Here is a 276,490-nt window from a genome sequence, read left to right as displayed (position 1 = left end):
AGAAATTGAGCCATCCTAACTTTTCTTAAAAGTAGACTAAAAGAATCCTTCCAGGCCAAATCTTCCTCAAAACATGGTCTAACATAATTTCAAGCACTTGGACAAATGCCCATTTGGGATATCAGATCTCTATGTTATAAAGAATGGATAAAAATCTTGACCAGAAGAAAAAAGGCTGCCATTATTACTATACTTTAAACATTATAAAAGAAAGAAAAGAATGCCACTTAGAGAATGACTGATTTTGAAGAGACGTTTATCCTGATAGGTCTGTTAGAAGGGGTTACCTGCAAATGGCATCTCTGGGTCACTTAATGACTTGAGTGGTTGAAAGTGTCCTTTTAACAGTTTGGTTTTTTTTTTTTAATTAATTAATTTATTTATTTATGGCTGTGTTGGGTCTTCGTTTCTGTGCGAGGGCTTTCTCTAGTTGTGGCAAGTGGGGGCCACTCTTCATCGCAGTGCGCGGGCCTCTCACTGTCGCGGCCTCTCTTGTTGCGGAGCACAGGCTCCAGACGCGCAGGCTCAGTAATTGTGGCTCACGGGCCCAGTTGCTCCGCGGCATGTGGGATCCTCCCAGACCAGGGCCCGAACCCGCGTCCCCTGCACCGGCAGGCAGACTCTCAACCACTGTGCCACCAGGGAAGCCCGAAAGTGTCCTTTTAAATGATCAATTTAGACCTTGTAGAATGAATATCTGTCAGAATAAGTTTTAGTGCAGGTGACACTAAGTTGTGCCCAGCATATTAAATTGAGCCAAATTCATTTTCCAAATTAAGTCTCAGTTTTATATGTTATTATATAATCTTTTGGCAGAAATAAGGAACAACAACCAGAATGTTGCACTTCAGAATTCAAAGAATCCTAGTACAAAAATATCTAGTGTTTTAGATGTTTCAAACTAGGGCCAAATGCAGAAAATAAGTTGGAGATGATAAAAATACCAGAAATTTCTATTCATTTGGCATAGACATACTAGGCATACTAGGCTAGGCATATAGTAGAATGGAATTCAACAACAATAAGAAAGATCACTAAATACCAATCGACCAATTAATCAAACACCAAAGAAACTATTAAACTACCACCATGCTCAGTTACATACTAGACAGTGTAGGGCTAGCAGAGATTTGCAGTGGGCTCCCTTTTATTAACTTTCCGGTGTAGACACAGGGGTTTATCTATGAACCCATTATAACCCTCCACCCTTCCCCTTTAACTATTAGAAGCACAAAGCTAAGTTGAGAACCAAGTAAAAATCATTATAACACTTCAGGGTTTGGGAACATCTAATTCACCACTCCTTTTAGCTTGTTTGGTCTTTACTATTTTGACTTATATTGTATTTGATTTTGTAAGTCAGATCAAATCACTTTTGAAAGTAGAAAAGAAATAAACAAATGAAGTTCTCCCTTGCTACAGTTTATGCCCATTTCCAGTGATTTATCTTTCCACAGAGATAAAAAAAATCCAATCACGTCTCCTTGTGACAAAGCTACATATATTTGAAGACAGTTACCATGTCTCCCTTTAGTTTTCTCTTCAAACTGAAAAATTTTCAATCTTTTAAGCCCCTATCATGGATACTACGTAATCATTGGCATTGTTCATTTGCTCCTTTCCAATTTCTGTGCAACTTCACTGATCTGCTTAGAGACTCTAAAGGAATAATAGTCATAAGAATAGCATAAAAATGATTCCTGACTTTTGCATACATTTTCTTTACAAATTACTGGGTCAAGTGTTTCAGTAATAGGGTATCTTTATTCACTTAGCCTGTATCTTGCACAAATCAATTTGACATTAAAAAAAAGGATTGAAAAAATAAAATTGATCTTTAGATATAAAAATATCCTATGATCCTCTTCCTGCTATTAATCAGCAAAAACAAATATTTACTGACTTCCTGTTAAATGTAAGGGTCTTGATTCCACCAACTTGTGACTAGTTTTCCTACCATCTTGTGATTTGTATAGTTTGTTCTTGAATCACAATATATTACACCTTGGCTGAACTTTACACTAGAATCTGTCTTGCTTTAATCAACCAGTTTCTAAAAGTTTCAAGGTTATTCTGTGTCCTATTCCTGTATCCCTCAGAGCTATTAATATGATTTACTATATACCATTTAAACTTTTATTCCCAATTTCAACATTGAGGTCAGTGAAAAGTTATTAAACAGTAATAATCTCTGGATTGATTTCAATAGTGTAATTAATATATTTCTCCCTGATATCATGGATTCATTCTTAACCATCTTGAATCACTTGAACATTACCCTAACAATTAACTTTAAATTAAATTAGATTAATAAGGCAATAATTGCAGGAAAGCAGATTCAGAGTTATTCTAAAGATTCTAAGACTCTATAATGCCCACCCTGGCTTTTGATTCATGCTGAATACATGCCGTGTACACATTCATACCATAATCTCTTTTAATTGTATAATTGTATATGGTAGTACTTAATAAAATATAAATTCTTTCATAGATGTCTTTTTTGACAGTCAAAGTGTATTGTTACCATCAACAGACACTGAAAGTTCAACTTCTTTCATGTGGTGGTCCTTCATAATTCTTATACAAATGTTGGAAATTAATGATAAAAGATCATGTACAGATATACAAAAGCCTCCCTGAAGCACAGATAAGAGATATCTATTATTTTTGCCTTAATCAACATGACTTTTTACTTTGTCACAGAAGGAAATTAAATTGGTCTGACATAATTTCTATTCACAAGGCATCAGTTGTTTTTTTTTTTAAATTTTATTTATTTATTTATGGCTGTGTTGGGTCTTCGTTTCTGTGCGAGGGCTTTCTCTAGTTGCGGCAAGTGGGGGCCACTCTTCATCGCGGTGTGCGGGCCTCTCACTATCGCGGCCTCTCTTGTTGCGGAGCACAGGCTCCAGACACGCAGGCTCAGCAATTGTGGCTCACGGGCCTAGTCACTCTGCGGCATGTGGGATCTTCCCAGACCAGGGCTCGAACCCGTGTCCCCTGCATTGGCAGGCAGATTCTCAACCACTGGGCCACCAGAGAAGCCCGCATCAGTTGTTTTTATCTGTATTATTCTAGGTGACTATCAATTTTAATATATGTGTGATTTTTATTGTTCTGTTTTCTCATTTTTTAAGGCTATCTCAAGATATTGAGTTAAGATGAAGGTCCTAAAGTTCATTAATCACTTTTCTCAAACACCCCCAAATTTGCCCTTTCACGGAATTAATGAAATACTCTATGTGTTCACCATTACTGATGGAAATCTTCTAAAAATATTATATACTTTTTCTCTTTTTATTTAAGAGTTTATAAATATATGGTAATTACACTTTGTTTCTGCTTTTAACTTCTCTCCCCTTCTTGCCTGGAAGGGAATGCCTAATTCTGGATATCTCCATCTCTACTTCCTCCTCTAGTCCCTATTAATTTGTTCTTTCCAAATGCCAGGGTTTGAAAGAACTGTTTTAAATAGGTGTCTATTAAAAATTTTTTATATGTGAGGCCATGTAGACTTCAATTTGAAGCAAAAGATACGAAAAGATATTTGGAATGTTCAAAAGCCTATATATTCAATTGGAAGTTGAGTTCTAGAGGTTTGGAGAATTAGAGAACTTATATCCAGATAAATGGAGTTAATTGTAGAAATATTTATGTGCAATCTGCATTATTTAGATTGTTTTCTTCTCAAGTGCATATAAACAATTCTCAAGAAATATATATGTATGTATATATCTGTGTATATGTGTGTATGTACACTGAAATTAATATTAAAGCAGAGAATTACATCCTTTGAGTTAGTAATGTGGATGTGAGATTTGTAAGCCATTTACTAATTAAAGTTACATGAAAGAGAAATCTTATTTAACCTTTCTCATTTATAATTACAAGAGCCAGTAAGTAAATTTATATTTTGAATATTAAAACTATTTGCCAACCAGAACTTCCCTGGTGGTCCAGTGGTAAAGAATACGCCTTGCAATGTAGGGGACGCCGGTTCGATCCCTGGTGGGTGAACTAAGATCCCACATGCTGCGGGGCAACTAAGCCCACGCCACAACTCTTGAGCTCAGGCACCTCAAAGAGAGAGCCCGCGTGCCACAAACTACAGAGCCCATGCGCTCTGCAGCCCACGCGCCACAACTAGAGAAGAGAAAAAAACCCGCACTTCACAACTAGAGAGAAACCCGTGCGCCACAACGAAGGGCCCGCACGCCACAATGAAAGATCCCACATCCCTCAGTGAAGATCCCGAGGGCTGCAACTAAGACCTGATGCAGCCAAATAAATAAATAAAAAATATTTTAAAAAAAACTATTTGCCAACCAAACATCTTTTCCATTTCTATATTTTAGAATACTGACATTTCAAAAGTTTTATATTGGCACATTACATAAAATAATAACAAAAATGTATCATATTAATATTCAAAATGAGAATGACTACATGCCTAAACAGCAATCTGGCTGGCCAATCCTTAACTTGGCATATATGTTAAAAGCTAAGAAAATATTGCCTGAAATTTAAAACAGTGATATAAATAATAAATATTTGAGCTTTAAAAAGTACAAAAAATGACGAAATAATCTTACTGTATTCATCTAAATCAATGCTTAAAAAAAAAATAACCTCACTTTTAGACTGAAGAGTTTTATTTTTGTATTACTTTGCTAATTTAAAGACAAAGTTTGAACATTTTAATGATAGTTATCTTTAAGAAAAGTATGTAAAACACTTATTCATAATGCAAAACACTTATTCATAATGCAAAACATATATATTTGTATTCAGAAGACACAATTAAAAAAACAAATTTTTTGCTAAATATATGCAGAACTATTTAGATAATGTAATAATTATAAATACATTATATCTCATTATTCAGATATATATTCAGGTAGAGAGAAAATATTCAACAAATAAAACATCAGTAATTTTTTGATGTTATTTTGTGTATAAAGCAAGACTTTTGAACCTTAAGGCGTGGTTCAATTCTATTTAAGAATAATTAATTCTTGGGTTGCCTAACAAGTTCCAAGTCTGATTTCGAGTTTAGGATACACATATGAAAGAATGGCTTCTGTTCCAGAGGAGCACACAGTCTACCAGCAGAAGTATAACAGGAAAGTTATGTAAGTTGTGTAAGTATAATAGGAAATTATCTATGGGACACAGAGGAAGCACAGATGAGGCTTCTTTGATCAATTCTTTCAGGATAGGGGTAGGAGCAGAAACATAGCTAAGAGAAGTTTCCCAAGTAGGTGAGAGCTGAAATGAGTTTTCTAAAATAAGAGGAAATTTGCCAGGAAGACAAAAGAAAAGGGCTAAGAACATGTAAGGCATTTAAAATTACTATGGTCTTTTGATCACTTAGAAAGAAGTACAAAGTAGAATGCTAATGGTGATTAAAAGCATCTATCTATTAAGTCGTGCTATGTACTTGATAAACATGAACTTTAGACTTTAGGAGACAATTTGCAGATATGCATTAGTATCATACTTTATAAATGAGAAAAGTCAGAAAAATAAACCTTAATCAAATTGATACAATATACAACTAGAGCTGGGATATGAATAGTGACTCATCTGAGTCCAGCCCCTCAGTTCCTTCCACAGTACCATATTTGCTGGAAATATATCTCTGTTCATGGCATAGTGCCTAGCACTATGCTTATAAATATCTGCTGAGTGAAAGAATGAATGAATGATTTGATATCAAACTCAATTTAGTCAGTTAATTTTATCAGTGATACTTATGGGTAGTAGAGAGAAGAACTGAGCAGAAAGACGAGAGCCATAAACAGGTTGGTTGCAACTTTCTAAGGAAAATGATGAAACTAGACATTAGTAAAACAGGAATGTTTTCATTCTTAAAATGCAACAGCTAATTTTTACATAAAACAAAAGGAGTAATCCCCATTTTCTAGACGAGGAAACCAGGGAAGAAAGTGTAAGAGAGACAGTGATCGACATTGTTTAATGTTATAGCATAATCTAGTAAAATAAGAACAGAAAAAAGTTCATTGCATTATCAGCATGGTTGTCCTTAGGCATCTTAGTGAACATATAAAAGTTCTAGAGTGCTAGAAATATAAAAACGATTGTGGTGGTTTAAAAAGTAAATGGGCAATGAGAAATGGAGACACTGACTGAGTCTCTCTTCAAGAAGCTCAACTATGAATAGGACAAGATGTTACTATAGCAAGAGGGAGAAGGAGCGTTTTGATAAGAAGGGAAATACATCTTATATGCTGGAGAAAAAGAGCTAAGTAGAGCATCAAGACCTCTGAGAATGTAGGTGTGGAGAAGACAGGGGAATTGGGAGGTTTATATAGAAGAAGAAGAGATGGTTCAAAATTCAGATCTTTATTTTGGAGAGCAGAGATACATCATTTCCCCTCTCCTAATTTCTTCTTCATCTACAAAATGTGGGGTTGGACTATACAGGACAAGAGAGTTTCATAAAATGAAGGGTTGGATCAGATCATCTCTAAGACTCCATTTAACACCCATGTCCTTTTAACATTTTATATTTCTCCCCCTTAGGATAAGCCCTTTTAAAAGTGAATTAAGGTGCATTTTATGTTTGGGATCTTTAACTGATGTTTCTTGGTCAACAGCCCTTAACAGAAAAGTTTCTTCATCTTTAAAGTGAATTGGTGACTTTGTCTTGCCAGCCTGCTCTTCATAAGAAAGCTCAGGGCTGCTTATGAGAAAGGAAACAATTAATATCATGGTCCTGAGAAAGTAATTCCTCTGGGATTAAAAATAACAGAAAATACTTTATCTTTGGTGAACACTTCTAAAAGGAAATGAAACAATCTCTTGATTTATTTCTGACATGTTTCAAAGAACTTCAGTTAAGTCCTGAGTAGAATATCTTTTATCTTCTATCTTATTTTTTAGGAGTTTTGCTATAGAGGAAAGAATATGAAGTTTCCTTAATTTAATGTTTTGTACATATTTGCTTGGTGTACCTCACCCCTAAGATAGTGGACATTCTTTAGAAAATGGTAAATATTTTCACTTTTAAAAGATCCCAGAGTTAATGAAATTGTAGTCTGGCTATTATTGTTTTTGGTTGTTTTTAAAATCTTTGAGGTATGGCCATTTGTGAGTTAAAAGAAATCAATCATAAAAATTTAAAAACTGCTTTATCCAGGGTTTCCCCCTTTTGCCAAAGGATCATAAAGTTAAGAACGAGGGACTCCATTTAGTTATTAACATGGCTAACACCAGGCCTGAATGTAAATCAAGGCTCTGGCAATTAACAAATGATTTTGTGAACTACAGATATCATGTATTTTAAAACTTCTACATACATAGAATGTATGCATTATTGCATTATGCATTATTGAAAGCCTTTACATTAAAATAATCATCACATACATGACCATAGGAAAATAGTTTAAATCTATCTCTTTTGGTTTACTTTGGCCAAAATAATCAATCCCTACAAAATCTGTTATATGGATAACTCAATTTGAAACCAAGCACTTACTTGAACTGGAAATAGGATCAACAACACTTGATTTGGTCAATGAATGCCTAATATTTATTTATGAACAGGATGCTAGAACATATCCAATATTCATTAGTGAAAAAGCCATCTTCCATGATGCCATGTGAGGAGATACGTCACACCTGTCTAATTCTTTTTCAGGGATAGTGGTGTGATATTAAGCTTTTATCACTCCTAAGGAACTGAGGAACCGGAAAATCAATAATATGAACTGAGCAAAAGATCTTATAGCAATAGGTACCAGTTGGGGAGCCAATCAAGAGACAGAAACCACATACAAATCTAAACAGGAAAACTTTAATATGAAGGATTATTAAGTTATTATAGCAGAGTAACTATAAAGATGCAAGAAAAGTCTAAAGAGTATTCTAGGGATGAGGGAGAGCACCCAAAGGAAGATAAACAGAGAAGCGTTCCCCTTCTTAAGGTTGTGGTTCAGACCTCATTGGAAAAGGGGTAGCTGAGGCCCTCTTCTGTACGGCAGCATAGTTTGCTGAGGTGTTCAAGCCAGGGCTGGGCCATAGTTGTCAGGCAAGCAAGAACAACGCTCCAGAGCTCAGACAAGTTTGGTCGATGGGCCCTCACAGCTGTAAGCGTGAGTCCAGGAGCAAGTGGCCTCTGTGTTGGGAGGGCTGGGGCTAGGTGGTCACTGAGCCCTCATGTGGGTTCTGAAGTCATCACGGACTGCCCCAGCTGGGCTGTGGCTGGGGAAGAGTATCACTACATGTCACCGTACATGCACATGTCTAATAGGTCATGTACCAGGAGCAAGTAAAAACAAAATGTAGTGGGGAGAGCAGCCCCTCCCTCCTGCAGTGTTCCTTTTAGCGCCCTCTACTGACAAAGCTAAACATCATGCTCACTGTACAGGACAAATGCTTAAGGAGCCCAATGCACAATCACTGGCTAGGTTCCAAAGGGTAAACTTGGAGCTGAGAGACAACAAACAGGTAACTGGCATGTCATGTACAATGATTATTATTATTTGTAATTATTTTTATCACAGGCCATATTTCTTAATAGCTACATATATTTCATTTATATTCATCATCATCAGTCATATACTTAGTGCTTATTCTTTGTGATCCCCTTAACTATTTTTATAGGCCACTGTAGAGCTAAATTTGCTGTCATATAGACTGTTAATCCCTTTATCCACCGGCACTTCTCCAAAGTAAATAGCAGTCATCTTTAAATTCCCATAAACATTTATCTGCAATTCTCACATTACTTGCCAACTTCTACTTCCTATTATATTTACTTGCAAATGTCTCATTTTCTGTCTTAATTCATAAACACCTTGAGAACAGCATCCATCTCTGCATTCTTCACTATACTATGCAAAGTGCTTTACTTGTGAGAGGCACACAATAAATAGTTTCTGAATTAATCAGTAAAGTAATTGGAATAATAATGCCATTTCCCAAGAGTGAGAGGTGCAAGCACAATAGTTAAAAATTCAAAACCTATAACAAAAATCAAAACCTAAAATACAGAACATTTTATAGTAAAGAACACTGTACGGTGAAATTTATGATTTATTGGAAGGTCTCATAAAGTGACCAAATAGTTTTCTTAATATATAGACATCTGATATATATAAAGCAAGTAGCAATAGTTTTTATTCTGATTCACCCCTGAATAAATAAGAAGAGAACACAACTTTAATAAAAATTGTTATCAATTCAGCTTTTGACTAGCAACTAATAGGACATTGGCCAATTGATTTTTGAAAAAGACGCCACGACAGTTTGATTGGAAAAGAATAATTTTTTCAACAATTGGTGCTGGAAAAACTAGATACCCACGTGCAAAAGGAAAAATTTGGAACCATGCATAGCACCATACAAAAATTAATTGAAAATGAATCATAGATATAAATGTTAGAGCTAAAACTGTAAAATTGTTTGAGAAATACGAGTAATTCTTCATGACCTTAGATGAGGTAATGATTTCTTAGATATAACACCAAAAGCACAAGCAATCAAAGAAAAAAAATTGATAAATTGTACTACATAAAAAATTATTTGTAGTTCAAAAGACAACATCAAGAAAGTAAAAATAAGCTAAAGAATGGGAGAAATCATTCACAAATTATATAGCAGATAAGGAATTATATGCAGAATATATTTTTAAAAACCTCTTACAAGTCAATAATAAAAAGACAAAAAACCCAATATAAAAATAAACAGAGGATTTGGATAGACATTTGTTCAAAGAAGGTACATGAACCGATAAGCACATCAAAAGATGTTCAGCATCCTTAGCCATGAGGGAAATGCAAACCAAAACCACAGTGAGATACCACATCACACCCACTAGGATAGGTATAATCAAAAAGACAGATAATAACGAGTGTTGCTGAGGATGTAGAAAAACCGGAATCCTCATATATTGCTGGTGGGAAAGTAAAATGGTACATTTTGGAAAACACTTTGGCAGTTTCTCACAATGCTAAACATAGATAAATTATATGACCCAGTAATTTCACCCCAAGGTATCTAAGCAAGGGAAATGGAAACAAACATGCATACAAAAACTTTTATGGGAACATTCATAGCAGCCTTATCATAATAGCCAAAAAGTATAAAGCTCCCAAATGTCCATTAACTGGTGAATGAATAAACAAAGTATGGTAGATGCATACGATGATACTGACACATGCTGCAACGTGGATGAACCTCAAAGACAGCATGTTAAGTGAAAGAAGCAAGACACAAAAGATAATGGATTGCATTATTCCATTCATATCAAATGTCTAAAAAAGGCAAATGTACAGAGATAGAAAGTAAATGGTGGTTACCTAGGATTGAGAATGGAAGTGGGAAGTGACTACAAATGGACATTAGGTTTCTTTTCAGCTCAATGGAAATGTTATAAAATTAAGTTGTAGTAATGATTGCACAAATCAGTAAATATACTGAAAACACTGAATTATGAAAGAAGTTCATACCACACTGATAATCATGTAAGCAGTGATAATTATTGATTCCCTTTCTTTTCTGTTTACAAATCAGAAGGTCTCGATCATTTCTTTATCTTTTACTCCTCTAAAGGAGTTCAAGAAGAATTTTATAGAAACAATAACTACAATATTTGAATGATAAATATATTTCTTTACATAATTTTCTTTTCGCCTAAAGTCAAAAATGATTGTTCCTCATAGAATGTCTATTAATTACCTTTGGTGTTATGTTGCTATTACAATAGAGAAAAATCTTTGTTCAAAATTTAAGCTGAAATTTTGAATCCCATTATGACCAATCAAGGCAAATGTAGAGACAGAAAGTAAACGGTGGTACTGAATTTGCATTAAAAGAGTAGTACCTATAAATAAGAATATTGATTTTCTTAATATCAGTAATATTGAGGTTTAGAGATGGTATGCAATATGTTTAGAGTCTCAAAGAAGCAATGAATTCTATGTTTTTAAAATAATTTTTATACACCCAGTTTATATTTCTTACTTAGAATCCAAAAACTTAAAAGACAGTATCTTGAAACCTAGTGTTATACATAGTAGGTCCTCAACACGTATTTGTTAAGTGACTGAATAATAAATGAGCGAATGAATGATTGAGAAAATTATTTCTTGCTCTGACCATCTTCCTGACTATTCTACTCCAAGGCCCAATAACTGTGAATTCTAAAACATTTAGCATTTACAATGCTAAGACAGTGTTATTGGTCAGTTGCCCTCATTTGTCTATCAGATTGAGCAATCAGTATAGATGTTAATCATAAATATAATATGGAATTGATTTACTATAATTTTAAATAACTTCAGACAGTACTATAAAACATTACATTTTATATGCTAACCAGACCACTGTTTTGGGGGGTTTTTTGGGTTTTTTTTGGTTAGGGAGTTTTTGGCTTCAAGATGTCTTAAACTAAGGAAGTCCATAGGAAGAGAAGCCTTCAGGGTTGGTTCATTCAAAAATTTCACCAAGGACCCAAGCTCTGTTCAAGCCTCTATTCCACCACCCTCAGTGATGGTTGAGTAAGGAGGTCTGCAGCAGCTAAGTGTGTCACGTCAAGAGAGGCAACACCCAGAGAAAGAAGAAAGACCATCTTTTGTTGTGGCTTTTTTGTAGGTGAGAAGTGAGTTTTCTTAGAAGCCCACTGGTGGATGTCCCTTATATCTCATTAGTATGAGATAATGAGCCCATTGCTAAACCAACCATTGGCAATGGCAATGGGATCACCCTTAGGCCAATCAGCCCACCCCTAGAACTGGGTGAAGAATTGGGCGAGATCAGTTTCCCCTGACACTTGAATGTCCTGGGAGAGTGGCACCTGCACAGAATTAGAGTTGTGCTAAGAAGAAAGAAGGTAATTACGTGTCTATTACCACTACCAAATTCCGGAGAAAAAATAAATTTTTCTCAGGTCATTTTGAGTGACCTTGAAAATAACAACTACTTTCAAATCTCTGACGTGTAGATTATGCTCTGAGAACTAGATGCATACACTGAGGTTTATTGCTAGAGGATATAAATTACTAGACTTTAAGACAAAATGAGTTGTTTTTAACACTGTAATGTTCAGGGGATATAATGTGATTCTTCCATATCATGGAGGATACTAATGATTCTTTCTTAGATAATATCAAACCTATAACTACATACATTTGAAGAAAAAATGAGAACTGTAAAACCATTCCCATTTCCTTACCTCCCTTCTAAATCTCATATTATTCAATATTCTCGTTAAAGACATATTTTAAGGGACATTTTAAATCTCTTTAAAACTGTATCTGGATGTCTAAGAAGAGTGTTACTTGCTCCTGGAAAGTGGTAGAAAAATCAGAAACCAGTTAGACAATGCAATGGTTTTTGTATAGTTGTTCAATGTTAATATTTAAATTATTTTGTCTCTATTTCTAAAAGTAGGGAAAAGTTTGGGAAAATTAATAAACTAATGCAAAAGGATATATTTTGAACAAATGGTGAGAGGAGGAGTGAATAAAAGTAGTGAGTCAAGCCCTGTTTTCAACCTCTACTCTCAGTGGGGACCAGGAAGAACCAAAGGTGAAAGCTAAGAAGCCCACTGCACAAAACCATGCACCTGAAATTTTTTGTCCCACACGTAAGTGTTAGTTGACTGTACCTTCTTCTTGTGTGTACTAAGTGGACATTGTGGAAGTTCTGTTTCCTAATCAAGAAAAGCATAAGTTTTTGGCTCTGTTTTATACAACAAAAGATCTAATGACTATTAATAGAAATGTAAAATGCTTGGTATTTTTAATGTTTTATTTAGGTTTACCTCAAAAGTAATTATCCAATTAGAAAGAAACTAAATTTCTATGACTGTTGGAATAATGAAACAAATATAAAACGCTATGATGGAATACTATGGAGCCATTAAAATTATCTTTTTGAATTATTTCTGACAGCATAAAAAGATATTTAAGATATAACACCTGATAGGTTAAAAATTGCAAACCACCATAGGAAGCCCAAGAAACAACAAAACAAAATCCCAAAAAACAACAACAAAAAAAATTATTTAGAGGAAAATATTAAATATCAAAAGCAATACCTTATTATTCTTATAGGCAAAACATCACATAAAAGATTGTAAGATTGCAAATATTATTTTTTTATACTTTTAAAATATTCTAAGTTCTCTGTAATAACTATTACTAATTTTTATAATTATAAAAAGATAATACTTGGATAATTTTTTTAAAAATTTGACTCAAGCAAAAACCAAAGTATGACTCCAAATGATTAAAAGAGAAGTAACAGAATTTCTCAGAATTGAATCATCATAACATCTAAAGTTAAAAATAAGAAAAAAAAAACCATATTCAGAATTACTTTGAAAAGGAGTGTTTAACCATAGCATAAATGGGCTCTGTGATAGGAGTTTGGAATTTGCATAAAAATATTAAAATTATTATGTGCTTCTTAAGCATATTTTTACAAAAATGGTATTTGCAAAAACATCATTTAAAGTATAGAATTGTCAGATATTAAAGGTTACCCTAAAATGTTTTTGTTTTGTTTCATTTTCATTTAGCAAACATCTATTGAGTACTTAGGTGCCTCCCAAACTGAACTAGGCAGTGATGATGATCGTCAGTCACATCAGAAAATAGATGGCCCCATATTGCAGAGAAGGCACAGTACAGCTTAGGGAGGCTGAGAAATAAGCACAGTAAAGTGCAGTTGGTGCAACGATCTAAGTCTGTACTGGGCACAGCCATAGCACAGAAAGGAAATGAATCATTCTTGAGGGAAGAAGAGATCGTGACTTTTCAGGCAGAGAAAGAAACAGGCTTGGAGACAGAAGCAGCTTCAGATATGCACAGAAACACAATTATTTCTGCAAGACTAATAGTAGAGTAGATAGACCATGGGGAAGACATAAATCTCAACAGCTCACAGAAGCCAGACATCCTGAAGAAACTAGGCTTTTACCCCTGGACATCTCTTATAAACAGTGGAGATCTGATGTGCCTGTTAGGTCACTCGTGACTGTGCGGATGGCAGATTCTAAGAAGGAAAGGTGGGTACTTGAAAAATGACCAATAGAAAAATTTTACATTGTTTTAGTTGAGGGATGATGAAGATCCAAACAAGAGTACTGGAACATTTATCTTTTATAATATCTGATTTGCTTTGCAACACTTTTTACTTACTTTTACTAGAACTTACTGAGTTAAACTGATATGTGTAGCTCATATTACAGTAATGGAAAACACACAAGTATAATATGATAAATATTTTCCTTATTCAGCATAACTTCAAGGGACTCAGTTACCTGTATTATAATAATTTCAACTAAGGCATGTCCATAGTGTAACAGACATAAATGTACCACAGAATAAGATGAACTATTAAATTCATCCTTGTCATATAAATTTTTGGTCTCAGGACCTCTTTATATTGTTAATATTATTGAGGACCCCCAAAAGCTTTTGTTTATATGGGTTAAGTTTATTAACATTTACTATATTAGAAATTAAAATAGAGAAATCATGAAAATATTTATTAATTAATTTATAAATAACAATAAGAAAGCAATAGCATGTAAAATAATATTTTAGGTGAAAAATAATCATAGCCCTAAAAGAAAAACTCTACTGAGATTTAAAAAATATTTTTTATTTATTTTATTTTTATTACTTTACTATTCTTTATCTTATAAATTTTTAAATCTCTTTAATATCTGGCTTAATGTCTAGATTCTTAAATTTGCTTCTGAATTCAGTGTTATAATTTACATTTGGATGAAGAAAATCTGGCCTCACATGGATATGTAGTTGAAAAATTTTAACAGCCTTTTCAATATATGTTCAATATATTGAATATATTCAATATCTATTTCAATACATATTCAATAATAGCCTTGTGAATAGTCTTCTTTGAAAGTCTAGCAAAACTAGGCAAATGGAATCCAAAACCATATCAATGAACTTGTACTCTGCTACATTAAAATCTGTTGCTTTATCTTGCACTTTGAATGGATCTATTATCCATGTGTGATTTTGTATCATTATGGACTGCTCATTTGTAAAATATTGGTTGACTGAGTTATGCAGATCTTTGAAATGTTTGTTAATATCACCACTCATCACATCAGAAAATCCTTTAAATTTTGAGAAGCTGTCGAACTTATGGTGGCAGATACAAGTTTTCCAAAGTTCTACTTTTTCTCTTGAATGTTCAAATGTTGTCCTTGGTAACAAATATCCTCAGTTATTTTTCTTGAAATGACAGGGTCACTTCATTCAATTTCAAAAATTCATCTGCCAGATATCCAAGTCTAAATAACCACAATTTATCTGTCAGTCATTTTTTTCAAGTAAAAATGATGTTCCATAGAAAACTGGCTAATTCAGCTTGCAACTCAAATAATTGCACAAGTGCTTTTTTTTTGAGTCAATCATCATCATCCCTTGGTTTGTGGAAGCTATTTTTTATGCGTACTTCCCATTTCAGCATACAGACATTTAAAACAAGTGTACTTATGTGTCTAGATGAAATAGAATTAATACTTTTTCCTGCTTCATGTTTAGTAAAACTGGCTTTTAATTTTACTTATATATTTACTTACTTATTTTTACTGGGGGTGAATGGTAGTGAAGAATACAACGAGTACTAGTAAGTTTGGTGCCATTGTCTTGATAAGTGTTAAGGCTAAGAGTTTTAATTGCTCTTGCACCCTAAGTGCAAACGTCAATATGGTGAAAAAGGCAAAAAATGTTTTTTCTTATGAAAATACTTTTGCCCTGAGGGACACCCTAAAAGGTTTCAAGAGAACTCAAGGAGGTCTATGGACCATACTTTGAAAATAACTGCTGAAATCTTGTTAATAATTTTTCTATTTTTTGGACTACATTCTATATGCATCAAAGGTTCTGAACATACTGAGAACACTCAGTAATAAATATTTACTGAGTGGAAATATTTTCACATAACCCACTGAATGGAGGGAGGGTCAGAAATGAAATGCAAAATCCGAGGATAAAACAAAATGCCTAGTAATGAAAAAAAAATGAGAGTAAAGGAGAGCAAGATAAATTTTGGCTCCAGAGAAGAGAAATCTGAGATTCCATTCTTTGTCATCTTATAGAGAGTTTTATGGAGACCACCCTCTTCTTTTCTTTGCTTACTGATTTCTATTTAACTTTTTTACTATGTCCAAACTTCCTTTTCGGAATTTCTTCAAAGGACACTCTTGTCTTCATTCATACAGGTTGATCTATAATCCTCTGAATGCCTTAAATATTGGTGTGCAATCTTCCAGACTCCTCAAATCACCCAAAACCTGAAATACCAAGGGCCAGGCAGCACAGAAATTATGGTATTCTAGACCTGAAACCAGTCTGTTGCCTCTTTGGTTTTGTACCAACACACTGACATACATAGCCCAAAATATCTGGCCTTTGTAAATGGCATATCACATTCCAGGGTAATATCAAAACTGCTGCCTGGGAACATCTGTCAAGTCTCAAAGTAACTCTTTCCAGGATTTTCAAAACCACTGAATTTCTTAGATTGAAATATTTCATGTGACAGAATTCTCTTAGCTTTCCCTCCTCTTTGAATATATACTTAGAAACACTGAACTCTAGTTCCTTTGTATTCAATATTTGTCTTTAATTTTTAAATTATTAATATGCGCTTTAAAATAATCTAGATAGTCCTGAGCTGAGATGTTGGCTCTGCCATTTAATGAGGAACTCTGGTTTGAAGGGCCGATAGCAAGGCCTCTGCATGGGGCCAGCTATAAGCTATTGAAACAAACTAAGCACAAAGGGAAAAAAGGTGGATGGGCTAGGCCTGGAGTGAGATTGCCAGATTTATGTCCTTTCCAGATGAAATGTGGGTCCACTAGCAACAGGAGGTGTGAAGAGAGAGGACCTTCAAGATGGCAGAGGAGTAAGATGTGGATATCACCCTCCTCCCCACAAATACATCAAAAATACATCTACATGTGGGACAACTCCTACAGAACACCTACTGAATGCTGGCAGAAGACCTCAGACTTCCCAAAAGCCGTGTGGCTGACAGGGTCTTTGTGTTCTGCTGGCTGTCAGGCCTGGGCCTCTGAGGTGGGAGAGCCAAGTTCAGGACATTGGTCCACCAGAGATCTCCCAGCCCCACGAAATATCAATCGGCGAGAGCTCTCCCAGAGACCTCTGTCTCAATCCTAAGACCCAGCTCCACTCAATGACCAACAAGTTCCAGTGCTGGACACCCCATGCCAAACAACTAGCAAGACAGGAACAAAAACCCACCCATTAGCAGAGAGGCTGCCTAAAATCATAATAAGTTCACAGACACCCCAAAACACACCACCAGACGCGGTCCTGCCCACTAGAAAGACAAGATCCAGCCTCATCCACCAGAACAAAGGCAACAGTCCCCTGCACCAGGAAGCCTACACAACCCGCTGAACCAACCTTACCCACTGGGGGCAGACACCGAAAACAATGGGAACTACGAACATGCAACCTGTAAAAAGGAAACCCCAAACACAGTAAGTTAAGCAAAATGAGAAGATAGAGAAATATGCAGCAGATGAAGGAATAAGGTAAAAACCCACCAGACCAAACAAATGAAGAGGAAATAGGCAGTCTACCTGAAAAAGAATTCGGAGTAACGACAGTAAAGATGATCCCAAATCTTGGAAATAGAATGGAGAAAATACAAGAAACGTTTAATAAGGACCCAGAAGAACTAAACAGCACACAAACTATGATGAACAACATAATAGAAGAAATTAAAAATTCTCTAGAAGGAATCAATAGCAGAATAACTGAGGCAGAAGAATGGATAAGTGACCTGGAAGATAAAATAGTGGAAATAACTACCACAGAGCAGAATAAAGAAGAAAGAATAAAAAGAATTGAGGACAGTCTCACAGACATCGGGAACAACATTAAATGCACCAACATTTGAATTATAGGGGTCTCAGAAGAAGAAGAGAAAAAAGAAAGGGACTGAGAAAATATTTGAAGAGATTATAGTTGAAAACTTCCCTAATATGGAAAAGGAAATAGTCAATCAAGTCCAGGAAGTGCAGAGAGTCCCATACAGGATAAATCCAAGGAGAAACACAATAAGACACATATTAATAAAACTATCAAAAATTAAATACAAAGAAAAAATATTGAAAGCAGCAAGGGAAGAGCAACAAATAACATACAATGGAATCTCCATAAGGTTGACAGCTGATCTTTCAGCAGAAACTCTGCAAGCCAGAATGGAGTGGCAGGACATATTTAAAGTGATGAAAGGTAAAAACCTACAACCAAGATTACTCTACCCAGCAAGGATCTCATTCAGATTCGATGGGGAAATTAAAACCTTTACAGACAAGCAAAAGCTAACAGAATTCAGCACCACCAAACCAGCTTTACAACAAATGCTAAAGGAACTTCTCTAGGCAGGAAACACAAGAGAAGGAAAAGACCCACAGAAACAAACCCAAAACAATTAAGAAAATGGTAATAGGAACATACATATCAATAATTACCTTAAATATAAATGGATTAAATCCTCCAACCAAAAGACATAGACTGGCTGAATGGATATAAAAACAAGACCTGTATATATGCTGTCTATAAGAGACCCACTTCAGACCTAGGGACACATACAGACTGAAAGTCTGGGGATGGAAAAAGATATTCCATGCAAATGGAAATCAAAAGAAAGCTGGAGTAGCAATTTTCATATCAGACAAAATAGACTTTAAAATAAAGACTATTACAAGAGACGAAGAAGGACACTACATAATGATCAAGGGATCATTCCAAGAAGAAGATATAACAATTGTAAATATTTATGCACCCAACATAGAAGCACCTCATTACATAAGGCAAATGCTAACAGCCATAAAAGCAGAAATCGACAGTAACACAATAATAGTAGGGGACTTTAACACTCCACTTTCACCAATGGACAGATCAACCAAAATGAAAATAAATAAGGAAACACAAGCTTTAAATGAGACATTAAACAAGATGGATTTAATTGCTATTATAGGACATTCCATCCAAAAACAACAGAATACACTTTCTTCTCAAGTGCTCATGGAACATTCTCCAGGATAGATCATATCTTGGGTCACAAATCAAACCTTGGTAAATTTAAGAAAATTAAAATCGTATCAAGCATCTTTTCCAACCACAACACTATGAGACTAGATATCCATTACAGGAAAAAAACCGTAAAAAAACCAAACACATGGAGGCTAAACAATACGCTACTAAATAACCAAGATATCACTGAAGAAATGAAAGAGGAAATCAAAAAATACCTAGAAACAAATGACAATGAAAACACGATGACCCAAAACCTATGGGATGCAGCAAAAGCCATTCTAAGAGGGAAGTTTATAGCAATACAATCCTACCTTAAGAAACAAGAAACATCTCAAATAAACAACCTAACCTTACACCTAAAGCAATTAGAGAAAGAAGAACAGAAAAACCCCAAAGTTAGCAGAAGGAAAGAAATCATAAAGATCAGATCAGAAATAAATGAAAAAGAAATGAAGGAAATGATAGCAAAAATCAATAAAACTAAAAGCTGGTTCTTTGAGAAGATAAACAAAATTGATAAACCATTAACCAGACTCATCAAGAAAAAAAGGGAGAAGACTCAAATCAACAGAATTAGAAATGAAGAAGGAGGAGTAACAACTGACACTGCAGAAACACAAAGGATCATGAGAGATTACTACAAGTAACTATATGCCAATAAAACGGACAACCTCGAAGAAATGGACAAATTCTTAGAAAAGCACAACCTTCCGATACTGAACCAGGAAAAAATAGAAAATATAAACAGACCAATCACAAGCACTGAAATTGAAACTGTGATTAAAAATCTTCCAACAAACAAAAGCCCAGGACAGATGGCTTCACAGGCGAATTTTATCAAGCATTTAGAGAAGAGCTAACACCTAATATAGATCAATGGAACGGGCCAGAAAGCCCAGAGATAAACTCACGCACATATGGTCACCTTGTCTTTGATAAAGGAGGCAAGAATATACAATGGAGAAAAGACAGCCTCTTCAATAAGTGGTGCTGGGAAAACTGGACAGCTACATGTCAAAGAATGAAATTAGAACACTCCACTTCCTAACGCCATACACAAAAATAAACTCAAAATGGATTAAATACCTAAATGTTAAGGCCAGACACTATAAAACTCTTAGAGGAAAACATAGGCAGAACACTCTATGACATAAATCACAGCAAGATCCTTTATGACCCACCTCCTAGAGAAATGGAAATAAAAACAAAAATGAGCAAATGGGACCTAATGAAACTTAAAAGCTTTTGCACAGCAAAGGAAACCATAAATAAGACGAAAATACAACCCTCAGAATGGGAGAAAATATTTGCAAACGAAGCAACTGACAAAGGATTAATCTCCAAAATATACAAGCAGCTCATGCAGCCTAATATCAAAAAAACACACAACCCAATCCAAAAATGGACAGAAGACCTAAATAGACATTTCTCCAAAGAAGATATACAGATTGTCAACAAATACATGAAAGGATGCTCAACATCACTAATCATTAGAGAAATGCAAATCAAAGCTACAATGAGGTATCACCTCACACCAGTCAGAATGGTCATCATCAAAAAATCTATAAACAATAAATGTTGGAGAGGGTGTGGAGAAAAGGGAACCCTCTTGCACTGTTGGTGGGAATGTAAACTGATACAGCCACTATGGAGAACAGTATGGAGGTTCCTTAAAAAAACTAAAAATAGAACTACCATATGACCCAGCAATCCCACTACTGGGCATATACCTTGAGAAAACCATAACTCAAAAAGAGTCATGTATCACAATTTTCATTGCAGCACTATTTATAATAGCCAGGACATAGAAGCAACCTAAGTGTCCATTGACAGATGGATGGATAAAGAAGATGTGACACATTTATACAATGGAATATTACTCTGCTATAAAAAGAAACGAAACTGAGTTGTTTGTAGTGAGATGGATGGACCTAGAATCTGTCATACAGAGTGAAGTAAGTCAGAAAGAGAAAAACAAATACCATATGCTAACACATATATATGGAACCTTAAAAAAAAGTGGTTCTGAAGAACCTAGGGGCAGGACAGGAATAAAGACACAGACCTAGAGAGTGGACTTAAGGACATGGGGAGGGGGAAGGGTAAGCTGGGACGAAGTGAGAGAGTGGCATTGACATATATGCATTGCCAAATGTAAAATAGATAGCTAGTGGGAAGCAGCTGCATAGCACCGGGAGATTAGCTCGGTGCTCTGTGACCACCTAGAGGGGTGGGATAGGGTAGGAGGGAGATGCAAGAGGGAGGGGATATGGGGATATATGTATACGTACAGCTGATTCACTTTGTTATACAGCAGCAACTAACACAACAATGTAAAGCAATTATCCTCCAATAAAGATGTTAAAAAAAAATAATCTGATATTGTCACCTAAGACTTGTCATTAACCATCTCTTCCTCTTCACACAGATCCCTCCCACTACACCTTCAACACAAATAACTTCACATCTCCAGATGCAACAAATACTAATAATTACCTTCACTGCTCCGTCCTGCCACCTCTGGCTCAATAGTGTAAACTGCTAATTTACTCTTGTCATCATTCTATTTGGTAATGATGATAACCATATAACTTGATTTTCCCAGTTTGAGAAGTTTTATTCTAAATAGGTAAAAATTTATGTACATACTTGTCAGTATTTACAGCGATTTTTGTTTGTTTGTTCTTAGTTCTCAATCTGAGGTCAGTTCTTACTAAAATAATCCATTGCAAATAGTAGATGCTCCAAGAATGTAAGATGACTTTCCCCAAATTTTGCTGAATTCTAAAGGGAGAAGTTATATTACCAAATTACACAATTTTCTGGACAACACCCTTTTGACACTTCAAAACTACCTTTATGTTAGATCCTTTCCCAAAAGTAATCTATTTGTTATAAATTTTTCAAAAATACTATATTATATATAGTATATAGAGGAGTTTTGGGCTGATGAAATAGTCAAATACTCAACTGTTCCCTAAATAACTTTGAGTTTACTATTTTGGTTAGAGATACAATAAACATCTTTGCACAAAATAGACTAACCCACTTCCATTTGAAAAATAATGTATGCTAACTTTTATGCTGATTTTGAAAGCAATACATGCTTATTTTAGAGAATTCGTACAAAAATACTTTGTTATATAAAATAAATTATTACCACTGATAATTTTGCATTGTAGGGGTCATTTTATCATTTATTATTTAATACTTTCTTTTTTGCTTTATGTAATTAGCATGTATTAATTTGTTATTAGAAAAATAAGATGTAATATTTTATTTTCTTAAAAGAAAATTGAAATTGCAATCCCATAAACTGGAGATAACTATCACATTATTGCAAGTTTTTTTTTTTTTCTAGGCAAATATACTTTTTTTGTTTTTCATTGAAATCATACTAGATAGCTATGTTTTTTTGGTACTTTTTTATGTACCATTATATCCTGAATAATTTTGCATGGAAGTAAATACTCCTTGAAATATGGACGCTCTATAAGATCTCACTATTTGCATGGATGATGATTTATTTAACCTTTCTTCTAACATTGTGTATGTAGATTGTTTTCAGTTTTGTTTGGTGGAATTACTCTTTCCAAATGGGGCATAGTTTGGTGGGACTGTCAGTCAAGGGACCCAGTTCACCCTTAACTAAAAGGACAGAGTCACAACTAACCGTGACCAATCAGATGGTCACTTCCTGGAATTTTAATCTTAAACCTGAATGTTTAAAAAAAAAAAAAGCCTGAAAACGGTTGAACTGATTCATTCCAGAAGATAACAGCTTGTTGCAGAAACCACCAAAAAGTCCAAAATCTGGGCTACCTGACTGTCATAGTTCTCCCTACTCCTGTCATTTCCAGTGTCTAGATTTTAGCTATCCCTCAAGTATGTGAGCTGTAGTAACTTTACAAGACATTACTCGTATACTTAAATTAACCTCAGTCTCAGAGTCTTAGGTGTGTCCCAAATGAAACTGAGGTTAATTGAAACACTTTGAAATTAATTATTTTATTTATGTTTCTCCTGAATACCTAATATTTTATATCACTTTTTGTCACTTTTCTCATTGAAACAAATAAGAACCTTAGCTTAGTAAACTTATCATAGATTGTGAAAATGAACATGACATTGTAGGCATACAAGTGGAATCAATGTCACTGCCATTTTGCTTCTATGGACTTTATTATTCATCTTGTCTCTTTAAATGCAAACCTCATTAATTGCCTTTATTTGACTATTAACAAATACACAGACAACTCCATATTATCCAGTGGGAAGAAGGCATGAATAATGAAAGACTACCATTAACAACAACAACAATTTCATTGACAATAAAAAATGACTTATCAGTTTCAATCATCTTTGCTCATTATTTTAGCAGTCGTAAGTATAGCCAAAGACGACTGCTATTGGCTGAACTGTGACCCCTTCAAAATTCACGTGTTGAAGCCCTAACCCCTAGAACCTCAGAATGTGACTGTATTGGGAGATAGGGCCTTTAAAGAGGGGATTAAATTAAAATGTATTAGGATGGCTTCTATTACAATCTTACTGGTGCCCTGATAAGAAGAAATCTGGATACAAAAAAAGACACTAGGAATGCCCACACACGCATGCACACGCACGCGCACACACACACAAAACAATATGAGGACCCAGCGAGAAGGCTGCCATCCACAAGTCAAGGAGAAAGACTTCAGAAAAAAAAAAAAAGCCTGCAGACACCTTATCTTGAACTTCTAACCTCCAGAAATGTGAGAAATAAATTTCTGTTGTTTAAGATATCAGGTCTGTGGTACTTCGTTATGGAAGCCTCGACAAACTCATACAACAACTAACCCTATTTGAAAGGCACACCTCCACCTCAAGTTCAACGTTTTCCCCTCAATGGTGCTTAGAAAGCAAGAGCAGACTAGCAACATATATTATACAGATAACATTTGTATGAGTTTGGGAGAGCACGTGCAATACAGTAGAGATTTTCTTAAAAATAATTAGTAAGTAATCTTTCTCCCAAAATGTTAGCTCATTACTGAACTCTATACCATCTCCTTACATTTCCAGTAGAGTCATTAATGAGTATGCTTTCAATTATAATTTAAAAAGTTGACATGAAGTTAGGTCAAAAAAGCATTTAACAGTTAAAGGCATATGGGACAATTTTTTCATGCTTTAAAGTTATATGGATTCTCCAGAAGGGAGAATCTTACTGCTCATTTTTAAAGAAAAAAGTCACCCCTAGTACCCAGCATATGAAATTATTGCTAATAGTAACATGCTAAAAACACAGATGCACTTAAATATGGCATGGCCAACAAGAAAAACAAGACAATTCAATGGGGAAAGAATAGTCTTTTCAACAAATGGTGCTGGGACAATTGGATGTCAACGTGCAAAAGAATGAAGTTGGACCCCTACCTCATATTACATACGAAATCTGACTTGAAATAGATCACAGCCCTAAATGTAAGAGATAAAACTGTAAAACTCATAGAGAAAAAAGAAAAGTAAATTTTCATGACATTGGATTAGGCAATGGTTTCTTATATATGACATCAAAAACACAAGTGACAGCAGAAAAAAATTAAAGCCAAAGATTATAGACACTTCATCAAAATTAAAGCCGAGGTTGTAGGTGGAGCATCAAAGGAGGAAGAGGCCATATGAGAGGCAAGGACTTTTCACCATTTACAGGGATAAACTAAGAAGCGAGGTTTATTCTAAGTCAGAAGAGAAACTCACATTTGCTAGAAAGGAACTACAGTGTTAGCAGGTGACTGAGAGAGTGGGAGCAAATAGCCAGGCAATAAAAAGATAAACCATTAGAATGTGAATTTTGAAACAGAAATATAATAACAAAAGGTTTAATATAGATAAAAACGAGAGCTGATGCTTGTGTTTTACCATATTGTTTTTAAATCACATTAATATGAATTCACTTGCAAAAATATGATTTGTTCAAACCCTCTCAACACCTACTGTGTCGTGACCCCTCTAGACTGGTTTCCATCCTTAATGTCCACTCCCAGCCCACACCTCCTCAGTTTGGTCATTTCAGGGGGAAAGTCCTCAAGTGCAAGCAAGACTGACTGGGTGACAGGGGCTGCTTTTTATTTTAACTGATAGTTTATAGCAATCTAACCAATGACCTCATTCAAACTGGTTTTTTTATTTTTTCCACCAAAGAGTGTCTTTTAACTACTTTTAAGCCACTTTCACTGCATACCAGGAACTACAGCATTTTTCACAGAACTTTACAAATTGTTAAAACGTTGTGTATGTGTGAAAATGACTTGGTTTAGGTGTTTTTTCTTTTTTTTAACCTAGTAACTTATCATTAAATATGGGACTTAAATTGACTTGACATTGTTCCTGGATATGTTTTTTATAAACGCCAGGGAAATTAGAGCCCTAAGCACACTCACTGAGACTCCACAGATCTGGCCCCATTTCCTGCCATTTCTTCTGCTATCGTGATCACTCATGAGGCAGGTGCCATTCCTTATACCTGTCAGACACTGTGCCCTTTGGGACTTGTGTTTTCTCCCTTCCCTCTTCCCAGAATGCTCTTCTCTCACCTCATTCAGATAAAAATTACTTTCTGCACCTCTTGAACATTGTTTTATCTCTCTGCAGGCCCCTTTCATCCTCGTTATTGCCTTATGCTGCCGTATTTTTCTTCAAAAAACATGTATTCACTATTATTTCATTACACATTGATTCGTCTACCAACTCCATCTTTAGACTGAAAGCACCACGTGGGCAGGAATTTTGTTTTATTTACCATATTCCGGCACCTAGAACAGGGACTCTCCAATAGTACAGAAAGGCACATTTTTAAAAAATGAATAAATCAAGCAGATATAGAGAATCATTCTAAACCAAAGTATTTTGAAATTTTGGCATGTAAAGGAGCAGATGAATTATAGCTGCCATGTACAGATGGCACCAATCTGAGTCTTTACTATCTGGGCTAAGCCATTGCTCTACCACCACACAGGTGATAAGGAATAATCAAGAGCACAGACTCTGCAGCCAGACAGCCTGGGTTCAAGTTTGGGCTCTGCCACCTACAAACTGTAACTAAGGGCAAGTTAACTTGCTGTGCTTCCTTGGTTTCCTCATCCATAAAGTGTGACTAATAATAGTACCTACCTCACAGAATTAAATGAGAAAATATTTGTAAGGTGCTGCTTAGAATAGTGGCTGGCACACAGTAAATGCTATATATCTTTGTTAAATAAAATAATTAATAAATGGGAACCTGGACAAAAGAAAAATTTGGAAAAGCACAGTTTGGAACAGTTTGGGAAAATTTGGCTTCATTTATTTTTTCTGACCACAGTTGCTCTGAGAATCAATCTCTTCCCCACCCCTACCCTAGAGCAGTATCATCTAAATTGATCTGTGAAACATGCTTAATTGACTAATCAGAATTTCAAAGGGAAGTGATTACTTCACAGATCCCAGCCCCAAATAGCTGGGATTGTCACTCTGCCTCCACCCTCCCTATAATCTCTTCCTGCACCCCCCTACCTCCGCTTCACAGGCCGCTGGGAGATCTGGCCTATGCTCTTGGTATTTACAGGGAGGGAATGATGGGTTAGGCCTCTCCAACCACCCAGGAGGAAAATAATACCTTGTATGGGACCCCAGGCTAAAATTTGCAGGGACGCGTCCCTGTGTGAGCTCATACAAATATAAACCCGTGAGGAGTGCTTTGTCTGTAACATCCTAGATGTAACTCCAAAAGAACCCCCAATTTTTCCCTTCCTTGTCTGCAACACCCAGAGAAGATGCTCTTCCGTTTTCCCTCTCTGAATCAGTGTCCTCTACACAAGGAACTAGAATGTTTCTTACTGGACTCCTCTTGTGAGATTCCAGAGTTTTCATTCTCTGTGTTGGTGGCAATAGTTTACTTCTGGGTCTCTGGCCTGTCCCTTTGCCCCTGGTATCGCTGGTTGGTAAAGCCGAATCCTGGCTGAGATCCCCCAGTGCCTTCTTGGATACTGTATAATTAATTAGGCCTCCAATTGTGCCTTCCCCTCCCCTCCCATACATGGAGAAAACATCTCAACCATGACTTAAAGGGAAACTGCCCTAATAAATGAGTCTCCAGATACCAGATTTCCCAGCAGGAGGGGGCCATGTAAACGGAGACTATTAGTATTGGCAGCAAAATCCAACATATTATTTTTTACCAGTATGAGCATTCCGGACATACTGGCCACCTAGAGAGATATTTGAAAAAACAGACCAACAATGTGAAGAGGGAAGAAAGAAAAAAAAGCCATACACATGAGCTACAGTGAGTTTCTTGGAAACTAATTCCCTTGCTCAGTTCATGTGATATAACCAGCCAGTGCTGCTCTGTGCTGGTGGTTTATAACGTTACCTCACCCTCTCCACGAAATTGTTTTCCTGTAAATCTCAGTGGCCATCCATTCCTGTCTACACATTATGTTCCTAAAATAGACACCATCTAAAAATCTCTTCAAGGAGCTTTGTGGAGGAAGGCCTAAATTACAACACTGCTCAAGAGGGATGCAGTGGCTTGACAGCAATTACAAAAGCAGCGGCCACAAAGGAGAGGCTTAAAAGTTTTTCACCGGAGTTGTTCAGCTTCCCAAATGCACAAATGAGGCGAAAGAAAAGTGTCAGACACTGGTGAACGTGCAGGAGCTCCAAGTTGCATCACCCTGGCATGCCAGGTATTGCAGCAAATAGGAAAGGTAAGCGACCTGCCGACTAGACTGGACAAACGAAAGCAGGGATCACCAACCTCAGCATGGAATTTTCCGATTTCTGTTTGGCATCAGCCTCTTGGGATGATTGAAAGTGCTTAATGGAGAAATATGTTCCGTTACTACACTAGCACATCAGAAATACCACGTGAACCTGGAAATCCATAGCAAAAAGAAGCCACATTTTATAGGTGTGATAGCAACAGCATTCGGCAATTCGCAAGTTTGCTACTGCACCTGAGAAATATTTAGTCACATGCACATATGGAGAGAATGTTACCCTGCTTTGGCTTTAATCATTTCGTGGGACATGTGAAAAAGCACCTACCGCCACTCTTTTTGGACTGATTTGCTAAAGAGGAGCGACAATTGTCATGAAGTCACTGAAGGGAACAAAAAGAAATGAGGGAAGTAAAGGCGGCGGGGGAAGGGGGAGTGCCTTTAAACAAATACCTCAAACAGGTAGGAGAGAGGGGATACATGGTAACAAAGACCTCTGAAAAAGCCTCACGTCCACCCAGAGACATTTTTTTTTTTTGTGCTGTTTGGAAAAGCAGGACGGTTCACACTGGGAACTGAACAGCATCTGCAGTATCACCGCGGACAGTGACCTCTGTGCAATTAACAGTAACTCAACCTTTCCCATTTGGCATTCCAGGAACAACGGATTCTTTCCCACTACCCTCCAGCTCCTTTGTTAGCCTGCTCAGTCGGAGTTACAGAGATTAAATCATTGTCCCCTTCTGGCCCAAGGCATGAGGCTTTCCTTCTCAAAAGCCCAGCCTCTGCCGGAGGAGCCTCAAACCCCTGCAGTGCTCCGGCCCCAGCAGCTGTCCCGCTGCCTTCCTTCTTCCTGTGGGGTTAACACTGAGATCTAATTTTTGCTCCATCCTTAGGAATACTACGACCTCTATTCACAGCTCGGCTAGTCCAGTTCTAAAGCACCAGTGAAGGAGGAGGGGGCGTCAAAAGGAGACCTTGAATAGGATGGAGGCAAGCAAAGGCAAGAACTGGCCAGGTGCCAAGCTATTTCAGGCCAAAGAATCCCATCTCGTATCAAAATGCTGAACTGCAAAACAAACCTGATTTCAGTTCGTGGAAGGTGGAGAGAGGAGGGGGGAAGGGGAAGGGGAGGAGAAGAGAGGGAGGAGGGGGACCCGTTGGTCCGAATTCACATGCAAAAATGGACTTCCTGCTCTGCCCAAACTGTATTTCCACGGGCTCTTTTTTTCCAGAATAACCGGAACGAACGTGCCTAAGATCGTGACGAAACAACCAGACGGCTTACCTGATAAAAAGGAAAATTACCCATCTGCAATGAGGAAGAGCATCTCCCAAAGACCAGATGATAACAAACGTGCCTTCAGTTGCAATTGTTCAGATCCTTCTTGCAAAAGGTGACCAAGTATTTACAAGGGCTGCAGTCTCACGGGGGCAGGACACACATACACAAACACACACACGCACACATACACACATGCACCAGAGACCTCTGCAGTATCCTCTCGGCTTCATCCTCGCCTCACTCTATGGTACCTAATACAAATCAGCAAATAGCTTGTTTTTAAAAAAAAAAAAAAAAGGTCGAAGTAGCACCTTACATTACATCGCCATCTAGTGGCCAAACATTAAATATTTTCTCACCAGCCGGATTTCTGTGTTATTTCTCAACCTCTTTTCTCTCTCAACCTCATCATTTCCCTCTGCCTTTTGACTCTCTCACTGTGGCTTCCTCTGTTTCCCCTTCATTCCTAATTGCTCTATCGTATCAAATACCTAATGACTGAAAGATGAAAACGTTTAAAACTAAATATAGCTATTTTCAAGTATAGCAAATAACTTTAGTGTTGTTTTTGAATTTTATTTTTGTTAAGAAGTATTACTTTATTCCTACTATGAATCATTATTATCTTTACAAATTATAGAGCTTGTGAATAAAACTTTGTCTTTTTTATTCCACCAGAAGAAAATTGGGAGGCCCTTTATGACAGATCAATGGCTTTCCACTGGGGTCTACTTGAAATTTTTCTCATTTTTAATATTGTTTTTTAATAGCAGATTGTTTGTTATAGTGAAGAACCCAGAGTGAGAAGATGTGAGTTTTACTTCAGCACTCATGAGCATGTGCCTTTGAGCAAGTCACTGAACTCCTCTGTGAGAACTTACATTTCCCCACCTTCATCTGTGATTAGAGGTTAAACAAGATTATATTCCCACTCTGTCAATGGTTCTATTATCTTTTACTGCAATATATTTCCCCATTTTGTGGACACAACCTACAGCTTAGTTATAATAACATGTTTAAGTAAGCAAATATGTATTTTGACTCCAATTAAGTATTACCTATCGATAGAATTATGAAAGCCATGTGTATCAGGTTTTCCTAAAACAATGGAGAATTCATGCTAAACTATTTATAACTCCAGGAGATGAGAGTGCAGCTTTCTGTGTTACACACTGTACTTTAAAACTGAAGCAGTCTTTAGCATTTGGTCCTGCATATGCTCACAATTAACTATGTGTAGATTAATCATGTGGCATAATTTGCAGTAAATATTTCATCCTGGTTGTCTTCCATCTAACCCACTTATTGTTGATAACTATCTTGCCTGTGCTTTACCATTTATTAAATGACATCACCTTCAATATTTAATTGTTCTATTCCTTACTATAGGACAGTGTGATAGATACTATTAATATTATTATAATTTTTCCCATGATACAGTTGGGAATACTGAGGGTTTTCAGAGCCTCATTGAGATTTATTCAAGGCCACACCTTGCTTGCAAAGCAATAAAACTAAGGCTCTTGGTCCATTTGTTCTTTACAACATACTCAAAAGTCCTCCTTTCTTTCTCTGTTCTAGAATCACAGGAATGTAATTTGCATGTCTCTGTTCGAAAACCATCTACTAACCCTTATTTATAAATTACTCATGGGCCCATCTCCTTATCTATAAAAGAAAAAAATTAAGTAAGATCATTTCCTGTGCCAGCTCAAAAATCCTATACTTCCACAAAAGCTAGCCAAGGTAGCATGAACACTTAAAGCTATTCAGGGAATTTCCTGGTGGTCCAGTGGTTAGGACTCAGTGCTTTCACTGCTGGGGCCCGGGGTCAATCCCTGGTCGGGGATCTAAGATCCCGCAAGTCGTGAGGTGCAGGTAAATAGTGTTCTTCAGTCTCTGGTAGAGCCTAGGCAATGTTGAAAGGAGCTGGAGAGACAGGTGACCAATGCACCAATGTTTGGTAAATGATTACCAGGATGTTAGAGATGAAGAGGAAGTGGGAAATATGTGAACTAACAGGCAGTACTTTTTTAAATTTTAGACTAACGTGTTACATATGAATGGTCCTTATAGTTTAGAGAAAATAAGAACACCCCTGACCACATGCTTTCATGCCTTCTAATCGCTTATTACAGAGGTCAATTTTTTGAGTGTCTGCTCATAACAGTCCTCCCAACAGCTCTCCCTACCTGATCCCCAGAGGTGAACCTGTGCTCCTGGCTACAGAGGACCAGGACAGGGAAGGGTGCGACATGTGATTCTGACAGCTGTGGGCGCCACTTCGCCCTCCCAATGCAGACTCAGGACCAAGTGGGCCAGGGCGCTGAGAGAAAGGAATCATGCAGGTGTGGAAGAGGAAATAGTGACAAAAGACAGAGCCAGAATCATCAAAAAGTCTACAAATAACAAATGTTGGTGAGGATGTGGAGAAAAGGGAACCCTTGTACTCTGTTGGTGGGAATGCAAATTGGTGCAGGCACTGTGGAAAACAGTATGGAGGTTTCTCAAAAAAACAAAAATAGAACTACCGTAGGACCCAACAATACCACTCCTGGGTATATATCCGAAAAAAACAAAAACACTAATCTGAAAAGATACACGCACACCAACGTTCATAGCAGCATTATTTACGACCACCAAGACATGCAAGCAAGCTACGTGTCCATCAACGGATGGATAAAGATGAGAGATATATGTATACTCAGCCATAAAAAAGAATGAAATTTTGCTATTTGCAGCAACATGGATGGACTTGAAGGGCATTATGCTAAGTGAAGTAACTCAGACAGAGAAAGATAAATACTGTATGATATTGCTTATACGTGGAATCTAAAAATACAACAAACTAGTGAATATAACACAAAAAGAAGCAGACCCACAGACATGGAAAACAAAATAGTGGTTACCAGTGGGGAGAGGGGGAGTGGGAGGTACAAACTGTTGGTTGTAAGACAGACTCAAGGATGTACTACTGTACAACACGGGGAATACGGCCAATATTTTGTCATAACTGTAAATGGAAAGTAACCTTTAAAAACTGTATAAGACAATTTTTTTAATAAATAAATAATTTTTTAAAAAGAGCCGGCAAACTCCTGATGACTTCCTGTTTCTGGCTCTTGTCTTTCCCCAAATCGAGCTACTTTCCTGATTTGGGGTGTCATGATAGTCACAAATAAACTCCATTGCTGCTTAGTTGAGCTTGGTTTCTGTTCCTCTACAGAATCCTAGTCAGTTCCCTCACACTGCAGGAGTCCAAATGCCTTAGCCCTTGAGAGCTCTCAAATACTGCTCATAGTCTGGGCATCTGACACCTCACCTATTCACTTCTTCAAGCACCAGCTAGAAGCCAGGCATGTATTTCCAGATACAGAAGTTACATCAGTGAACAAACCAGATCAAATTCCTTTACTAGTTGAGTTTCTTTACTTTGACACATCAGATAAATGGAAAGCCATGCTGTTTTCAGTGCACACATCACCCTTACACCTCTGTGTCTTTGTTCATAATCTTCACTTGACAGAGCTTCCTTCCATCTGTTCATGGAAAATTCTACCAATGTTTTAGGTCACGTATTCTTTTTTCTCTAATGTCTTTCTTGTTTTCTCAGTAGGTAGAATCTCTTTTCTTTCGTTAATTACAGAACAACTTCGTGTTTTATTTTGCAGAATGTGGTTATTTGTTAACTTGAAAGCATTGGGAGTAAGAGAATAAATGCCTATTTTGACAAACTCTGGGGAAAAAAAAGGCTGGCATCACACCCATTGTACAATGAGTATATTTAATGAGTAGCTTGTCATTCTGTACACAAGACATTTCATTCATCAGAGCTGAGCCAATTTAACAACGATGGTAACCGTAAATATTCCTTATATTAGGCCTGGCATAAAGGCAAAGTATGAGATTTTTATTCAGTTAGTGTAGTATACACTTAAACTCACATATTCCTAAAAGTTGGCAAAAGATAAATTAAAATGAGTCTTTATCTGTGTTCCCTTATAACACTACTGCTCTTGTCCCTTTTGGCTTCGTGGGAGAGTTTTACGTACATATTTGCCTCCCAGATTCTAAACTCCCTGTGGAACCAGTCCTGTATTTTATTTACCTTTGAGTGGAAGTTAATTTACTGAGATATAATTTTCTCTTTCCCACTATCATGTTTCCAGTTTCAAAGAATGAGCAAGTAATTTCCCCCCCTTTTCTTCCCACCCTGAATGTTAGCCATTCCAGGAGATCCTCTGTAATTTCATCTTAGAAGGTGGAAAGAAAATACTGGCCCTTTCCTATGTGACAATACTTCTTAAACCTGTGAATACGTGGACTTACTAAACTGGCTAAGAGGCTTGGGCTGTGCCTTTCCTATGAGAGAATTCCTAACAAGGCAAAGAGGATGAAAGCATAAGATGCCCTTTAGTCTTTGAAGCATTCTCGCTGCCATGCGGATTGGATTGTTCCTTCGGCACAGCTTCGATGAGGGCTAGGGGCAGCAATTCACTGCTCAGTGCCCAACACAGAAAGGGAATATTGTAACGGGACATCATCACTGTCAATAAATCTTAGGTGTTAAAGAGGAAGAGAAGTCACTCAGGTGGAAAAAGCCATGCCATGTCTTTTTGCCTGTCAGTACTGAGACAGCCTGGAGAATCTCCTGCCGCAGTGAGAACTCTGAAAGAGTTCAAGGAGAGAGCTCAACATCAGAAGGCTGAAGAATCAGTGCAATTATTTTTAATATTTATTAAATAGTATTTATTGAATATTATTGAATATTTTCTTGCATAGAAAATAAAGGGAATTTGTTATCAAAACATGCTGCCTGATGTCCAGCTCTTGGAGTTCTGAACATTTTACTTAGCTGCCTTACAAAAAGAGTTAATTAACTCTTAAATTAACTTGAGGCCTGGCGGGAAGAAGGGGATCATCCTTGATCTTTGGCCAAAAATTTCCCTAAGTAATGGTCAAATCATTATGTCTTGAATTTTGGATTCCCTTGTTCAGAGTTATAAATGACATTAGAGTTTTAAGGCAGAAAGTATTTCCAGATCCTCCTGTGATTTGTTTGGGAACCTAGGCTCACTGAGCTGGTTTCCTTCTTGAAGGAAAGGGATCAGGATGCTGGTGTCTGGAGTTGAAACTGGACAGTGGTCTGACCTTGGGGTGGTGTCCCCTAGATATAGTGGTGACGCCACACGGGCTGTGGGTGGTGACAGGCCTCCTGATGGAGTGAGTTAACGTTTCCAACATGGATAGAAAATACCAGAGTCAGAATATGAACCCAGACTTTATGATTCTAAATTCACAGGACCACTGTGTTATTACCTGGCTTCAAATCCTAGCTTTGCCCCCTGTGACTGCAAAATGGAACTCAGCTAAAGCACAGTACTAATGTGATACCATGGTAAACATCATTTTCCACTCCAGGGCTTTGCTTTTATAGGTATGAGTTTCCCAGTCCTTTTTTTGAACATGCAGCATTCTGCAAAGATTTACTACCAATTCCTTGCTCTCTCCCAAGCATTCACTAACACAGTGCCTTTAGCAGCCACTGTTTTAGAAATAGAAATCACCTCCTAGCAGAAAATATGAACTCTTATCTTTACTTTTCAGGTTAATTTATCCTTTTTGAAAACGAGCCAGAAATAAATGTGGAATTTACTGACTATTAGATAAATAAATAAAGAAACTGCAATTAAGAACACTCTTTTAGGAAGACTAGAGCCAATGAGTTTTTCAGCAAGTTTAAAGTTACAATTTCTTAACAACACAAAATAGGCCTTTGGTTTCAGAACATTTTGTAGGTACTAGAAGGTAAACATTTAACACTGTAGTAAAGTCCATACTTCCCACTAGGAAAAAAAATCAACTATTTTTTCAAACATGATACCAAAATATTTGAGGGCCCGCCATTTGAATTTACTGAATCAAAGCTGTATGGGCTTGTGATTTCCCACTCATAGATTGTCATTTTTTAAAATCACCTACTATATATTGACCTTATATAATTGGAATTGTTTTTATTACCAATTTTATTCTAAGATGTTTCTCAAATGTCTATAGAATCGATGTGTTTGTGGGCACACGAAATTGTATTAAAAGTTTCTAAAAAATTGTTAAAATTACCCCCAACTCTCCCTCTGGTAGTGGAGGAAAATGAATGGTAAGGGTTTTTCTTACCTCACCACAATGTTGTATTTTAAAGTGAGAAAGAGAGGGAGGGGATTATGATGGAGATCATCAGATTCTCCCAGATCACCAGATTCTCCACTCCTTCCCTGCTATTCCATCCAAAGCAATGAAAGCCAGAATTTAATCATAAATCCACAGAGGATCATTCCCAGGGTGGCAGCTACTTGTTGGAAGATTCACTGCAATTTCCTTTCAGTCACATAGGTAGCCATTGGTGGTGGAGAAGGAAATGATGGTATTCCCACACCAAATAAACAGGATTTATGGACAAGACATAATAATGCACAAACCTGATTTCTCAAAGGGAAATTAAATATATAAATATAAAGCATCTGATGAGATCAGCATTGCAATATTGTTTCAAGATGGGTATTAAATTACAAAACTACTTTTTATCATTTCATATAATATTATTCTTCCTCTGTTATACAACCATCCAAGCAACACTCCTAAAATAACTCCATCATTTTACATTATATACATATATCAAACCATTATGTTGTATACCTAAAACTAATACAATGTTATACGTCAGTTACATCCCAATGAAAAAAATCACTCTAGTGTTCCATGTAAATGTCAATTTACAATCTTTTATTATTTGGGGGCCTGGTTTATTTTTGGTCTTTTTTTTCAGCTAAAGTGTAAGAGTATGCTATCAATATTTACTGAGGACAACCTCAATGTCATTTTTCGTAACAACAAACTCTTTGCCTTTCCCTAAATAAGCCAGGAGCCATCATATCTTCAATACTTTGCTTCCTTCCTTTCCTCTGCTTGGAGACCTCCTCTTCTCTGCCCACAACCCCTCCCTCTTTTATCTGTGCACGTCCTCATTGACCCTACCCCATAATCTCTTTGAGAGCAAGAACTATGTTTTGTTTATTATTTTATTTCCTAAACATATCTCAGTGACTGTGGTTGAATGAAGGCATTTTCTGAAGATGAACTGATGGTATCTGCTGACTACTGACGAATCAAAATTCCAGAATGAAATGCCACTACAATTTACAGGTAGGATAAAATAACGTTTTCAAACCTTATAAAACAGAATGTCAACTGACATAAATATTGTCTTCACCACTTCTCTACAGAGATGATAATTTTTGAGGAAGTGTGGAGTTGGAAAGTTCTTAAAGATTACTCAGACAAGGGATTTTACTTTAGATATGAGGAATGATGCCAAGAGAAGTGATGTGACTTGACCAAGGTCACCTAGCTAGTTTTATCCCACAAGAGTCCATTCAATTTTTTTCCACAGTCTAACTATGAAGGAAATTAATATTGAGTAGGTGCATCAGCATATAAGAAGCAAACTGGAAGTGAGTGGAGTATTTCTAGATACGCCACAATTGATGTTCACTCATGTTTTGATAGATGGATGTGATGAAGTGTATAATTGCAGTTATTGTTTAAGAAGGTGACAGACTAACCAACATTGGTTTTAGCAAAGGATAAAGAAAGTGATCGTCCTTCAGTCTAGCTCCACATACTGATCATAAATACTATCCACAAGATGTTCAAGTTCAAGGGCGTGAGCATCAGGTACTCAGAGTGTAACATTGACAGCTTTCAGAAATGCAGACCCAAAAAGAGTGCCAGGAAATATCCAGGAAGCAAATGGTCTTGAAGCTGTATAATTTATATGAAAAGCCAAAATGTAATCTAAAAATATATTGTCTGTTTCTTTAGGCTGATAAACCATATATATACGGCAGTTATCTTTCATATATGAAAACAAAATTTAATGTTTCACATGCCTAAGCTTTATGCCTCTTTCTCTAAATATATAAAGCCTTCATAAAGCTTTGGTTCTTGAAATAAGATCAAAGATCACAATATTTAAAGCATTATGTCCAGATCTACTGCCACAGGAGATTAAAGAGAGAAAAGAAATATCAGTGTAAATTAAGAAAATGCATGAACAGTTATAAAAAATTAGGTTACTGTGCTGGATTCTCTTCTGTCTCGTTCCCATCCTCTTAAGTCAATTAAACATTATGCTTGGTTTTTGCCTGATCTATTTCATGCAGCAATTTCCCCCTTTGTAAAGATGAGTCAGTTAAAGCTAGTGCTAAGAAAAATATGCTTGATTACTTATTGGAACCAAAACAGGTTTGCCATTTTAATATATCTCTAAATCAACCACATCACTTTATTTATTGAAGAGGTTTAATAAGATTTTTTTTATAAAGAGGACTTTATTTAAACTAAAGGAAATAGCTGATATTTATGAAGACAACTCTTTATTTACAGAATAAAACTGAACTTTGCCATAACTTAGCATAAGCAAACATGTAGTTCCTGTCCCCCTAAAGGATTCTTACTAACATCTTTTTCCTTTCATGTTCAAAGGCGGAAAGCCACTGACTTTACCAAAGAGCATAGCAAAGCTATTCATAATGTATGCATGTCATTAGGATTAGGTGCTGCCCTGTATCTCTGGGAAATTTACACCTTTCACACAGTCCTAAGCAGTTCTGATCTTTAGAAATCCATTCACAAATGCACACAAATCACATACGATTACATCTCTCCTCCTCCCTTCCCTTGGGAAATGCAAGAATTCCACCTTAGGCCACATAATGGACAGAGGTTCTTCAGGGCCCACTTCAGGGCTTCACACTCTTTAGAATAGATTGGCGAGTGAGTGGGGGAGAAGGCACATGAAAGACCAGATGGTAATTACATTTAGTCTAGTCTTCCTAGAATGCCTAGAAATTTTGCGGCTCATGAACTGAGTTACTACTCTTGGGATGGTCCCTATTCATATCAGATAGCACAGCACCGGACACCTGGGATCCTTTGGGTCTCAGGTGTGGGAGAGAGGTGCTGGGGCGCTGTACTCCCATGCCTATGTGCAGACTCCCATACCTGGTTGTCTACAGTTGGATTAAAGACAACCAGATTCATCTACTCATTATGGGATGCTAAAATGACAGAATCACTTTGTCTCAGTGTTTTCCATGGCACTTGATACATAAGGAAGCTCAAAGACTGATACACTTGTTTCCATGTTCCATTCAGTCTCTTTGAAAGTCTTATATTCTGGTTGTTATCATTACCTCACAGCAACCTGTATTCCTCCTCTCTGTAGGGAAGAACAAGCTGAATAAGCAGGAAAGGGCTCCTTCTGGGTCTGCACCTCTTTAATTAACATATATGGGATGTGACCATTTACATTTACATTTCTGCTCCCCTTAGTTTTGCTGCAACTAAGCAAATACAGAATGTGGATCTTTCCATGACTTCAGCAATGATAAAACTCAGAAAACCATTTGCCCTACTTCACATGGTAGTTGCTGCCCCACAAGACAGCAGCACCTTTATCCATAATTTCATCTGCCCAGATTCTCCTCTCCAGGGTGTCACAACAGAGCTACACTTCCGTGAAACATCTATTGCTTTAAAATTGCACCTTTGATTTAGTCAGGATCTTGGCAGAAAATAGAGTCTACACTCAAAAGGGGCTGAATGAATACAATTTAATGGAAAAAAATGCTAAGTAGGTTCAGATGGTTGATGAAGCACGCAGGAACCAAGAGTGGAGAGAGCCAGACACCCCTGGGTCTTAACAGGCAAGGAGGTGAAAGCAGCTCTTTTGCCCTTTTCCTGTTTGCCCATTTAACGATTCACTGAGATTCTTCTCCCTTTTTTCCCTTTAAAAACTGCTGAGCAGAATCTTAGGAGTTGGTCTTGGGACATAAGTCCAGCTTCTCCCCAGATTGCCAACTTTTCTGGTTAAGGAATCTTTGCTGTCTATTGACACTTGCCTCTTGAATTATTGGCCTTTGAATGGCAAGCAGCTGAACCCGAGTTCAATAACAGAGGAAATGGAAGCCCCAGCTCCCAGTGAGAGCTGGAGCTTTGGCAGACCTCAGCAGGAGGTTTACCAGAGGAGAATGCAGCCACCTAGACTAGAAAGTAGGGGGTGGTGGGGGCAATCCCTCAACTTTCTATCAATGCCTTCCTTGGGCTAAACCCAAAAGAACCCAGAAGACTAGGGCTCCCAGATTATGTCTAACCATGGATAGTAGCCTTTGGGGATTGAGGGTCTTTCCGGAGACTCGCCCCTTGTTTGACTTCTACCTGACATTTCACCACTCTCACCAGTCCCTTCTCTGGACTTTGCATTCTACAGCTGCTGCCAGGGCTCCAGCTCTTGCTGGGCTCTGGAAATGCTGCTCTCTCCATTTGAATATTTAGTCCTCCCCACTGGTGCATGTCCCTGGGCCTCATCATCTTGTTTTGGTCCCTTGAACCTACTCTGTATATAGTCCTTTCATTCACACGCTCCTGATTAAAACTTCCATTCCTTTGCATGCACAGCAAGGATGACTTGCAAGTTCCACAGATGTGAAGGGCTGGTGGGAAGCGGGGAAATAACAATGTGTCCCGTCATATCTCTAAAAAACACTTCTTTCTCTTTGCGTACAAAACAAATGAAATTAAACTATTTTAAGGAAATGAATAAAATCTTCAGGATAAGAGATTCTGTTTAATACCCTAACCCTTAGCACAGTGCCTACTATATGGTAGGTACTTAGACGTTAGTATTTTCAAATCAATTCTGATAATGATTTAAGAGGAATAATAATGAATATATGCCAGGACCTTGAAAACTCACAGCACTCTCATGAAATAGGTACTATTATTATTATCATTATTTTATAGATGAGGAAGCTAAGTTTTTGTTTTGTTTTGTTACTACTTCAAACAGTGCTGGTGCAAACATCACTTTACAAATGGTTTTCCCACTCGTACCCATTTTTCTGTAGGTACATTCTCAAGAAATGGCTCTGCTGAGTGGAAGGGAATGTGCCTTTTAACTTTGGTGGATATAACTAGATTTTCCTCCAAAGGCATGGCAACATTTTATACTCCAGCAGCAGCGTAAAAGACCTGTTTCCCACACCTTTGCCCTCATTAGGAATTATCAAACTTCTTACTTTGTTAACCAGGAAGTGAAATCTAGGCCAAGTCTTGACTTTGCCTGAGAGTTTCCTATAGGACTTTACTAGGAGAAACACAAAGATGTGTGGAGGAGAAAGAGAAAATGTGTTCTAAGAAGAGGAAATATTGTGTACAGACAGATTTCAGGTTGGGACTGTGGAAATGGTTAGAGTTTGGGTAGGTGGGTAGATGCCAGATCACATAGCGCCCAGCACACCTGCTACAGAAGGAAAGATGGAACCATGTTCACAAGGAAACCAGCAGAGTATGATGCTGAAATGCTAAAACAAAGTATTTTGTTTTTTCTTTCCACCAGTTTGAGGGAGCCATCTCTTTCCTGTCAGAACACTGACAATACTAGTAGTCTTATAATTGGCTTATTTGATACTAAAACCACTTAAGACAAGGTGGATGAGGGTATGAGAGGGCTGACAAATTGTCAGGAGGACAATGGTTAGAAAATCTGGAGACCAAAACATTTCTTTTCCTTCTGATGTCCTGATCGTGCTAATATAAAGTTTTCTCTAGTGCTTTTACTAGAAACTGCACATTTCCCTTATCCCAGTATTATATAATCACAGTAATATTCTTTAGAAAATTTCATACAGAAGATTGATACCTCTTCTATTTTCCTTGTATCCCCAAATGAGACAATCCCAATGAAACATTGACAACTCTTTCAGATATCCTATTTCACTACTTCACTTTTTGGACATAAAATATAATGTCACTTTATCAGAAAACCATAATTTCATTTTAAAAAACAAGAAGGATTAATTTTTCACAAATCAGCATATTTATCAGACAAATTCCAGATCATGAGACATATGTGATTAGTGATGCATTATAGGATAAATGATTAAAATGGCAGCATTGAGTCACTTATTTTTCTTTAATTATTAATGGATATATGAAATGGGTCTATTAAATCTAATCATCTTGGATTTGGTTGATATTTGGATGCTCATATTCCAGAGTTAATCTCCTTTACACAGAATTTTAGAATTAGAAAAAAATCTGAGGAATTATTTAATTTATGCTCTCAATTGTCGAAGAATTTAACTTAGCTTGGTAGAAATTTTGTTTGGCTTTATCTTTAGGTCCAAACCATTTCTCAAAGTAAATTAAGTAAATCAGTGGAATTTTAAGTTTCTTTTCCAGTCATAGGTACTTTCTCCCCATAGTTGTTCCTTCTACTCTGAAGAAAAATTTCTACACTTCCTAGGCTTTTCAAATCTCTCAAAGGATTATAATCCTGATAATATAATTATATAATTATGTAATTATTATATAATTAAATCATATGTAATTATATAAAATACAATGATTGTATTATATTATTCAATATATTATAATAATATATGATTATACGTAATATAATGATTTTTACCCTGATAATATAATTTTGAAAGAATAGGGGCTGATATATTAGAAAAAACAAGTAAAAATACTAGACATAGGGTTGGCTAGTTATCTTGGGATACTGCATTTTTAAAACTATCTTTTGGGGCAAGGTGAGAGAGTCCAGGTAACCGTCCATCCTTGGTTATCCTTGTCCCACCTAATCTCCAGTTCCTGATGCCTCAGTTCTTTGAACATTTGTCCTTGAATCTAGCATCTTTTGAGTCCCAGATCCTGATATCGATATAAATGTCCTCTTTGCTCAGAAGATATTATACTAGGAGGACACCCTGGGACAGCTTGATATGTTTGGGACTGTCTGATGCCAAATATTATTATAAACGATTATTTTCTGAACACGTTTAATATGTGAAAGACACTGCAATAAACCACTTGACATACATTATCTCTTTTGAATTCTTACAAGGGGATAGTACCATTCCCACCCGGCAGCTAAAGGGATTTTCAGAGAGGTTAAATAAATTGTCCGTGGTCACAGAGCTAACCAGTGATAAGGAAGGGGATTGTCTGATAAGACATTTATACCCCTAACTCTACTGGGGTAGGGTGTAGCTTGAGAACTTCCACTCTCAACAGAAGACTCTAATATTGAGCTGAGTCACAGCTTCAGAAAAAATAGAATTCACATATACTACCAGTTCATTTGAAATTCATTGTATTTAATATATATTTAAATTATTCTCTATTATTGTATAATTTTCCCCTGAATTAATATTCCAAAATGGAATAAAAGATCTTTTAAGTTCTTCTCGGGTATTTACTTTAAGATCAAATAAAGCTGGAAGTGACTGTGTGATCCTGGTGTTGGGAAACGAGTCATTTAAAAGAAGAATTTATATTTGATGTTGGGAATAATTTTTCATGTTGTAAATCTGAGAAACTCTGTGTATCAAACCCAAAAGATTTTTGCTCAAGGTAAATAAAGAAAGCAGCATGAATGATTGAGAGTTGCAAAGAGTTCCAAATGTATTGCAGCCATAAGTGAACCACTTCTTCCTTTTGGAATTTGATTTTTTCCTTCTAGATCTCATTGGCAAGTTGCTATTTAATTGACCTGGGTGAATAGAGCTATATAAAGTCCAAAATACAAAGGAACTAGGTAGCATTAAGTGACATAATGCAGGTGACTATGATGAGTATAATAAATGGTGTGTTGAAATCATTCCATAAGCACTTTAGTAATACATATGAAGAACAATCAATTAAGCATATTATACAAATAAATGTATGATAAATTGGGGAAAATGTATTAATCCTAGAAACCAAAACAAAAAATTGGTAGTACTTCTCAGTCCTTATACTGAGTGCTTTGGAGCAGGAAGACCCTTGAAATAGGTTTTTATCAGAAAACACTTAGTAATTATACTCACCAATATGTTGAAACTACATACACTAGGGAGTCTTGCCTTGTAGAATAGTAGAAAGAGAAGTAGATTTGACATCTGGAGATACTGAGCTTTTACTTTCTTCTCTGTAAAGTGAAAACACTAATGGGACCAATCTTATAGGGTGGCTGTGGGTCTGAGAAAGGACCATGTCTATAAAATTACTTGGAAATACAGACACAATCATTCAAACATAAGATATTATTATTTTGATTAATCAAAATATAGTTACCTGGTACATTTTTATATCTACGTTTTAGATTAAGTCCCTTATTTCACAGATATCTTAGAATAACACAATTTGAATTTTTAGTACAATACGTTTTGAAAAGAATTTCTAACTCTTGGGGGGAAAATGTGTGTGTGTGTGTGTGTGTGTGTGTGTGTGTGTGTGTGTGTGGCTTACCTATTTCCACCACGCATATCAGCTCCAGAAGATGCCTGGACTAAATTGCTGAACAGTTTGAGGTAACAATTCATGGGCAGATATAATTTAAAATTCTGAAACTCTAGCATGCAAATGTATAATTTTATGGGCCAAGAGCGATCATTCAGTATCACTTCTAAAGACATGTAAATGAACTTAAGTTGGATACCTGTTCCAGCCCCATGACTTTATGATTTTGTGATTATAGAACATGACCTCAGCTGCCTTCCATGAAGGGGAGAAAGTCCTAAACTGAAGGGCCTTAATCTTCTAAATTCTTTGATGGGTTTGGGCATTTACATCCAGATATAAGAGCTGTGGAAAGCTGGACTACCAGGCACACTAGAAGGAAAAGAATTTGCAGTTCTCAGAACATCTTGCAGGGAGGGGGTGGGGAGCAGAGATGGTAGAGAAAGGAAAGAGAATAAGGGGAGGAGCAGCCCAAATCCTTAGTGAAATCTATTTAACTCAAAAGATGATTGGTATGCATAAATCCCTGGTAGAAACTAGTGACAGATGGAATCTGGGTCACTTTTTTAGAGTGGTGAGTATACATGGAGCTAGGACTCCAGGACATAGAGGAGGATGCAAGATTGTAAGTCCCTGAGAAAGTGCAGAAGGGTTTGGGACCTCCACAGACTATGGAACTGGTAGGGATTTGAGACAGTTATGCCTAACTCTTCAAGGGGACAGAGAGCTTAGAGCTGAGTTATACAAGTAAGACATATATCTGTTTATTCATTTGGAAATTTTAACCTGCCTGCTTCCAAAAGGAGAAATTATACATTGTTTTATTATTTAGTATAATAGAACTTTATGTAGAGGAGTTAACAATGGTTCTCAAACATGGGGAGGGGATGATTAGGACGTGAGGAGGTAGGAGGGGCAATTTTGCCCTTAGGAGAGACATGTTCATGTCTGAAAGTATTTTCGATTGTCATAACTGGGGGTTGTTACTGGCACCTTTTGGGTAGAGGCCAGGGATGCTGTCCCACATTATGTGATGTACAGGACACACCCCACAGCGAAGTGTCAGTCGTGCTGAGCTGAGAAGCCCTGACTATGCCGACCTATCATTTTACAGATAAAAAACTGAACATCAGAGTGGGTCAGTGACATAGGCCAAGTCACACAGCAAGCCAGCAGAAGAGATAGGCCCTCTAGTGTTTTTCCCATCACACTATGTAACTTCTGAAAGCTAAAAATGGAACTGTTGGAAAATAAAGCTTCTTATGAACAAATTTAGGTTGAAGATGTACTAAGTAAGTGCATAAATCTTTAAAACAGAGTACTGCTTACACTGGGAAATCTGGGCCACCAGGGAAATAGAAAATTTAATTATGTAACATATCTTTGAAATGTATTCAATAATATAAAAAGGACCTATTCGAAATATATTATAGTAAGAACTATTTTTTATGAGATTTAACCAAAGTCCTGCCCAGCGTAGCGGTTCTCAGCCTTTAGCAGCTTCACAGTCACCTGGAAGGCTTGTTAAAAGACAAATTGCCCCACCCCAAGCCCAGAGGTTCTGACTCAGGAAATCTGGGACAAGGCCTGAGGATCTGCATTCCTAACAAGTTCCCAGGTGATGTTGCTGCTGCTATTGTTCAGCAGATAACACTTTGAGGTACCACTGGCCTAGCATTTGGTAGGTACTCAATTGGCCTAGTATTGTAGGTATTTAAAAAACATAAGCTCACCAAAAGATGTCATCTCACTTTAGCATAGATTAATTAATAGGGCTAATTCACATTTAGAAGAATATATCCTACTGATGGCCGAACCGAAACTAACTTTAGGCCTCACTTAACTCGAATACCTTACTTTAGAAATGAAGAAATGAATATAACTTTTAAGCTACGTTACCAGAAAGAATTCCTTTTAACAATAGCCAATAGAAACGGTATTAAACGAAAATCATTTATAAACAGTTTGAGTACTGACAGTGTTATCCTAAAGATATATAAAGTAAAAGACTGTAAGTACAACTAAATATGTATGCATTATTGTTAACATTATGTTTATGAGGAGTATTCTCAATGCCAAGCTAAGTAAAACCCGGTCTGATGGGACCCTTATGCCAAGCTAAGTCTATGGGGAAAATGCCTATTGAACATCAATAATACACAGTCAGGCCCTGAGGGACCATAACTGTCTCTTTAAATTATTTAGAAAAACATGTACATGTCTAATCAATTAAATACAGCATAAGATGATAAGCAGTATATTCCCATCATAAATAATCAATGTGCCACTGTTAATCTTGATTAATAGAATGAAAAGAACTCTCAAAGAAATGCATTTTAGTAACACTCATTTTCATTCCATTCATTTAATTAAAAGAATGCAACAAATTTCAGATACTTGAAAACTACCTGTGTACCTGGTTAGTGCGCTCCAATTAACCTGCCTCATGCCGGTCTTCACTTAGAAACACCCAATGACTGAGAAGTCAGCATCCTCTTTATCTCTTTAAAATCACGAAGGCAGTTTACACAGCCTTTATTTTCCTAATCATGACATCCTGTCCAAGGCACTGAACTTTGCTTGCCAAGGGCACGCAGGAGGCCAAACCCTCTCAAATGTGCTGTATCTATCTTCAACTTTTAAAATAACCACCTATCCTTTAAATCAGGTGCCATTGTTGTCTCATAATCTCTGGTTAAATTTTATTAAAGATTTTTTCCCCAATATCACACTGCTGCCACAATCTTACCAGGCTTTTCTGCAGCATTCAATAAGAGTCTCCCATTTTAACTAATTCCTGTACCAGGACACAGTGTGAGAGTCTAAAACAGAATCAGCATGATATTCGTTCTACCTTTGCTCAGAGAGTAAATAAGTGTTCATGCTAAACCTGGGATAATGCTTCCAAGCACCCCATACACAGCAGTGTGAACGAATGCAGTTAACCCAACACTAGTCAGCCTTGTATCAAATGGCGCTCCTACTGCAGTATTCACCTTGGAATAAGTAGGCAGGATTTATTATTTGTTGAAGTCACATAACTGCCAGGTTATGCAGGCTCCGTTCTCATACTATCACAAACAATCACAACAGAAGACAAATACAGGAAAACATAAAGCTCATTTACAAGGGAAGCAAATTTGCAATCAGACAAGGGCAATGTAACAGCCAAGAACTGCAGTAAATCTCTTACAGCTAATAGCCTCATCTAATAATGCTCTCCTTCAATGCCTCTGAGTAAATGGATTGCATTCAGTTTAAACAATCAAATCCAACATGCATTCCTCGATAGTTAGAGATGATGCTTGATAAGCAAACTCTAATTTACGATTCATTTACTCTTTAAGTGTCTTAAAGCTAGGATTGCTAGAAGACATCCTATGCTTATTCAAGCATGCTGACAGAACTGAAATCTCTTAGTAATTTCTCTCTACACCTCTCAGCATGGCTGACAGGCATCTGCCAAGACTATAGCACATAAACCACTGATTCATGCAAAAAATATTTACCCCCGAAAGATGTAGTAAAAGCTCAGCTTCCTCCAGCTTCCATAGCCCCTGAAGTGTTAATCTGAAGGAAGAGTTCCATGAGTTTTCACAGGCCAGCAGTGTGTCTCCTACACTTGACCTAGACAGCCTTACATAACGAAGCATCGGATCTGGGGAGCTTGCTGAATGTCATCACCAGCAAGAGTGAGGAGTATTGGCAGCAGCAGGCAGGCGGGCAGGCTGGGAGTTTGCATGGAAATCAAGAAGTCTTGTCTTTCTCTTTTCAAATGTTTTGGAAGGACAGTTAAGAATAGCTCAGAAACTGGTCTCGTTCTTTTTTGTGGGGAGAATGACCAGAAGCATAAAAGCTAAATCTTCCAGCAAGTACAAGATACCTCTTTCGGGGTTTGCAGTAAACCTAACAGAATGACTGGCTGTCTGTAAAGGACTGTGCCATGACACCTCAAATGAAGGGAATGGTAAAGCAAAGTAATGACTCAAAGGCTACCACGGAGCTTTTGTCTACCTTTAACTCATTGTGGTAAGTATAGGGGAATATGTGTATTTGTAATGGAGGAATACTTGCAGGTGTGAGTTGGTTTGCAGGTGTGAGTTGGTTTGCAGGACAATAACTAAAGGATTTGTAAAGAGTGTTCATGTCCCTTGAACATCTTATTGTAAGCAAGATGATAGCATTTATAATCCTGTGTATCAAATTCAGAATGCGGTGGGTTAAACAGGTTGTGCTTAATGTATTTCACTTTCAGATATTTTCATGAAAGTAGTAACAGAAGCAGGTACCTCTTTGTGGTGGTTTGCAGATAACTGTCAAATGTGTTAATTACTTCTACTGTCTATACTAAAAGGATTTGAATTTCAGCATTCAGATTTTGCATATAATGAATCTTTTTTTAGACTTTGAAAGCAATTTCTCAGAACGAGGCAAGAGGATCACTGTGCTTTTAAATAAGCTTTCTTAGACTCACGCCTGGATATCTGGGGGATACTTTTGAACAACAAATTAAAAACAATGTACTCTACATCTAATTTTCATTCAATTACCTCAAATGCGTGCAATACAAGTTAGGTCCTTAAAACCTGGAAATAATAAAACCAGTCCTATATTCTGATCCTGAGTAAAGTGATATGGTATTATTAATATGATATTATATTGTTTAATTATATATAGAACTGTGGTTTTGTATGGGATATGGGCTAAGATATATAATTCCCAAGGCAACAGAAACAGAAGAGAAGCCATGCATCTTTTAAAAATAATCTTAATGTGCTGCTCTTAGTCAGGAAACTTGTCTACTAATGCATCCCACTGAGAATAGAGGAGGGAAATAAGAGAAGCTTAGGTCTACGAAACAACACAATAGTTTAATTCCACCCCATCATGTAACCCCTAAGGAAACAGAGGTAGAAAGAAGTTAAATGATGGGCTGATGGTGACACAAAGGAAGAAGTGAGTAGAAAGGGGTTTTCTTGACAGTCACCGGTATTTTGCTGACCATACCACAGTGAATAATTGTCCTTTAGTATTGGTATAAAGGCCTGATGTACAATAATTTTTTTATCATAGGAATGACAGAGAACAAAGTGGAATAGCATTAAATATCTGCTTCTAGCAGTATTCTGATTTTTGAAAAACAAGTTTTGTAGTGGACAGAATGAGAAATTTTCTTCAATTATTTCTCACAACTGTAATGAACATACTGGTATGATAGTTAACTAAAATTTCAAATTATGAAACAGTATTCTGAACATTTAGCACTGGATACCATGTTGGTGGTTCAAATTCTTTTATTTTGTTAATGTTGATTGTGGTGCTAGGCTTATCCATCTCTTGGAGAGCTGATGTACGTGAAATAACCCATAGGAAGCAAAGGACTGGAAAAGAGACTGTTTCAAAAGAGATTTTGTCCTGTTACTTTCAAGCAAACTGAGCCTTTTGTAGTCAGGCACTTGTTTTTCATTTTTGCATCCCTGCCCACAGCACGGGGGTTACTGTGCCCTCAATAAATGTTTGCTGAATAAATAAATGGAGGGGTGAAATGCATCCATATTGACCCTTCTATGAGAGTTGCATATGTTATTGCCAAGTAGAATTCCTTGGAGGAGTCATTTTAAGGAATGTATAAGAATGATTTACAAATGTATCTCTTAAATAAGTGCCAAAGTAAATGAATGCTTCTGAAATACTTGTAGAAACTGTTCTTACAAATTTTTTTTTAGTGTATTCCTTGCCACCTAATCAGATCAACTTGGTATAGGTTTGACAGCCCATAAGAGATAATCCAACTTTCACTAGGTTAACCAAATAGAGGTTTTGTTTTACTCAAGTGACATTAAGTTGAAACAAGTGACATTAAGGTCAAGTGACATTAAGTTAGGATTTCACAGTCCTGGCAGACCCACAGTCCTCAGGGCTCTAAGCTCATTTTTCCTTCCACTTGGCCATCCTTAGTATGTGGCCTTTATCCTCTGATTTGTTGCCCTGTGGTCTCAGAATGGCTCCCTCACCTCCTGCATCCTGACTACATTCTAGGCAGGAGGACAGAAAGTGCAAAAGGCAAAAGGCAAAAGGCAAAAGGCAAGTGCCAGCTGGATCAGCTTTCTCCAAGAGCTTTCCCAGAAGAGACTTTGACTTATGTCTTCTGGGTTGTAACTGTAAAAAATGCCACCCCTCCTGGGGGTGGGAGGACTCTGGAATAATTGTGTTTTTAGCTGAACTCATTGCCACCCCCAACAGAGCTGGGGTTCTGTTTTTAAGGCAAAGTGAGGTGCTTCCCAACATCCATTCTCCCTTAGCATACAGTTTTGGTGATTCTGGGAAAATCCTAAAGTGTGATCATTTAGTCTAAGCTGATTTATCTTCCAAAAGAAGGAAAAGTTTTCTCATTTTATATCTGGCTCTTCTATGGAAAAAATTATCCTACTTTTGCAATAGAATGTTACCTGGGAAACAATGGATTTATAACTACACCATAGTCAAACAGATACAAAGAGAAAGCTGGAGATAAACTTTTCAGAATGAAAAAGGGAAAATAATCCCATCTGCCATTTCACCTCATACTCAGCCCATAATCACAATCAAGGTTGTCTAAAGCTGTTTCTTTCTGGAAAGATTCTATAAAAGATTAAATGGACACTGAATTAAAGCTCTAACCCTTAAAATTTATGCAACTACTAAGTAAAATGGTGTCTCACTAATTTAGAAAAGAGGCTTTTCTTCATTTGTTTCAGTTTCGTCTGTTGTCTTGTTGGAATCAGCTAGACTGAAAAGCACATGGTGCCTCCCGCTGAGCCATGGTAAACTTTATCAGATAACCCAACTAGGTCACAAGAGCGCCTCTCTAAACCAGAAGCTGTTCTTTATATTGTCTGGAATAATACTGACATCTTTTAAAAAACCTGGAACAAAATGACCCCTCAAGCCAAAAGTTTTACTTTGAACTTATAGAGGGTTCCTGGGCACAGAAGAATAGAAGCTCTCTAATTTTAGAGGAAAAAAATGATGGCATTCATAGTTTCTACCAAACTTAACTTTTAAAGGAAGATAGTTGACTTCTGAACCCAAGTCACAATCACCTTGAAATAACCTATTCGGAAAAAAATTGAATATTGCAGTAGCTTCTACTTCACTGAATAGCCATGAGGAGCATGGTATTTATTTCACTTTCTTACAGAAATAAATGAGGAAATTCTTTGCAGAACACCAAGACTATTCCCAGCCTAACTGGAAACAGCAAAAATAAAATATGTTTAGTACCTGGCAGGTATGAGTTTTACAAGTCGCAAACTCAAGGGAGAACAAAATTGCAACTTTCTTCATTTCCCTATAAATTAATTTAATTTCTATTTTACTGTCCCATTTTTGCCTAACGGCAGAAAACGTAATTATTTCTAGGTCAGCTCAATCACTTTAATACTTTTTCGGTTATCTCAGGTTTAGCTCAGGAAAATGTGAGGTTTTAATTTTTGCCCTTTATATTAATTAGAGTAACACTAGCTTCGGCAACAAATACATCCAAAAGTCTTGGTAGCTTAGTACAATGAAACTGTATTTCTTACTCACGCAAAGATCTATGTGGTTGTTCCTGGTTGGCAGGTGGCCTTCCGCGTGATGATTCATGGATCCTTCTTGCGGCTCCTCCTGCCTCTAGAGTAAGCTAACAGACAAAAAGAGATCATGAAGAATTACACATACCTCTTCAGCCCAGAAGAGGTACACATGACTGGCTTATATTTAAATGGAGAGGAATAGTCACATAGCTCCTCCTAGATGCAATGGAAGGCTGAGAAATGTTGTCCCTGGCTGGGCAGCCATTTCTCAGAAGGGAGCATAAGTTCTTGTGGTCATCAAGCTCTCTCTGCCTACTTTTCATCTTTGCAGTTGAAGCATCTTTTGAAAATAGATCATCTTTTGCCAATTATTGTCTTTTGAGATTAAATTAGAGAACTGAGAGGATTTAACAGTGGGCGTAGGGGATGTCTTCTTGTGTTGGTGGCATGAGTGATTATATTTTGCACCTGGAAATGGGATCGCATCCTTTTCCTTCCACCTACAGAGATTGGAGAAACTTTAGTACAGGTATTCAAATGTTTACATTATAGTACCTGAAATTCAGGTCTATAGTTTTACATTTTAAATAAAGTACCCCAAATTGGAACAGTTCCACATGCTATGAGAAACATGGCTTGTCTATATGAATTTTGAAAGAACAGTTTCTAAATCCATTCTGAACATAACATCCAGCTAATGCTTGGATATCACTTTGGCATTTCAGGCAGGATGTAAGAAAATATGAGGAAGGGTTAGAACCTGTATCAGGAAAGCGAATTTCTCAGAAATCCTCAGCAGACTTCTTCATGGGTCTCACTGGCCAGAACTGTTATATGGCCACTTATAGTGGCAAGAGAAGAAGCCGGGAAAGATAGCTTTCAAGTTGGATTGTTAGATGTTTCAAACAAAACTGGGGTTCTCTTAATAAGGAAGAAGGAGAAAAAGAATAACTATATCTGTCTCAACACTAATAGCTCAATTAATCAGCCTGAGGTGATTATAAACTTCTTTTACACTTTCCAGAGGGCTTAGTACAAGTGGTGTGTATGCGGGTGGGTGGCGGAAGGGCGGAGAGAGAGAGAAAGAGAGGGAGAGGGAGAAGAGAGAAAGGGACACAGAGAGAGACATAGAGAGAGAACATGGAACTGAATGAAAGTGACTTGATATTATAAGAAAACTGGGGTGGTAAAGACAAAGATTCAGCTCTAGAAAAAGAAAATTCTAGAGACCTCTGAGATAAACCCTAAATAGTTAAAAGGCTATTCTGTAATAATTAAGAAGTAGACTAGGTATCAGTAGAAACACAGGGAAGTGGTCTGAAAAATATATTATTGATACATACCCGGAGCAGGTACGTTTAAATTAGTGCCCTTGAGTCTGTGTTGGAATTGACAAGGATGAGGCTCACTCAGTCCGTGTGGTAGTGGCCCGAGGAATCTGGTCATTTTAAGTGATCTCTTTCCTTAGGGAGCTGGGGAAAAGCAACTGCACATCAGTGATGCCACAATCCAAAGTCCAGTTTGTCCATCTAAACATGTGGACAATAAGACGGGCCAGCTAATGTGGTGAGTAACGTGAATGGTGACCAGCGCTGACGAGGTTTTCTTAAGCTCATTGTTGGGGTTTTGTATCTATTGCTGTTCTGCACTGCATCTGTTGCTCTGAATCAGACGACTTCCAGCAGGAGAAAAGGAGGAGAGAAGGAGAGAAGGAGGGAGGAAGGAGACAGAGACAAAGAGAAAGAGAGACAGAGAGATTGGGGGAGAGAGAGAGAGAATGAATACATTGATTGGTGCTGAGGATGAATCCCTAGGCAATCCAGAGACTGCTTTCATTTAAATTTGCTCTGCAATCAGTGGCTAATGAACCAGGGTGTTTGTAGATTTATAATTTTGCCTTTCCATATTTTCAGTCTTGGATTCTCTTCTAAACCTGCTAGAATATATTCAAAGCAGGTGTTCTTCTTAAACTAGAAAGAGGCACCCTTCAAAAAAAAGCTTTATTTTCTCCTTCCCGGTTGCCATTCTTCATTAAACACACACACACACCCCCCGGAATACCTAAGCTTTTAGATAAAAAGGAGAATCATCCAGGTTGGAATATGTGTGTGGATGGGAGGATGTGGGGAGAGGGGTACCTGGGAAGAAGGAAGAGACATGCTCAATTTTTGTCCTTTCTGGTATTTTCTCATTTCCAAGTTGGTTTCCTGGGTGGCATCTCAGCACGCGCAGCCCTGGTTGTTCATCAATATGTCAGGTTACCTCTGTTGTAGCCCTAAAGGGCTGCCATGACTACACTGTCCTGTCTTTCCCAGAATCCCCACATTCTAATACCAATCCACCTCCACATAGTTAGCATTACTCAGGAATTTCCTTCCAGATCTATGAATAGTTCTCAGATCAAATCAAAAGAAACAGTTTACTTTCCTTCTCACTTATTTTGGCCAGTGTTTCAGTCTCACTGAAACTTGCAGGTATGAGAAATCTTTATGCTATTTCATGACTCTACCAATTTGCTCAGGTTGTTCCTTCTGTTGGGGTCACTTTTTTCCCCTCACCCAACATCCCTGGCTTTGCCTCTCCCATCATCAGTGAAACCTATTAGGTTTAAGGACCAGTTTTTTTCAAGCAGCATTTCGGATACCTCTACCCCATCCAAGTAGAAAATATTACTGACTGTTGGGATATTACTGTGACCTATAAAGCCCTAGTGTGTTTATATGACACTTTAATAAATATGTTTGCTTCTATACCACTTCGCTCAACTAACTGGTCAACTACTTAAGAACCAGTACTGGGTTTTATTCATTTTTGAATTTCCAGCACCTAAAATGAAGCCTTCCTGGGAAACACTATGCATTTAATAACCGTTCCATGCAATAAAAATTGTGATTATTAATAATAAAGATGAGGGGCAGAGTCAAGATGGTGGTGTGAAAAGAAATGGAGTTTGTGTCTCCCCACAACTAGGGCACCTGCCGGATGCTAGTGGGGGACCCCGACACTCAAGGGGATGGGAGGAACCCCCAAGTGAACCAGTAGGATGTGGGGAGGACTGAGGAGGGAGGAGAGGTGGAGGCCGGACAGGACCAGAGCCCCTGAGGGGTGGCTGAGAGGAGGGAGGGCTTCCCATAGCTGGAGGGACCCTTGGGGGGCTCGGATCAGAGGGGAGTGGGACTGCGCCCAGCGTTTCCCCTGCCCAATCGCCGGGGAAGTCTGCCTGGCTCTCAGGCCAGGTCCTACGCCCTCAGAGGGCCCCTCTGGTCTGGGTTGGTCCTAAGGTGTAGGAAGGAGGCCAGGAGAGAACAGGAGAGGCAGGCGGGGGGAGAGTGGAAGGCATGTGCCCCATCCACTCGGGCATGGGGAACCTGCTGAGCTCCCAGGCCAATCTCCTGCCCTCCAAAGCCCACTCCAGGCTACGTGGGTCCTGGGGGCATAGGAGGGAGGCTGGGGAGATCAGGAGAGGTGGGCGGGAGGGGACCTCCAGGACCAAAGAACCTCAGACCCCAGGGAATATTCATCGGAGTGAGGTCTCCTGGAGGTCCTCATCTCAGCACCAAGACCCAGCTCTACGCAACAGCCTACAAACTCCAGTGCTGGAAGCCACAGGCCAAATGACGAGTAAGATAGGAACATAATCCCACTTGTAAAAAAACAAAAAACGAGAGAGACAGCAAAAAAATATGTCACAGATGAAGGAGCAAGGTAAAAACCTACAAGACCAAACAAATGAAGAGGAAACAGGCAGTCTACCTGAAAAAGAATTCAGAGTAATGATAATAAAGATGATACAGAATCTAGGAAATAGAATGGAGGCACAGATTGAGAAAATACAAGAAATGTTTAACAAAGATCTAGAAGAACTAAAGAACAAACAAACAGAGATGAACAACACAATAAATGATAAGAAAAATACACGAGAAGCAATCAATAACAGAATAACTGAGGCAGAAGAACAAATAAGTGAGCTGGAAGACAAAATGGTGGAAATAACTGCCGAGGAGCAGAATAAAGAAAAAAGAATGAAAAGAATTGAAGACAATCTCAGAGACCTCTGGGACAACACTAAACACACCAACATTCAAATTATAGGGGTCCCAGAAGAAGAAGAGAAAAAGAAAGGGTCTGAGAAAATATTTGAAGAGATTACAGTGGAAAACTTCCCTAACATGGGAAAGGAAATAGTCACCCAAGTCCAGAAGGAACAGAGAGTCCCATACAGGATAAACCCTAGGAGAAACACACCAAGACACATATTAGTCAAACTAACAAAAATTAAATTGAAAGAAAAAATATTAAAAACAACAAGGGAAAAACACAAAATACCATAGAAAGGAAACCCCATAAGGTTATCAGCTGATTTTTCAGCAGAAACTCTGCAGGCCAGAAGGGAGTGGCAGGATATACTTAAAGTGATGAAAGAGAAAAGCCTACAACCAAGATTACTCTACCCAGTAAGGATCTTATTCAGAATCAACGGAGAAATCAAAAGCTTTTCAGACAAGCAAAGGCCAAGAGAATTCAGCACCACCAAACCAGCTTTACAACAAATGCTAAAGAAACTTCTCTAGGCGGGAAACACAGAGAAGAAAAAGACCCGCAGAAACAAACCCAAAACAATTAAGAAAATGGTAACAGGAACATACATGTTGATAATAACCTTGAATGTAAATAGATTAAATGACCCAACTAAAAGACACAGACTGGCTGAATGGATACAAAAACAAGACCCATATACATGCTGTTTACAAGAGACCCACTTCAGACCTAGGGGCACATACAGACTGAAAGTGAGGGTTGGAAAAAGATATTCCATGCAAATGGAAATCAAAAAAAAGCTGGAGTAGCAATACCTGGATCAGACAAAATAGACTTTAAAATAAAGAATGTTACAAGAGACAAGGAAGGACACTACATAATGATTAAGGGATCAATCCAAGAAGAAGATATAACAATTATAAATATATATGCACCCAACATAGGAGCACCTCCATACATAAGGCAAATGCTAACAACAGTGAAAGGGGAAATCGACAGTAACACAATAATAGTAGGGGACTTTAACACCTCACTTACACCAATGGACAGATCATCTAAAATGAAAATAAATAAGGAAACACAAGCTTTAAATGACACAATAGACCAGATAGATTTAATTGATATTTATAGAACATTCCACCTGAAAGTGACAGAATACACTTTCTTCTCAAGTGCACATGGAACGTTCTCCAGGATAGATCACATCTTGGGTCACAAATCAAGCCTCAGAAAATTTAAGAAAATTGAAACTGTAACAAGCATCTTTTCAGACCACAATGCTATGAAATTGGAAATCAATTACAGGAAAAAAACTGTAAAAGCCACAGATGGAGGCTAAACAGTGTGCTACTAAATCACCAAGAGATCACTGAAGAAGTCAAAGAAGAAATTAAAAAATACCTAGAAATAAATGACAACAAAACATGATGACCCAAAACCTATGGGATGCAGCGAAAGCAGTTCTAACAGGGAACTTTATAGCAATTCAATCTCACCTCAAGAAACAAGAAAAATCTCAAATAAACAATCTAACCTTACACCTAAAGCAACCAGAGAAAGAAGAACAAAGAAAACACAAAGTCAGTAGAAAGAAAGAGATCATAAAGATCAGAGCAGAAATAAATGAAATAGAAATGAAAAAAAAACAATAGCAAAGATCAATGAAACTAAAAGGTGGTTCTTTGAGAAGATAAATGAAATTGATAAACCCTTAGCCAGACTCAACAAGGAAAAAAGGGAGAGGACGCAAATCAATAAAATTAGAAATGAAAAAGGAGAAATCACAACTGACACCATAGAAATACAAAAGGTTATAAGAGACTACTACAAACAACTATATGCCAATAAAATGGACAACCACGAAGAAATGGACAAATTCTTGGAAAAGTACAATTTTCCAAGACTGAACCAGGAAGAATTAGAAAATATAAACAGACCTATCACAAGTAATGAAATTGAAACTGTAATTTAAAATCTTCCAACAAGCAAAAGCCCAGGACCAGATGGCTTCACAGGTGAGTTCTATCAAACATTTAGAGAATAGCTAACACCCATCCTTCTCAAACTCTACCAAAAAATTGCAGAGGGAAGAGCACGCCGAAATTCATTCTACAAAGCCACCATCACCCTGATACCAAAACGAGAAAAAGATATCACAAAAAAGAAAATTATAGACCAATATCACTGATGAACACAGATGCAAAAATCCTAAACAAAATAATAGCAAACATAATCCAACAACATATAAAAAGGATTATACACCATGATCAAGTGGGATTTATCCCAGATAAGGATTCTTCAATAGACGCAAGGATTCTTCAATAGACGCAAATCAATCAATGTGATACACCATATTAACAAATTAAGGAATAAACACCATATGATAATCTCAATAGATGCAGAAAAAGCTTTGGACAAAATTCAACACACATTTATGATGAAAACCCTCAGGAAAATGGGCATAGAGGGAACTTACCTCAACATAATAAAGGCCATATATGACAAACCCACAGCAAACGTCATACTCAATGGTGAAAAACTGAAAGCATTTCCACTAAGATCAGGAACAAGACAAAGATGTCCACTCTCGCCACTATTATTCAACATAGTTTTGGAAGTGCTAGCCACGGCAGTCAAAGAAAAAGAAATAAAAGGAGGGCTTCCCTGGTGGCGCAGTGGTTGAGAATCTGCCTGCCAATGCAGGGGACACGGGTTCGATCCCTGGTCTGGGAAGATCCCACATGCTGCGGAGCGACTAAGCCCGTGAGCCACAATTGCTGAGCCTGCACGTCTGGAGCCTGTGCTCCACAACGGGAGAGGCCACGATAGTGAGAGGCCCGCGCACCGCGATGAAGAGTGGCCCCCACTTGCCGCAACTGGAGAAAGCCCTCACACAGAAACGAAGACCCAACACAGCCATAAATAAATAAATAAATAAATAAATAAATAAATAAATAAAGAAATAAAATTTTTTAAAAAGGGCCATTATAGGGTCATTATTTAAAAAAAAAAAAAAAGAAAGAAAAGAAATAAAAGGAATCCAAATTGGAAAAGAAGCAGTAAAACTGTCACTGTTTGCAGATGACATGATACTATACGTAGAAAATCCTAAAAATGCCACCAGAAAACTACTAGAATTAATCAATGAATTTGGTAAGGTTGGAGAATACAAAATTAATGCACAGAAATCTCTGGCATTCCTATACACTAACAATGAAAAATCAGAAAGAGAAATTAAGGAAACAATCACATTTATCATCCCAACGAAAAGAATAAAATACCTAGGAATAAACCTACCTAAGTAGGCAAAAGACTTGTATTCAGAAAACTATGAAACACTGATGAGAGAAATCAAAATGACATAAACAGATGGAGAAATATACCATGTTCTTGGATTGGAAGAATCAACATTGTGAAAATGACTGTACTACCCAAAGCAATCTACAGATTCAATGCAATCCCTGTCAAACTACCAATGGCATTCTTCACAGAATTAGAACAGAAAATTTTACAATTCGTATGGAAACACAGAAGACCTCAAATAGCCAAAGCAATCTTGAGAAAGAAAAACAGAGCTGGAGGAATCAGGCTCCCTGACTTCAAACTATACTACAAAGCTGCAGAAGTCAAGACAGCATAGTACTGGCACAAAAATAGAAATATAGATCAATGGAACAGGATAGAAAGCCCAGAGATAAACCCAAGCACCTATGGTTACATAATCTATGACAAAGGAGGCAAGAATATACAATGGAGAAAAGACAGTCTCTTCAATAAGCGGTGCTTGGAAAACTGGACAGTTATATGTAAAAGAATGAAATTAGAACACTCCTAACACCATACACAAAAATAAACTCCAAATGGATTAAAGACCTAAATGTAAGACCAGGCACTATAAAACTCTCAGAGGAAAATATAGGAAAAACACTCTTTGACATAAATCACAGCAAGATCTTTTTTGACCCACCTCCTAGAGTAATGAAAATAAAAACAGAAATAAACAAATGAGACCTAATTAAACTTAAAAGATTTGCACAGCAAAGGAAACCATAAACAAGACAAAAAAACAACCCTCAGAATGGGAGAAAATATTTGCAAATGAAACAATGGACAAAGGATTAATTTCCAAAATATACAAACAGCTCATGGAGCTCAATATCAAAAGAACAAATAATTCAATTAAAAAAGGGGCAGAAGACCTAAATAGACATTTCTCCAAGGAAGACATACAGATGGCCAAGAGGCACATGAAAAGATTCTCAACAACACTAATTATTAGAGAAATGCAAATCAAAACTACAGTGAGGTATCACCTCACACCAATCAGAATGGCCATTATCAAAAAATCTAGAAGCAAGAAATGCTGGAAAGGGTGTGGTGAAAAGGGAACCCTCCTGCACTGCTGGTGGGAATGTAAATTGATGCAAACACTATGGAGAACAGTATGGAGGTTCCTTAAAAAACTAAAAATAGAACTACCATATGACCCAGCAATCCCACTATTGGGCATATACCCTGAGAAAACCATAATTCAAAAAGAGTCATGTACCACAACATTCACTACAGCACTATTTACAGTAGCCAGGACATGGAACCAACCTAAATGTCCCTCAACAGATGAATGGATAAAGAAAATGTGGCACATACATACAATAGAATATTACTCAGCCATAAAAAGAAACAAAATTGAGTTATTTGTAGTGAGGCGGATGGACCTAGAGTCTGTCATACAGAGTGAAGTAAGTCAGAAAGAGAAAAACAAATACCGTATGTTAACACATATATATGGAATCTAAAAAAAAAAAAAAAAAATGGTACTGATGAACCTAGTGGCAGGGCAGGAATAAAGACGTAGACATAGAGAATGGATTTGAGGACACGGGGTGGGAGGGGGAAGCTGGGGTGAAGTGAGAGTAGCATCGACATATATACACTACCGAATGTAAAATAGCTAGCTAGTGGGAAGCAGCAGCATAACACAGGGAGATCAGCTCGGTGCTTTGTGACCACCTAGAGGGGTGGGATAGGGATGGTGGGAGGGAGGCTCAAGAGGGAGGGGATATGGGGATATATGTATGCATATGGCTGATTCACTTTGATGTACAACAGAAACAAACACAGTATTGTGAAGCAATTATACTCCAATAAAGATCTATTAAAAAAATAATAATAAAGATGAACTCCCTCTACTTTAAGAAGCCAAACATATAAAAATCCAGACATATGAAATAGAAAATACTAGGAATAATGATACAGCCTTTAAAAAGATGCTTCACTATGTAAGACAGCACCAAATTTTCACTGAAAATGTCATTTAATAGTTGTCTTTACATTCAGTTTTTCCAGGAAAAATATATATTTCTTAAAATAAGCAATATCTGTACTTCAAAAGTCCAACTGCAGGCAATGGCTTGATTTAAAAAAAATTTTTAAACCTGGCTATAGTAGCAGCTGTACTTTGACTGTTCTATTCATGCTTTATTAAAACCATATGTAAGAATTACAAAATACTTCTGTCTTTTGAGAAGCTAGATATTGGAAGTCTATTTGAAAACACTCCAAAAATTATAAAAAATGATATCTATTATTAATAGAGTTTAGATTTCATATTTGGCCCAATATTATATAAGATGTTCTAGTTTCCCTAAACTCTCACATTTGGTTTACTATTTTATTCTTATAATAACCCTGTGATAGGTGTTAAACAGATTTCAACACTCTACCCTACCTTTTTTATTAAAAAAAAATGATGGAGAAAGTACGCATACTCTTCCAAGATTCCTTCTAATTAATTTACTTTTGGAATTTATGTTTTCTCAGGATGGGCCTCAGTTCTGTTCAATAAAAATTTTTAGTGTATCAGCAAATCAAGAAGTCAACATACATTTCTTGTGTGCCACCCTTTATTACTTCTGCCAAGTCCTCAGGCATTTTTAGTGTTCAGAATTCCAAATTAAGCTATTGTATTTGGAACACAGTTTTAGAAATGTTGTCTTCAAATAGCAAGTCTTGATCCTCTCACACATTTTGATGTGAACATCTGTGAGTATATAGAAGTCTAAACCAGCAGAGCTCCCTTTGTTTAAGGCCAGAGTTCTCCTGGAGGTGGAAAATTCAGGCTGTTGATGCTGACCTGGGTAACCCAGACCCATTTGTTTGTTCCTTCTGCCTCATCTCTTTCCTACTTCCCAACTTTTCAGTTCGAAAAAGATTTGAAAAAAATTAGATAACCTGCCTGAGGCCACATGGCTAGTTGTCTCTAAGGCTTGGCCAACATATAGGGTTTCTTGACTAGGGTCAAATAAATGAAAAATCAATTATTGAAATGAAAAATAAACAATCCAGGCTCTTTTGGCAGATATAGCCTGATTATAAAAAAATTTTAAACGTGTTCCATTTAGCAAAACCTCTAAATATGTTCTTCATAGTGACGTTACATATGCTGACCCATCCTCTTCTTCTCCCCCCCGCCCTTTTTTTTTTAAATAACTGAAGAAATTGAGAATGTTGGGCTAATGACAGTTAAATGTTAATCATAATTTATAGTTGTATGAAAGTGCCTAATACTTTTAAGGAGTGTTTATAACTTTATTCCCTAGAGACCTAGATGCTTGCCAGATCTACATGAGGTCTGTAAGGCGGTCACTTATCTGATGCCTTGCTTCTGTTAAGATGGAGCCCAGATGCATTCCAGGTCGTGGAACTCAGCATGCAGTGCTCTTTGCAGCTCATCACACTGCAGGATTCTGCTAATCAAGTATAGGGCCTCCTGGATGTGAGGTGGAAAATGTGAATGAGGAATGTGCAACCCTAACCCCACTCCTGCCAGAGAGAATCTCTGTTATTCAAGCCTCTACTTGGATTTTGGTTGAGAAGCTCAGGATTTCAGAGATGGGCTCAGAAGACTTGTGAAATCCAGTGATGAAAAGATCTTCAGAAGTGTCAAGCTATATTATTAGTCTGAGTAGCAATTAGTCCCCAGATGATTTTTATTTTGGGGAAGAAAATCTCAGAAGTGATGAGTCAACTAGCCCAACAGCTGCAAATGTCTTCAGATTTGAAAACATTTCCTTCTTTGCAGAGGACCGGCAGTAGGGCTCCAAATGCAAGCAAATTCCACATATACAAGGAACTACTCTGTCAGCAAGCTTAATTGGGTAGAAAAAGTTTGCCTCTAATTCCACTATTAAAGAACATTATAAATCAACCAATCATAGGATTTGGAGGTTGGAGGAAACCCTAGTTTTGCTATTGCTCCACATGGCTAGCTTGACAAATACAGAAGCAGATGAAATTTGACTGATTAGTGCTCTTTTTTAAAGAAAAAATATTTCTAGAACACATTCCAACCCACAATCTTTCTTTACTAGTATAAGACAGTTTTTTAATGTAATATGTTGTTTGATATTTAAGTTTTAAGCCCTAATTATTCTTTAATAAGCAATAACATTTGATATATACTAATGAGTGATAAAAGCACTTAAGCTATTTCATTTCTTAACATAAATTTATTTTGTAAAACAAAGCAGAGGAAATATTACCTGCATGAAATGTCACATCTTGACCACATTCTCTCTGTAATCCTGGTTCCTGAGCATTCAGGGCAAACTTTGTAGGGGGGAAAATGGGAATAACAATGTCTCACAGGATTGTCGCAAATTTTAGTGGGAAAATATATGTTAGTCACTGGGCATGGGATGAGTGGTCGGTAGTGTTTACTTCTATCCCTCTTGCTTCTCTCAGGTAAAGATGGGAATTTTGATCTCTGGTCAGCCAAAGGAAGACTATTTTTAACCAAGTAAACCTTCAGATTACACTACATTGAAAATCTTCTCTTTGACTTTTAAAAATTCCTTTTTTATTCTCACTTTTCTCTAACAGGAAAGGTGGGCGGGCTGGAAGTGTCCCTTCTTCCTAGGGAAAGCTCACTTTTAGTATGTGTGTTAACCAATGATCCACTGATTGAATTTTTAAAGTATCCTAGCTTCTGATGTATTGATACTTAGCCATTTATTGTGTATTCAGTCTATTGGCAAGGAATATTTATTGACTCCCTAGCCCACACCTGTCTTCTAAGACTATACAACTCAATCCTTTTGGAATGTTTAAAGTCTGGGGAATATATGCTGATATTACACTGTATGATCAGTGTTAAGTGCTGGATGTATCAAGTATGTTGAAATTCAAAGGAGAACAAAATCGCTTCCTCCTTTGGTGGTCTGAGATAGCTTCTTGGGGGAAAGTAGGATTTGGTTGGAGAAGTGGAGGTGGGATTACCACAGGGAAGAATACAGAGAGGGTAGAAGTGGTTGCTTTTGAAGAAAAAAGAGGAGGGGAGTATTCCAGAAAGTAGGAATAGGCCTGTTTATCTGGACCTGACGGTTTGTGTACCATTATGATTAATCACAGGAACGGTTGCCAAGCTTTCACCATAAAAATATTCTCCAGGAGAATTCACCAAGTTCTATGGCCTATTAATTCCTGTCGATGTATTTTATTTTGCATATTCAATGACAGGTGACAATTTTTTTTTTAAAGGAATGAAGGCAATAAGATGAAGTTCATTAGAGGACTGGTTTATGTGTGATATTTTAAAACTGAGCAATGTCACTACCCCAAGCAAATTATGAGTCTTTAGTTTTAGCATGTTTTCAGTGTCTTTGAAATTTCTAAATGTATGGCTTGACATTTTTACTTAGTACATATAAATTTATATTTATCAAGAAATTATGAAACAAGGCAGTGTAGTGCTGTGGCACATGTTTTGATTTGGAATAAAAACAACTTGGTTTATAGTCCTACTTTTACCATTAAATAGTCTTTTCTTGTATGAACTTGAATATATTTCCCATCTGTGAATCTGTGTAATCATGTACAAAATAAGTGAGACTAAACTTAAGTGCATTTTAATCCCAAGTTTTATAACTGTATAACATTTTTTTTTAAAAAACCACAATCCTCTTTTATTTTTATGACTTTAAAAAACCACATTCATGATAAATGGGATCTGCACATTTCAAATGTTTTTCTTCTTGGGTAGCAAGATAATTTTTCAAGGGCTACATGGCAGCTTTTAGCCCAGTTATATCTTAATGTCAAAGCCAACATCCTAAAGAAACTTAGAGATAAAGGACGATTTTAAAAGGAGCTCTTTCTGTTCCTGGTAGGGGCTTGCAAAGCATTCTGAAATACATGTAATTTAACATTTAATTTAATTTAACATGTAATTTAACATAGCACTTTATGAGGTTTTGCAGTTTTAAACTGTATCCACTCATACAACTGAACTTGACCTGAGTGACCTTTTATGAAAGATAATAATGTATTCAAGGCTCACCACGGGAACTGGTGAGGGGATGCCAACCTTATGAAAAGTGCATGCTATGTGGAAGATGTATCCACAGGAGGCCAAGGGCTGATGGACGGCTGTCCCACTTATGAGTATAGTCCCAAGGTCCCTCTGGTACCATTACTATCTCTCTCAGTTCCCCAGCAGGAACACTATGCTCCCACTCTCTGTGTGTTAGAGAAGACATCTGCAGGTTATCAACCAGCACAGAGCATTGATTAAGCATTGCTGATGCATCTCTATCAACAGAAACCATGGGGCTGGGGGTGTGCTCAGAACCCCTGCAAGAAAGCCCAGGATACGCTTCTGCATAGACACAGTTTCTCACAACCCTGAGAAACCCTTTCAGACATTTTCATAAGCCTGGGTCCTATATGGGCATGTAATTCTAGCTTACACATAAATAAATAACATCAGTGCTAACAGTACGTGCATTTTTGTTGTGAGGTAAATTTGTCCTAAATGCCTATTGCTATACATTTTTAATTCCCTTCAGAATAAACAGAAGCTTTTCTGTACAAAGTGGTTAATGAAATATAAAGCCCTTTTCTTTTGTTTTTCTATCTGATGAGAAAAAATGTGTACACCTTTTTTAAGGTTTGAGAACATAGGAGACCCGATGTTTATTCCCCAAAGCAGATTTGAATTGTCTAGTTTTACTTTTTAATGTTTAAATGTTAGCATATTGTATCAACCAAAATAAGACTATGATTATAAAAACTATAATTCACAATAAACCTGCATTATATGATCATTTGAAGTTAGCCGTGGTTTAGTGTAAAAATAATAGCAAAACACAGGCAGACCAGGATTGAGCTTCTGGCTCCATTAATTGATAGTGTTGTGACTTCTGGAAGTTGTTTAAATTTTTTGAGCCTTTGCTCTCATCTGTTTAATGGGGATGATAATCCAAAATCATAGGGTTGTAAAATAAGATAGTGAGATAATTTGTTTGCCATAACAAAGGTATTAGAAAAATACTACCCTTTTCTCACCTCTCCTTCTTAATCAAGTTGAAAGCACAGGGTAAGAATTTAATGAATGCTTCATTGAAAAAGAAAAATCAAGACCTCATGATTTTATCCTAGGCCTTCTGTTTTCCTTACTGTATACACCTTCCTGAGCCATCTGGATCTCTTTGTTGGCCACAGTTACCACCTCTATGCTGATGGCCCCCATATATCTGTTTCTGGTCCAAATCACTTTCCTGTGGTCCAGACCCTTTTATCTATATGCTTTTTAGTAATCTCACATACATGCCCCTGTTAAACTCTACATTTTCTAAACTGAGTTTAGCATCGCCCTCCTACCATTAAAAAAATGCAATAACAATCAAACAATTGCATTCTCTTGCTCTGTTTCCTATCACGTGTACCTAAGCTACAAATGTGGGTTATAGCCTGGACTCTTCTCTAAATTTTTCACAACCAATTGCCAAGTCTTTCCCCTTCTACTTAAGTATCTTTGAGATCCATCAACAACTCTCCATTCTTACTGCCACCACCCTACCTCAGGCCACTGTCACCTTTTGCCTGAATTTTTGCAACCAACTTTCAACTGGTCTCTCTGTTCCTAGTCATGCCTCTCTCCAATCTGTTGCTCATCTTACAGACAGAAAAACCTTTCTAAATATACATCATATTGCATCTCTTCTGTGCTTAAAACCCACACTTACCATCCTTCTAATAGTTTAGTCAATGCATCCTTAGTATACTTTATTTACAACGGGGTTCACTCCCTAGGCCCCCTTGAAAACTCAAGCATTTGTTGTAGTGTTGCAGCTAACAGCTCTCAATTCTGTCCCTCCCTGGGACTTTCCCTCAGCTGAAGAGAACCTACATGCACAAGGTCATACCCTCCCCAGAGCAGCCGGTATCCAATGACGGCTCCATTCAGAGGCATAAAATTCCACCCCCCTGAATCCAATCAGAGACAACTCTGAAGGTCCATCCCAATTTCAGAGCTCCCTGTGGGATTGGCTAAAGACTTTGTAGTGACCATATAACAACCCAACTTCTTCCACGCACAGGGAGAGAGAGAAGTTGGGCAGTGGAATGCCTTCACTGACTCACAGGGGTTGATATTGAAACCTCTCCCCAGTAAACTTCCTGCATGAAGACCTCAGCATTGGAGCCAATTTCCAAGAGAACCCAATATTTGGCCCAAGACTCTCCTGTGGACTATTTAGCATTTTGGCCTCATACTGTATGACTTCTTCCCTTTGCACTCTATTTTTTATCTGGTCTAACCTAATTTCAGTTCTTCAACTATATAGTGCTCTTTGAGCCTTGGCACTTGTCCTTTCCTCTGAGCTCTCTCCTCCCTCATTCTTTTGGTCTTTGTTTAAGTGTCACTTCTTTCAGGAGGATTTTTTGATCCAGATTCTAGTTAAGTGCATTTCCTTTGTGTTCTCTTGGTATTGGGTTGGCCAAAAAGTTCATTCAGGTTTTTCTGTATGCTCTTATGGAATGAACTTTTTGGCCAACTCACCATTTCTTTCCTTACAACATTCATCACTTCCACGTTGTGTTGTTACAGCCCATGACCACGTCTAGTCCATATTGTTGACTGGCTATAGGCTCTGTGAGGAAAGGGAATTGTCACCATTTTATCCCAGCACATTTTATGTTAGTCTCTCAAACATTACTTAATGAGTAAAAGAACAAGGTAATGAATGAACTGCTTTAAAATTTAAGTAAATATATACACATACATATACATATATTCTTAAAAATCTGCAAGCAGGCTAACTTTTTTCCCCTAATAAGTAATTCTTAAAACAGTTTCCTTTACCTCTCAGAGACAAGGATACCGTCTATTTTGGCAAAAGCGGAGAAGCCCTTTGGGATGGACAAACTTGGCCATGTGGTCTTCTCTTTTCCCCAGATCCCACCTGCCAGAGCTAGAGCTGAGCCACATGATAGGCCCTTAGTAACAAGAGTGAGTGTCCAGCCAGTGTGAAGGCAACCAGACATTCAGACTATCAACCATGGGCCTGGAGACTTTCATACTCTCTGGAGAGCAAAGAATTGTCCAACTACTTTCTAGTTTAGCAATTGATGTGCTAAGTTTCTCAGTCAGTATTTAGTAGCGATTTGCATGTATTTTTAGTTTGACCTACATGATCTCATTTAAAATCCTTTCTAAACTTAAAGCCAATTTTCACTTCAGATTTTTTTCCTTCTCTTCTGTCCCAAAGATACATATTTAGATGATCTTTGGTTTTAAACTACAACTGTTTGGTCAGCCTGTTAACAAACACGGGTGGTGGTTTCAGCTGCAGCCCCTTATGATTCTACATCATTAAAAACAATGTGATTATAAACAAATCAAACCTTCACTGGATCTCTCTAGAATCTGACCATTGTGTGCTTCTATCGAGTTCCTATGCTTGATGAAAAAACTATATGGTCTCTCTGTTCACCACATCTGGTCTCTATAAAGCATTGTGCTACAGGGGTGGGAAGAGTCTTTAGGAGACAAATATTGACCAGGGGCTGACAGGAGAGATGAAGGAGCTAACAGGTAGATTTCTTTTCCTTTCCCTCCTCTTATAGACAGTTCCAAAGCATGGTGCTGTATATAGCCTATCCAGAGACATCCCACATGGCTGAGTGACCAGTTGTGTCTCTTGATGAAGCAGGCCACAGCCATAGTGTACCACTTGAGTTTACTCCCCTATCCTCCCAACTCACTGCCGTCTCTCTCTCAGCTGCTCTTCTTTGATTCCATGATGGCCTCAGGCTGTTTTCTAGTCAACCTTGGCTAAGACTAGAGCATAATCCCTTACCTACTGCTTGATGAAATAATTATGAAACACTGTAAGTTCCAACCAACACTCCTAACTCCAGCTTAATACTTCTTTTTAGGCTTTATTGTCACTAAGAAAATAGTAGCTATAAGCAAGAGAAAAATCAGGAAGGCTTAATTGAAAAGTAGTAACAATGGTTTTCATTGGTAAGTTTATTGGAGATTTCTAGTTTCTGGTTTGTTTTCTTTTTTTTGTATATTTCTATTTTCATTTTTTTCTGAAGTGCAGGTATTTACGCAGTTAAAGGACTATTAAAAGAAAGCAAATAAAAATATTTTATATTTTATTTTAAAATACTATAGCTATTATTTTTTTTAATCTACTTTTAAGTATTAGTCTAAATTCTCCAGAAAGTGGGCAGAGAGGGAACATACCTTAACACAATAAAGGCTGTATATGACAAACCCTCAGTTAACATCATCCTTAACCACGAAAAACTGAAAGCATTTCCTCTAAGGTCAGGAAAAAGACAAGGATGCCCACTCTTACCAATTTTATTCAACATAGTTTTAGAAGTCCTAGCCACAGCAATCAGAGGAGAAAAAGAAATAAAAAGAATCCAAATTGGAAAGGAAGAAATAAAACTGTCACTGTGGATGACATGATACTATACATAGAAAATCCTAAAGATGACACCAGAAAATTACTAGAGTTCATCAATGAATTTGGTAAAGTTGCAGGATACAAAATTAATATACAAAAGTCTGTTGTGTTTCTATACACTAACAATGAACTATCAGAAAAAGAAATTAAGGAAACAATCCCATTTACCATAACAGCAAAAAGAATAAAATACCTAGGAATAAATTTACTTAAGTAGGCAAAAACCTGTACTCAGAAAACATCTAAGATGCTGATGAAAGAAATTAAAGACAACACAAACAGATGGAAAGATACACTGTGTTCTTGGATTGGAAGAATCAATATTGTTAAAATGATCATACTACCCAAGGCAATCGACAGATTCAATGCAATCCCTATCAAATTACCAATGGTATTTTTCACAGAACTAGAACTAATAATTTTAAAATTTGTATGGAAACACAAAAGACCCTGAAGAGCCAAAACAGTCTTGAGAAAGAAGAACAGAGCTGGAGGAATCACGTTCCCTGACTTCAGACTATACTACAAAATTACAGTAAGCAAAACAGTAAGGTACTTGCACAGAAACAGACACATAGATCAATGGAACAGGATAGAGATCCCAGAAATAAACCCACACACTTATGGTCAATTAATCTATGACAAAGGAGGCAAGAATATACAATGGAGAAAAGACAGTCTGTTCAACAAGAGGTGCTGGGAAAACTGAACAGCTACTGTTCAGCTACTGAAGAGTTCTAATTAAATTAGAACATTCTCTAACACCATATACAAAAATAACTCAAAATGGATTAAAGACCAGAATGTAAGACTGGATTCTATAAAACTCCAGAGGAAAACATAGGAAGAACACTCTTTAACATAAATTGCAGCAATATTTTTTTGGATCCATCTCCTAAAGTACAGGAAATAAAAGCAAAAAAAAAAAAAAAGGGGGGGGGGGACCTAATTAAACTTAAAAGCTTTTGCACAGCAAAGGAAACCATTGATAAAATGAAAAGACAACCTGCCAAATGGGAGAAAATATTTGCAAATGATATGACCAATAAGGGATTAATATCCAACATATATAAACACCTCATACAACTCAACATTAAAAAAGAAACCTGATTATAAATGGGCAGAAGAACTGAACAGACAATTTTCCAAAGAGGAAATGCAGATGGCCAACAGGCACATGAAAAGATGCTCAGTGTCACTAATCATCAGGGAAATGTAAATCAAAACCACAATGAGGTATCATCTCACACCTGTCAGAATGGCTGTCATAAAAAAGAAAACAAATAAATGTTAGCAAGGGTGTGGAGAAAAGGGGACCCCTGTACACCGTTGGTGGGAATATAAATTGGTGTAGCCACTGGGGAAAACATTATGGAGGTTTCTCAAAAAACTAAAAATAGAACTATCGTATGATCCAGCAATTCCACCCTTGGGTATATAACCCCCCCCCCAAAAAAAAAAAACCAAAAAAAACACACACTAATTTGAAAGATACATGCACCACAATGTTCATAGCAGCATTATTTACAAACGTCAAGATATGGAAGCAACCTAAGTGTCCATCAAAAGAAGAATGGATAAACAAGATGTGATGTATATATTTATTGATATAATGGAATATTACTCAGCCTTAAAATAGAATAAAATTTTACCATTGTCAGCAACATTGATGGACCTGGAGGGCATTATGCTAAGTGAACTAAGTCAGAGAAAGGCAAATACTGTATGGTATCACTTATACGTGGAATCTTAAAAATACAACAAACTACTGAATATAAAAAAAAGAAGCAGAACACAGATATAGAGAACAAACTAGTGGTTACTAGCAGGGAAAGGGGGGGCAATATAGGAGTAGGAGAGTAAAAGTTAGACTTATGTATAAAATGAACTATAAAGATATATTGTACAACACAGGGAATAAAACCAGCATTTTATAACTTTAAATGGAGCATAACCTTTAAAAATCGTGAGTCACTATATTGTACACCTGTAACATATATTATACAGCAACTACACTTCAATAAAAAAATAATGATTAAAAATAATAGTATAGGGCTATTAAGTAGCCGATACTTGAATTATTTCTAGACTTTGGTTCCAGAGTCCACGCTCAATAAATACTTGTTGAACTAAGGAATCAATAAAAGAATGAATGAATTTTTTTAAAAGTTCTCTCATCTTAGAAATGTTATTCTGAAACCTCAGGCAGCTTTAATTTGTATCCAGTGAAGGAAAAACAAGCAAATGAAATACTTCCTTGATCAGAGTGCTCCCCAAAGACTTCATATTCAACTACTAATTTTGCAAAATTGGGTAAGGGATAGGAAAATCCTTAGGAAGAACTAACTGTTCACTGCTTAAAACCCTCATATTGTGTTACCACTTGCTATCCTTTTTAAAAAGTGTGTTATAATCTTTCTGAAATTTTAAAATGCATTAGTGTTTCCACATTTTTGTAGTTGATGTTTTCTGTGTCTAATAGAAGTACACAAGTCTTCAAGTTGAGATGATTCCAGTTTTGCTTTTCTTGCAGGCAAATACTTGAGGTATTTCCCTGCAGAATTTAAGACTGGGATTCCCCAAAGCAATTTCTTCTAGTTAATTGCTCCACTGTGATCTGAAAGACCTTTCTCTCCACTGCTGCTAGAATCTTGACATAATCAGATAGTGAAGCAAGAGGTACTGACAACTGAGGCCGAGTGATGGCCTCAGCCTTGTCTTGGCACCTTTGTATGAAACAGGTTCTAACTACCAGCTGACAAAGAAGTCAGAGAGGTTGCTGCCACCAGAAAGCCCTTCCTGGAGTTAAAAATCTCAGGTCAGTAATCTCCAAGAGCTTTGGAAGCTACATTGAGATTTCAGTTTCTTCTACACTCATCCCCCAAAACACACACTTTTATGCACCCCCAAAAAGTAATATGAAAGGTATATATATGTGTGTGTGTGTGTGTGTGTGTATAGAACATACACACACTAATCAAAATACATCCTAGTTCCACATACATCCTAGTTCATTGTCCTGGGGATAGGGTATAAGAACATTTTTCTTAGAAGAAAGGACGATATATTTTAAAAGACATCCCCATAGAACTTTATTTTTGTAACATGTTTTCATTATTTTCCTGAGGTAGAAAGGACACTGTAGAGAACCAATAAAATTGCTAACTTCCACATTGGTTTAATGTCTGCAGAGGGAATTAAAAACACTTTAATGTGCCCTCCAGTGCAATGCTACCACTTCCTGGCCATGTTTAAACTGGGTTTAAGTGCTTCGATGTCTGCCAATAGCAATATCCATGTTAAACAGTGATTGTGAGGCACATAAAATGGTTCACCAATGTTTTTTTCTTTTTTCTTTTTTAAATCCCAGAAAGTGCTTTTTGCTTGAAATTTTTTTTTTTTTTAACTTTTTGGGTTTATTTATTTATTTATTTATTTATTTATTTATTTATTTATTTATTTATGGCTGTGTTGGGTCTTTGTTTCTGTGCGAGGGCTTTTTCTAATTGCAGCAAGCGGGGGCCACTCTTCATCGCGGTGCGCGGGCCTCTCACTATCGCGGCCTCTCTTGTTGCGGAGCACAGGCTCCAGACGCGCAGGCTCAGTAATTGTGGCTCACGGGCCTAGTTGCCCGGCCGCATGTGGGATCTTCCCAGACCAGGGCTCGAACCCGTGTCCCCTGCATTGGCAGGCAGGTTCTCAACCACTGCGCCACCAGGGAAGCCCTCACCAATGTTTTTGTCTGAAGTCTCCCAGGCTGTCTTTATAGAGAGGAACTAAGTACAAGATAGTGGATATTTTCTGTGCACAATGGATGAAATATTTAAATATAGTTGTTGCTGGGAAGGTGTAACATTCAGATGTCTTAACTGCTCTGTATTTTTCTCTTTTATTTGTACACAACTATGGTGAGCTTCACTTTGCAGTAGAACACATCTCTTAATTTCCTTTTATTTCATGGCTAATTGGTAGAAAGGAAAGGGCAGATGTGAATCGATCTCCCTATTTAATCCTTAGAGCATCATAAAAATGAAAACTTCTCAGTTTTACTTTGTAGTCCCTTTGATCCAAGAAGTAAAATAATTGCACACATTAAATCACTCCTCCACAAGTGGTTAAAAGATATGAGTATCATTTTTTTTAGAAATCAAGCTCTAAATATTTAATAACAAAGATGTCTCATCAGTTTAGTGATGCTATTCTCTAACTGAAGTACCATATTTACCTATGAAAAATGGGACTGATTTATTGTCTTATTTCTTGTGTTATAAAAAATATCAAGCAACTATTCACTGGTTCTTGACTCTGTTCCACATGCTAAGAAAATGAAATGTTGATTTTTCTCTTCTCTACTTCTTTATGTTCCAATCGTCCTCTTTTTCTGTCTAGGTTTATTAAACTCACTAGTAAAATAAAATATCTTGCTCAGTTCTGATAGTATGTGTGACCAGAATCATTCCTTAAAGCATGTTCATACTGAGACTAGCTCTTCTTACTCTAAATGAATCTTATTTTCTCAATGAATTTTTTTGTGTGTCCAAGAAGACACAAGAGCTTTGGGATGCACTGCTAAGAGTAGAATAATTAAAGTCATCTTACAAAGTAAGCTTTGTACTCACTATTCCTTAAGATAATAGAAGCAGTTAAAACTAATACAAATATGAGAAACACACACTGTAGAAAAATTATCCTTTTTTTAAACTTCATACAATTTGTGGTTTATTTATTCTCAGGTTTAAGGTATTATTCTTTTTCCAAGATAAAATTATTTGATAAACGTTTTGAAAATTTATGAGTACATCCAAATACTAAATGAAAAAAAAAAACAACCAGCAGTTCTAATATCTTTGTGTTTGGAGATACCTGATGAATAAGTGGGCAGCTTTTCTCACTCACTGTCTGTGTCCTTAAATACAATTCCATGCAACCTAGATGCCACTTGGGCACTAGAGATCCATGTCAGGTGCAACCTAGATGCCACTTGGGCACTAAGGATCCGTGTCAGGTACAGCATTGCTATATTTTGTTAATTTTTCCCTTTTCCCCTTTACCGTGAAACAATTACCTTTCACATATAAAGCTCTCATTAAATGTAAACCAGTTAGAATGATTACCAACATGACCTTAAAGGAGTATCCAAGCAGACAGTGAGGCCTGGATCCTGAAAGCATCCTCACCTGGCAACCTGCCCACTCTCTGCACTGACCTGATTGAGCTTCCAATCCAAAAGCTCATACTTATACTATGGGGTCAAGTCTGCCTCAAGGTTAGAGCCTCAGTACAGTATTCCAATTTTAAATAACCACTTTGCTCCGTGTTCATTTCACCTGCCTTATGTCGAAACTGATTATAAAATTCATTCACTAGAATGAACCTTGTTCTACAAAACCTCACCATTATATTCACTGGACTATTATGTACATCAGTTCTACCAGCTGTTCTTTATTTGGAAGCCTAGTTTCCATTATTCTTCTTTTGGTAAGAATGCCAGGATTCACTTTGGGTAAATAACCTCTCCTCATTTTTGTGCAGTCAAGGCATCTTGTCAAGAGGAAGAGTGAATGACTCAGGTTGGGCCAACTGGGTTTTCTCTCTTTAGATTTGTAACCTTGAGCAGGCTGAACACAAGGACAGAAAAAGTAGTCAGAGTCTGTTTATTTTGGGAATGGTACTCTGATGGTACCAAAGTGGTATTTTGGCCCTTTAGAGTCTTGTTCATAGCTTTTTCTCTGAGTCCTCTTTCTTTAGCCTTCCTGTGAATTTTGAACTACAAAATATCCTTATAATACATTATTTTCCCCTTAAGTTAGCCATCGCTGATTTTGTTGCTTATAACCAAAAGCTTCTAGCTGAAATATGTTGCTTTCTTGAGTGTAAGTCTGAACTGCATCTATATTCCTTATGGATTTCATCAACATAATTATTTCTGAATGTACACTTTTGGGAAAAGTTTGACAGTTTTAGAAATGGTTTCAGAGAGGACAGGATACCAGCTTGCATTTTAGGCCTAGTTAAAGATAAGAGTAAATTAAAATATAAGATTCCCGGTCATGTAATAAGTATTTGTTTGGGTGCCTATAAAGAGCATATTTCTATGTTGGATTAAGAGGGGGATATAAAATAAGAAAAGATCCATATCTCCATACTGAAGGAAGATTTAATTTAACAGTCTAATGAGGTTGTATTAGACACAATTACAGAAAGTTAAACAAAAATGTAAAATATCTTAAATAAAAATTAAACCACAATACAAAAAATGTCATAAGGCAATCACAGGATTCATTGCCAAATGAGAGATAGAGACAACAAGTGCTGTGATGTCAGAGGAAGGTGAGATACCTATGCTTCGAGGGATCTAAGAAAGTTTCATAGAGGCCTGGAGGGGATTGGGTTGAACTGGACCAAGAAGGATAGGGTATCCAGTAGAGGAGTATTGTTAATTCAAGGGTATCCCTCAACTCTGCAAAGCATGCCAAACCACAAGAGAGGACAGCAGTAGAGGATACATAATAATTCCCAAACTGGCCTCTGGCACACTGATACCTCACTCCTTTTACATCCTCCAGCTCAACTCTCACATTAGCTTTCTGACTTTCTGTTTGCTCAGATCATCTGACTTGGCAACTCCTTTGATCAAATCTCAGGGCCCCCCACTTTACTCGAAGGTTGAAAGTTGCCTCCTTCCTCCAGTATTGATTTTGGAGTGTCCTCTTGGTGATGCCCTTCTTCCAACTGGCTCCTCTCCTGATAGAAAACTGTCCTTTAGAGTAGCACCTCCTGGGTTCGTGCCAAGCTCCTCTCCTTTACAGTCCCCATAGGCTGTACTCAAAAACTGTGAGGAGTTGGAGAGGCTGAGGGAAAGAGACTCCAGAGTGATAAAGTACCGGCAAAATAGCATGAGGCCAAGGGCAGAGGTAGAAAAGTTTATGATGTATTCAGGGGAACAGCTCTGACTAATTGAGGTGACAGGATTGAATGGGAGAATCGTGAAAAATTAAAATGATATAACGGGTTGGAGTTGATAACGGTGATGGAACCAGAATAATCAATATGGATTTTATCTGTAGGTAATGGGAACACACCAATTGTTTTTAAGCAGCACCATCTATATAAACATTGACTGGATTTTAGAAAGGTTAATTTGGGAAGGTTATGACTGCTAGATTGAAAACAAGATACCCTTGCAATAATCTAGATATGAAGAGATGAGTCCTTGGCTAGATGGTGACAGCAGATATGGAAATAAGTGACTGACATGAGAGGCATAATAATGTTCCTAAGACCCCAAATGGTTTTTATCATGCTGGGCTTATGCAGAATAAATTACCAGTGATTATTCTACAGACTTCAGAGCAAGCCATGATAATAAGAAAAAAATGATTCTTACTATTTTATCCAGATTGGTTGTCAACAATAGACTGATCTTCAAAATTCTTCTACTTGAGAGGCACAGACATAAAATAATAAGTATTGTTACCAAAATGGTGGCCTAGGAGACCCCAGCCTCCATCCTCCCACAAAGATCAACCATGAGACAACTATCCATGAACAAAAACAGCTCTGGGAGAGCTCAGGAGCCCACTTAAGAAACTTCAGCAACACAGTAGAACAAAAAAACCTGAGAACACAAAATGGGAAAGAAGAACAGTTTTATTTTGTCTGCATTATTCCAACCCCCAGGCTGGCACTGTTCAGCACCAAGAGGGAACTCCCCAGCTAGAAAGATTTTCCTTCCCTGGGAAAGGGTGAATGGGGTGAGCGACCTGCTTCCCCCGCCTTTTGGGGCACTGCATGAAGGACCCGCTTTAGTTTCATAGAAGAGACCAGTAAAGCTGAGATGTATGGAGATGGCTAGAAACAAGGAAGGAGAGCCGGGCCTATCAATGTCAGCCCTGTAACGGGAACAACCATGGCTCCCAGTGACCTGCCCTGGAGAGGACCCTTGTAGCTTTTGCCACTGAAGAAACCAATGGCTAGCATAGGCACTGCAGACCTCCTGCAGATTTCACTAGCTTTTGTCCCACAGGTATTAGCATCTGCATACACCCACTGCCTGAGTCCCTTCCTGTCTCCTCTTCCCTGACCCTGCTAGAGCCCAGGATCTTCCCCAGCAGCCATCCTAGGCTTCTGCATCTGTGCGAGTGCAGGATGCCAGCCTAGATCCCCCACAGCTGACTTCCACCATCATGCCCTCACTCGAGGCTAGCCTCTAGCTGGGATCCTGCACCTCGCTGGCCTGATGCTTGTCACAGGCTGTGTTTGTCTCTGTGGTGAGACCCTGTAGCCATGGAAGTGCATACCAACAGCCAAGGCCACCAGAGCTGTGTGTGGGCTCGGTTTTGGGCTTATCTCCTATTATTGGCCTGCACCACTGAGCTCGGTCGCAGCTAGCCTATCCAGCCAGGCACCTGCATGACCCCTGCCCAAATCCTGCCATTGGCCTTCACTGCTGTGCAAGTGCCTGGGGTGAAATCCTGCAGTCACAGGAGTACACACAGATAGCCAGGGCCCCCACAGCTGCCAGTAGGCCCCTAGCGACCCTGGCTCTTTCGGCTGACCCTGGTCCCACCACTGTGTGCAAGTCTGCCACCAGTCCTACTACTAGTCAGGTTCTTGCAGCTGGGCTCCACGGCTGAGTGTGTACACACCACTTGCTCCAGCCACCACCACTGATTGCCACAGTCCCTCGCCGCTGGACCTGATAGTGCTGCCGAGGACCCTGACAGTCCTAGCGAACACTGCAGACTCCCCGCAGTGCTCATCAAGGACCACAAATTTGTCAAAGCTGTGGAACCCAGCAGCCGGAGCTGATAAGACGTCACATCCCCCCATACTTGAAGCTGCCACATGCTCCAGCACTTGGTGCCCTGCACCTCTAGACCTGGGGTCACAGCATGCTCCAGCATGCCTCCACTTACAGGTAAAGGTCTTTTCTTACTGAAGTTAAATCCATAACGCCTGAAAGAAATGATTTCCTCAAATGCACAGACACCCACACAAAACTATAGGGATCACAGTGAATCAAGGGAACATGACACCACCAAAGGAGTACAGTAAATTTCCAGGAATTGACACCAAACAAGTGGAGATAGATGAATTGCCTGACAAAGATTGCAAAATAAAAACTGAGCCCAAAATTTACCAGAAGCAGGGCTATAACAAAGATCAGAGGAGAAATAAACAAAATAGAGAACAGAAAAACAATGGAAAAGATCAACAAAACTAATAAGAGTTGTTTCTTTGGAAAGAAACAAAATTGACAAACCTTTAGCTAAAACAAGGGGAGAAAGAACTCAAGTAAAATTATGAGTGAAAGCATAGACATTACAACTGATACCACAAAAAACCACAAAGAATAATTATACACCAAAAATTTGGACAGCTTGTAAGACATGAATAAATACCCAGACACATACAACCTACCAAGTCTGAATTGTGAAGAAATAGAAAACCTGAATAGACCAATAACAAGTAAGAGATTGAATCAGTAATCAAAACCCTTACAACAAAGAAAAGCCCAGGACCAGATGGTTTCACTGGTGAAGTCCACTAAACACTTAAAGAAGAATTAATACCAATTCTTCTCAAACTCTTCCAAAAGATGAAAGAGGCAGGAACACTGACAATCTCACTTTTACAAGGCCAACATTACCCTAATACCAAACCCAGATAAAGGTACTAAAAGAATAGAAAGGTAAGGCCACTATCCCTGATAAATATAGGTGCAAAATTTCTCAACAATATACTACCAAACTGAATTCAAGAGCACTTTAAAAGAGTAATACAACATAAGTAAGTGGGATTTACCCCTGGGATGCAAGGATGGCCCAACATTCACAAATCAATAAATGGGATATATCACATTAATAGAATGAAAGGCAAAAATCATACGATTATCTCAATAGACGCAGAAAAAACATTTGACAAAATTCAACATCCTTTCATGATAAAATCTCAACTAATTGGGTATAGAAGGAACATAACTAAACATAATAAAGGTCATATATTATAAATCCATAGGTAACATCATACTTAACATTGAAAGATTAAAGGTTTTCCTCTAATATCAGGAACAAGACAAGGATGCCATTCTCATCACTCCTATTATAGTATTAGATGCCCTAGCCAGAGCAGTTAGACAAGAAAAAGAAAGAAAAGGCATCCAAATCCAGAAGGAAGAAATAAAATTGTTCTGTTTGCTGATGACATGATCTTGCATATAGAAAATCCTGGACTTCCCCAAAAATCTGTTGGAACTAATAAAGAATTTAGTAATGCAGGATACAAAATCAACATACAAAAATTAGTTGTATTTCTATACATTAAAAATGAACTATCTGAAGAAAAAATAAAACTCCAATAGCATCAAAAGTGATACTTAGGAATAAATTTAACCAAGGAAGTGAAAAATCTATACACTGAAAATGACAAGACATTGATGAAAGAAAATGAAGACTCAAATCAATGGAAAGATATCCATGTTCACAGATCAAAAGAGTTAAAACTATTAAAATGGCTTTACTTCCCAAAGCCATCTATAGATTCAATGCATTTCTATCAAAATTTCAATGGCATTTTTCACAGAAATAGAAAGAATAATCCTAAAATTCACATGAAACCACAGAAGACCCCAAACAGACAAAACAATCTTGAGAAAGAGCAAAGCTGGAGGCATCAATATATTACAAAATTATAGTAATAAAAAGAGAATTATATTGCCTTAAAAAAGACACACAGACCAATGGAACAGAATCGAGAGCCCAGAAATAAACCCATGCACATATGGTCAACTAATATTTGACAATGGAGCCAAGGATACTGAAAGGAGAAAGGATAGTTTCTTCAATAACTGGTGCTGAGAAAACTGGGTATTCACTTGCAAAAGAATGAAATTGAATCCCTATCTTACACGACTTACATAATTGTCTTGAAATGGATTAAGGACTTAAATATAAGACCTATAATCATAAAACTCCTAAAAGAAAATATAGGAGGTAAGCCCCTTGACATAGGTTTTGGCAATAATTTTTTGGACATGACACCAAAAGCAGAAGCAACAAAAGCATAAATCAGAAAGTAGGAGTACAGCAAACTAAAAGCCTTCTGCACAGCAAAAGAAACCATCAACAAAATGCAAAGGTAACCTACAGAATGAGAGAAAATACTTGCAAACTATGTATCTGATAAAGAGTTAATATCCAAAATATGTAAGGAACTAACAATTCAATGGCAAAAAATCCCCAAAACATCTGATTTTAAAATGGGCAGAGTATTTGGACAGACATTTTTCTAAAAAACACATGAATGACAAACAAGTATGTGAAAAGTTGCTTAACATCACTAATCATTAGGAAAATGCAATGTAAACCACAATAAGATATCACCTCATAACTGTTAGAATGGCTATTATCAAAAAGAAAAGAAAAAATGAATTCTGATGAGGATGTGGAGAAAAGGGAATACTGTTGCCTTGCTGGATGGGAATGTAAATTGGTGCAGCCCCTCTGGAAAACAGTATTGAGGTTCCTCAAAAAATTAAAAGTAAAACTCTCATATGATCCAGCAAATTCACTTCTGGGTATATCTCCAAAGAAAATGAAATCACTATCTCAAAGAGATATCTGTACTTCCATGTTTAATGCAGCACTATTCACAACAGCCAAGACATGGAAACAACCTAAGTGTCAACTGATGGATGAATGGATAAAGAAAACACGGCAAATATATCTATAACAGAATATTATACAGCCATAAAAAGAAGGAAACCTGCCATTTACAACAGCATGGATGGACTTTGAAAGCATTATGCTAAGTGAAATGAATCAGAGAGAGAAAGACAAATACTGTATAATCTCGTGTGTGAAATCTGAAAACACTGAACTCATAGAAATTAGAATGGTGGTTGCCAAGGGCTGAGGGGTAGGGGAAATGAGAAGATGTTGGTCAAATGCTACAAGCTTTCAGTTAAAAGATGAAAAGTTCTGGTGATCTAATGTACAGTATGGCAATTATAGTTAATCATACTATATTCTATACTTAAAAGTTGCTATGAGAGTAGAGTTTTAATATTCTCACCATAAAAACAACTACAAAATGGTAATCATGTGAGGTGAAGGATGCGTTTACTAACCTTATCTGGTAAAGATTTCTCAGTATACAGACGCGCACACACACACACACACACACACACACACACACACGCATATCAAATCGCCTCATTGCCCACCTAAATTTACTCATTGTTATATGTCAATTATATTTTAGTATAGCTGAGAAAAAAGAATAATCAGTACTGTAATATTATAGTAACTCACATTCTAAAGTCTACTTAATGAAGTTTTCTTCCAGACAGGAATATTTTCTCCAATTTTAATATAGTTTGAAGCATTTTCTTATAAGCCTTGGCCTCTGTAGAGGGCAGTTTGGTATTATTTTTTAATGATTAAGAATACATAGTCTTCAAGTATCTTCAGGAATGTGATATGAATCGGGTAGGATGCTACTTACCTAGTCATGTTGTAGTTTTGATTAAAGCTTTTCCAGATCCACTGATGGAGGCAAGGAAAGCACGTAAGTCTCTGAAGTGAGCCTTGGAAAACAAGGTATTATTCACGTTGCTGCCATATTCAGAAAGACAAATGCCATATCATTTTCTATGAATCATTTGAATTGTTCCCGAGCAGGTGACACATGGCAAATAAGCCTTACTCCATAGGAGAGGCCTGTGTTTGCTCCTCCGTGTCCTGGTATCACAGCCCTCCACTTCCCACTTACTGGGGCATAGACACAAATGCGGCCAGGGCAAGTGCTTTGCTGAATTAATCACTTAAAACTTTTTGTTTTGTTTTATTTTTAAAATAAACTGGAAAATATCTTTTTTATGCTGATAACAGTAACTCATACTTCATTTTTTAAAAATTCAAGCTAAAGGTGAAATTCATAAAAGTACAAAAATTCAGAAAGCACATCCAAATACCAACACTTAGAGACACTAGTGTATGATGTATATGCTTCTACACATTTTTATGAATTTACACACACATGAACTTATAAGAGTTTTAAAGAGTTGAAAAATGGTTAAAATAAGTAGAAATGTTTTCAAACACACTCCCCTTTTTGGTATTTTCAAACACATACACATACACCCATTCCAACTGTGATTATAAGAACAATACATGAATAGATATGGGAGGGTGCTTATGATGAAAATTTTGAATCTCATAGGGGTCTGCCCCAGGACCAGAGGCTGATTTAGTAAATGTTTGTTACTGAACGTTTCTATACACATTTTATTTAAAAGTGCTCCCCTAGGTAGATTAATATTTGGAAGCAAGGCTGTTGATAATTTTGTCTTTGCTACCACTAAGAAGCAGCACACAAAATCCAGCTTCAACCCTCTGTCCACTGGAGTCAAGTAAATTAAATAGTATAGCTTCCATACGTGGGAGCAAGGAGTGGGGACTCTTCACCAGCATCCGTGCCTTCACTGCTGAGAGAGAGAAAGAAAGAGAGAGAGGCATGCAGAGATAACAGAGACACAAAAGACAGAGATGGAGAGACAAAGAAAATCAGAGAAAGCTCTATAAGACGAACCAAACATAGCACTGAGCTGCCAGCTGACAGATTTAAGAAATAAATGCTCTTAGATTACTCTGTAACACATGACCCTATCCAGAATACATAAAAACACAAAAATCAACTTTACCCACATAGAAAAAAATGACTGGGAAGAAATGTATCATAATACAATAATTGTTTATTTCAAGAGACTATGACTTTACAGAAGTCCCCTACATCCGAACCTTCAAGTTGTGAACTTTCAAAGATGCTAACTTGCATTCACACGTCCAGTCACCTAAGTTAGTTCACGTGTCTGGCATACACTGTCATGTGCGTGCATCCTCTACAAGTGGTTGTGCTTTTGTGTACTTTACTGTATAGTACTGTATAGAGTACAGTAGTACAGCATCTTTATTTCAAGCCCAGGATGTCCGGAAGCAAGCATAAAAGCAGCGGTGATGTAGCTGGTGCTGCTAAGAAGCACCAAGCAGTAACGATGGAAACAAAAGTGAAAATAAATGAGAGTGAAGCGAGGAGAAAAGATGGTAGACATCGCTCATTCTTATAACATGAATCATTCAACCATCAGCACGATTCTAAAGAACAAGGACAAGATCATGGAACGTGTGAAGTCTGCTGTGCCAATGATGTCGACAACAATATTGAAGGAGCGTGGAAAAGTGATGGAGGAGATGAAGAAACTTCTCAGTGTGTGGCTGCAGGATGAGCATCAGTGTCAAGTCCCGCTCAGCTTAATGCTGATTCAAGAGAAAGCTAAAAGCCTTTAGGAAGTCTTTTTTTTTTTTTTAATATCTTTATTGGAGTATAATTGCTTTACAATGGTGTGTTAGTTTCTGCTTTATAACAAAGTGAATCAGTTATACATATGTTCGCATATCTCTTTCCTCTTGCGTCTCCCTCTCTCCCACCCTCCCTATCCCACCCCTCTAAGTGGTCACAAAGCAACGAGCTGATCTCCCTGTGCTATGCGGCTGCTTCCCACTAGTTATCTATTTTACGTTTGGTAGTGTATATATGTCCATGCCACTCTCTCACTTTGTCACAGCTTACCCTTCCCTCTCCCCATATCCTCAAGTCCATTCTCTAGTAGGTCTGTGTCTTTATTCCCGCCTTGCCCCTAGGTTCTTCATGACCTTTTTTTTTTTTTCTTAGATTCCATATATATGTATTAGCATACGGTATTTGTTTTTCTCTTTCTGACTTACTTCACTCTGTTTGACAGACTCTAGGTCCATCCACCTCACTACAAATAACTCCATTTCATTTCTTTTTATGGCTGAGTAATATTCCATTGTTTATATGTGCCACATCTTTATCCATTCATCTGTTGATGGACACTTAGGTTGCTTCCATGTCCTAGCTATTGTAAATAGAGCTGCAATGAACATTGTGGTACATGACTCTGGTTTTTTAATTTTTATTTTATCAGGTTTCTAATTTCACTTTCAGATTTTTCATCATTAGTGTATAGGTATGCTAGAGATTTCTGTGCACTAATTTTGTATCCTGCTACTTTACCAAATTCATTGATTAGCTCTAGTAGTTTTCTGGTAGCATCTTTAGGATTCTCTATGTATAGTATCATGTCATCTGCAAACAGTGACAGCTTTACTTCTTCGTTTCCGATTTGGATTCCTTTTATTTCTTTTTCTTCTCTGATTGCTGTGGCTAACACTTCCAAAACTATGTTGAATAACAGTGGTGAGAGTGGGCAACCTTGTCTTGTTCCTGATCTTAGTGGAAATGGTTTCAGTTTTTTACCATTGAGGGAGATGTTGGCTGTGGGTTTGTCATATATGGCCTTTAGAGGAAAGTTCCCTCTATGCCTACTTTCTGCAGGGTTTTTATCATAAATGGGTGTTGAATTTTGTTGAAAGCTTTCTCTCCATCTATTGAGATGATCATATGGTTTTTCTCCTTGAATTTGTTAATATGGTGTATCACATTGATTGATCTGTGTATATTGAAGAATCCTTGCATTCCTGGGATAAACCCCACTTGATCATGGTGTATGATCCTTTTAATGTGCTGTTGGATTCTGTTTGCTAGTATTTTTTTGAGGATTTTTGCATCTATGTTCATCAGTGATATTGGCCTGTAGTTTTCTTTCTTTCTTTTTTTTTTTTTTTTTTTTAGTTTTTTAGTTTTTTTTAGTTTTCTTTCTTTGTGACATCTTTGTCTGGTTTCGGTATCAGGGTGATGGTGGTCTCGTAGAATGAGTTTGGGAGTGTTCCTCCCTCTGCTATATTTTGGAAGAGTTTGAGAAGGATAGGTGTTAGCTCTTCTCTAAATGTTTGATAGAATTCGCCTGTGAAGCCATCTGGTCCTGGGCTTTTGTTTGTTGGAAGATTTTTAATCACAGTTTCAATTTCAGTGCTTGTGATTGGTCTGTTCATAGTTTCTATTTCTTCCTGGTTCAGTCTCGGAAGGTTGTGCATTTCTAAGAATTTGTCCATTTCTTCCAGGTTGTCCATTTTATTGGCATAGAGTTGCTTGTCGTAATCTCTCATGATCCTTTGTATTTCTGCAGTGTCAGTGGTTACTTCTCCTTTTTCATTTCTAATTCTATTGATTTGAGTCTTCTGCCTTTTTTTCATGATGAGTCTGGCTAATGGTTTACCAATTTTGTTTATCTTCTCAGAGAACCAGCTTTTAGTTTTATTGATCTTTGTTATTGTTTCCTTCATTTCTTTTTCATTTATTTCTGATCTGATCTTTATGATTTCTTTCCTTCTGATAACTTTGGGGTTTTTTTGTTCTTCTTTCTCTAATTGCTTTAGGTGTAAGGTTAGGTTGTTTATTTGAGATGTTTCTTGTTTCTTAAAGTAGGCTTGTATTGCTATAAACTTCCCTCTTAGAACTGCTTTTGCTACATCCCATAGGTTTTGGGTCATCGTGTTTTCATTGTAATTTGTTTCTAGGTATTTTTTTATTTCCTCTTTGATTTCTTCAGTGATCTCTTGGTTATTAAGTAGTGTATTGTTTAGCCTCCATGTGCTTGTATTTTTTACAGATTTTTTCCTGTAATTGATATCTAGTCTCATAGCGTTGTGGTCAGAAAAGATACTTGATATGATTTCAGTTTTCTTAAATTTACCAAGGCTTGATTTGTGACCCAAGATATGATCTATCCTGGAGAATGTTCCATGAGCATTTGAAAGAATGTGTATTCTGTTGCTTTTGGATAGAATGTCCTATAAATATCAGTTAAGTCCATCTTGTTTAATGTATTATTTAAAGCTTGTGTTTCCTTATTTATTTTCATTTTGGGTGATCTCTCCATTGGTGAAAGTGGGGTGTTAAAGTCCCCTACTATGATTGTGTTACTGTTGATTTCCCCTTTTATGGCTGTTAGTATTTGCCTTATGTATTGAGGTGCTCCTATGTTGGGTGCATAAATATTTATAATTGTTATATCTTCTTCTTGGATCGATCCCTTGATCATTATGTAGTGTCCTTCTCTGTCTCTTGTAATAGTCTTTATTTTAAAGTCTATTTTGTCTGATATGAGAACTGCTACTCCAGCTTTCCTTTTTTTTTTAAGTGTTTATTTATTTTTGGCTGTGTTGGGTCTTCGTTTCTGTGCGAGGGCTTTCTCTAGTTGCGGCAAGCGGGGGCCACTCTTCATCGCGGTGCGCGGGCCACTCACTATCGCGGCCTCTCCTGTTGCGGAGCACAGGCTCCAGACGCGCAGGCTCAGTAGTTGTGGCTCACGGGTCTAGTTGCTCCGCGGCATGTGGGATCTTCCCAGACCAGGGCTCGAACCCGTGTCCCCTGCATTGGCAGGCAGATTCTCAACCGCTGCGCCACCAGGGAAGCCCTCCAGCTTTCTTTTGATTTCCATTTGCATGGAATATCTTTTTCCATCCCCTCACTTTCAGTCTGTAGGTGTCCCTAGGTCTGAAGTGGGTCTCTTGTAGACAGCCTATATATGGGTCTTGTTTTTGTATCCATTCAGCCAGTCTATGTCTTTTGGTTGGAGCATTTAATCCATTTACATTTAAGGTAATTATCGATATGTATGTTCCTATTCCCATTTTCTTAATTGTTTTGGGTTTGTTATTGTAGGCCTTTTCCTTCTCTTGTGTTTCCTGCCTAGAGAAGTTCCTTTAGCATTTGTTGTAACGCTGGTTTGGTGGTGCTGAGTTCTCTTAGCTTTTGCTTATCTGTAAAGGTTTTAATTTCTCCATCAAATCTGAATGAGATCCTTGCTGGGTAGAGTAATCTTGGTTGTAGGTTTTTCTCCTTCATCACTTTAAATATGTCCCACCACTCCCTTCTGGCTTGCAGAGTTTCTGCCGAAATATCAGCTGTTAACCTTATGGGGATTCCCTTGTATGTTATTTGGTGTTTTTCCCTTGCTGCTTTTAATATTTTTTCTTTGTATTTAATTTTTGATAGTTTGATTAATATGTTTCTTGGCATGTTTCTCCTTGGATTTATCCTGTATGGGACTCTCTGTGCTTCCTGGACTTGATTAACTATTTCCTTTCCCATATTAGGGAAGTTTTCAACTATAATCTCTTCAAATATTTTCTCAGTCTCTTTCTTTTTCTCTTCTTCTTCTGGGACCCCTATAATTTGAACGTTGCTGCATTTAATGTTGTCCCAGAGGTCTCTGAGACTGTCCTCAGTTCTTTTCATTCCTTTTTCTTTATTCTGCTCGGCAGTAGTTATTTCCACTATTTTATCTTCCAGGTCACTTATCCGTTCTTCTGCCTCAGTTATTCTGCTATTGATCCCTTCTGGAGAATTTTTAATTCCACTTATTGTGTTGTTCATCATTGTTTGTTCGCTCTTTAGTTCTTCTAGTTCCTTGTTAAATGTTTCTTGTATTTTCTCCATTCTATTTCTAAGATTTTGGATCATCTTTACTATCATTATTCTGAGTTCTTTTTCAGGTAGACTGCCTAGTTCCTCTTCATTTGTTAGGTCTGGTGGGGTTTTGCCTTGCTCCTTCATCTGCTGTGTGTTTCTCTGTCTTCTCATTTTGCTTAACTTACTGTGTTTGGGGTCTCCTTTTCGCAGGCTGCAGGTTCATAGTTCTCGTTGTTTTTGGTGTCTGTCCCCAGTGGCTAAGGTTGGTTCAGTGGGTTGTGTAGGCTTCCTGGTCGAGGGGACTAGTGCCTGTGTTCTGGTGGATGAGGCTGGATCTTGTCTTTCTAGTGGGCAGGACCACGTCTGGTGGTGTGTTTTGGGGTGTCTGTGGCCTTATTATGATTTTAGGCAGCCTCTCTGCTAATGAATGGGGTTGTGTTCCTGTCTTGCTAGTTGTTTGGCATAGGGTGTCCAGCACTGTAGCTTGCTGGTCGTTGAGTGAAGCTGGGTCTTGGCATTGAGATGGAGATCTCTGAGAAATTTTCACCATTTGATATTACGTGGAGCTGGGAGGTCTCTTGTGGACCAGTGTCCTGAAGTTGGCTCTCCCACCTCAGAGGCACAGCCCTGACGCCTGGCTGGAGTACCAAGAGCCTTTCATCCACACAGAAAAAGAGAAAAAGGTTAAAAATATATATATCTTTGCTCCCAAAGTCCACCTCCTCAATTTGGGATGATTCGTTGTCTATTCAGGTATTCCACAGATGCAGGTACATCAAGTTGATTGTGGAGATTTAATCCGCTGCTCCTGAAGCTGCTGGGAGAAATTTCCCTTTCTCTTCTTTGTTCGCACAGCTTCCGGGGTTCAGCTTTGGATTTGGACCCGCCTCTGCGTGTAGGTCGCCTGAGGGCATCTGTTCTTCGCTCAGACAGGATGGGGTTAAAGGAGCAGCTGATTCGGGGGCTCTGGCTCACTCAGGCCGGGGGTCGGGAGGGGTAGGGATGCGGGGCGAGCCTGCGGCGGCAGAGGCCTGTGTGACGTTGCCACAGCCTGAGGTGCGCCATGCGTTCTCCAGGGGAAGTTGTCCCTGGATCACGGGACCCTGGCAGTGGCGGGCTGCACAGGCTCCCGGGAGGGGCGGTGTGGAGAGTGACCTGTGCTTGCACACAGGCTTCTTGGTGGCGGCAGCAGCAGCCTTAGCATCTAATGCCCGTCTCTGGGGTCCGCGCTGATGGCCGCGGCTCGCTCCCGTCTCTGGAGCTCATTTAGGCGGCGCTCTTAATCCCCTCTCCTCGCGCACCAGGAAACAAAGAGGCAAGAAAAAGTCTCTTGCCTCTTCCGCAGCTGCAGACTTTTTCTCAGACTCCCTCCCGGCTAGCTGTGGTGCGCTAACCCCTTCAGGCTGTGTTCACGCCGCCAACCCCAGTCCTCTCCCTGCGATCCGACCAAAGCCCGAGCCTCAGCTCCCAGCCCCGCCCGCCCTGGCGGGTGAGCAGACAAGCCTCTCGGGCTGCTGAGTGCTGCTCGGCGCCGAGCCTCTGTGCGGGAATCTCTCCGCTTTGCCCTCCGCACCCCTGTTGCTGCGCTCTCCTCTGTGGCTCCGAAGCTTCCCGCCTCTGCCACCCGCAGTCTCCGCCCGCGAAGGGGCTTCCTAGTGTGTGGAAACCTTTCCTCCTTCACAGCTCCCTCCCACTAGTGCAGGTCCCGTCCCTATTCTTTTGTCTCTGTTTTTTCTTTTTTCTTTTGCCCTACCCAGGTATGTGGGGAGTTTCTTGCCTTTTGGGAGGTCTGAGGTCTTCTGCCAGCGTTCAGTAGGTGTTCTGTAGGAGCTGTTCCACATGTAGATGTATTTCTGATGGATTTGTGGAGAGGAAGGTTATCTCTGTGTCCTACTCTTCCGCCATCTTGAAGCTCCTCCCCTATGAAGTCTTGAAGAAGAAAAATGGCAAAGAATCAGAGGTGCATCTTTTAATGCCAGCCATGGCTGGTTTCATCGGTTCAAGGCTAGAACCAAACTTCACAACGTAAAAGTAAGTGGTGAGGCAGCAAGTGCAGATACGGTATCTGCTGGGGAATTTCCGGAAATGCTTTGAGAAATATTGATGAAGGCGTATATTTACACGAGCAGGTTTTTAATGTGGATGAGACAGGACTGTACTGGAAGAGAATGCCAGACCAAAGTTACATCAGTAAGGAGGAAAAGTTGATGCCAGGCTATAAAGCAGCAAAGGATAGGCTAACCCTGTTGTTTGGTGGCAATGCTTCCAGAGATATGAAGCTGAAGTCTCTCTTAGTTTGTCATTCAGTGAACCCAAGAGTACTTAAAAACAGCCAAGGGCTCTCTTCCTGGTGTGTGGAAGAGTAACCCCAAAGCCTGGGTTACACAGGCCATTTTCCAGAACTGTTTTTTCCACCACTTTATCCCGGAGGTAGAGAAATATTGCTTGGAGAAGGATGTCCCATTCAATATTCTTTTGCTGCTTTACAGTGCTCCAGGCCACACCCCGTTCATGGACAACTTTCATCCCAATGTCAAAGTACTGCATCTGCCACCAAATACTATGTTGCTCATCCAACCTATGGACCAGGGAGTTATAGCGACTTTTAAGAAATATTATTTACGTCATACTTTTCATCAGGCAGTAAAGGCGAGTGATGAGTCAGGAACAACCTTGCGACTATTTTGAAAGGCATATAACATCTACAAGGCCATAAAAAACATTGACTTTGCTTGGCGTGAGGTTACGGCCATCACCATGAATAGGGTTTGGAAGAAGCTTTGCCTGCAGTTTATTCATAATTTTCGTGGATTTGAAAAGGTGGATAAGGAGTCCAAAGAGGTCTTCAGCAACTTAGTGACCCTCAGCAAGAAGCTGGAGCTAGATCTGCAAGAGGACGACTTCACTGAACTCCTTGCTGTGCAACACAAGGAGCTTACTGATGAAGACCTGATGGAATTGGAGGCCCAGAGAAAGGACGAAGAGAGACAAGAGGAAGAAGAAGTAACTGAAGAACCGAAGAGATTCACAACGTAGAAAATGGCAAGGGGATTTTGTATATCTGAGGAGGCACTGTTAGTTTTTGAGGCACAGGACCCGAACTAGGCCGGTACACAAAGGTTGCAGCAGTCGTTCAGAATGCAATCCAGTGCTACCGTGTCATCTATGACGAGGAAAAAAGAGCTACTACCCAGACATCACTGGATCGTTTATTTCAAGAGGGTAGATAGAATTGAATCCAGCAAGGAAGGGGAACCTGTGCCGTCAACGTCAGGCGTGAGTGAAATTGCAGCTTGCCCTCCGTCTCCTATTATTGATGATCCTTCAGCTCTACCATCTCCCACCTCCTCTCCCTCCTCCAGTCAGTAACTCTTCTTGCCTGTTCACTCCATGCCAGCCCCTGTATGCCAGCTGTTGTTCTGTACTACTGTACTTTTCAAGGTACTGTACTGCAAGATTTTTAATGTTTTCTTTATTTTTGTGTTTATTTTTTATGTATTATTTGTGTGAAAAGTATTATAAACCTATTACAGTACAGTACTATATAGCTGACTATGTTAGCTGGGTACCTAGGCTAACTTTGTTGGACTTAATGAGCAAACTGGACTTACGAACACGCTCTCAGAACAGAACTCATTCATATGTAGGGGACTTACTATATTTTTTTCCTTATTTTTGGGTTTCTGTGTTTTTCCAGTTTCTACAAAGAACGTGTTATTTTTGCAATCTGAGGGGTGAAAAGATTTTAAGGAAATAATAAATGTGTATTTCTATAGTGCAATGTGTTCCCCCAGTACATCAGGCAACGCAGACCCCTTTGAAGTGACCGGCCTGGTGCAATGTGGTCAAGCAGCCTACCTGCACTGACCAGACTACACAGAACTGGTCTGTGATCGGTGACTAGTGAATGTATACTCAGACTCAGTTCACAGTTGTTGTCATTTTAGTTTATACCAAATTAGCAGCAAGTGGTGCAAAGATTAAAAACCAAATATTAAAAAACAGACACGAATGAGTGAGTGGATGCAGCTCACCAGAGACCTCCCCCCTTCAGAGGAACACCCAAAGAGAGCTAGCTATAAGCAGAGTGAGCAAGCTGTAAGGTCACAGGAATCCAGAGCTGTGGGCTGGCTGTCTTTCATATCTTCGGAGGCCACGTCACAGTTTAAGACTTACCTACTACCAAACAGGGCATGCCTTGCTGTCCACAAGTTCACTTTCTGGATCCATTTCTTCCCATTAATCCTGCAGGGGGAGGCTTTTACAGTGATATCTATGCAACCTGTAGTTGTCTACTGAGGTGTTCCTGACCCGTTTTCCCTCACTGTTCTAGCTTGCTTGTTCCATGCCTTACTTTTCTTTTCTTAGTTCTCTTGACTCTTCGGGCCACTTAAGTGGGACCATGATATGAGGCCTATTTTAAGTATAGATCCCAATACTGTGTTAGTACTTCATAAAGATGAAACAAAATCCCCAGAAAGCTGAGTACTCCTCAGGGCTGTCCTAACAACCTGCGGTGAGGAGGAGAATCCAGGCACATGACATTTATAACAGAACCACGCTAATCCTCAGCCCCCTCCCTACCCCCAAAGCTCCTTTCTACCATATTGCTCAGAATGAACTCGGATTGTTGTGATTTTTTTTTTTTAAACTACAAATGAGGGGAGTGAAGGATAATGAAGAAAAGACGGGGACAAGAAGAAATTTGTTATAAATATTAATTGAGGGATAAATTAGATGAATAGATCATGCAGGATCTGGTGTAATTATGCCCAACTACTACTAGCTATTGTTACTGTTGTTATTATTATTAAAGACTGAAACTGTTTTCTGTTTTGTTCACTCCTTTTTTCCCCCAGTGCCTAGAATAGTATCTAACAAAGGTGGCAGTCAATAAATATCTATTGAATTAGTTATCCTACCAAAAAATCATTGGTTATTTCTTTTCCTTGTACATTTCATATCAGAGAATGTAAGACCTTATTAGTGAGTTAGTGAAAATACTGTGTCCATTGGAGGTTCACAAGAGACTCAGTGATTATTTTGCTATTAGAGCATTTAACATCTTAATCCTTTATTCTTCTTTAGTTTCTTTACTATACTTTTGAGGTAATTTTCGTATCCTTTCATTTCAATAAAACCACTTAAAATATCTCAACACTAAAGTATTAGAAGAGACTAAGTTTTTCACTACCATATTTGTAGGATGAAACAGTAGCAGAAGTTTTATACTTCTTATAGAGCAGTTACAGAGCAAAAAGTATGGTACTTCTCCCCAACACTTTTCTTTTACTATTCAACTAACTGCTTGCACCCACTTTATCCCAAGAGACATATTAATAGACTCAATACGTGTTGGTGTAAATAATATCCTATTAGACTCAATATGTCTTGATGTGAATAATATCTACTGTGGCCCAGAACATTCCAATGCATACAAAAATAAATCACAATTTCCATAAAATAAATATAAAAAGTAAAAATATAATTTCTATTCAAGTATGTCCCTGTCTCCCTATCCTAAGAAAAGATTGTGTTCCTCTTAATAAAAAGCAAAACAACAGCTATAATGACAATAGGCTCATACTGGATTTCTAAAATACTAACCTAGCTGTGAATATTAATATTCAGTTATATTGAACCAGTAAGTTATATTTGCTAAGGCTCAGATAGACATTGAAATACAATTTAAAATGGTCTACTATTTTACTGTATTGTATTAACTAAAGAATATGGATAACTTGTGCTATATTTGCCATCAAATACACTGGGCACAGGGAGAGTAAAACATTTCCATGAGATTTATATCCAAACAGTAGGTGGGTTCATAGGGTTTTTTTTTTCCATTCAAGTACACATCTTTTCTATTCATTTAAAATTAATCTCACTTTTCAATAGGTCTTCATTCCTACTAAGTTAAGCCCATAAGCCCCCAAAGATCTCTTATACTTATTGGATCTAGACCTGCTATTGAGAATCTTTCTTTCTGCTAGATATTCCATCTCTAGGAACCACACTTTGTTCACGGGTCAGTTATCCATACTTTCTCATTGCTATTTTAGCATAAATTTCATACAGTTTCTTCCCAATTAGAATGAAAGGTTGGGTACAGAGCATGAAACATCAAGCCTGCCTGAAGTATCAGGGGTAGCAGCAGGACCGGGTGCCAGAAGAAGAAGTACCAAGAGGGAAGGATGGGGAACAATGACGAAGGAAATCAGAGGGAAATATGCAAATACAACACCGTTCACTGTTACATAGCAGTGTTACAGAGATTGGGCTTGATTCAAACAATAAACAAAGTAAAATTCTCAAGGAAGGAATTAAATCAAGTTTGTGGAAGCTTTCTAAATAAAAAGTCACCTTATTCTTTTCCTGACTCAGACTAAACTAGTTAATTTGTGGAGCGTGAAACCTGACTGCATTTTGGAGCCTGAAAACTCTTTATTTCATTGACCAGAAGATGGAGCCATTATATAAAGAATTTTTAAAACTTGCCAGCCAAAATGGAACCACAAATTCTCTCTTTACTATATTATTATTTTAAACCATTTTATGCAATCTGAGTTGGCTGAATGTCATTTTGTTCTTAACAATGGAAAGGAGGTAACATGTTTTAACCTCCCATATGCAGAGAAATAATATATTATTATATTATTACTTTCCAAGTTTTTTTTAATATACTGCTCACTATTATCTATACCTAAGAACAGGAGACAAAATAGAGAAATTAAGTGTCATATTCAACTAAGTAAGGTCACACATTCAGTAAGTAGCAGAGACTGAGACCCAAAGGAGAGCTTCCTAACTCATAGCTCAGGCACAGTCTACTGGATCTCCCAGCTGGCACTCCAGCTTATACCAATCAACACACACTTGAAACAAGCCAGGACACTGAGGGAATGAATGTTTTTCTTATGGGTCAGTTTTAGGAGGAAACACTGAGAATCATGTGCAAAGAATATAGCATCCATGGATTAAAGTTCAGAGCAACTTCTACTGGTTTTCAAACTTAGCTGTGCATTAGAATCACCTGTGGAGTTCTTAACATTCCCAGCACCAAAGCTGCACTCCAGACTAATTAAAGCAGAATCTCTGGGCTGGGACCTAGGCATTTGTTTTAAAGTCCCCAGGTGATTGCCATGTGCAGTGAAGTTTGAGAAGAAGGGATCTTTACCAGTGCTTTTCCATCTGTAATGTGTACACAAATTACCGGGTATCTGAAGCATCCCGCTCTAACTGTGGTCACTGGATGAAAAACCTCAGCATCATCTGGGAACCTGTTAGAAATGCAAATTTGGGGCCCTACCTTAGATCTAGTGAATCAGAAACTGGTCGTGCAACTCAGTGATCTGTGGTGATCTGACACATACTAACATCTGAGAATCACTGGTCTAACTTAGGACCAATCTTCTTCTCTTTTTATTCCTGACAGGTGAAGACTCAATCTCCCAAAGGGGTGGAACTCCTTCATTACCTCATTGATATTTTTTCCATTGAAACTGATCCATTTTTTGTTTTTCACCAGAGTTGCTAAATACATAGACACATCCTGTTACTCACTTTTTCTTTCAATGCCTGCTCCCTTGACGTCTAAGATGTTAATGTTTGGAGGAAAGGGTCAAAAAAAAAAAAAAAAGAGCTAGCAAACAAAGCAAGAAAGAGGACGAGAGAGAGGGGCTCCAAGAGTTTGTTTGTGCACTGAACTCTGATTAATCTTCCACTCTAAGGATTCTCAATCACTCTAATTGTATACTCTGCATATAATTGATGCTAGCAATAAAATTTCCAACATCTGCAAGACATCCAGGATATTCAGAATATAGCCATGATCTTAAGAAGCAACTCAACGTTTAACCAAACTCTTGTTTTGTTTATTGCTGAGGTTTTGGGTGGCTTTTTTGACTACCACTCCCTGAAACAAATGAGAGATGTGGTCTCTGGAATCAGAGATATCTGGATTTGAACTCTCGTATTATCCTTTTCGTGATGTATAGCCATGAGCAAGTTACCTAAGTTTATGTCCTCATCTCTGACATGTGACTATCAATTTATGGGTTACTCTAAGATAGGAGAGACTGAATAGAAATTTTCCACTCTGTTCTTGGCGCATGATAGATGGCAGTGGTGTGCCGGAGCCAGCTTGGACTGGCTGGAGGGACCCGTGGTGCCCATCTCTTCCCAACTGTTTACAAAGTCCGTTGTGGACATCTCATTCCCCAGCTTCTCATTTAAAATTTTTTTATAATCTTGTTCACCCCAACTTTTATCACTGCTGTGGGCAGATGCAATGTTAAATAATTGCGAACAACCGCAGGGTAAAGGCTCTTTGCACTGGCTGAGCTCTGAGGCAGGCCAAAAAAGACAGCCGTGCAAGTGGATTTACCAGGGAACTGCCACGCAATTTTCTGGTAATGGCTTTTGGGGAGCTCCAAATCTGTTCTCCCCTCCAGTGTCTCTAGGCTGTAGGTTTTCACTGTGATTGTAGGACTGTTGGTTTTCAAAGGCTACTATGAAGTTTGCTGTTCTTACTGAGATACAGCCATTTTTCTTGAATAAATGTTCCTTTGGTTAATTTTGGTTAATTTTCAAAGTTCTGAAAAAGTTGGTTTTGACCATTTTGCTGGTGCTCCTATTCATTTATGGAGAACTGGATTTTCAGAAGTCCTTACTCTGACATATCCACTGATGTCCTGAAAGCCCAATTTAAATATATGCAGAAAATGCAAGCATATACTTCATGAAAGAGGATGTTCAATTTGGCTCCTTAAGTTCCTATTCTTACACTATCTACTCTGCTATGTGCTGGAAAGGTGAATTTCGTGACAGGTGTTTAATCGTCATATTAAGCCTTAACATACTTTTCATTGATTCGTGCAACATAGCTCTTGCATGTACTATTCCTCAAAAATTTTTTGCACTAAATGACTGATACTTTTAGTTGTGTGCCAACTTTGCAGCATTTTGTAATGCTGCTCACTTTCTCTTTCTTAATACTCTCTTGGTTCTCCTTAAAACTCTCTGTTTCATGTCTCAGCCTGCATATGCTCTTCCTGGTTCGCTTAGTCTGTCTTTAGATTCTACCATCCCTACAAAGCAATGACTCCTGGATATGTGTCTCTAACCCTGATGTCTTCATTGAACTACAGGCTATTATATTCAATTGCCTTCAGGACTTTTTTCTTTGACCTATAGTACCTCAAATTCGACACATTCAAAACTAACTCTTACTCACTTTTCAATACTCAGCTCTAGTCTACCCTGGCTAGATTTAACTCGTCTTCATCATGTTCGCATGGTACAATATGGAAGTAAAGCATCGTACTATCATTGTTGACTGATTCTTCCAAGATACAGTAGATGCTCAATATAATTTTATAGAATTTATTACTGAATCCTAAATTGAGAGATACTTCAGAAAATGCATAATAAATTGTTGCCCTTTAAAGTTTCTACCACATATTTATGTATTTTGGATCTAATGAGTGCCAGTCTCTTATAGATGAAGAAACAGGCTCAGAGAATAGAGTACATTGTTCAAGTTTATAGTCACATTGTTAGTAAGTGACAGAAAGATTTAAACTCATGATATTATGTAATAGGCTGCTGCTGTGTATATGTGTGGATATTTATATTTTTTGGCAATTCTTAAAGGCATAAGATGGTATTGCACTCTGAAAAGCAGAGCTTAGATTTCTTTAAGTGCTTTCAAAGTCATGTCCAATTTTCTTTATTGATCTTGTAAAGAGGAAGAGATTTGTTTTGTTAGTTTTAGCTCTGAAGATGACAGATACAGGGGAGAAAAAAAAGAGTTCTCTTACTCTTGAAGGAGATAACTAGACAGGAAGAAATGCCAATGGGGGAAAAATGCCAACGGCTGCCATTTTAAACTGCCAGAATGATTCCCTAGCTTTGTTCGGGTCAATGGGCTTTGTTTTTCTATAGAAGCATTGGCTTCTCAAGACCAAACTAATCATGCCCATTATAGCTTTTGGCATGAGAGTTAAGTGAAGTTTTAGCTTTATTTCAAAGGAAAAATTTTGAATATGCTTACCCACATTCACTTCTTGCCTGCAGTCATTCTTCAGATTTCTCATATAGTCTGTCGTTTAGTATCATGAAGCTAAAGTAGATCGTTTCCTTTGTTCTCCCTGGCTCCCTCCCAGATCGCTTTCTGCCCATAACCCGGCTCTACACTTGGTATTCTGGCCAAGGTTTGTAGGAGGCAGACCCATTTACCTCTCAAATAAACAGACAGTGTGTGATTCCTTAGAGATAAACAACTTTTCTTTTAGTTGCAAGTGTCAGGGCCAAATTAGATGACTCTAAACCAATTTTCAATCTTTGTGGGTCGAAATGAGATGGGTAGGGAAAGATGAATTTATAAAAGAAAATACATTAGGCAGGAAAATGAAGCATGGAGGAATTCTTTTCCCACCTCTGTTTCCCCCAATTCTTCTCTTAACAGAGCTGATTTTATTGAAGGCATCAACTAGAACCAATATATCAAGACAGGCTGAGTTGTTTAGGGAGATTACAAGAAAATTCTATCTTTACTGTTTTCTTAAAGGGAGTCAAAAGGAGATATTGATATTTAGAAGTTTGGTAGTTGTGAGTTTCACAGGATTTTTAAGAAAAAAATATGTTTTCTGTGGAGCTTTGATACCTATGTCTCATTCATCTTATTTTATTACAAAATTAGTTCTTAATTTCCAGGATTGGGAAGAACATCAAGGACAATAGTAATATCCTAGCTTCAAACAGAAGCACACATTTTAACTATAAATTTTAATCTTTTCTCATTAAATATTTGGCCTGAACTGCCAAAGTGAAATAACTATTCTGTATTCTTGATTTTTAAATCACTTATTTGTAGGAGTGAGAAGTAAAATACCTATTAGGGATGAAAAGTTAGCTCCAGAGTGATTTTTCTCTGGCAAAACAGCTTATAAATTATTAGAATGAATGGCTAGAGTATTTCTACAGTTACAAAATTTGCAGTAAAAGAATCTGCACAACCTCAAGTCACTGTCTTTAAGTTATGAACCAAAATTGTGAAGCTTTTGAGAGTGGAATGTCCTGATACTCTTGCAAAGTATCATAAAAGAAAATAGTATATAACATAATAATAGAAGAAATAGTAAAATATAATTTAACTCATATATACATGATTTATAATGAATGATAAATCAATATAATATTACTCTCTGATATTTATAATCATTCAGTTGTCATCATTTTTGTCTCTCCTCAAAATCTCCACGAGGGAAGGGATTTGTCTGTTTTACAGTGTCTGAAACAAGGACTGGCAGATTGAAGGTGCTCAGTAGATATTCACTGAATGAATGAACAATTCACATATGACGTTTAGTTCTTTTTGAACATAAACTGAATTTTGCTATGTTTGACTCCCTTGAAAGTAATCAGGAGTCAGAAAAGCTTTTAATTCATGGATTTGTTTCCGTAGGCTGAAGTGGAAGTGAAGGTGTCAGCAGCTCTAAAACTCTGCAGAAAGACAAGAAGTAGATGGGGTTTGCGTGACTTTTTGGGGAAGGTTGGAAAAGTTCACTTTTTTGTTGTCTTAATTTGTCAGGAGTCTTTCCCAGACCTTGTCTTTGAATTGCGTTCTTTTCCCTCAATACTTTACAGCAGTTTTCTTTGGTAGTTCTCTTTTCAATTTTGCTAGGGGTCTAATGCAGTTAAAATCAATTTTATTAAATTCCCTAAGGTTATGAAATCTCAGTTTGTTCTGAGTTGAAGTATTCCCATTGGTGTCACCTGCTAGTTTGTACGGTATGTTGCCTTTTCAGACTGGTTTCTTTCACTTCGTTAATACGGTTTGTCTTTGCTTTTGATTATTTTGATAGGCCCATAGAGATATCCCAAGGTGTTGCTAGTCACCTAGTGGAAATTAACTAAATAGAAGTCATATTGTCTTGTATGAATTACAACCAAAACTAGCACATGCCAGCAAATACAGCATCCAGAACAGGAGTAATTTTTCCTCAATTCCACTAGGTTTTCAAAATTGTTAACAAGCTCTGAATCATTTCTATACACTTATTGTCTATAGTTTTATCTATGACGTTTTTGCATTTAAACTGCTTATAAAAATATATATTAAATATTTGACAATCAAGCTAAAGCACATGATACAGACATGACGCATGCCTCCTAAATCTCTTAAAATTGGCTTTCTTTTCTGGGACGGATTAATTGTTAATGTAGGTACCTAATTATACAACTCTTAGAATAATAAAGTGTAGCATGTTTGCTCTGTTGCTTGTTTATAGCTCTCAATTATTCATATTTCTCTTCCTGTATGCATTAAATGCCGTTGCAGCAAAGGTCTCCTCTGCTCTAATCAGTATGCAACTTTTCCCTCCCTTGAGAGAGATTACTACCGTGCACTCTGCAGCTCATTTTGCCTGGATTATGGTATAATGTTATCTACAGCAAGGAAGAATTGAGCTGTTCTGTTGTAGGAACTTCATGTGATTATGTGATTGCCAATCAGGTTGAGGTGATGGTACTGTTGAGGGACTATAATTTTATTCTGCAGAGTGACTATCACAACTGCCAGTACAGAGATTCCCTATGAATATTTTATACCTTTTTAAACGCCACTATACTAACACACAAGGTAGAAATAGTGGCCCAGCTCAGCAGCAATTCTTTATAGTATATCTTATTTAAAGACAAATAACAGGACTGGATGCTCACAGCTAAACTAAAATAGAGGTTTGGATTGACTATTTAGTTAATATGGGAACTACTACCTCCAAATACTCTCCTGGAAAAAGCTAAACCTTTGTAAATACAGTATGCATGTTTTCTCATTTTAGCATGTTGTTTGCATTCAAAATCTAAAAAAATAGTTCAGTTTAAAAATATTTTGGTGCACTGAATGCTCACTACATACCAACTGGATGCGTGAGACTCTTTGGGATACTATATTTACACTTATCCATATAAAATAGAAATATCATCATTTAACATTTATGGAGACTGCATTGTGCTCCTGTATGATGGAGAGGTAGCTTGGGGTCATACTTTTAGCGGCGAATTGGCTGTCACACTAACTACTATTAGTAATATAAATTCTTGATTCTGTGTTGTCAGGCACTGTTCTAATTGCTTCATGTGAATTTTCTCATTCTACCCTTATAACCATATGGCAACATAGTACTATTATCTTCATTTTACGGATGAGAAAGCTGAGGCACATAGGTTAAGTAATGTATTAAGGAAATTTGAAGAGTCCTGGCTTAACTGGTATCCAAATACAATTCTGGATCTAGAACCCAAGCCCTCGCCATTATGTATGCTATCTTACCTCTCAACACTATCACACAAAAAAGATACACACTGTCATTGTGTGGCTAAATGTTTGTATATTTTCACTTCCTGACTCAATTTTCTTCTCCTGCACAAACTCTATTGTGGATTTCAATGAATTCCTTTGGAATTCTATAGTCTTTATCCCCATCTTTCTTACCCTGGAAAACTTCTCATGGAAGACATTTGAGGCTGTCCATTTTTCAATAAAAAGAAAAAAGTTATCAGTAGCTACAACTTATTTAGGGATGCACTGAATTGATCTCCTTAAAGATTATTTTCACAAAAACAGAAAATACATGCAAACATGATTTTATTTTTTTGATGACTTTTATTTTTAGATTCTATTACAATGTGTAAGTCTCAAGTATAACTACAATATAATTTTTGACAAACATTTTGAGCATTCATAGATGTATGAAATTTGTAAAGAATTCTATGTAAACAGCATTATTATATTCATGGCTATTCACTGAATTTTATGAAGCAGTTCTTGATTATTTTCCTCAAGAATATAACATAATAAACCGCAGATATTAACAGAAATTGATGGCCTCTATACATAGGTCCTAAACCCAAGCCAATTACTTGGGCATTCTAATTTAGCTGGCCCTTTTTCATCACTCCCACTAACATTTCTCTGAAATTGCTATTTAGAACTGCTTTATTTACATATGCATTTTATCTTAACTCTTTTTAACAAAGCTATTAAAATTCTATAAAATCATGCTGAACATTTTGGGTTGAGGTTTTCAACAATCAGCATTTAGAAACAGCCCACAAATCACTTATATCTTTTGCAAACTATGTAACAGTCAAAAAGGTGAAGTGAGATTCTCCCACTTTTGTTCAAATTGTATGAATGGATTTGTGTTCAAATCTGTTCACTTCAGTTTTATTCCAATTTAAATTTTACAGTGTAACTGCCATTCTATATCATTAGGTTAAATGAGTTCAATGATTGTGTGACTTAAATATTAGCATGACAGTGCTTTCTGAGGGTGGTATCTTATGATCAGTACCAAACAGTAATCTACATGAAAAGAGAAGTCTAATTTTCCTTCAAGCTTGTACTGTATTAAATGAGCTCTTGGTTCCAAATATTATTAGTAATTGATAAAAAGTCACAACTAGACATTCCTGGGAAAACATACATATACAAAACCTAACCATGTTATATTTAAAAAAAATTATAGTTCAGCATGAAATAGAAGTGTGACTTTGTAAGTTTTTCTTTTTTTGAAACGCTAAGAAGAAATTGTGTTGAGGAACCAGTTGCCAATATTTTCTTCACATAAAAATCAGGCAATGTAAAAACATTAGTAGTAAATCACACATAAACCTACCCGCTATATATCTTTTCACTGTATTATATAAATATGCAAAGTGCAGTTATATTTATATGGATTTAAAACGATGAGGATAAACTGCATTCAAATTTAAGGTAATATTAATTTCTTAATTTAATGTATTAAAATATCTTACAAATGTAATATATTTTGTACGGTTCTCTAATTAAATTGTCAAAACCTATTTTCAACAGACTTAGCAGAGATGTGATGCAATGCTCTACACAGTCTAGGAAAACACTGCATGGTATCTTATATATTAAATAAAAAAGAGGCTCAAATAATTTAAGATGAGTGATTGAACTTAGGTGTAAAGAATCTTTGGCCCTAGGTTTAATTTCATATGTGCCTTAGGACAGATGTCTAGACGTGATAATCTCCTTCACAGATGTTGTAAAATACATCACAATTTAAAAACATTCTACATAGGAAGTTCTGTGGAAATGCCGCTTTCTTTGTTTTTATCTGTCTTTCTCATTTCTGTTTCTTTGCCTTTCTGCCTCTCATTCTCTACCTATACTTCTTCATCTCTATAGGTATGCTTTAATCTCCTTTATTTTAAACTAGCTAGAACAACAAAAAAATTGCTTTAAGTACTTAATATAGAAATATATTTATGTTCTTTTTTCATTTAAGAAAGCAAATGAATGAAATATTGTTGTATATATTTGCTTTGAAAACTCCCAAAAAATCTTCTAAATAAAATTCTTTCTACTTATGTAACTCGATTTTTGTGTGTGCATGAATAACTTGATAGAAGAAAGATCTTATATTCCTGGAATAAACTCATAAAAAATACATCATGGCTGTTTCTTTTCAAGCCACTATTAACAAGGATTTTTAAAAAACTAGATTCATAATCCTTGGTAGAAGGACAACAGCTAAAGCAAAATGAATGTGTGCTTGGTAAACTATAAGCTCAGGATATGTTATTGATTGATACATAATATACCTCATAGTCATAGAATTTTATGGAGAAAGTGACATCTTTCTCATTTTGTAGATGAAAGCATAAAAGTTCAAGAGGATGAATGCTATTTCATCCTTTTCACACAAAAGTCTGTGTTGAACGCATGCCATGTGTTATGACTTGAAAGCTTGCCATACACACTTAGGATGGTATGCAGGAGACACAGTTAATACTGTGCCCAAGTCATTATCTGCTCAAACATGTTCCATGCTATCAAATATCTATCTGCATATCTGGAAGCACTCCACTGAAGAGAAATATCAACTTTGCTTAGTGCTAAAGAATGACTCAACACTGAATCAGAAAGCAGAAAACTGACAAAAATGACTAAGAGTTGGGTCATTATTGGTATTTTGGGGCAGCACAGTCCAGTGTTACACTGTATACATAAAAGTGAATAAAGTTTTCTTCAGTTGCTTCTTTTCTCAATTACCTTCATTTTTTTCTTTCGAGGAATGTGATACGTACTTAAAATAATTTTTTCATGTTCCACAGTTATTGTATGAACAAAGAAGGATATAGAAAAAGGCAGTCTATTAAGCACAATACTCTAAAGGTAACTCTTATCCTAGTTGGTATATGAGTCAAGATGAATAAAAAGCATTCGTTGAACGGACTAGCCTACGTGTTTTTAATCCCATGGCATTTAATAGGCACATATAAATTGGTTTTGATGCAATATGAATAAATTTAAGCACCTCAAAATATAGAATGACCACTGTAGATGGATAAAAGAGTCTTGCCCCCTAATAACAAGATGTTTTAACTAAACATTCATTACTAGTATTCATTCCTTCTATCAGGGCACTTCATTGCAAAGCCAAGGGAAAATACTTTTGTAGATATCCAAATGATAGATACTTGCGCGCATGCGCGCGCGTGTGTGTATTTGCATGGGAAACATGAATGTTTACAATCCTGTGAAAAGATGACAAGGTAGATGTGAACATTTTCTACATGGTCTTCTAATTTATTAAAAGTAAATAAAATTAAATCACCTTTGTTTGCTGTAATCAATAATCCCTGTACAGTTACTCTTTAGAATTCTTATAGATTCATTTACCAATGCAAAAATAGCCACTGCTAATGCTGCCCACCTATGTTAGAGAATCAGAGCTAGCGACTGCACTGACTTTGAGACTATTTTGATAAAAAGAGTTTTGGCATAGACCTCCTTAAAAGAGTCTTATTAACACAAATATATCACCTTCACAGGCTGTAAACAATATATCAAAAGTGAAGCTCTATTTTTTGCCTTCCTTGCCATCTTTTCCTTTGTCTTCCTTTTCTGTTTTGTCTTTTTCATATTTCTCTTTGTCTGGTTTTGTTACACTATCATATGAAGGTGGAGAGATGGTGGATGGAGTTCCATCTGTTTTTTCTGGACTTGAGTTCTCATTAACGTTATCAAAAACCATATCTTCTTTATTGGGCAAATCATCATCTCTGTCACCATCTTTTATGTATATACTTGATATGTTTTTGACATTTTGCCGTAAGCGATAACGTCTGTAAGCACGCTGAATGACAGTAGCAGACACATCTTCCTGTTTTCGTTTTAGTGTAGTTGTGATGGGTTCATAGGACACTTTAGAAGGATTTGCAGACATGAACCTTTCTTCCATCTGTGAACGAAGAGAGTCCATCTCTCCACTTTCACCCAAAACACGCTTTGTAAAAGCAAATAAGATGTCGAGACAATGGATCCGGTCCCCACTGACCATGGGCAGATCCATGGCAATGAGCTGGGCTTTGTTTGGTTTTGCTATGAGAAGAGGAGGATCCAGGGCAGCTGCAAAATCAGAGAGTTTGCTATATTCTATAAATTGGGTGGCATCGGGATCAAACTTCTCCCAAACCTCATAGAACATCTCAAAGTCATCCTCACTCAGCGGCTCAGTACTTTCTTCAGTGGCAACACTGAAGTTCTCCAGAATGACAGCGATGTACATGTTCACCACGACCAGAAATGATATGATGATGTAACTGACAAAATAGAATATCCCCACAGATGGGTTCCCACAGTCTCCTTCAACTGAGCTTCCAGGATGAACTTTTCTGGGGTCACAATCAGGTGGTGCACTGTTGAGAATAGGTGCTAACAATCTATCCCAGCCACCAGAGGTGGTAATCTGGAACAGGCAGATCATGCTGTTGCCAAAGGTCTCAAAGTTGAACATGTCATTAATTCCAGCTTCCTTTTTAACATAGGCAAAGTTGGACATTCCAAAGATGGCGTAGATGAACATGACCAGGAAGAGCAGGAGGCCGATATTAAACAACGCAGGAAGGGACATCATCAAAGCAAAGAGCAGCGTGCGGATCCCCTTGGCCCCTTTGATCAGACGGAGGATTCGGCCAATCCTGGCAAGACGGATCACTCGAAACAGGGTAGGGGACACAAAATACCTTTCTATCAAATCTGCTAGAAACATACCTGGTGAAGAGGGAAGGAATACAAAGAAAATACTTAAATATCCATGCCACAGAAAATCATGACTCTAAATAGTTTTTTTTTGTTTTTGTTTTTTTAAATTTTTTATTTATTTATTTTTGGCTGCATTGGTTCTTCGTTGCTGCGCGCGGGCTTTCTCCAGTTGCGGCAAGTGGGGGCCGCTCTTCACTGCGGTGCACAGGCTTCTCACTGTGGTGGCTTCTCTTGTAGCGGAGCACAGGCTCCAGGCTCATGGGCTTCAGTAGTTGTGGCTCGTGGGCTCCAGAGCGCAGGCTCAGCAGTTGTGGCACATGGGCTTAGTTGCTCCGCAGCATGTGGAATCTTCCCGGACCAGGGCTTGAACCCGTGTCCCCTGCATTGGCAGACGGATTCCCAACCACTGCACCACCAGGGAAGCCTCTAAATAGTTTTATGTGCCATCTTACCTCTTATGATTTCAGGATTGTCATTTTACATTGAAAGCAATTTCATAACAACCCAAGGATCGAGCAATCCCACAGGAAAATGGTTAGAATTACTATTGTGAAATTTTCTCTCCCTTACTAAGTTTGTAGATCTTATTTCTTACCTCCACAACAATTTTTTTAATTGTAAGGATAGAAAAATTAAAGCTACACAGTAAAATGCTAAAAAGAAAATATAAATCACCTGAAATAACAACCAACCATTTACTACTGTTAATATTTTGTTGAGGATCACTCCATGTTTCTATGCAAGCACACAAACATTTACAAATGTAATCATGATATAGGAGCTTTTTTATGTCATTTGTTTTAGTGTTTTAGTTACTTCATCATATGGTATGGACATATTTTCATATAAATGACAACAGAATAATTCCTTATAGTTGTATAATGTTCTGTCAAAATAACCATATATTGAAGAATTTTATGTTGTTTCCAATTGTTTTGGTTGAGACAAATATCCAAGCAGGTATATTTTCTTTTAGTTGCATGGGCATATTTTGATAATAAGAGAAGGTAGCTCAAACAGTATATTTCAAATTTTGTTATATATTGCAAATCTATCTCCAGCAAGTTTGTACAAATTCACACTCCTAATGATAGTCTATGAAAGTGTTCACACTCCACATGCTCCCCAGTGTTGTCATTCTTTATAATTTTACCAAAAAAACTTTGTGATGTTTAAAACATCTCATTATTGCAGTTTATTTGCATTTCTTTTGGGAAAAAATAATCCAAATTTTTTTTATTATTTATTGGACATTTTGTATGCTTGTTGACCATTTTCAACTTTCTCTTTTTGGCCTAGTCTAGTCCTTTGCCCATTTTTCTATTGGGAGATTTACTATTTTCTTATTGATTTATGAGGACTATTTTTCTATTACAAGTGCTAATCTTTTGTTGGCCTTAAATGTTACATTAACAATATCCCTGTTTTTAATTTGTCTTTCAACTTTTTTTTTTTTTATTTGGTGCTGGTAGTGAGTTTTCCTCCATAGAATATTTTGATTTTTATGTAGTCATATCTATTCTTTTTTCTTCATGGAGTCAAGTTTGTCATGAATAGAAAGGACTATTCAAGCTCATGGTTATAAATCTATTTCTACTAGAATCCATTTTTTTAATACATTAATTTTTATACATCAATTAATTAATCTTGATCCATGAGATCTTTTAACTGAGTAACTTAGTAATTCTCTATATATTGATGTTTAATTTTGGATTATTTATTTGAATCCATTGAGCTTTTTAGTAAACACTGTTTTACTTCATCAATGTAATAATAATCTTAATATCTAGCAATGTAAGTCACCCCTCATTACTCTAATTTTTCTTCCAGGTGAATTTTAGAATCATTAGATTTATATCACCAATTTATTATCCCCACTACACAAAAAGACGCTCATGTTCTCATTGGGATAACACTGGAATTATAGATTAATCTATTAAAAAAACGGTCATGATTACAGGGAGACCCTTCTTATCCAACTACAAGAAAAGCCTTTCAATTATTTAAACCTTCTTTTGTTTCTGTTAGTTTTCCTCATAGAAGCCTTATACATTTCTTGTTAAAGTTGTTACTAGGTATTTTACTTTATTTTTATTGGAATTGTGAATGAAATTTTTCTTTAGGCCTATTTTCTAATTTTTTGCTCCACATATAAAACAATTACTAACATTGGTACGTGCAATTTAAAATTTGCACCTTCTGAATTCTAATTGAATCCATTTTTTCCAGTTGATTCTTTTGCATTTTTAGAGTGCCATAATAAGATCTGAAAATGAAAATTTGCTCCATTGTTCAAATATATGTACCTCTCTGTTTTCTTATCTAATTGTATCAGCCAACACTGTTACAAATAGAGGTGATAGAGGGACACTCTTTTCTTCTTCCTAAGTTAACTGGAACGCTTCCACCATTTTGCTTGTTGTTAGTATGTGATTCCTACCTAAATTTTAATTTGTTTTTTTATATATTAACTTTAATGTCACCTCTGGTAATAATACTCCTTTTTCAAAAATTGATTTTGAATCCCTATTCTAACTTATACTAGTCAATATGGCAGTTTTAGGTTATGTGACTTTTAACCTTTCTTGTCCTGCCTGTTTCAGCATCTCTAAATTGAGTTTGTATTAAATAATCCCTACAATCTCTGTCTAAAATTCATAATTATGAAAATAAATGCAATCCTAAACTACTGGGCCAGGCATGTACAAATAATAAAAAAACAAGAGGATAGAAAAACAGCTATGGTAATGAAATGAGAGGAAGTATAAAATCACATACTGTGATTCACAGATATGACTGGGGTTGGTTGAGAAATGATTACAAACTTGACAAGTATGAAGCCAAAAGGAATGAAGCTGGCATTTCTTCAGACCTTAACTTTTCACTTTGAGTTCAGGAAGAATTTTCACAAAGAGTCACCGATATTCTGGCTAGTTATATTATCATTAATCAAAGGATAGTTCTCATATGTGTAAAAACTAGAAGTGATTTCAGATTCTACATTGGTCTTCTAAGACATACCTACCTATAGACCCAGTTGCTACCTTTGTGAAGGGTAATCTTGGAAATCAAATATCAAGGAGTTTTATGTGCTTCCAACAAACAGAACATGTGTGGCTTTGAGGCTTGTTGTGTGAACCTAGGAATTCTGACACAGAGGTATTTGTTTTTTTTAGTTTTGTTTTTAAGGTTCCTTCACTCTTTCAGTGTTACTAACTTACTCAAAAGTAAGTTTACATTCAAGAATTCAGAAACTTCTCTGAGTATGTGTGATGTTTAGTTTGATTCAAAATGGAAATCTGATTAATAAATGCTCTTACCTACAATGGAGAGAATCACAACCACAAAATCAAAAATGTTCCATCCTACAGTGAAGTAGTAGCATCTGAGGGAGATCAGTTTCAGCACACATTCTCCAGTGAAAAGGATAACAAAAACCACATTGACCCAATATAAAACTTCAGTCATGTATGCACTTTGTCCCTCTTTTTCTACCATCATGGTTATCATGTTGAGGCAGATAAGAACCATGATGGCGATATCAAAAGCTTGGTTTGTTACTAGGTCAAATATACATCCTTGGAATTTGTTCTGCAAAGAAACAAAAATAATAGGAAATGTACAGTAAATTTTGCAAGTAGTATCCATAAATCATTACATTAGTAAAAAAAATTTTTTTAAGGTATCAGTCTTCAAAACTTGCATAAATTATCCCTGGTCATAGGTTCTTGCTTTGTACAAGAAATATTATTAAATCTTAGAGTACATGAAAACTTTTTGTTGTTGTTGACTTTCAGTATACCAAGTCTTCAGCGAGCCTTGTAAACTAACATTTGCTTTTAAGCATAACCACCCCTAGTATGTTATATAGGAGTTGCCAGGATCACAAGGTAATTTTTACTAAGAAAACCTCAGCTCTACTACCTAGAGTATTTCAAGGTAATAAAATGATATCTCTAAATTTCTACTTTGTCACGTTATTTTGACTAATATGTTGGCACTGTCTTGTACTGATATTACTGCTATAATATCAGATCTATATTTTCCTATCTCTTCCATGTATAGATTATACATTTCCAAATATATCCATACTTAACACATCACCTTTCTTGTCAGTCTCACTGATAGTATTATGCTTTCCAGGAAACCTAATTTCAAAATCACTTTATTAGTTGCATAGGCAAGTTTTAAGGCACTGTATTCAAAGTCAAGTAGTGTACTGAAAAAATTAAATACCAGAGCTTTAAATTCATACATTATGATTCAGTAGGGTCTGGGTGAAACCTGGCCATGTGTCCATTTAAAAAGTGCTGGGTAATCGTCATGTAGCCAGCTGGTACGAAGTGGATTCCCATCTTTAGGATGCTCTGTCTGCAGCCATGACTTTTGGTAAGGTGTGTTATGTTGAACAGAAATTGAAAAACATGTAATGCATTTAAAATTATTTTAATTGTTAGAGGAATACAAACTATTCTTTAACTGCTAAGACTCACTATTTACATCTGAGCCTATTCTGGTCTTTGACACTATGGTAAGATAAAGTTTAGATTCATGACCAATCCAACTGCTTCTCTGGCTATTTGTTGTAATATCAAGGATCTACAAGGTTAGTTTCACCTGACTGATAGACAGCCATCATTACATCATAAAGCCATCAAGAAAATCAAATTTCAATCAAAAGTACATTTTATTTTGATTCTCTATAGGCCATTTGTACTAATAGTAAGTTGTATAGCTAAGGTAGAGATAAAAGCATATATAATTATTTTTCATTTTTATAGAAAAAGAAATTATATGAAGGCATATTACGAGCTGTGACAGTGTTCAAAATACATATGTTCAGTTTTATAAGAATTTTTCTTCAAAATATTAAAATATATGCATTCATGTTTAAGAAATAATTATATATTAAAGATGAATTGAAAATAATTTTAAAATTTACATGCTAAATATATATATATTTTTTTACCCCCGGACGAGGTATTGGCTTTTGTGGTTTCTTGGATCCCAGCTTTTTCATTGCATTATAATATTTCTTCTGTTCTTCTGTCATAAAGATATCTTGACCTCCAAGGTAAAGAAATAAAAAATAAATCTAGTTAAAACCAGAATCATTGCCTAGATCTTCCTTCAGATCATTATTCAGGTTAAAAATGTATTCATATAGAAATGAAATGTTTTCTCGTTTCAGTAGCACATATATTAAAATTGGAACCATAGAGAGATTAGCATGGCTCCTGATCTAGGATGACATGCAAATCTGTGAAGCGTTCCGTGGTTTTGGTGACAGATGGTGACAAACGGTAACTAGACTTTTATGGTAATCATTTCACAATGTATGCAAACATCAAATCATTATGTTGTATACCTGGAACTAATATACTGTTATATATCAATTACACTTCAATTTAAAGAAATGAAATGCCTTTTATTATGTGCAAGGTAGCTGTAAATCAAACCTGTCTTAAAGGATTACCTACGTGTAGGCACATGACTCTCCGTACGTAATGCAGTATGCATAATACATAAAATATATGGATTACATGCAATAATGATTGGCTCAATTATCTTTTAGTAGCCTAACCTGCTATCTCATTTTATCTGTTACTTGTCTCACCAGACATTTCATTGCTAAATAACAAATATATCAGGAAGGGTTATAAGAAATAAAAGTAGTGAATGATAATTTGGCTAACGTTTACTTATTAGCCATACTGACTCATAAAGAGTAGGGAGTAGGGGCCAAAAGTGGTAGCTAAAATAGTATTATTTTTATATTCACTTGTATTCATTTTAATATATCATATTCCCTTAGCAGAATAAATGAATATAGTATATACATTTATAGCACATATCCATAAATACTGTATATACACACACACACACACATATATTTGGTACACATATAATAAATTTATTTATTTATTTTAAAAAAAAACCTCTTTAGTTACCTCTTTAATTCCAAACAAGGAATTTCAACATAAACACTTTATTGGGTGTAAACATTACATGTAATAGAGCTTTAGATGCTGAGAAAATTACCAATAATCCAGGGTCTCTGACTTGAAGGATTTTCTAATTGAATATACAACATATAAGATTCAACAGTAAATAAACTAACATCTAAATAAAGTTTTTGTTCCTTTCTACACTGTATAAGTCTAAATCTCACAAAGGAGGCCTAGAAGCTTTGCTTATTCTTTTAAACTGTTAATTTCTTAAAATTATCTATAATTTATACAGATTCATGCATATTCCTCATCAGTCCACAATATAAACTTTTTAGTTATGGCATAAATTAGTACAATCCATGTAATTAGGAATTTATTTGGGGGAATTTACAGTTTTGAAATCCTTACTTAACTTGTGGGGTCCTGGAGCTAAGGTGATCTGTTTATGGTTTCCCTTTGGTTTTCCTGGATTGCATTTTCTTATCAAATACCTAACGATAACCAGGCTTCCCTTTCTGTCTTATGTGTTTTAATTTACATCTCCTCTAATTGATAGGCAGTCTTTGTGCAATTTTGGCATTCATCTGATCTATTGATGCATGAGAGAGAACTTTCATGCCAATGTTAAGAGAAGCCCAGACCCTTTATTCCTCAGTGATGAGGGTTGAATATCACCGCAGGTCAAGAACTTACAAGAAGCTAGGAAAACACTGGGAAGATAACTCTGAATTAGAGGTAAAAATCAAAGTAGCAGGTTTTGTCTTCCCTTGATGATACCCTGGTTGTCAACATAATGAAGGATGGGATGAAGCTAAGAGGAGATTACAAAATGCTCCAGTAGAGAAACTTGTGTTGTCATTTTATTTAACTGTAGCTTATATAGACCTTGTAAAATGCACCCCGTTAAAAGTTAGGTGGCAGACATTCTGTAAGTCAGGCTGGTCTTTACACTCTATGTCAAGGCTGTATTACATAGTAGTTAAGAAGACCCCAGTTCTGGTGTAAGATCATCTTCATTCAATCCCCATCTCTGTTGCCCTTGGGCAAGTTTTTTAATCTCTTTAAGGTTATATCATCTCATCATTACAAGAGTAACTACCTCATTGGTTTGTTGTGAGGATCAATTAAGATACTCAGTAATTATTTATAACTTCCGTTGTTGTTATTAACCTTCCAAACAAGGTTATAGTTACTGAAAAGGGTTGATGTTAGAATTTAGTCATATGCACCCAGGTCTGTACTAGTCATTTGTGTAAATACATTGCATATATTTCCCTTCTATAACTTGAACTCATTAATAACTTATGTTCTAATTTTCAGAAGTATATTTTCTGATGAACTATTAAAACCCAATTATCACATGGATTTGTTAAAGATGAAAACAGTGTGTATAAGAATGATGGATAGCTGGTAAACTAGTAAAGTGGGGGTGGTGATTAGAAAGAGGTATGGGAATTTGGCAGGGTCCTAAACCAAGACCAAAGTGTTGAAGTTAAAAAGCATTAAGAGGCAACATTGCATTGTGGAAAAAATAGGCTTTGCAGTCAAATAGAACTTTGGATCCTGACCACCAATGACCTACTACTTGATTTGAAACAAGTTGTTAATCTTCTCTAGGCCTCAGTTTATACACTTGTATAAAGATAGCACTTTCATTGGTTTGTTCTATGGATTAGATGAATTCCTATAGAGGCCTCTAGCAGGAGACCTCCTCTGTAGTAGATTATTAATTGATCTGTTGGTCCTGTCTTCTTTCATTCTCTTAGTAGGTTGGAAAGAAACCCTAAACCATTCAGAAAGGGTCAGAAGATAAAAAGCAGCTTAGAATGCAAATGAAACACTGGAAGAATGGTAGGTGATAACTGTAGCTGTCACTGCTTTGAAATTAGTAACTTTCACCTGACGTTACTGGTAATGGTGTCTACCCAACCCTTCTTCCTGCAGTGGCAATTCTTGTTGTAAGAATAACATTCAAGAGCAAGGGGATCAAAGCAATTAGGGCTGTGACTGTCCTGTCATGTCATACTGCTCTTTCTAGATACACCTATAATTTATTCTATACAGGGAATGCTGGAGAACCATATGTATGTGCTTATATATCACATATACACGTATATAATGACTAAAGTAGGAAAAAAAAATTGGAAATTAGGGTATAATTTGTGAAATTATTTTCAAGATTAATTATTAATTATTCAAGATCCTCTGCCTAAAGGCATGAATATATGATAATGCTAGCTAAGTTTGACTGTCAGATATAAAATGTAAGAATGGAACATGGAATTTTAAAAATTCTTTGAAAAATAAACACCTGTATTTGGAAATGTAAGCATAAATAACATTTAATATTTACTACATTTTCCTTCACCTGAGAATAGTCAATCATGGCCACTGATGCCATTTCACTGCATGTACCCCTGTCTTTTCTTAGATGCTAAGCCAGTACCTGAAATCACTTCCTCCTGGTATTCCAGCACTCACCCTTCAAAGGTCTCTTTTCCTGTGGGTGGTGCTACAGCCACAGTAACTCTGTTAACTTTGAGAAAACTGAGGCTTCTTAGACATTTTTTTCTCCTGCAAATCACAAACAACACTGTAGACCCTACCCCTTAAAATCTCTTAACTGAATGAATCCCCTATTCTCTATTGCTGCAAATGACTAATTTGGAGAATTAAGTGTGGTCTAGGTGGCAGGTAAAGCAGGGTCTGACCTAGTCTTTGGTCTCTCCCCAGTCATTCTCTGCATCATTGTTAGGTTAATTTTTTAATTAAAGCTGAGTTTTCATAATCTCTGGGAAAAGAGACCCTGGAGTTAGATCCATGACGAAGCTACTTCTTAGCTATCAGACCATGTGCAAGTCATACAACCCCTCTGAAAGGTGAAGTGGGGATACTGTGCCCTGTAGACTTATAAAATGTGACGAAGATTACTGTGTAAAGTACTTTACACACGATCAGACATGTCATCAAATCTTAACAGATGTCTATGTCCTGCTTATACGTTCTTCCGTACTCAAAATACCTCAGTGACACATCAGATCCTACTGAAAAATATCTAACATGGCTTTTCAGATCTGCTCTCAAGCAAATAAAGACCTCATCTTTTCTATTTCTCTTCTCAAAACTCCATCCAAACTGGATGGACTGCTATTTCTCCTGCACTGCACCTCCTTTGCCAGCATGGTGCATGCGCTCACACACTTCTCTGACCCTTCATGTGGCTTACTTATCCTTCTGCCTGCCACTTGCTTTGTGTCTTTTCATCCATCTTCCAAGGCCTGCTCAATTGTCACATATATCATAAAACTTTCTATAGCTGTATCTAGTTTTCCTCTGACTGCCCATTTACATTTTTTGTTGTTGATTTTCTTACTGCATTTATCACTATGTCATATTATAGTATTTGGGGGTACAGCATAGGAAAGGGCCTAAGTAATATACAAGGTACATGGGATCAACTACCGACTATTAAAACCCTAACACTTACCAGGTGCATAATCGTGGGTAAGTCACTCAAAATCTCTGTGCCTTTCCTCATTTATGAGACAAAGTCTATAATAATAATTCCTCTCATGGTTGATGTTAAGGATTAAACTGTGTCCAACCCCCCCCACCCCGCCAAAAAAAGAGAAAAAAAAAAGGAGATATGTTGAAGTCCTAACCCCTCGTACCTCAGAAAGACCTTATTTGGAAATAGTGTCATTGAAGATGTAATTAAAATAAGGTCATACTGGAGTAGGGTGGGCCCTTAATCCAATATGACTGGTGCCCCTATAAGGAGAGGAGAGAGACAGAAAGAGAGAGAATGTCATGTGACCACAGAGGCTGAGACTGAAGTTACGCTGCCATAAGCCAAGGAATACTTGAGCTACCAGAAGCTGGAAGATGCAAAGAAGGATCCTCCTCTAGAGACTCTGAGGAAAGCATGGCCCTACCAACACTTTGATTTTGGACTTCTAGCTTCCAGAACTGTGAAAGAAATCAACTTCTGATGTTCGAAACCACCCAGTGTGTGGTACTTTGCTATGGTAGGCCTAAGACTGATACAGTTGATGTGAACGTTAATGAAACAAAGATCTCAGGGGAGTGTCTGAATTGCAAATCTTAACTTTAATTACCTGTGTCATTTCTTCTGCTATAATATAAACTCCTTGAGCTCAGGAAAGTATCTTCTGTTGTTCTCTTTAAGTACCAGCCCAATACATACCACACAGAACAGTGGCTCAGAACAGAATACAGTAACTAATTATGAAACATGTTTTGAGTAAATAATTAGTTCACTGAATTTTCTTAATCAATCCTCTACAGGGAACATTGGAAAATAAAACTGAATAGTTGATGTATTTCTTAAAAATAATTATGACTTAGGAGATGATTATTTTCTGTGCAGAGATGAATGAGATTAAGCATATCCATCATTATATAGTAACCAATTACTTGGAAAATTAATGAAATTCTAATGAACTAATTACTAACTGACATCAAATTAAATTTCACATTGTATTTTTGGAAAAATAATTGTTCCTTTCTTTCAGTGCAATGACAAAAACTTGAAATACTTATCTTCTTTTTCTGTTGGTTGAAGTTATCTATGATGACCCCAATGAACAAGTTCAAGGTGAAGAATGACCCAAAGATGATGAAGATGACAAAATAAATATACATGTAGAGGCTGTATTCATATATGGGCTGCTTGTCTACCTATAAAATTAACAAAAGTTAGCAGTATGTTGACAATAAAATTCATCATTTTCTTTTTCACATGGTTTGACAAGGTAATTCAAACAGTGCTATCATAGGTAAACGTGGTTTTTCAGAAGCCATAGTGTTGTCAAGGTTCAACATAATCATTCTTAAAAATTTATTCAACACTAAATAAATATTTATTACATGCTTACTATGAATATAATCTTCAAATTACTACAAAGGGCTTATCCACTGTAGTACTTATTCTCAGATTGTAGGACAGTTTAGTAAGTAAATGACCTAGTGCATAATTTTTATTTCCAGAAAAAAATAGTAAAAGAGATGATATCACACTTATATAAATCTTTTTTTTTTTCATTTGATTACAGCAATGTCTTCTGTGGCTTTTGTGACAATATGAAATAGTCAGCAGTCTTCAAACTTACTTAGTGTGTGACTAATTTCGCATAAACTCTTTCAAGGAACTTTAAAATATAAAAGCAGTAAAAACTATGAATAAAATATGTTATTTCCTTTTTATTTTGAGAAACAAATATTTACTGAGCACTTATTATTGCTAGGCTGTGCTAAGCGCTCTACTTAACATTTTCTAGTTGGATCCTCACTCAGAACAATCCTATGAGGTAGGCGGTGAATTATTTTCTTTTCATAGATCAATAAACAGGCTCAGAGAGATAAAGTAATTTGCTCGAAGTCATATGCAAGCTTGTCTGATATGATACAGCCAGAATTTAAGCCAAGCTCTGTTTCCAAATGCTGCACAGGTAACCACGAGGCTACCACCAGGTGGGTGTTCTTCAGTGTGTGTGCACATACCAAGGGCTCCTTGGAGCTGCTGTTTGAAAACAGCCTAACTAAACTAAGGAACTTTTCAAAATTGTAGAGTTTAGTGTTATGTTTACCAATACTTACGTTAACAGAATCAACTGCTGCATACATAATATCCATCCATCCTTTAAATGTTGCCTGTAAATATAAAATTTATAGAATCTGAACCTCATACTTTAAAATAGTCACAAGTGAGTTTAGTGTGTTTAATGTTACAGCATTTATTAAGTAATACTAAATTAGTGAGTTTTACTATACAGTCCTCTCTCGGTATCTGCAGGGGATTGGTTCCAGGGCCCCCCTGAAGATACCAAAATCTGCCCATGCTCAAGTCCCTTGCATTAGGCAGGTGCGAACCCATGGATAAGGAGAGCCCACTGTATTTCAAAATACCAATTTAACATAAGATGCTGTGTCAAGGGAAAAAAGGGGAGGGACACATTACAAAGTCACATCCTAAATCTGACTCCTAGTTAATTATTGCCAGGTTGTTACAACTGCCTGTGAGTTTTGTACATGAACTTTTCATTATTTTTCCGGCGGGGGGGGAGAATTTTATGAATAACAAAGGAAACAATTTTTCTCCATATCTTAAGGATTCTCCATACCAGTGGGAAGTCCTTCTCATTTCCCTGTCGTGTAAAAGTGCAGTCCAAAACATGACTATTCGTTTTTGGACACAGTATTCAGATGGCACAATGGCAGGGGCTCAGGTGACTCCAAAAAGGTGGATTAATAACTCTAAAATGCAACAGAACCCATGTTCTGTTCTCATGTTTATAGGCACATGTTCTAAAAAGACCAACTCTATGTTTAAAGTCACAAAGTACTTTATCTTTAATTTTTAGTTAATAATTATATAAATAATGACAGCTCCTCCATCCAGTGTGCACCAAAATGTCAAGCATTCATAAAAGGGGTCACTTACAACTTGAAGCAGAGACAGGTAACCAAGTCCAACATTATCAAAGTTCACTTTCAGGTTCTTCCATCGCACATTTTGGCTAACATTCATAAGTGCGAAACACTCAGAACGATTTTCAACTTCACTTGTAGGAAACGGTGACCCATCTGTGGTGTTAACACACTGATAGAACTTGCCAGCAAACAAATTTACTCCCATGATGCTAAATATTAGCCAGAATATAAGACACACAAGTAGCACATTCATGATGGAAGGGATTGCACCTATGAGTGCATTCACGACCACCTAGCATTCAAAGGAAAGAAGAGAATGATTAGGATTAGTATGAATGTTAAATGGGCAACATTAATGAAACACAATACAGAATTAAAGAAGTTAGAAAAGCCACCCTTACATGTTTAAGACATAAATCAACCAACCAACACGTACTTATTGAATGCCTACTGTGTGCTCATCGGGACAAAATGAGACAGGAGCCCCTCGATCAATGAGTTTACAAAAGTACATGAGGATCACACAGTGAAACTATTAGCAACAATACAGAACAAATCACTAAGATTATATGACAGTTTAAATAAATGAAAAAAATAAATAAAAAGAATAAACCAAAAACCTGATATATGTAAGGTGAAGTCATAAAATCTGCATGCTCTAGAAAAGAAAGAAATTTGTAAATTTAAACAATTAAAATAAGTAAAATGTACATTTAAAGGTTCATAGTCCTAGAATTACCAGTGCTAAGATTCTCCCATATAGAGAAACTACTAGTACATATAAGCTGGAGTTAAGATTGGGAATCTTTTCACGGTTTGAATCCCGTAGATTTAACTGGTTCTGCTAGTTGTGTGATACGTAAACTTAATTAAGACCCTGGGACCTCTGTTTCCTCATCTACAGAACGAGAGCAATCTTTTCAAATTTATTATTCTAACTCTAAAAACACTTTATACATAAGCCCTTGGCTAAATATAGATAGTGCTGGCCTCAATTAAAACAAAAAATGCAGAATAGTTTATCTTTAATACTCCCTTTATTTCTGCTTTTCAGCATTTCCACTACTATTGATCACCAGTGCCTCTTGCCACCCAGTGCTCCTTCATGGCAACCACTGTAGCATTTATCACCCTCCAGATTTTCTTAATTACCTCATCTTTCCAAACTTACGATCTTCTTACAGTTGACCTCCACTCTGAATTTGAGTGCAAAGGTGTTAAAGAATAACTTGTTAAGTAAAGAGCACGTGCTGCCTTTTTTTTTTGCAATGTATCAAGCAGGATCCCTGACTACTTCTGAGATTGTCTAGAGCAGGAGTTGCCAAACATTTTCTTAAATATTTTTAGGTTTTGCGGATTATATGATTTCTGTTACCACTATTCCATTCTGCCCTTGCAGCGATAGATCATATATAAACAAATGGGCATGGCTGTGATCCAATAAACTTCCTTTACAAAACAGGCATCCAGCCTGTAGGCTTTGGTTGTTGACCCTTGGTCAAGAACAACAGTTATTACCCTGGGCTTCATGGGTAGACATGGACCTGTAGAGGTTCCATGGGGGAATGAAATCATATGAAGAACATTATTATGGGTATGCTTTCTTTACGGAGAAATGACTTCTACTTTTATGAGATTCTTACAGCGTACATGACCCCCAGAGGGTTAGGAAGAACAGAATTAGAGAGTAGAATTCCAAGTGGTCAGCTCTTTTTCAAGCCTACATTTTCATCCTCATTTCCTGCTACCCTCCCGCTATGCTTATAACCTAGGCACGCCGATCCTTATAGTCACCGCTCAAACACACCTTGCCTAGTCAACTCTGTCCGCTACCAAGTTGCATCTCTGCCTGGAACGCCCACCTGCCTGTGACTTGGGGCCCATTCTTTCAGTCATGGCTGCGAGGTCACCTCCATAGGAAGCCCCTCCCAGACCTCCCCAGGCAGCCACTTTCATCTCTACTCCCATAGCACTGTGTGCTTACTGTTTTATAGCAGATGCCACAGAATAACTACTATTCCCCTCTCTGTCTCTCCATGACCACTGTCCTGACTCACTCTTGGGGGACTGGGGTCTATTTACCATTGTACACTTTTTACAGTACAAAATTTGACACATGGTTTTGGTGCTGAAAGAATGTGCATAATGATGAGTCTCTGAGGGAGATGGATACATATCGTTCTGATGAGAAGCCATTTGGAAAAGTCAGTAAGTTCAAGAACCTCAAGCCTTTTTAAAGGAAGCTAACTACAAAATGCCTCATATGCCAATCATATTTCATTTATTCTTTAAAACGATCCTGCAATTTGAAGAAACATCCCTGTTTCGCATGGCTAATAAACGTAACTAAATAGACATACTTGTCCCTCCAAATATATTAAAACATTCTCCTGCATCCAATTCACCTGCAAATTAGATAAACAACAGAGAGCAAACAGGGTAAAATAATGGAGTGGCTTAATCACTGAGGGATGTATTAATATCTTGATGGGGAAGGTATATTACTTGACCATGAGAATGTAGTAGACGCTCTGCTTGAGTCCAGGGATCAGTCATAAGTTCTGAATAGATCGCAACATTCTACTAATGCTCAAAAAGAAAAATTAATGTCAACTCCAATACTACCGTTCTGTATAAAATGAAACTTGTAATTTCAATTCTTACATGACCAAAAGTACTTGACTTTTACTTATGAAAAAAAATCTTTGTATAATCATGATCTTTCATATACTTACATGGGGGCCAACATACACTGGATACACTAACAAGTAGAGGTTACAGTCATAATTAGGTCATAGTCATAATGTAATGAAGATCTGCTAGACTCAAACACATCTAACATTCATTCACCTGACGCTTCAGATTTCTGAGCCCCATTCCAGAGTTTATTACTCAGTATATCTGGGGTGGAACCTGGAAATTTGCATTTCTAGTAAGTTTTCAGATGATGCTGACCACATTTAAGAGATGCAGTAAGCAAATTGTTCAGAGACTACAGTTAGAGGGGCAGTCGGATAAATAAATAAGTACGATGCAATATAATGAGGATGTTATGTGTCTGAACATATAGGAAGGATGCTCAATTATACCTGGTGGTGGACAGACAAGGCACATTTAAACTGAGGCTTAAAGGATGAGTAGGTATTTACTATATTGATGAGTTAGGGTTGAGATAGGGCAGGGAGAAACATTCCTGGCCAAGAGAATGGAGGCATGAGAAAGCAGGAATATATCTGGAGAAGAAGAAATTCAAGGAGAGAAGCAACAAATGAGGATATAGACTCATTAGAGAAAATAAAGAATGGATTTTATGAAGAAGTTGCTGGTTTAATACAGCCCTAAAGCTAAGTTGCTGGTAGTCATTATTTATCTCACCTTGTTTGTTTCTGCAAAATGAATCTCTTTTCAGGTACTATGCTGCCTACTGCAAATTAAGTAAAATCAGAGCTTTAGTTTTCTCAAATACAATTTGGAGCTATTTCCACTTTCACTGAGCCATGTATTTAAAGAATGAAATTAAAAGTGATGCCTGATGCTACTTCACTTCTCTGTCTTTTCTTATGCCCCACACCCAGGGTAGTTCCTTAAAAAAAAGTTTGAGCACCTGATAAAGGCAAGTCCTTCATGACTTATATATGAGAGATGCTGTCAGGACTAATAGTGTCCCCTTCACCTGAGTTTCCTAGCATAGGAAAGATTGTCATTTAGGAAGGGAAAAGTCACTTATTTGAATCACTGCCTCACAATATAATATGGAGGCATTACTGTATTTGATTTAGTCTTTGTTAGACAATAGGCACTGAAACACTGCATGTATATGCACATGTATACACACTTATATACATAAACAGCCCATATATACATATATATATTCATGTGTGTGTAAATATAAACAGTCTATAATTCCTACATACCCATGTTTTCATATTTTACACTCCATTAAGAAATATGAATATTATATTAGAAGTTTAGTATTTTCTTACCCTCATTCCTTCAAATCTAGATAAAGCTCTCAGAGGTCTTAAAGCTCTAAGTGTCCGAAGGGATTTAATGGGGCCAAGGTCTGAGTAGCCAAGAGCGTTTGCGACCAAAGTAACCAAAGAAACCTAAAAAAGAAGAAAAATTTCATTAATCATTTCAATGAAATAATAAAGCATGAAGAGAAAAAGTCAATTTCAAAGATCACTAAGAGCAGTTCAACAAGAACAATATGATTTTATACATAAAGTTATCTACTTATTGTCTAAAAATTGGATAAGATAGATGCTTTTTAAAGGAAATAGATTTAAAGGAAAGTTAACCTAAATAAGCTGAAATAATAGAAGGAAAGTAAGTTACTTCTTATATCTGAATAAAAAAAATCACACATGCTTTTCACACTTTTGTAGTCAATGGTTTTGTACTTGCTTATTAATCCTGAACATTTAATTAAAGCAACTATCAAAATTTCAATTGGAATAAAGCCCAGGGCATAACGAAGTGTGTGATTCTGAAGCTAAGTTAAAAGAGTGTGGCAATCACTCAACCAAATCTAAGTCCCAGTATAGAGCTTTTTCAAAAGCACTCTGAAGACTTATGACTTTGAGATGAGGCAAATTCCCCAGAAGATTATTCTGACCTACAGTTTCTCAGAATTGGCACCAAAGATCTTCCTATCAATAATTAGTGGGAGAAAATCTCAATTGTACTGAAGACAGCACACAAGTAGGTGATCTCACTGGCTTCACCATTAACATAGACACACAAGAACTTCGTCATGTTAGACGGACCCTCCACAATCATCATAACCAGTATCCAACAGAAATTTGTGTTCTTATCGTAAGTTATCTCAGAAGAAAGAACATGGACAGAAGTAAAATCAATACATGTTTTGGTAAGGAGCAATGAGCTCTTCAATGACCCAAGATCTGGATTGGTAAATGTATTCAGTCTTTGAATAAGTTCCATTTAAAATATCCATTGTTTCACACTGCGTGCAGCAGGAGGCAATGCCTAAGAACAATGTCTGCAATGCAGTTGATTGGAATTAAGTAATGACTGAAAGACTGAAGTTTTCCAGGGAAGATTAGGAACAACTGGAGAGTCAAGTTTCTTATGTTTAACTATTGAAGGAGTAGAAAAATTTATTGCTTGCAAGTTCACTACTGCTGCTATCAGAAACACAGTGAACTGATTTTTGAATCAGGATGTGTTGAAGTGTTTTGCTCTCATACAGTTACTTCTAAATGTCTCACTAAATGTAACATAACTCTTTGTTTTTAGCTCTTCATGCTATGTATTCAGAATTACTAACTAATCCTCAGTATCACTCTTAGATTGACCCAGTCATTCAGGTCCATTATTTCCCACTTACGTATGCTTAAAAAAATGTGTATTTTTTAATCAGAATAATAAATGTTCCTTTTTAATCAGAAAATAATAAAGGTTTAAAATGTCTATTATAATTTGAATAACCCCTAAGGAAATGGTTAACCTGATCTCCAAACCATTGTTAAATGAGTGTTATTATATTGAATATATGTAGTCTGTAACTGAGAACATATGTATATGCATATATTTATTTATCTATTTATGTATACATGTGTATGTGCATGATATATGCACCTATTGATGAATAATGCTCAGTCAAGTAAGTTTCAACTAATCAGGAAGCTTGCAGAAATCAAACAAATCCATCCTCTGAATATCAAATCAAAAGAATATCAAATCAGGTTCTGAAACCTGAATATGTACCAGAATCATCTGGAGAGCTTATTACAAGAATTTTCTGGGTCCCAACACCAGAGTTTCTGATTTAGTAGCACTTGAGTGGGACCTGAGAATTTGTATCTACAACAAGTTCCCACCCACATGTGCCAATGTTGTTGGTTCAGGGATTACACTCTGAGAGCAACTGTGCTAGATAAATTTCTCAATTTTTGAGAAATAAAAAAAATCTCAGCTTCTCCCCAAAATCCACATGCTTAGATTTGCGCCTCTATCAGCAAGAAAACTGAGTGGAGTTTTGCTCTCTCTGTTGCATTATGAAAACATTATATATATATAATATAATTATATGCGTTATGTGTGTGTATATGTATATATATATACACAAACACACACATATATATATAATTTATTTAGTTAGTTTTTTCAAAATGTTAAATATTTCAAATTGAAGCTATATAACTTCCCTGAATTCTGCATATTACATACCCCTAAATACTGAGAAGCACTACTTCAGATTTTCAAATACAAAAGAATTTCATTATTAAATAGCCATATCTCTTTCTTAACTAAAAATAAATTCAACTCTACTTGTAAACTTTTTTTTTAATCTGAGAGATGAAAAGAACACTGACAATATTTTTTAAAGTTTCTGAATATCATATATTTTATAATTTTTAAAAGATGCAATCATATTTACAGGTTAAGAGAAAAGAAATAATCTACATTCCTTCTATTATTTCTTCTTATTTTGGTTATCCTTTTTTAAAAACTATTGTATTACAAAAGTGTTCATCTTACCATTCATTTTTCTAGGCACTAACTATGTAACGCATATGAAAAAAAGGTGAATCAAAAAATAATCAAACATGAAATCATTAACATAAAGTATCAAAAATTAAATATCTCATAGAGGAAGTCTGAGAGAGCATAGGAGATATAACGTATAGCTATGCCTGCCTTGGAAAAAAAAATCTTTTTGCATATTACCTATCTAAATATGATAATATTTAACATTAGTGAAGGTTTTTGAAAAAACTTATTTGTAAGAATAAATCTCCTTTTAAAATTTACTCAGAAGTACCTACATCGACAATTAAGAAATCCAGCCAACACCAGGCATTGGTGAAATAGGTTTTATAACCATATGCTATCCATTTTAGAAGCATTTCCAGAATAAAGATGTAAGTGAATATCTTGTCAGCATACTCCAGGATAATCTTAATGGTCTTTTTCTTTTCAATATATATATCTTCAAAAGCCTGTGAAAATAATATTCAGATTTAAATTTGCTACAACTTAAAGCTTATGATTCATGACAAAAACAGGAAATGAAATTCTGATAAAGAGACCACTGAGATATCATACTATTACAGGCCAGCTGTCTTTCTTCTGGTTTACAGTTACTGTGTAACACTTAGTTCTAGCCTTTGCACCAGTGCAGGGGGCTGATCATCAGAGGTCAAGAGAAAGAGAGTGAAAAAGAATGAAATTATTTATAGTCCCCTAAAAGAACCATGATCTCTGACACATTCAGGGATTTCCACTCATCTGACTCCCCTTTTATCCTCCTTCAAATTAGGTAAGTCCTAGTAATTTAAGACATGATTCCAGGGTCAGCCCCTTTTATAAATCTCTCTAACCCTGCACTCTACTTCGACACAGAAGTAGGATTTAAGCCCTCTCCTTCAGCTCTTATGTGCCTGTACATTCCCAGTGCCTAGCACTGTGTCAAGAACACAGCAGGAAAGGTTTGCTAAATGAATGAATGCAGTAGCTTAATAGGGCTATAGAACACAGAAGATGGTTTCTTCCTTTGAATTTTGCACCAATATTTTATCATTCATTAAAAGTTTCAGCTCTACAAATCACTGTTATATTTATTACATCAATGTGACATCTTTTAACACTCTCTAAGAGATTTTAGTAAGTGATAGACGATGATACTGTGGTCATAGCCACAAGGCCCATGGGAAATAATTTGAATGGACTTAAAGAACTGATCTCACTGAAGCCACTGAAAATGACTGCTGACCTAAACAGGTCTAAAGTATTAGATTTTTCTCTTTCAAGTTTAAACAACATTCACTTTGTTGGAGAAAATGAAAGCAAAAGGACCTGTATCCTTGGTGGTAACACTGGACAACCTGTCCACAGTCATGGGCGTGTGCATTCTTATTCTTCTTATTCCAAGTTCTTATATCAATACTTTAAAAATGATCCTTAGCACTTTTGGAGAAATGTAATCCTCAATATTGAAGAAAACAGAGAAGTTGGAACAGAGAGAATGGACAGATCCATGAAGATGCTGAGAGAAGGTTCTACCAGCTAGCAGAGGTTCTGAAAGACAATGGAACTAAAAGGCAAGAACTGAAGTCCAGCCCTCAGGACTCTTCTGCTTCCCTTCTCCGAGTTCTGGAGGAATCGGGCAAGCTACCTAAACAAACTCTGGCAATGCCTCAGTCCTTGAAATGCGAAGACAAGGAAGGGGCTTGATAACAAAGAAGAGTACACCTTGCTCCAACCCATGGAGCCTGAAGCAGGATTCTGCCTGCAGAGATCCTACCTTCTAGAACTAATCTTGTGGATGAGGGAACAAGGAGGCAAGGAGGTCGCTGTGTGAGCTCGGCCAAATCTGAGGCATAGGCCTCCCTATTACTTATTTCGGTCACCACTCATTTGTTTCTCCCCTTTCTGAGGACCCACAACACAGTGAAAAGATACTGTGGCTTTGAATTCAGACTTCAGTTATACCTCTGCCATTTACTAGCTTTGGGACATTAGCAACTTTTAAAACTCTGCACCCAGCTTTCTCATTGGTAAAATGAGCAAAATACTATAATCTCACAAGATGTTTGAAAATTAAAGGAGAAAACCTATATAAAGATCTTGAAACACAATAAATATGTACTCAGTTGGAGCTATTACTTTTTATTTATTTTTATTATTAATTAAGGTACTATTCATTAAGTAAGGTATTTAAAAAATCCAGCTCAGTTAGCAAACTCCCTGAGTGAAAACACCAGTTTCTTGAAATACATTTCCCTTTTCTTCCTTATAGGATACATTTGAATTTCAGTTTTGAGAATGCCCCTTCCGCAAAATGTCATCTTCCTTTTTAGACAATTTGAACAAGGGATTACTCTAACCTTTTCTTTAATTTTTGGTAATCTCCTTTCTAAAAGTCTCAGTCACATATGTGACTCAACATGACTCATCAACTTCCTCAGTTATTAGGAATACAAGAAAATGTAGATGTTATCGAGACTCCTACTTGCATTCCACCAGATAAACAGAGCAGCATTTTTCTTATTACATCTTCTGTTTTCGGATAGGAAATTTGTTGGCAGAGGCAGTGTGCTGTGCGCCCTGAGCATCTCTGCGTGTTCCTGTTGGGCAGGCCAAGAACCCAAGGCCCTGACTGCTCCTTATCCAGGTCCTTTCTTAGGGTTGTTTTTGCAACAAGCAACCTTGAGGGATGAGGTAGTGTCTCCTTCTGGGACAAAGAGCAAGTCTGCTTATTGCTTGCTATAAAAGGATGGGTTCCCTAAGCTCAGTGCTTCTCAGCTGTGATGCGAACACACTGTATGTGTACTGTTCATTTTAGTCCCTGTTATGCCCTCACTGGACTTGGGGACAAAGGGGACCAACACACATATGCTAAAGTTCGTGCTCCTTTCTATGCCATGAGTAACAAAGTCCTTTGTCCCTGACTCGGAAGCCTCCCATCTTCCACCAGCATCCATGAAACAGTAACAGGTTAACTTTCGTAAGTGAAATCAAATCCCAGATCCATAAACCTGTCTAAGAGGAAACTTACAAAGTTCTTGAGTATTCTGTTTTTAGTAAAATGGAACGTCTAGTGGTATCTTTAGCTGGAACTGGGCTTTTCTAATGGCTCATCTATATTCGTGTCAGCAGGAGAGAAAAGCAAACAAGAAAAGGCTCAGGGAGCTTCTGACTCTCCCAGATCCCTCTCAAACCTCAGAGAAGGCACTTGGCACAAGTACAAGAATGACAGACCTATCCCATTCTCACCCTAAAACTACAGTCTATTTTCCCTTATGCAAGATGCTTCATAAGCTGACACTGCCTATCTTTGTCACAGTATCTCTGGTCACCACCCACCTGCCTGGATTTGCTCTTCCTCCCATGACACCTTCTATAGTTTGGGAACTGTTAATTTCCTGAATGTCTCATGCTATTTTATGCTTCACTCCCCTCAGGACACCTTCCTGGCTGGAAAATTCCTATTCATCTTTCTAGATCTTGCAAAACATCATCTACCGTTCTGAAATCCCAAGCAGACAACTCTTCCTGCTCCAGAGCTTAATCATGCATATACTTCACTTACAAACATATCCCAATTCTGTATCACTTGTGCCTCTCACTTCCCTAATGCTCTCTGAGCTCCTTGAGAAAAGCACCTGGATCTTATCCAACTTTGCATTCAGGGCAGCAAGAATAATGCCAGGCATGGAGTAAATATTTACTGAGCTAAGTAAAATTTTGTCCTTGGGACTGATCAGAGGGATTAATTTTTAAGTAAAACCATCTGCCATGATATTTTTATCTTCAACTCATCTATTAAAAATAATGACTTAATTGATTTAAGCCTTAGGTGTCAGATCACTTACCAGAGCACCGCTGCTGAGCAGGATCATGAGAACAATGAAGCTTTCAAACCAACTGTGCTCAACTATCCGATAGCAGGTCTTCCTGATGTTCCACCAGATTTTTCCTTTCCCTGATTCTGTGTTAATTTGGCAGCATGGGAGCCTCCGCACACAACCTGGCAAGAAAGACATGCATGTAAAATCTGGATATTCAGAATACATAAAATACTTAACATACATCATTTAATGCAAAGCGCTCCTACGATAGTTCCTCAACCAAATAATTTCTAACACTTACACCTGAAGCTTCAAATAGTTTCAACTTGGATGCTGCCTTTTCTCATCTCTTAACTCTCCCTGGTGTTTTCTTAATACTTGTATCAGTAATTTCGAACTTGGGATGTATTCGTGTTTTCTGTTCTTCCCTAGTTTCTCATCAATCTCCTCTACAGTGTTTAAACCACATATTGTTCTTTTTATTACTGCAGCCCTAATGCAATCCTAATACACAATGAGCAGTAAATAATTACTGGTTAACGAATGAACTAAAATCTCAAGACAAAAATGCATTTCATGGCCTTCTTGATACGAATTTAGTCTACAGTCTGGTGCTGCTTCAACTCCTCTATAAAACACCCTTTGAGAAAGAGCATTCTATGTAATACTTTAAAAATTAGTAGAAGGTCCTATAATTCAGTTCAAAAGAAACAGATCTTGATTACAAGAATCAGATGAAACTGTTTCAAGTACTATAAGTTAAAAACAAATCTGACTTTGGAATCCCAGATGCAGAACACACTGCTATAAAAAACTGAAGAATATTTTATTTAAAGTTCTTTAGGTTAATTCATTCATATCCCCATCAAACATTTATTGATTAACCTTTTACTCAAGCTGTGTACATAGTTTCTTCTCCTCAAGATATCTATAACTGGTTTTTGGTTAGGCGGCTAGATATAGAAATAAATTACTGTAACTGGATAATGCAACTAAAATGACAGATATGCTGGGGTTATGTTTGATAGCTTGGAAGAAATTCACCTAACCTGGCTTATTTGTTGAGAAAGTGAGGTCAGAGGAGGTTTTCTGGAAGAGGTGGGACCTGAATTGAATCAAAGTATTAGCCAAAAAGAGTGGAGTGGAATTCCAGGCCAAGAGGCAGCAAAATGTGCTGTGTACAGGACTTACAAGTAGTTCAGAATTTTGATGAAAGCAAACTGCACAGAAAAGGGATGGATGAGAGATAAGGTAGAGAAACTGGTCAGATTATGGAAAGCATCTTCTCCCACCTTAAGGAGTTTGGCTATATCCTAAATCCTAACGAGGACTAAGTGAAGGGTTGTAAGCAGAAAATTACATAGGAAGATTGTAATTTAAATAGATGTCGCCAGCAACTGTGGAGGATAAGTTGGAAGAGAAGAAGAAGGAGGGGTGGGGGGCAAAGAAAGACCCAGAGCTAGAAAACCAGTTAGGGTCTGGTTCAGTATCCCCAACAAGAAGGATAGATTTGGGCAGCTCTCGTTAGGAACTAGAGCAATAACAGAGTCAAGACATATTTGGCAGGTAAAATCAGCACATTTGCTGACTGATTGGATATGGGATGTAAGAGGAAGGGAGAAGCCCAGACAACTGGGCGGATGTCAGTAATGAAATGAAGACCACAGGAGCAGGAGCTGCTTGGGGTGATAATGAGTTTGAGATGCCAGTGAAACCTCTAAATACAGACATCCTGTAGATATTTGGAGGTGTGAATCTGAAGCTCAGGGGAAAAGTCTGGGATGGAAAAGAATGTGTAGGAATCATTAGCACATATGTGTCAGCTGACATCAGGACAGTTGTTGAGGTCACACACAAAAAAGTATTTAGGGTGAGGAGAGAAAAGGGTCGAGTCTGGAACATTCTGGGACAGCAATATTAAGAGACAGAATTCAGTGGTATGCTGGAGCCAACTCATACTGGCTCTTGACAACTTATTGTTAAATTGCCAGGAAATTTTGCTAGCCTGTTGTTAAATGCAGCTGTTATCAAAAATTAAATTGTATAAACTTAAAAATATAACTTACTTAAAAAAGGTAATAAATACTAAAAATATATTACTCTAATAATTTTACTCTAAAAATATATTACTCTACATTTTACTATTATCTATGCTCTTGAGTATATTTAAGCATTCTATCTGGTTGGTAGAATATGTTATACTGTTGGGCTACAATGCATCTCTTCCCAACTCTGCATGCAGCAAAGTCACACCAGTAGTTTGAGATCAGCCATGGTGGGAATCTTTACAAAAGTCATCAACTGCTATAAATCCAGGCTTGTTGATTTTCTAGAGAAGAATTAAGAAAGTGATGGAGAAAATGTTAATAAAACTGGAAAAGTATGCCATATTGGTAGCCATTACACTGTGAATAGCACAAAAAATTGAGGAAATATTCTTTCAGTATTCGAATTCTATTATCTGATTCAGCAAAGATTTGTTCACATCACTGATGAAAGAGTCAAGTTCTGACACACAGCCTTTTTGTTTCACTCTCACCTTACTGATTAATGTAAATGAAAATACCAACCAACCTTCAGGTTAAAACTATACTTGTTCATCAGTTGCAACCACTGTTTATAAATATAAAATTTTGGCAAAATTCAACAAAAGCATTCTGTGGGAACCAATTAGCTATATGGAATGTTCAATGAAGGATGGTGATTATATTACTGCCTGTAAATCGTGTACCACATATCCTTTATATCAGTAAAATATATGGTAAACTGATGGATGTATGCATACTTTGTTTTTCTTGAAGAACTGGTTGTTAAACATTTACCTGTCCACCACTGGGAAAGGTGGAAGATGAGAAAACCCTGAAGGAGGTGACAAAGTTGGGGTGGGGAAAATGTAGAAGAGGCTGCAGTAAAAGAAAAGTCAGGGAAGAGTTTCATGAAGGACTGGTGAACACAGCTATGACCAAGAGAGTCTCAGAGAGAGAATGATTGAAATTAAAAAAAAATTAAAGTTGATTAAAAAATAAACAATCAAAATTACTTAAAAAAAGGAAGAATTTAAAAAGAGGAACTACAGTGAATTCTTCTCTTAAAATTTTTAGATCAAAAACCTCGTTTGGAGGGAATGTAGAAGGTGGGAAAGCAAGAATGAACAGCACTTTTTAGAGGCTTGTTTTAGAAGTTTGCAAGTTAGGCACTCTAAAAATAATTTACTTGTCTATAAAACAATATATTTCATTAAAAATATTGAGCCTATCAAGTAATAACTTCATATAATCATAAGCTGTCTGTCCTGAAACAACAAAGCTATATAATTCTCTTGATGAAATACATTTTTTGGACAATGTCTTGTTATGGTTTCTTTTACGATTATGTAGCGAAATTAGTTCATTGATCCTTAATACGAGGTATCTCCTAGTACTTTAATTTCCAGTTTTATAGAAATGTAGCAAGTTATGTTTTTCTCCCAAGTCTGACATTTTTGCTAACAATTTTATGTGTTCTTGTCCTTTCTCTCTGGAAACTTCTAAGTTCCCAGAAGGCTGAACTGTGCCTGTTATGCCCTTTCTTTCTGCTCACAGTACTTACTACAATCCTCTACATAGATTCATATGCTGGGATAGTTGACTTAAAAGACATAACCCCCCAAAAAAAGAGTTCTAAAATCACCTAAGCATTAGTCATGATCTGAAGGGTCATGTCTTTGTGAATTCTAGAATTTACACAAAGTTTGGATGAAATAGAAAAAAAACAAAACAAAAGCAACTGGGTGAAAGGAAAATATACACATGGCTTCACTTATCCAATGTTATTACAGTTTACATGACCTCAGATCTCAAAGAATTTATCTTCATTGTATCTAAAACAATTACTTTATATCTCAAATGCATTTAGTAAAGAAAGAATATTTTATAAAATGATATGAAAAAATAGTAAAAGGTAAGGCCAAAAATTGACACCAGATCATCTTTTTCGGGGCAAAAGAAAACACCAGATAGAGTGGAAAAATTTAAGATGGAATTTTTTTTTATTAACTTAATGCTTGAGACTTTAGAACTTATCTTAAAAACAAAGATCTTGTGCAGAACAGAATCTATCTGCATCAAGTATAATTACCAGAGGAGAAAGTTATCTCTTTGGTTAAGAAGATTTTACTATTTGGGATTTCTTTTTGTAGGTCTTAAGGTTGAAGAGAAATATTATTCTTATGATTGAGGCAGGAAAAGGCACGATATATTCTAATTAGAAAAGTAAGTAAACTTTTTATCTGAGATGAAGGTTTGTAAGTATTTTCCTCAGGATTTATCACACCTCAGAGAGTTTCTCTCTTATTTTGAGGCAGGAGAATAGGACCACCGCCTGTCTAGCTTTTATGCAAAGGCATATCCCAAGAGATTTCCAACCTAGCTGGTTAGCAACGTTATCACACCTTCTTTTTTAAAAGGACTATTAATTAAATGTAAACACAGCAGAGAACGTCTCAAACATTTTAATAGGTCCCCATGGGTAAATGCTATTTCTTTTGGGTGGTTTCATTAATTTGCTCTTGTGATCCATTAAGTAAAATCTCTATTGTGTTTCATCATGTTAAACTAATGCTTTCAAATAAAAAAGAAACCACAGGGCTCTTCTAAGTTTAGCCATTAACAGAAATATAACAGCATGATCAGTATAATTAATATAAAAATTTATTAGGAAAACATGTCTTTTTTTAACACTTCTTAAAAACTTCTAAATCCTTTATAACGAGTTTTTTGTCCACATTTTCCTTCCAAAAAAAGACAAAAATAGGCACAAAGGAGTTGGTTATTGTGTTACTAAAGTTAGAATTAGTTATTAGTTATTTTATAGGAAGTGGAACTCAGAATATTTTGGGGGAAAGTTGAGTTAGCTCCTCCTACTAAATTAATAGAAAATACATTATTTTAAGGAGAAGAGTGTGTCCTTCTCACACCCTAATCTTGATTTTGTGATTTACTAATTGTATAATCCAAAAGGAGTATAATATAAAACCAAGCAAAATCAAACAGTCATGTCATGTTCATAATTATATAGATTGCAAAGACATGTAGAATTAAGGATAGTGAAGAACAGTACCAGATCTGGGAAGGTACCTGAAGTCTTGAATGATAAAGCTAATGAAACAGAACTAAGGAAAAACACAGAATAAGAGGGAGGAGAAAAAGGTGAAGAGGAACAAGATGCAAATGAATAAAGTGATAATTATGAAGTTAAAAAGGATCAATGGATGTGAGGCTATGAACAACAAAATCATTTTAGCATTCGTCTTCACTGAAACACAACTATTCTGATTTAACTCTCCCACTTCCTTTGATTTTCCCGCTGCCTTTCAGGTAACAGAAACCTCTAGAGGCCAAATGCTGCTCTAAATTGGCATTGGTTCTAGCGCAACACTTGTCAACCAATCACGACTTGGTAAGGGTAATTTCCACTATGAGTAAACAAGTTCCCAATTTTCCATCCTGTCAAGCCCACTTATTTTGAACTCTTCATGTGGAAACCATATATTTCCAGTTTCTTGAGGCCCCAAGCTTGGTGTCTTCTTTGACTCTTCTAAAGAGAAGAAAGCTTTAACACCCAGCATCGAATCCATCAGCAAATCCCTTCAGCTTTAACTTGAAAATATACTCAGAATCTCATACTCTCACCATCCCCAATACTCTCACAGTAGTCTACACTCCCATCATCTCTCACCTGGATTACCGCAGGGACATCCAAGAGGTTTCCCAGCTTCTGCCCTTGCTATCCACCTATCTGCTCTTAAGATGGCATTTTGTGAGACTTCTAAATGAGATTCTTATGTTTTTCAATGCTCTTGAGATCTGGCCTCTACTGTGTCTCTAACCTCAACTTCTACCACCCTTTCCACCTCTCAATCTGTTCTACTCATACCGGCCTCTTGATTTGGTTTTCAAATATGCATATCGCCACTTCAGGGCATGTGCCTTCATTACTCTGCTTAAAATACTCTTCCTTCATATATTTGCGTGGTCCACTTCAATCTTCTTCAGGTCTCTGATCAAATGTTATCTTTTTAGAAAGGCCTTCTCTGACCACTCTATTTGTATGAGAGTAGGCTTCTACCCCTCAATCTTAGTATTCCCATTTTCACTTTACTTCTCCATAGCAGGTATCACTTATCAGACCTACTAAATATTTATATATTTATTTGGGTAAGAAACATTGTTTTTTTTCCCTGCTCTATCTCTGTCTAGTGCTCAGGTCTGGGCCTGGCAGACAGAAGGTATTTAATGATTATTTGTTGATTGGATAAAAGAATGATTAAGTGGATAAAGGGTTGAAGGGCTCAGAAAATTGGTTGCCCTGTTTTTATCAGGCTGAGCCTCTTAGCCCAGCAGGTCCGGTAAGTATTAAGTCTCGAGTGGAGCACAGCTGCTCAAAGTGATATGACTCAGAGATGTGTGTTTGCTAGTAGATATTCCTGTCATTAAAAAATATATATTTATCTGTTTATTTAAATTTTTATTGAGAACATACATACAGTGTAGTACACATATTTTAAGTATATATATTGATATTCTCATGTAACAGCCATGTAGGTCATGATATAACATTTCCAAGCACCCAGAAATCACCCTCATGCCCTTTCCCAATCTGTACCCACTAAAGGTAACTACTAGTCTGACTTCTATCTTTGTAGATTGATTTTGTCTATTCTTCTCCTATTTTGCCCATTTTTTCCAGCTTTACTGAGGTATAATTGACAATTAAAAATTGTATATATTTAAGGTGTACAACTTGATGATTTGATATAGGTTTATACTGTGAAATAATCACTGCAATCAAGTTAATTAAATTGCCATCACCTCACGTAGTTACCAACTTCTTCTTTTTGGGTGGGTTGAGAACATTTAAGATCTACCCTCTTGGCAAATTTCAAGTACACAACACGGTATTGTTAACTATACTCATATTGTTGTCCATTAGATTTCCAGAATGCATTCATCTTGTACAACTGAAACTTTGGTTCTCAGTAAATTTTCAGTGGTCAAGACCACAATTCACTGAAAATGTGTTTCTATAATATCTCTTATATACTAGACTCAAATTAGAAGTTATGAATAATCTCAAAATCATTATATAAGTATTCTCATTGGTGTTTTATAGGATTAAAATAGCTTTTGTAAAGTTTGATCTCAGTAAGATAGCACCTACAGTCTGAAATAGCTTAGCATTAATAGTTTCTGCAGAGGGTTTAAGTTTTTCTAAGGCCCTTCTCTGATATAGAGCCATAATTTGTTAGATAAGCCCAACTTCTTTCTGGTTATCCTAGAATTTTAAGTCAGGGTCATTCATAAAATGTGTGGAAGAAATCTTGGTAGCATCTGTACAAATTTAAGTTTACATGGTACTAGTCAATTTAATTTTATCGTGATGCTGAAATACATGATGATACTCTTAAATGCCTTTAATATGAACACTTCTAAAGAAAACTCCATGTGTTTTGCTTATAGTACTAATTTGAGTTAACACAAATTTCTATTAATTGGGTGTCACACTTTTCTGCTTCTCACACACACAAAAAATGACATTTGGCTTTTATTTAAAGAGAATTCATGCATCCATTGTAGTTTGCAGATATCTTTATTTGCTGGTCATTTTGTTTACTGCATGAGTGTTATAGGAGACTGGTTGAGAAAATCTTGAAGAATGAAAGCGAGTCAGTGATTTCTACAAAAAAACACAAATGCTGAGAGTTTAAGCCCATGAGTAGATCATGAGTCATTAGCATCAAGGCTACCACTGCTTCTAGATAAGATTGCTAACAAAATACTTTAAAAACAATAAGGAAACTAGAAGGAGATGAAAGGCAGTACTGTGCTAATTAATTTATTAATGCTATCTCATTTAATCTCCTCAACATCCCTATGATATGGATGTAAAATGTACCCATTTTACAGATGAGGCGTCTGAGGTATAAGACTAAAATGTGCTCAAGGTCTCATAGAGAGTTAGCAGTAGGCCAGTTAGAACTCATATTTATCACGCTCCAAAGCTTGTACAATAAATTATTGTATTACATTGCAATCCTACTCTAGGTTTGCGTTTTTACTTAGATGACACAATACTTGCTTAGAAAACTGCATATTTTCCCAAGTCAAGTTCAAAGTTACTGCTTTTAATAAAATCCCTGAAAAATTCCAGGAGTAGTAAGAAGTTCAGTAAGGTAGAATGTGAAAAGGAATGAAAAGAGGCACTGTTAGAAAATAAGAGCCTGAGGCCAAATGTAAAGGGCCTTACATGCCAAGTTAAGGACTTCAGGTTTTATCCTACCAATGGTTCTCAAATTTTAGTGTGCATCAGAATCCCCTGAAGGACTCGGACCCTATCTCCAGAGTTTCTGATCAACTTGTGTGTTTTGTGATCAACCTGTGGCTAGAAAGGGAGAGGTTAGGACTGACTTAAAGTCGAGCTTGAGAGGCAAGATAGATCATGACATCACTAAATGTGATAGAGACTGGAGGAAGCTGTAGATTACATGTGGAAACCCCACTGAAGTTTGTTTTGAACTTATTCAACTGTTGTTTAAAGACAACAGATGGAGATGAGCAATGGGGAGCTGTAGGCAGATCTGGAACTTGAATGAAGTCAGGGGTAAAGATAAAGATGTAAGAGCAACAACACAGAAATGGTTGCTTACACCACAGACACGGACAAAACCACTTAGGGCTACAGAATAAGAAAAGTAGATAACCAAGCATCAAAATGTGGGCAAACGTCATTATTTAAGGTTTGTGCATAAAAAATAGTCACTAAAAGAAACAGGGGAAGAAACTCAGAATTCTCAGTGATGTAAAAGAAGAACAAAAATAGAGTGTGGCCTCTGAAACCAAGGGAAGGAAGAATTTTGAGACAGACTATGGTCAACTGTATCAAATGGTTTCCTGACACAGTAGCTTCAGCTTTTGATGAAAAGGACAACAGTATCTACCCCATTAATTTGTTTACTGGTTCCATGGAGCTGGGAACATGAATTAAGGATCTAAATGAGAATATGAACATCTTTCAGTAAGTAGAGTGCTATATAGTGTAACACCGTCACCGTCATAAATTACTGTTAGTAGCATATCATAAGTGTGGAAACTGAAGCTTAGAAAGCTCCAGCAACTTGCCCTTAGTCACAGAGCCATGACTGAATCAGCATTGGAATAGAGTCTTCTGACTTTTTACTCATCAACCCCCAGTAAGTATTAGGTTTTAAGACCAAAGCCAAAACACTAATAAATGGCTGCTAACTGAGGTCTCAATTTTTCTCTTACCATCTGTAAAACAGGCCTCTGGCTCATCTGAATTTACAGGCTCAGCCTCTGCTTCCTCTCCTTCTCCTGGCACAGGGTTATCAACTGTGCTGCACTCAGAGGAACTCGATCCGTTCAGCCTCTAAAAAGAAATTCACCACCCCACCAGAGAGTTCATTTAGGGTTCATTCAAATCTTGCATTAAAACCATATTTGATAATCAGAGTCATGCAAAGTGTTATGAAAAAAGATTAACAGTATGATGGCCATAAAAACATATAAACATACATTGAGGTCAGGTCACCTTACAATGCATCTGTGCTTGATCTTTCTATCTACACATCCTGTGAAAAATACATTTCCTTATTTTTAGTATGCTAACAAGTTATGGACAGAATCAGTCTTAAGGTAATATTTTTATGTAAACTATAACATCTGCAAAGTATTGGCCACATTTTTGTTTTGCTTTATGTTTAATATAAATTTGTATACACCAATAATTACTATTTTAGAACAACCAAGACCCTGATAGAAATAATATACAAGTGCCAAATTGCCAACACCTGATAATTGAAAGGTCAGATCTGACAACTGGCAGAAAAAGCTTGTTGGTACTTAAAAGTTTTAAAAAGAATAAAATCGGTGTAAAATGAAATCCAAACATATTTTTTCTATTAACGCTTGGATTTGAGAATATGTATCAGGATGATATAGATAGAAGGCCCTTCATCAAAACAAAAAAAGTCAAATACTGTATTGGAATCAAAATGTCAAAGACCATAGCAATTATCTTATCCAATACCACCTATTTCAGTGATAGAATTTCAGGATACAGTAGAAGAGATCATAAATAATATTTATAATGTCAAGAGATAGTGGCTACTAAAGTGAGTACCACATGCAAACTCTGAAACAAAGATTCCATGAAATTGAACATGGCAGACCAACACATGAGAGGAATGAACTCATTGTCATTATGATCATAAAACTGATCATAACACAAATTTTTCCCACCCAGAACTTTGTGATCAAACATGATGTTTACACACATACACATACACAGAAAGTTTTAGATAAAATACATACAGCAATTGTAGCAAAACTGTGTCAAATTTTCCTAATATTATTTTATAAGGGGTAGAGCAGCACATCAATGGAAGAGTTCAATTTTCATTCTCATTTGCTAAATGACATGTGAATATTGAAAACTACTAGTTATTATAGCATGTACTTCTCTTAATAAGATTACAGCTTTACTTGTTTTTTTATAAGAATAATTCAAACCAATGTAAGTGCTAAAAATGAGGAAATACTTATTTCATTTAAATTGATTCTTCAATCTATTGAGTTGCATTAAGATCATAGGCCGAACCTAAAATATTAACTTTTAGAGAATGACTTTGGAAGCTAAAAGTATACTGTATGGGTACCACATTAAATTCTCAGTGCTATTATTATCACACGGTATTCAATATCAGTAAAAAAGGCATTGATAAGAATTGAACATAAGGAATGATGTAAGCAAAGTGGTTTGTATAACTGAGGTAAAGAATTATGAACACTCTATTAAATTAATACTTCTAATCTACATTGGCATAGCAGTATTATTCCCACATAGTCAAAGAGTTTTAAAATATTATGTTATGAACGGTATCAATATGAAATTTTACTTAAGAAGCAGGTTATTTAAACTGATTGAATTCATCTAAAATTACTTTAAAATAAAGCAAATACAAATTAATTGTAAGACAATATCCTGTAAGACTTAAGGTTTTAAAATATATATTACTCCAGGAAACAACAGGGAAACTTATAATTATTAATATGTCCTATTGTGCCAATTACCACAAAAACCCATTTTAAGTACCATATCTAAAAGACTACAATTATTTGATGTCCTCAGTTCTTGACCTTCCAGTTGCAAGTGAGCTGTCACTAGGGAATTGAAGGACAAGGCACTATGATTCTGTGGAGATGAGACCAAACATTTCCATGCTGAAAAAAAGTTATTGGCTTGGACTTTGAGGAAAAGCAGTGGGTGACATAGCTGACAGAATACAAAGCTCCTCCCTGCTATTAGCCAAAATACTGACAACTAGGATATAGTTATAATCATTTTCTCTCACCTTGTAACAACTTTTAAATAAAATGTTTCAAATCTGCAGAACCCTGACATTTGTTAAATTAATGAAAGCATCTTCAACCTCAACATTTGGTTTTCTCACTCTTTAAAAGAGCATTAACAAAGCAGACTTATGCCAAGTTAATTTATAAGTAAAAATTAAGATGATTTTATGACGTGTATTCTTGCCATTGAAGGCTTTCCCCCCCATCACTTTCATGGCAATTTTTTGTCAATTAAATTCGGAGTTTGGCTCGGATTTTACATCATAAATGACAGTTATTCAAAATTATTCCTCATTGGAGCAGAAATTATCAAAATATTTAATATGAACTATAATTTGTATCACAAGCCAAATTCAATGTTTAGAATGTTTTTAGGAATTCAATGTTTTCCTGGGAATGCATTAAGTATTCACAAGTAGCAATTTCAATACTGTATATAATGTTAAATATTTATGGGCATGTCCTGGCAATATAGACAGTTTAGTTTTAATCTATTCAGCTTTTAAACTTCATACCTACTAAAGCAGAAGTTTCTTTAACAGGGTCCAAAAAGGATATTTGTAAATAGAAAGGCTAACATCTATTACAAAGGTTTTCTCTTGAAGGTAAATTCTTTTAAATCTCATAGTAGGCATTGCTAGATTTAACTACTGAATCTTCTTTTATTCTTGTTTAGTATACAGTGAAGATCAAGTCAATCATCTGTATCATTTAATATAATTAATTATATGATTATTTTCATTTCTGTATACTCAATCATTTACTATTTAGTTTTCTTGTGATTTTGGAAATGGAAGAATAATTATACTATACTAAGAGCAGTGAAATAAATACTTCAGTATGAAAAAGTTCCCTTCTGGTTTTATAAATAGGTCATTTTAAAATTTCACGTCAATTTTATTTTTAGTAAAATGTGAAATAGTATAGAATAGGAAATATGCTATAGTTAGCATTCCTGCCTTTTTATTAAATAATATGGTATTGACTGTAGGTACTTCCTCATTTTTTTCTTTCTTTCCTTTAAATAAAACCTATACACTTGATTCAAAAATTTCAAATGTATAATAGCATGTGATGAAAAATATAAGTCCCCTCCACTCTCGCCCTGATTCTATTTCCTTTAGGTAATTACTATACTATATATATGTACTTTTTGACATATCTTTCTATATTCTTCAATGAGCATCCATGAAACACTGAAGTAGTTTTGAAACATCCTACTCTTGATTATAAACTTATGTAGCTATTTCACTATTGAAAATATGATCAAATTAAAGCTTAATTATTCTTTATGGATCTCCTTTTGATTGTCTTGAAAGTGTGTTTTCTACAACACTGCATATAAGTAGAAACTCTGTTAAATGTAGGTGTCATATGAAAAACTGCCCTAGGCTGGTCACTTACAAACTTGTTACTGTCATTTCCTGAAATAGGCGATCTCATTGTAAGCTTATTTGATGCTAATATGGATGGGTTAATGCTAGTTGGTCATTTATTTCGAGAGGTATGAAGTAGGATTGTCTAATAACTTGACAATCTGGCACTCAAAATCAAAAACACTATCAACATATAGCAGCACTGTAGAAAACACAGAACTCAACAAAAGCCTTATTCAAAGAGGATGGTTGGTGTTGAAAACATCCCAAAGATGTCACATTTAAAGTACGTGCTATAAGGCTGTTTGCTTCACACAACACAAGAAAGGTATTCTTTGAGTAGCAGAGTCTAGAATAGTTATTTCACCTGAACGTCCAAACAAAAAAACCCAAAGGATAGCAAGAAGATTGAAAGAAGCAAATCAAAAGGAAGGGATGGGCATATAAGGGCAGAAAAATTATGGGAGACATTAGTGATACACTAAGCTCCACTGTATGTCAATAAACAAGAAAGACTTTTATTAGATTCAAATCAACATCACCCAACTTTTAATTTTATAGCCTAATTTTCCAACTGATATCTATAATGAGGGTTCTGAATCTATAATGAAGAGTAAAATGGTAAAGTTTAGAATAAAGGATCAAAGAACATTTACAGAGGAATTCCACAGATAGCTACTATGCTTTGTGAGAGAAGTCCAATGTTTTTCCAAGTTTACCATTCTATTATGGGATAACTTGAATTTTAAAGCCAAAATATGCTTTCCTCTCCCTTGCAATTGTTAGGCTCTTTTTTTGCCTTCTGAAGAAATGCAAACACTACCCCTTTCAACCTTTTATAAACTAGAGATTACCTATGGTATTACCATTTGTGGGTTTTTTTTTTTTTTTATTTTGAGAGTAATGATATTTAGTTTCTTTACATGATTTAGCTTCTGGGCCCCTCAAAGTCCCTCAAATCCTTTTCCGGTCTCTCTGGAATTCTGCTTTCTCTCAAAATTATTTTTAAAAGGCAAATACCATATGCTAACACATATATATGGAATCTAAAAAAAAAAAAAAGTGGTTAAGAAGAACCTAGGGGCAGGACAGGAATAAAGACGCAGACATAGAGAATGGACTTGAGGACACGGGGAGGGGGAAGGGTAAGCTGGGACAAAGGGAAAGAGTGGCATGGACCTATATATACTACCAAATGTAAAATAGATAGCTAGTGGGAAGCAGCCGCATAGCGCAGGGAGATCAGCTCGGTGCTTTGTGTCCACCTAGCGGGGTGGGATAGGGAGGGTGGGAGGGAGACACAAGAGGGAGGGGATATGGGGATATATGTATACATACAGCTGATTCACTTTGTTATACAGCAGCAACTAACACAACATTGTAAAGCAATTATACTCCAATAAAGATGTTAAAAAAAAAAAAAAGGCAATGCCCAAAGTTAAAAAGTACTCCAGATACACTTCATAAATGGAAAATTAAATATTTTTTTCCTCTCTGTGATCTAGATTTTCATTTCACTTCCATTTAAGTTAGCAGAAAATAGTTTATTTACTAGTTACAGTAAATTCTTTTCTCACATTATGGGCAACTAAAACTCCAGCACTTTTTCATATAAAGGGCAAGAAAATGGAGTTTTTCTTTCCTAGTGTTTTGTTTATTGCTACTAGAGAAGCTGTGTAGGCTTTTTGGGAACAGTTGTTCATTCAGCAGGAAATCTACTTAACAATTCCATCATAGGGTCAAATGGTTTATAGTATTAGTTGATGGAGAAATAATGAGGTCAAATCGCAGTCACCACCAGGGAAATTCAAAATAAAGCAAATAGTTTACTGAAAGTTCCTAGTTTTTCCAGAATCTTCTACCTAGGGTACTTTCTATTCAATAACAGGACAATTTACAGGACTGAAAGATCAAGATCTTGCATATGAAAACAAACAAACAAATGCAACAAAGTTTGGCCATATAAGATCCAACCAGCTATAGATTTCTCAGCCAGATCCTACAGTATCATCAACTTCTTTCTAATGGAAAGGCAAATGGCATTCACCAGTAAGGTCCTGAAAGGTAAAGCAACCACTGGTATTCAAAGGCTTTCTGCACTAACACAGAACTGCTATTTGCAGAGAATAGTTATTTAAATAGCTGGAATACAGTGGGTCAAATCAGAAAGAATACCTTAAAAACTTCAGGAACGAAAACTTAAACAGTTCTACTTTTGAGGCCCGCTAGGAAACTCCAAGTAGGTAAATACGGATTGGAACACAAGCAAACATGACAGCAAAATGTGAGGTAAAAGCATATACTCTATGACTCAAGGTCACTAAATATTATTTATAATAAAAAAGGAAATGACAAAAAACAAACTACCTGTACATCTGAATGATTAATGCTATTCTCTAAAACTACCCATAATGAGGAAGCGCAAGGAAAGAAATTCCAATTGGAACAATTCCAATTGGAACGATTCCAATAGTTTTTAAATACCTGGGCTTCTAATACTGCAAACACAATGTAAAATAAAATTTGGCACAGATAAAATATATTTTTCCTAACCTTTATGTAGGTAGCTTCTGCCAAAAAAAGTATTGTATTTCAAGTCAATTTTTTGCAACTGAATTCTTGTTTATCTGGAGAATAACCACTCCTTAATATGTACCTCATGTTTTCTAACAGTAGTTTGGTAAAAAAAAAAAAAAAAGTAATAATAATTTAGGAATTAAGCACACACACACATACACACACATATATATTTCTAGAAATAGTTTCCTCAAAAATTGTGTTTTAGCTGTACATATATAGATACTATTGTATATGTGTACATCTTTACTTAGGTTCTAGGGGAAGGAAATTTACTGCATTTTGGAATAAAATGGTTCTCTAAAATATTGCCTCTAAATCACCATCAATTTGAAATAGAAAAATATGTCTTTTACCTAGGAGCACCTTTAAAATTAACTGCAAGTAAACTAGAACAATTATATGTTTCTTTTTAAATTTGAAACTCCTATCATTACTATTCTTAGAGTGTATCAATTTTAGGATAGAGTTTTGCTTTCATCATTGCAAATGGAAAACAATAATACAAACATCCTAACAATGACAGAGAAATTGAAAATATGAACTGCATTAAATATAAAAAAGGCAAGATTCTTATTAATGTGGAATTTTTTCCTTCCAAGGAATTTTAGAGTTCATTCACTCAACAGGTTATACTAAAATTAAAACAAGATACTATATCTGAGTAGTATATTTCTTTTATACGTGTTAGCCAGATACAGCAATCCATATTAATCTTTCTAATTTTAGGGAAAGTGTTTCATGTCTTATTGACAGGTTTAGTGTTCACTTCATAATATGTTCCCTTTAAACCTCTTATCTTTCTTGAGGCTACATGTATATCTATCTCCTCATGAAATATATTCAGTCATCCCTCGGTATCCTGGGAGGTTGGCTGCAGGGCCCCAGCAGATACCAAAATCTGCAAATGCTCAAGTCGCTTATATAAAAAGGTGTAGTATTTGCATATAGCATATGCACATCCTTCCATTCTCCCTTATACTTTAAATCATCTCTAGATTACTCATAATACCTAATACGATGTGAATGCTATGTAAATAGTTGTAAATAGAATGTAAATGCATGTAAATAGTTGCTGGTGTGCAGCAAATTCATGTTGTGGTTTTTGGAACTTTCTGGAATTTTTTCCCCCGAATATTTTCAATCCCGATTAGTTGAAACTGCTCATGCAGGACACATGGATACAGAGGGCCAAATGTACATAATCAGAAACTTATTCTCATCAGTGTGTAAATCTGCTTCTGGAGTCAAATTAATCATTTCAGGCATTTGCAGCTCATTCCTTCATAGGCAGAGCCCAGTAAATTATTAATTGATACATTTTATATACTGCCAAATAAAAATCAAATATTACTGAATTAATTAAAGAAATAAAGTCCTAGTTATCATTGTGCTTAAAATAATTTCAAAACATACTCAAAGTCTGGCCTAGAAGCTGGGTACCTTGGCTCTGTCTCCAACTTTCTACATGTGTACTCAGAAACTGTATTAGTCTCAATTTCCTTACCTGTGAATACACGACTAACACTAGAAAGGTCCTTTCCTGTTACAAGAATTTTATGTTTATGCCTGAAATATTTCTCCCACAAAAATTATTTCTTGAGTTTTAATTTACTGAATTTGAATGTGACAATTTTTATTTTTTCCCCAGCTTTACTGAGATGTAATTGACATACAGCATTGTGTAAGTTTAAGGAAAACAATGTGATAATTAGATACATGTATATATTGTGCAATGTTTACCACAATAAGGTTAGTTAATACATCCTTCACCTCACATAATTACCATTTCCTTGTTGTTATTATGGTGAGACTATTAAAACTCTACTCTCATTGCAATAAACCTGACAATTTAGTATGACATACATCTGTACATATACAGGTGACCCTTGAACATCATGGGGGTCAGGGCACGACCTTCCGTGAGGTCTAAAATCTGATTATAACTCGTAGTCAGCCCTCCGCACCCACCGTTCCTCAGTACCCTCTGTTCCACATCTGTGGATTCAACCAACCACAGATCGTGTAGTACTGTATTCTTTACTACTGAAAAAAATCCCAGTATTAGTGGAACCACGCAATTCAAACCCCTGTTGTTCAAGGGTCAACTGTATAGCTTAAATTAGGAGGGGAAGTTGATAGAGGTTTTTTAATTAAATGCTGCTTCAGTGGCTTCTGTTACATACTAACTTTTATAATCCAGCCAATAAAAATTTATAGATCATGCACTTGAAATCACCTAAGGACATGAGAGATGTATCAAGGAATTAATCAAGAGAGTAACAAAAAACGATGGAATTGCCCCAGTGACATGCTGTGATGTCAATTTATCTATGGAAAAATTGCATATGTTTTAACTTTCTTGCAATGGGTCAGGCAGAGAGATTTTGTAGCTGAACAGCATGCATGACACTGAAAAAAAATATCATATACATATGTATGATTTTTTTTTTTTAGGTAACCTGTGTAAAAGTGGTCACATATGTCTGTGCCTGGTTAAAAGCACAGAGCTGCATCCTTGATGGATCCAGTTTGTTTTTACCCCTGTGAGAAGTAAGAAGGTCAGGTACTGAAGTCTGTAAATGCAGCATGATGGAACAGTTTAATCAACTGATTTGAAATGTTTAAAGTCACATACCTGTAAGTAGAAATTAGTTATATTTGACAATGCATGCTATATGCTCAACGCAAAGCAATATATTTGAAACACAGTAATAAGATTAAATATAATTCAACATAGATTTAGAAATAATGAACTAAACAGTTACATAGTTCTGTTAATTTAGATGAATTTAAACACTATTGATATAATGTGCGAAGGCAATCTTTTGCATTCTGCTTGCTCTTCATAACAAACATTTTAAAATAAGTGATCCTCAATATTAGAATGAGGCGAGAGTTGAGAGTATGTGGTTTTTGAAGCATATTCTAAAATTAGCATTTCTTGATTTACTTTTAATTTTGACATTTCAAACAGCATTACAGGAAAGGAATGTTTTCAAATTTATCAAAATATAAAAATTAAGAAACATTGATTTAAACGTCAGACCAAAATTTCACTGTTTTTAGACACAAGAACAAATCCAATAAAGATGAAAATAATTTCAAATAGTTTGGAACCAATCTGCAAAAAACAAATTATCTAAGTAAAATTCTGTAGGGGTGCTTTGTTTTGTTTTTGCAAGAATCTATGCATAAAAGATAGGATCAAATGTCAGCTTCCCCCAAAGGTATAATTGAAACTAATCCCTAAATCTTGCCAAATCAAATGCATTTCTGGAGAAGATTATTATATTTTCTAAAATGCAGTAAAGAGAAGAAATCTAAACTGCCTGCAACTGCCTCTTTGTGGAAAAAACTTTATAAAAAATCTAAGGAGAGACAGACCTAACAACAATGTAATTAAAACCACCATATATTAAAAATAAATAAAATATTTAACCTTGATGACTGCAAATACTTAAACAACTTTTTATAAAATCAATACAAGGAATGAATTTAATAACAAGTAAGCACATTTAAGTTTCTCCAAAGATGATGGCTTTAAAAAATTGAATGCTGAATAGATGAATAGGTGGATGGATAAATGAATGAGTGAATCAGATGAACAACATGAATGTTTGTTCCTCTGCCTGGGATTTCCTTCTCCACCACATTCACACAATGAAATGATCTCCATCCTTTAAGGTCTAGCTTAGGCGACACCTCTTTTCATGTGCCTTCGACCTGATATAACCCCTTACTTAATACATCCTCAATGGACTGGTTTATTATTCTCTTATGGACTGTACTTTGCTCTGCTCTGTTATATTATCAAAGTAAACTATAAGCAAATAAATTAACATTAAGGAGGATTAGACACTGAAGACGAATCAGCAAATGCACAATACCATTAGAACAGAAAATTTGATCCTGAATTGCAACATTACAGAGATATAACAGAAAATAATTATATTCCTATCCACTCTCTTGCCTTTCTATGATATGTATTATGGTGGTTAAAGCTTGGAGCTCAAATTTTAAAAGACCCCTAGAAACATCAGTGACTAACCAGCATCATTTCTTAATCTTTTAGCATCTTAGTCATCTGTAAATATAGATTAATATTATCCACTTTCCTGGGTTGTTTTAAGGAGGAAAGTTATATAGCTTAAATGAAAGTGGCTAATGTATACATTTTCTCCTTGGTCTCTTTGGTGCTTTCTTGTGTCCACTTCTCAATTGCTGAGTTGATCACTTGTCCTCGTCCTTTCTAAGGTCCCTGTACTGCAGTGGACGCTGTGGTGCGCTGCCCCAGTCCCCCTTTCAGACACGCCACTCATTCTTCCACCTGCTACGAGTGTTGGCAGCTGAGGGCTCGCAGCTGAGTCCCTCTCTGGGAATTGAAATACAGAAGGAAGCTGCCTTACTCAAGGTTACATCCCCTCCCCGGGCCTGGAAGAGTGGAGGGAGAGCCTGTATCCAGTGACGGACTGGCGTGGACCACACAAAGTCCTGACCCCTTGTTTCAACTTGGGACTACTCCAAAGGGTCATTCCAGTGCCAGAGGTGCCTACAGGGTCAGCTGAGGCCTCTGCTGCAACTGCAGAGCATTTCAGCTTCTCCCTCTGGGCAATCATCTCGCTTCCCTCACTTCTTTTAGGTGCTGAACCTGAGAACACTACTCAGAGTTGGTTTCCCAGGGAACCTGACCTCAAAATTAACATACAAAATTCCCACCTGTCTACAACTCTGACTTATCTTCTTAAAACCTCCAATTACCTACTGTTCACCATCACTTAGCTATCCTGCACATAGCTCACAATTAAGATGTCCCCAAATTAAACTCTGTCTCTATCTTACCCTCTAAGTTTTCTTCCCTCCCCCCACCCCGTATATTTTTAATAGCATCAATATCCATCCAGTCGTCTAAGCCAAAACTTTTGATTATGAGTTCATTTGTATCTCCCAAAAAAGATATGTTGAAGTCCTAATGCCTGGTACCTCTGAATATGACCTTATGTGGAAACAGGGTCTTTGCAGATGTAGTCAAATTGAGAGGAATTCACTAGGGTGGGCCCTAATCTAACATAATTAGTGTCTTTATAAAATGAAAAGACAGAGACAGATAGGGAGAACTCCATGTGACAACAGAAGCGAAGATCAGAGTGATGCAGCTGCTACACATGGGAGGCCAAGGATGAAGTACCACCACCAGAAGCTAGGAAGAAGCGAGGTAGGATCCTCCCTAGAGCCTGCAGAGAGCATGGCCCTGCCTACACCTCCATTACAGATTTACAGCCTCTGGAACTATCTAAGAATACAGTTCTGTTGTATAAAGCCCCAAGTTTGTGATACTCTGTTATGACAGCCACAGGAAATGAATATACCCTTTGAAACAGCTCACAACTCACATATCCAGACCCTGAGCCCTTATTATTATTTTTTTTTTTTTAAATTTATTTATGGCTGTGTTGGGTCTTCGTTTCTGTGTGAGGGCTTTCCCCAGTTGCGGCAAGTGGGGGCCACTCTTCATTGCGGTGCGCGGGCCTCTCACCATCGCGGCCCCTCTTGTTGCGGAGCACAGGCTCCAGACGCGCAGGCTCAGTAGTTGTGGCTCACGGGCCCAGTTGCTCCGCGGCATGTGGGATCCTCCCAGACCAGGGCTCGAACCCGTGTCTCCTGCATCGGCAGGCGGATCCTCAACCACTGCACTATCAGGGAAGCCCAGCCCTTATTTTTTAAATTGCAGTGTCTTACCATTATCCCACATGCCACCATCACTCCCTTAGATTGAGCCCTCATCAAGTGTGCTTCGGATGGCTGCAATAGCCTTTCATCCTCTCCCCTTTATTACGCCCCCAACCAAACTTTCTTTAAAAGTAGAGGTTTGCTAACAACAAAGTATAACAAAACAAGACAGAGTTTCCTCTTTCTGTTAAATAAAAAGAAACCTATTTCAATCTCTCGCCCATGGTAAGTCAAGCCATTTACTATCTGGCTCCAATTTACCTCTGCCACTTACTACTTCCCAGCAGGCCATCCTCATGTGTATTTAATGGGCTTTTGTGCATCTGGGTGCTTCCACACGTGCTAGGCCCATTACACCTACCAGAAGGGTGTCTCTGTCTCTCTCTGTCTCTGTCTCCCTCCCTTCCTCCCCCTCTCTTCCCGCTCCCTCTCTTTCATTCTCTCTCTTTCCTGATGAATTCTCTTACCATAAAATCCTCTTCAAGTGCCATCTCCACTGTGAAGTATTCCAGTTTATTTTCAAGATTATTAACCATATCTTTATCCTGCTTCAATATTTTTTCTAAAAATCTGTTTTAATTCTTTTTTATATGTTTAATTATAATTTCTGATTTCCATACGTGTTTCTCCTCAAAGGCAGGGACCTTGCTTTACTCTTTATCACGTAAGACAGTGCCAGAGAGCAAGAAGACCCTGAGCCTACAGCTACTGAGGAAATGAATACACCGATGACATCTTTCTAGTGTCCAGCAGGCATAAGGCAAAAAGCAGGTGCTTAGGAAATGTGAGTTGAAACAATGAATAGCCACAGTTTACTGAACATGTACTCATGTATTCCTTCACAATTTTTTTCTCTCACAATGATCAAAGTGAATGGACTTTACTTCCTTTAAGAACAAAAATTTTGCATAACAGTGTTTGCAGTGTTTTAAATGACACTCTGTTGAAGGTGAGAAGTTTGATTATGTAAAATTTGAAGGTTTCATTGATTTCCTTTCTTCAAGGACCTCAGCTAGCTCCATCACAACTTGGAGACAATGTTTCAAAACACTAAAGAACTACTGAGTAAAGCTGAGTAAAGTTTCTGTATTTGACTGGAGGAGGAATGAATAGGGGATCTTTCTGTGCTGAAAATTTTACACAGGATGTTTTCCTTTCTGCTGAGTACACAACAGGAGCAAATTCACTTAAGCCAGGCTTGATAATAGATACATTTGTCAAAAGAGCAGTAAAGAAGATTTGGGGTATTAGATTCACAGCCAGCAGCTTCTCTGAAAGCTGTCAGAGTTTAACCACTACAAAATCACAGGAGGCTGTTACGTTTTAAAATATGTGGAGAAGTAAACTGGATAAATTTAACGTTTTTCCCCCAAATTTACATATACTTTCAAATCAACATCACAATTCTGTAAAATGGCTCTTTTTTTATCTTTAAAGAAAGAAATAAGTTATCTGTAATAACTGAAAACAAAGGGTCTCTTTAACTCTCCAAGAAAGAGCTCTCCATTTTAAAAAATTTATTAGTTTAGTTTTTTAGAACTTTCAATTTTGAGATTTGGCATGATTTTAAAAAGAGAAAAAAACTACACTTCTTAAGAATTTAGTTAAGCCAGACACCAATCACATTGAATTACTGCAGCTGGGTGAAAAAAAAATTTTTTTTTTTTTTTTCTCTAAGCAGCTGTTAGCACAGTGCCTGGAGCATAGAAGATCTCAATAAATATTTATTGAATGAATGGGTGCATTTCATGCTTCATTTGAGGCTCATAATAATGAAGCACTTCATTGTTAATGGTGAAAATCTGCAGTGTGTTAATGTTTGCCTAGGGCTTAGAGGGCTGCCTCAGGTGGAGGCTGATTCTGAGAGGGGCTATCAGTTTAGAGTGTATTCTGAGAGGCAGTGACAGGAGTCTCACTCTCATGGGTCCCCTTGAGATGACAGTATGTCTTTCTCGATTCTGAGACAGACTCTATCTTCAGAGAAATGCTGATGTTCTATTGCTAATTATTGCCTCAAAACTCTTTAAGATAATTTACTCAACACCTTATTTGAACTCATCTCTTTGGTCATTTGCTGGTAAGCTGTTTGATTACAAAATATTTTGACTTCAATCTGGAGTGTATATCTGTCTATCAGAACACGGAAACCTGCCTATCTGAGAGCCGACACTAGAAGAGGACAGAAAGTCTCCATAAACTACAATGGGAAAAAAAGGATGCTAGGACATGAAAGAGAGGGTGGATTTGTTTTTTTGGATGGGGAAAGGGAAAGAGGGAAAGGTGTCAAAGGTCAAAGATATTCTTTCCCCCTGTTCAAAATGCAGATTCTTAAACAGGTAAAAGTGGAAAATACCCCAGCCCCTGAATAAAGAAAATGATTTCTCAGAAACCTGGATCAAAATAAACCAGGAATGGGACTTCCCTGGTGGTCCAGTGGTTAAGACTCCGCGCTTCCACTGCAAGGGGCACAGGTTCAATCCCCTGGTCAGGGAAGTTCCGCATGCCGTGCAGCGTGGCCAAAAAAAAAAAAAAAAAAGGAAAAAAAATAAACCAGGGATGAATTTAGGTTCACTTCCTATGCAAACTCAATCCAGCACAGTGGCCCCTGGGAACCCTGCTGGTAAGGATTCTGAGGTTGCATCCAGACTTAGGCAGAGAGAGTTTGGAGGATATGGACCAGAACAGGCGTTTGTAACAAGCTCCTATGTTTGTCTTTACACACTAAAATTTAACCTGTAGCAAATAGCTACTTACAGTGTGTACATGACTAGCAATCATACCCATGATAATTGTTAATTGGGCACTTATTTTCCAACAGGCACTTGTTTATCTAAATCATTCAATCTTTATTACAATTCTATGTTGCATACAAGTAAACTAGAAAAAAAGAGGTTTTTTAAAATTGCTCAAGATCATGGAGTTATTAGCAAATATTAAATACAGGATCTAAGGCAAGTATTCTATCTCCAGAGGATGCATTCTTCATCATACTCCAAGGTAGTGCTTAAGACTTAAATAACTTACAAATATTCAATTGGGCATTATTTTCCATTGGATAATCATGATTTGCCTCTTTGGGCAAGGTTCATCAAGAACATGGAATCATTATTTTCAAAGATATCTGAGGCATGAAAAATAAGAAAGTTACATAGGAGTTAAAAAATTGGGAACTCAAGTAAGAGCTGAAGATTAGGGGAATTAGAGCAGGGAGGTTAGCCTGGAAGGGCGCTAGAAAACACTTTAGGTGAATAAGGAAATCTGCATTTTTTTAGTGGTCCAAATTGAAAAATAAAACCAACAAGTCATAACTAGGAACATTTAAATCTCAAGCTACTGGAGAGAAAGGCTCTAGACACAGGGTGTCACAGTTGGCAACAGCTTAATATTATCTAACAAATTTCCTGTAGAGCTTGAAATTTCATTACTTCCCAAGTCCAGTATATAGTCAAGTAGGTTTGAATGTACTCAAGATGACACATTTTGAGATATGCCATGGAAAATGTCTTATGAAGAAGGACAAACTTTCAAAATCCATAATTTAAAATCTGAACTTTTAGAGGCTAATAATGATGATGAATTCAGTAACAAACACAATACCTAACACTTTTTTAGGGCTTACCAACTCAAATACTGTGCTAAATGATTTAAAGAGACTAGCTTATGTATTCCTTATTACAACCTATGAGGTAGCCTCAAGCTCCTGAATATTATACCATGTAAACCACAGATATGAAATAGAAAAAGTGTATTTTTTCTCATGTAGTTATGACTATAATGTCATAAAAAAACCCAATGGTAATTAAGAATATTAAAATGTTACCATCAAACGGTCTTTGGATAACACAGTTTAAGGGCACTAAATTTCACGCTTTTTAGGAAGGATTTATGGGCTAGGTGGCAGAGTAACTTTATGGATGGTTAAAATAGTCTATTTCCGTAACCAAATGGTTTGTAGACTAAATCATTAATTATAAAAGACTGCTGGATACTATGACATCACAAACTTCCTCTGGATACCACAGGGTATGTAAATTCTTCAGAAGCATGGCTCAGTATCCCAGGGGAGACAAACTGGGTATCAACCCCAATAGGAATGTGGGTTTTATCCCTGAAATAGACAAATACAGGAGAAGGAAGGTAGACTTATGAATAACAAGACTGGGATTTTTGTCTTGGCTCTGCCTTGAACCAGCTTTATAACTATAGATAAAGTCGCTTCCTCTTAATGGCTTTCTCAGTTAGGAAATGAGGTGCTAAATGGGGCAGGTCTATTATAGTCCCTTTACAATGTTATAATTCAATAGACTAAGAATATGATTTTTGCCAATGACTAAGGAGATCCATGTAGGGATAGCCACAGGCTTTGAGCAAATAAAAAACGACCAGGTAAGAAATGATTCCTCCCAAATATTAAGATGAAAGCAATATTTGGTAAACTCAACCAAGCTACCAAAGTGCTTTAACACCCAGAATCTCAAGCTTATTCAGAAAGTCTGCCAGGCAGTTAGGGTTTTACAACTCTAATCTTTGTAGGCAGAAAAATGGGTAATTGAATTAGTTTTCCTTTTCACATGAGACTAGACACAGATTACTGTTCCTGAGCGGGGTATGTGAAAGCTAATTTTCCACCTTCAAGCCAAAACAACCACATCTTTTGAATTTTGGATTACTTCTTCCATGTAAAGATTTTTAAAATAAAATATTTTATTCCTTACTTTGTGATCTTGGAAATAATTTTTTTGGCTACTTAAAATATATATATTCATAATTTATTTAATCATCTATTCATTCAATAAGTAAGTACTGAGCATTTACTCTGCACCTAGTACTGGTCGTATGGTGTGCATGCACACAAACACACACACATACACACACACAGAGCTGTGTATCTTTGTTCCAAAATCCACTATAAATTCATGGAGGATAGGTCTTAATATAAGGTTAAGAAGATAGAAGATGTTTGGGAAATACCTGTCAAACACTTTCAAATATGACCTAAAGAAAGGAAAAATATTTTAAAGTGATATCTTAAAACTTTAAAGAGATGCCATAAAAAATGCTTTGTGATAAAACTCACTTATGATTATTATATTCCATATTAATAAAAATACAGCTCAATAATGCTTTGAATATATGCAACCAAGTGTGGGGAAGGAGGATACAAAAAAAGTTTTAATAAAAGTTTCCCGTTTTCAATAAGTTTACAGTACCATTTGATGCATACAATAATTTCTCAAAAAAATTAAGATACAAGGCTAAATAATAAGTCTAGGAGAAGGCATAAAATTGTGTGGGGTTCAAAATGAGATCATATCTGTCTGAAGAGAAACTAGGAATGATGCAACAGCTACGACTTTTGAGTTCTGAGTACTGTTCTAAGCATACCACGTGTGTTAATTCATTTAACCCTCACCTAACCCTATGCTGTAAGGCCTAATAATTTTACACACGAGGAAGCTGAGGGCTATGTCTTGAAGTACATGTTTAGGATTTTGACTGAAGAAGGAAACCCCAAGCAAAATCATGCAGGTTGTGAGTGTATGTGGCCCAGAAGAAAAATGGCTTGGTTCAGGCGCAGGAGCCCTAGCAAGCCCAGGAGAGACAGCTGGTCAGCTGGCTGGGGCCATGGTGTGAAGGCTTTATGTATGGTCCACAATTCACATCTACGTTGGGGATCAAGGATACTTCAAAGGAGAAGTGTGATTAGGACTGAACCTAAGTAAAATTAATCAAACAAGTGAATTAGAGTAGATGGAAAATGGAGGCAGAGACACCAGTGGGGAATACACGTGGAATGGTTTCGGCAAGAAGTAGACAGGGCAAAGGCAAAGGTAATGAACAGGAGCTGTGGATTCAACAGACACTGTGAAAGGAGATGGTATATGACTTTAGGATTGATAACAAACAGGGAATAAAGGAAGGGAAGACTTAAAGATACCTGGTGCTTTCAAATTTCGCTAAATGGATTATATCAGTTATGAAGAACCAGTAAGTAAAACCTTACCATATGAACCTTCAGGAAGCTACAGTATAAATTCACATACACACAAACTACTCAGTAGTATGCAATATTAGAATAAACTTAGGACAGCAAAAATCTGAAATTTTAACTCATTTCGTACTAGTTAATAACATGAAACAAAATGCGTATAAAACAATCTTACCCCTTTGCTGTATTCACTATCTGAATCACTGCTAAGTTCCTCAGTATTCATAAATTCCAAATCAGATTCCCCAGGTGCAATTGGCACTGTCACTGTGAGGCTGGGATTATGAATAAATGATTGACAATCACTTTCTTCCACCAAGTATTTGTCCATGCTGTTTCCAAAACCACTGGTTTTATCTTTTTCTTTGTGAAAATTGTGATCCTTGCTCATTTCAGCAAGTGTGTGGTTAGAGATGTAGTTTTCCTTCTTAAAATTTAGATCTTCTTTTCGGCTTATCTCTCTGGAAATCTCTGGCTTTGTGGAAAATGCTTTTAGAATAAATTCACGTAAGGTTTGTTTCACATAATTTATTCCCTTCTTAATTCTAGCCACTGCAGTCTGGAGGTTGTTTGCATCAGTGTCTTCTTCAATTGCTGTAAGATTGTCTGAACTAAATGAGCTCAATAATAAAGCAAGAAATAGGTTGAGGACCTATGTCAGGGTGGGGATAGGGTGTGGAGAAAAAGGGAGACAGGAAATAAAAACGAAAATAAGTGCAGTTTTCTGAAATACAGGCCAAAATCCAAACCAGCAATGAAGAGCCCTGAACTTCTTCACCCATAGATAAGAACATATGATAGGTGTAGAGGAGAAGCTAGAGTCCTCATCAGTATCTCCATGTCTGAGCTTCTGTGAACTCTGGGGAGCAGAGGTCAGCCATACCCTTAAAGGGCTAGCATGAGGAGCAAAGAGAATGCTCCCTCACCACTACCATGATGTCATTCCTAAGTTCCTTTCTACAGCAGGAATCCCTTGTCCAAATTCCCTTTTATGGGTCTAAATAGCTCTTCTAACATTACCTTTGATATTTGTTACCTGTGAGAAACAAGTAGAACAAGAAAATTGTGACTAGTGTCTACTGTGCTGAAGGTAACTTAAGCCAAGATCTGTGTTCACTTTTCCCAGGAGATAAATGTCACTTATTACAACAAATGGAACATATAACACTTGCAGAGCTCCTGTAATAAAATATTCTGTCCGAGAATTTTGCCAACTTGCAACTTAATGAGGCTTTTTTTTTTGGTTGCGCTGTGTGGCATGCGGGATCTTAGTTCCCTGGCCAGGGATCAAACCCGCGCCCCCTGTAGTGAAAGCATGGAGTCCTAACCACTGGACTGCCAGGAAAGTCCCTTAATGAAGCTTTTAAAGCAAAGAAAAAGACCTGCCCATTGAACCCAATTCAAATGAGACAATGGCATTATGATTGGGTGGCTTCACTGCCAATCATTTTGGCCCTGGACAACTCCAGGTCAAGACAACTCCTACTTGAAGCAAAGTTCTGTTTGTGTGCAAACTATTTCTGTTTTTCCTCCTGGAGGTAAGGGTCCAGGTGAACTGAACATTGTGGAAAGAAAAAAAAAAAAAAGAATTCTTACAGAGGGCTAAAAATATGTAAATCATATTTTAAAAGTGTTTTACGTAAAAAACAAAAAGATAATTGAAATAACCTTTCATTTAAGTCTCTTCATGGCCAAAAACATCTACCTCATATTTAAACAATCAAAATTAGACCAAACTGAGGAAAAGGGACTCACCCCTGATTTTGGTCACACCTAAAACAATTTCTCAGAAATGTAAGTAGAAAAGCACAAGTTAAAAATGTCTGTGTTAATATGTCTAGTTTAAGAGAAGAATCCGAGAGGGAGGGGAAAGAGAAAAACATAGAAAACAATTTGATGAATCATTAAGGAATTCTGAATTGGTTATTTTCATTTTGGTTTTTATTGTCAATGAAAAATATATTTCACTATGAAATGTATGTTTGTTTATGTATATGTTTTAATAGGAATGTTGATGGGAAGCCAAGGGCTCATTTTACCCTTTAGTCTCCCTAATCAATGCAAATGTTAATAGATTTCTTTTTTTCCTTCAAATTTGTAATTAGATTTCATTTTTCCAGCTTTATTGAGAGATAATTGCCATACAACACTGTGTAAGTTTAAAGTGTACAACATGTTGATTTGATATCCTTATATATTAGGGAACACCTCCATCACGTCTCATAATTACCATTATTTTTTTGTGGTGAGAACATTTAAGTCTACTCTGTTAGCAACTTTCAAGTTGGCATGTGGGCTGCAAGGACAAAAAAAATGAGCAACTTATTTTTAAGCCAGTGGGAAGTGAAGGTACTAACCATATGGCTGTTATCACAGACAACCTCCTGGGATACCTGATGAAGAGTCTGATGCTAGGTTGACCAACTAAACCAAACCAACATGGTGGCTTTGAAAACTGAATTGAGTCATTGAAGAGCATCTTATCCCAATTATCTCCTGCCTCTAAGCTTGAAAATTCCTACCAACAGGTACGTATAAGAAAGAAGGAAACAAACAGTGAAGGCGTACAAGCTAGGAAAACACTAATGGAGAAGCAGATCAGTTGTAAAAGAGATGCTATAGAGCAGTGGTGGGCAAACTTTTTCTGTAAAAGGGCCAGATAATAAATTATTTAGGTTTTGTAGGACAAAGAATCTCTATGGAGACTACTCAGACCTGTTTGTGTAGAGTAAAACAGCCGAAGACAATATGTAAATGAATGAGCATGTCCGTGTTTCAATAAATTTTGCTTATGGAAACTCAAATTTGAATTTCATATAATTTCCATGTGCCAAAAAATATTTTTCTTTATATTTTTTTAACAACTTAAAAATGTAAAAAACATTTCAGTTTTGCAGGGCCATGCAAAAACAAGCAGTGTGCGGGATTTGGCCCATGGGCCATATTGTTTGCTGATAACTTGTTATAGGTGCTAGTCTTATATGTGACTTTAACAGAGCAGGACTAGTCCTTCCATTTGCCTTGTTCCATTATAACTTCATTTTTGTTATTGTTAATTTAATCATATTCTATTTACTAGTGTAGCTTCACATTTGAATCAACACTTAAGAGACATGAAAACCACAGATGTAACTCATATGACATCACTATCAAAATGAAAGAATAGAAAACTTTCCATTAAAATAAATATTGTGAAAAATATAAATATAGCTTATCTGGCACAGAAATGTAGACAATATTTCATTTTCTTTTCTGTTCTTCACTGAATTTAAATAGTCAATATTCCATTATAATTAATAGTTTTAGATCTAATTAATCCTATAATTATAAAAGTAACTGATCATATCATCATGTAACAATTTTCTATGGAGAATTTTAAATGCATGAACATCAGATTACATACCACCAGGTTTCCAATGACCATGACCATCATGTAAACAATAAGGCACATGGCTTGACCGGCGACCTCCATGCAGTCCCACATGGTCTCTATCCACTCTCCACACAACACTCGGAACACAATCAGGAAGGAGTGGAAGAAGTCATTCATGTGCCAGCGTGGGAGTATGCAGTCTTCATTGATCTTACAGACACATTCTTTGTAGCTCTTACCAAAGAGCTGCATGCCGACCACGGCAAAAATGAAGACGATGATGGCCAACACCAAGGTGAGGTTACCCAGAGCCCCCACTGAGTTACCAATGATCTTGATCAGCATGTTCAGTGTTGGCCAAGATTTTGCCAACTTGAAAACTCGGAGCTAAAAGTAAACACAAAGCTTAATATTAATTTTTATGAAAAAGTTCTCAATGTTTCCAATCTTGAATTTTGTTCCAAAATTTAGTTCTAAAATATTGTCATTATTACCTAGCTAAAATCGATTATTTCTACTTTTCATTTTCATCTACTCTCAATATTCCTGTTATTTTGTTATACTTGCCACCATATAATTACCACACAAATTTTGAAGGAACTGTAATTTTAGTTCAGGATTGTTATAGAACCTCTATCAGATATTATATCCTTTAAATTGAAAATTTATCCTTAATTCTATTTTCTGATACTTTCATAATTTTTTTCATGCTGACATAGGGAGAAAGCCTAACATGTTAGAGGAAAAAAGCATTAGAAAGTGTTTACTTTTTAATATTTTTGATATCAGAGAACAATTTTGAGGGTATAATCTTTAATTATCAAATCCACAAAGTAATGAACATATTATAATGGTTGAAATTCTATAAACCATAAGCATATTGCGATATAAATCATCGCGCTACCATTATCCTAGCATACAACTGAATATGTCTTCAAGATCCTAAAATTAAGATATCTGTGTGATTTTGAGCTCTAAGTGCATTTGTTACTGAATGGGCTTTATTTTACTAGATACTGAGACCTAATCTTGTCTTTTGATTCAAACCTCCAAAAGTTTTAAATAATAATAATGCAAAACCAAAGAAACACCCCCTTTATATATAGAATATAATGGTAAGGTTGGTCTATATTTACCAGTCTGAATGATCGTAGAACTGACAATCCTTCCACATCTGCTAGAAAAAGCTCCACTAAGCTTAAAGTCACAATAAGACTGTCAAAAATATTCCATCCTACTTGGAAGTACTCATATGGATCCATGGCAATTAGTTTTAAAACCATTTCAGCTGCAAAGATGCCAGTAAAGACCTACATGAAAAATATAATATTTTTCTAGTATTATTAGAAGGTATGGAATCAAGCTAATGATAATAATGACATGTTTAGCATTTACTGTGTTTCAGACAATGTGCTAGATACTTTATAAACATATTATTTCATTCAATCCTACAAACTAAGTATCACTAGTCCTATAGCTCTAATACAAGCATCGAAGGGTTATGAAGCTCTAACTCAGGTGTATCAGCTCTCATCACCTTTAGACAGCATCATAGAAAAGCATACTAAAATTTCAGATAAATTAAACCTTTGAAAACTAACACAGGCAATCTTTGCAAAACAAGTTTTGTGGGTCAACCAGTTATCCTAGAAGATAATATAAAGGAAACAGACTGATACAAAAATTTTGAACCAGTCTTTTTTTCTGGTCTGACTACTCTTAGGGTAATAAGGAACAAGTTGACTCACTCTTTAAAGATTTATCAGTAGAAAAGGAAAAAGTATTTAATTGATACAGTAGCAGCTAAAGTAAGACATCCAAAGCTTTGACACAAAAGTGCATCACAAAACATCATTAATTCATGACATGGCATCAAAGGACTCATTTAAAAAGGCAACAGTGAAAGACTTATGAATCATTCGGGTACAATTTGATTCAAAAAAACTGAGCAAAGAAGGTTCAAAGGGAAATAGTTAGCTCTATAACTGTGCGAGTCATTTTTAAAATAATGCAGCATCAAGAAGACTAGCAGGGAGCACCCAGACTTGGGATTGTAGTTATAGACAAGAAACATGGTGAGTCTTTTTTGGATTCACAGTGATGCAGTCAAGTCAGTGAGAAGGTACTGATTTTCATCATCTGGACCTCTACCAACAATTAGAAACTAGATTAAATAGTCCTGCCTTTTTCCAGTGAGGAATAGAAAGAAAGAAGAATGCTAACTTAGAGCACATGAGTTTTAAACATCCTGACTGGGAATATTCATAAGAAATTTTGGAGAGATGATCAACTCAGAAACACTCTTTGACTTCAAAGATCAATTGGTTTGGGACCACGGCAAAAGTAAAATTATCTTATACAGACATTTGCAAAGACATCCAGAGTTTTTCATGATTTATGAAGAGTCATAAGTTGGGACCCTTTGGTTGTGAAATAGTACTTCTGCCTGATTCATGCAGATTGTTGGAAACTAGCACTTTCTATTTGCCATAAGGCATTAATTAACTTGAGAGTGATCAACACTGCACATTAAAGAGCATCAACTTTCCTACTAGAATCCTTCTAGTCTGCCCTTATGTCTTCTGTGTCCAGTTTAATCATTCTGGTTTCCAAATATTCTTGTTCTTAAGGCTTGTTTCTGCTGATTCATTGAAAGCATGATGGTGATGATGATGATGATGGTGATGATGATGATGATGGTGATGACAATAGGTTTGATTTGTTGAGTACTTACTATATGCCAGGCTGATAAGTAGAAAGTGTTTATTCCTCTCAATAATATGATATATAAAATATTATTATCATTATATTAAAGAATTATTATTACTATTTTATAAAGTATTATAATTACATAAATGAGAAAATTAAAGATTACAGATATTAAAACATTTTCCCAAGGTCATAAAACCAGTAAGAGGCAAAACCAGGATTCAAACTCAGGACTTTGGACCTCCAAAGGTCTAGATTCTTTACCTATTATGTCAAAACAAAGTATCCATAGCTTTTCTGAAAACATGTAGGGTATGTACTCATAAGGAAGCTGCAGTGTAATTATAAAATGGGTAAGGAAGTATCAAATTTTCAAAGTGGTGCTGCTAAGAGACATGCCAGCAGAAAAACAGAACACACTATCATCTCCCAAGATGTGACTCGTTATGGAAATAGTATTGTTATTTATAGGCCTCAATATTACTGCAAAATTATTTAAAAATAGTAACTATCACCAGAAACTTGACTCTGTACAATGATTCATACTGTGAGTTCTGGAGATGCCTAATTACCTAGCTAAACATCCATCTGACTTCAAAAAAAGAAACGACAGTCATGACAAACAAAGAGAGCAGCTCTGGGAACATAACCCACATTAAGAGACTTACCAAATTTCCCACAGTGAGCACGTTCTTGAATTCATCAGTCATTGGGTGATGTTCCATAGCCATGAAGAGTGTGTTTAAAACTATGCAAATGGTAATAGCAAGATCTACAAAAGGATCCATTACAATAAAATAGATAAGTTTTTTGAATTTTATCCAATATGGAGAGCAATTCCAGATCAAGAATGTGTGTGCAAATCTGTACCACCAAGGTGGACATTTTTGCCTGGACTCCTCGAGTTCTGGGAGAAAAAACAACAGAGAACACCAAGTCAATCATCTGCATATTGTATACTTTTTATTCCTCACCAGATACAAATCAGCAGTATACTTTAACACTGAAACACGTCTTCTGTTTAGACTTTGCAAATTTAACAGTACTGTTTCTATGAAAGCATAGCATGTTCCATAAAAATCTTATATCACACATTCATTTACTAGATCAACCATAAGGAGAAGGCAGTGAAATTAATGAATGAGAGCAGATATGGATATCTCTGAGAGAAACATATACTTAACATATGACAGTAAACAAGAGAATTGATGTTTTCTTAATGGAGATATGTATATTTTTAAGATAAATGTATGTATACCAGTATACATACTTTCCCCTGTGTCCTTAACCCATTACAACAATAACACACTTCTACTCTATCCAGGAAAAGCTCTTGCTAGTTCACAGGTGAAAACAATCCCAGAACCAAGAGACTGAAAATAATTTATAGAGTGACTCATGCAATAGGCACTAAACACCATTAGCCCATTTAGTTCTCATCATAAATTTAGGAGGTAGGTGAAAACTTTGTCTGGGCCCATCATGGGTATGTGGGGGGACGAGGTGGTAGCCCGTGGACAAGGTAAGACCTGGGGCACATTGTGGGGAGAGAAGGTGGGAGCCAACACATTTTTTAAATTGCCACCCTTTGACCGACCACTACTATTCCCATCATATTCTCTGAACTGCTTTCTCTAATTCCTTTGGATCACCATCTTAACAGATGTCATGTCACATATTTACCATTTCACAATTTTATAGAAGGTGCTCAGAGGTGCAGCAATTTATAAACACCTGGAAGTTTGTATTATTTTCTCACATTTTAGAAAGATGATCAATTCCAAGAGACTAGGTAAAGTTTCGAAGAATACATAGTGAGAGAACCACACAGGCCTGGGTTAACCTCCCTTTCTTCATTTAGTACCATAAAGTTATCTATCTTTGAAAGGCATATCGCCCAAAGCCTGTCTTTAATCACAAATAACTTTATCCACTTTTTAAGCACATAAAGACAATTCCTTTAGCGTCCATTGGTTAGCCTTACCATTGTTTATAACCATTTTATATTCTTTGAATTCCTTCTAAGAACTTGCTATATCTATTTAAGGCTGACTAGGACTTACCTGAATTTTGTTAAAAATCTGTATGGTAAAGAGAATATTATTCCGTACCTTCTACAGTGTTTGTTAATATGCTTGCCCTACTCATTGCCCTTTGTCTGAGATTGGGATCATTCAACATATCCTCAGAAAGGAGGTAAGAACTGGAACGTCTTTTCTTGTGTATTTGATTGTTTGTACCCTGAAAAAAAAAGATGATTAATTACAGTTTTAAGAATGGAATTCTAATAAATTGTAGGTAGAAAATAAAATCTTGCTCACATAGTTGTAGTGAGTAATTAAAAGTAGAGTCTAGATTGTTGATTTGAATCATGGCTCTGCTACTTACAGGCTGTGTATCATAGGAGAGTTACTTAACCTCTCTGTCTCCATTTCATCACTGGTAAAATGGGGATAATCATAGCACTTGCCTTATAATCTTTCTATGAGTATTAAATGAATTAATACTTAGGAAATAAAAGATAAAATGAGCTGCTTTCATTGTTAAATTCACTATCATTATCTATCTTTCAGAGTTTCCAATTTATTCAGATAGTTTTACTATGTAAGAATCCTATGTGTAAACAGCTAAACAATTGTCAAGTGGCATGTGCGTAAAGGGGTAGAACCTAGATTTCTAGGTTAAATTAAATTTTTGTAATTATTCTTTGTTAGGGTACAGCAATAACAGAGGCAACTGTAATGATTGTTTCTCACTGCCAAGGAAGATCTCATGAGCTGCTCTGAGGCTATGAGGAAAAATGACTCAGTTGGAAAAGGACAATTAAGACTGATGGAAACTGTAGAAAAATGGAGAATATAAGCTCCATCTAAAAGAGGTGACCACTCTCCAGCTCTAAAGGATTGCTGCTATGCAGCAGGAATATGAGCTCAGTCTTACCAGGTATACCCATTTTTATGTGAAGATGTCTTATTTCTAAATCTTAGCAACTAATTCAAAGTTAAAACACTATGCCAGTTCAGGGCAGGCCAACAATACACACACACACACGCTCACACACATATATATACATATAAACAACTATACAAGTCTACATTTATCATCTATCTATCTAGTTGTGTGTGGTATGTATGTACGTGTGTATACACACAAACACACACACCATTCTACATATATATAGATATACAGATCTAGAGTTGTAAAGTTGTACAGTTTATATTTGTGTATATATTAAAACATTGACAAACAGGCAAAAATATGTGTGTGTGTGTATGTATGCATATATGTGTATGTGCAAAGACACACACACGTATCTGCAGGTGGCTTTATATAGAAATCTTTCTATAACCATGTTTTCCCTGATATACTCTCTAATTTACTGACTTTCCAGAAGCAGAGATTTCTTTTTCCCCAAGTCAAACAATCAGCTGTGTTGATTAAATAATTTGTTCTCCATGTAGACATGTCTCAGGTGTCAAGTTTATATTATTTCTCATGCAATTTTTTCATCTAAACTGTACATTATTCCACACTATTATGTTTTGCATTTCTATTGAATCTTAAAGTTTCCACTAATTACTCAAGTTTTGTAGTTTTAGTTTCAGGATTTAGAGTGCTACTGATTTTTCTGTGGGTAAAAATAAAGTATTAAATAAAACATTCCATTTAAAAATAGGAAATAATCTCCAAATCTGATACACATTATATAATCTTTTACAGGTAATACACATTGTTGAAAAGCAAAACACAACAAAGATCTGATTCTATGGAAATTTAACATGCTCGTTTGATAAGGAAAAATACCTTGACAGAGGGCTGAAGCTGTATCGTGCAAGCACAGAGGTCACAGGTGACCTAAAAGCACATGCATTCTTTCAAACCAAACGAAAATATGTGTGTGGCCATGGCTTTGATGGAACTTTATTCTCACTTGAAATACTACATTGTCTGCAACTATGAATTTATGAATCGGTAGCCCAAGTTCAAAGTCAAAGCCTTGCTGATACTGAGTAATGCAGTGTAACATAGTCAGTGGCCTTAAGAGGTAACCTAGATACTCCATAAACCGGAAAGACTTTCAAGCCTAATCACACCCTTTTCTCAAACCACTCAATGACTCCTAAACTCTTGAAATTGTTGTTTTGGAAAGGTGTTTTGTTTTTGTCTTTATATATATATGTTTGCATTTCTGTATGTGTTTTGGATATTATGTTTTTATTCATAGATTCCAGATAAAAGAGTTTTGTTGTTTTTTAATGAAAACAGTAAGTTTCATTTATGTATGGGAAAAAGCACAGTTATTCTAAATTATTTCCAAGAAGCCTACCACACATCGGAGAGAAAGTATGGTGGTTAAAAGCACAAGCTTTGAAATAGAGGGTCTCTGTTTGAACTTTAGGACTACCACTTATTAGCTGAGTGACCTTGCACAACGTGCTTTATTTCCCTGTGCCTCAGTTTCCCTATTTGTAAAACAGGGATTAATAATATACCACCTCATAGGGCTGTTGTAAATACTAATGTGTCTGCTATTATTATTACTATTAGTAATTATTAACAACTCAAATAAGATCCTTGCAATAAGGTATATATTAAGTAGTGACTTGAAAAAAATAGCAGTAGGTGACAAATAATCCAAATTTCCTTAGAGACATGGGACCTATTATCAACTAATAAGATCAGCATTATCAATGCATTTTGTGCTGATATATAGATCTTCTATAAATTCTTTTCTAAGGGGATGATTCATAATCAAGTATAGTATCAGTAGATAAGTATCTTTTTTCAAAAATGGGGTTTTAAATATCTTGGAATTAGATACCTACAACAATAGTATTAGGAGTACGTTAATCAGTTAAAGGTGTGTTTCTAACATAAAAAGTATTGCAAGATGCAGAGGCATTCACAGGACCAGAGAGAAGGCCCCTCCAGCAGAGAGATTGATGGATGCAAGAGTAAGGGCCAAGCCATGCCTGAGCTATTTAAAACGTACTTACACTGTCCTCAGAAGTTGCCTTATCTATTATCACCTCTGGCAGAAGCTGTCCATTGGGGAACATGAGGGCTGAGGGTCCATCTACCAAGGAGACCACACCATTGCAGTCCACGGTGCTGTGCATCTTCCTGTTCACCGGCAGCACGGGGGGGGACCTACTGGCTTGGCTGATATTACTGCTGCGCCGCTCCCGAGGTCTGTGGGGCACGAACAGTGAGCCCCTTCTGCTCTCGTTGTCCCCGAAGATGCTATGCTCATCGTCAGCAAATTCAGTCTCAGATCCAATATCTTTTCCTCGACCTTTGAAACTAAAAAGACTTGTTCTGCTGCTTCGCCTTGCAGAAAACAAGGAGCCATGAATGCTGAGTGGTGACTGCAGAAAAAATAAGAGAGGACACGTATCTGCTGAAGCACCCAAAAACAGAAGTTCATTTCCCATAACTTCCACTGAGACCACTGGCCTGAGGGCAGGAGGCTCTGTACAGGTTTAAATGAAACATATTTAAAAACAAAGAAATTCAGCAAAAAGACAAATTCTTCCAAATAAGGAATGAAAAGACTGGAAAAGTTCATCCTTTCAGGACCAGGTACATTATTTGTTGCTGTACCGCTCTCTATAGTTCTGGCCTAGAGTGATCTCTCCATTCATTCTGTACCATTCACGCTGCTATAAAGAACATATCACTTAAAGAAAGAATTTGGTATTGATGCCCATTTTTGAGCTTTTCATATATCAACCCATACATTCCATAAGCATTGAAACTTTCTTGAGGCCCAAGACCATGCTGTATGTATCTTTGCGTTCCACTGCTTGCAACTCTACCCTGCCTGTTGAGGGCTTGGTTAAGGTGTGTTAAGAAAGACCTTTTGGGACTTCCCTGGTGGTCCCGTGGTTAAGAATCCTCCTTTCAATGCAGGGGACATGGGTTCGATCCCTGGTCAGGGAACTAGATCCCACATGCATGCCGCAACTAAGAGTTTGCATGCCACAACTACAGAGCTGGCGAGCCACAACTAAGACCCAGCACAACCAAATAAATAAATAAATATATTTTTTAAAAAGACCTTTTAATACTAGTGGGTTTACAAAGTCATAAAATATTAGAACTTGGAAAAGAAGCTGCCCAGTACAAAAGAGGGGAAAAAAGTCCCATTTATATGACTCATGTCCAAGATAAAACATGTGTATAAACCAAACTGCATATTCTTCGGAAGTATCTAATTGAATAAACATTAGTGCTTGCTATGTACAGGACAAGGTGGTAGGCATAGTGAATAATGGAAAATGGGTATGACAAGGTCGTTACCTTAAAACTAGCTTGGACTGCTCTTGTCATATTTCTTTTTATTGATATCACATGTATTCAAGTTCTGTCTCCCCAACCAGATTATGAAATCTTTGAAGGCAGGGACTTTTATTTTTGTATATATCTGGAGGGGTTTTACAGACTTAAGTAGTAGAAGATAGAATTTTTAAATGATGACGTAGATAAAAAGGATAGGAATTCTGAGTGGGTAACTGAAGGGCAGATTGGGAAGAGTGGCGAGGACAGAGGAATCTTTGTGGATGGGTGGCACCTGAGCTAATGGGTAAAGAATGGGTGGTCCTATGCCAGGAGGAAAACAAGGAAGAAAATCATCCCACTTAGAGGAAACCATGTGTACCAAGTAATAAAGGAATGAAAATATTGGGCATGTAGGTGAGAGTAAACAATCATGGGGGACTGAGGGTACATGAAGGTTGAGAAAGGTAGGACTGAGGTGAAGCCAGTCCATGGCGTTGACAAGATGTGGGTCTTGTTCTGTAGTCAGTGGCTACAACAACAACTCACTCCTCTCCTGAGGTCCCTTCCCTCAGATAGAACACTTTGCTCTATGATGCCACCTCTGGTGATATGCATGTGATGGTGTCAGTGGTACCTGGTTAGGGGTAGACAATCTCTTTTCACGTGCTCGCCTATGACCTTCAACACCAAGGTGGAAACTTTTTCTCCTGATGCTCTCCTCGGATTCCGATTTGGACAATTTCTCACCATCTCCCTTTTCTTCCCCAATGGAGAGTTTCTTTTGACTCTTTTTCTTTCTTCTGTTTCTTCTTTCTTTAGCACTTTTAGAGCTCAGTTTGGATGTTTCGGAAGAACTCTCGGAGAGGCCCATTATCCGGCTTCTCTCAATGCTTGTATATTCAGCTGCTGCCATTGCTATTGCCTGTTGCACCAAGAGGTCACACACACAGTGAGTCATTTCCAAAGTCTGGGAAACCCTATTATGGGGCATCTGGTTACTACAAATTCAATTACACTGTTCATGTAATCACGTCCCTTGTAAGGAGAGTAATGTCGTTTTCTTTGCACTCTGAATAGAGAGCTTACAAAATATATGTTTATTGCTTTTCCTGCATTGTAATAAAGCCATACTGTGCCTTGGAATTAAACTATTACATACTATTACTATATAGTAAAGCAATTTAAGTAGTATATGTGGAATTTTAAATTGTATATGTAAAAGTTTTAATTTTAGGTAATTCTGGGTCATAAAACACATAAACCATGTGATAATTCATTTGTATATCTTGTTCGGGTAATTAACTCAATATTATCAATAAATTCAGGTACCGCTATACTTTAATGAAGAATGAATTATTTGCAAATAAAATAAATTATTACAGAATAATATCTCAAGAAAATGAAAGAGCCTTTTAGGGGTTCTCTAGGAAATTCCTGGGATAGCCTAGTGCTACCCCTTTTATAAAAATTAAATTTTTATTATTAAAATAAAACGATCCTTGTAAAAATTTGGAAAATAAAGATATTGTGAATAAAAAACAAAAATCAGTCAGAAACCTACATCCCAGCAATAATTGGTGTTAACATTTCTTCCACTCTTTATATATATAATTTTTAAATTGTTTGTATCCTATATTCTATTTTGTATTCTACAACTTAATATATTGTTATATTAACACCTTTTCCTGTCATAATATTATTAAAACACATCATTTTATGGCCGAATAATACTCCACGACACAAACATATCATAGTCTTCTTAACCATTTTCTAATTTTTGGAAATATAAATGCTTTCTTATTTTTAATATTATTAAAATACTGTCCTGAACATCTTTCTGCTTCAAAGTTTCTCCGCATCACAGATTATTACCCTCCCCCAAATAGGTTAGGTTGCTTGAAGAGATTTGCTAGGTCAAACACGTGTGGAATATTTGAAATTTTGGTTCTCTTAGTACAAGCCTCCTCAAACTTTTCCACTGAAGTACCCCTTTGGAGGAAGGAGTAAGGAGAAATCCTCAAGAATTTGTGACTTAACCTAAAGTGGCCACAATCATAAGTATGATTTTCTTAACATCTCATACGTTATCTTAAAATCCTTGCAACACTAACCAAAACTGATGAACATTTTGCTTTCTACCTCACAGAGTATCTAACTTTAACATCAAATAATTTTCCCTAAACATTTGTGTACAATGGGGAAATACAACATATACATTTGTGTACAATGGGGAAATACAACATATATATTTTGGGACTTTGCATAATGCCATACACACAGAGGAATTGTGAGTAACAGGTTTAGGAGGAAGAGATTAGAACATTCTCCGTGCTGGAGTGAGCTGATTATGTGGGAAGGTGGAATGGGGCAGATGTCAGTTCTAACTCAATCCAGAATTGCTTCCTTTGACCACACCAGAATGAAAATTCAGTTTTCATTTATAAAAATGAAAGGAAACCAGGAAGGAAAATCTCCCCGGGGAAGGCTGAGCATAGGCCACAGGGCTTCTGCTGTTTCCTCTGCTTTTCTACTTCTAGGAAGAAGTTTAAATCAAATAACAATACCTCAGCTTCCTCTTGCTCTTTTTTAAGTCGATCTAACATCTGTTGAAATTCTAACTCTTTCTGCCTAGCTTCTTCGATGTTTGCCTGGTTCTGTTCTTCATAGGCCATGGCAACCACAGCCAGGATCAAGTTTATTAGATAAAATGATCCCAGGAAAATCACCACAACAAAGAAGATCATGTAGGTTTTCCCAGCAGCACGCAGTGTCTAGGGAAAAATGGAAATTATTATTTTAATAACACAAAGGGTTTTTCTGTTAAATCATTTCAACTTGAATGGCATATTAGGTATGTAAATCATACAGTTCTGTATACTCTCATGTTATCAAAAATATAAAGGAATAAAATTGTATCTTCATCGAAAACAATCAGTATGAAAATACACACTTTTTCAGTACAAAAGATATAGCAATTAATTAAGCTTGTACCAAAATTAAGTATGATTCTTGACTATTAGTAAGCATAATAATAACCCTGGATTTTTTCTCCCCTAATCTGAAAATTACTCAAAAACTAGCTGCTTTACTCATTTTCAAATTATAGGACTAGATAATTTCCATAGTATCATTTACTGATAAAATTGTATCTTTAAGAAATATTAATGATTATGTTAACACAAGGTAGATAGCCTTATTATATGAACTTATGCATTCATCTTTTATGTATTTTTAATTAACATTTATTAAAAATTTTTAAATGTAATACATGGTAAAAAATTCAAATGGTACAAACAGATATTAAATGAAAAATAAGTCTCTTTATTCTATCTCTGATGCCTGGTAACTCAATTGCCTTTTCTATCAGTTACTGTTGTTACTGATTTCTTCTTTTGGATAAATTCTTTGTAGTGGAATTCTTAGGTCAACAGGTATATTCATTTTAATTTTCATAGAAATTGCCATGATATCTTCTCCAGTGGTTCCCAGAAATGTGTGAGAAAGTCTACCTCCCCACATCTAGTCAGACAGTATCCCTCTTTTGATCAACTTTTTGATTTTGGTGATCCGTCAGGTGAAAAGTTATATGTCACTCCAGTTTTAATTTGCAGTAAAGGTGAGTATCTTTTTGCATACTTAAAAAGTCATTTGTATTTCTTTTTTTTCCCGTGAAGTAAGATTTTTATATAATTTCTACATTCATTTATAATATTCTCAGAAATTAGACATAAAACAGGCCAAAAGAAGAATCCGTAGCAATTTGAGAAGTGAGTCATTATTTTTTATAATATAGAATAATCATTTTTGGTCTCCTTCCTCTTGGGGTTGGGTACTGATAACATACAGGTGAAAAGATAGAGCCACAATCCCAAGAGGATCACATGTAAGTTAGAGAGGAGATGGTCACATGAATGAAGAATTCCAGTACAAGAGATGGATGCTATAAACTGAAGAACAGTCAAAGGGCATGGAAGTATAGAAGAAGGAACAAGTGAGTTGAGAGAGAAAAACTCAGAGACGTGAATTGAGTCTTCCATTCTCATATTAGTTTGCTCAGGCTGCCATAACAAAATGCTATAAATTGGGTAACTTAAACAACAGAAATTTATTTTCTCAGTCCTAGAGGATTGAAGTCCAAGATCAAAGTATTGGCAGGTTTGGTTTCTCCTGCGGTCTCTCCCCTTGGCTTGTGGATGGCTACCTTCTCACTGAGTCCTCACAAGGTATTTTCTCTCTCTGTGTGTGTATCGCTACTCATGTCCTAATGTTTCCTTCTTATAAGGACATCAGATTGGTTTAGGACCCACCCTAATGGCCTCATTTTAACTTAGTTACCTCTTTAAAGGCCTTAACTCTAAATATAGTCATTCTAAGGTACTGGGAGTTAGGACTTCAACATATGAATTTGGGGGAGATACTATTCAGTCCAGAACAACTGTACATGGGAGTGCACAAAATAAAGAACAGTGAGCAAAGGAGAGCCTGGTGTTTAGGGCACTGCAGACAGGGAGGCAAGTGTGGAAAGCATAGCGTGTGTAGGAGTGCTGTGAGAGAACATTACAGTATATTTCTTGCTATTTACCTAGGACCCCGTGGGATGCTATATTCAGAAAGGGGGAAAGAGATCTAGAGATCCAAAACCCCAGAAGAGTAAGAAAATAATTCATGATTTAAGAACTATCCATTCTAATAGTGCTGGAAATAGAACATGTCTAATTTTAGTACTAAGACGATAGAGTTTTCTCCATTATAAATTGAATAAAACATCTCATATATAAAGCTGGTAAGGAACATACATCAGATTTTTGTGCAATGAATGCAATGAATGTTTCTCTTGGCACTCACCTGTTGGTAAAGGTTTTCCCAGTAGTCCTGGGTCATTAGCCGAAACAAGGCTAAGAAGGCCCAACTGAAAGTATCGAAGCTCGTGTAGCCATAATCAGGGTTCCTGCCAACCTTCACACAGGTGTACCCTTCTGGACACTGACTACATGTGAAAAAGGATATCATAAGTCAGAGTACCTTCAGGATGCAAGCTAAAGGGTACTACAGAGAAGTCGGAAATTCAAGGTTTCCTTTCCAGGGGGACAATATTGAATAATGATAAAGAACACATTATTTGGAGCCAGCAAGAACTGGGTTTCAATCCCATCCTTACTTTTTACTAGTTGTTGACTTTGTCAAATTACTTAAATTCTCCAAGGCCCAGTTCCTTCTTTCTGTGAGACAAGATAATAATACCTACCTCCAAAGGTTAAGACTGTTATTAAGTTTAAAGAAGATAATGTGTGCAAATTACCTAGCCTAGTTCCTGCACATAGAAAGCATTTAATAAATGGTAGCTGCTATTAGTATCATCATCATCAATCATTAAGACTTGGAAACTTTCACCAGATGTCATAAAGTAGTTCTTGTGCCCATAAAGATTGATATATAGGCCTCTAATAAAACTGTGTCTCCCCAAATTATTCTTGGGGTGAATTAGAATCAAGAACAGTCAACAGATAGCAATTGTGTAAGTGCATAGAGATTTCTAGTTTAAGACTTTTTTTCTTTTTAAAATTAGTGGATTGGTATCCATGATGTCAAATAAACACAGTGTTCTGAGGTGTCTTTAGGAGCAGCAACCTTATCTTGTCTATTTTTATGTTCCCAGTGTACACAGAGCCCCTGGGCAGGGGGGAGAAAGTCGGTGTGTGCGAGAAAGAGCAAAATGGGTACTTACATAAATACGACATTCTTAAAATATCTTTACCCCAGTCCATGGGATCCTTTTGTTTAGAGTGGCCAAACTGTCACTGCATTCTGTCACCTATGAACCATACTTGATGGGAGAATGAGTATAATTTGGGGATGGAAAGAAAAGTTGATTTTGTCACTCTTCTTCCCAGAAAGAAGAAAGGTTGGAAACTATCCAACCAACTTTTGGTGGGGTTTTCTGGAAGTAATTTTTTTCTACTTTCTTAGGATGTATATGATTTGTATCTTGTTTTAATTCAAGCACTACCTCAAAGTATTGCTTTCAAATGCATGGTATGCATTAACCATGAAAGTTTTAAAGTTTGGACTCACTGTGGGACAGAATGAGTCCAAAAATGCCATGAAATATATGAAAATAATATAGAATCAAAGGTTCTTATTAGCAAACTGATTGAGTTTGATTTTCCTTTTTTCCCCCAGCCTTTGGACTAAACTGAAAACAAATATTACATACCCTGAATCGGTGCTGAAACCACAAAGGAGAGCATCTTTGGATCCCTCCAAGTAATAAAAATATTCTGTTTAGGAAGAAATTGAACAATATAACATTATGGAGTGTAAGCTTTAAGAGTGACACAGCAGGTCAGTTAATTAATATAGACACATTTACAAACATATTCAGGCCCAGTGCCAGGCAATAGGCATTCATTTATTTATTGTATCCTTATATATTCTCCTTCAAATATTTGTTGATAACCTCTTACGGGCGAGGCAGTGAATACGATGACAAACATGATAAATAAGATAATCAATTTTATGAAGCTTTCTTTATGTTTAGGTAAGGGTGGAGGTTGGGGATGGAGAAAGACACTGAACAAGTAAATAAGTAAATATACAAGGTATTTTCTCATAGGGATAAATGCCCTAAAGAAAATAAATTAAGACAATGTGACCAAATGTGGTCAGGGAAGTCCTTTCTAAAGAGATGACATTCGAGCTGGAACCTAAATGCTACAGAGAAGCCAGCCATTCGAGGACCCTCGTGAGACATCTTGACAGAGTCAAGAGCAAAGAGCAAAACCCCAAGGTAGAAGTGAAGTTGGTATATGGAAACAAAAAAGCAAAATGGCCAGCCCAGTTATAGTGCAGTGAGTGGGGAGGATTGTGGTGTCAGAGGTGGGCCGGGGCCACGTAGCAAGGCTTTGCATGCCATGGAAAGGAGTTTGGATTGTAAGTATGATAGGAAGTAATAGAAGTAGGAAGTAGAGATGTGAGACAATAATTAACATTTTTGAATGTTGCTGTGGCTGCTCTGTGGACTATGGGCTATAGGAGGGCAAGTGTGGAAGCAGGGACACAAGCTAAGTGACTACAGTGACAGGTGACATGGCTACGATTCAGAGAGTAGCCATGAATACGGAGAGAAGGGGATAGAATCAAGTGGACGGGATGTGTTGACGGAGTGCATGTGGGGTGTGTGGAAGAGAAGAGACACAAGGATGGATCTACTGGTCAAGAGTGGTACCAGTTACTGGGATAAGGACGAGTGGGGCAAGGAATGGCCTGAAGGACAACCAGGAGCTCCGTTTTAGCTGTGCTCCACGTGAGATGATTATTAGGTATTAAATTATATTTGTCAAGTAAGTGACTGGATTGATATGAGTCTTGAGGTCAGTGAAGGTATCAACAATGGAGATACAAAGATGGGCGTCATCGTCAGGCCATGGGACCCGATGAGTTAACCCAGAGAGAAAGTGGAGCTGGGGAAGGGGAGGGAAGGGAGGGAAAGAGAAGGAAAAGAGCCCCCAGCTCAGCCCCAAGTATTCCAGAAGGGGTACAGTTGGCAAGGCAACACTATAAGTGAAGGAAATTTATTTTCTGAAATTCTCTCATTGTATACTCATCAATCAACATCTATTTAGGACTTACTAAGTTCTGGATGTTGAGGATACAGAACTGAAATAAATGTACATTTTCCCCTTTCATGGTACCCTTTGTGCCCATTTTCAGGTGTAAAGGAACTCATAACTCTTCCTTTATTTACTATAATGACTTATTCTTAATACAGGGGGCTGATCCAAACGTATACAGTAAAGGTGTAAAGGACAAAAAGAATTTTTTTTAATAAGGGCCCAACTTCCTATTTGGCTCAAGTCAAAATAAATAAAGACGTAATTTCTAGGAGGCTCTGGAGTAACAGCAGAACGAAGACTTTGAAGTCAGATGTACTTGGATTTGAATATTGTTTCTACCCCTTCCTATGTAGGTAAATTATTTTATCACTTTAAGATTTAGCTTCTGCATCTGTAAAATGTGGATAAGAACACTTACTTTGTAGAGCTGTTGAATTAGTACTAATAGGCCATTGCATGTAAAACACTTAACACAGTGACCCACACGTTCTACATCAATGCTCAAAGAGCAGCAGCTCTTATTAGACAACTTCAGATATGACTAACTGACTTATATGCCATCGTTTGGTCTTATGTAGAAGACACAAATCTTAGAAGACACAAATAAACCAATAAGGCCTCTTAGTTTGGGGTAAAAACTCTCACAGTGTTCATTTTTGCAAAAAATCCTGTGCCTTAGGGAGGGTAGGCATGGCAGAATGACGATGGAGGAGGTTATCATGCAATGTTTTATACATAAACCTCTGAGATATTTTTATTATGGAAGGATTACTTTAGCGTTATCCTTTAAAGAAATACCAGTTCACATTTACCAATCACTGAGGAGCTGATTTATAAAAGTGGGCTCTAGAGCTGCCTGTACGGGCATGTTGCAGGGCTAACATAGTCAATTCAATACACGAATGATGAAAGGTGAAGCCATGAGCGAGAGTGAACTACTCTGGTCTTGTAGAATACTTGAAAATAATTCCCAAACAAATAAACAGTAAATTATTAGGATAATTAGCCTCAAGAGAATTTAGGGTTAACATGTAAAGGGAAAATGTAATACCAAGAGAAGAATTCCTCTTTTGCACTCCCAGCCAATGATCCCATCTCGCACTTTTCTGTGGAAATAAAAGCCACTGGGCTTGACTTAATCCTCCTCTGATTACGCTGGAGTCTGCTTTCCCATCTTTCCTCCTGCTTCTATGGTGGAGATGTCTCTCCCCTTCGCTCTCCCACTTTCTCAAGGACTTGCCCTCCCCCACTCTCCTGAATTATTAATCCATATTTTACTACTTATTCATTTCTAAAACTAGAAAAACATCCTTATCAAAATCCATCTTTTAAAAAAATGTTGGCCATTGCCCCTGTTATTCTGATTCCCTTACAGCCAAATTTCTTGGAAGAACTGTCTACACATACTGTCTTCTCTTCTTCCTGACATCTTATTCACCCGTCACCACCTTCGTCCAACCCTGTGCTCCTACCGCTCTACTAGAATTTGCTCATGAAAGTCTCTAATGACTTCCATGTTGTTTAAGTTAATATACATTTCTCTATCCTCATCATCCTTGATCTTGATCTTAATCCTTGATCTTGCAGCATCATTCAACACAAGCACTCCCTTTTTCTCAACATACATTTTTCTCTTGGTTTTCCAACTTATACCTTTGCTTCTTGCTTTACTGGCCACTCTTTCACTGCATCTTTTTTGGGGTCCTCCTCTCTACCTGCCTTCTAGACATTAGGGTTGTAGAGATGAGCATCTTCTAAACACCAAATTTGCTTTAAACACCAGATTTCCCATTCTCTACCTACTTATAAACATCAGGGTTTTCAGAAGGATGTGTGTATGTGTGTACATATCTTTTCCCTCTGCTGATTACTTCGAAGCGTATATCTCCAAACTAGGCAGTTCCTCTGATCTCTATGCTTAACTCTCCAATTGTCTACTTTCTATCTCCACTTGGATGTCCCAATGACATCTCAATTTTAACTGGTTAATAATGACTTTCTCCTACAAACCTGCCCACTCTTCCCTCACTTCCCATTGCCACCTATCCAGTTACTGTGCCAGAAACCTAGACGAGATCCCCAAGCCCTTCTCTCCTCTCTAATTCATCAGCGAGTTCTATAGGTGACATTTTGAACTCACCTTTTTCACCTTCTGCTGCCACTCTAGATGAAACCACAATCTTGTCTTGTTTGGAATGATAGAAACAACATCCTAACTGGTCTTCCTTATTCCAATCTACCATCTACTCTTACCCAATCAGCTCCCCATATGGTAAAGTGATTAAAACCACTGCATTTAAAATAAAATCCAAACTCCTTTCCATGGGCTAAGACATTCTTCATGATGTGACCCCTGCCTTTTTCTCTAACTTTCTCTGTTGCCATTCTGCCTCTCCTTTGCTAAACTCTAACCACACTGCTATTTTCCCATTCCTTAAACACATGATACTCTTTCTTGTCTCAGGGCTTTCCCACAAGTTCTTCCTTCTAATTCAAGGAACAGCCCCCATTTACACTTACACTATTTTATGGCTTCTTATTATCCTTTAGATCTCTGCTTAAATGCCACCTCCTCAGAGAGGGCTTCTCATTTAGTTGGTATCTCAGCCCCTGAGATTTATTTTCTTTGCATAGCATTTGTTATAACTTGCAATATTTCTTATTGGTCTGTTCCCCTCCTTTTACTCTTTTTACCCTAGAAGATAAGCTCTGTGGATGCAGGGGCTGAGGTTATCATACTCACTGCTACAGGTCCGGAAACTTGTACAATGCTTAGCTCAGGGAAGCACTCAATAAACCCATGTGATAAATGAATACTTGAATTAATATTGCAGTGAGACTGGGCTTCTATGACACAGAAGACAGGTGGGAAACCAAACTCGGACTTAACACAATCATCTCTGCTGTGAAACTATATTTCAGAAGAAAATCAAGAATAATGTATAGAGTTGAGGGAGAAGATTGTGGTATAAAATTTCATTGTTAGCTAAGCTGTCATTCACTCATGTGTAAATGCAATATGAAGATACACTGCAAAATCCAAGAGCTTTTTCTACTCCTTTTGAAAAAAATTGCTTGAAGCAATTCCAGAAGGTTAAAAATCACTCAAAGCATGAACTCAGGAATGAGACCAAGATTCAGAATAAAAGGACTGGTAATGATCCTAGTTAAAAAAAAGTCAAGTTTAAGTAAGTGCTGTAAACTGATTCATAAAACAGAGTACAAATGTCAGCAATTACCTGTAAGCTCTATAACTTGCATGGTACATAAATTAAGAAATAAAATCCTTTGGAAACTAGGAATAAAATTTAAGATCATATTAATAAAAATCAGAAGCTGAAAAAATAAATTAAAGGAAAGGAAAATATGCTACATTCCTCATCAAATGCTGGTAGTAAAAAAAATATACATTAAAAATTTTACTTTGAAAACCTTCAGTTTTCTTGTTTTAGGCTTCCTTTTCTTCAGTTTTCTTTATTTACAGTCTTTCACTATATTAGCTAGGTTTTATTTGCCTTTATATTCCTCAGTGAGTAGGAAAAAACACATTAAGTAAAAAAAAAAAAAAAAAAAAAGATGTATACGACTCTTTATTATTTAAGGAGAATTAACACCTGACCTTTATTCCCTGATCTCCTTCTATCAAAGGCACTTGCATGTCCACCTTACCTCTGGATCTAATTATTAAGGTTTATGGGTTCACGTGGGCAACATCATACAGACACACTGCAGGTGTTAGACAGAAATTACAATCTTGCTAGATTTCATTCTCACCCAAACTCATCAGCTCTGGTGAGAGAAACTGTGTTAGGGGATAACTATTTAGAAAACATGACGTTTATGCTTTCTGTAAGATACTCTAAAATACACTTGTGAATTAAGTAGACTTCTGAGACTGTGTGTACAGATCGTCTTAAATGGTATCTACAGAACTAGTTCTGATGAATTAAACTTTGATGATCATTAGCTAGATTGAGGGAAGCCATTAGAAAGAGCTGTAAAACTCATCATTGGTTATAGTATGAGGATAGTGCTGATAAAGCTGCATAAACTGTTCTGCTTATACAAATCTTTAGAAATATTATTGAGACAAACATTTTAATATGTGATAATATTATCATTATAACATGATTAACATGACTGTACAATGTTATAAGAAAAATACAAGGGTAAAAATATAATTATATTACTATATAATAAATTATACTATAAAATAAACATAAGTATAAATTACTCAATAAAACTACAGTATATAAATATATAACTTATGAAATTTAATGGTCAATATCATTAATTCATAGCTAAATTTATTTTTCTAGAGCAAACTTATTCTTTTTTATCTTACAGAAATTGAGAATTATGGAACTATCCCATGTTCTTAATACCAGAACCGCTAGAAAGCTTAGATTGAGGGAAATTTATGAAAATATAACATGATCCAAATTCACATTGTAGCAACTTTCTCTACATTTGCGTGATTTTGAAATAATTAAAATGAAAGCAACATTTCATTGCCAGAAGAGAACAATGCTCTTAGCCTTATTTCAACCTATTAATAACTACAGGGGCATTCTTACTTCCATAGTCTTCTTCATCGAGAGTATTCAATATGCTTTCTATTGTTTCATTATTTTCAAGTGGAGTCCGCACACATTTTTGCTTCAGGTTGCCCATAAAGAGCTGCAGCCCAATCAGTGCAAACACGCTCAGACAGAACACAGTCAGGATCATGACGTCAGAAAGCTTCTTCACAGACTGGATCAGGGCCCCTACGATGGTCTTCAGGCCTGAATACGGGGAGGAGAAATAGGTGTTCAAAATGAAATAAAGCCTCTGAATGAGAAACGAAAACAAAACACAAGTTTTCCTAGAAATGCATGCATTTTATCAAATCAATGATCTTAAATAACCTAGTTGGAAAAAAGTCTACCAGCTCAAAAGGGTGGACTTGCTGTTTTATATATTTTGTTTCTGTATATTACAGCAAGTGATTAAAAACTTTAAAATATTTCAAGAGAATAACCAAACTGTCAAAATGAATAATTTGGTTGCTCAAACCATATCCACACTCACTTGAAAAAATAATTTTTAAAAAGTGTCAATTCAGTGAATGTTTGTCAGACAAAACATCTCTTTATAATGACACCAAAACAAAAAAGAGGCTGAATTGCAGCACATAGTGACAACTTACTAATTTTCAGTTAAGAAATGGTTTGTTGAGGAAAGAAAAAAACATTATGTCATGCAATCCTCCCCATGCTGATATTTTACATCTCTTTTCTTAACCATATGAAAAGCAATAAAACAAATTGAAATTTTCATTCCTGGATAAGCAAAATGGAAAATGAACTGTTAGACAGGAGGGAAAATTTCAAGTTGAGATGTGAACCAAATGGCCATCTTCATCGTCTAAGACTCATGCAACTGATTAAACTCAAAGGCTGACTTTTAATAATGACTGTGAAAACCATAAGAGATCAAATTTAATTAAAATTGCATAAGAGAAAGTTTTTCTTGTTTTTCCTTCAAAAGATCAAAGTCAGCCCCGGTGTTTAACCCCACTCTCACCTGGAATGACTGAAATTGTTTTCAAAGCTCGGAGAACTCTGAATGTTCTCAACGCTGAGACATTGCCCAGGTCCACAAACTCTGTCACATATCTGTAATAGGGGAGTTTACACACAAACACGGTAACAACACACACACAAACAAAGAACAACTCCCAAATAGTTGGAGTTATGAGTGGCCTAATGCTTCACACCAATTACTTCTTACCTGGGATTACAGAAATAGTTTTCAAAGCTCTCAACACTCTGAAAGTTCGAAGAGCTGAAACATTGCCTAGGTTTACAAATTCTGTTAAATACCTGTAGAATTAAATCAGAGTTATTCAGAATTTAGATAAAGTCTATGATACTTACCTGTGCCTTTAGTCAAGGTGTTTCCTACGTTTGGAACTTCTTATTTAAATTTACAGTTCTGCAAGTCTTTTGTTTCTATCATTACTAATTTAATTTGATTTGATTTGAGTCATTTGATGTGAGCAAAATACAAACGTATTATTAAAATGGTTTCAAACACATAAACGCCTAAATAAACAATTAAATGCTTCAATTACCAAACTTCAATATTATGATAATATAGATATTTAATATTCTATAAAATATCAGCAGCAAACCTTGACAACTGTATGCTAATTAAAAGAAGCCAGACACAAAAAGGTCACATATTGCATGATTCCATTCATGTGAAATGTCTAGAACAGGCAAATCCACAGAGACAGAACACAGTTGAGTGGTTTCCAGGGACTGGGGGGGAGAAGGGAATGGAAGTGACTGCTTTCTGGGGTGACGAAAATATTCTGGAATTAGAGAGTGGTGATGGTTGCACAACTTTGTGAACATACTACAAAACACTGAATTTTATACTTTAAAAATGGTAAAGTTTATGGCACATAAATTTAAAAAAGGAGACCCCTGAGAAGATGCAGCCTTCTTTGACACAGTGTTGTCTTAGCAGGTGGTGGGTGGCACTACAGCAGTCTTATATGACCACAAAAAGAGCCAGCCTGAAGGACAAAGAGGTGGGGCAGGTGTGCGGGAATTGGAGACTAGAAATCTCAAGACCCTTCTGTATTGTCTAAATCCCTCCAATGAACATGTATTACTTTTACAATTCAAAATGACAGAGGGAAAGTACTGTATCTGGGTTTGAGATTTAAAAAATAAAGAAATGTTTCTGACAAATGTATTTAGGAAAAGAGCAGCAATATGAATAAATTAAAATTATATCTTAATGTGATACTTTTCCCTTGAAAATAAACTGTGGTTGCCTATGTAATGCATACACAATGCATTAATGTTAGGTTTAGTATGCAGTGACAGCCCTTATAAAAAGATTTATTTCTATATTTTAATATACTTATTAGCTTTTGAATAATATAGGTTAATAAAAAAAAAGAGCAGCATACTTATAATAAATGCCTGAGTTTTTTTCTGTTTTTCTTACAGGTTTTACCAGATTTTAAATAAGAACTTGGAAAAAGTGTGACCCTAACTGGCACCACATATATTATCTATCCAAGTACTGAGCATGGAGGAAGATTGTCTATCTTAATGATGTCATACACTTTTGAGTAGAAAATGCTCTATCTGAAAAAATATTAATATTTTTTTGATGACTAACTTTCATACAGTATCCTTTAAATGCAACCATTATATGCAGGAAAAGTCAAACCCCAAAAGTCTGTTCTTACTGGAATACTGTGCCGTCTGAGACTTTCATGAGTCTGGCATTTCAAAAAACTGAAAGTACTTACGCAAAAACAATGACAATAAAATCAAGCCAGTTCCAAGGGTCACGAAGGAAGGTGAATTCTCCTACACAGAAGCCTCTTGCAAGGATTTTTACAAGTGATTCAAAAGTATATATTCCAGTAAAAGTGTACCTAGGCACAAGAATCCATTGGGATATTAAGTGCCAAAAGAATACAATACCATGTGAATCTTTATAATTAATTTTTTCTGATTAACCAAAGGAAGGCATCTATTGGAGTATGGCCGTTGGTTTATGGACCCATTCTAACTATTAGAATAAACTACAGTAAAGGGCTTTCCAGAAAATCTTAAAATGTACATATCAGAAACACTCTCAGAAAGTAGAGGTATTTAAAAATTACTAAGAACACAGGTATTAGATCTGCCTAGAAAATTCCTGTATTGTTCCTATCAGAAATATACCCAAGGACAAGAGATATGTGACATGTCTAAGAACAAAGCAGGGTATCTGATAAGGTCTTTTTTCTAGAAAAGACTGTAGCATGTATTATTCTATTCTAATATTAGCAGGTTAATATTGTAGGGGAGAAAAAAATAATTGAAAGAAAAGCAACTATGTAACATGGGAAGATAAACACCACAACTTTTATAGATGCAATAACTTCCTGGTATAAAAAGGAAAGGATAAAAATGACCATACTAAGACTATATTAAAATGTACTTAAACCCACTTACTCTACATTCTTGGTCCAATCTGGAGGGTTACTCATGGTCATAAATATGCAATTCGTCAGAATAGTGCACATGATAAGCATGCTGAATGCGGTAGCTTAGAATCAAGGAATATGATAAAAGACCACGGTAGGAACTTTGAATATTTGATAAAGACATTTGTTGAAATGCTAACAATATTTCCTTAGAAAAAAATTCTAAGCACGTCTATAGACTTAAAAAAAATCTCTTTGAACAAGGTAGTAACAGACAAAAGCAATTTTTCCTAAAATACTAAAATTGCCATTCTCCCAATCTACTCACAGATCTACACCAAATTATATTGAGATTGGTAAACCAGAGTCTTTTCAGGTACAAAAGGACTAAAATCTATATTTCAAAAAAAATAACAAAAACTGCATTTTAAAGAACCATTGTAAGTAAGCATTTTAAAAAGGATATGAGTGTACTAAAATCTTAATAGATATTCTTCTGAGAGGACTGAAAGGAGAGAGCATGTACAAAGCAGGTGTGGCATTGAAACGGAAGATTGCTTTCCCTTTGTTCAACACTATGAAAGTCTGCAAGAGCAAAAAGAAAACAGTATGAATCGAGACTCCAAAATTTCAATGTAGTAGATTAATATCTGCAATTTACCTCTCCATGTGGTAGGGTCATATTAAAGAAACACTGCCATCAGACTCGAGCAATGTGGTTCCAATACCATTGATGCAGCTATTCACGTCATGTTGGCCAATGAACTCCAAGTCCATTGTCCATTTCTTCAGTAAAATAAGAAGTGAGCCATTTATGAGCATGTATTATTTAGACCTTTCAAAATACAGTTTTCACTTTTTCATATCCCTTCAACACCCAAATCAGTAACAATAACTTGTGGCCACTGGAAATATTTTAAAATACAACTTCCTTCTTTCATTACATTGTATTTTATGCAAACCAAATAGAAACTAGCTATCCTTGATTTTTATCATATCACTTAGAGAATTTTAATACTTCTTGGCTATTGTCAGGTTTAGTAGCAAATGTTCCAAAATATGAGTTTTCAAAAATATTTTCATAAATTTAAGGAATATTAGAGTTGAAAGAATCCTACTACTCAGTATGATTTTCCTATTTTAGATGTTAATACCAATAACAGCTAAAATAAAAGAACATAAATTAAAGGACTTGCTTGCTACTATCCATGGCAATTTTTTGAAATAATATGAATAGAACCAAACATTTAAGAAATATGTTATGTAACCATTGCATAATGAATGACATTTTCCATGTCTCTGGTATTTAGTTGAAAAATTTGAAACCCAAAACAAACAAACAGCAATAACAACAAAACATTAAAACAACCGAAGGAATTGGCTTGGAAATCAGAAAGACCAAGCTCAAATCCTTGTCTTATTTTTCTGTGGTTGGCAAACAAATTCCTTGTGTTATCTAGAAGACACTGATTTGGTCTTTTTGTTGTTGATTATGAATTCTATATAAGTTTATAAGGGAGCTTCTGGTAATAAATATTTTTCACCAAATTGGAGATGTAACTAGGGGTAATCTTGCTTTTGTATGTGGCAGAGCCCCCGAGAAAACAAACAGAATCTATTATTTTCAGATGCCCTTTTATATTCCTGGTCCCTTTTACTATACCAGTTATGTCTAAACATAATTTACCATAAAGTTCACTTTTACATTGAAAATTAGTTTTAAAATTAATATCTCACCTTTGAGTACAACTATTGGTTTCTTATATCTCAATACACTGTGCTTTTTAAAATTCATTCAGCCATTATACTCTACAATTGTGCAGTGAGCAACTATGGCATAAGAGGCAATGAAAGGAATTTGAACATAAGTGAGGCATGAGTTTTGCATTCAAGGAGCTTCCTAGAAAAGTGATAAGAACACAATAACTCTAATACAAGGCAAGATGTGACAGGTAGCATACAGAGAAATACAAATGGCAGAGCATGAGAGTAAAGAGTGGGCATGGTCACATGTCTGTCAGAATAATCAGGGGACTTCATGAACCAGAGGTCATCTGAGCTAATGTGAAAATCATATTACTGCCCCAACTTGGCAAGATCAAGTTACCCTGTACTTGAAATTTAAAAAAAAGAACTGGTTTACTATTTTTAAATTCAGATTACCAATTTTTCATTTTCATTAAAAACTTCTTTAGGATTGTCTGGGTTTATAAACAACCAGGAGTTAATTACAGGTGGGAAAAATAGATATGCCTATGAAATTTTGGGTAGCAGAATAAGTCTCTTTAGCAAAGTCTAAAATCCTACTAGGAAATGCATAGATGTCAAGGTCTGAATAATTTTTTTTAATATTGCTCACTTATTTAATAATTTATTGAACATAAAATTAGAGAATTAAGGTACTTAAAGAGTATAAGCGTTGGAGCTGGACAGATAGGATTCTAAATACCTGATCTACCATTTCACAACTTGAGAGCTAGCACTTCAAGTCTGTGAAGCTTTTAAGTTCTGGTGTATTGTAAATTCTTAGTAAATGGTGGGAAGAGCTGCTGATATTTTGGGCAACTTATAAGGCACCAATGATATGAAGATAATAAGACATTGTACCTGTCCTCTTAATACTCACAGCAGAGGGTAATTGGTAATTTATTCTTTCTTAAAGACACAAACTTTCATCTATAATAAAGGCACTGCATAAAACTATTCAAAAGCACTTAATATATTCATCACACATGAAAATGAAGCCCTAATTTCTATCATTAGTTTATTAAGTGTCCTTTTTTTAACAAAGCATTGATAATTATACTCAAATATAAGTTAAAATCTGAACCCAGGTCAAATCAGGAGTCATTTAGATTTTTAATCCAAGCAGTGATTATAATGTAGCAGAAATAAGTTCTTGTCAATTAGTGTGAATAACCCGAAACATTAAGGAATCAATCCACACAGAAGTCAATCCTGAAGTTGCAAGTGGAAGTCAAAACTACTTTAATCAAGAATGATTGAAGGGCTAGGACATGGTACAAAAAGCTGATCATCTAAAGCTCGAAACCAAAAAAAAATAAAATAAAAAGACTCGGTAATCCCTGTGGGTATTTATTTATCTGTTAATAGAGGACCATGAAAAATAGATTACTTCATTTGACCTAGCTCTACCCAAGTATACTGATGCAGATGTGCATTAGTCTTTTAATGTGGTTGGCGTCATATTTGAAAGGAGCTGGGGCCAAGGTGAGGGATTGGAGTCCCACCCCTAAAGATTCTCCATTAAAGTTGTCTACCACATACCTAAAATGATTCCATTAGTTAATCCTCCATTCAAATACAAACATTTTCTCCTTACCTCCCAATTCACTTTAAGCCAATATTAGTTTATATCTCTGAATTGGGATTTATTTCAGAAAGATTCCTTTCCTCCTTCAGGGCTTCCTGGTTAAGTGACATCCAGGGCCCCTTGAGAAATGGGAAATGCAGGAGGTATCCATGAAGAGCCAGGCATTTTTCAGGATGAAGTAGTAAGTAAAATGAGAAAGTACTTTTTATATTGCCGGTTTCATTATTTACCCATGCATTCTTCCATTCATTTTTGTAAAGCTGTGAGCATGGTGATTGCTATACAACAGAAATTAAAATAAGAGATGCTATACAACAGAATATTTCAAATCAACTTGAACTAAAAAATTTGTGACAAAACTTACTAGCATGTAGCATTTTGTAAGTTACTTATTTTCCCCAGGTCCTTTGTTACTTCCTGTCTTACCAAGTTATAGTAAATATGTGTGCTAATTTGTATAAAAAGTCTAGTGCCTGACGCAGGGATCCTGGATACGTGTTAACATTCTTCCTTCCTGTGTCAGAATACTGATTGGTTAATTGGAATGCTGGGTAGTGTCTCAAAGGCTTCTCAGGTATTCTGCTTTCTCCTTCTGTGCTGTCAGCTTGCTGAGATGCTGGCTTTAATGTGAAGCAAAATATTACATATCGCTATTCATAGCAACTACCCCGAAGAAGATGTGTTTCTACCATCAAAATTAACTTCATCACATTTTCTATTTCTCAAGACATTTCAGTGCCCTTTATTTTATTTGCTAGATGTGTTATCAATAATCTCTTTTATTTACATCTTAAGTCAAAATAATTTTTTTTAATGGACTTTATCCTGCCTTTCTTGACCTCTTAAAGATAACTCTGCAGTTGCCATGCAGCAAAGCATTGTTGGAGAAAGTTATGGAACCTGCTGATCTAATCCTTTACTGTCACCTCTTTGTCAAGTTCAATCTGGTTGTATCTGCTACTGTCTCAGAAATGATTGTAATCCCCTTCTCATTTTCTTGGTAGAATAACCTTTATAGCAGTTGTTTCAAACTCTCCCATTTCCTTAATGCAATCAACACCTTCTCAGATCTGCTGCTCTCAAGATTGACTCTCAAAGGACAATTTCCACTCCTGTAGTAAGGAAAATATTGATATGATTTAACATGCATTTCCTCAGATGTGCCTACCTTTACTTCAACATATCAGGACTCAGATTCATCCTCCTATTTGCCCTTCAGGGCTCACACAGTAAGGCTTCACTCCATTTTTCTAATGCAAATACAAGCTGACCTGTGGTTTATCCCTTGTCTGTTAACATCAGCAACTAGCTACTTACTCGACCCTCTGTATTTTTCTCTGAGAATAATTTTTCTCCACTTTCAAACGTGCTACTTATACCCTACGTTGAAAAGGTTTTCAATTTATTCGTTGCCTCAAGTGACCATCTTTCTGGTGGAAATTTCTCAAATTTTTCAGCATGCATCGACTGCCACCCACTTCCTCTTTTTACTTGCTATCCACCACTATCTTGCTTTGATTTCCATCACCTAACACAAACTGCTTCCAAAAAGTTACCAACTCATCCTCCTTGTTCATTCCAATAGCCTTTCTCCAGCCTCAACTTTCTGGATAATTTTATGAGACACTCTCTTCCCTTTTTTTTTTTTTGAATAATGGAAAACTTTCTGATTTACAATGTCTTGCCTCTCTGACCATCTCCGGCTCTTTCTCTCCAACCCCCTAAATGAGTGACTCTCTAAATCCCATTATTAGTTGAGTGATTTTATATATTCCCATGGATTCAACTGTCACCTCCATGCAAATGCATTCTGGATGTATCCCCAGGTCTTACTTCTCAAACTGACAATTATTTTGTTCCTACCAGGATGCACTTATGTTATGTCCCAAAAGGCAGAACATTATACTGAACACTATTAAATTAAAAAAAATCAAAATAATATGCCAGTGACAGAACCAGTTTTGATGAAAAATTAGTAAAAGTACATATTCTGAAAGAGCCTACATATGTATTTAACTAAACATTTTTGTCATGATGTGGCTTTTCACTAAATTCTACTTAATCTCAATTTAAAATATCTTTCTGTACAAAAGAGGTAAACAGAGACCGCACCACTGCAGGCACAATAAACTCACTTTTTTGTCTGCATAGTAAGGGTCCAGGTCCTCCAGGGGCTCTGAAACCATGCCCTGAGGGATGTCCCCATAGATGAAGGGCAGCTTTTTGCCGGCTTCCAAGTCACTGCTTGGCTTTGGCCCTTCTTCGTCATCGTCTTTCTTTTCTTCTTTGGGTTCCTTTGTTTTTCCTTCAGCAATACGTTGTTCAATGAGGGCAAGAGACTGTTTTGTGAAGAAGACAAAGCTCTGAGGTCCTGGGGGAGGCAACATTGCCATCTTTTCATCCTGTATATTTTATTTCCCCTTCAGCTCCTTACATAAGAGGCCTAAGGAGAAACAAACAAAGCCTTAAGTGGTTGCCAGCCAGGGACAGCACTTTAAAAAAATAATAATAGTAATAATAAAACAGATTTTGGTTTCAACTACAAGAAGTACTGTGTTCACAGAACTATCATCATGTTGAATGAGCACTTATTAAGTGACTACTATGTACATGACTTATTTTCTATGCTGTCTAATGATCTTTATTTAAGAATTTGAACTTAACACTTCACAGATCTTAAGGTGACAACTTAATGAAAAATATGTTTAATTCCCTTTATTTTTCATCTGTACTTACTCTTAGTGCAATTCAATTCAACTTTCCTTGTTTAAAAATCTTTATGACAGTGCTTCTGATAGCACCACTCTCCAGGTTCCCTTCTTGCCTCTCTGGTCACCTGATCCTCTTCTGTCTGACATCTCATAATATACTCACACCCTCTGCTTCTCTTTCTTGAGGAAACTCATCTCTGTGAAGTGAGGTGGTGGAAGATTGTTTTACTCTATTTTACACATTTAGATTTTCTTACAATAAATACATATACCTTTATGAATCAGAAAAAAATATATTTCCATTTTGAATTAAAAACAATTTAGGCAAATGTTTCAGAAGAACAAAGAAGATAAAAGGAATTTGGGAAAGGTTTGGGATAGATTCAATTTAAAAAGTAAAAAAAAAACCACTATACTAGGCATTCAAATTATGACTTCCCTAATTAACTTACATGTGTAAGTAAATTGGGACACACCAACTTCTAGTATGTCAACCCACTGTGAACAACTTGAAAGGTTGTATATTAAGTGATATCATGACACACAGAGGGAGGACAAGCTAAGAGAAGCCATGGTCTGTTCTTTTATTTTCCAATGCGAAACATAAAAATTAAGCAAATCACAATAGTGACAACACAGGTTATACAGATTCAGAAAAAGTCGTGAAAAGAAGCTGAAACTAATTATTCTTTTACAGATTTCTCCTATTCCCATGTCAAACAAAATTTACTTCAATTATGTTTAGAGCAAAATGGATGACTTTTCCCCTTAGTCATTTGGGCAAGGTAAAAGAATAACCCTTATCAGAAATCTATGTATTTTTTTTAAGGTGGAAAACCAGTTTAAAAACAACAGAAAATCATTTTGCAATGTAAAATTATAAAAAGGCTTATAATGCAAATTTAGCTTTTCTGGAAAATGCATTTTTATGTTTTTATCACATAATTGAGTCTGGTTTTCGCCATGGTATGTCTCATCATATTTCTTTTTAAATCTGCTAACCCATATTCATTTAAAATGTTTTTACCAAAGAGTTAATCTGGGCATGTTCCTATATCAGATATTTAAAGCTGTGAGAGTAAGGAGAAAACACAGTTTTTGTCATTAAGGACCTTACATTCTAAAAAGGAATACCAATCATATCAAATCATACAGCAAAGACAAGCCTGGTTTGGCCATACTACAGGAGAATACAATCAGCTTAAATAACTCACAGCCTTCTTTTGTACCCTGATGTAGACACAGAGATAGAGATATAGGCATGCGCCAGGAGAGAGGGTACCATAGGTAACAGGAAGTGGCGAGTTCCTGCGATTTAAGTACAAAATTTCTAACATTTCTGACATAAATTGCAGGACTCTTTTAGGAGCCTCTCCAAACGTGGAGAACTCAAAACGTCTTATAAATAGTAGATATATAGCAATAGTTCATGGGAGAGAATTTGCTGAAAGCCATGCAATGGCATATTTGGAAATAAGAACACATCTCTACCTATGGATTCAGAATTATGGAATTTTATAATTATGACAAAGAAGAGCAAAGTCAGTTCACTCTGCTGGCCACAAGCAGCTAAAATTATTACTTTTGAACAAAATTCGGACAGTTAATTGACTATGCGTCTGCTGGTTTGCCCTGGGTTTTAAAGTATTTGACTAAGATTATTTATTCTGTTATTTCTATAAATTCAAACCAGTAAAAAGAGACATATATTTTGATGGAAACGAAAGTTGAGATGAGTTTCGAAGAATGTAATGAAAAATAAGGGACACTTCATGTGTACATTCAAAAGCAGGATAGAGTGACTCATGAAAGAATGAATCGTGACTCAGAATTCCACTACTTGGTAAGTACTCAATAGAATTGAAAACATGTCCCCGCCAAACTTGTACCTGAACGTTCATAGCAGCATTATTCTTAATAGCCAAAAAGTGGAAACAATCCAAATGTCCGTCAACTGACAAAATGGGGCGTATCCACACAACGGAATACGACAATAAAAATAAATAAAATACAGATACATGTTACAACATGGATGAACTCTGAAAACCCCATGAAGGTGGCCAGACCCAAAAGGTCACATACTGGATGATTCCATCTGTATGAAATGTCCAGAACAGGCATACCCTCAGAGACAAAAAGTACATTGCTATTGCCAGAGGCTGGGGGGAGCGGGTAGTGAGGAGAGACCATTAATGGTTATGGGGTTAATGGTTAATAGGAATGAAGTTTCTCGGGGAGGTGATAAAAAGTTCTAAAATTAGATAATGGCAATGATTGCACAACTCTATGAATACGCTATAAACCACTGAATTTACACTTTAAAGGATGATTTTTATGGTATGTGAGCTACACCTCAATAAAATTATTATAAAAGCTTTCTAAGAAAATTGAATCATGAAATCTGTGAAAATTGCCCTGAGCTGAGAAGAGAGGTTTAGGAAAATGGAAACAAATGCACATACTCAACACCAATCACTGTATAAGTCTCTGTAGTCTCAGTATAAACATGGGATTGCTCTCGGTGTAAGATTAATTCAGGAGAAGCTAAGGTTTAGTTCTAGCACTTGAAGGCCAAGCCTGGTACAGGTTTTAAAACTGTGGTCACAAATCAATCTAAGAAACAAGGCGGTGAGTGTAGTTGCCACTTGGGCTTAGGAGATTCCTCAACACTTTTGGAAATCACAAAGGCGAGGAGGGGTTACTTGTGTCAACTGACTTTCAGTGTACACATACATGGCCTCCTGCGGGAAGAGATGGCTGAAGAACTGGTATTTTTGTACATCTTACATTCGAATGAAGGTGTCACCTCTTTCAAGAATTATTTGACAGAAATCCAGGTAAGTAGATGTCATGAACTCAGATGTCCAGTCACCAGCTCCACTCTTTCAATATTCCTATTCTCTTTTTCCCTCTTTTTCTTCTCCTTGCTCATGCACATTCTCAATATACAGTTTCTGAATCACTAAAGTATATGGAAATAGCAGGGATGGTGGGTGATTCAAGTCAGTGGTACCACTGGGACATATCTTCCTCAGGCTAAATTGAAGGAAGACACTAAGCACCTGCTTAACATCAGGGCCTTGAAAAGTTAAGTTGAAGAGATTCCGGTCAGATTCCATAATCATCCTCTAGTTTGGAGGGTAGAGGGGAAATCACTGCCTCCTGTCTGTATGATGGGAAAAATAATGTATACCAAATTTTGAGGGTAATTTTGCAATATCTATCAAAAGCCTCAAATATGTTGATTCATTTTTATGGCCAAATAACCTCCCTTCTAGGAATGTAACCAAAAGCAATAATCTCAGATGTCCTCAAACATTTATGAAGATGTTTACTGCAATGTTTTTATAATATTGAAAATTGTAATCAATCCAAAAGTCTAACAGTCAGGGTTTCATTAAATGAAAATAAACATACAATGAAAAACTGAGTGGCATTTAAAGAGTGCTTTTAAAGACTATTTATTATAAAGGATAATAATTAATAGAATACAGGGTACATGTACACAAACATATATTTATATTCATCTTAATTTTTAAAAATGTACAGAAAGAAACTCTGAAATTAAATACACTATATATTTAATGAAGGTCATTCCTAGCTGAGGGATTATGAGTTATTTTTATTAATTTATTTATACTTATTTTTCAAATTTTACGAATAAAAATGTCATGCTTTTTTATCCAAAAAAAGGTACTTTAAATAGAAGCACTTAAATTTATTTGACCTGATTTAATATATTTAATGAAATCAGCCACTGTTTATTCTTTCCATGTTTAGTTTACAAGTTTGGAAATTACCATGTTTCCACTTATTAATATCACCATGACTGCATCTTCTTCAGAGTAAGATCACAATAGTGCACATGAAGACAATATTTTTGTGTTCTCATGACTATTTTGCCAACCTACCATTAATCTCATAATAGAAAATACTTAACTTCTGAAAATAAAAACTGAAGGTATTATCCTTGTACCTAGGATTTCTTACAATTATAATAGGTATGAAAATACTTATTCTGAACTCTTATTTTCTAGCTATTACCTATGTATGTATGCATTTCTCTCTCTCTCTCTCTCTCTATCATCTACCTATTTTTATCTCATACATCTTTCCAGTCAAAGAAATGTCAGCTTCCAGTTCATGACAATGGTCTTGACCCATGTGTTTACCACCCCTTGGCCTCCAAATTCCCATTGCACTGAAAACAAAGATGCACAGTAGGGAACAGTTTCATGACATCACTGAACACCAAAAAAGACACTAAACAGTTTTCACAAATCTGAAGAAGAGATAGCAGATGGGGTTACCCCAGTGAAGAGATCAGAGCAGAAGACGCAGCCTAAAACACTCATCTGAGAATGTCAGAACAGAGAAAGAAATACTTCTTCCCAGCACAGAAGTCATAGAGTTGGCACACAGGGCAAGTATGTTAGAAAACAAGTTGACTAACCCAAGGATTATCGATTTAACAACTTGCAGGTCACATTTCTCACTACTCCCTCTATATTCAAGTATAAAGCAGCAGAATTTATCCCCAGGCTAAAACCAAAAAGTTACTCTCTGAACGAATTGAGATAAGACCCCTAGGGTGTCCATTTCCATTTTAGCTGAAAGCAGAGTGGAGACTGGGGAAAGGTGGACTCTTCTTCTTGCCCATACATCCTAAAAGGAAGCCAGCCTATCAACACGCCAGACACATACAGAGAGCTTGCTGTCATCCCTCTCTTTCAAGGCAGTATTTGTTTGGGAAACAGGCCTACATAAAGGCAGAAGAAATCCTGACCAACAACAGCATAGCTTTTCATTTATAACTATTAATAGATAATTAAGGATAAATTGGTAATCAAAGACTACCAAACATAAAACTGAAGGACTAAGATGAACAGACCAAACTCCTAACTCTAGAAGAAAGGAAAAAGCAAACAGGGGAATATTGAGTTTAAAATTAGTATTCCCAGAGAAATCTGAGAGGATAGAGAATCTATTACAGAAAAGAATAGGCTACAAAAAAAAAAAAAAGAGGTATCAAAACAACAAAAGTTCCTGATAATTAGAGGCATGATGGTCAAAATAAAAATTTCAATAGAATGTTTGCTGAAAAGAACTAGAAGCCAGAATTTTAGTTACCTTTCAAGGGTACTTTATCAGGAAGGGGCATAAGTGAGCATTCTAAGGTGTGGAAATGTTCTGTATCTTGATCTGTGTGATGGTCGCATGGGTATGTACATATGTAAAAATTAATGGAGTTCTATACTTTGGATTTGTGTCAAAAAATTCCCCTAAAAAGTAGTGCAAAAGAGCAAAGGAAAGCTCAAAATAAAATTCAGGAGATATAGAATAATCCAGGGAGTCCCAACATCAGTCTCATTTGAGCTTCCAAAAGAGGGAGCAGCAAATGGAAAAGAGAAAATAATAATTAAGAAAAGATAGAAGAAAATTAATCAAGAGTCATCAGGCTGAATATACAAAAGAGTTTCAATTAAAAAGGTAGATTCTAGTGAAAATTTAGAATTCCAACAAGAAAGACAAGATTTTGAAAAAAATCCATATATTAGATCCATTGTTTTTATCTCTTTAGGGTAAATTGGAGACAATCTGAAATTTATTTTATTAATATCTTCCTTTCAAGGGACCAATGTGTCACACTGCAAACTCCCACAGGGTAAGGAATGTCTCTTCTACTTTCTTTGCTTAGATGAATACAGAAAGCTTTATTAGGTGCCACCTATGGTTGGCTTGCTGAATGTATGATTTCCAATGGTATCAATTTTCATTGACTCTCACACCAATTCTTCCATAACTAGGTATGGATACTGGCATCATGTTAAACAATATCAAGAACCCATATTATAAAATTAATGAGTCTTATTCCCTACTGTTTTCTTAAATACTACTATTTTAAAAGCTCTTTTCACTTAGGTAACAGTAAAAAGGCGGCTAAGGACTTCCCTGGTGGCGCAGTGGTTAAGAGTCCGCCTGCCAATGCAAGGGACATGGATTCGATCCCTGGTCCAGGAAGATCCCACATGCTGCAGAGCAGCTAAGCCCGCGAGCCACAACTACTGAGCCTGCGCTCTAGAGCCCATGCGCCACAACTACTGAGCCCGCGCTCTAGAGCCCATGCGCCACAACTACTGAGCCCGCGTGCCACAACTACTGAAGCCCGTGCGCCTAGAGCCCGTGCTCCACAACAAGAGAAGCCGCCTCAATGAGAAGCCCACACGCCACAACGAAGAGTAGCCCCCTCTCGACGCAGCGAGAGAGCCCGCACACAGCAACAAAGACCCAATGCAGCCAAAAAAAAAAAAAAAAAAAAAAAAAAAGGCAGCTAAGTGTCATTTTTCCCTATTGCTGCCAAAAAATGTATGTCAGAATGAAGGTATACTCTGTTTTGGTTCCCAACGTGGGTGTATAAAAGAATCATCTGCATAACTTAAAAAACTACAGCTGCCAGGGCTTATCCAAGTAATGCTGAAATAAAATTTTTGAGGGAGGGTTTAAGTTTATCTACTTTAAAAAAGCATAAAATATTGATGTAACTCCCCTTTTAAGAACCATTTTTAAAGCAACAAATGCACTAAATCAAAAACATCAGATGAATACATATAAATTAATGACCAGGTTTTATTATTGAATAAGAGAAAACAAATGCAATTAAAAGCACACAAAAGTTTTTGGATTTTGTTTTATTTGAAGAGTATGTAGTAGGAATGTAAAATATGAAAGTTTAAAGTCTCCATTTTAAAATTGAAAAGATTAACATAAATTCCATTCAATAAAAACAACATATTTTTTGAACTCTGAATCTATATTATGCTCAGTTAAAGAAAGAAGATTTGGAATGAGGGGGAAACAGGAGGACATGAAAAAGGTTGAAAGAGAGAAGGAAGATGATAAACAAACTAAACAGGAAAGGAGAGTGTAATAGGGGGAAAGGGAGAGGGTCTAACAAAAATACCCTAGGTCCCTTAGCTCCCTTCCAGCTACAAAGTCCAAGACAATAAAAAAAAAACAAAGCAAGTTCTTCACCATATTAATTTTTATTTTTAATTCTCAACATTTTAAGCATCATTCATGTCATATTACTCATATTACTTCATCTCTATTAAGCCTGGAACCCCAAATATCAAATTATTATGTTGTACATCTGAAATTAATATAATGTTATATGTCAATTATTCCTCAATTAAAAAAAGCTGATCGTTCAACTTTTAGGAATAAATGACAACACTGCAAAAAAAGAAGACAAAGATATTAAAAGAAACATGTTTATCAGCTTAAGAACTAAAGGTATGTATTAATTTATGAATGCTAAATATTTAGCAATGTACACACTTCAAAAAAATTTTTTTCACTTTACATAAGTTTCTCCAGTTTCTCTTCAAATTTGAGTTCCTGCAAGACATTGAAAATATGGCTCAATTTCCAAAAATGTAAAATGGACAAAATCCTTCATAATATATATCATGAAGTGCACTTGTATTCAACACAGAAAAACTCAAACTGGTTTCAGTAGCTCACAGATCAGTCATCATCTTGACCTTTCCCATCACAATCCATGTTCCACATTTTATAGCTATTGACGCTTTACAGATGACAAGTTCTCTAAGCCTCAGTTTCCTAGTTTGAAAATGGGGTTAATAATCACTGCCTCCAAGAGTGGTTAGGGTTGGCATGGTTAAGTGTATATAAAGTGTTTAGGAGAGTTTTACACATAGTAACCATAAATGGTGCCGTTAATATTATTAACTTGTCTCATCTTTCCATTTGAATTCCTTGCTTTGGTCATTTACATCATACATTTGTAATTAAGATCTACTAATTACAATAAACTTGAGGATATTTCAATTTATAGAAACTTATTAGCCTTTTAAACAAGAAACATAGTTCACATATATGTATAACACAAGCAGAGATTTGATTTAGAGACATGATTCAAGTGCAAGTTCAAGAGCCAGAAATCCTAGAGTTTGAATCCTGGGTTTACTAGTTACTAGCTATGTGATCTTGTATATCCAAGTTATGCAACCTATCTGAGCCTAAAAGACACTGAAGCATTTACAATAGAACCAGTTACTTTGTAAAACATAATGTTAAACACCACAAATATCCCTAGAATGAATCTTCATTGCTCAGAGATTTAGATTGCTGCTGAGTTTCCTTTAAGTAAATTCCCATTATTTTGCCTTTGTTGCCGTGAACTTTATATCAACATTTGTGAGATAATTTTTTTTTTTTTAATTTTTATTTATTTATTTATTTATTTATGGCTGTGTTGGATCTTCATTTCTGTGCGAGGGCTTTCTCTAGCTGCGGCAAGCGGGGTCCACTCCTCACCGCGGTGCGCGGGCCTCTCACCGTCGCGGCCTCTCTTGTTGCGGAGCACAGGCTCCAGACGCGCAGGCTCAGTAGTTGTGGCTCACGGGCCTAGTTGCTCCGCGGCATGTGGGATCTTCCCAGACCAGGGCTCGAACCCGTGTCCCCTGCATTGGCAGGCAGATTCTTAACCACTGAGCCACCAGGGAAGCCCCAAAAATTGTATTCTTGTAGTCATGTATCAGCAGCAGCCATGACAAAGCTGCTTTGAGGGATTCCTTTAGTCCTCAGGGTCCTATGAAGCCCCTCACATAGGGATAATCTCTGAGAGTGAGATGGGTGTGGGTTCCCTTAGATGTTTACACTCCAAACTGAGAATCTCCCAGAAATCAGTGAAGTGAACCCCAACACCAGTTTTTACTTAAATGTGGAAAAGGGAAAAAATGTGGTCTGTGCCCGTTATCTTATTCTGGTAAAGGTCTCAGTGGCCTCTGTTACCTTAGCCCCACAGCAGGTGCCTAATACTAGAACTCTAAATGGCAGTTCCCAATTGATTTATTAATGCCAGAGTGTCAACTCTATTGTGGTTCAGGTAGGATATGTGTATATCATGTCCAAATAACTTTGTAATAAGAAATGGGCTTTTGTAATGATTATCAGCATACTTTGTCTTACCCATGTAATATATATTTAAAAATAGAATTATTCTCTTAAAATATTTCCTATGGAATTACTTTAGCAGCTAGTTTCATTTGACAAGTTTCAACATTTCTTGTAGAAATCAGGTAATATTTGAATTTCTTATTTCTTTGTGATTAGACAATTAAAGATATGATATTTCCTCATTTCAAGGAGCAGAAGAATAATTACATGTTTATAATTCTATAATAAACTAAACTCAGGCTCTGTTTTATATTCCATCACTGAGTCTCTTACCTATAGCTAACTTGAATTTATATAAAATTAAAATAGGTCCAATAAACCATTCTGAAGTTCTGCCAAAATCTGAATCAACTTTGGTCAAATCTAAATTATTTAAGACAGTGGACAAATGTAAAAATAAGTAAAATAGGATGTTATATTGATCTCACTGTTGTCAAATGAAAAATTGCTTTGAAAATGTCACTTGTCTGGAAACAGATAGTGATATTTTCTCACAGGTAAAATTTTAGCTGGAGTACCATTCATTTTTAAAGCCTTCTCAAGGCACCGGGGAATCCATATACAAGCATTTTAAAGGGCAATTTAAAATAAATCATACCTCACATCAACAGTGATAACTCATGTTGATGATATGTTCTCTTGATATATGATGAGAATGGTGCTTTACTTGTATAGTCGTCCTCCCCAAAATTCAAAACTTTGATCCTAATCATGAGAAAAACATCAGAAAACCCCAAGTCAGGGACATTCTACAAAATACCTGACCAGTACTCCTTCAAATCATCAAAGTTATCAAAAACAAGGAAAGTCTGAGGAACTGTGACAGCCTATAGATGTCTAAGGAGACACGATGGCTAAGTGTAATCCTGGTATCCTGGGCTGGATCTTGGATGAGAAAAAAAGACAGTGGGGAAAACCTAGGGCAATCTGAGTAAAGTATTATTACTTAATAATAATAATGTATCATTATGGTTTCATTAATTGCAACATATATACCATAAAAATGTAAATTGTTATTAATAGGGGAAACTGGGTATGGAGTACATGGGAACTCTCTGTACTACCTGCATAATTTTTCCATAAATCTAAAACAATTCCAAGATAAAAAGTTCATTTAAAAAAAAAGAGACATCACAGGTATAAAATTACACTAATATTATGTAAAGTTAACAATGTATCAGTAATTTTATTTTATCAAGTAAATACATTGCCATTATTTAGAATGTACCTAAGTGATAATAGACCTACAAAACTGAGCTACTTTAAATAAATGGGTTATAATTAATACATAAAAATAATTTGCATAGTAAAAAATAGCATCGCTTTGATAAACAGGAGATCCATTAGAAATGCTGAACAATTTTTAAGTTATTATGCTTCGGAGGGTAATTTTTATAAATGTGCCCTCTTGGGTAAGGAATAAGCTTACAACTTATAAACATAGAACTAGACTGGAGTCACAATGTCTGAGTCCTAATTATACTTGAGATCATTATGACTAAGTAGGCTAAAAAATTCATCTATAAGGGATTCATGTGTGTTTTCTTTTAGAATAAGGGTAATTTAGCTCACTCGGTAGTGTTAAGCATACCAAGTATTTTTTAAGTTGTTAAATTAATGCATTATTATATGCCTGTCATGATTATGCAGTTAAGCTATAAAAGGCTCTCTTTTGGTTTCTGTATTACTTTAGAAACTGTGGGGTAACACTGCAATGAAGGAAATCTATCTGACTCAGAAATTCTCATTTTACTGACTTCTAAACACCTGATAATAGTCAGGGATACACTTAATTAACCATTTCTTATAACCAAAGTCCTCTGTTGCCACCATAGCATTTTAAAACCCTCACCTATGTTCAGTGGCATCCCCTTTACAATTTTTCTACTCATAAAATCTAAAATCCCATGATAAAAGAGAAAGTCATCATCCGGAGATGGGAGAAGCAACCTTTAGTTCCAGCATGAACTGTTATGATATAAGCTCTCTTTCATCAGAACTACAAAACTTCAGATGAGTCTGGAAGCTCTGCTCTACATCTTGGCACCAAAGGAAACACCTGGATCCTTCCTATACCCAGCTGCAGTACATGAGAGGAATACCTAGATCATACAAATCCTATCTGTCAACGACAAGGAAGATGAAGCTGAAACTCTCAAAGATAAGAGGAAGTGTACGTTAATCATCCAGTAGCTCTACTATTTAGATAAGAAAGTGAAAGCTGCTGGAGGACTGAATCTGGAGAGTATAGGGAAAAAAACAGTAACTAAACCAGGTTTGAGTCCATTGCTGGCTGCTCCCTGAATTGTAATTAGAAGGCCTCTCAATAGTCGTTCATTTTGCTGATACGTGAACACCTGATAACATCACTGGAGGAAGGCAATAGACAGATATGCCCTGGCTGTACAAATTTTGTTCCATTCTTGGCAGGATGACCATGGCATTTATGTTGCGAAGAAAGATTTTTTGTCAAGAATGAATGCTACATCACATCAGACACCAAGACATAAATTGGGACTGTTCTGGGCAAACTTCGATATATGCTTATCTTACTTTTGAGACATCCTAGAAGTTACCAAAAAGGACCTAAGATCCTTACAAGGCATTCCTTTGTAATATTTTCCTTTTTATGGGAGCATATAAGACTAACTGTCTTGATCATTATTTGTCTAGGTGTACCACAGCTACTGTGTGCTTTGCTGAAAGACAGACGTTATGGCTGCACAGCAGTACCAAAATAAACATAGGCAGAACTTAAATCTTAAATTCGTAAGATTTAATCATAATGACATTCCTACTCTTTGGAAATCCTACACCTTGCTTAAATGGCATCCCAGGGAGTCTTCCAGCCTGGGACCTCAGATAACTGAAGATTCCCAGCTTCAGGTGCAGGCTGGAAGCACCATGGGTTATATTCAAATACTGCTTGGCATTGCATTTAATATGCAATAAAAGGTCTATAAAACCCCTTGACTAATCTTTTAATTTGCTGTCTTGATATATCTGTCTAATTTTGATCAAAATAAATACATAATTTTAGCTCTAATTTGGGCAGACCCTCTAACACTTCCTGAGTATCAGTTTATCATTTTTGAAAATTGTACAAATTTTCAAATTGTCAATTGTTCTACCTCTGATGCTTTATCTTACCCTTTGCCATATCACGGTTCAGTAAAACCAGTGGTTGTAATCCATTATGTTTAGGGATTTAGGTGATGGCCATATTATTTGTTTCGTTACCTGAAATTTAAAAATTAACCAAAATTTTTTCACTTAAGTAGGCAGTAAGGAGACTAGAATTAAGACAGCCTTTATGAATCTATATGCAATCCTCTATTTCCTCAATTTGTTTTTAACTTTATATAATTTCTTACAATGTCATCAGTAGTCACTAAATATAGTACACTTTATCATTTAATTGCCTATCTTCATTGTGGATTTATCCTGTGCATATCCTAGTCATTCCTCATGTCTAGCCGGTACTAAGGAGCCTTCCCTTACAAGATGGGTTAGATGAACTAATACGTGTCATCATTGAACTATAGCCCATAAATATATAGCTTCACTTGACTGATTGTTAGAATTAGGTGTCTCTAGCAATCTCTAAGATTATGTGATCCTAGAGAGCAGTGTATCCTTAGCCTGTAATTGTGCTTAGAACAAAGTAGACCTGCCACTTGGTTTTGTAGTCTCGTGGTCACTGACGATCCAGAACATTAGAAGGTGTAAAAAATATCCTTCTAGAGTGAGCAGTTCTGTGTTTTTACCCCATTGCTGGTTGAATGGTTTGTTTAGTTTGGAGGAATTCACGGAACTGTATATTTAGGGTATATGTATTTTTCTGTAAGTATATTGTACTTCATGCAAAGTTTAAAAAGATGAATGCGAAATTTAAAAACTTTTTTCAGAAAACACAAACTGAGAGAATTCATCACCATACGAAAATATACATTAAACATTAAAGGAAGTTTCTAGGCAGAGGGAAAAGATCCTAAGGGAAGAAGAGTGGAAATACAGAGAGAAATGAAGAACATCGGAATGGGTATGTGTCTGTGTATATAAAAGGAAAAACTGACTCTACAAAAATGAATGACTATACAAAGCAATAAGAGTTCTATATCATGGATTTTAAGACTATGTAGAATAAAATGCATGAATGAATTCCAGTTTATATATTTTCTTGAATCCATCATTATATATACAAACTAGATTTCCTTTAATCTTATTTAATTTTTACTTATTTCAGCCTGTAACATTTGAGTTTTATTATTAAGGTAATTGTTCTCAGGTTTCAAAAAAAGAAGATGGAATTTTTTTCTCTGTTGTGTAGAAAACACTGTCCATGAAGCCCCTTAGTGTATACTGTTGTATAAATACTACTATTTTCAAAGTAGCCTTATTTTGAAAGAGCCTTCAATAACTGAAAATTAGAAAATGAATCTTAAATGACCAGCCATCAGTTAAATTATTTTCAACATTATTATTTGTATTAAAATTTATTTTTAAGTGTCATCACAATAAACTGTCAGCAGAATTAACAGGATGTGCTTTGGGGATTTTTCTTTATTAAGCTACAAAAGACTAAAGCAAGAAGACCTAAATATTGGTCTTCTTGACCAATTCAAGGAATTCAAGAAGACCTGAATTCCTTATTGTTCAAATTATTAAGACAAACTGAAGGCAATCCTGATTTTAAGATCACCTCCCAATAGTTTATACAAATAATAATTGTTACATGTGTGAAATCATATGATGTTAATATTCCTTTAATATGTCCATTCCATTTTACTTACTGTTCAACAAATATTTTTAAACTGATTACTAAGTGTCAGACACAATGCCAGGTTCTGGGGACACAAATACAAAATAGGCGGCCTTGGTCCTTGTCCTCTGGGACCTACAGTCTACTGGGGAATATGGGAAAGCAAACAATTGCAATCCACCTATCATATGAAAGTAATGAGAATATATGGAAAAGGCACCTGACCTGGACTCTGGAAGGAAGATTTTGGTCAAGGAGGGAAGATGAGTAGAGGTTGGGTGGTCTGTACTATGACTTGTATCCCCGATAAGTCCTCTGCCTTGGCACTCTTTATTCGTAAGATTGTTAAGTGCCTGCTATGGTCCAGGAGCTGTCTTTGTCTTTTTTTAAGTTTGTCCCTAGCCTGATCGTCTTCTCCACACTCAGCTTTTCTAAACAATAAAAATCATCTCTGGTTTTGTCCTTCCATGGACTCCGAAATGTATAACTTCATAAGCTCTTTAGATTCTATTCCTGGATTTATCTAATCTCAGGCTATTCTAATTTAAATTTTTTAAAAGTTTGCACAAAGCTTGTAAAGATTAAATCATAATTTAGCTGTATTGTGGATAATATCAACCATCACTGCATTCCATAGATTTTTTGTTTTAACCTCAGGTTTGGAGAGTTAATCTCCCCAGATCATGCCCATCATCACCACTGGCCATGCAAAGCCTCTCTTTATTATTATTTTTTTCTTTTTTCAGCCCGGTATGCCAGTCCTGTTTACTCCAGCCCCTTCCCATTCCTATTCTCATCCATACGCAACCATCCTAATGGGTTTACTGTGCATCTTTGTGTTATGTTTTCTTAAAAATTGAATATTACCTTGGATGCATGTATCTTAAATTTTTATAAATTTTGTGTTATACACCTTATTCCGTTTCTATTTTCTTTAAACTAAGCACTATGATTATAAGATCCATCCGTGTTACAATAAGTACATCTAATATGTGCTTCTAACTACTTCTAATATTCCAATGTATATTATCAGACATTTTACCTGTCTGCTCTCTTAGTGAGAACACCTGGGTGCCATCTAGGGCCCCCTACCTCTCTGGGGACCCAGAGACAGATCCAGGTTATTTAAGCCTGTAGCCTACACAATTCTTTAGCAGGAGGATTGAGGGAAAAAATGCAAATTACAAATACAAATTAGATACAGAAATTAAATGTATTTCCATTTAGAAAAAACTAACCAATACCACAAACACCATAAATTCCAAAATTTAATGAATTAACTCCCTAGTACACCTTTTTTAATACTTCTCCTCCATTTTTGGCTTCATTCTCATTGACCATCTCTACACAGGGTAACAATTTTGTAATGAGGGAAATAGAGGCAATTTAGTCTTTCCTTTAGTATAACTAATTGGAATGTGTCTTGGTAATGGCATGTACATTTTTAGTATTACTGTTAAATTTGGGAAAACCTCCATCAAGTTCCTTTCATACATGAGCTCTAAGATACCAGAGCATTTGAGTGTCCTTGTTCAACGGCTAATTTTATATACTCTGAATTGACAACACTCATTAACCACTTTGTCATCAATGTCCTCAATGTAGTGATACACAATGAATATCATGTTATCTCACGTGTTTGGGTATTTCATGGCCAACCGGCAAGAAATTTAAGTATTTTTTCCCCAACATATTTATATGATTCACTTTTCTTTAACTGGATTATCAAACAATCCAAGAGCCTATTTAATACTTCTATTAGAAATTCACCTCTTCCTTTTAGTGAAATACTGTTTCTTACTTTTGCTTCTGATATGACAAAATGCTTTGCTATATTTCATTGTTCAATGTTAATATAATGATTTCCTTGCTTTTTACAATTTTTGTTTCATATTCCACTAATTTTATATCTAAATTTTCTCTCAGTACTTTAATACAAAAAGTTAAAGATGAAAAAGAAAGTGCCTTTCATATATATACCTATATTATATATATTTAATGTGTAACTTTTAACTTAGAGTATTCTTATGTATCTATCTAAATTGCAATTAAACTGTCATATTTGAGCTTTATTGTGTTTGTGGATAAATATCTTGTACCTCATTTGTAATTGGGTTTCTCAAGAAACCCAAAATATATATTAAGGATATATTTTGCAATATATATTAAGGATATATTTTGCAATATATATTTTTCATTGTATCTATTTCATGTAGTTGGGGAAGCTTTATATTAGGCAGAGTAAATAAAAGAAAATTCCAAGTTGGCATCTGTGTTTAAAATATGCCATCTATGAAATGTGACCAGTAAAAAAAAAAAACCAAAACGTGTAACTGTTGAAAAATACCAAAGTAATCACGATTTCAGTTACTGGGAAGCTTCTCTGGCAAGATTAAAGAGCTGAACATGGCACCTATTCTATATATTTAGTGTTTTTATAAGAGTGTGTGTGATAAATATACATGGAAGTAACTGTAAACCCCATAAATAAACTCAAATGAAATGTATCTCCAACTCAACTCCTCTTTGCTACAAACCAGATATGGTCATGGCTACTCCAACACTAGTTGATAGGAGGGAAAATCATGGTAATATCGATAGTTAAAATATCTTACTTTTGTAAATCTTACCAAAATAGGTAACATGTGAAAACATTGCTAAAGCTCCTCCTAGCTTAAACTTTATTATTTCCTCAGTAAACTCACTTCTCTCACCACCACAAAATAACATTGTCATGAACAACTTTGTATGTGTCCCTTTATGGAGCTGTGTAAGAATTCTTTGGCAATGCTCCCGAGGTAGGGAGCATAATTGTTGGGTCCTAGGGTACATACATACTTAATTGGACTAAGTAATGCCAAGTTCCTCTCCAGAATGGCTGCACTTTTCTATTCTCCCACCAGAGAAGGTTCTACATCTCTACATCCACACCAACATATGGCATTATTCAGTTTTTTAACTTTTATCAGGCTAAGAGATGAAAAACCTATCACTTTTTAAACTGAGTTAGCATGGCTCTGGTCTATAATGATGTTGAGCATCTCTTTGTATGCCTACTCACTTTCTGGGTTTCTTACGTGAATTCTTTGTTCTTATCCTTTTTCCAATTTTTCTATTATGATTGTTGTCTTTTATTGGTTGATTAGCAGGTGTTCCCGTATATACTAGACTGTAATACCTCAGTTTCAGAATTGCAAGTATCTTTTATTCTATCATTAACTTTTTCAGTGGTATCTTTTCTTCATTGAACAGGTATCTTTAATTGGCCTTATTTTAATGTTCTGAAAGTCTTGCTTCATATAGGCTTCTTCACCTCTCCTCCCACAAAGATTTCTTATAGTATGTTTTCATCCATATTGAGACATGTCCTCTCCTTTTCTCTCTACTTGAGGTTAACTTACCTATACATGATCGTTTAGTCTTTTACTTTATCAATTTCTCCAAAAAGCCAATTGACACATTGAATAATTTATGAAGGATTTATACCTTTATAATATTTGTCTTCCCATCTGAAGAGGTTAGATAATTTTATATGTCCCTTATTAGAGTTTAAATTTTTCTACATAAGGATTTGTATATCACTACTTAAATTAATGAATTAATTCTAGGCACCGTCTACTTTTATGCTGCTATTGTAAATGAGGTACTATTTTAAAAACACATAAATTCTAGTTGGTAATTGCTACTGATTGGACTTTATATCCTGTGATCTTTAATTTTCATTTCTAATAGTTTGTCAATTATATTTTCTGAATAGATGATCATATCTTCTGGAAATAATGACAATTTTTTCTCCTTTTACTTCTTTTTCTTTTCTTGGAGCACCAATATAGAGTATGAATAACCACTTTATGTCAGATACCGCATAAGATCTGGGAATTCAGTGATAAAAGAGACAAAATGCCATGCCCTCAACTTTAACTGCTTCTTTTTAATATAGCTTACTTTTAGTGCATTACCTTTCACACTTATGTTATCTCTTCATAATATACTACTTCATAGTTCACTTATCAAATTAGAGAATAGGCATAGTTGGGTATAAATCACTTGGGAATTCTCTGAACTATAGAATGATAAATTCACAAATTAGAAAAGCACCACAAATTATCTATTACCTTGGGGAGGAGGGACATCCATTGCCACCAGATGACTTAAACTCAAATGTAAAATGATACTTTATTTAATCGTTATACTACTTGAGGTAAAATGCCTTCCTTTGCTTCAAGTATATAAGGTATATCCATTCTAACCATTCAGTCACTCAATGTCTGATTGCACATACCTGATCAATCTTGCATAATCAGATATTAATCTGCTTCATTTTTAAACCCCAAAGCAAATTATAGGTGTGTCTATGCATATGTGTGTACATGTATATATATTTATATTTATATCCAGAAGCCAATCTTCCTTCTTAACTGGGGTGAACAAGGATCTCCCCTTGGGAGTAGTGGTGATGGAACTCGAGCCCTACCTCTTGCTGTGGAAATCTAAGGTGAATTATCCTTCCTTTCTACTCTTTTTTTTTTTTTTTTTTTTTCTACTCTTGTTAGTATGGCAAGGCCGCATCTCCTAAGCTAATCCAAATGGATTAACTTTCCCTTTACTTGGGTCCTGGAATGAGTGAAGCCAAAATGAAGGAAGGTCTAGTTGGAATTCCTTTGTGCTGGAGTCTTTGTGCAACTACAGTAGAGTCCAATTCCAGCAGAATCATCCAGCAGTTCCGTCCTGGCCAGATGAGTCTGCCAGACAGCCTCTAGCCCTCCCACTGGTCTGCTCATTTCCCCAGCCAGGTCATCCAGATACCCAAAGCCTTCCAGTGACTGTGTGAGGATCCAGAATCTTTCAATAAATCTCCCTTTGGCTTGAGATAGCCAACGCTTATTTCTCTTGCTGTCAACCAATATTCTTATTTAATAAGGGAAAATTACTTCTTACTCACTGTGTGGAAACTAGGTTATGATAAGAACAGGCTAATTTTAGACAGGGCAGTTTTGCTAAGTGATTAAAATACTTCAAAATTAAATTTTCTTTTAAAGTTACATTTTTAATACATTTCAAAATAAAATATTTGTAGTTTTTCATCCTCAGGAAAGTCTGGGACATACAGGAATATTGTGATTATGAGAAATATAAAGACTAATAATCAAGTAATTTAAATAATCATAAGAATGCTATATTATTTGATCTTGGCCTAAATTAGTGGTTCTCTCAACAGGGCAATTCTTCCCTACTCAACTCTCAGATAGGGTTCTCAGAGTTAGGAAATAAAAAATCACAACATTCAGTTAAATTTAAATTATTTCTAATTGCCTATGCACATTTTGAGATAAATAAAACATATACACAGAGCATACTTATTCTAAAACTTCATTCATTGTTTATCGGAAATAAATTATCAGTATCTAAACTACATATATATCTTTCCTGAATATCTGATGATTTGGCTTTCATTAACAGCTCCTTGTTTTGCAGAATTTTCTCATAAAATTTCTTGCAGTTAGAGTCTATGTTCCATTTCCACTGTAACATATCTGCCATAGTGGTCACATCCACTTGTTTCATTCTTTTGTCCACTGAACATTCATTAATGAGAAAACATGGTCAATATTAGCCTTACAAGCTGGGATACTGAACACATATGTATATAAAGTTAGAAACAGCAAGGCTCAGAGTTGTTATCTTTCATGACATAACTTGCTTTTGTATTTTTCAGGACTAAGTTGTATCTCTTGATCTACAACTTTTTAAAATGTTGCCTACTGACAAACAAGAGCAATGTCGTGAATTTTTATTCTCTTCTTTGACTACACATGATTCCAATTATTCCCATTCTGGAAGAGTATTTAGCAGTATTCATATACAAGAATCAAATTCTTCAACAGGTAGAATCCATTTCAAAATACAGTCATGAAAACTGTTGTAAAAATCATTCACTTCTAATGGATTTTTTTCCCCATGTGTTCCTAAGTAATGTTGTCCCTTTTAAAAACAGCCTTGGCATTTAATGAATAACATTTTCACTCATTTTTTTCATTCAATAAGTTCTTTAAAGCAGTGGAGTACTTCAATAATACTTTCTACTCTTCTTTCAAACAGCATAATCCTACTGTAAAGAGAAATTGAAAACCATAAACAGGAAATACGTAGGCTTCACACAATGAGCTATTTAAAAAGTCAGCAAGAATTTGTAGGGCCTTTTCAGAATTAATGTATGATTTCAGTGCTTCAATAGTCGAGGATTCTCTCCGCCTCATTTATTAGAGAGCCACTAACTTTTAGAATGCAAGAGAACTGAAGAATAATGAATGCAAACAAAAACACAAAAATCCTCTAATCATTCTGTTTGAACAGAATCCTAAAATAAGAAAACAATTTCATGACAATTACTTTACTGTCAATATAAAGGACACCAGATGTTGTTCATCATGTACAATATGGCAGAAGAGCCAACACCACCCAGAGGCTCATTTATACTTTGCTTCAACTTTGAATAAACAACACACCTTTAGGCAAACATTCACCAAATTATATTTGTACTGTCTCCACCAAAAGAAGTACAGTTTTTTTTAAACATCTTTATTGGAATATAAGTGCTTTACAACGGTGTGTCAGTTTCTGCTTTAGAAGTACAGTTTTTATGATTAACTCCTAACTCAATAAGAGGGAGGAGTGTTTGTTATGGACATCTGGTAGGAAGATCTAGGAAGGCTGCTAACAGGAAAGCCTCCTACAGCAAAGAATTATATGGCCCAAATGTCAACCTTGCTGAGTTGAGAAACCTACGCTTAAACCACAATTTCATCTGTAGGCCTCTCTGATTTAGCCCTGACCAGGGTTCTTAGGAACTTACTTGCTAATTTGGCTCTAATTGATTTTTACATTATCTACTTGCTGTTTACATTGTAAACACCCCAAGCAGATGGCTGTTTTTAGTTCTCTGTCTCCTGAAGGGTATCGTAGGCTGTCAATAAATCCAAAGGCTCCACCGTTTTCATTTATAATCATTACATTGTCATTAGCTTTGGTCCAACCTTTGGTACTCCTATTGTAGTACTCTCTATAGAGAATATCTGTGCAGAGCTATAGACCCTAGACACTGACACTAATTCACTTGGGAAATATTCACCATTTCCATTATATTTAAAGGAACTATGTCCTTGAAAAAATAAAGTGGAGAGAAAGGGGGCTGGAGAAGAAGGTAGATGCAATGACTGTGAATTGATTTAAGCAGGAAAATGATCAAATCTGTATTTTATAAAGCTCAGGTCTCCCACTGTGCAGAGGGTGAATTTACGACACAGAGATCAGCTAGCAAATGAATGTGAAACTGCAGCATATCATGATGTAGAGGTGTGGTCATATTTGAGAGATAATGAAAAGTTAGAATTGACACTGGAATGTGGGACCCTAGGAAAGAGATGAGAATCAAGGATTACTTTCAGGTATCTGACTTGGTCAACCAAGAAATGCTTTCATAATTTCTTATGGTAGGAAAACTAGGAGGATGAGGCTTAAACAAGGGAGGAAAAATGATGGTTCCTGTTTTGGTCATGATGCGTCTGAGATGCCTGGAGACATAAAGTATACAGGTCCAATATATAGTTAGCCATGTTGTTCTAGAACTCAATCCATGAACCTGGGTTGGAAATAGTAACTTTGGAGTCACCAACACAAAGAACTATTTGACACTGACCAGGAAAATTTCTACTCTTAATAGGTTAATAGCCTTTAAGACTTATATGCAAATTACCATAATACAAGGGAATGATATAATTACTTGAATGGAAGTATTTCAAAAGTACTTTAGAAACACAAGGAAGTAGAAGTGGGTTTGAGCTAGTACAGGAAAGATAAGTCAGAATTCTGCAGAAGTACATGGCTGAATGTGTATTTCTCAAGGCTGGACTGTCTGAGCCAGGATACCTTCTTTTTAATCCTGACTTCAAGACTTAGAAGCTATGTCACCTTGGTTAAATTACTTAATTGGGCATTTCAACTTACTCATCTGTAAGATGAGTATGAAAAGGATGATGGAGAATTAAATGAATCAATAAATATAAACTCTTCAGAACTGTATCTGAAACACTAAGACCTTAATAAATGCCTATGATGATTGCTGTTATTATCATGATTAATCAGGCAGAGGGAACAAAATGAACCAGGGCATTGATGCATCAAAACATGCAGAGCAAGTTAAGGAAATGATGAGAGGTCTATGGAGTACTTGGTAGCCCTAAACCCAGGAACAGATGATATGAACCAGAACTTGCTAGCAGCAGAGTAGTGGTGACAGGCATTCCCCTTCTAAGGGAATCTTTTCAGCAATTTTTATGCCATCATGTAGTAGGAAGAGTACTAGTAGGAACCTTAAGAAACCTATATTTCTGTCCTGGCTCTTACTCTTGTCACTTATGAGACCCTGAGTAGGTCACTCAGCTTACCCTGGCGTCAGTTATCCCACCTAGAAAACACAGAATTTAGATGGTGATCTTTAAGTTCTTTTCTGGTCTAAAAAGTTAATTTAAATAGCTTTTCTGAACTAATAATACTATCAGAATTTGTTTAACTTGTTCTGAATAAAGAGCACAGTGTCTATAAATGATTATTTCATAAACCCTTCAGTATTACTTGATAGTGAGACTGCTTTTTGAAAATATAAAAAACCCAAAACGGGTCCATTATTTGAAACAAAAGAGGAAATGTATGTGTTCTAATATCCATTCTCACTTTTTTTCTTTCCACGAGAATCCTGAGTTATCGGCCCAACTGAAAAACCATATTTACTCAGTTTTCCTCATAGGTAGGGGTGTGACTAGTTTTGACTAAATAAAGGTAAGAAATGTTAATGGAACTTCCTTGCAGATGCCTGGAAAGGGAGAAGTTGAGTCTTCCCTTCTTTCTGTTGCCTTGAATTTGGATATTAGCACTCCAACAACCATCCTGGACTATAATGTGAACTTCTGGTTGGAAGTCAGAAGTAACAGAGCAGGAAGAAGGATCTGGGTGGGTACCCACTGATTTTGCGCAGCCACTGGACCAGTCCTGGATGTCTATCTTGGCCTTCCATTAAGTGAAAGCATAACAACTTGAAAGTTTGAGCTACTGTGTTCAGGTCGGTATTATTAGCAGCTGAATCTACTTCCAAATGACACGAAAGCAATATTGAATACCTATCCAGTTAAGTTATATTAATTCGATTCATAAACTGATTAACTCTGAATGAAATTATTCTTAATAACATCATATACAACATTGAAACACATTTTACATGCTTCTGTTCTTTTACATTTATCAAACTTTATTTAATTTTTCATAATTATTCCTAACTTTTAAAAATTATCTTAGTGTTTGACATGTTACCACACAGGTTGGTTTCCTCAAAAAGCACAGTCCTTATGAAATGCAGAGGGCTATAAAACCAATCTCATAATTGAACAACTTTAATACCATAATTAATATTATTTTTCCAAAGAGAAGAATGAAGCACAGAGCAACTAGATCTTAGGTGCCATTTGAGAGGAAGTTCAAGGTACAGCAAAATATCAGTTTCACTTATAAGAAAATCTCAAGGACTATACCCATGAATCCAGAGGTAATATTTTAATAAGATGCCCAAAATTATAGTACATACAGACCTTGGTTCAAATGGTCTGCATACAAATGGCTATATTAAAACAATTTTTCCTAATTGAAGTTTTCCAAGACCAACAGTGCTAAAATCTATTTTATAGCTTAGAAATAAAAAGCCAATTTGAATACTTTAAGAAGACTACATTAATTACTATCTACTGAGGCTCAACAATTATTAATCATCTTGATTTAATATGCAAATCTCAGATGGCAAGGATCAGACTCATTATTCTGAAAGGAACAGGGTGCAGCAAAGCCAACATTAAAATTTAACCACTAATCAGACTTTTAGGATGCAGCAAATACTTAAAAATGCACCTCACCTTAACAGGGCAAAATACTATTTAGTGCCTTGAACACATTCTGCTTTTCCATGACTACATTTAGGATAATCAAAAAACCCTATATCATACATATTCCAGGCATGAATTATCCTGGTTTGTGTTGGGTTTGTTTTGGGGCTTACTGTTTGGGGACATGGTGTTTTTTAAGGCTGCGACAATTAAAATTCTGTAATGGGAACAGGTGTTATTTAAGTTTTCATTTGCAAACCAACCATTATAAACAGAGTGGGAAAGATGGGTAAGATTCTAGAGAAGTTCTCACAGTTTTTGACCATGACCCACAGTGCAAACTATGTTTTACTCTGTGGCTGAGTATACATGTTCACTTATATCTGAAACAAAGTTTCACAAACAATATATATTCTTACTGTTAACTAATACTCACAGGAGGTTCTCTCTTCTAGTCTACCCTCACTGTCTTTGTGTATGTGTGTGTGTTAAATCTACACACTACAACTCACTAATCCCGTTTAAAAATACTACTCTACAGTGATTAGAGCTTAGAGGAAATCTAAGTCAGACCTCTCAATTCACAAATATGGAAACTGAAGTGTCATCTAGAGGGTGACTTTGCCCAAGATGACAGAGCTGTGTAAAGCAGAGTCAGGACTAGGACGAAGGTCTGCTGATCCCCAATGTAGAAAAAAAAGATAACGTTAGATAAGGGATGTTCATGTTTTTAAAAGTTCAAAATGCAGAAGTATATGGCTTAGAGTATGTACCCGTCACAAAGGTCTTGGCATCTGAATCACCGAAGTTTTTAACTGATGACTCATTTGGCTTTGTTCAGCAGGCTTGAGTCTAGAAACTCAATCAGCAAGTAGTTTATCTAGTAAACTGCCTTTGTAATTAAATAAAACAATCTCCAGAAACTTAATTGAGGAATGTCTACCCATCAGTAATACCTAGAAGCTACAATTTGTTGGGGTGCTTATGTCACATTTCTGTCACACTGCTCTTTGAAAATCAAATTTAAAATGACAGGCAGGTTGCTCTTAACTTCCTTAAAGGCATGCACAAGTAACTGCAAAGTCTCTGATACTTAATGTGTCAAAGAAAAGGCTCATTTCGTAGGCAGTAATCTTTTATTGATAGGAACATAATTTGGGAATTTCTAAATTTGTAATTTGGACTTATTGTAATTAAAGATTAGTAAATATGCAAAAATAGGTGAGGACAAGAGAATATTAAAGAAATACCTTGCGAAGGAAACACATATTCTCATATTTTGTTGAAGTACAACAAATCTATTGGTCCTTGTATTTTTACAGGCCCCCACCCCTAAGTGTAATGAATTTATGAAGATGGAAGAGAAGCTTATTAAATCTATTACTTTTCATCCCAATATTTGATATCGAGTCTCTATATTTAAATTAAAAAGAAATATATTAACAACAAAATTGAGTCCCTTGCATCTAAGTGTCTACTCAATAAGTATTGGTTAATTAATTGTAAATTCACCACTGCAAAGAAGAAACTTGATGTTAGTATAAAAATCATCTTAAGATGACTTTTATTTAAATAACCTCTATATAATAATATGGCAAACATTTTAAATAAATGAGAACGTTAGTGAGGAATATAAGTACATACAACATCTCTTATGATATTTCTTTTTGAAACTAAAGTCCACTGTCTAGAGAGGTAGCATATTACAGCTAGCAAATCATAAGCGCTCTTGTCACAAAATCACAGGTCCAAATGTTGGCTTCACACTGTCGTATAAAGAGCAAGTAATTTATTCTCTCAGATACTCAGGAATTCTACATCCCATTTCAGTAGTGAGGAACTTATCTGGCTAATCTGTTAGGAATAAGGCATGAGATAAGCATGTCGACAAACTGGTTAGTTTTATTCTACAGCATTACAGCAAAAAGAAAGAAAGAAAGGAAGGAAGGAAAGAAGAGAGGGAGGGAGGGAGGGAGGGAGGAAGAGAGGGAAGGGAGGGAGGAAGGAAGGAAGAAAGGAAGGAAGAAAGGAAGGAAGGAAGGAAAGAAGGACGGAAGGAAGCAAGCAAGCAAACGCGATATCTGTCTCCTTAACGAAAATGAGTGAAAACAAAATTCCCCAATAATACAAACTGAAAAGAATGTACTTTTAGAAATTTTATAATTTATATCGACTGCATTTGACATGGGTTTTCTCCCAAGCTATACAATTTTAACATTGATATATATGACTTAAAAGCAAAGACATATGCATTTTACCAAATATTGTTTCCACATCTATTCCACCATGACCTCTCATTCAGTTTTATTTTCTCTCTTTCAACTAGTACTACTGATTCTTGGTTTTCTAAATTTTTTTCCTTCAGTATTTAAAAATTTTTATTGCTATATAGTATTCCATCATATCAAAGGTTTACCGTTGTTTTTTTTTTAACATCTTTATTGGAGTATAATTGCTTTACAATGGTGTGTTAGTTTCTGCTGTATAACAAAATGAATCAGCTATATGTATACATATATCCCCATACTCCCTCCCTCATGCGTCTCCCTCCCACCCTCCCTATCCCACCCCGCCAGGTGGACACAAAGCACCGAGCTGATCTCCCTGTGCTATGTGGCTGCTTCCCACTAGCTATCTATTTTACATTTGGTAGTGTATATATGTCCATGCCACTCTCTCACTTCGTCCCTTCGTCCCAGCTTACCCTTCCCCCTCTCCATGTCCTCAAGTCCATTCTCTATGTCTGCATCTTTATTCCTGTCCTGCCTCTAGGTTCTTCAGAACCTTTTTTTTTTTTTAGATTCCATATATATGTGTTAGCATACGGTATTTGTTTTTCTCTTTCTGACTTACTTCACTCTGTATAACAGTCTCTAGGTCCATCCACCTCACAACAAATAACTCAATTTCGTTTCTTTTTATGGCTGAGTAATATTCTATTGTGTATATATGCCACATCTTCTTTATCCATTCATTTGTCAATGGACACTTAGGGTGCTTCCATGTCCTGGCTATTGTAAATAGAGCTGCAATGAACATTGTGGTACATGACTCTGGTTTTCTAATTTTTATTTTATCAGGTTTCTAATGTTTTAGATCCAGTCCTCTCATCACATTATGAAGTTTACTTCCTGATGTACAAAGTATACCAAGAACATGGTTTTGTGTACTTGCTCTATATTTTATTTTTATATCTACATTTCTTCATATTTTTTGACAGACATTAATATGCCAACATATTTCTAAAGAACTAATTTCTTTTGGAAACACCACTTAATTGATAGTACCTTTTTAGGAGAAAAAAATTAAAAATACATTTCCAATTCAAGAGTAATACAAATTTATATAAAGATATGCTGAGTTACAATAGTTTTATAATTTTCACAGCTCTTTCTCATATGGCAATGCTCTGAAATATAAAATGCAACTATCCTTTCCTTAATTTAATATAAATGGTGACATCAAGGTTTACAGTTTAGTATTTGCAAAGTCATGTTGAAGGAGATATTGGAGCCATGACTAGAAGTCAAGTTTTGAGCTTTGAGTTCAGTGCCTTCCACCACTTCATTCTGCTTAAGATAGGTCATTTGGATAGTAAATGGAAGAATATGCAACAATAAGCCTAAAGATATTTGCTCTCAAAAAAAAAAAAAGGCAGTTTAGCCAATATGTCTAAATATGTATATGGGTCTCTCTTTTTTTAAGACTCTCAGAAAGACACACTGATGAGAGTTCATGGGAATGAACCAGGCCTATCTGTGAATAAATTCTTAGTTCACCGTTGCTGTGGGAAAAGTGAGAGATCCAATTACAAAGTCTGAGAGGTTCCCTATAGTTAGTGGCTATTATGTTTCTTTTGCTTATGACACAATACAGAGGAAAAACTGGGAGAGGAATTGCTGTTTCATTTCTTTCTTATTTTCCTAATTGCCTTTTTTTTTCTAACAGCTTATATTTAAAGGAAGCCAAGCCATAATCATTTCATCAATAATATTAACCTGTCGTTTCATTCAGAAAATATGAGGCAAGTTTTGATCTTAATTTTAAGACAACTAGGAGATTCTGGTCTCTCTTTTATTGTCTTGTAAGCATACTTGCAGAATAATGAGGTCAATACACAGGAAATGTCTCAGACATTTCTCTGTGTGTTGCATAAATATCTATCAAAATAATAATTGAGAGATGACTGTGTATACTTTCCAAAAATCTTGTCATGAAGATTCTCTCCTTGACATTTGTGAAATTATGATGTCTTACAAATAGAAAAAAAAAAGAGCAAATAAACATATATGAACACATACGTGTATCTATAATAATACATTATATTTACTTCAAAATAATTTAGAATTATTGGGTTATTTCAAGTTTGTGCAGGAAACACAAATGATTTAAATCAGAGGTGGGGCCAGTCTATTCAGTCAATGCCATATGGAGATGTTTGTGTCTGGTCACTTGCTGATATGCTAAGCCAATCATGACCCCTACAACATGACAATAGGCAATTCCTGCAGTTAGTTTTCCTGCCTTTCCTTAAGATGATAATACGTATAGGATCAAGTTTGCAATCCTTATCATTAAGAAAATGTCCCAGATTCATTTTTACTAGGAAAATAACAATAATAATAAAGTGAGCATCTCCTACACGAATTTATACTATGGCTAAATTTTAAAGAACCTACATGTGCAACTGTAAAGCATTATGTAAATTAAAAATATGTACATATAAGATTGAAAATTTAAAGACAAGAATTAAAAAAAAAAGTCTTCCAGCATCCTTCTTAGATGTGCATAATCCACTTGGAGACTGCAGATTACGCCTTTCCCACATCCAAATCATAATTTGACCAGCTCAGCTCAGGCCTCACATCCATCACCAAAACTTCCCTGGAGAACCATGGCAAACATGTCCCATCTATTCCTACCTTCATACTGCAAAAATACTTTTAGTGCAGAGTACTTTTGGTTTGAAAACTAGCATTGTTTTCAACATCAAGATTAATTGTAACATCTGTATTACACCTTTCTAGATGTTGTGAAATTAACTACATAATTTAGTGCAGGCGAAATCTGCACTAAATGTATATTTATATGAAATAATTATAAGACTGATTTTTCTTGGTGTGGTGAAAAAGAGAACACATAAAATTTTTTGTCATATTCTTTGCTGGTTTTAGAGGAGAAAATTACATATTTGGCATAACCCATTTAGAGTTATGACTAGTATTATATTTTGAAACAAAAGCAAGACGTCTTTACATATGGAAACCCCAAGTTTTTAGGAGACATTACATATATCAGTATTTTACAGAACTGGAAATGTTTGTGTTTCAAAAAAGAAGTTCCAGTTGACGCAAAATACACCTCAGATACCTTTTCTGGGAAAGAAAAAAGTTTAAATAAAATCTTGCTTTCTTTTCCCCCAAGAATTTTTCTGTACATTTCAAAATCAGCCAAGAGAGAGCCTTTGGATTGAGGAACATAGTTATTGTATTAGGAACTATGAGTCAGACAAACCGGCTTTTGAAGTCCAGCTCTATCATTTTCTGGTTGTGTGTGATGGACTAGTGTCTCTACTTCTCTAAGATCAAGTTTGCTCACCTAAAAAGTGGAGACGACAATAGTGCCTTTCCTCATTATGTTATTGTGTGCATTACAACAGATACTGCATATAAAGCCATCTATTTACATAGATGACTTTATAAGATAAAGTGATGAGAGGGGTGCTGAACACAAGGACCACTCAATAAAATATCAAAGCTCAAAATGCTAAGGTTCAATTCTATGCTTATGTGGATAATCAGCTAGGGTCAAGGAGGAATGCCTGAGAGTATAATATGTCTTTTCATGGAGAAATAAATGCTAAGTGTTCCTATATGGATCCAATCCATTGCATTAGCTTTAGTAGTATCGTATTTCAATCAACCAAACTAAACTGGCACAGACACATACTTAATTGAAAAATTATTAACCACATCATATTATTTAGAATAAATGAAGCATCTTTAAAACCACATTTTGATATATTTTTTATCTTTATAAAGCTTTTTAGTATTATTTCATTTGAACCTAACAACATTGTACTGCTAAAAAAGATACCATTAACCATCACCTAGGAGTTAACAGAAGTGTGAAACATGAGAAACCACGAAGTAAAGCCTTTTGGTGAGAAGTTATCTTATGAAACTAAGGATTTATAATTTTTTACATTGGCTTAGAAACGGGTCCTCCTAGTCATCTATCATCAGACTCATTCAACCTTATAAGAGTACTGGGCTTGGTCAAAAGAAACTAGAGAATGAACCTTAAGAAGATGTATCTGAGCTGTATAAATAATCATCATACTAGCAATTCATCAGTATGTGGTAGACCTGTCAAAGACAAAACAAAATTTCCTATTGCTTGGATTGTTTTCTCCACTGCCAATAATATCTAATTTATTTTCAAATTCCTTTTAGTGATCCCTTTCATGTGTGTTTTATGGAAAGCCACCTAAAATCCTTTGTGCAAGCAGGAAAAACTAATCAAGATAACAAACCCAGAGATGGAAATTTCCACCGCTGATGTCACAGCTGTGCCTTTAGATGAGAAAATCCAAAATACGTGGGAGGAGAAAGTCACTAAACATAAAATTCTCTGCGTCTGATGTGAAGCAGGAGTGCAAGTCAGAAAGCCCTGAGTCATGCCCTTTGCTGTCTTGCCAAAGCAGCTTTTCCTCAAGGCTCCGAAAGAGAGCTCTGACCATGTTTCAGACCTCATAAAATTGATAAATTAGATTTGAGCTGATTGTATTGCAAATATTCCCCCAATTACTGCAAGAATTAAAGTATCACAACTGTCATGTAAGATGGGCATCAAGTGGCCTAAATAGAGACCTCAGCTCTCATCCGTATAGAAGAATGCTCAGCATTTGCTGCTTGATAATACATATCTTGATTTAGTAGTACCCAAAATTCTTTCATAGAACCTCTATTCTTAGGCTATCTTTAGGTCATTTCATGACAAAATTGGTACTGAGTTGTGGTGTGCATAGCTTAGAAAATCGGCCAGTGATGAGAGCTTTTACAAAGCTGTAAATGCCATTAGCAAAGAATATGATTTTTGAGAGTAGGTAGAGTTTGGTTGTGCTATAGAAGAAAGTTAATATATATATATAAAGCAGCTACTCTGTGTTAAGTACTGTGCTAGAAATGTAATCTTTTCAGAAACACTATGAATATGTTATTACCCTCATTCCAATTCATGGAGACCTAGAGAACTTCTTTGATACTATTAGAAAGGGGCAGAGGCAAGCTAAACTCAGTTCTCCCTGTTTTGAAAGTTTTCACCACATTGAGGTCAGTAGGCTCTTTAAAAGGTGAGGGGAAAGAAAGCTATGGAAAATGGGATACTAACTGACATAAAGGTGTAAGTTATAAGAAAACACACAATACAAATAGGTATTTCAAATCAATAGAGGAATTAAAAAAACAATGAAACAAAAAAACAAACAAACCCAGGTATATTTACCAGAAGGTCCTGTTGAAGGTGAAAGTATTTGTTGCTTTCCTTCTTCCTGAGCTCCCAGAATTCCATGCTGCCATGATTAGGAATGAGGATGATATCCTTGGTTACACTTTCCCCTACTACCACCTCCTCCCAAAATAAAACTAACGGTGCCTACCCTGTATTTTAAAGTTCTCACCCAAGAGAATATCTTCCAAAGATATTAGAAACAAGACTTGTTAGAAACAAGACTTGTTAGAAACAAGACTGTTTAAACACAGGTATTATGGATTAGACTTTCCAATATTACTGAAGAACAGCTAGACCTAGCATCCTTGCTAGGGAGTATTTTAAGTGCAGAATACACTTAAAATTGCCACCATGGAACACGTGATAAAGTCCTATGTCATTAGGTCTGCTTGTTGGGACTTACAGGCTTGGGAACTTTTGTCATCTGCCTTGAAACCACCAAGATGGAGAATTCTGTACTGAAATATCAGTAAGGAGTGTCTCATGCTCCTGCTCCTCTGAGCCTCCTGATTAACCTGCGCTGCTGTGGTAGATAAATTTGTCTCACCACTTGTAAACAAACAAGGAAAGAAGCACCAGTGGTGCCCTGACACTTGCTCCTTCTTTCCTGCCTTAGCCAATTTCTCAAAAGGAAAAAGGGCTTGGTCAGGGGATATGAAAACAGAACAGATCATCAGAAAATCTTCTCATTATTTAGGCCTATTCTTAATTCCAAAATTTAATGCCGAAGATCATAAATCTTTTGCACAAAACTTTTCTCTTTTTTCGCCAAATGAATCCACCATGACTTGGCATTTCTCATAGATCTTTTCAGTCTTGCCTTGGGAAATTGGACACCTTTTATTCATCTCAACAAAGAGGATTTACTAAAACATTAAGGATACTTAATTTTTTAAAACAGTTCAATACTGTATGTATTAGACATTTTAAAGTATACAATGCTTTGGCCGTGTCGACAACATAAAGATGGGCCTCTAGGGGCATTTCTCCTAATGAATGGGAAGTGCTCAGCTCAAGCTGGAAAAAAATTTACCACCTGTTTGTAAAAGATATAGTTCAGCTGCTACCTTGACAACAAAACCAAGCACGCTAGTGACCTGAGGGACTGCAGAGATACCTGCTATTGTTTGATACCGAAAGGAACTGGAAACTTACTAAACATGGAACAGGTGCAGAGAAAACTATCATTGTTCTCTCTATAGCGTGGTTTCAGGTGGGAATCGAGCTCAATGAAAAGGGTATATAATATATAAATGTACACAATCAAGAATATGACTTCTAACAGTAGGAGGAAAAGTGAGGAGAGGAAAAAGTCAGACAACAAAAATATAGAAAAACGGACACCTGCACAATAGTTTTGAGATAACCATTCAAATCATTTGAGCCTCAGACTGGTCAGAACTCAGTTTGCTTGAAGGGTTGAATATTTCACATGAAGATCAGGATGGGGAATTGGGACTGGGGCTGAGTCACCCACGTGTCTCCTCCTCCTCCTCCTTCTCCACATCAATTTGCTGATACCTGACTGGTCTTCTTTTTTAAAAATATGTTTTTATGTATTACGGTGACCCTGAATTAATAAGAATGGAATTTAGAGAACACAAACTAGAAGCATTAGTACTGCAAGTTTGTCTAAAATCTTTAGGCACTGGCCTACCACTCTCTCCATCCTCCTAGCCCATTTGTCCTTTCCTACTTCTTAATCTCCTCTGGGATCTTATATTTTTGGAGTATTCTCTCGTTTCCACTTACACCTACAACTCCTGGATCAAAGCATAAAATATTTTAATCATGTCAAGTAACTGTTTAAGAATACAGATGAAAATATTTTCACAATATTGTCCTAAACATCCAGAAGGTTCATGAATCATTGCTCTTAGAAAGCCTTTGACACCCAAGGGATATATTTTCATGCAAGTGATCACACCGGGAGATCAGCCTTCCTAGTGGATGATGTACCTTATGGACAAGTTGTATTCGTTTTTCCTGGCATAGTAAAGTGTTATTTAAGTGGACCCCCAATTGAGGTGAAAAGCCTTGAGTTCTGCCCTATTTAGGATGCCTCTCAACCAAGTGTTTCATAATTAACTAATTAATGCTCAAAACACACCTGGGGCACTGTTAGTACTATTCCATCATTCTTCCTGAGTTATAAACACATTAAGGCTTTATGTGAAGTCACCAATAAATGACAACACTGAAAATAAATCCAGGAATTAGTGTCTTAAGTACCTTGAATTGACTGGTAGACTATCCTCCCCTGACCCCACCCTTCACATGCATTTGAAGTTCATGTCCCAGAATTTAAGGGATACATTCTGCTCTACAGCTTATATATTGAGGTCATGAGGAGACAGAAAAGGATGAACATTTTTTTAAAACTATAGGATAGGGTTGCCAGATAAAATATGCGGTGCCCAGTTGAATTTGAATTTCAAATAGACCCAGGACCTACATAAGGAATTGGCAACTTTTCATGACCATGTTCCAGAGGGACTAGGCCTTTTTCTTTTAGTATAATAAGATGGTGGGTACTCAAATCAGATGCACATGCAGGGAGAACACATGGGGGAGAGATCACCCATTTCCCAACTGTCATGCTGTGACTCTCAGAGAGGACGCCAGGAAGCAGTCAACTCATGAGCCAATGGAAATCATCTAAGATACCACCTTTGCACATGTGCAATTGCTTGTTGATTATCATATGGACTGTTTTTTTACAAACTAAGAACGGAAAGGCTTTCCACTGTAAAAACTTGAGAAACAACTATTTTCCAGCCTATATACGTCCTTCAGGTTCAGCAAACTGGTATCTATTTTTCCTATACTCTTATATTACCTTGATCACTTAAATGACACTGTTAATCAGTAGCCAGTACTAGAAGTAACAAATATCATTCACTAACTAGGGATACAGAATAGACTCTTAATATCCAATCAACAAGTCCTACTGATTATTCCTCCTAAACCATCCCTAAATTCATTCCCTTTTACATCCCCACAGCTTTTCTCTATTCTTTACCTCTTATCTGCATTATCACAATAGTTTCCTAATGCCTAGGTTTCCAGTCTCTTTTCCTCTAATCTACAGGCTACACATTACTATCAAAGTGGTAAATAAAAACTGATGACTTCACTACTCTACTTAAAAATCATCGATGGTTGGTTTATGAGATTAACTACAAAGGCCTTTCTTAAGTGATCCCAGCCTCATTCCATGAAATTCAGGCTCACCCACCTATTCAGAACTCTGGCGAAGTGGCTCTGGTCCAATGGAGCATTCCCATTCACCCTTCAGGAGCCAGTCCAAGGATTATTTCACCCAGGACCACTTTCCTTAAATCTCCAAAGTAGTTACTCTCATCATGATTTGACATCTTATTCATCTTTCAACTCCCAATGTTTAGCCCAATAAGGCACATAGTAGGCAGACAACAAACATTGATTCAATGGTTATATACTTTTTTCTCTATTCCATACTCCAGAAAAGATTAGAAAAAGCTCAAAACTCAAGATCCCAATAAAAGAAAAAAAAATGTCACAAACTTATGTAATGAGTTTTCCACTTCTCTCTCATATTTATTATTTTCTATACAATCCATTTTATGTATTTCAATTCCTGCACTGAACCACATGTTTTACTTACCTACTGAGTACTTTCCCCTCATCTCCCAGTTTTGGAATATTAAATGAAACATTCTCAAAGGTCAGAGAGAATTAAAATATTGTCAATTCTGCTAATTATAATATCTCCACTACATTAAGTTAGGGCACAATTTTACTAAACACTCTAAGTAGACACTGAGGGCAGTACACTATAGGAGCCTAGAGTCATCACGTACATAAAAATGTTTCATAGTAACATGCTAGGTCTGCTATATTTTCAGTTGAAAGCCTTTCTACCAATGAATGGTTCATAGACTTGACTCTAACTTGCTATGCTATAGCTAAACTATCTCTGGCACCAAGAACATTTATACTAGTACATCTGTAAGGTTCCTTTCTGTACGAAAATTGATTCCATTTTTCCTGTATGTATAATTTACAGGTAATTTGAGTGTTTTACATAACAGCAGACATTATTAAACAGGCTAGTGAAGACAACTTTCCAGGCACTTCGTATGCATTCCTGTCTGGTTTTGTTTGTGACAACTTTCTCTGTGTATGTAATATCCCCACCACTTGGTCTCATGAAAGTAGACATCCCTATATGTGCTTTAGAACCCAATAAATATGTGCACAAAACCCAAGAAAATCCCCTGCTTCACTTTCTCATCTCTGCTGACTTTGAGGATTTGGAGATTTAAGAATATGAAGAGAAATCTTGATTTGGGGGAGAAGAATTAGTGTGTACAGAGATGTGCTCAGGAATTCACTAATGAAACTTTAAAAATGACAATTACTTTCGATCTTGTCTTTAACTGTGCTTTCTATTATGCTAGACACAACGAATTGAGTGCTCAGGGATTCGTCTGTAAAGTGAGGAAGTCGACTATAATTTTTGAGGGTACTTTCAACTTAGTTACCTATGACTCCATGATTGTAAACACATGCTCTGTCAGTCATCTTGCAGTTGTCTGCTGATGGTCACCAGGGAAAAAGTGAAAGATTATTCGTTTAAAAAGAACATTCTAAATGCATGTATTACCTCAAGTACGTTAGTAGCAAGTATACTAATATATGATGGGCAGCATATTATTAACCAAAAGATGGTTATAACTAAGAGTAAGAAACAGGAATCTCTAGAACTATAAATATAGTCAAAGTCAATGCTATTTGATGGTGATATTTCTTTATAAAGCTAAATTTTCTTTAAATGTTATTTTAACATAAATTTATTTGGAAAGCTAAGAGAAATCTCCATGAACACAGACACAACCAAATTTTTTTTCTAAATAGATATTTAAGATGTGTATACCTAAAGTGAAAAAAAAACCTAATTTGGGGACACAAAAGGCTTCCACTGGAAGAATTTTCTTAAAATAACTGAAGTGTGAAATGCCTAAGAAATGAAGAACAACAATATAAAACAAAAACAGTGTGGGGGAATAAGCAAGTCAGAAATATTTCCTTTATGATGTTTTATCAACCACACAATTACTTTATGGTTCACAGAAAATCAGAACTGCATAAATCTTGTCACAAAAAAAATGTCTCCCTGCAACTGAGCTGAGGAATTTAGAGTTGATACATGTCAAAGGTAAAAACATGTTTCTTTTCTCAAGCAGAAGAGATGGGTCACATGATGATGTTCTATTGCAATATCTTCATGGCTCCCTTGCCAAAGGGCTGATGTATATTTAATCACTTTATCTAATGGATGTGACTTCTCAAGTCACAGTTACCCATTAGGAAAGCTCTTGCTCTGGTTCAGTTGAGCACTCTGATTACATTTCCTGACTGTGGTTTCAGAGAGGCAGAGCTAGTGGAGAATTCCCTGGCTGATCCATCTGTCTTTGCAATAGACAAGCAAATACAACAGGATCATCTAAGTCATTAGGCTTGTGGATTGGGTAGAAAAACCACGTGGATGTACGATGTCCAAACCTTTTCAGCCAGGTGCCCATATTTGGTAATTTTAATTACCAGAGAATCGATCTTTTTTTTCTTTTTCAAAATGCCTTATCCTTCTCAATTAGAATGGGGACAAATCTCATTGTGGAGTTTTAAACAATTACTATGAAGCACTTCATCAGCATAGCTGATACCACCTAAGAACATATTTATATGCAAAATAATACAGTGACACTTAAAAAGTCTTTTATTCCAGTACAGTGTTATAATGTTTTTACTGTTGTAAGACACAGTAAAAAAAAGTATACAAATAAACATATATTATATATATAGCCTAGCCCCATTATAACCGATTATATATTATTAAATTATATATGATATCTACTATATCACAAATACTCTTGTCTACTGTCCTCCTTCTTCTGCATGTTCTTCAGCAACATGTACAATGTTGAAACTATATTGACATAACTAGAAAATAAACCTTATACCTGTAAGATGGGGAAAAACTGCTAACTTGGAATACTGGTACATTTCCTATGATAATTTAACAGATTATCAGTTTTACACAGTCCTACTTTAGATAACAATAGAAAATTTTAAATAGATAAATCCATACCGATTTAATGATGTACTTCAAAAGACTGTTCTACTCAACAAATATTTACATGGTTGACATGTGTATTCCTTTGCTCTGAGACAAGAAATAAAGCATCTAAAATATGATCTAAACAGGTGAAATTCAAAAAATGAAACACCATGGCAAATTAATGATGGTGATACATTTTTTTTTAATTTCATTCTTTTTTATTGAGATATAATTGACATATACTATGATATTAGTTTCAGGTGTACAACACAATATTTGATATTTGTATATACTGCAAAATGATCACCACAATAAGCCTAATTAATATCCAGGTGATACATTTTTTTAAAAACCTACCATAAGGGCAGAGTACAGCAAGACTGAAACGAAGAAACCAACTAATGCCTTAGCAAGGACCTTGTATATCCTACACTGAAGTAAAGGAGTATTTAGGAAAGCAACCCTCAACCACAAACTGCTAATCATTAACGGTTAATCATACATGTGTTGCTGTATGGATTTTAATGAATTCATTAACTGAATATATTGTAAGAGATTCTCCTAGATCTTGTCAAGATAGTTTTGCCCCCTCAATTATAAGAATATAGTCAGACTTTCAAACGTAAAAAAAGGGAAGAAACTCCAAACAGAGCCTATTTTAGGAATCTGAGCCTTCCACCTGAAAGGGGGCTTCACATTTCTGTACTGCTCTCTTCTGTCGCCTCCTCAATTGAAAATTGGGTGTCATTTCTGTGCATGTGAGATAGGACACATTAGTGGTTTTCAATTTAGCAGTATCAGGGGTTGTTAGAAAAAGGAATTATTTTCTCTAAACCAAGACTTAAAACTGTTAAGGACCCTATCTTTCCATTTTATCTATTTTTCTTACTGAAGCACAGCAAGATTTCTTTTGGAAAAAAAGAAAAAAGAGTTGTGCTACAGAAAACGCTGGAAAGTATTTAGTTGGGTAGTACCAAGTAAGTTTGGATCAGTTATAATATTCATTCAATGTACAAGAGATCCTGCCTTTACAATGGGAAATTCAGTGATTTTACCCTGCTTAAAAAAAAAAAACAATCCTCTATAGCTGACCACTGCCTACAGCATAATCTGCCATGGCTTTGGTTTGGCAGAGAAAGCTTTTCCTAGCCAGGTGCTGACAGCCTCTTTTCCTCCCCTATTTGCGTCTACATTCCAGCTACATCACTCTACATTTCATTTCCCAAAGGGCAGCCAGATTATTTTATGATCACTGCCTTCTCATGCTGCTCCCTCTATCCAGTTTCAACTACCCAGATCATCTGATTACTTATCTTTTAATATTCAGCTCAGCACCTCTTATATGAAGAGATCTGATCTCATCTCCTACCCTTCTTTCCTCAAATATAAATTCAACTCTTCATCAGCTTCTCCTTCTCTCATCTCTCCAGTCTGACTTGGGCTCCCAACTACCACCTAGTTGGTGGTAGTTTATCATATTTATCATATATGATATATCATATATATATCATACATATTTATCATATATATATCATTTATCATATTTCTTATAATGCCTCATTTCTTTCATTAGTCTCCATGCCTGTCTTCTTCAGCTAGACTCTAAGCTTCTTAGATAGGAAACTTGTCTTAGGCATCTTTTATCACTAGTGTATTGCATGGTATCTAGACATCATAGGAACCTGCTGAATGACTGATGAATGACAACTTCTCCTAACCCAAATATATGAAGAAGCAAGAATATTGCCTTTAAGGTAATGTATACATCACACTGATTTGTAAGCAAATTTTAGTTATTATTCAATGAAATTACTTAAGAGTTTTCAATATTTTGAGAGTATCTTCAAATACAATAATCAATAACTGTCATGTCACTGACTTTACATCAGAAACTTGAAAAACATTTATGGCACTCTCAATTTTTCTTTTGCTCCTCATTTAAAAAATTAAAAAACATTCAGAAACAAAACAATTCCTATCCTTATATGTAGCCTGATGTGTGCAAGAAATATAAAATTTCTGCTGTTATAGTCTGTTTCTCATTTTAATGATACCAAAATAAAAACTACTGCCTATCTGCTTGGGTTTAATCAAAGCAGCATTCAAACAACTAAAAACAGTAAAGTTAAAAGCTTGATCTGATAGATGAGAAGGGAGACCAATATGGTGGACATCACCTAATTGAATGTAAAATTCTTCAATTCTGAATTATACTAGTCATGCAGAGTCACAATTATACTAGTCACTCCTAAAAATTCATTAGGAATGTTTTCCCATTTCACCAGTGCTTAAGCACCCCCAAATTGCAAATACTTTATTTGAAACACGTATTTGATTAAGGACAAATCCCCAAATGTCTGGATCTCTAGCAAAGTGATAACTTAATTGTTTTAGAAACTTAGGCACAGATGCAATACTAGATTCGTGATTCATTCTAACTTAAATTTTGCCATTAACAATGCAGTTTATTTAAAATTTGTAGGTAAATAACAGGGCCAAGTTATACAGAAAATATTTTATTATTGTTAAATCCAACATACAATACCTTGAAGAAAGTTGTGCATATAACTACTTTAAGGTTATTAATATAGTTGAATATAAATATAGTTGAATATAAATATAGCAAATTTTCATTGGTATAAAATTTAGAAAATACTGAAAAGCATAAAGATTAAAACAAAATTAATCTATTCAGAAAAAATTACTGACAATATTCTGAAGTATTTGCTTTGTGTATTTATGCACATACATACAGCGAAAATGCTTTCCAGAAAGGCTGTAAAAATTTATGTTCCCTCTAGCAATATATAAGCATATATTTTTCCATACCCAAACAATATTAAATACAGTAATTTTAAAAATGCTTCCCAATTTGATAGGAAAAAAACATTTAAAAATGTGCATTCCGTGGAACATTTCTGTTTCTTCTCTAATAAATCTGCTTATTCTCTTGGTCCTTTTTCTATGGGGGTTTTCATCATTTCCTTCTTCGATAAGGGGTCTTTTTATGCTAAGGATATTGGTCCCTTTACATAAAAGTTATTATTTACTTATTTTTTGCCAGTTTGCCATCTTTTAATTTTTGTCTTTGGTAAGCCTGGTTTTTGAAAATAGAATTACATAATGCTATCTAAAAAACTATACAGTGACTTTATAATCAAAATGTTCACACTTTTTATGCATACGTATTTTTTCCTAGTGCGAGAGCAGAGTTTTATTTTCCAGATATATTTCTGGGAATCACAGGCCTAGGAATGAGCTATTGACACAGTCCCTGGAGTCAGGTCTGAGGCTGAGACAGGTTGCTCATTTTACCTCGACTGGATTCATCCAATTCAACCTTTGCCTCTCCTCTTTTCTCGGTGTTTGGGTCGCGCACCTCCTCCGATCTGTATAACCTTGTCTGCATTTGGAATTTTTGTAGAGTGAAATTTCTTTAATTCAGATGACTCTATACTAAATAAGGCTAATAATAATATTATATATTTTTATACACATTATGGTTTGCTGAACACTTTCACCTGCATCATTCATTCATTCAACTTCATTCTAGACATATTTTTGAGGATACACTATTCGATTATAACCCTAAGCTTCAGAGCAATTAGTAACTCCGAGAATAGAAAATACTTTTAAGTTGAATAGTTGGGTCAAAACTACAGGTTTATGACTCATTATTTTCCCCTCAATAGTGTTCTTATATTTGTTTTTGAAGACTAAATACAGCCATAAAACTCAAAGGTATATATAATGAAAATTAATTCTCCCTCTCTCCCTTGTTTCCCAGCCATAGTAGGAGGGAACCACTGGTAACCACTGGTACCAATTCCTTGTGTATCCATCTAACATGTTTCTATAAACACATAAATACCTATTAATTTTTCTTTTCACACAAATAATACCCTATATACACACTGCTTTACGTTTTGCATTTATCACTTAAAAGTATAACCTGGAAGTATTTCCATAATAGTATGTATAGAGGCACCACCTCTTTTTTCCAACAGTTTCATAAATTCCTATTGTATGAATATATCAAAAAAATTTTTAACATCATTATTGGAGTATAATTGCTTTACAATGGGGTGTTAGTTTCTGCTGTGTAACAAAGTGAGTCAGCTATACATATACATATATCCCCATATCTCCTCCCTCTTGCGTCTCCCTCACACCCTCCCTATCCCACCCCTCCAGGTGGTCACAAAGCACCAAGCTGATCTCCCTGTGCTATGCGGCTGCTTCCCACTAGCTATCTATTTTACACTTGGTAGTGTATATATGTCCATAAATATGCCAAAATTATTTAGCCATCCCCCCTTGTAGAACATTTAGTTTTTTTCACAAAGCTACAATGATTATCCTCTCATATATAGCTTCACAATACGGAACTATATTTGTGAGACAAATGCCTGAAAGTGGAATTGCTGGGTCATAATTGTATCTCTGTTTTTAATTTGGAAAAAGATAATATTGCCAAATTACTTTTCATAGAGGTTCTATCAATTCATACTCCCCACAATACGTCAGGAATTGTTTGCACATAACTTCAACACAGAGTTTTTAAAATTGTTTTCATCTTTGCCATTTTGAGAAGTGGGAAATGACGACTTCCTATTGTTTTATTTTGCATTTTCTCTTCTGAGTAAGGTTGTGGATCTTTTCCTATCCTTAGAAACCATTGGTTCTTCCTTTTCTGTGAGCTCTTTGTATATAGCCTTTGTCCGTTTTTATAATGGGCTATTGGTCTGTTCTTATTAATTTAGGAACTCTTAATATAATAAGGAAATTAGTTCTTTTTTGTGGAATAAGATGTAAATATTTTTAACAGTTTGCTATTTTTCATTTCTTTTGGTTTATGGTGATGTTTCCCCTTCAAAGCGTTTAGTTTTTTATTAAATTGAATTCAGCAATGCTTTCTCTAATGGCTATTGTGCTTTATATTACCTTTGAAAAAATTCAACGTTTTCTTCTAGTAACATTTTTTCTTCCTGTGGTTTATATTTTAAATATTTGATTCATTTGAATGTATCTTGGGATTAAGTTGTGAGGTAGCAATCTGAATTTATCTTTATCCACATGGCTATCCAGCTGTCCCAACGATACCTATTAACTAATATTTCCTCGCATCTACTTGAGATGCCACCTTTATAATTCTCATATGTAATTATGTCTATTTCTGGACATTATATTTTCTTCCACTGCATTATGTATTATACTAATATTACACCATTTTAATTACTCTAGTTTTATAAAATCATTTGATATGAGTTTTCATGACATTTTATAGCACCTGATCAACTGATACACAAAAAATTTTAAGGATTGTATGTGATAATTTTATACTAAGAGTAGCAGACAGATAGTTAGGGATTTATTTGTAGACTCTTTGATGAGGAAAATTATTGAAATATTGTGATCTGGGTCTTTCAGACAGCCTGTAATGATTATCTATGTTATACTTTAAGACAGAAGCTGTCTCTATGCATGGGTTTACAAAATACAGTACTCCTCAAATTTATAAGAAATTAAAGTTTAAAACCTCAAAAAGTATATTACTTTGAGGGAAATTAAGATGATTGTCAATGATTGCTGGCATATCTGAAATTTTTAAAAGAAAATTCATGTAGTCCCATTTACATGAGATGTATGAAGGAAAAAGGGAAAAGATTCCTTTGCTCACATTAAATTTTCTCTGTTAGTCAGAATTCCTGAGAGCACAAATCATCACAAACTTAGGTAACTTCTGGGGTCACTAAAGTATGGCTGCAGAAGAGGTCCTACCCCTTTTTATAAAGTGTTGTATAGAGAGTGCATTTCCACTCTGATTATGCATGTACCCACCTCCCCCCCAACATGGTTTTGGAGAAACGGCATAATACCTTTGATGCCAGGCAGGGTTAGGTTTTTTGACATCCCTAATTATAACACATAAGTAGCTTTGTGACATTATGCAAATTCCTCATACATGAAGCAGGGAAAGTAGCTGTCTTACAAGGTTATTAGGTAAAATAGAAACAGTTTCTGTGCCTACCACAGTGCCTACGCTAAATATTAGCAATATTCATAGTTCTTAAATTTGTGGCTCCAGAGTGAGAGAGACCTGGGTTCAAATTCCATCTCTACTGCTTATTAGCTTGTGTCCTTGGGCAAGTTAATTAACCTCTCTAAAGCTTGGTTTCTGCATTGGAAAACAGGGCTGGAAATAATTATCCAATAAGGTCATTTTAAGGGAAAAAACAAGACACTGCGTTTTAAACATGAAGCATATTTCTTAGTACACTTTAAGTGTACAATACATTCTAACCATTCATTTAGCTTATTTCCTGATAATGTTTTATGTGCACAAAAGCTCTAACCATTATTGTGAATGATTTTTATCAACTTCCTTATCAATTGATTTTGCACACCTAACGTTCTTAAGAAAGGAGAATAAATTTGGTTACTTCATAATAGATAAAGCTTTGCATTTACCTACACACAGAAACTTTTCTTCTTCGGGATTGTTTTTTTTTTAGGTCAAAGATATGTGTATTTGTAATTTTGAAAGATATTCCCAAATTGCTCTTCTTAGGGGTTGTACCTGTTTTGTTTTGTTTTTTAACTTTTTATTTCACACTGGAGTATAGCTGATCAACAATGTTTTGTTAGTTTCAGGTGTACAACAAAGTGATTCGGTTATACATATACATGTATCTATTCTTTTTTCAAATTCTTTTCCCAATTAGGTTGTTACAGAATACTGAGCAGAGGTCCCTATGCTATACAGTAGGTCCTTGTTGGTCATCCATTTTAAATATAGCAGTGTGTACCTGTCAATCCCAAACTCCCTAACTATCCCCCCCCGCCACCTTTCCCCCCTGGTAATCATAAATTCATTCTTTAAGTCTGTGAGTCTCCACTTTCAAGATATTTTAAAGATTAAAACTGAACTATGATCAACCAAAACGACAGTGCTTTCTGCCAACAGATGGCGATATACGTCATACAGTCATCTAGTCCCTGCCTGACATAAGGCTCATTAGTCTGTCCATGCAGTGTACGCAGAATGTGTGCATTGCTTTTAAAAGGTGATAAAAATTATTAAATCAATCAGACTTGTTAACTGCAAATATACTGAGAGTGTTAAAATGTTTGATAACCAAAAAATTGGAATTTGATGAAAACCAAAGTGGAAATAATAAAATAATTGAAAGTGTATGAAAATAAGGAATATGGCAAGTTCATAAAAGATTAATCATCTGACATTAGAAATGGTTCTTTAGGACTGAGCAGGCTCATGCAATAGGTTAAAAATGCTGAGGGTAGGCAATAACCAGCATGATACACAGAAACATTATTTAAAAAAAAAATAGGGAAAAATTTCTAGTAGGGGTCAGAGGATTATTCTTCATTAGTAGTGGATGCTCCAGAACTTAATGCTAAAGCAAGAGAAGGCTAGGTATTCATTCAAGAAGGTAAAATCCAAGCATAGTGACAGCTGCTGATCAAATATTCCTGGCAGGCCAGGAACGGTTCAATAGACTCAAAGCCCTTTAACTCAATATCAGAACAAGTGAATTAAGTAGTACACATGCCAAGAGATTCTTTGGAATATTTGTGGACATTATCAAGAAAAGTTGTCAGTCTACTTATAAGACTTTTGGTGTAGACATTTTTTTAGAATGCATAATGGCAGGGAAAGGAGGTTTTATGATTCTAAAGAAACAGCTTATTTAGTGGAAATTCATCTAGGGATGGTAAAGAACCATGGAATGAATCACATGAACTTACAAACATGTCTTTTGCAAACTAATATGTCCATCAAACTAATATGTTCATCAACAGAGGAACTTCCTGTGCTTCATACTTCTCTACTCCTTCTTAGAACTAGAGGCTATGATTATGGCAAGGCATTCAGTAGCCCTGACCTCAATCTGGGAATACGATGAAACCCATATAACACTGTTTAAAAAGTACCCTCTTTTGAGGTAGTCATTGTTTAAAAGATATTCAGAAGATGAAGGGTATGGCTATTTTTAAAGAGGGGTGAATTAAATGTATGATAATATCTCTTACTTTCTGCCACTTTTAAACAGGATTTTCAGACTCTCATAATAAATGTAAACAGGCTTAGAATAGTGGGGAAAATTCCAGATTAGATACTGGCCACAGAGTAACAAGTATGTGGGGAGAAAATAATTCCCATCCTTCTTCAAATTTACATTCCAGTAGATATCTGACCAGACGACTTGTATTCTGAGATAAGGTGAGTGTTCAGGCAAAAAGAGTATATAACAATTCAATGGCAAAGGGGCTTAACTTTTATTTATGGGTTTTACTTCTTTCAGCTATTGTTCTAATTAATGCATTTAACTGTTTATAAACAAAAAGATGTTCATATGTCATATTTTCATGACAATATAAACCGTACACAGTGACCTTGAGTTTCTATAAATAGTCACCATTTTTCATTTGCTGGTAGCTACCCAAGGGGAAAGGTGCTGCTTATAGGACTTAACCTCCACAAGGACTGTCTAATGGAGCAGAAATATTTGTGGTACAAACTCTAATCTTCAAACCTCAGTTCTCAGCAGCAAACTCTTCTAAAAACACTTCTAACAAAATTGATTGAAAAATTAGTGTCTTCACTAAGAATTAAGGGAAAGGGGAAAGGAGTTTTTCGAACTTGTTCTTTATTAAAATGAATCTAAAATTCTAAATAGTAGAAGCCATTGATTTACCAAACACCTAAGGAAACAAAATAGTCTTTTTTTCCCATTCATTTACTCATCTGTTTATTCAATCAAGTAGTATTGAGAACCCACTCTGTGTAAAATATTGTGCTATGATTGGAGGGGTTATAACTGTAGCAAGACAAAATTCTTGCTCTATTTAATCATATCATCTAATACCTAGGATCAGAATATAAAGAGCTCCTGAATCTATTATCTAGTGAGTAAGGAATCAGAATTCCTAAACTACATAGGAAGGGACTAAACCCAAACATTTTTCAATAATAAGATTGGTCAAAAGGATGAATGAACCCAATCAGAGACTAGGAGCATGTGAGTATAAAATATTCTTTCTGCACCAGGAATCTCCGTTTGTCGCTACTATACTCTTTCAATAATTTCAAGCACTTTAATCCTAGCATACAAGAAAGAACAAATGAGATGGGGGTTACTGAAAAGAAAGGTAAATGTTTAGAGTAAGGAATACTGAACTAAAAACCAAACCCCTGGGAGTGACGGGTGAAGGGAAGCTGGAGACTCTTAGACTCTATAATGTCTATAGGAATGGAAAAAAATAATCAGCAATGGATCACAGGCCTAAACTTAAGAGCTAAGACTATAAAACTAAAGTAAGAAAACATGGGAAAAACCTTTAAGACATTGGATTTGGCAATGATTTCTTGGATACGGCACCAAAAGTACAGGCAGCAAAAGAAAAAGAAAATTGGATTTCATAAAAATTAAAACTTTTGTGTGTCAAAGCACACTGCTGGAGAGTAAAAGACAACCCAAGAACAGACAAAATATTTGCAAATCATGTATCTGATAAGGGACTAATATCCACAATATATTAAGGACTCTTAAACTCAACAACAAAAACAAACAGCCCTATTCTAAAATGAGCAAAGGACTTGAATACATATTTCTGCAAAGAAAATATACAAATGGTCAATATGCACATGAAACAATATTCAACTTCACTAATCATTAGGAAATGCAAGTCAAAACCACAGGGAGAGCCAACTTCACACCCAGCAGGATGACCATTATTTAAAAAGAGAGAAAATAAATGTTAGTGAGGGTGTAGAGAAATTGGAACTATTATGCAGTGCTGGTGTGAATATAAAATACTGCAGCCACTGTGCAAAAGAGTATGGCAGTTCTTCAAAAAATTAATTATAGAATTATCTTCTGATTTAGCAACTCTACTTGTGGGTATATACCCAAAAGAATTAAAAGCAGGGACTCAATGAGATATTTGTACAATGGTGTTCATCACAGCATTATGCATAACATACAAGCAACCCAAACATCCATCAGTGGAGGAATGGATAAATAAAATGTGGTATGTACATACAATGGATTACTATACAGCCTTAAAAAGGAAGGAGGTTCTGATACATGCTATAACATCAATGAGCCTTAAAAATATTATGCAAGGTGAAATAAGCCAGACAAAAAAGGACAAATATTGTATATTTCTACTTACATGAGGTACCTGGAATAGTCAAATTCATAAAGAAAGAAAGTAGAATGGTGGTTACCAGGAACTGGGGGGAGTGGAAAGCATGAGGAATTATTATTCAATGGGTACAGAGTTTCAGTGCGGAATGATGAAAAAGTTCCGGAGATGGATGGTGGTGATGGTCGCAAACAATGTGAATAGACTTAATGCCCCTGAGTTGTACACTTAACAATGGCTGAAATGGTAAATTTTATGTTACGTATATTTTACTGCAAATTTTTTTTTATTTTTTAATTTGCAAAAATGTGCTGAGAACTGTAAGGAGGAGAGTCAGGAAGAAACCAAAGTCATGGCAGTTAACAGTGGGTCAACCTCGATGGGATTCAGATGTGCTTCCCTGGTATCTATTTTGCCAGGCAGGACTCCTTTATATATATGCAGTATCATTATTTCATGAGAAATAATTTGCACAATAGGTATAAAAATTAATCAAAATATGCAAAATATTACTGTACTCTTGCCATGTTTTAATTTCCAGAATTTAAACATTTAAAGATAATCTCAGTTGTAACCTCTGTCATATTAGCCCTTCTTTCCTCAAATGGCTTCCAAGAATCTAATCTATTGCAGATGAGAAAAGAATATAAAACATTTACATATAAATCACAAAAAATGACTGAAAGATTAATTTTGTGTGGAAATTAGGAGTTTCCCAAACATATATTTGGATTGTGTGGTACCCACGTCCAGAATGGGATCCAGTTTTTAAAGAAAGCACACTTCACCCCCTCCCAAAGTCTGTCCCCTGCCAGTCACTGTAATGTTGACATCACACAGACCTCTAGGCAGACTTAGTACTCTTCTCCAAGTTAAGAAAAGGTCCCCATCTTCTACCACTTTCCACCTTGCTCTCTGCACTTCAGTCACGCTGACCTCCTTGATGTTCCATAAACACATCAAATATGCCTTAGGGCTGTTGCGATCGCTGCTTCTTGTGACTAGAATAATTTTCCTGTAGCTTAGTAGCTGGCTCCCTCACTTCCTTACCTCCTTCAGGTCTCTGCTCAAATAGCACCTCTAAAAGGCTTTTCTAACCACCCTTAATAAACAATGTCTCCTTCCCTCAATTTTCTCTGTCCTGCTTTATTTTTCTTCACAGTATATAGTATAATACAAGGTCAGGAAGTGGTGAACATTTGTTTACTTATTCATTATCTGTCTCAAAACTAGCAGGAAACCTCTACGGTTTGTTCAATGCTGCATGTACAGTGTCTACAGCAGTGCCCTGAATAGCTACTCAATAAATACTTGCTGAAGGGAGTGAACAAAGGAAGAGGGAAGGAAAGAAGGAATTACCATTTAATTTCAGAAGACATATAAATACCGAGAATAGTGAGGCTGAGAGTTCTAGGAACTGACCTGGAGCAACTCAGCATCTCTTTACCACTACCCTTGGGATCTCTGCCAGGTCCTCCCTCCCCACAAACCTCAATGGCACTGATAACAAACTTGGATTCGAACTCCTGACCTACACATTTTGGAGGCCAACCAGACAGGGCTTAATGATTGATCATGAGCTCAAGACAAATCAGTTGGAAATTGTAGTTCGAATTTTTTTTTTACTATCTAATTACCAGTCCACCTCTTAAGCAAATCTTTAGAAACGGATTTGGGCCTTTTTAATGCATCAACTTGAGTACATGTCAAAATATTTTGGCTCTTTTATGCAAAGGAGGCTAAATATTGTCACCTAGAATTGACGAACCCAAACTGGGGCAGAAAATAAGCAGGAATGCTATTCCTTCCCTAAGAAATAAGAAATAGGAATTTACCTAGTAATGGTAAAAAGCTAGGCAAGAGAAGCATAAATTATTAAATTCTTGTTAACTTATTCCTCCTATATTCTTAGAAAGCATTCAGTTTCAGTGAAAAAGCTATTTTTCATAAAAGTCAAGCACCTGGTTGTGTAGTATGTATCATTGATTCATGAAATACGTATCAAGAATGACTGCATGTATGGCACCCTGCAGGGGTGCCAATATGAACAAGTTATGGTCTCTACCCTTAAAACCTTAACAGTCTAGTGGATAAGCTGCCAATCCACAACCACGAGAACAGACTGAGACATATCATAGAACTCAGGGGTCCAATTTCTCATGATTTTCATATCTCACTCAAAGAACAGTATCTAAGTAGATAACAGATATTAAAAGAAAATCATCTGCCTTAGAAAATTATTATAAGTATCATGTAAAATAAATTATTTTTCCCCAAATGTTTTAAAAAACCCTTAAGAGTAAGCACCCTGAATCACTGATGTTAAAGAATCACTGTTATTGATATAAATCATTGATTCTTTGTTACAATAAGTACTGAACTTTAGGTTAGGACATAAGAACACTCTAGATGAACACTGTCTTCTTCTTTCCTTACCCTGCACAAGATCACTTTGCTTTCTCTCCTTCTCCATCCTCTAACACCCAGGATCTCATAGGTACAACTCCACTCCGTGTTTCTACTCCATTTCACAGCTCAGAGCTGAATGAACCTGCCCCAGACATTTCATACACATACCCTTTTCAATGACACTACCCCTCTTTCAATTTTTGTCCGCCTTGGGAAAGTCCCCTTTCCTGTCTTGATTCTCTCATAATAAAACCAAAAAAACCCAATACTCTAATTGTGGCCAAGTCAAGTCAGAGTAATACAGTGACACCCCTAGACCAAGAAAGCAAAGCTATTCAATGCCTAAAACAACCTCAGGAACACTTTATAGATGTATAGATACATTTCATAATATCATACTGTCTTCAAACTTCTACCTAAATCTCAATTTCAGTTTAATACAAATGCACTGCCCAAGAATCAGTATTCAAGGGGAACATTTAACCAATATTCAACCTTTCTTTTTCTTGTTCTATAGTATTGTAATTACACAGTTTGCTATGTTTAATTGCAAATGTAGATTCTTTCAGCTCCATTATGGGTTAAAAAGGCTTTTGTGGCATACCTGGTAACCAGGCGTACCTCTGGGATATTTGCAAGCGTAATCTTGGGATAAATAAGATTTTATTTCCATTAAAAGGAATATATATGTTATTCAAGTTTAGTAAACACGGTGAGTCTTTGTGAAGGTTAGGTAACACCTGAGCCTTAGTGTTTACTCACCTCAGAGGGCGGTTGTGGGGATTTAAAAGGAGCCTTTGCAAATCCCTTAATGCACTACTCGGCATAAATGAGACCCTCACATATGAAGCTGTTAAATTAATGTGACAGGGTGAGAGAGTGGCATGGACATATATACACTACCAAATGTAAAATAGATAGCTAGTGGGAAGCAGCTGCATAGCACAGGGAGATCAGCTCGGTGCTTTGTGACCACCTAGAGGGGTGGGATAGGGAGGGTGGGAGGGAGGGAGACGCAAGAGGGAAGAGATATGGGAACATATGTATAAGTATAACTGATTCACTTTGTTATAAAGCAGAAACTAACACACCATTGTAAAGCAATTATACTCCAATAAAGATGTTAAAAAAAAATTAATGTTAGTATCAGTAATATTAACAAGATGTATACTGTGCTGTCTATATACTGTCACCAAATGTCTAGCCAACATTATTGAACACCTCCTTATCATGTGTGAGACACTAAAATGGCTGCTGTGGATATATATATTTTTAACCTAATTTGTTCAGCAACCCTGAGAAGTAGACACTACCAATTTTATAACAAAGTTGCATTTGGGAAGTGAAAGTATTTGACTAAGATCACATGTTCAGGAAGAGAGATAACTAGACAAACACTTTTTTCACCACCCTAATGTGAACACAAATTTATTCCTCTGTGCTTTTAACATGTTATAACAATATTTTACAATGATTCTGAACTATAGGAGGGACATAATATGAATTTTCAAAAGAGTTTCTCTGCATAGCCATGCCACAAACATTCATTCCTGAGAGTCTGTCAGACGATCTCATGGGATTGTAAGAAGCTTGCTCCCAGTTGACCCTTGAGGATGACATTTGTTTTCTCCCTACTTGAATTACCTTGAGCCAAGTTTGTCCAGGGTAACAAGAATATATACGTATTTCCATTTGTGTGGAAATCATCACTTCAACTTTGTAATACTTGTTCCATGAAAGGATCACCTATGAAGATTGGTCCCATAATATTTATCTAGAAGGAATGTTAACTTTATATCATCACCCAGGGAAAATGAAAGCATAATTTACCAATAAAATATTCTATTTATTCTATTTAAAATGTACATAGAGTTAGTAAATTATCCATACTCTAAGCCCTAAAGAAAGCACTGTCCATTGGACTTGAAGGAATAATCATTTAGTGGAGTTTAAGTCAATACATAAGGGAATATTTCATTATCATATAACATTTCTCTCACTTTCCCCTGTTTTATTTTTATGTATGGATTTGTATATCTACTGTTTACTTCTATTTACCCCTTTTTTGAACTTCTAAATAATAGGCCCTGAAGAAGATGACATATTTTTAATTACATTAGATTCTAAGATATATAGTTTATGAGTGACTAATATAGTTGGCAAACATTACATCTAGTGAAATCACCCCTATTTTTAAAAAACAATCAGATGACACGGGAGTGTCGTTTGGCGTATAACACAAAAAAGATTTCATTAAACATCTACACAGAGATGTCTTTGTACTTATATTTTAATGCATCTATCTAATATTACTAATTCTTCTTTAGAGGCTAAATTTTCCAATTATTTGTGTTAATACTTTGACCTAACAGTGGGGCAAAATTTGTATTACTGGTATATAGATCAAATGTTTTCAAAGATGAGATATAAGAGAGAAAGGGCAAGAAAAAGGCATTCACTGCAGGGCAGAGATGGTAGGATTAATGATACTGTAAGTGTACTCACTCCCTGTAAGACTGAACAATTTCCAAGTGAACAATCATAGGTGCAATTAAAGTTTTATCATATTTTAATAAATGATTCAGACAGCTTTGTAAAAAATCCAAAGAGACATTTTAAAGAAAGTTGTGATCAATAATGGCAGTCTCTCAAACACCTGACACAACAAAAGGAAGTCATAAAATGAACAGCAATGAAATTACAATTAAAGTAATGGTATATTTTAACAATAATAATATATGGTATTTTTGGCTCCCAGTTATATCAGTTTAAAAATCCAAAGGTATTCAATTTCCTGTATTAAAGAAGCAATGACAGAATTTTTTCACTTAAAATACAGTTGTTATTTCAAAGAAGAAAGAAAGAATTATTTTCTCAGTGGGGCTAAAAAGATATAAGATCATCCAATTCTATATACAACGTCAACTCAAATTTGTTTGTGGCCGATGATGTTTATTGTCACTGTTCAAGGCATTCCTTCCTCCTTCCCCTCTTTCATGGTCTGGCATTTTTCCTCACCACTCAAGGGTTTCATTCCCCCAAACTTCATTTTACCTTTAGCTTCCAAGAGCTGATGGCTTTCCCTGTTGCCTAAAGCCATTTCCTTCTAGCTACACAGAGAAGGAAGAGGAAGTTAAACCTTCAATGAAGAAATTTCATTTTTCAGAATGCAAAAGACACCAAAACTGTTCTCTCATATTCCACAAAAGTGATCTACCCAACGTCTGTGAATGCTCTTCTAAAAATTCTCATATGAAAATCATTTTCATACAATCTTAGACTATCCATTTCATTATGACCTTGCCATCTTAAATAGTAATCTAATCCTACATAGTTCTGAAGAAGGAAGCCCTAATACCTCCATGTGAGAATGAATTAGCTAATGTGGGATGTGTAAAATGGAGGCCCAACTTCAATTAGTACACAGATGCATTCCAACAGATTACAACAACCATGTTGTGCCACCATAATTGCAAAATTTAACCAAATCCCTGGCGACAATTCATGAAATAGTTTAGTCCTTCAAGAAGAAACATGATTGCCAAATTCTTTACCAAAAACAAACAAACAAACAAATACGGTTAAACACTTGCTAGATAAAAATATCATTAATCAAAGCTGACTGCTTAACCAAAACCTAAATTTTCAACCAAATGTTAATAGCAAAACTACTTATTTGTTTCATATCTTTAAGTACAGTCTCAAAAAAAGAGGGGACTTATTGTCACACAAAGAGTGTGTGAGGAAATTGGTTCAAGACGGTGGAGTAGAAGGACGTGCTCTCACTCCCTCTTACGAGAACACTGGAATCACAACTAACTGCTGAACAATCATCGACAGGAAGACAGTTGGAACTCACCAAAAAAGATACCCCACAACCAAAGATATAGGAGAAGCCACAATGAGACGGTAGGAGGGGTGCAATCACAATAAAATCAAATCCCATAACTGCTGGGTGGGTGACCCACAAACTCGAGAACACTTATACCACAGAAGTCTACCCACTGGAGTGAAGGTTCTGAGCCCCACGTCAGGATTCCCAACCTGGGGGTCCGGCAACGGGAGGAGGAATTCCTAGAGAATCAGACTTTGAAGGCTAGCGGTATTTGATTGCAGGACTTTGACAGGACTGGGGGAAACAGAGACTCCACTCTTGGAGGGCACACACAAAGTAGTGTGTGCATCAGGACCCAGGGGAAGGAGCAGTGACACCACAGAGACTGAACCAGACCTACCTGCTAGTGTTGGGGGGGGAGCTCCTGCAGAGGTGGGGTGTGGCTCTGTCTCACCGTGAGGACAAGGACACTGGCAACAGAAGTTCTGGGAAGTACTCCTTGGTGTGAGCCCTCCCAGAGTCCGCCATTAGCCCCACCAAAGAGCCCTGGTAGGCTCCAGTGTTGGGTCTCCTCAAGCCAAACAAGCAACAGGGAGGGGACCCAGCCCCACCCATCAGCAGGCAAGTGGATTAAAGTTTTACTGAGCTCTGCCCATGAAAGCAACAGCCAGCTCTACCCACCACCAGTCCTCCCATCAGGAAACTTGCACAAGCCTCTTAGATAGCTACATCCACCAGAGGGCAGACAGCAGAAGCAAGAAGAACTACAATCCTGCAGCCTGTGGAACAAAAACCACATTCATAGAAAGACAGACAAAATGAAAAGGCACAAGGCTATGTACCAGATGAAGGAACAAGATAAAACCCCAGAAAAACAACTAAATGAAGTGGAGATAGCCAACCTTCCAAAAAAAGAATTCAGAATAATGATAGTGAAGGTGATCCAGGTCCTCAGAAAAATGGAGGCAAATATCGAGAAGATGCAAGAAATGTTTAACAAAGACCTAGAAGAATTAAAGAACAAACAAACAGAGATGAACAAAACAATAACTGAAGTGAAAAATACACTAGAAGGAATCAATAGCAGAATAAGTAAGGTAGAAGAACGGATAAGTGACTGGAAGACAGAGTGGTGGAATTCACTGCTGCAGAAGAGAATAAAGAAAAAAGAATGAAAAGAAATGAAGACAGCCTAAGAGACCTCTGGGACAACATTAAACGCAACAACATTCGCATTACAGGGGTCCCAGAAGGAGAAGAGAGAGAGAAAGGACCAGAGAAAATATTTGAAGAGATTATAGTCGAAAACTTCCCTAACATGGGAAAGGAAATAGCCACCCAAGTCCAGGAAGCACAGAGAGTCCCATACAGGATAAACCTAAGGAGAAACATGCCGAGACACATAGTAATTAAATTGGCAAAAATTAAAGACAAAGAAAAATTATTGAAAGCAGCAAGGGAAAAACGACGAATAACATACAAGGGAACTCCCGTAAGGTTAACAGCTGATTTCTCAGCAGAAACTCGACAAGCCAGAAGGGAGTGGCATGATATATATAAAGTGATGAAAGGGAAAAACCTACAACCAAGATTACTCTACCCAGCAAGGATCTCATTCAGATTCGATGGAGAAATCAAAAGCTTTACAGACAAGCAAAAGCTAAGAGAATTCAGCACCACCAAACCAGCTCTACAACAAATGCTAAAGGAACTTCTCTAAGTGGGAAACACAAGAAAAGAAAAGGACCTACAAAAACAAACCCAAAACGATTAACAAAATGGTAACAGGAACATACATATCAATAATTAACTTAAACGTGAATGGATTAAATGCTCCAACCAAAAGACACAGGCTTGCTGAATGGATACAAAAACAAGACCTATATATATACTGTCTACAAGAGACCCACTTCAGACCTAGGGACACATACAGACTGAAAGTGAGGGGATGGAAAAAGATATATCATGCAAATAGAAATCAAAAGAAAGCTGGAGTAGCAATACTCATATCAGATAAAATAGACTTTAAAATAAAGAATGTTACAAGAGACAAGGAAGGACACTACATAATGATCAAGGGATCAATCCAAAAAGAAGATATAACAATTATAAATATATATGCACCCAACATAGGAACACCTCAATACATAAGGCAACTGTTAACAGCTATAAAAGAGGAAAACGACAGTGACACAATAATAGTGGGGGACTTTAACACCTCACTTACACCAATGCACAGATCATCCAAACAGAAAATTAATAAGGAAACACAAGCTTTAAATGACAGAATAAACCAGATAGATTTAATTGATATTTATAGGACATTCCATCCAAAAACAGCAGATTACACTTTCTTCTCAAGTGTGCACGGAACATTCTCCAGGATAGATCATATCTTGGGTCACAAATCAAGCCTCAGTAAATTTAAGAAAATTGAAATCATATCAAGCATCTTTTCTGACCACAACACTATGAGATTAGAAATGAATTACAGGGAAAAAAACGTAAAAAACACAAACACATGGAGTCTAAACAATACGTTACTAAATAACCAAGAGATCACTGAGGAAATCAAAGAGGAAATCAAAAAATACCTAGAGACAAATGACAACGAAAACACGACGATCCAAAACCTATGGGATGCAGCAAAAGCAGTTCTAAGAGGGAAGTGTATAGCTATACAAGCCTACCTCAAGAAACAAGAAAAATCTCAAATAAACAATCTAACCTTACACCTAAAGATACTAGAGAAAGAAGAACAAACAAAACCCAAAGTTAGCAGAAGGCAAGAAATCATAAAGACCAGAGCAGAAATAAATAAAATAGAACAAAGAAAACAAGAGCAAAGATTAATAAAACTAAAAGCTGGTTCTTTGAGAAGATAAACAAAATTGATAAACCATTAGCCAGACTCATCAAGAAAAAGAGGGAGAGGATTCAAATCAATAAAATTAGAAATGAAAAAGGAGAAGTTACATCAGACACCGCAGAAATACAAAGCATCCTAGGAGACTACTACAAGCAACTCTATGCCAATAAAATGGACAACCTGGAAGAAATGGGCAAATTCTTAGAAAGGTAAAGCCTCCCAAGACTGAACCAGGAAGAAATAGAAAATATGAACAGACCAATTACAAGTAATAAAATTGAAACTGTGATTAAAAATCTTCCAACAAACAAAAGCCCAGGACCAGATGGCTTCACAGGTGAATTCTATCAAACATTTAGAGAAGAGCTAACACCTATCCTTCTCAAACTCTTCCAAAAAATTGCAGAGGAAGGAACACTCCCAAACTCATTCTATGAGGCCACCATCACCCTGATACCAAAAACAGACAAAGATACTACAAAAAAAGAAAATCACAGACCAATATCACTGATGAATATAGATGCAAAAATCCTCAACAAAATACTAGCAAACAGAATCCAACAACACATTAAAAGGATCATACACCATGATCAAGTGGGATTTACCCCAGAGGTGCAAGGGTTCTTTAATATACGCAAATCAATCAATGTGATACACCATATTAACAAATTGACGAAGAAAAACCATATGATCATCTCAATAGATGCAGAAAAAGCTTTTGACAAAATTCAACACCCATTTATGACAAAAACTCTCCAGAATGTGGGCACAGAGGGAACCTCCCTCAACATAATAAAGGCCATAAACGACAAACCCACAGCAAACATCATTCTCAATGGTGAAAAACTGAAAACATTTCCTCTAAGATCAGGTACAAGACAAGGATGTCCACGCTCACCACTATTATTCAACATAGTTTTGGAAGTCCTAGCCATGGCACTCAGAGAAGAAAAAGAAATAAAAGGAATACAAATTGGAAAAGAAGTAAAACTGTCACTGTTTGCAGGTGACATGATACTGTACATAGAGAATCCTAAAGATGCTATCAGTAAACTACTAGAGCTAATCAATGAATTTGGTAAAGTAGCAGGATACAAAATTAATGCACAGAAATCTCTTGCATTCCTATACACTAATGATGAAAAATCTGAAAGAGAAATTAAGGAAACACTCCCATTTACCACTGCAACGAAAAGAATAAAATACCTAGGAATAAACCTACCTAGGGAGACAAAAGACCTGTATGCAGAAAACTATAAGACACTGATGAAAGAAATTGAAGATGATACCAACAGATGGAGAGATATACCATGTTCTTGGACTGGAAGAATCAATATTGTGAAAATGACTATACTACCCAAAGCAATCTACAGATTCAATGCAATCTCTATCAAATTACCAATGGCATTTTTTACGGAACTAGAACAAAAAATCTTAAAATTTGTATGGAGACACGAAAGACCCCGAATAGCCAAAGCAGTCTTGAGGGAAAAAACGGAGCTGGAGGAATCAGACTCCCTGACTTCAGACTATACTACAAAGCTACAGTAATCAAGACAATATGGTACTGGCACAAAAACAGAAACATAGATCAATGGAACAAGATAGAAAGCCCAGAGATAAACCCACACACCTATGGCCAACTAGTCTATGACAAAGGAGGCAAGGATATACAATGGAGAAAAGACAGTCTCTTCAATAAGTGGTGCTGGGAAAACTGGACAGCTACATGTAAAAGAATGAAATTAGAACACTCCCTAACACCATACACAAAAATAAACTCAAAATGGATTAAAGACCTAAATGTAAGTCTGGACACTACAAAACTCTTAGAGGAAAACATAGGAAGAACATTCTTTGACATAAATCACAGCAAGATATATTTTGATCCACCTCCTAGAGTAATGGAAATAAAAAGAAAAATAAACAAATGGGACCTAATGAAACTTAAAAGCTTTTGCACAGCAAAGGAAACCATAAACAAAATGAAAAGACAACCCTCAGAATGGGAGAAAATATCTGAAAATGAATCAATGGACAAAGGATTAATCTCCAAAATATATAAACAGCTCATGCAGCTCAATATTAAAGAAACAAACAACCCAATCCAAAAACGGGCAGAAGACCTAAATAGACATTTCTCCAAAGAAGACATACAGATGGCCAAGAAGCACATGAAAAGCTGCTCAACATCACTAATTAGTAGAGAAATGCAAATCAAAACTACAATGAGGTATCACCTCACACCAGTTAGAATGGGCATCATCAGAAAATCTACAAACAACAAATGCTGGAGAGGGTGTGGAGAAAAGGGAACCCTCTTGCACTGTTGGTGGGAAGGTAAATTGATACAGCCACTATGGAGAACAGTATGGAGGTGCCTTAAAAAAATAAAAATAGAATTGACCCAGCGATATGACCCAGCAATCCCACTACTGGGCATATACCCAGAGAAAACCATAATTCAAAAAGACACATGCACCCCAATGTTCATTGCAGCACTATTTACAATAGCCAGGTCATGGAAGCAACCTAAATGCCCATCAACAGACGAATGGATAAAGAAGATGTGGTACATATATACAATGGAATATTACTCAGCCATAAAAAGGAACAAAATTGGGTCATTTGTAGAGACGTAGATGGATCTAGAGACTGTCATACAGAGCAAAGTAAGTCAGAAAGAGAAAACAAATATCGTATATTAATGCGTATATGTGGAACCTAGAAAAATGGTACAGATGAACCGGTTTGCAGGACAGAAATTAAGACACAGATGTAGAGAACAAACGTATGGACACCAAGGGGGGAAAGCAGTGGGGGGGGGGGGGGTGGTGGGATGAATTGGGAGATTGGGATTGACATGTATACAGTGATGTGTACAAAATGGATGACTAATAAGAACCTGCTGTATAAAAAAATTAATTAAATTTAAAAAAAAAGAGTGTGTGTGCGTATACATTCTAGTATAAGTATGATGCTATCATTCACCAATGTGAATTTTGAAGCCCACTCCCCTTCCCCAATAATAGTGATGGATCTTCCTGTATTAGTCCATGGTGTCTCTCTGAGCCTTCCCTAGTGAACACTTTGCATTTGTGAGATTATTTGCCCCTTGAGTCTGGAGTAAACACCAATTTGGATCACGCTGGCACCTGATCTATGGACTCAGCCTCATTTGACCATACTTCCATCAACTGAGCCCACTCAAGTGTCCATATTTATTACAAAACAAGATTTTAAATTTAGTGATTACTAAGCGACCCTCAAATTTTGGTAAAACATACAGATTTAAACCTAATAAGGTCATCATTGTATATTAGGAATCACTCACACTAAAGTCATAAAGTCACTGGCTTATGCACTCCAATGTTTTTTCAAAATACATTTTAATCCAGTTGTGGTCACTGCCTTTCTAAGGGTGTGTTATAGTCTACTTCCCTTTGAATACCTTAATGCCTACACTGCTGAGAGATGGGAATACATCTCAGGATATTTTACTTTTACCTCCTCACAATCATAGTACTGAGTGTAAATATACCCAATGCTCAACAAATAAAAAAGAAATTGAATCCTAAAATGCGTTAAGTTTGCAGGGTTAGTGCACTCTATGGTGAAATAAGTCTTATCTTTGTACTTTATTATTTACATAAATATCTAGGAAACCCCTACTGCTTCATTGTAGGTACTGTTATGGAAGCGGGGTCAACAATAAAGACATGGTGCCCATTCATTTGGAGCACTCAATACACAAATCCACAAATCCACAAAATACCCGCATGCTGTAATAAGCACTATGGAGGAAAAAAACAAGGAAGCAAGACAGAAACTAACAGATAACAGCTTACTTTTGAAAAGGTGATCAAGAATGATCTCTGTGAGGCAGAGACCTTTGAGCTGAAGTTTAAAGTTTGCAAAGGAGCTAGGCATTTAAAGAGAGGAAGGAATAGTCCAGGCACTGGGAACACTTGAAAAGGCCTTAGGGAGTGAAATTGTTTCATGTGTTTCAGGTACTAAAAGACCATGGTGGGGACTTCTCTGGTAGCACAGTTGTTAAGAATCCGCCTGCCAATGCAGAGGACACGGGTTCGAGCCCTGGTCCTGGAAGATCCCACATGCTGCGGAGCAACTAAGCCTGTGCACCACAACTACCAAGCCTGCGCTCTAGAGCCCACGAGCCACAACTACTGAGCCCACGTGCCACAACTACTGAAGCCTGCGTGCCTAGAGCCCGTGCTCTGCAACAAGAGAAGCCCCTGCAATGAGAAGCCCACGCACTGCAATGAAGAGCAGCCCCCACTCATCACAACTAGAGAAAGCTCGCGTGCAGCAATGAAGACACAACGCAGCCAAAAATAAATAAATAAATTAAAAAAAAAAAAAAAAAAGACCAGGGTGGCTGGAGTATATAAATTAGTGGGAGATGCACTCAGGGAGATTGTAGTGGAGGGCCAGATCAGAGAGTGAGCTGTAGGCTACCAGAAGGAATTTGCTATTGATCGTTTTGTGTTTCTGCATTTATTCCTTTTTTCTATGTAGTTATGAGCCACTGAATGTTCTTAAGGAGAGGCATAATGGCATTGCTTTGTATGGAGAGTGAATCACAAGGGAGCGAACTATGGAGGTAGGTTAATGTGAAGGCTGTAGCAGGAATCCAGGAAAATTATGATGATGCCACTAATTTGGTGGCAGGGTAGGTATAGAAAACAGAGTGGAAGAGGTACAGCTGAGAAATATAATTGAATAGAGATGCGTTTGGGAGATAAGATTGAGAGATCTAAATATGGACTGATTAGGGATAAAATGCCATGATGAGGAAGAGAAAGCAATCAACACTTGGTGGATGGTAGAACCATTAATCCAGATGACAAAGACTGGGGAAAAGGATCTGAGACAAGAGTTTTAGGGAAAATCATGAATTATTACCACTATGACGTTAAGAATGACCCATTCATATTAATAAACTTTAAGTTCCTCTACAGGGTTAGAAAAATAACATATAATTCTTCGCAGTACTTCACACTCTTTCACATATCTAACAGGAATAGATATTAGGTAAATATTAATTTTTATTATTCATGAAAAATGCAAGATTCTGTTTTTTCCTTGCCACAGAGAAAGTTGGTTGGTCACATTAAATAAGGTGAATGGGACCCCAATGATTCCACCTCTGAATTTCTTACTTTTTCTTTGCTGCCAGAAGTCTCCTCAGCAACAGGTAGCAAAAACACAGAAGCACAACCACAGGAGGGCTCCCATGATTATCTCCTGGTCCTAAGAGTCACAGAGGCAGGAGGATGCTCTTGGCAGAGAGCCAGACCTGACTCATCTTTCTTCCACAGAAGCATCAGGTACCCTGTAAGCCCTGCCCTGCACCATAGGAATCATGGCAAACCATATACCCGGCTTTTATAAGAATATATCACGGTGTCCCACGATTGCACAATGGTTCACATTCAAAAGGGGACCTCTAAATAAAGAGGTACTTTAAACATCTACAAAATACAAAAACGTACCTTAAGCAAAACTACTGTCGGTTGCCTGATACAGGGCACATCCTTCGTTATATCAAATGCCATATTTTGTCTAGCATTTTGTTGTAAATAAGCTGTTCTATCAATCGTGATCATGCCACACGTAGGGCTCAAATAAGACTAGCTTTCAAATAATTAATAAAATTTTTTAAAGACCCTACTTAACATAGTTTCTAAAAAAGTGAATTCTAGTTTAAATTGTTTTAAATGATGGAAAAATAAGTTAAAGACTTTTCAATAAAATGGACTGTTTAATAATTGGACTTAGTTTGCAGATTATATATAGATAGGTTTTATTGACATTAAAGCAAAAATCATGAATATATATTTTAAATTACCAAAGAAAGACAATACCTTTCTCCTGCCCATAGAAAAGGAGAAATAGAAAAGAACATTGTGTTTCTGAAAAAACCCTGAACCTTCTAGCATTGACTTCACACTCAACAACTGAAAATCCATCATTCTTTTAAAAGCCTATGTTGATTTGGTCTTTATCTTATTGAAGTGAGCTTTTTAAAACCTCCCCTAAGCTTCTCTCACATAAAAATTGCTGTTAGCTTCAGAGGAGATATAAATTATTTTGAATGCTGCAACTGTAATAAAAAACACTAAAATAATGAGAAATATGTTTGCTGTAATCACAAAAGTTGGCACTGAAGTTTCCAGTATGTTAATCTCGCTTTAATCTTTTGTCTTTAACAGAAGTGACGAAAAGAACTATTTTCTTCTAAAACTAAATGACGGTTTCAGCTGAAGTCGATAAAAAGTTAAAATGATTCTGAATCTCATCTGAATTTCACTATAAAGTGCACATTCGTTTGAAAAAAAAAAAAACTGCGTCGAGAAATGGGCCTAAGCAGTCCCGTCAATCATTTGTGTTTGTGTGCTCCGAAGGAGTCCGGCGCATCCTCGCCGTCTCCACAGGTAGTGTCAGCTCTGTTGGTTCTGCACGCTCACCTTTGCAGATGGGAAAAAGAACACAAGCTTTTTTCTCGTAAAGAATACGACCTACCCCTTGAACCGAAACCCATCCAACGACTCAGCTAGCGTAGACAGAAAGAAATAATAGTAAACCATGAGGTACAGCTGCCTTGCCTTTCCACATTTTCAGAACCTGACAGCAGATCCACACCGTCAAAACTGGCAAAGGACCGGGTGCCTTTCCAGCTCCTCTTTGTCCAGTCGCTGGCACCTCCTCGCCTAACTTCTCCCCTCTCTACTTTCCAGGTGGCGTTAACCCCGGGCGGCCAAAGCCCGAGAGATGTGAAATCAGGCACAGGTGGGTGTGGCGGTCGAGGCGAGCACCGGCGAGAGACTGGCGGCTTCCCTCCCCGCCATACCGGAGGAGCAAGAGAAAAGACACTTACTTGCAACCTTGCCCGCCGACCATGCTCACCCAGTGCGCCCGCAGAGTCTGGCGCCGGGTAGGGGGCGGGCTTCAGGGACCCCTCCTCGCTCCCGGCCTCTCTCCCGCGGCGTCCCCTCCGCTGCTGCTGCCGCTCCCTCTTTCTCTGGGTTCCTGTTGCTCAGCGGGCGCCTGCCACTACCCGCCGCTGGCACCCAGCCCCAGCCGGCCGAGCCCGCGGAATTGGAAACCAGATACCCGACGCTGCAGTGCGGGCGAGAGCCAGCCCGGACACTGCGCCCCTCCTTCCGGGGCGCGCCCAGGGAAGCAGCGGCCCCGCCCCGGTTCTCCGGCCCCTCCTCGCTCCCCGCCCTTTCCCCACCCTCGCTCCCCGCCGCCCTCCACTCCCGCAGGGGGCGCGGGGCGGGGACCCAGCCGGCGAGGTATTGGAGATGCTGCAGTCTCTCCACTGTGCGCTAGTAGAAGGCAGAGGAGGGGATGGCAAGACCGCGCACCCTCACCTACCACATTGGGTGGGGCGCGCGCGCGCGTGTGTGTGTGCGCGTGTGTGTCCAGGAGCCAGAAGAGCCCTTCCCTTACCTCACTCCGCCCCCATCACCCCTTCCTCCCTTCCTGCTCAGCAGAATCTGCTGAGATTTCCGAGAAGTCACTTACTGCGGCTTGACTGGGAGCTGGAGAGAACTACGGGCAGAGGATGTGGGGACCGATGGCAAAGGCCCAGTCATTGCCTCCTGGGCCCTGGGCTCCGAGGATTCAATACTGGGAATCGGTTCCTTCCCTGGGACTTTGCCCATGGAGGCTGGGTTGGTGGCGCGCAAGACCTGTCTCTAGGCTGCGATTTTTCTTTTTTTATGATAGATCGATCGGGTTGCCAAGTCTTCCAGGGAAGCAAAGAATGCATTTTCTTTCAAAGGCGGAGAGAGGATCCCAAGTCGCCGTGGGTGGAGAGGGGGACCTGGGGCAGAGGGGACCTGCCTTCCCGGACGTGGGACCCGCTCATCTGGTTACACCATCAGTCATATAGGTTCTGAATTTCAGAGCTGGGTAGGAGCGACTGTGAAAAGAAATCTTTATAAATCATTTTGTGCGATGTGTGTGCACGTGCGCGTGTTTTCTACAGCAGCCTGCTGGGAGGAAAGCGATGAAAACAGGATAGAATTATCTTTCTCAAAGAGAAACAGGAAGTTTCCACCAAGGGGAAAAATCGAAGGATTAAGACATTGAGGCAGGGTAGATTTCCGGATCCCGGCCTTATAAAATGGACAGATCACTTAGCTGTATAAATATGAATGATGGGCATTTGCAGCTATAGTGTAATTTGCTTCCACTCCTATTATGGAAATGATACTTAGTGGTAAACACAGAGGATTCCAAGTCCCAGGGTTTACCTTTCTGGGCCGCTTACTGAGCTTCTGAGGTTTGCCCTGGGGCTTTGGACCTTACATTCTTGATTTGTAAGATGTGCTATTGAAGGAAGGAAACTGTCAGTTTCTGAGGCTTTCCACTGAAGAGTGAACTGGGTCACTGGGGCCTAATTCTCAATGCCATGTCATGGCCAAGTCACTTTCTCTTCCTTCATTGTTTGCAGACATAGGAAGAAGAATTAACTGTACTAAGAGAGACAGCCTTTTTTATTAGATGCAGTAAAGCCACTGTCTTTTCTTACCACCTTGAAGTGGAGTCTCCCTTCAACTAAATTGTCTGATGCACAGTCACTGAGATGTAAGATGAGCTCAATCAACCCTTTCTCTTACAGCTCTCTGACATCTGATCTCCATTTCATTAGGGAATAATCCATATGACATTCAGAATAATTAGAACCCACAGAATTTCAAATCCATGTTATTTTTTCCTTAAGAAGATAAATTAGAACATTAAGGCTCTAGCTGATTAAGACAAAGAAAAAATGATCAATGCCTCTGAAATTATAAAATTTATTAATATGATTAACACAGATTTGATCAAATTCCAAAATACTCAAAATTAAAGAAGCAATCAAGAACAAACCAAAGTACCATATTATAAAATACAGTATAGAGTGAGTTTATTGGATTTGTTATTCCTAGAGATGATGAAAAATGAAGACAAAAATAGAGTCAAGATGAATTGATAAATGATGGCACCATATGGAATTATAGGAAATTAGCGTCACTTTTGGTGGTTGATATCATGTAGGACTACCCAGAAAACTTCACTTGGGATAGTGATGAGATACTAGGCTGGGTGATCCATTGGTTTGATGAAGTGTAGCAGGTTTTCTTAATGACCAAAATTTTTTCCCACCTGTGTGGTAGGAAAGGGATTTGGTATCCTTCTCCCCCTGCCACTAAGAAAATAATAAATAATATACACCATGCTTTGCCACTCTAAAAATCTGTTCAATATACCTAGGTTCTTATTAGGGGGTCTTCAAAAATAAAACCTCCTTGGTTTGTCTGAGGGGTCCCTGGTGGGATTTTACCTGTGAATTCATTGGCAAAGCATGGTGTATATTATTCATTATTTTTCTAATTCTCTTTCATCTCCCAACTATTTATTTACCATCCATCTGTTTAGTTTATGTACCATTTTCAGTCCTGCAAGAATTTGTAATCTGTTGCCTTTAGTCTATGCTGTCTGTGTTTTATTGCTCTTTTGGCAGTGCTGGGATTTTTTGTCTCTGTTTAAATTCAGAAAAAGACTATCTGAGTCTCCTATTGAATATTACACTAAATACCCCTAAGAATTCACCAAACACTAAGTGATGGTGTCACATGTAGACATAAGTAGATAGTGCCATTGAGAAGGTTAAAGGGTAGGCTTGAATTATGGGAGGCAGAGAAGAACCCAACTGAGCCAGCCAACAACCAATAAATTCTTGGACTATTCACAACTGATATTCTATAATTTGGGTAGAAAAAAGTAGGGATGTTTATACTTTGAAATTGACTAATATTATACTTCAAAACCAGAACAAGAATGAAGAATTTTGTTTTACTTGGTAGTAACATAGAAATCCACACATCTATCTTTTCCACAATTGCCACTCCAATTTTCAAAACTACAGAAGTTTCTGGAAAAGAGGTAGATAGGCAGTAATATGAGACAATAAACTAAGCGATACAGTACTGGCAGAGTTTTTCTCATTAAATAGGATTAGAAATATATATTTATCTTCTAACATCTGCTACATGGCAATATTCTAATTTGAGAAAAAACAATTACACTTGTGAAAATGGAAGAATACAGCTATAAGTTTTTGTGTATACATAGCTAAAATGTAGAGTTCAGGACTTCCCTGGTGGCACAGTGGATAAGACTCCATGCTCCCAATGCAGGGGTCCTGGGTTTGATCCCTGATCAGGGAACTAGCCCCCACATGTATGCCACAACTAAGAGTCCGCATGCCACTACTAAGGAGCCCATGTGCTGCAACTAAGGAGCCCTGGAGCCGTAACTAAGGAGCCTGTGAGCCACAACTAAGGAACCCACCTGCCACAACTAAGACCTGGTGCAACCAAATAAATAAATAAATATTTTTTTTAAAAGTAGGGTTCAGGGACTTCCCTGGTTGCTCAGTGGTTAAGAATCCGCCTGCCAATGCAGGGCACACGGGTTCGAGCCCTGGTCTGGGAAGATCCCACATGCCACAGAGCAACTAAGCCCGTGCGTCGCAACTACTGAGCCTGCGCTCTAGAGCCCGCGAGCCACAACTACTGAGCCCGTGTGCCACAACTACTGAAGCCTGCGCGCCCTTGAGCCCGTGCTCCACAACAAGAGAAGCCACCGCAATGAGAAGCCTGCGCACCACAACGAAGAGCAGCCCCCGCTCCCCACAACTAGAGAAAGCCCACGTGCAGCAACAAAGACCCAATGCAACCAAAAATAAATAAATAAATTAATTAATTAAAAAAAAAGAAAAGTAGGGTTCAAAAGTAGAGTTTCAAAGTAGGATTAAAAAGAACTAGAACTATAATTAAAACATGGAGCAATAAACAAGGAAGATTATCAGACGTAAGCTGAAGTGATAAGATGGACAAATTATGCATAATGAAACAACAGAAGAAAAGCAGTTTCCTAAAAATGTATCAACATCAGAGTGTTTGCTGATCAAATTTGACATGGTCTTGGCCTTTGTGCCAGTAAACTCATGTAAAGAAAAATAAATGTGTTTTGTTTTGCATGTAGGAGATGCTCAGTAAATATATTGATTGATCAGTTATTCATGAAGAATTCCTCTCACAAGGTCAAACAGCCCATTGATGGGTCTTTTACCAGAACAACACTTTTGCTGATGATGTGCTTTCTTTGAAATGGTTCTTGATCAAAACCACTGTTATCCAAGTCCCCTTCTTGCAGAAGCCTTAAAGTAGACAAGGTTACACAATATATGAAACCTTTGCTTTTAGACATTGGGGCAACATGATATACAAAACTGTGAACCCTGAGAGAAAGGAAATAAACCAGGTGAGTTGGTGATTGTCCCAGCTTACTACATGAAATTGGTTTTCAGACTGAAGCAAAGAAAGAGGAAAACCCCAAAAGAGCTCCACAACCTCCCTGAGTTGAGAAGACAGAAACAGAGTTTAAGAGGCTGAGGCAGCTGGAATCTGTGGGCTAGAGAACCAGAGAGAAGGGAACTGCATAGAGAGTATGCCAGGGACCTGCAGAGGAGACCCTCATCTTTTTTGGTTGATCCTGATGTGCCATTGTGTGAGAACAGACATACCTAAGACCAGGGAAAGAACTAATGGCAAGCAGCATGTCAAAAAATTCCTGGACCTCACGCAGGGCTAGAAACTGTATTCCCCCCAACCAAAGTGGAAAGATCTTGTCACATGTGAGATATTGGTAGAATCCTTAAAAGGATATTGTCTTAGTAGTGGGGCTAAATTAACTTTAAAGTTGCTCTGGATTTACGGCAACAAAGCTTAAAAGCAAGACAAAAGAATCCAACCGGTTTCAACTTGCTTAAATGCTAACCAGAATAAAATTCAACACTTTCTGAAGGATCTAACAACATAAAATTATCACTGATTGGCATCCATTTTTGAAAAATTACCACACTTGCAAAGAAGAAGGAAAATATGAACTATAGCCAGCAGAAAAGTCAATTAAAGGTCATTTCTGGGAACAGACCCAGAAATGGCAAAGATGGTGGAATTAACAGATTAGGACAATAGATTGCATATTATGTGTGCTTTGAATGCCCAAGACAGTAGAGAAAAATCTGAGCACGATGAAGAGAGGGAAATAGAAGATATAAAAAAACCCAAAATTGAACTTCTAAATGTGAAAAATACAGTATAAGAAATGAAAATCCATGGTATTTAAAAGTAATACTCACTTGGAAGAATATTTAAGGAATATATATGTATATGCAAAATAGAAAAGTAATGACTCCTGTAATCCTGAATTTCATGTACGAACTGTTTTAACAGGTTGACCACTGTCTTTCCAGACTTTTATTTGTCTGTGTAAACAAATATAATATTATTTGAAACAATAAAATAGTAATGCATAATTTTTTGCCATTATAATAATTCAAAGTTGTGACCATATTTAACTTCACAATAAGTATTTTAATATTTTAGATTTACCTAACATATTATATTCATATTTATATTTATTAAGTTCACTCTCAAGGTTTAGAAATTTTTGTCCATTAAAGATATATAAAACAGGCCCTGAAGATAGTTCCAAAAGAAAAATTTAAAAATATTTCAGCAATTATCATTAGTGAAATCAAGATGTAACTTCCCAAGCTGCTACTTTAAAGGCGGTAACAGCTATTTAAATGTATTAACTCTGGTATCTTTACTAAATTGAAACTTCCATTATGCAACATAAAATGGAGTTTATGTAACTGGAGTTTATATAGGCATTTTCTTGGTGGTTGTTTTGATTGCTGTCAGAAGTAGACTGTTGGCAAATTTGAATGTGTAGTCTAGGATGTGGTAATAACTGAATTTTGCCAGAGTAGGAGATGTTAAAGCAAAGATGGGATGGCGTATTTGAGAAAGAAGAAACAATGGAATTAATGTTCCCAGTTTGTGGATCAGAAGTTCTGAGTGATTTAGAAAGACCTAAGAGAGGGGTCAGCCTGGGGAGGTCTCCAGGAGCCCAGCATTCAAAGGGTCTGAGATACATTTGTAAGGACTTGTTTGCTATTTATAGACCCCATGTTCTAAGCACTAAGTTTGTTGTTTAAAGATTCCCACACTGCAACTTTTTATCATGTAAATATTAATTAGTTAAGGTTTATCTTTGAAATCACAGATTTTCAAATGATCAGATTATCATTGTAGTGGGGAGTTTTGACAATTAAAAAAAAGGTTTACTTTGTTGTGTTTTAAGCAATTCAGTAAATAGACTCAAATTTTCTAGCAGTGAGGAAAGATCAAAAAAAAAAAAAAAAAAGAAAAAGGAAACCAGATTTTCTTTAAAACCGAATGTATTTGTGTTATGATGACTAGGATATGGTAAATTTTAAATTTGAATCCTGTTTAAGCAATGTCTAAAATAGCTACCTATTCCAAAAATATTTTGGGAGTGCATCATTATGTGAAATGTAGTGAAGATAGACTGAATGGTAAATAAAACTATGTTTTTTAAAATGGTCAGTATATTTTTATTAAAAAATTCAGGAAAGTAGTTAGGTTTCACACTTAAAATTATTTTTGTCCTTGCCAGTGAGATTAATAACACTTGTTTACTTTTTAATATGTAATAGACATTGTTTTTAAAACTCTACTTGTTTAACCCATTTAACCCATACAACAACTCTTGGAAGTAAGTAGTATTATCATCCCCATTTTTGCAGGTAAGAACATTTAAATGTGAGAGGTTAATCAACTTTCCCAAGGTCACCCAGCTAATATGTGGAAGGGCCAAGGTGTCAGCCTAGGTAAACAGGCTCTGGAGTCTGTGCTTAAGCACCAAGAGATACTAACCCCACAGGGAAATGGCTATTCTATGTCTTATAAAGACAGTATACACATTAAGAAAAATTGGCCAGGCTACATTATAATTATGAATTGAAAATAAAGTTGGTAATTGTAATGTAGAAGAACAATATAAACATAAAGTAAATCTCTCAGTAGTTCATTTATTTACAAATAAACATGTTAACTGATATCAAACAAGTCAGAGAAGTTCAATTGCCTTGTATTATAGTGGAGAGAATACAGAAACCATTTCCTGACCTACCAATTACGACAGTGTCGTTCATTGCACAAGTCTCCTAATCTCTGTGTATTTCACTTTTCTCCTCTGTAAATAGGAAGGTTTGTACTAAATTATTTTTAAGGTCCTTTCTTCGCTAACCTTTTAGATTTGTTTCTTTTAAATGAATATGCGTAGTTTTTCTAAGTCAAATTTAAATCGAATATTCTTTCATTGAAACGTGTTACCTACTGGGGAATTGTTGTTTGTAAGCAGCATGTATTCAGTATTCATATTTTCTCTATGATGGCCACTTTTGGGAGATGTTATCAAAATGGCTAATAAGTGTCTATTGTTACAAGTTAAGAGAAATAATCAAATGAGAATTAATTGAATAAAAGCCATAGACTCAAATGTGAAGTTATCCTTACAGCACTGGATTATGACTCTTTCCTTCAGAGGTACCTCAGTCAAATTCTAGCACCCTGCATACAGTGGACATTCTGTATATACTGTTAATTTGCATACACAAACTGTTTCCTCCTCACGCATTCATTTTGATAAATGCTATATCTACTGCCACCTGGTGTTCAAAATATGTCAAATGTTTTAGAAAGTCATAAAAATCTTTTACACTGTTTTCTTTTTCTTCTATTTTTGTTTTACTTTATATTTTTAGGGAAGTTCTGGGTTTACAACAAACCTGAAAGGGAGGTACAGAGCTTTCTCATATACCCCCTGCCCCCATGCATGCCCAGCCTCCCCCATTATCAACATCACTTACTCGAATGGTTTATTTTTTACCAAGGATGAACCTACGTTAATGCATCATAATCTCTCAAAGTCCATAGTTTACCTTAGAGTTCACTCTTGGTGTTGTACATTCTATGGGATATTGGACAATTGTATAATTACATATGTCCATCATTAAAATATCTTACAGAGTATTTTCACTGCCCTAAAATTTTTCTATGCTCTGCTTCTTCATCTCTTCCCTCTCTCCCTCCGCCCTTGGCAACCATTGATCTTTTTATGGTCTCCATAGTTTTGCCTTTTCCAGAATGTCATACAGTTTGAATCATACAGTATTATGTACCTTTTCAGATTGGTTCTTTCACTTAATGATATGCATTTAAATTTTCTCCATGTCTTTCCATGGCTTGATAGCTCATTTCTTTTCAGCACTGAGTAATATTCCATTGTGTGGATGTACCTTGGTCTATTTATCTATTCATCTGCTGAAAGATATCTTGGTTGCTTCCAAGTTTTGGCAATTATTAGTAAAGCTGCTATAATGTCTGTGTGCAGGCTTTTGTGTGAACATAACTTTTCAGCTCTTGTGGGTAAATATCAAGGAGGACAATTGCTCAATCATATGCTAAGAGTAAGTGTTGTTTTGTAAGAAACTGCCAAACTGTCTTCCAAAGTGGTTGTACCATTTTGCATTTCCACCAGCAATGAATGAGAGTTCCTGTTGTTCCACATCCTCATTAGCATTTGGTGTGGTCAGTATTACAGATTTTAGCCTTAATAGGTGTGTAGTGATATCTCATTGTTATATTAATTTGCATTTTCCTGGTGCCATATTATGTAGAGCATCTTTTCATATTCTTATTAGACATCTGTATATCTTCTTCAGTGAGGTAGCTGTTAAGGTCTTCGGCTCATTTTTAAATAGGGTTGTTTGTTTTCTAACTGTTGCATTTTAAAAGTTCTTTGTGTATTTTGGATAACAGTCCTTTATCAGATAGGTCTTTTGCAAATATTTTCTCCCACTCTGTACTTATCTTCTAATTCTCTTGATATTATCTTTGGCAGAGTAGAAGTTTTTACTTTTAATGAAGTCCAGCTTATCAATTCTTTTTTTTCAAGGACTGTGTCTTTGATGTTGTATCCAAAAAGACATCACCATACCCAAGGTCATCTGGGTTTTCTCCTATGTTATCTTCTAAAAGTTTTATAATTTTGCATTTTACATTTAAGTCTGTAATCAACTTTGAGTTAATTTTTGTGAAGGGTGTAAGGTCTGTGTCTAGATTCATTTTTTTGCCTGTGAATGATCAGTTATTCCAGCATTGTCTGTTGAAGAGATTACCTTTTTTTTTTTTTAAACATCTTTATTGGAGTATAGTTGCTTTACAATGGTGTGTTAGTTTCTGCTTTATAACAAAGTGAATCAGCTATACATATACATATATCCCCATATCTCCTCCCTCTTGCGTCTCCCTCCCACCCTCCCTATCCCATCCCTCTAGGTGGTCACAAAGCACGGAGCTGATCTCCCTGTGCTATGCGGCTGCTTCCCACTAGCTATCTGTTTTACATTTGGTAGTGTATATATGTCCGTGCCACTCTCTCACTTCATCCCAGCTTACCCTTCCCCCTCCCCGTGTCCTGAACTCCATTCTCTACGTCTGCATTTTTATTCCTGTCCTGCCCTTAGGTTTTTCAGAACCTTTTTTTTTTTAGATTCCATATATATGTGTCAGCATATGGTATTTGCTTTTCTCTTTCTGACTTACTTCACTCTGTATGACAGACTCTAGGTCCATCCACCTCACGAAAAATAACTCAATTTCATTTCTTTTTATGGCTGAGTAATATTCTATTGTATACTTAAAACAAAACAGAGGGCTAGTAGAAATAGGTATAGAAATTAGGATATTTAAGAAAATTCTCTTTCTGAAAATTTAAATGTAATTAAAATTTTTATGAAGCATAATTTAATTTAAAAATATAATACCTCAAATAAAATTTATTTGAATTTATGAACAACTTATTTTTACTTCTTTCATCATAATAAAATAGGTTGGAGGAAATTCAAGGTATGGTGGTTAGAGTTACCAGGTAAAATCACTGGCTGGGCAGGAAGCCAAGGAGTAGAGCAGGGAAAGGCCTCTTAGCACTGCTTGTGTAGGGGTGAGAGAAGAAGGAAAGGTTATAGTATCAGTGGGGGACACATACTCTTCAGAGGAGATGTGCCTACAGCTCTTCAGGAAAGTCTGTTTAATTCCAGGGCCTTGGTTGTCTTCTAAGGCCTGAACCTATCTTAAACTGGATTACTCCCAAGTGTGGCAAGGCTTTGAATAATCCCTAATAGACTTCTAAATAGATCTCAAACTTGAATACTACTCCTAATATCTCCTCTCATTTTTCCTACTTTCACTAGTATATGCTCTTGAAGGAAAGGAGAAAAGAAAGAGAAAGGTAATGCTAAGTAAAGGCAGATGGTGGGAGGCATCTGGCAATGACCTTTGCCTTTTTCGATGAAATGCAAAAACATTAATAACAAGAGTACTATTCCAGAATGTCGTATCTTTGCTTCTGGGTTGGCTTTGAATGCCTTTTGTTCACAAAGAAATAATCAAAGAAATTCTAATACATGCTGACAAAAGAAGCGGTCAATGGAAAATATTGGAGATTTGGTGGTCTCTTGGAAAGTAGGAGCTGTTTGTTCTAAGCAAAGGAGAAAGGAAAGAAGCATAGAGCAAACATTTTTATCCTGATATTCCTTCTTTCCTTCCTTCCTTCTTTCCTTTCTTTTCTTTTTCTTTCCTTTCCTTCCTTCCTTCATTTCTTTTTTTGAGGAAAGTTTATGCCAAATCCTCTAAAATTTATTTATTTCCATTACTATTCCCAGTCTCTTAACTTGAGTGGCATGAACTTCCATCTGGGTTATCAAAACAGTGTCCACATTGTTTGTCAGCTTCAACGTCACCAATTCTAACCAATTCTCTACACTCCCTATTTAATGAGTGGCCTTCAGGATGGAGGTCAAATTCCTTAACTTAGGCTTTACCTCTAGCAGGAAGGCTTTTGCTCTTGTGCTTCCCTCTGATGGAGCACCTTGTCCCAGCACCTGTGCTTAACTCGCTCCTATCATTCTGCAGATCTTAGACGTCACATTCTCTAAGCCCTGCTTGCCAGCTAAGTGTGGGTTAAATTCCCCTCCTCCCTACTTCCATTACGCACTGAACTTCCCTTATCAAAACATTTATCACATTTTATTGTAATTGTTTGTTTGGGTGCCAGCAAATGCTTCCCAACAAAGTGATGCTTTAGCTGGACCTGGGAGGCCGTTCATGAATTAGTCAGGTGGATGGGGTTGAGAATAAAGACCTTCCAGGGAGAGGGACTATCCCTGCACAACTGCAGATGACTTCAGTCTCAGTTTGAATGAAGTTCAGGAAGCACTGGGGAAAACGAGAGTACATAAGCCAAGAGAGAAGGAGGCATGCGGTCACAAAAGGTCTTGAATATACAGAGATAAATTGTCTGGACTTAATCCAGAAGGGTGACATTTTAAATGTTTTGAAAATATGAATTACCACCATCGTATTTGCTTTTCATCAGCATCATTTCTATTGAAAAATAAAAATACACATTACTCTGGCAACACGGGGAAGGGTGGCTTGAACAATAATACAGGAGAGAAAAAATAAAGACCTAAAGAAATGAATGAAGTAAAAATGGAGCAGTATAGCCAGAACTGATAGGGTTTTGTTTTGTTTTTTTCTTTAAGTAGAATTTTTTTTTTTTTAATGTATTTATTGAATTCAGGTAGGAGAATGGATAGCGGTACTTAGGACAGATGAAAAGTTTTTGACATGGGTGACCACAAATGATAATGACAATTTTATTAACAAACCTCCACTGCTTCCAAAAGAGTTACTATTATAAGAGAAACAGACTAATATGGGAAGCTGATGAGTAAGGATTTATACACATTGAGTTTGAGATGCTGGGGGACATCCAAGTGGAAGTGTTTTGGAAGAAATCTGGATGTGTGGACTCAGTGTCATTTTTAAAAATTCCAGATATGATATTTAAAACCTGTATTTTAACACCAAAGGAGTATACAGAACATAAGCTCAGAATAAAGTTATGTTCTTGACCGGAAAAAATCTTTTCTGTTTACATATATACATATATATATGTGTGTGTGTGTGTGTGTGTATGTATATCATTTTCTAAATTAGATATATAAATATGTTCTCTGACCCCATCACAATTAAACTGGAAATCATAAATGAGTATATGGAAAATCCTCCAAATTTTTGAAAATTGAAAGCCACACCTAAATACTCCATGGATCAAAGAAAAAATCAAAAGAGAAGGATGAAGTAAATCTGCCTCTATTTGGAGACAAAAACATTGTGTACATTAAAAAATCCCATGGATTTTTTAAAAAATAATTTTTAGAAAGCTATTACACCAAGTAGAATTTAGAAAGATGCACAATATCAATAAACAAAATCAAATAGGGTTTCTCTGTAATATTAATTAATTTTTTGCATATTGCTTTTAAGTAAACAATACCATATGCAAAAGCATGAAAATCTGAAGTACTTAGGGATAAATTTAATAAAGTATATGCAACACCTATTTGTATCTCCATATTTAAACTGGGTTTGGTAATTTTTAAATTCTATTTGACATGTTTGTCTTTCAAGTGGAGTGTTTATATCATTTACACTTTATGTAATTATTGATATGGTTGAATTTATATCAATGATATTGCTATCTTACTATGTTTTCTATTTGTTCCATCTTTTGTTTGTTTGTGTTTGTCCTTCAAGTTTTCATTCTTTTAAAAAATTATTTTAGTACTTTGAAAGTTTCCATTTGTCCCCTCTTTTGGCGTATTAACCTTCTCTTTGTTTCATATTTTTAAACGGTTATTCTACAATTTAGAATGTGCTTCTTTAACTTATCACAGTCTAACTTCAAATAATATACCACTTCATGTATACAGTATAACACCTATTCCAAAATACTTTTATTTCTTCAATCTTGTCCTTTTTGCTGTGTTAGGCATTTTTTATACATGTTTACAAACAAATTATAAAAAACATACATTATTATCTTGCTTTATACAGTCAACTTAAAAATATTAAAGATGAGAAAATATGTCTTTCATATTTATCCACATGTTTACAGTTTCTAGTGCTTTTCATTCCATTGTTTAAATCCACATTTCAATCTGATATCATTTGCTTTCCACCTGAAGAACTTCCTTTGACCTTGTAGTGCAGCAACACTGGTGATAAGTTTTCTTACCTTTTGTTTGTGTTAAAAAGTATTTGTTTCGGCAAGATTACACATATATAAGATTGTTAGATATTGGCCCATAGGTTACTGAGACTCTGTAATTTTTTTTCCTCTCTAAATTTGCATAGTTTTTATTCCACATTTTCAAGTTCATTGATCTTTTCTACTGCAGTTTCTAATCTGCAGTTAAACCCATCTGGTTTATTTTTCATTCCAGATGATTTTTGTTCATCCCTAGGACTTCTATTAGGATAATTGTTTATAATTTTAATTTCTCTCCTTATTACTTCATGTGTTCCTTTATAACCTTGTCCATGGTTATAATATTCAGAATAGCTATTTTAATATCCTGTTCTGCTTATTTCGTAATTAATACCGTAACTGAATCTGTTTCTTTTTACTTCTGCTTAAGAGCCACATTTTCCTGCTTATTCCACTTTCTGAAAGTTTTGATTGGTTACTGGACATTGTAAATTTTATAGTACTGAGTGCTGCATTTTACTGTATTCCTTAAGTATGGCATGCACTTAAATTCCTTTCAGATTTGTTTAGCCTTTTTGAGGCTTGTGTTAAAGTGTATTTAAGTCAGGACTGGAGCAGCCTTTGATGGAGGGCAGAGATCCTGAAACTTAGTTTTCTCAGGACCCATTCTGTCAGATTTCATAATCTTGTGCTGACTACTGTTCAATGTCTAAAAATATTTGTTTCATACATTTTGTCAAGTTTTCTAGTTATTTACAGTGAGACGGCAATTCCCACATCAATCTTTTGTGAATGTAGGCAGGAGATCCTGTCTTTAATTTTAAGTAACCTTAAATAAAGCCCTCTTCCCCAATGATTGCACCTCATATTAATGACAGCTTAGAATTTGATTTTTTCTCTCCCACATTAGCATACTTAATTTTCATGCATTAAATCAACACAGATATCTTGAAGTAACTAAGATATGGAGAACATAACCATAACAGAGTAACGATAGAAACAAAACTTCCTACCACAGTCAGCAACATAGACTCTCCGGACTGCCTAGATGAATTACTCTACTTTACAATTTCAAACAGAAAAAGTTAATCATATACAGTTAACCTTATATAGGACTCAACTGATAACATAAGAGCCACTGAGATAAAACAATATAAAGAAAAACAAAACATGCAGAAATTATTTGAGTGCAGTCTTACAAATACCTATAAATGCTTACTATAATAATAATAATTTATAGTCTAGTTAGGATAGTATAACACATTTCCATCTTCTTGTTAAAGAAGATTTGTGTAAAAGAGTAGAGAGCCTTATATTTGTAGTGTATGACTTGGCCATGGGGGCCATCCTCCCTCGCTCCACCAAGAGCAGCAATCAACTTCAGCCAATTGTGTTGATAATTCTGGCAAATTGAGGTGAATGCACAAAGGCTGTTATATTGTAGGTTTAACACATAGTCTCTGATTGGGCAAAAAAAAAAAAAAGTGCTCACTATTTTTTTCATCTAAAATAATAAAAAGGTAATGTGATCATATTAGAGATTAATCATGGTTGTTCCAGGAAGGTGTTTAGAGCCTCCTGACATTTCTTGTCATTGGTGTTAAGAAAATGGACTAGAGTGGATTCATATCCTACAAGCTGTTCCATTGGTAGCACATCAGCACTTCATGCTGCCTCACGAGCACTTACCCAGTTACAAGGTGACCTCATGACAAGCTGCTTTTGCTTCTTACATACTCTGCAGTGGATGAACTGTTCTGGATTTTCATACTTGCGGTTTTAAAATATTTTATATTTCTGTTCAGCACTACAATTCTGATCATTGCTACAATTTGCGTGGGTTTTCAGTAGAAAACAATGCAGGTCAATGCAAGCTAATGCACATGCAATCGATGTCTTGAAAGCTTTTAATCATACTTTCTTCCTGTACGGATCAATCGTTAATGAAGGTATCCAATTACCTTCCTTGGAGTGTGTTTGGGAATAGCATTAAGTGAAGAGATCTTGATGTGACTACCTGTTTATAACTGTGCATTATTCATGAGACTTTTCCTGTGTGTATCAAATGCTGCAGCAGCAGAGATCCTCAGCAGACCTTGGCTGGTTTTTCTTGGGTTGCACTGCAGTAGAATCTTTGTGCGCACTGGAAGGGTGCAGTGCTTTCTTCTGCAGAAAGCAAGGTGAGGACACGGAAATACATTTAATAATTTAAGGTTCAGGAGAAAAACAGACATCTTAGAGATGATTCTTAGTCACTCTTTGGGATGTAAAAGAAAATAAATCAACACATCTCCTTTAATCAATCTGATGCTACTACTGCAGAGTCTTGTTTGTCCTAAATATGTCAGTGCTTCTCCTTGATCTAAAAAAGCTTTGCTCAGTTGAGAGAACGAATACTTTCCTTCACCAGAACTGTCAAGCATGGTTGATAGAACAATTCGAAAGAAATAATTATTCAGCAAAAAAAAAAAAGATAGCTCTTTCATGTCCTGAAACAGTATGATGTACCCAATGATCGAAAAGCACTATTTTATGAGATTATGATAGTTTCCTTCCAATTCACTTGTTTAGGATTATTGGAGAGAATCCTAAGCAAAAAGTGAAAGTCAGTGTAGGGTTGGAAACTACTGCCCGTAATACCCATATGGCTAACAAAGAGCCAATTATAATGGGATATTATATTAGAGTGCTATGCTCTCTACTGCACTACTGTATAACAATTTTTCAGTTTTAAGCTCTAGAGAATATGATTCTGCTATAATGGTGTGATTTTTTTTTTTAAAGATTTGGACCTTTGCCTGGAAATTTTGGAAAGAGGTTTGGGTCATCCCTCAGGGTTCATATTTTTCTTCATAGTTTAGGTAAAGGAGACACAATGTGATCTGACTGTTCCCTACTTTAATCATAAAATATGATTATACTTTAATCATAAAGTATGATTATCTGAACCAGACCCTTCTAACTTATTGCTTAGCATTCATTGATTGTTGGCCTCCCTTGTTTCATAACAGATGCCCTGCCTCTTCATCCATGTTCTGGTCAGTGGAAAGAAAGTTAAAAAGGATAGAATTTAGTTACATGGACAGCCTTAATTGAAAAAAAAAAAAAAAAAGGTTATAAAGTATAGTATTTATTCCAGAAGGCCATGTTATCTAGCTAAGAATCAGGAATGCTATTACCACCTAAGGATGGGAGAACAAGTTTGGGGGAACAAAGAGTCTTTGTAACATACTAAGAGTCTGCTTAACGGAACTTCTTATTGAACAGTTTTCACTGTCGTGCCTTGAATTTTCTGTAGTTTTCTCATCAGGATGAGAGTATGGTGCCCATTTGGAAAGGAGGCTGCTATCTCTGTTTCTGTTGGAGGGACTGGAAGCTTGGAGAGAATTCAGACAGTATTCTTGGTGATGGATTTTCAAGTGCTCAGGCTGGGTTGTGGCAGCAAAGATGTGATTTTCTGAGCAGAAGAACTTCAAGTAATTGGGAGTTGAAGCAAGAGAGGAAGAAGAATTGGGCTGAAACTTGTGAAAATACTGTTTTTCCTAATTGTGTTCATACTGCTAGTGTGTGATCAAAGGCCAGATCAAGTCCTATGGTGATAATCAATTTAGTAGCTGTGGTACATTTACTTCCATTAGTAATCTGAGTTGCAGCATATATCACCTTTAATTATTTTTATGTCATTTTATTAATGGTCTGTTGCCCCACCTAGATGTCAACTTCTTGAGGTCAGAGAGTCTGAATTTTACTTGGTTTCTGTACCTAAATATACTACTTGGAAATAAGAACAGACTGGTTTCTTGGCATATATGAGACAGTCTATGCTACAAGAATTTTAACACAAAAAGAAAATGAGATTCTATTTTGCATATTTTCAGATATTATTTGATATCAGTTCAGATTTTTTTTCACCCTTTAACCTTTGTTTCTGCCCTCTCTCAATTTCCACACATTTAGGAAGAGAACTGATTTGTTCTTTCTAAACCCAGCCAATTATATGTCAAGGCAGAAAAGACAAATAGCTTCTAAGTACTCTGGACTTTGCTTTTGAAAAGCCTAGATCTTTAGGAAAACTTATAGGTTTTAGGTAAGTTTCAGATAGAAACAAAACATCTTGAAAAAGCACAGGGGAAAGGTGAATTTCCTTTCTTCAGACTAGAAAAAAAGATTCTCCCAGACTGAAAACAGGAGTGCTTCTTTCAAAGTGGGGCCACCAGGGAGGTGAAAAGATCTAAACAATTCACTCTACAGGTCTCACCACATAGGTCACTTCTTCCCAAACTTTGCTTGCCCAGCCCTTCTATATCCAAGTTTCCTCTCCTATCTCCCATGTTCTCAGAGCCATATAGTTTCTCTACTGTTCTGAGCAGTCAATTCAGCTGTGGTTCCAAGCTTGTTAACACTCAGCAAAATACAAGTATCATAGTATGTACTCTTCCTTCCTTCCTTCTTTCCTTCCTCTCTCCCTCCCTCCCTCCCTCCTTTCCTTCTTTTCTTCCTTCCATTTTTCCTTCCTTTACTTTTTCAAAAAAATAAAGTTAAATTAAAAAAATTTTAAAAAAGAGAGAGAATAAGATTTCAGCTTACTTTGAGGTCAATTATTACAGGAGGTAGAATTTGAGTTCTTTCAGTTTCAAGAACTATAAAAGGGGGCTTCCCTGGTGGCGCAGTGGTTGAGAGTCTGCCTGCCGGTGCAGGGGACGCGGGTTCGAGCCCTGGTCTGGGAGGATCCCACATGCCGCGGAGCAACTAAGCCCGTGAGCCACAATTACTGAGCCTGCGCATCTGGAGCTTGTGCTCCGCAACAAGAGAGGCCGCGATAGTGAGAGGCCCGCGCATCGCGATGAAGAGTGGCCCCCGCTCGCCGCAACTAGAGAAAGCCCTCGCACAGAAACGAAGACCTAACTCAGCCATAAATAAATAAATAAACATTAATTAATTAATTAATTAATTAAAAAAAAAAGAACTATAAAAGGCCAAAAGTTTAGCTGGTGTATGGATCAGGGATAATTTGTGGAGAGTTGAGCTCATAAAATGTACGGGCAAAGTTTAAAGGGAAGTCAAGGGATTTTGCTTCTAGGCCTGAAGGCGGGGTGGGGGCTGGGGATCAGGGTGCAGGAGGCATGTTTACAAGAAGTTCCCTAGAGACTAGATGTAGCTATAACAAAGTGTCAGTTACAGAAGTTGCAGCCATAAAGAGTGGAAATTAAACCCAGTAATCTGGGAGATGCAGAGACTTTCTTTCTCTGCCCAGAGACACCTGAATGGATGGGAGGAGCCAGCAAGGAGGATGTAGGCACAAGTAGCCTGGTCCAGAAAGTCTCCTTGTCCTCATGAGCTGTTAGTAGAGGGATGCTTCCTCATTCCCTGACCTCCCTCTGAGAAAAGCCAGGTTGCTTGGCCTGTGAAAACCTCTTTCAGTCCAGCAGGGACCAGGGGCAGCCCAAGCCACATCAGATAAACAAGGAAAACCAAAATAACACCTCCAAGGCTCTGAAAATTAAACTACCATGAGAACCACAGCCTGCAAAAATAGACCAAGACCTATATGCTAAACCTAAACAGTGTGATTAACTGCTAAAATGAAAGATTTAAGTAGGGTCCAGTATCTCCTAATATAGACAAAATATCCAGAGTATGATTTTAAAAAAACAGCCAACATACCAAGAACGAAGAAAAATCACAAGTTGAAGGACAAAAGACAATTAGTTGACAGTAATCCTGAGATGAGTCAGATACTGGAATTATCTGAGAAATATTTTAAAAACATCAACTATAACAATGTTTCAACAATGAATTGCAAATTCTCTTGAAACAAATTAAAAACCAGAAAATCACTGCAAAGAAATAGATTATATAAGAATAAAATCAGTGGAATTATAGAACTGAAAAATACAATAACAGAAATAAAAAACTCAGTAGATGGGTTCAACAGTAGAGTGAAGATGATGAAGGAGAAAATCAGTGAACTTAAGCAGAGAACAATACAATTCACCCAATCTGAACAACGGACAGAAAAAAGATTGTAAAAAAAAAGAAAGAACAGAGCCTCAGGGACCTGTGAGACAATAACAAAAGAGCCATCCTTCATGTCATTACTATCGCAGAAGGAAAGGAGAAAAAGGCGAGGCTGAAAAATTGTTTGAAGAAGTATTGGCTGAAGATGCCATAAATTTGGTTAAAGACACAAATCTACAGTTCCAAGAAGCTGAGTAGATGCCAAACAGGATAAACACAAAGAAATCCATGCCAAAGCTCTACCCAATTAAAAAATTTGAAAACTAAAAATTAAAAATTATTGAAAGCAGCTGTAAGGAGATGACATTTTACCTACAGTGGAATGAATACCAATGCAAATGACAATGGATTTCTTATGTGAGGTTATGGAAGCCAGAAATGGCACAATATTCTTCAGGCAAAAAACTGTCAACCACAAATTCTATATCCTATGAATTTATCCTTCAGGAATGAAAGAGAAATGAAAACATTCTCAGAGGAAGAAAAGCTAGAAGAATTTGTTACTAGCAGACATAGTCTTTCTAAAAATTTAGTAATATATTCTGTTTAACTCAATATATCAAAACGCTATCATTTCAACTTGCAATAAATATATATTAAATATAAAAATATTAAAGAGAAATAAACTCTCTTACTTTTAAAGATTGGCTAAGGAAAATTCTTCAAACAGAAAATAATTGATAAAAGAAGGAATGATGGAGCGTCAGGAAGAAAGAAGAAGTAACGCAAAGAGCAGAAATATGGACTTATACAAGGGACTGTTCTTTTCCTTATGAGTTTTAAAACCATATTTGATGACTGGAACAAAAATTGTAGTGCCTTCTGATTCCCAAGACAATAATATTTTCAAATGGGGAAGACAAAGAGACAAATGAGAGTGAGGTTTCCACGCTTCACTAAAAGTGGTAAAACGCTTTATATTAGACTGTATAATTTGTAGATTGATAGATATATAGATAAGTAGATATAGTAATACTCAGAACAAGCACTGCCAAAAATATACAAAGAGATATATTTAAAAGCACTATGAATAAATCCAGATGGAATCCTAAAATATGTTCAGAATTGTGCAGGAAGGTAAGAAAAGAGAACCAGAGACATGAGACTGGAGGAAACAAATAGAAAACAAATAATAAATGACAACCTTAAATGTTAACATATCAATAATTACCTTAAATGTAATTGATCTAAATATACCAGTAAAAAGTAGATTAAAAAATGTGACCCAGCCATATAATGATTATAAGAAACCCACTTCAAATTCAGGGACATATGTCTATTGGAAGTAAAAGAATGAAAACAAGGAAGATTTCCCTCACCAATGGGCAGGCATCATCCAGTTCATTTAAGGTCCAAATAGAACAAAAAGATGGAGGAAGGATGAATTCTCTCTCTCTGTTCTTGAGCTGGGACATCTATATTCTCCTGCTCTTGGACACTGGAGCTCCTGGTTCCAGGGCCTTTAGATTCAGATTTTGGGACTTACACCATTGTCCCTCCCCAGTTCTTAGGCCTTTGGCCTTGGACTGGGAGCTACCCCATGGCTTCCCTGGTTCTCAGGCCTTTGGATGTGGACAGAACTGTACTGCCATCTTTCCTGGTTCTCAAGCTTGCACATGGCATATCTCAGATTCTATAATTGTGTGAGCCAATTCCCATAATAATAAATCTCCTCTTATATATCTCTATGTATCTAATAAATCTCCTCATATATCTCTATGTATCCTATTAGTTCTGTTTCTCTGGAGAAGCTTGACTAATACCTTTTTCAGGATAAAGACAACTTTATCTCTAAATTACTGTGCCTAGGAGATGCTCAACAGTTTTTTATGAAAGATAGTAAGAAGAAAAGAAGGGAAGAATGGTGATGAAATTTTGTATGAATGGGGACCCTGAACTTATGGGTCATTTGAAGATGTTACCTTCATTTGGTCTAGACTAGAATCCAGGAGTAAGGGTGTTGTGCCACCTGGATGGTTAATAGAGTAGATAGCTGGAGTTGAGAGAAAATCCTGTGAGCTAATTTGTAACTCTGAAGTCAGTGAAGATAAGAGGTTCACTTACAGATGAGGAGAAGAGTAGGTGTCTGACCCTGACAGTTTTAGGTTACCTAACATAAAGATGAAAATCCCCACCGGTAGAGTGAAGCCTCAGTCATCCACTGGGGCATGTTACTGAGTGTTAGAGTTGAGAATGTGGACCTGGAATTTATTGAAAGGAGCAGTTAAAGGAGGAGAGGGTTCAAGAACCAAAGGGCAAAATAAAGCATGTCTGGGAAGGCATTCAGAGTGCCCAGAGTAATTCTGCTCCAGTTTCTATTCCATCTCTGCTGTGAAAATTTTATCCTATTGTTGATTCCTCTCTCTCTCTTTATTGTCTAGCTTGAATAACTAGTAGCTGGAACCTTAGATCTCATCTCCATGATGAACTCCTCTCCTTAAAATTGTCTCTGTGTTGAATACAGTTACCTTTTTCTCTAATTGATAAAATCTTTCTTTTTCTTCAGGGGCTCATTTTATTAACATCACCTGTAATTTCTAATGTAGAATCCATCATTCCTTCCTGTATATATATATTACAGGTTATATGAAATAGTATAAAAATTACCATATATTATATATCCAGCTGAATAGTTATGTTTCCCCTGGTAGCCAATAAATTCTTTAGTCTCATATTTATCTTTGTATGTATCTATGTGTATATGTATGTATATCTATCCAGGCTCTGGGTTTATCGCTAGTATTTAGCATTCAATAAATGTTGAATGAAAAAAACTTCTGTAGTTTTATCCCTTGTGCCTTTCCTTTTTCCAGAAGTGGTCATAACTTTTAGAATTCCTTCCGCGGGGGTGGGGCGTGGGCAGTGGTGGTGGAGGGGGCTGGAGGTTGGGGAGAGAAGGAGAGAGGGAGAAAGGGAAAGAGAGAGGGAGAGAGAGGGGTGGGGGAGAGGGCAAGAGGAGAGGGAGGGAAGAAGATTCCTTATCTCTGCACAAAAATATAATTTATCTTAAACTTCCTTTGTCTTTACCCAGGTCATTTATTACTACACAGTTGTCATACAGAGTGGTTAGCTATTCAGGCTATGAAACTAGCCCTGGTTTGCATTCCTGGCCGTGTTAATTACAAGTTCTGTGTCATATAAAAGCCCTTATAACCCTTCTAAGCCTGAGTATTTTCATCTATAAAATGAGAATTATCATTGCTTCATGAGTTGTGAATGCTGAGTTCATGCATGATAAATACTTAGCACAAGGCTGGGCTTAACAGTCTGCTCAATAAATGGTAGCTATTTCCAACATTTGAAAAACCATTTTAAAGTGAATTATATTTATTAAAGAAGCAGAAAGAAAAATTTTAAAGAAGCAGGTATTGATAAATATTAGCATACCAATAAATTTAATTTCAGCATTATCTTCCTTATAGCAACTTCTAAAAATATGGAGATATATCTAGTAAACTTCGGATTTTGCTAGGAGGAGTGCTTTTTACATTTTGTCAGTTTGTAAGGGTCTCTGGCAAGCTTACTAATATTTATTTTACAAAATTAAATTAATCCAAAGGAAGCGAAAATATTTCCAGTTTTGAACTTTGAACCTGAATGAATAAGCTTTAATATAAGGCTCATTTTAAAAAGTTCTTATTACACAAAGTTGCCAACCTAATTTACGAAAGAAAAAAACCAAAGCTTACCTTGGTTAACAAGTTGTATTTACTATTTTCTTTAGTATCTAAAAAGTAAAATATATTGTAATATTCGCTAAAAATAATTCTTTACATAGTTTTTGGAAGGTTAGTGGCAAACATGATTTACAATTAAAAGATATCATTTTCGAACTAAGATCAGTTCATAGTCTTTATGGAATTTACAGAAGCAAGCTTAGATTCAGTTTAAATATTTGAAGCAGTTTTCACATTAAAGCATTTCCAAGAAATAGAAAATTGAGAAGCTTAAATAAAGCACCAGCTGTCACCATGTCACCAAATTAACACTGATTCCTCACTGGTCCCCATCACATGATGGAGAACAGGAGGAGAGAGGGAAGGAACACTTACAGTAAGAAACAACCCTGAAATTACATTTGCTTAGGGGATCCCCCAAAGGCATCTTGGTCAGGTTAATACATTTCTGAGGAGCAGAAATAGATTATAATAGTTAAGGCTCAATCAAGATCATGCATTCATAATAAAATACGATTACTGATATTTAAGTGATATTGAATGTCATACAACATATTTAAAGCTTGTCATTAAGTCATCAGTATACATATTTTCTTTCTGAATCCTTTAGGACTTTGTAGGCACACTGAAATCAATCTTCATACAAATAGAATAAATATCTGAATCTCAAATTACAGGGATGCAAGAGACTGCATTTTATGATTACATCAAAACAACTATCTGTGCCTATCTTTTAAAAATAATTTTACTAGTGAAAATTAATGCTTAGGATTTTAAAGTTTTTCAAACATAAAACATTTTACATAGTAATTATGTATGTGATGAAATAAACATGAAACAAAACAGAAAACTTGGAAAGATAAATGAGAAAGTGGAAACTAACTTGCATACACTAATGTTATAAAACACCATGAGCAACAAACTCACACTTTGATCTCCTAGTTCAGAGTCCACACAGTTTTAGTGATCATTTTCTTTCTCAAAGTTATAAAAATCCATGAAGTGCAGTGGAAAGTACTACAAAGTGGCCACTGTTTCCCA

At 36.4% G+C, this 276,490-nt stretch overlaps 1 protein-coding gene and 1 non-coding gene across 2 annotated transcripts; one reads left to right on the top strand and one right to left on the bottom strand.

The window, feature by feature from the left end:
- Window positions 1–102,679: 102,679 nt before the first annotated feature.
- Window positions 102,680–252,768, bottom strand: SCN9A (sodium voltage-gated channel alpha subunit 9). Its single transcript, XM_068544959.1, has 27 exons — window positions 252,580–252,768; window positions 188,532–188,839; window positions 183,529–183,647; window positions 183,091–183,180; window positions 182,397–182,525; window positions 180,854–180,945; window positions 179,656–179,865; window positions 173,680–173,743; window positions 172,311–172,452; window positions 170,030–170,236; window positions 168,100–168,387; window positions 166,181–166,552; window positions 163,295–163,424; window positions 161,852–162,090; window positions 159,611–159,784; window positions 158,505–158,861; window positions 155,277–155,753; window positions 137,324–137,444; window positions 128,046–128,200; window positions 124,497–124,670; window positions 121,686–121,808; window positions 117,713–117,994; window positions 116,869–116,922; window positions 115,813–115,950; window positions 110,268–110,372; window positions 108,619–108,889; window positions 102,680–105,307 (listed from the first exon to the last, which is right to left on the bottom strand). The coding sequence occupies exons 2-27, from the start codon at window positions 188,787–188,789 to the stop codon at window positions 104,115–104,117; spliced, it is 5,964 nt and encodes a 1,987-aa protein (XP_068401060.1). The 5' UTR covers window positions 188,790–188,839; window positions 252,580–252,768; the 3' UTR covers window positions 102,680–104,114.
- LOC137765597 (U6 spliceosomal RNA) lies at window positions 110,475–110,580 on the top strand. The gene has a single exon (XR_011074240.1). It is a non-coding gene; the product is annotated as a U6 spliceosomal RNA (small nuclear RNA).
- Window positions 252,769–276,490: the final 23,722 nt, after the last annotated feature.

Source organism: Eschrichtius robustus, chromosome 5, assembly GCF_028021215.1.
Source record: "Eschrichtius robustus isolate mEscRob2 chromosome 5, mEscRob2.pri, whole genome shotgun sequence".
Lineage (NCBI taxonomy): Eukaryota > Metazoa > Chordata > Mammalia > Artiodactyla > Eschrichtiidae > Eschrichtius > Eschrichtius robustus.
Note: the sequence above shows the minus strand (reverse complement) of the source record. Positions and strands in the feature narration are given on the sequence as shown.

Coding starts and splice junctions, on each gene's coding strand:
- SCN9A (XM_068544959.1), bottom strand. CDS start 188,789: ATGGCAATGTTGCCTCCCCCAGGACCTCAGAGCTTTGTCTTCTTCACA. Junction 172,453..173,679: donor GGTTTCAGCACCGATTCAGG/GTATGTAATATT, acceptor TTTCACATGTAG/TCAGTGTCCAGAAGGGTACA. Junction 170,237..172,310: donor GGGAAAACCTTTACCAACAG/GTGAGTGCCAAG, acceptor ATTTTTCCCTAG/ACACTGCGTGCTGCTGGGAA.